This window comes from Papilio machaon, chromosome Z (assembly GCF_912999745.1).
Source record: "Papilio machaon chromosome Z, ilPapMach1.1, whole genome shotgun sequence".
Lineage (NCBI taxonomy): Eukaryota > Metazoa > Arthropoda > Insecta > Lepidoptera > Papilionidae > Papilio > Papilio machaon.
This window is the reverse complement of record NC_060016.1, coordinates 6,470,163-6,723,702: the sequence shown is the minus strand read 5'-3', so window position 1 is coordinate 6,723,702 and position 253,540 is coordinate 6,470,163. Positions and strand designations below refer to the sequence as shown.

Genomic DNA, 253,540 nt, shown 5'->3' with positions numbered 1-253,540 from the left:
ATGGTACGGATTCGTTCTTGCTAATACTAATAACAAAGACGACACGCAAGCTTTTACTTTAGTCCACTAAACGCAATTATACAACCAAAGGTATTTACTTTGAGCAATGTAAATAGACGCTGTTTATTCTGCTTGGTCATTAAGCACGAAACTAAGTTTAGTTTATATCTTTAACTAAGATTGTCCAATATGTATAAAAATTGATACAGGATTTATAGAGGTAAGTTGATTTTTCAACTTTATTAGGTAAAAGTTTAGAATATAAATATTATAGTGTAGAAGATAAATTCCTTAATATATTATACATAAATTAGTACATATTGATTCATGATAACGTCGTGAATAAATTAGATAGCAATTAAAAAAATGTGATATCGACTAAGCTTTTTGATCTAGCTAACTCCTTAATTATTTTAAAAGAAACATGTTATTATATATTCTTGACAACTGTTTATTATCTTCATCAAAAATGATGTTATTTTCCATAAATGATAGGATTTAGTGAAATGTAGTTAAATATAAAATATGTAATTTAATTGTAAAAAAAAAAGGAGAAAATGAAAATTAACATAAAAATGTTTATCTATAAGTTAAATTAATTTTGCCCGACATCGCGTAAATATGTTCATATACTCGTAGTAGGAAAAATTTCTTTATAAGTAATGCCAATTGTCTGTCGTTTTATATAAACCTCTCCATAAAAAAAACTTTTATAAAAAGTTTAAATATTAAGGTAATTAAATTCTTATAAAGTTCAGTTAAAGTTAGCTTTTATGGAAATAAATAATAAGTGTTTGTTTATTAGATTCCATTCATGATCGTTACTTAGAATAAGAATTATTTCTCAAGCAATACATTATTTATTACTTACAAAATTATTGATAACTCTTCCAAAGACGGTAAGATCCATGTTCTTATAATTAATTCACTGATATATTTATTCTTAGAATATATGAATAAATTTTTCATCGGAAATGCTATAAAAATCCGAAGTATACATTCAACAAAGAAATAGGCAATACGCTCAAATGCGTGCAAAAGAAATCACAAGACTAAACTCAAAGAATAGCTTCACAGCACGTAGAGTGTTCCAATGTTATGCTCACATGACAAAAGATAAAATCTATCGTGTCCCCACTAGACGTAGCGGTGTTTATCACGAAACCGTAAAAAAGTTTTTTACTTTTACTACTTATCAAACGCAACCACTTTGCTGTTATAGTTGACACAATTTATTAACATTTAAACAACGAAGACATTAAAAATACACTTTAAGCTTTCCTTATTTACTGTGTAGCATTTTTAATCTATAACAGTGGGTTTTCGAGACCAAAATCTAAATTTAAAAAATATTTTTGCTAAAGATATTAACAGGGATGATAACGACGCCACCATCGAATAATCCTGTAATGCACTCTTACCGAGTTTTTGCTTTTCCGTCGAATTCGGCATCTAAAGGTCCTATTACACGTTGTGATTTTTTTTTAATATTTTTCTTAATGTTAATTACGGAGATAAAAATTCATTATTGAAACAGTTTTTTTTTATTTCCGGTATTATCATTTTTCCTTCATAGCACAGATTACGCCCGGAATACATGAATGAAAATTAAATACAATGTAGCTATAAAAATTAGCTTTGTTTTGGTATCTAAAAGATTCTTGTACAATAATTATTGACGAAGTTATTAAAAAAATACGGTTTTTTGCTTCTCCTGAAAAATTTGATTTTTGCTATTACGGGGTTATTCGGTGGGGTGTCGATAACATGTATTATAAAGAGATTTTGGTCTCAGAAATGAACGGTTAGTATATTATGCTTTTCATATATCGCACGTTTATTCAACTACGGTGACTTAACAATGTTTTTCTAATATTTTAATTTGTATTCATCGATCCACAAAACGCTACTTGTCAACAATGCGAGGAACTTTCTCCTTACCGTAAATCTTTAAATATCACTCCTGCATAGTTTTTTTATTTTGGATAAAAGTATTTTAATAAGATGTTATATCATAATGTGTAAACTCACCTGTAATCTCTACAACAATATCCCGGCTGGTCAAATGAAAGATTCTAAAATTATATTACGAAATATTAATAACTAGCTGTGACTCGGTTCGTATTCTTAAAAATAGCTTAATTAGTAGCCTATGCGGGATTAGTTTTGTTTTATAAAAGAAGGGGCAAACGCGGCGGGAACACCGAGCTAATTAGCGACGCCCATCGACATCCATAATAGCAGATGCGTTATGAGTTAGGCTAAGTTTTAAGTTTTACCTGAACAACAAGAAGATCCACCATTGTGTCAACTCAAGCTAGCACAAACACAAATTCTAGAGCCCTCTCAAGTTATCAGAGAACATTTTCCCAACATGTCAAGTTACTATAATATCATTTGACTGACTAGAGCTTTATGTCGTGTCAATTCCATATCGCAGCGTGTTCGATTTCGTCTTGTTACATAAAAAAATGTATATAATTTGCAAAACCCCAAAAAGATTGCCTAAGGTTGCGTGATAAGCAATGATGGAATTTTTTGTAGAAATCTAGAATACACCTTTATACTATCGATATATCAAAGTTTATATAGTTTAGTTGAGATAATAATTATCAATTCGCTTAAATCTTATCTATATATATAAAAGAAACTCGTGTTAGTTACACTATTTATAACTCAAGAATGGCTGAATCGATTTGACTGAAAATTGGTGGGCAGGTAGCTTAGAACCAGGAAAATGACATAGAATAATTTTTACCCCGTTTTCTATTTTTTATTCCGCGCGGACGGAGTCGCGGGTAAAAGCTAGTATTATTAAATTTAAAATCCTTGTATATTATTCTAACAGGCACACTCGCTCATACGGCTATTTAGCAGTTATATCTTTAGCATTTAGTTTATTTCTGATACAAAATGTACATTAAAGGATAACTTAGTTATCATATAATGTCACTGAGTGCGTTAGTTAGGGTTTTTATATAAATATATTATTCAATTAAAAAAGTGTGTGAAAACCCATAGACTACAATCCAAATCATAGAGAATACAAATTTAATACCAATGTAATCTCTCCATATTTAAATTTAAAAAACAAATCTAAGCCTGATTACTTTGTATTACTTTATATATGATAGATATTAATAATCTGTACAATTTTTATTAAGAAATATACAAATCAGATTTATTAAATCAGCATATATAAGCCAATAAAATGTTTTAGTCTACAAGCATTTAAAGAAAGTTACATACCATTGAGTTGAGATTTTTTCTTGTATACCAAAAATTGTTAATTAACTAAGTATAGCCCTAAGTATATAAAAACTACTCCTACCTCGGTAGGTTCTTCTTCATCATCAGGATAATCAAAGTTTATAAAAGCATATCTCAATTGATTTTCAAATGCCTCACGTGCTTTCTCTTGTTCACTGGGACTCTCCATTTTGATACAATTTTAATAAATTTCATAAACTGTACACAAATACTATTCAGTATCATTTAACAAAGGCATCCTCTTTTATTGTTTCAACATTTTATTTACTAGGTTTTCCTTATAAAAACTCTAAATCATACACCATCAATCACTTGTTACACAAATGAGATTCAACTTTTATAATTGATATTCAAAGCATCAAAACTATTAAAATAACATTTGCTGTGTTTTATGTTGATACGTGAAAGTGTGAAGATATCGATAAAACAACCAAGGTGTTCGCGGTTAGGGGCGGAGCTTAGCGTCATATGGGGGTAATTACATTCAAGCATCATGTAGTTTAAGTCAAGATACTACGAGTAGATAAGGTAAAATATAATTTGTAAGTACCTTTTTTTTTTTTTTTTAAATATATCATAACGCATTGGTACGTAGTTACTTAAATAAATTTTTAATAATTTAGTGTGATTATAACTGACGACGTTTGATTTTTTTTATATATACGGGAATATACCTACTAAATTAGGAATTGTAGACTAATAAGTAGGAAATGTATAATAGAAGAAAGTAATAACACATAGCTTGAACTTTTGCTTGATTTGAAATTTTGCAAAAATATTTCTGTCACTATGTAGTCAAGCACTAAATTTAAAAAAAATCGTCCCTCAATAGTCTAAACAGCGTAAATGTTTTTATGGAGAACTAGCTGTCGCCCGCGACTACGTCCGCAAGATCTGTTGAGCCGTTCCTGATATACCTTCAAACTTCCATCCATATAAACATTCACATTTACAATATTAATAAGATTATTTTTCTTTTAACAGAATTGGTATATTAATTGCCAAGTATAATGTTAATAAACCAAAAATAATGTCTAATCAGAGCTAAACTTAGCCTCCAGCCAAACTCTTATTTGAAATTGAATCGGAAAGCCTTTTTAATTAATAATTTCCAAATGATATTATTTAAAATACACCTTTATTTGGAAAACGAAGTCCGCTGTCAATCACTTACCAAGAACCCGTCGGATCCGATGACGAAATAGACTAGCTATATATCGTGGCCGTAGCACTGTTTGTGTGTTTGAGTAGGCAACGATCATTGTACTCGAATAAGATGGGATTATATATTATAAGCATGTATACGTAGATTTATGTGGAAGGTGCGAGAGAGATTTGTCAGGCCTTCGCTAAATGGAACTCCATATTTTCAGATTTTCCCTTTAGGTTAGGTTGATAAGTATAATAATTTCTAACAGTTAATTGTCAATTATTGACAGTTTATACGATTAGTTAAACGTTAAATTGAAAATTCGTTTAAATTTTTCTATTTTCGGTTTTACGTCGTGTTTCATAAAAACACAAACAACAAAACACAATATATTACGGATCACTAAACTTGTTTAAATTATATTTTTAAAATATGATAATATTTTTTTCAAGACCCTCTTAACTACATCGCATTTATAAAACATCCTCACGACTATCTTAATTTTATACCTATACTAGATGTAGCCCGCAACTCCGTCCGCGCGGAATAAAAAAAAATTAAATAGTAGCCTATGTGTTCTTCCAGACTATGTTCTACATCTATGCCAAATTTCATCAAGATCCGTTGAGCCGTTCTGGAGATACCTTCAAACAAACATTCTTCCATCCATCTAAACTTTCGCATTTATAGTATTAGTGTGATTGCTAAAATTAATCAACCATTCTGTTAATAATGATGTGCCACAAATATTGGTACAAGGATCAACCAATATAGGTAGTTTAAGTTCATATTATGTGTATAGATACAAATTCGTATGCTGATGATGAAGCAGATCTCAATTATAATTAATTTACCCACCACAGTAGGTACATACATACCCTGTTAATGTCTTCTTCAGTCAACTGTTTCGTTTTACACTCTCCTTTATTATCCATGTCGTGCAAGAAACTAAAATTATCTGATTGTTAAATCTATGACGTCACGAAACGACTTGTCAGGCTATTTACTATTAATTAAACGTCATATCGTGATTCACCAAATTAATTGAGGTCAGAAAATAAAACGGTTCGCAGCCGTAGGAAAAATCAACCGATGTCAAACGTGAATAAAAAGAACTGATGCACATAACGGAAAGGCTTTCAAAGGTTTAATAAAAGAATCAGAAAAGTAAAGGCAAATTAGAGTAATATGCATTATTAATGTTTAAAGTAAATTTGTTTAGATGTCGACCGCCCCCCGAAAGAGGGCGCGGGCACGCTCCTGCGAGCCTGGCACCACCACCCTCGGTCACATCGATTCCACGCTAACAATATTTAAATTCACTGCCACCCTTAATATTTAACTCACAGATGTCACAAAACGTATTTCTATAATTTACTGCCTTCGTATTAAAGAGCGTAGATGGCTCTGTAGTCATTTGATTTGCAATCTGCAGGTCCTGGGTTCGTATTCTGCCATGTACCAATGTGTGTTTTCGATTCACATATGTAATTAATCCGATGTTCTTACGGTGAAGGAAAACATCGTAATGCAACCTTCACATATCTGCAAAGAGATTTTAAAATATGTGTGAAGTCTATCAACCCGCACTGGGTTAGCGTGGTTGACTATGGCCTAGTCACCCCTAACTTAAACGGTCCTACCCGCCTCTGAACCCTCAGTGTAATTGTAAAATAATATCCTTTGACCATAACCAAAGATTGTTGATTGCAAAATTTTTGCTTCATAGTGAGGTGAGCTGCTCAAAAACATGGATTAAAGAAAAGGAATAGATTTAGATTTCATCTCGAATTATTTAAAAAGAAAGAGTTCACTGAAAAAAATACAGTCAAATTGATAACCTCCTTCTTTTTGAAGTCGGCTAAGGTAAACAACTTCCAAAAAAAGTTACAAGATCACGTTGTTGGATTGTGTTGAAGTGATAAATGTGACCTATTAAAATATTTTACAAGACCGATTTCTAATCTATAATATAAAAATGAATCCCTATATCCCTTGGTCACGCCATCACGCGTGAACGGCTGGACCGATTTCACTTTTATTTTATGTGTTTGTTATTTTCAGGAGAAGGTTCTTATGACAGAAAAAAATTAAAAATTTTAGATGGATGGATGGATAATGATATTTGTTTGAAGGTATCTCCAGAAAGGATGGATCTTAACGAAATTCGGTATAGATATAAAACATAGTCTGGAAGAACATATAGGCTACATATTAAGTTTCTTTTTTAATTCCGCGCAGACGAAGTCGTGAGCGACAGCTAGTAGTTCATAATTCTTCGTTGTGCATGTAAGGTCCCTATGACACATGTCAGTTAAGCACGATATATACTTTTTATACAAAAAAATTCAATACTCATACGCGTCAGTTCTTAAACTTATCATCATAAAATGGACGATGATAGATATTTGAGTTGCAGAGCTATAGAATATTCCACCTTGTCATCATTTGAAAAATATAATTTAAAAAAAAGAATCGTTTAATGTATAAATTAATACTAGCTGTTGCACGCGACTTCGCTCGCGCGGAATTTAAAAATCTTAGTAGCCTATGTGTTCTGCCAGACTATGTTTTATATCCATGCCAAATTTCATCCAGATCCGTTGAGGCGTTCTGGAGATACTTTGTAATGTTTGATTACATTCATCTATCCATGTAAACTTTCGCATTTATATTATTAAGATGACATACTATAAATATATCTTATCGTTTTTATAATCTTCTAACAAATGATCTTAGGAATACAAGAAAAGAATCTTCTATGTATTTTTTTACAAGCTATTATTTAGTTTCGCTTCCCGTTGTTTGTTATCAAATCTTGCAAATTAAATTTATATCAGGTGTACTGCTTGGTTATTTGTACACTATTTTTTATTAAAGAAAACACTAAATAGTGAAAAAACTGTATTTAATATATATAAAAAGCAGTAATGTATATAAATGGTTATTGAAACCCAAAATCAAATAAACTTCACAAATCACTTAAATCTACATAATCAACGCAATAGAAACGATATTATATAAAAATAAAATAGTGATTTTAACTTATAATAATTTTAAAACAATAATATTTATATAATGCAAAGTAAAATATTTGGTGAAACAATAATCAAAAAAATTGTTAAACTTGACCCATACAAGATACAAGATATAATATAAAAAGGACATCAATTGACTAATGTAAAAAGGTTGCTTATAAATGTAATTATAGTCCGAAAAATATATCTGACCCGATGAGAGTGGTGCTGCTAAAACAGTAAGTTCTGTAAGAAAATTTGTAAAACTTGAGCACATGTCATAAAAGCAAAAACATGACAAGATAGCTACAGTACGACAAGGTTCTTGACACATTTTGACATTGCTAGGGGGCACTAGTATTTTGTTGTTATGCCCACCGGGTCAGATAAGTTTGTCGGTCTATATAAGTTAAGACCTACGTTTAAATACAGTTACGAACTTCCTTTTCGAGTATACAAGGAACCTACAATATAAGGACGATTATATAATATTGTATAAAGAATATAGTACCTACACATGTAAAGGAATGAAATGTAAAGTACACATCGATTATTCATTACTTTAACACTACAAATTACAATGAAGATTATTAATAAAATACAAAAAATGTATTAAAATTGTTAGTAAACATTAAAATGATATGTTTATCTTAAAACATATCAGTGTTAGTTATTTTATTGTGTAAAATACTTATTTCTATGTACATTGCACAAAAAAATCAGAAAACAGAAATACAATCAGAAAATATAATACAATTTAATATTGTTATTTCAGAAAATCATCTAGTTTGTAGTAAAAAAATTATAAAAAATTAAAAAAAATAATAATAAAATATATTAGTGTATGTAGTATTCTAATATATAACTAGTTACATGAATATATAATTTTAAGTAATCTATTATATCTTAAAAAATAATATTTAATTTTTACTTTCCTTATAGCATACTAAATATGTCTTGAAAATACCTACAGTGGAAATAAAAAAAATATATGTATCAAAGTAGGTAAATTTGAAATGTTGGCCGTATGTATATAATAAATAGTAAAAATACCATTCCAAACTATCACAGGCCTCTTGCTGGGAGATCAAACAGGCGGTTACAAATTATAGTAATCTAATGCATAGTGTTAATTTATCCTTACTTTGTATATAGCTTTACCAGAAATTTAAAACACCATATTCTGAAAAAATATAGAACTAACTTCTTCACGTACTAACACTGAGTGAATCCATATCTTACCCATACACCAAATACACGCTATCCGTGGAGTTGTAGAAAATCCATACAACTAAATGAAATTATTGAGAAGCTAAACTGACGGGATTTTCTATTTTCATGATCAGGCTATAACGTTGAGAACAAACTCGCACTTGGCTCCCGGATTTTGAATACACTATTCTATTAGAGGTGACAAGACATATTATTTTATATATATTAATCCCATACAAGTTTATGTCTAAGATAAGTATTGTTATAAATATATAAAAGCAATATACAATAGTGTCCTAAATTATTCTTACATCTAATGTATGTGAGCTCTGTTATTGGCAAGTGACAGTTTTTCTTAACAGTAAGAGTAGAAAAACACTATCAAATATGTTATTTAATATTTTTAAAGACTAGAAAATTACAGATTAAACACTTATATAGTTACGAGACTTATGTATGCAAATAAATTTTATAGAAATTATTATTAATAATATAAATATCTTTTTTTTTACATGCAAATAAAATCTAACAGTAAAACATAAACTTTTTCAAAATTTAAATAGAATTATAAAATAATTAATAAAAACACGAATGTTTTCCTTTTAAATAATTCAGGTATCAATTAAAAAACCATACAAATAAATCCAACAACAACAAAAAATTGTTAATAAAATTTAAATAAATTATACGATGGGATAATGTTAATTTCCTGTTAAAATTACATCTAACCTTATTACAATAGATTATATTATACGTACGAAAGATTATATAGCCTTATATACTATGAAATTTATCAATCATCATCTTCACCTTGTCCCACTAATGTAATAAAATATTTAAATAAAATACCGAAAAATTTTTTACTAAGCTCCTAATATTATTGGAAGATGCCAGAGTTCGTATACTTTATAATAATAATATTAAAAGTTAATATGTAATTATTACCAGTTTATTTCTAATACTTAAATGTAAGCAAAAAGTACGTAATAACTAGTCTAATACAATAGCATAAGTCCAGTTAATATAATACAATAATACACTGGACTTAAAAACCAATCAGGTTATGCATATTGAATATTTAATTACTAAGCAGTCTTGTGAATGGTTATAACAAATTTAAAGTCTGAGACTTCTGATGAAATCAACCAGACTAAGGGCCTGTTTCACAATGTCTAAGTAAAGTACTGGATAACTAGTCAATTAATTAACAGCCACAAAAAATTACCTGTTAAAAATTAATTTACATTTTGAAGTTTTGATTTATGGAACATGTGATAACTTAGGACATTATTATTTAATATAATCAGTGAAAAATATTTAAAATGCATCTTTTACGCATCATTATGTATTACGTATGTATACTCTGAATGTATATTATTCAACAATTACAGATACAAAAATATTTTTTTACAAATCAAAGACTTTTACTTGTAAATAAAAAATTAGATTTAAAAAATTGGCGCTCTAAATCATCAACAAAAGTCTAGATTTAATTAAATGCTAAAAATCAATAAAAATCATCTCATTAAACGTCAAAGTATGTCCATATTTAATACTTTTCATAACATACAAAATGAGAAACTAAATTGGACTAACTATTCTGATCTGAACTGATCCAGTTTACTTGACATTTTATTTACCAGTTAAGCTTTTAGACATTGTTAAACGACGATAATGGTTTTATTCGTCAGATAAGTTGTATGTAACTTTATTCAGAACTTTACTTTGACATTGTAATACCGGCCCTAATAAACATTTGAATTTTATAACAAATACTCATTAAATATTTGTGATAGCTGTAACATGTTATATAGCTTTAGATAAATACAAAGTAATATAATTGTAGAAAACTAAGAACAGATAAAAAAATATTGTGGGTAGTTTAAAAATAGCAAAATATTAAAAAATAAATAAATGCAAGGGTCAAAATCCATAAAAAATACAAGCACTAAGCGATCCCTCTAGCAGGATGCGATGACCTTAGTATACCAAAAAAACTTACAAACTAATCAAAAATTGAAAAAAAAAATCAATAAAATTTGAAAACGTTAACACTTATTTAACCTTAATTTTAATCTTAAATTTAACCTTAAATTTAGAGTAAGAAAACTACATATTACTATTTATCCTAAGAGATAATATAAATGTTAAACTAATGGGAAATGGAATCCCCATCTGCAAGATATATTAATGAAAATATTCACAAATAGAGTTAGAGGGAATAACATAGCAAGTCAAGTATTTTAACAGTTATGTATAAATATACTTATTGCAAGAAATCGTGTGGCATTGGCAATATGGTGTCATGTTGAGCAAACATCAGTGCGGTTGCCCATTGCAGCTGTGACTCTGTCACTCCGCCGGCTAATGTACTACCGAAGTACGGATGCTCCTTGCTCCTATCAAAGTACATACGTATAAAAAACAAATCTATGTCACTTATATCGATGTTAAACAATGCAATAATTTAAATTCATTTACCTCCGTTTCTTATTTTTGGGAATAAATGTGATAGCCCATCGGGATTGCGGATCTCTCTTGATCTCATGGCCAAAATACCAGATTATATCATCAATGTTCCATTCCTCCACTTTGGATGAACCCTGGAACAAAGTTGATATAAAGTTGCAATATTAATATCATATATTATACATTTTAAAATTCTTTAGACTCTAGACAACATTCACTTACTTGCGAGTCAGCGTAACCGGAGAGCTTGGAGGAATTGACTTCGAATACATAGGATTTAAACTTTTTCATAGCATCATTGGCATAACGCAATTGGCCGCATACTTGAGTTCCGTTTTTTGACATAGCATCCATTTGCAATCCATCCATTTGATATAGGATTTTGTTCTCTTTAATCACCAAGTTGTTATCTTTTCTATCTTCATCATCCCAGTATCCCCATCGGGTGACCACGTCTAGTACGATCTCGTCCTTGTGCACTATCCGTTTCATGCTGCCGTTACAAATTTGTTCTTCCAACATAAGCTTATAGTGTGGAATGTTAGTCTTCACGCTTAGTTCCATGCACACATCTGAACTGGTCTTGTCTGGCGTGAGTGAAACTTGGAAGTGATTAGAAGTATCATCCATGAAAACCCAGAAACGCAAATCACCAGCAGAGCTCGGCTGAGGTAGCGAGCGTGCGGATTCCTGCATCCTCATGATGACGCGATGGCATGCTAAATCCCGTTTAATTTCATCTTCGTCTGGGCACCAAACAGCTTGATAATTTAAGATTATATCTCGCACCACAGTCACCTCCTTTTCTGACCACGATATTTGCAGGCCGGTGCTCTTCTGTCAAGAAAAGTTGAAATATATATCTTAAATTCATATTTAATACCTGCAAACAACCTTTCACTAGGTTTGCACAGTCGAAATGGAATCTATATTTTGGAACCCTGAATTCAAACATGATTTAAAAGTTAGTTTAAATAATTTGATCAGTCACAAAAAGAATACATACCACACAAGGCGGCATAATGGTTGGTGCCCACACTGCGGCCAGGTTTTCAGCACTCATCTTATTAACTTCACTCCATTTTTGGATGAAGTTAAGATGTGCAAAGAGTTTACGAGCTGTGTTACAGGACACTGGGCTCAATTTATCTAGCGCGCGTTGGTATTCATCGAGGCGGCGACGCTCGTCATCTATAGCTATAAATTAAGTTAAATGCTACATTTACAAATACTGCATACAAATATTAAATTTTATTGAAACATTTCATGCAATTAAGACAAAAATAATAATACCTAAGGCGTTAATCAAACGATCGTGACATTCTCTTGAGATCAACGGAGTTGGCAAGTCCCGGAAGAAACGTTTAAATACTCCAGAGACGTCATGCTCCGTATAAATTTGAGGAGTGAGCTGGACAGACCATGCATCAGCCCGGAATCGGGTTAATAGCTCCGCCAGCACAACGCTTCTCCCGGCACGACGGTAGATGCCCTCTGATAGAACGCCTATACCCAACATCATACAACAAACACCAACATAATTAATGAAATAATACTTCACATAAAATAAAATCACAACTTAAGGGTTTTTTTTTTCAAAACTTACCGTATGCATAAATGAAGTTAATGCATTTGTCTACGATTGTGGGGACCTCTTCATTAGTGAGTTGTTGCTCATAGAGTCCTAAGCCGTTACTGTGCGCCGCGAGACTTATCACAGAATTCCAGTTCTACGAATAATATTTAAATAAATAAAGTAATTTATATACCGGTTTACATATATCTTAACTATATATCACAAGAAACCGTTCAAAGGTTTAGGATAAAAATATATACATTAAAAAAGAGGGAAAAGCAATGCAATACACCAATGTTAATTTCGATGTTACCTGGAACTCTTCAGTGTGCGGAAAACGTAAATAAAGAGTAGTGACAGAACAATCCAGAAGCAAGTTAGAACAACAGTCAGACGGGCATGCCTTTTTTGATTCCTCGTCGGCCGTCTGTGTACCTGTTAACAATGAACGCATTCAGCATTTTAAAGCAGTCAAGCTCAAACCAAGCTAAACACTATGATGCCAAAATTCTTTTTGTAATCAACCTCCACTTAACTTATTGTATTATCTTCACATACATTTTTTGCTTAAACCCAAATAAATATGGAATTATTATTTACGTATCAAGTTTGCAGAGCAGGATACGAGAGCAGATCCAACATTAATATATTTTTATTAAAGAAAAATTTCAAGATGAGAATGGAAGAATTAATATAATCACAGAATATTTTATTTAACAAGAGAATCAGCTTTCATGCATGTGGCATTTGAATGCAGTATCAAGTTTGTACCATGCAACAATAACATAGAAACAATAACCAACAATGACCAGAGTCGCTTTTAAATATGCTTGCATGGAAAAAGGTAAGCAGATATTTATTTGAAGGCAAAAGAGCAAATGAGCAAGAGGAACAATATTGTGATCATCACCACCCATGGACTTCTGCAATACCAGAGGATCTGTAGATGCGTAACAATAGCGTATTCAACACTACGCAATTGTCAAATGAAGTGAATAATTATTTGTAAGAGGGAGATGGGGATTACTTCTTAGTAATAGCGCCAACGGAGGTCACTGTTCATGATACGATAAAAGTGGCTTCATGTTCCCATGGATCAAACCAATATTAATAGTCTAAGATCCCGCTGCAGGATTGGTGCGCTCATCGACTTTTTGTTTAAAACCAAATTTTTATGTTTATTTATAGTTAAGAGAATATATATTTACTAGGGTGCCTATCAAAATTTGGCCGCCATTATTTTTTTAAAAATTATTTTTAATTGATTTTTGGTAAAAAATTTCGTTTATTTATTTTTTTAATAAAATAACGTCTACATAACGGTAATTAATATCAAGATTCTAAAAAATCACGGTTGCCGTTGCGCACCTGGCCGCACCTCTTTGCAGCCAGGTGTAAACAGGTATGATTTCGATAAATTTATACGTCTATAACCTATTTTTATTAATTATATGTCAAATTAAAGCTAATTTTTTTCTATTAATTATCATATAAAGTTGCTTAATTAAATCTGGCCGCAAATAAGGGTTGCTGGCTGTTAAAGATAATAAATATTTAAGGTAGAGTGAAAGAGAGTTAGCGCGTAACATCATTTGTCAGACGAGGACAGCGATTGCCGGCTGTGCGACGCTTTTAAGCCATTGCGCATGCGTCGAACGTTAGTGTTCTCAACCACCGGGGAGTAATAGAGACGACTTATAATAAATACTCCAAAAAATATGTAATTTTTTTCAAAATGACAAATTTAAAAATTGCAACAATAAATTAATATTGATTTGATATATCGACGGTCTAGTTAGGAATTTGTCTAACTCTGAATTTTTTAGAGGGTGATTTTTTTAACATTTTGATGAAGCAATAATCCAATTACAAATTATTTGAATGATTCAAACTTAAATATTATATCTCTATTAGATATAAATAATTTTAAATGGTTTTTTAAAATGATAATAAATTTTGAAGTAATTGTTTTTTTCGTACAAATAAAAGATTCTCTAAAAAGGAGTTAGATAATTTGCTAATTAGAACGTCGATATTTAATATTAATTTAAAAAATAAAAAAATAAAACCAAGGTGACTTAAGTAAAACAAAATTTTATTGCGAAAGTATTATTCAAAAATTTTATTAGATTTTATTCAAGTATTTAATTGTCCTCGTCTGACAAATGATGTTACGCGCTAACTCTCTTTCACTCTACCTTAAATATTTATTATCTTTAACAGCCAGCAACCCTTATTTGCGGCCAGATTTAATTAAGCAACTTTATATGATAATTAATAGAAAAAAATTAGCTTTAATTTGACATATAATTAATAAAAATAGGTTATAGACGTATAAATTTATCGAAATCATACCTGTTTACACCTGGCTGCAAAGAGGTGCGGCCAGGTGCGCAACGGCAACCGTGATTTTTTAGAATCTTGATATTAATTACCGTTATGTAGACGTTATTTTATTAAAAAAATAAATAAACGAAATTTTTTACCAAAAATCAATTAAAAATAATTTTTAAAAAAATAATGGCGGCCAAATTTTGATAGACACCCTAGTAAATATATATTCTCTTAACTATAAATAAACATAAAAATTTAGTTTTAAACAAAAAGTCGATGAGCGCACCAATCCTGCAGCGGGATCTTAGACTATAAGATTAAGAGATTTGTTTAGGCGAAAAGTTATAGTAATCTAATATATAAAATTCTCGTATCGCGGTGTTTGTGGTTAAACTCCTCCGAAACTTGACGATTCTCGCTTGACCGATTGTCATAAAATTTTGTTAGCATATTCAGTAGGTCTGAGAATCGACCAACATCTACTTTTTATACCCCCCCCCCCCCCATTTAGTTTTTTTTAAGTGCGCGCGGACGGAGTCGCGGCGACAGCCAGTAATATCTAAATTTGAAGCAGAATGAAGACCTTGATTGATGAAAACAATTTAAAATATTTATCAAGTTTAGTATTGTTAATTTTTAAAATTTGCTCGTGGAACTATGAATAAAAAGAAGTAACATGCTTTGTATAGCTCAACATTTAGGTGCAGAGTACATAAAGCGCCAGCTATGTGTTCTTTTATCTTATAACTTAATTCTCTAATAATATTTACTATTTGGTATTACTTCCTTCGCCTCTTTTTTATTTTTAATTTAATTTAATGATAGCAACACACAAGAGATTCTTTCAATGTTGCCAGGAGTTAACATTGATCAATACACGAAGCACACAAAATGGACGCAAGCAAGAGCAAAATGGCAGCTGGCGGTAACTATTCACGGATACTACTCATCTTTGCAATTCTAAAGAATAATCAACATCAAAGACAATTTTACTAACCGTAGGTTTCTCAGATCAAAATCTCCCTTTACACATATCATTATCTCTATTTTGTCAAAGATAATGACAGGGATGACGATATGTTTAACTGAGATTTTAGTTTCAGAAACCCACAATAAATGTTTTTATTATATTTAATCGCGAGTGTATTTCATTTTATCAATATACAAAAGAAATTAATATAAATATAAAGACATAACAACCAGTAATCCATATCACACTATTTATTGAGCACGAACAAAGGTGATATCGGGGCATGCGTACTAAATGTACCTGAAACTAAATGTCTATTTCCACTGCGTGTTTGCGACCGCGCGGGACCGCCATTTATATGGAGTCGAGTTTTCTATTTCAAAGGCCACCGTGACTACTACGCAAATTGAGAGCCGCGCGCAAAGCAAAGAAAGGACAAAGCTATCAGACGTTACATAGAAAGACGTGTTTCTTCTTAACAAAGCTATTTTCACTTCTAAACATTAACTACTCAGAAATATTTAAGAGAACAATGATAAGAAAATTCGCGACTAATGCTGAACTAACAGGATCATTATCATAGCAGCAAACTGTAGCCACACACAAACGCTAACATCACAACTATTTTACGTACCTTCATGAATTGCTTCGAGTAGTTGAAGTCAGTAGCTTATTCCTGATGATAATGTTTGCGAAACAGAAAAATAATATTTTTATATAATGGTAACGAGAATGTACTAAAATAATAATTTATTTAAAAAAAATTAATAAAAAAAGAAAAATGTCTTTAACCACAGAAAGAAAAGTTACAACAAATATCCAGGCGACGAATATTAAAATGAAACCATTTGTCATGAGAGACAGAAAGAAATATTTTTATGTAAATAGCAAGCCTACTGGAAAACATATGAAATTGGAAGCATTTTTCCAAATTAATCAATAATTTATGTTTGAGAACATGTAAAATAATATAAAACAGCATTTTCCCGTAAATCAAATAAAGCAAAAAAAAATTATAGATGAGCACTCTGTGTCTAGACTACCGATTGAGCTACAACTGAAATTCCCTATTGCTTGGGGGTCCCTAGTCCTAGAGGGGGTTAATGCGCACGGCGACGGCGCGTACACCATCCCGTTCGCACTTGGTCATGTGAAAATGCACCCGGCCTGTCGCTATGCAGCTTTGCAATCAATAAATCACGTCTAGACCCGGCGACAACGCCCACTCTTACATGTCTAGACTCCCCGACATGCTTTCCCCCTATATTATATTACTTTAAATTTATCACAATCAACAAACAGAACGACAAGTTTCTTGTATATTGTGATACTGTTGATGGGATACAATTGTATAAAAAAAACCTTTTTACACAATAAACATTTTGTATTGATCGATATAGGCGTCGACTTAACAAAACCGTCTAAAAGTATTAAGTTGTTGTTAAATTATATAGGATGTGATTATTGGGTAGTTTTTAATGACATTCGCATTCAATGGTCATAGCAAGTCCGTACAATTTTTATTCGTTGCTTCTTTTTTGTTTATACATTTGAGATGAATTAACCGAATATTAAACAAAGCTTACCAGAACCATAACTGAAAACAGCATCCAAGTTGCATTAAGCCATTTGTGCGGTTAGCGTGCACGAAAATATCCGTACGAGATTTTTTTTAATCGTTATATTGAGGTCTATAGCGTTCATAACGACTCCTTGTAGATTTTCTCATATATTTTCCATACACTCTAAAGTATAACACATAAGATGTACACAAAGTTACTCACCTAAACATCTGGTTTTTCTTAAGTCCACATTATCAGCTATATCTTCAGTACAATAGTACATTAGTTCCCTTCCTGCTAGTAGCAGCCAAGCTGCTAGCCATTCGCCACTGACGCCCACCTGATAATAATGCGCAAAATAAAAAACAAAAAAATATGCATTCTCATAAAACAACTTTCAAATTGCAAGAGACAAGTTCTGGTTACAATCAAGAAGATTGTTAAAAACATTGCGTATATTATAATAAACTAGCTTTTAGCCGCGACTCCGTCCGCGCGGAATAAAAAGTAGCATAAGGGGTAAAAATTATCCTATGTCCGTGCGTATATTATAATAAACTAGCTTTTACCCGCGACTCCGTCTGCGCGGACTAAAAAATAGAAAACGGGGTAAAAATTATCCTATGTCCGTTTCCTGGTTCTAAACTACCTGCCCACCGATTTTCAGTCAAATCGATTCAGCCGTTCTTGAGTTATAAATAGTGTAACTAACACGACTTTCTTTTATATATATAGATATAGATAAGATAACTAAAATAAGATTGTAAAGAGAAACGATTTGGTCATTTGTTGTGGTTTAATGCAAAAACTACTGAATTGATTTTCAAAATTCCCAAAAAAAAAACTTGTAAAATTTTATTTGTGACTAGCCTTTTTTGAATATCAAGATTGGAAGAATACAAATTATTTCAATGAATTGAAATCAATTGCATTTTTTACGAGAGACTTTCATAAAAATATGCTAAATATAGGTAGTAAATATGTTTTAATTAATTTTTAGGTTATGTAGAATCAACATACTTAAGACATCTTTTCATTATAAAGAACATACATAATACATAAAATTGTTTTTATTATTCAACAATGGCGATGACAAATATAAATTACATAGCATATTTTAATTGTAATTTAATATTCAATTATTTCTATAAAACAATTGTTTTAAAACATCTATTCATTTATGAGCATGATTCATTAAATAAGAACTATAGCAGGTCCTTTTAAATGACTACTACAAGTTATTCCAGTAAAACATGTTACTTTTAGAAAATTATTCATCATCGGCTCACTATGTCCCCACTGAGGGGCTCGGAGCCTACCCCAAGTTAGGGGTGACTAGGCCATAGTCAACCACGCTGGCCCAGTGCGGGTTAACTTCACACATATCATTAGACCCCACTACACCCAAAATTGTGTTCAGCAAAGCGGCTCATGCAATATTTGAGATATATTATCTCTGAATGAAGCCAAAGGCAATTAACTATACTTTATTAAAATGAAGGCTGCAATAAATAATGATGGGCGGGTATATTCAGCTACATTAAATGATATGACTGTAAGATGACTAAGATGATCTGATCAAAATCTATATATATAAAAGAAAGTTGTGTTAGTTACACCATTTATAACTCAAGAACGGCTTAATCGATTTGACTGAAAATTGGTGGGCAGATAGCTTAGAACCAGGAAACGGACATAGGATAATTTTTACCCCGTTTTCTATTTTTTTTTATTCCGCGCGGACGGAGTCGCGGGAAAAAGCTAGTTAATTATAAATGTTCTTCGCAAAATGTTAAATAATATTCCATTTGTAATGAACAACATGTTGCTGTAGTTAATCAAGCTTTTTTTTAACATTGTATGAATCCACCAACCTTTAAGTAGCACCATCCTAGCCGTGTGAATTCCGAGTAATTAATGGAAGGAAAGGCAGATGTAAGATTGGCAGCAATTTTTTGAGCCCATGTAAGCCTTTCAGCAGCGGTTGGACAACCAAATGTAATTTTTAATCTGGAGCTATGTTTTATGCCAGATTCTGTATTTGATATACCCAGCTCAAAGCAATATAAACTATTACTGCTGCAAATACACAAAAAAAAAAAATCCTACAATAATTAACAATATATTTTGTTAAATAATCTTATAGCACTTGAAACATTTGGATCATGGATCACAGAGTATTTTTCAGTATTTTAAACAATCAATATAGTTCTTTCTTGTTAGAAAAAACAATACAAATTTTTCTAATGCAGATGAAAATTCAGATCCTTAAATCAGTTTTTTAACACAATTTTGGATGACAACTTGCATATATTGCTATGTCTGGTAAGCTGTATTCTTTATGACACACATGTTTGACAATATAAAGGAAGAACACTCACCACTCCACTGGTAATACCATTTGTAGTGAAGTAACACTATTCAGTTTGTATACCTCCTTAAGAACTTGCATAGCCGAATCAACATAGCAAAATAATTTTTGCTCAGCCAAAGCACAGTACAAAGATTTTGTCATAGAAACTAAATTATCATCTGCAATCCATGTCATGATGCCACTAAAATGGGGACCATAATTATTTATAGCTGGTTGTTGCAGTGGTTTTAAATCAGGTTCTGATAGTACACCAAATAATTTTTTAAATTTTGATATAGTAGAACTCTTTGGTTTACTTGTTGACGGCCTGATTTCTTCAATTATCTGAACTTCACTGTCTTGGTTAGTATAAGGAGTAACATCTAAAACCTCATTCTGAAAAATGGAAGTTGCTGCTGACTTATCAGCAAAACTGACTTGAGATAAGGTAACATCAGATAGGTTATGTGATGATCCAAATTCCACAATTTGTGCATCTTGTTGTGATTTCTGTATTGTTAAACATTCTGTTTGTGATCCAAGTTGTTCTGTCATTTCTCGGACAATATTTTGTGATTTCGGCTCTGATTGTATAACTTCTTGTGACTCTGGAATTGTTATTACTTCAACATTAGGTATTGGTCTAAAGATTTTTTTCTCGCTAATGCAAATCTGCTTGCTTTCATTACCAAAAACATCTTCAAAATCATTTGTGTCCTCTATAATAATGGAGTCTAAAATCTGTCTGTTACTTACACCCTGAAATTTAGTGCTGGGATTTCTGTCATGAAGTGGGTCAAATTCACTTAGAGTAAAGTTCTTAACATCCACCTCCACTTTTATGCCAAAATCTTGTGACGGCAAGCTATCAAAAGAAGTGTTGTCTTTGGTTAAATCCTTTTCAGTATTAATTACACTATTTATGGCATTAGTTGTATACAAAACTTTTGGAGGTTTAGATGGAACAAATGTCTTTTCACTAATCTGACTGACGATTTTGCTAGGTATTAAAACTCTGGAAGGTGTTGTTGGAAATGTCTTTACTTTTATTACAGGTTTTCCGAAAGTATTTGCTTGGTCTTGATTATGCTCACCAGTAATTTTAGGAACACTAGGTTCATTAAAATTTTCTTCAGTACTGTTAGTCAGGCATTTTGTGGCATCCGACAACAATGATTGATCACATATGTTATTGGGCCGTTCATGTAATGAACTAATGAATTCATGCACAGATGAATTGGTAAACTGAATGGTACTCTGGATTGCATTTGGATTGTATTTAACTTTTTCTAAATTGTCTCTACTCATGTTTCGTTCACACAATGGTGGATGTGTAATTGTATTTTCACATAACACCATTCCGGTTTGATATAAAAGAGAATCAAACATTTCGATGTTTCCATGGTGACCGTGAATTGGTTTTTCACATTTTACATCAACTAGTCTTGATGACTTGTCAGGGTTTACTTGCGTTAATCCCTTCGCTGTCAATATTTTAGTACGAGGCAACGGTGCGGGCTTTTTTGAACGCAAATCCCTCGGACTCAATGGTTTCTTCGAAGATGAATCCATTATAAAAAATATTAGAGATAACTGAAAAAATTAAACTAAAAAACAAGACTATGAGTCACCCATAAAAATATATTGTAAATTGATAGACAGAAACACCCTTTTGTTTTCTGGCTGCTTAAACATTAAACAAGTTTAACATTAATCAGAATTAAGACAGTGGTCTTAAACAAAAAACAAAAACGTGAAAATTTGATTGATGACAGTCAAACAAAACAAAAGAAAAAAATTCAAAATGGCGGAACCAAAGTTCCATTACAAGTAAAAATTTTCGTTGTGTTTGTATTATTACCAAAATGCGGTTTTTTTTCAATTAAACTGTTCCTATTCTTTTGAAATTTTTATGTGGTAATAAATATTGTCTGATGCATTTACTGGAAACGATATTTATTTAAGGACTTTAACTCGCTTATTTAAAAATTTAATAATTAAACTTTAGTCACACTTTTGTATTATTTATATTTTTTCTATTGATCTTCTTTGATTAGTAAAGAAATTAAAAATCAATTTGCCAATTTATCCATTCGATTATTACTTTGGACACAGTTTTAAAATTAAATTATAAGGATACTTCTATTTTTTGTAATGAAATTGTTGAAATACCGTTATTAATTAATTTAGGAAATATTTATTGATCTCAATATTTAAGTAATAATTTACAGTTTATAATAAAAAGCTCTTCGTAGGACTTGAACACAATACAAATATTATTAAAAACCTTAGCTCGTTATTGCGCATGCCCTAAGTCTCTTATTCAGGACCTTACAATTGATATATTTGTTTCAAGATCTAATGGACCTCCGTCGAGGGTATTTCTCGTACCATTATTCTGCGCAAGCACCAATCTACTACCATCCACTTTTTTCAGCAGACGTGAGTAAATAAACATTTTTTTAAAGAATTTATTAAAATTTATTTACAATTACCTCAGTTAAAAAATAAACTTATCAAGTTTCTTGTAATTATTATGGGAATTGTATATTAAAATTGTATAGCGTGAAAATGATTGAAATGTTTGTTTAAATTTATGATATGCTTAAAAAGCTCGTCACCAAGTTTGTTTATAAACGTTTTGATACGATTTATAATGACATTTTATCTTGGCGCACTTATTGCTTCCAAATTGACACTGCAATGACGATACGATAAAAACTGATACATAATTAGTTTATCCAGTATAAAATTAGAATTATGTTCTAGTGCTTGTTATTATCAAATGCTTATTGCTACCTAATTGTAAGGTAAAGCCAAATTAACTTCAGCAAAGCTCACTGCCACAGTGGCTTTGTTAAAAAGGTTTAATGCAGGTCAATAATCCTGGCGAGGCAGATTTCAATCATCGACTCGTCTAGATTCCATCGGCGGGCGGGATCATGTATGTTCGTACCATTTTGAACGTAAGGAATTGCTATTTTTTAATAGTATTACACGTTTCTAGTGAAGTGATTGATGTTTCAGATGCAAGCGGTGAATTTTGTGCCGATGTCGCAACCGCCACCGCCGCCACCGCCGCCGCCGCCGCCCTCCTCACAAGCTATCGACGACTGTGGCATTAAAGATGTTTGGAATTATAATCTACATGAGGAATTCCATATTATCAGACAGGTTAGTTTATAGTAAGTTTTTAATAAGTTTATTGGAAAAAGAAACTATAAGTTGAAGTTATGAAGTTCAGATTGGTATGGTTATGTTTTGTATGACATTGATTGAAACAGAATTAAGTAAGAATGAGAGTTTATTTTTATTTTGGTCATGTAGAAAATGTCCAGTAAATAAGGTAGGATTAAAACTCATAACATGTTTTTAGTTTTTCATATTTATTTCAGATTGTCCAGAAATATCACTGGGTGGCCATGGATACAGAGTTTCCAGGGGTGGTGGCGAGACCAATTGGTGAATTTAGATCAACTGCAGATTATCAATATCAATTACTAAGGTGATTTAAAACTGATTTATGTATATCACCGTCATCTATCTATATATATATATAAAAGATAGTTGTGTTAGTTACACTATTTATGACTCAAGATCGGTTGAACTGATTTAGCTCAAAATTTAGCTTAGAACTAGGAGACGGACATAGGAACTTTTTTATCTTGTGTGCATTTTTTTTATTCCGCGGGGACGGAGTCGCGGGTAAAAGCTGGTTGCTTATATAGTTATTATCTGTTTCTAATGAAAAGCTACCAACTACTAAAACAAACTCCCAGCTCCTCATTGGGCACTCACATGGGTCCAAGATGATTGAAAAATTAAACTTTTAAATGAAAGGTTAAAAGTTTTATTTTAAAACATTGATCTTGTATTAAAACTTTTTATTTTATTAATGAATAGAAGTTATATTGTACAAATTTGTTTACAGATGCAATGTGGACTTGCTAAGGATTATCCAACTTGGGCTCACATTCATGGATGAAAATGGCCAAACTCCATCTGGATACACAACCTGGCAATTTAATTTTAAATTCAGTTTACAGTAAGTTACAATTGGTACTGGTATTTGATTACTATGTAAAATTACATATTAATCTAAAAACATTGTATTGGTTGCAGGGAAGACATGTATGCACAAGATTCTATTGATCTATTGCAAAATTCTGGTTTACAATTTCGAAAACATGAAGAAGAAGGAATTGATCCATTAGAATTTGCAGAACTTATTATGACCTCAGGTTTGTTTATTTACATTTAACAAATTAAATATAATTTTAGTTGACTACTGAAACAAATAAAGTAAAATACTGTTTGTTCTATATTACTTGCAAATCAATCTTATAATCATTTATTTTCTGCATGCTAAAATAACAATGTCCATAATTGTTTGTATTCTTTAATAATTTCATCCGTTAATTTAATTATTTGTTTGTAATAACCAAAATCATTTTCATTTTAGGTTTAGTGCTAATGGACAACATCAAATGGCTAAGTTTTCATTCTGGATATGATTTTGGCTACTTGTTAAAACTTTTGACTGATCAAAACTTGCCATCGGAAGAAAATGATTTTTTCCAAAGTCTACGCATGTACTTTCCCACCATATATGATGTCAAAGTAAGAATAATAATTTTTTTTTTGTTTAGAAAAAGGAAAATAGTTTACTTCCTACATATAGTGCATATAATTGTGTACAATAGAAATGGATAATATTGCAAACACAAGTTAATGATGCACAATTTTATTTAATTTTCAAAAGACTTGTTATGAAACCAAGGAAATCTTAATGTTATCATTCATCACATTTATAAATAACATGTTTTACATTCCAACTGACTTATAGCTAAAAAGTCAGTCTAAAAACTTCTTGCCATTTTCATTAATCCACTTCAGTTGACCTGACTTTATCAACAGAAATGTTATTTTGTTATCACCACTCATCTTGTCATTCCTATTTTATAAGTAATTTGATTATATTTCAGTACTTAATGAAGTTATGTAAGAATCTGAAAGGTGGATTACAAGAAGTAGCTGATCAGTTGGAGTTGCGCCGCGTCGGCCCCCAGCATCAAGCAGGATCCGATTCACATCTCACTGGCATGGCTTTCTTCAAAATTAAAGAGGTATGTTTCAAAATTATTTAAATAAGCAGAGATGAAGTTGGCTGAACCACCTGAAGATCTCATCTAACTGCTTTTTACCCAAAAATACAATTATGAAGTTTTAAATGCAGTCAGGTTTTATTGGCATTGGCATCCATCCTAGTGTTATGAAAGAAAAGGGTCATGACATACAGACGGACCAACAATGAAGTGATCCTTTAAGGGTTCCGCTTTTTCCTTTCAAAGTACGGAACTCTAACAAACAATGAATCTCAAGGAAACAGTACATTTGGAATACAATATATATACTATGTTTTATTACAGACTATTTCCGTTCCAAATTACACCCAGATCTTTTAAAAAGTTTTCGAGTTACCATGTTAGTAAATAAAATGTATTAAATAATATGATACTGATTGGTTACTGCTACCTAAATATCCTTGTGTTTGAAACTATTTAACCTTTTTGTATCTTATTTGCAAACTTATAGTATCCCCCTGTTTTCTTAGATATTCTTCGATGACAACATCGAGAACTCAAGTGGGCACCTGTATGGATTGGGCGCGCCATTCTCCGCTACCGCCAATAACTTCCCCGACGGTGGCGACGGAAAGCCCTCCTGATGCGCGGCCGGCGGCCCCGGATGTCCCGCGGGCCAGTCACGCAGTTTCATCGTGACCGAATAAAAACTGATTCTGTAAACTGATTCAATAATAATTATTTCTTCCAAAACATTGTCAGTGATTAAATTGATGACACAATTTAAAAATTGTAATTGTAAACATATTTAAATTTAATGATAAGTAATATATGTTTACTTAGACTTTTATGTGCGCAAAAAGAATTACTTGGTTACTGATAAGGAAAACTGTCTATTGTCTGATATCATTATCGACATTTTTTCATATTCAACAATATGCCCCAAAATGGAGCAACAATTATTTACTAGGAATTCATTTACACATGAATATATACAACTAATTACTACTTATTAATAAGTGGACGTTACATTATAAGACTTTTTCTCATTTATTTGTAACTTTTAAGTAATTTTGATTATTGTTTTTAACATTGTAATGTTAATTTTTTAGCTTGTATTTAAACTTTAAAAAAGATTCATTAAACATATATTCAACTTTTAAGCATTTTCAGTCATACACTCTTGTTACACTTATTGTGTGTTCAATGTTCATACTGTGGAAATTATAAAATTGGTAAGTATCATGAATCAACATGAAATTACTACTGTCCTCGGCGGTAATTTCAAACCGCTACGACTTAGGGTCCTTCAAGAAGCAAGAGTATCACCATCTCAAAGGCCGGCAATGCATCTGCAATTCCTCTGGTACTGCGGATGTCCATGGGTGTCGATGAACACCTTAGTGTTCCTGCTGCTAGTTTTCCCCCTTCTCTTATAAAAAAAATTAATCATCAAACTGTTTTTGCTATGGATTTACACTTTATCCGTATGACTTCTTCTTTAAGGAATTAACGAATTGTAAAGATTGTTTTTAAAACTTCTATCAAATATTGCTTAAGTGATATTTAATGTTCGACATTATTAAATGAACATTGTTGGTTATATTAACAGAACACTCGTGTCAATAAATACGTTTTTTTGTATTAACAGTGCAAACCTACATCTATTAACATGGTTTTAGTAATGTGTGTTACATTACTAAAAAATATCAATATTGATGTAGACTTTCTATTGATTAATATTGTCATAATACTTTTAAATTGGTATTCAATAAGTATACCGGCAGGAGATAGTTTGGGACATGTATCATTGGTACTGCCTAACCCATTTTGGGTAGATCATCCATTAGAGTATTCTATAAGTTTGGATGAATCAGACCGTTTCATCACTGCTGAATTACCTAGATTTGCAGATTCCAACTTAAATCTATTTGCATTGAACATGTGTTCCTTATTTTTTCTGCTAATCCTCAGCCTAGATATCCCACCATTTTAGTTACTTTGCACCTATAAAGCATCTTGGGAAAAACAGTAGCTAATACCACAAGGAATAAAAGTTTTCTCTACTCACAAAACAGATAAAATCATGGGAAATAGGTAAAGAAAACATTACATTTAAGATTCTTCTTTATTTTATTTTCTTCTTATTCCTACAAAAATTAAAGGATAATAATCTCAATTTAGTCTTTAAACATAACATGCTCTACGCCAAAATCATAACAGCCTCGAATAAAAGATACAGTAATTCTGTCACATGTTATGGTACCATTTAGAATTAGATTCACTTAAAGAATATAAGTAATTATAGCTTAGTAATTCACTAAAATTAACCCAAGTACAAATAATAACCTATAAAAACAATGAATGTAAGACTACTTCATACCCCGTTTACACTAGGCCAGCTCAGTACGCCAGTCGCGCTCGAAATCAGCGCTAACATACAACTTGCCTAATGTGGACACCCATGGAAGCCAATCTGACAGATAACTGGGATGGCATTCTACTTTTCAGGCCAGGCCAGTTCAGTTCTGACTAAACAATTGTATAGGTACCACACGTTGTTATTTTATCTAGACCATCAATGTTATTGTTTGTAATTTTTGCTTTTTTGAAGAAAAATGTATTATACATTTTTCTTCAAATACTGAACAGTTAAGTAACATACAGTAAAGACTGTAACGTAATTAAATATAAAAAAATACAGTCGAATTGATAACTTTCATCTTTTTGAAGTTGGCTAAAATTAGAGCTCCAAAGCCTAGACTAAGAATAGAAAAAGCTACCTATTGTTGAAGTGGTAACTAAAATTGCTTTTTGAGTTTCTGAAATGTATTTTTGTCGCTAATTTATGCTCCCCTTGAGCTGCTTTAATAATAAAGCCGACCCCCTTTATCTCTTTCACTAATCAACTTTCTAACCCTAGGTTTTTTATTATTTAACTCATAATGAATTTATTTTGAAATTTCCTGTAGAACTAAATTGAAGGCTTGAATATGTAGCGTATTCCATTTTTTTCTTGACGACAATGCCCCTTTAGTCTTTACTAAACCCCCCCCCCCTCAGACTAGACTGGCGTAATGTGGACAACACCGTTCATGACAGGCCAGCGCGACTGGCTTACTGAGCTGGCCTGGTGTGAACGAGGCATAAATTAAGTTTTTAAACACTAGTATATATATCTACGGCTATGAGTCAAAGTAATTCATTAATTTACTTTTTGTGTGATACCTGCTTCGTTTATGGATTATGGAAGATGAAAATCAAAAAGTTGAGTTTTATGATTTAAAAAAATCTTATTTTTACACTACTCGCGCAGAAGGTTTGCCTGTACTAAACTACCACCGATTGTGTCCTGTGCTCTGAGTACAATTACATAGAAATAGTGCTCCTCTGTTCAGTAAACGTCGGTTAACGCAGCCGATGCTCAAATTTGTTCCTTTCGCTACAAATGAATTCATTTTTGGTTTGTTAAGTTTTACGTGTGTTACTACTTTTCTCTTTAGTCTTCTTTTTAATACCTATGGGAAGAACCTGGTGGGCAATTTTGACCGAGAATATTTTTTGTTTTATGTAAACTATATACAATAGTAAATTTATTGCAACAACTATTTATGCTGTACTTTTTTGTCAACCCTAATACTGATCTACGATACGTGACGTAATTTGGCTATCGGCAAAAGCGCACGAGTATTAAATATTGCATAAACGTTCAAATAAAACGAAGACTTGATTCAAATGCACATTTATTTATATCCAGAAAAAAAATCACAATAGTAAAAGCAGTTAAAAATTGTAATAAAAATGGATCCTGAGTAAGAACATACAAAATTCAAAACTGATTTTCAAAATATTTTTCTACATAAATTAATGCTCAAAAGGTTTACTAAAGTTTTTTTGTGTATTTAAAAAATATAGTAAATGCCATAAATATCAAACAGAAGGATAAAGGTTAATAAAGATGCATTGTAATCTAAAGAGGCATTTTATCTTTATTATATACACTTGTAAGAATCCTACCAGTACATTATGCAATACAAGTTATACTTAAAAAAAGGATTAAAATAAATTATGTTCATTATATTTATATCAATTGATCTTTCTGACAATTGTAATCTTTTAGGATGACTATATTTTGAATATAAAGAAAATTGTGTTCTTATATCAACCAAAGTTAAGAAATTGATGACTTCATATATATAAATAAATAAAACATTATACTTTCACCGCACTTATCATCACTTTTGTTGGAACACCATAAACAGAAATATTTTAATCAAGTTAATAGTAAAATTAAATAACAAAATATATGTACAAATTAGCAATAAATAATTACAAAATATAATATAATAAAAAATTAAAATAAGCTCTCTTTTTCCTCTATCCAGGTAGACAGAGAAAGTCATCGCTATTCAATTTTCTAATGATACTTTAGGGCCCAAAATATGGCAGTGAATCTATCCATGATCTGGGAAATTGAAATTTTTTAATTTTGTTCTTCAAGTTATCCTTATATTTTATAAAATAAAAAGTAAATGTTGATGGAACTCAAAAATAAAATTAAATATGCAACAAATATTCTAACATGTAAGCTTATAGGCTACACAGATTTACCTAGATTGTAGGGGCTTACCTAGGATTGCTAGAATGAATCATCACCTTGACATTTTAAAATTTCAAACATATGCATACATTGTTAATGATTTTATAGTGAACACTTGCAAAATAAATGTTGAAGCCAGAGGTAGTGGAGATGTTACATTGTTGAAATATAGAGAAAATAAGAGAAAGATACAGATAAAATTAATTAATATGTTATGCTTTGTGTCGTTATAATTTGAAGACAAAGTGTATAGTTATGTGCGCAAATTAATAAGTTTTATCTCCTATTTGTCTAAACATTTAAATGGAGTCAGGGGACTAACATATTAAATGCAATACGTCAATATATCTAAATTATGACTACCTCTAAGTTTCAATATTGTGTATTGTTACATATACGATGTATAATTATCAGTGATCACTTGATGTGACACAATTACTATAATTAAATTATACAACGAAACTGCTCAAACTTCTACTCAAACATTAAATGCTTCCTCAACATCTTTATTAACTAAGTATTGAATATATCAACTATAAGAAATTGTTTCGTAACCCGAATTTTGATGCATACATATTTTTTAATGTTCCATAAAAACATTGACAAACAGTTTACCTAAGTTTATCGACATGACCGATATTTTCTAAAAATCGATTTAAAATAGAAAAGTACTTAAATATAACATATAGAAAATTGATTATACATTAAACACAGTTTTTTTTTTAGAAAATCAATTCGACACTGATATTAAAATTGAATAGAACAATCTTTTAATACAATTTCCTTAGAAGAAATTTACTGCGTTAATAATATTAAGCCTGTATTAATTGAGCCGCCTCAGATGGGAAAAGCGTGAATAACATTGTATCCAACGCAATATCACATCTTACCTGTTATACAAGAACGTTAACTTGAACCATAAATGTTAACGTTAACTTTAGGCTCGCACGTAAATCGTAAATAGAAGTTGGCTAATGATATTTGCAGTTAGAAGTAGAAGACACCATCGAATGTTAGTATAGAGCTTTGTAATTATCGACAACTCGGTATACTTTACTCATTGACACCGATCTATAAAAATCACGTCGAAATTGATTTATTGAATGGTATAATAACGTTAAAACGAGAATGTTACATTGTTATATGTTAACGTGTTATCATTTTAAATAGTAAAAAGTCAATAAGTTTGTTCCACTTTGTCAGAGTCGGATTATTTATATTTAAGAATCATAATTGATTTCAAAAATTGCGTGACCACATTTTTCTAAATATAATATGATCCACTAATACATGAGAACATTTCGGAGAGACTGCGGCGCGAAAGAATATTATCACTTGGGGTGAAGATTTTTCTGGCTAGTTACATGTTGTAAGCGATGTATATGGCATCTATCTGGTCCGATAGGAAGCCGTCGCGTAGGTGCATGCGTTGCTTCTCACCGCGCGAGTTGATTGGCACCACGCCGGGGTCCACAACCACTACAACGCCGACGATCAAGTGGTGTTCCTCCAGCACCGTGTTGGTGACCAGCGGCACCAGGTTCAGGGCCTCGCTGTCGTTGCCGTCCAGCTCCACAACTACCACCAGCAGGTTTGTCCAAGTGAATACGGCGCTGTAAACAACACGATTGTTACACTTTAGCAGCAGTGGTCTATGGACTATATTGATAGAACAAAGATGTAAGTTCAACTAATTACTCGGTCTTATATAAAGGCGAGAAATGTAATTAAATCTTCTCTAACAAGTAGTTTTTGTCTAAAACCAGGTAAACTGGAGAACAAATATAGACATAAAATAACTTTTAATCATACGCACCATTCAGCAATTTTCTTGTGGCACCTCATTACAGAGTTTTCAATGTCAATGGGATGATATCGCATGCCGCGAAGCATGATGGTTTCATCGAGCGCGCCGACTACGAACACCGCGTCGTGGGTGTCATGCGTGTCCGCCCCCATGCCGACACTGCCGCACGCCGAGGCCAGCGAGTCGGTATCGCTGTCGCGAGCCATCATCGATTCCTCGCAACTTGTTCCGGTCGCACTTATCTCTGTTCGCCTCAAGAAACCCAAATAACCTGTTCGAGCGTACACTTCCCCTGTATTTCCCGTCACCAGTTGAGCGCTAAAATGATCAGCGTAGTCGCTTTCGTCACCGTATATTGTGAAGTAGCCGCTTGCGTTATGTGGCGATTGCACCCATATCTCGCCCAAATGAGAGTCGCCGCACTGGCCCTTTGTTTCTGGGTTGGCAGTTATTACTTTCACGCCCGGTAAAAGTTTTCCGGATTCCATCAGGCATAAGGAATGTGGACTGCCTCGTTCGACTAAGGAGACGCGATCGTTGCGCAGAGCACGCAAATCTACATACACCGTAGAAGGTTCTGGACTAGAGGCACCTTGCAGACAAATAGCGATATTCACTCGGCAACCGAAGGATGTAGATACAGCTCTTGGACTCAAACCCAAAGCTGAGAACAACTTTGAAAATGAGTTGGTTAAATTAATCCGGGGCCTCTCCTCAGCAACAACCACGCAAGTTCTCACGCATGCCAAATTGATACCCTTCGATTTTAACTGATTTACTGAGCTTCCCAAACCTTTTGTGCACAATTCCATGACACCGTATGAGCAGAAAGTGTCGCGCACTTTATATTGGGAAACGGCACTGAGCCAGAGTGCCGGATTGATTTCGACTTCGGATGGCGGTATCAGAATGGAGTGGTGACCGGAATATATGCTGCTCAAGCACCAAAGAGCAAATCCAAGGCCGCAGTAAGGATCGAGGCAGAGGGCGATGTGACGCGAAGGATACAACTCGCAGGCTATCTTCATAGACCGGCAGAGCGAAGTGACTGCAGCATGTGACATTTTGATGCCAGCCAACATGCCTGTAGTTGATACACTAAAGTCTAGATAAGCTAGCATTTCAGCTGTGGGCGCCCGGTAGAGAATTGGCAGTTTCTTTTTAGGCATATCATCGGTATCCAGTGTTATCGGCCAAGCTTTACTGTCGAGGACATTGCTCGCTTCCTTGGAACGCAGCAACTTTATCACAGATTGGTTGGAAAGGATCAATGTTGCTTTGCTGACGTCAACTATCATGCGGACAGTGGGTAGGGTAGTGTGCAGATTCTGTGGATGCGGCGGGCGAATGGTCACCGGTACTGCTCCTACATACAAACATCCGTAGAACGCACTGATGAGATCTAATCCCGGAGGGAATATCAACGCGACGTGATCTCCTGTATTTACTCTACCCTTTTCGAGTAGAAGATTTCCAATTCGCTCTGCCTTTTTGTGCAGTTCAGCGCAGGTGAGAACTTTAGAAACGGCGCCTTTTGAGTTGAGCAGTGTAAATATGACGTGGTCAGATGTACTCTGAGCGCGCCATCGCAAGATTTGAGAAATGAATTGATACTGAAAAGAAAAATAAAATGATAATTCTTTTTATTCAAGTGGTAAAATATATTTTTAATGTTAAACAATATCGACTCGCACCTTCCTAGCGGCGTCAGAGTCATCGGTGTAACCCATGTCTCGGCCCTGAGCTGAAGCCAAGCGGTTACCTTGTACGAGGTTCCCCACTATCACTGACGCCGGACCCACATCTGCGGATATTCCAACTAGTCACAATTTACTTCAAAGCGACTAATGAAATCAAAATAACAAACAAAAAGAAAGTCTGCAAAAATTTATAAAACAAAACATGTTCTCTTAGGTTTAAAAAAATGATAATACTTTGCTATCAGTACAGAATACATGAAACAATAAAGTGTGAAATCTTTAATCAAGGCTCGACCATCGCTATCCGCATCTCGTAGAGTTGTTTAGGTTTTAAATAAAAAGGAAGTCCATCGCCACAGGTCAGTGAGTAATGGCGACTGCTAATGTGAATAATCAGAATAGAATTTTTTTTAACCCAATTGTGAAAACATTGATATAAATCGAAATGAGAACCTTATCGCCCGCTGGCTACCACTGCTAAGAAATAATGACTTATATCTTTAAATGATAAACTAAGATGTATGTGCATTCTGCTTGAAATGACTGAGATATTAAAAATGTTTTTGTACGTGTATTATGACAGTGGAAACTGCGAGTAACAAGCGCAAGCGTATATTTGTTAAAATTAAACAATGTAGTACCTGAGTGTATTTCTCTGGGTTTGGGTAAATTTGTTACACATGTGTGGGGACACATTAGAACATTGGCTGGATGTAGTGTCCCTTCTAAGAAACGCCGTTTGCATTCGCTGAGGTGTATCCCACCGAGAGGTGTCTTCGGGAGGTAATTGGGTTGTACCAACGCAAGGCAGTAGATTCCCACTTGGTGGATCGAATCAACTGCTTGGAGTACGCGCGACATCCACTGGAAGGACTAAGAGAATAACCTTTTTCAATACCTAACCCTATCATGGACTTATGAGGCCGTCGACGTTGAAAAGTGAATTACACTTGAAACACATTATTGTAAATTTTCATCATAGTGTTATTCACTTTCCAATTTGACCTTTTTGTTGTTAAAAGATAACTGTCTATATTTTTATATATACACAGATATCGAACAAAGTTACATGACGACGAATTTTCAAGCTTCCTAGAATCAAGGCGTTAGTTAAAATAGGGGTGTGATACTTACCCTTAGTAAAAAAGTAATATTTCTTAGATTATAATAATTTATTTGACACATTCATAATACATCAATGATTTAATAAATTTGAGATCCAACAACTACTTCCTACTGACTAATAACTACCTTATTATATTTGATAAAATTCTACTGAACTATATTTTATAAGAAATATTTAATGTAGAATATATAATATAACATTTATGAGATTTGTCACATATTTCCATCAGAGATCAAATCAAATAGAAAATACATTTATAATTTAATAACATTGAGATCATAAAATTACTTCTTTAAATTAAATATAGTTATGTATAGTTAAACTTAAAGCTATTTTACAATAATTTCAATGATAATGTATGTTTAATAACGTTATGTTACTATGTATGTGAGTGTTTGTGAATTGAGTCACCGATCATGTTTTAATAAAATCCAATTTTAATAATTGTCTCGTTTTTAGCTATTCTCGTAATTACGTAAGACATATACTATTGGGTTGCCGCGATTTTAGATAGATCTGTCGGGCTATTATGAGCCACGTATGCAACACGTTGAACTATACTACAATAATCTTAAGCTTCATTCTACTTTCTACTTCTACAAACTTTTCTAAGAACGATATCTACGATATTTAAATGGGAAATGTCACATAACTACTTTCAACGATGAAAAATTGAAGATTATATGCAAGTTCAGATCAAGCTAAGCGACGTTGATAGATTTAATTTAAAGGCCCATTGAACCCTCATTTTCATATTCTTCGTCACAGCTGTCAGAACTATGATTATTAAGAGCTATTTGTAAAATAGCTCTGTAGTAAAGTTCCCGTTCATCCCTTCTAGCATATCTACCTCTGCGGGCACGCGGAGGTTCGTAAGGGAGATCAGGAATATCATCCTCAAATGACGGATCGTTAATTATGTTTCGCAATATTTCGGGCATTTCATAAGGTTCGTCATCGTCTGTGCCGCTATCATCGTCGTTATAAAGACGCCAGCGACATTTTTCACAATCAGGGGAATATAACCCATCATGGTCCGGACAACGTTTTAATTTTTTTGTCTTACATTTAGCATTTTCGGAATTTTGTTTGTTATTTTCATTAGGAGGATTGTTGGATGAATGCGCAACCTCTTCTTCGTCTTTATTTGTATTGGAAACACTTGCAGAACCAGTGTCGTCGTCAAAAGTGTTTTTTTTATTATTATCAATGTTATCTGAAGTGTTTTGTGTATTGAATGTGTTATTTGTATTATTAGCAACATCTTCAGTGTTACATGGAGGAGAAACTGTATTATCGGACTTGCTTGTGCTTGCAACTGTAGTATCTATGTTGTCTACAAGGCCTACAATACAATTGCAGTTAGAACAAAATACATGTTCAGTGTTAACTGCAGTTTCTTTAGTGACAGTAGTGTTCATTGTATTGATGGCGGTGTTTATTATCTTAACCCCAGAGGTATTAACACCGATGTCAGTAATGTTTTTTGTGTTGACGGCGGTGTTTGTCATCTTATCCTCAGAGGTATTAGCTCCGATGTCAGTAGTGTTCATGGTGTTGATGGTTGTGTTTGTCATCTTATCCTCGGAGGTTTTAACTCCGGTGTCAGAAGTGTACATCTCGTTAATGGTTGTGTTTGTCATCTTATCCTCGGAGGTTTTAACTCCGGTGTCAGAAGTGTACATCTCGGTAATGGTTGTGTTTGTCATCTTATCCTCGGAGGTTTTAACTCCGGTGTCAGAAGTGTACATCTCGTTAATGGTTGTGTTTGTCATCTTATCCTCGGAGGTTTTAACTCCGGTGTCAGAAGTGTACATCTCGTTAATGGTTGTGTTTGTCATCTTATCCTCGGAGGTTTTAACTCCGGTGTCAGAAGTGTACATCTCGGTAATGGTTGTGTTTGTCATCTTATCCTCGGAGGTTTTAACTCCGGTGTCAGAAGTGTACATCTCGTTAATGGTTGTGTTTGTCATCTTATCCTCGGAGGTTTTAACTCCGGTGTCAGAAGTGTACATCTCGTTAATGGTTGTGTTTGTCATCTTATCCTCGGAGGTTTTAACTCCGGTGTCAGAAGTGTACATCTCGTTAATGGTTGTGTTTGTCATCTTATCCTCGGAGGTTTTAACTCCGGTGTCAGAAGTGTACATCTCGTTAATGGTTGTGTTTGTCATCTTATCCTCGGAGGTTTTAACTCCGGTGTCAGAAGTGTACATCTCGTTAATGGTTGTGTTTGTCATCTTATCCTCGGAGGTTTTAACTCCGGTGTCAGAAGTGTACATCTCGTTAATGGTTGTGTTTGTCATCTTATCCTCGGAGGTTTTAACTCCGGTGTCAGAAGTGTACATCTCGTTAATGGTTGTGTTTGTCATCTTATCCTCGGAGGTTTTAACTCCGGTGTCAGAAGTGTACATCTCGTTAATGGTTGTGTTTGTCATCTTATCCTCGGAGGTTTTAACTCCGGTGTCAGAAGTGTACATCTCGTTAATGGTTGTGTTTGTCATCTTATCCTCGGAGGTTTTAACTCCGGTGTCAGAAGTGTACATCTCGGTAATGGTTGTGTTTGTCATCTTATCCTCGGAGGTTTTAACTCCGGTGTCAGAAGTGTACATCTCGTTAATGGTTGTGTTTGTCATCTTATCCTCGGAGGTTTTAACTCCGGTGTCAGAAGTGTACATCTCGTTAATGGTTGTGTTTGTCATCTTATCCTCGGAGGTTTTAACTCCGGTGTCAGAAGTGTACATCTCGGTAATGGTTGTGTTTGTCATCTTATCCTCGGAGGTTTTAACTCCGGTGTCAGAAGTGTACATCTCGTTAATGGTTGTGTTTGTCATCTTATCCTCGGAGGTTTTAACTCCGGTGTCAGAAGTGTACATCGCGTTGATGGTTGTGTTTGTCATCTTATCCTCGGAGGTTTTAACTCCGGTGTCAGAAGTGTACATCTCGTTAATGGTTGTGTTTGTCATCTTATCCTCGGAGGTTTTAACTCCGGTGTCAGAAGTGTACATCTCGTTAATGGTTGTGTTTGTCATCTTATCCTCGGAGGTTTTAACTCCGGTGTCAGAAGTGTACATCTCGTTAATGGTTGTGTTTGTCATTTTATCCTCGGAGGTTTTAACTCCGGTGTCAGAAGTGTACATCTCGTTAATGGTTGTGTTTGTCATCTTATCCTCGGAGGTTTTAACTCCGGTGTCAGAAGTGTTCATCGCGTTGATGGTTGTGTTTGTCATCTTATTCTCAGTGGTTTTTACTCCGGTGTCAGAAGTGTTCATCGTATTGATAGCGGTGTTTGTCATGTTATCCTCGGAGGTATTAACTCCGGTGTCAGAAGTGTTCATCGTGTTGATGGCGGTGTTTGTCATGTTATCCTCGGAGGTATTAACTCCGGTGTCAGAAGTGTTCATCGTGTTGATGGCGGTGTTTGTCATGTTATCCTCGGAGGTATTAACTCCGGTGTCAGAAGTGTTCATCGTGTTGATGGCGGTGTTTGTCATGTTATCCTCGGAGGTATTAACTCCGGTGTCAGAAGTGTTCATCGTGTTGATGGTGGTGTTTGTCGCTTTATCTTCAGTGGTAAAGTTGGTGTTGACGGCACGTTCGATGGTAGTTGTGCTCTCGGTGTTAGTCTCGGCGTTAGCGGTGCAAACTGCGACCTCCATAGTACCTGAAAAGAAAAATAGGTTAATATCTGCTGTAAATTTCAGAAATACAATGCGATTAGCAAATATTTACCTTTGTGATGTAAATCCTATTTTCAAACCCCAGATTTCGTTTTCTTTACACGAAAAATGCTATTTGCACGCAATCGAGCTGTACCTGTTGCTAAATAAGTATTAGTAATATTAAGTGAAGCTACGTCGCCTTAAAATTATTAAACGTAAGCAAGAAAATTCATCGTCAAATAAACAAATTACAAAATAATATTTGCAAAAGAAATAGAAAAGAACTAAAGAGGTGCTAAAGCAAGGGCAATATGTTTAATCTCACCTCTTCTTCACCGCAATCGGGTCTTTGCTCGGCAATTATGCAAATACGTTCATCGCGAAGTACCCTCACGGAAAACACAGCGATACGTCCTCTGTATATAAATTTCATAGGTTCAACTGCGAGCACTGTCGCTATGATATCGTCCATATTATGTTTGCGACCAGTCACCGTCATTAGCCCATCACGAGAGCCGCATACAAACACTAAGCCTTAAATAGAAAGTAAGAAATTAAATTTCGAACCCTAATTAGTGAAAGATGTAAGCGACACATGCATTTATACCATTAACTTACCACCGGGACCTAAGAAACCAAGAAGTCCACTGCGGACGTAATGTTCCTCTCCAATTGGTTCCCCGTCGGCATCTAACGGCCGTACTCGGAAGACAGTGTTAGTGAGCCCTGGCAGGCCCCAATACCCGGAACCCGTCGCCCCGCAAAGAACGCAAATCTCCCCAACTTCGTCTGTTTTGCACAGATATGTAGGTCCTTCTATTTTTACCACTACTATTACACCTAAGACAAAAAATGCACTGTTTAATTTTTTACTGCTAAAATTATTGTTAATTAATCTGTATGTTTGGTGCAGATTTTTGATATGACTGATTTCTGACTTACAGGAGGGCATAACCTGCCCACAGTCCTGCAGTGTGAGCGAAGTGAGAGAGTTCTCAGCGTCGACTCGGACAACACCGTAGGAAAGACCGGACATGGAGAGCACGCCGCGGCCCGCAGAGCTGCCGCCGCGGCCCGCGCGCCGCACGCATACCGTCAAGGACTCGCTGCTGCATGCGCACGGGCAAATTGCGTCTCCGCGCACGCCTACGCAGAATTATACATTTACTGTGGACTCATATCATTCTCATTATCTTTGAGAACAGAGATAACAATATAAGTGTCACCGCAGTGAATTTTCACGGTTATGTTATAACTGCACTTGTAGATAACCTTGTTGTATTCGAAACATAATTGTCGTTTTGTTTATGTAGCCTTTTCCCGGTGTTGTTTAGAGAAATCTGCCTTGCCAATTAAAAGCGTTACTGAGCCGGTCCCTGTCTTCATAAGCCATTTATCGCATTATACTGAAACTTTAAAATAAATAATGGAATAACTACTCTGGAATAAACCACTCTGATGTAGTTTATGATTGAGTGTGGTTATATTTATTATGCTAATGTGGAATCAGCCGATTTTCTCTTCTCAAAAATACAACGTCTTAATATATTACCGAAACTCTGAACCCACGACTTGTTTCAATTTCTTTTACATAGGCTTCGTTCCAAGTTTTCATAAACTAAAGTTTGTTTCTTGTTTCACCTCTACGAAACCTTTCCAATTAATTATGAAATAATTATTACGTCTATTATTTGTTTTAACCGAGCGATGTTATCGAGTTGGTATCGCTATAAATGTACATAAATCATTTGGTTATTTTCTTTCATAACAATATCGTAGGCATTAAGTAAAATAATGACCTATATCCTGAGAGTTTATAATAATATTAAAAATCTTACATTTCGTTGATACAATTTTTGATACGTACCTCTCCCTGTGTGTCGAATATACGCTTACAGAAAATGAACTGAGAATTAAAACTGATATCGACTTCAAGAAATATAAAAGTTAAGATAGCAAACGTGATAAGCACTCGAGAGGGCCTAGCTCGGACTGAAGTCTAGATTCCCGGGCGGAGATGCGCGCGGCGCAGCGCCCCCGGGCGACCTTGTTGCATGCTTGCATAAAACATATAGCTATTAAATCAATAAATCTGACATTGCGTACTAAGGACCGTTAATTTATTGCGACATCATATATTTCGACGCTCCCTCCTCCCGCTACATCTACCTCGTCGTCGGCCATTTTAGACACAAACGCGTACTTTAAAATGGCTTGTTTGATATTCCATTTTCTAATGTAAATTTCTAAATTGTATTCAAAAATTTGTATTTTTACAACACTATTATATTTTTACTCTGCCCCACTACGGGGACATAGGTTATTTAGTAGTAGTATTAGTATTATATTTTTTCAAGTTTAAAATATGCATATCTAAAAATATTTTTTCGGTTTTTACATTTTTTTTGTCAAAAAGGATATGATATCAAAAGATTAATAATAACTATTTTTCTACATAATTAAGACGACGATAGTTACAAAGACCATTGAAAGATGGCTGTCGATTCAAAGCGAACGTCGGTCTAAAGAAATTGTTCTTGATTAACGATATGATATTTTTATGTTTACCTTATTTATTTATATCTTCTATATATATAAAAGAAAGTTGTGTTAGTTACACTATTTATAACTCAAGAACGGCTGAATCGATTTGACTGAAAATTGGTGGGCAGGTAGCTTAGAACCAGGAAACGGACATAGGATTCATTTTTACCCCGTTTTCTATTTTTTTTTATTCCGCGCGGACGGAGTCGCGGGAAAAGCTAGTTAATTATAAATATATATGCACAAAAATGACTTTAAGCGTTTTACGTATTCAGACACACATTTTCGTAGACATTAAAATGTACAGATGTGACAGCACAAACAACGTAGACATAAACACAATAGGGAAGGAATAAATAACGGAACCCACACATGTTTTATTGCAATGTAGCGTACATTTTATTCAGGATCCATGGTTCTTGCCACAATTCAAGTGTTCATCCAATGTTAAAATGGTTGTTAGAAGTTTGTGGAAATTTGTAATATTTGATAATTTGAAACAAAATATTCACAAGTAATTCACGAGGAACAAGTAGCGAGCACTGCTAGTAGTACTAAATAATTAGATTTTGTCCACAACATTGAGCCTAACACAAATATTTGTTACAATCGCCTGTTTTACATTTCATTCTCAGGGAACAGAGCAATCGTTTGCCCCCTTCTCTTATAAAAAAAGAGTGACTTGTAAATGTTTAAGGTTTCTTCTATAATTATATTATTTTTTGTTATTCATATCAAGGACAAGGACATTAAAATATTATAAAACAATTACTAAACCTATGATTTCTATTTATTCTAATATTGTTCTGTACACCTGTTGCTGACAAAATTATATATTTTTTGAATTCTTATTTTCATACTTTTGCGAATGTCTGATAATATTAGCTATTGCATGTACCTTGATGTATAAAAAACAATACTAATATTATAAATGCGAATGTTTAGCTGGATAGATGTTTGTTAGTAGGTATCTTCAGAACGGCTCAACAGATCTTGATGAAATTTGGCACAGATGTAAAACATAGTCTGAAAGAATGCATTGGCTACTTATTACGTTGTTTTTTTTAATGTCGCGCGGACGGAGTCGCGGCTGACAGTTAATTAGGTAGGAAAAATATAAGAAGGGACGTACCTTTGCTCTGAAACACTGACAGGAACTGATCACATGACGAAAGCGACCATGGGTTCGCGCCATCGGCAACCAGTAACATACGAAGTGAACTCAAGGATATTTCCTTGTGATCTCTCGTCGCCAGAAGTCCCCAGTGCAGGTCTCGAGACTTAACGATTGCCACCGAAGCCCTGGATCATAGGATCAACAAAAATATATAAATATTAAAAATATTATATTATAAAAAATAAAAATTTGCACAGCTTTTACGCGACATCAAAATATATTGTAAAATGTTTAACAATAAAAGTATATAAAGTTATCGATAACATGTAATAAGATTATAAAATAACATGAAAATAAAAATGCGCTTCATTATTTAGAAATATAAAACTATACACTAGTAAAATGATAAATAAAATGTTATAATGATATAATTTGTCATTCAGCGGTAGGCGTTGCCCTTATGGTAAAAATAGCCATTTCGATATCGATTTGGACTTGCTCTGGCAATATTTTATCAGTATGAATGATATTATTTTTAAAATACGCCTGTTTCCATTCGCAATGAACACAAAGAAATTGCAACGTGCAAGAATATATTTATAAACGCAATCGCTTCAAATGGTAATATTGGTTTGAAAAATAAAAAACAGCGCATAAATTAAGATTCGCTTATGCATTTAAAAAAGTATAATATAATAGTTATATTCTCACCTGTATTTAGTGATCATGTGCATCCATGAGGCGGGGCTTACTTTCATCAAGGCGTAAGGAATGAATATCACATGCATGCCATTAAGAACACTCGCTAGCACGGCGTGCCACAGGCCAGTTTCACGCTTGAAATCCAGCACGCACACCATGTGCTCGCCCTCAGTGTAGTTACAGGCCACTGAAAGCATCCGGCTGTGGGAGAGCATCGACGCTCTGCAAACAAACCATTTTTATCACAATCAGATTCATATTACCATAAAGTACAAAACTTACACCATGTTCTATTCGTACCGTCGTCGTTGTCACCATAACGATGCTTATTTTTATTGTATAAGGATCATAATATTGAGCTATGCCACAACTCATTTTGTATTGAATAACCAAAACTACTGCGATATACATTTTAGTACCGTTTCGCTAGCTGGATGGAAGATAACTGGGCGAAGATGACGAACTTTATTGATTTTTAATAAACAATGCGAGAAAACGGCATCTGCAAGCAATTTACGAAAATGTTTGGCAACAAGGAGAGCCTAGGTTGAGGCATCTGGATTACCGTTCAATTCGGAATACTCCGCTAGATGTCCCTATGCAATTCGCTGCATCAGCGCCGCTCCGTGCATGGCGCTGTCGGTTACGAGAGATGGCGTTAACAGCTTTTGTACTTAGTACTGCACTCACTCTACGCGTCACAAGTCATTATGCAGGCTTGAGACATACTTGTTGGCTTTTTAAATTTTTTCTGTATGGCGGGTCAATGGCGTCACACACATACACCTTATTTTTAAAACAAAAACTGGTCAACACATTTGCCGCGGTATTTGTTTTTAATTTAGATTATTGATTTTAACTATTTTTTAATTACTAGACACAAACTCTGAGGCAATACTAAAATTAAGAATAAATTAGAAAAATACGAGTACAACAGCAACTTCAATATTATTAACAATTACGTAGGTATTACCGTTGTGCTGGGTTAGAAGAAAAATTCAGAAATATAGTATATTATTATTTAAAATAATTAAACCACTAAGTACGATGACAAAACTTTGCCAAAAAAGCATTAAATGTTAAGGCCACAATTCAATACCGGCCTCAGGGGATGGTACGTTGAAACAAATGTTACGGAACAACTAGCGGCATGAAAATTCAGCAAACAAAACCTTTCTTTAACCCCAATAAGAACGATGTGAACAATACTTATTATGCAGGTACTTTGACATCATAATATACAAATAGCTTTTTTCTTTTAAAAACACTTTGTGTTTTATCTTTTATAGTTTACTTTAACTAGACCTTTCGTCGTATTTAGGAATTTACAGAAATACTACTATTATTACAGAATAACAGTAAGTATGGCAGTATTTCAAAATTAGAAAAACGCAGAACTGGAATTGTTGGTCCTAAGGCGTACTCGTAATTTACTAACCACTGTGTTAAATATTTTGATACAATTTTAAAGAATAAGAAATTTAACACTAACAGGACATTCAAAATTTAATTAGTGTATTCCCATATCTATTAATCGACTAATTAAATACATTGCTCATAGAAATGACAGTCCAAAGTCCCGCTAGTGTAATAAGGGTTTTATAATAAAATTAACCTGGTGACAATGACGCCCATAGCGGAGCCATCCGCGGCGGAGGTGTGTTCGATGTGCGCGGGACTGTCTTCAGCAGGGCGCGGGGGTGGAATCCAGTCGCGTGGGGGGCGGGGCAGCTTCTCCGTCGATACCCAGTGTAGAGATGGCCATCCGCGGAAGGATACCACATCGCCCGACGATGTTTTCGGAAGACCTAGTTAAGTACAATTAATTATTAAAGGAAACATTTCTCCTCAGTATGTTTTACACGATTTTTAATTACACTCAGGCAAATAACTAAAGTCTAAGTTCTATCTTAGTATTCCTTTGTTTACTAATTTGTAGTTGTTACCAATTATGTGTCGTTGGATTCAACTACTTTTTAATATAGAGAGCGTATTTAAACTTTTATTGTGAATGTAACACAATATCACATAGTGTTGAATCGAAGTACACTTTCGCACTCTAAATAGTGGTGGCTACATGTAATTGAGAACATCCTGATCATTTCACCATTACTCAATGTGAAGAGCATTTGTGTTCATCGTTGCGTATAAAATCATTACTACGTTGCGGTGTGTTGGTCATGGCCGGCTACATTATAAATCTAACGAAATGTACCATATTCTACATATCAACGTACGTTTAATATTATATAGTGACATTCCATAACCAAATCCCTAGATCACCTAGGAAATCGATTAGCACGTTTTTGTTGTTTACGCTTTATAAAAATTCAATATTTTTACGTATATCCTCAATGGAAAATTAAAAGAACATCATTCGATGTCATCACATATTTTTAAAATTTTCAACAATTTTACCGAGTGAAAATTTAAAATTACGAATGAAAATTATGAACATTTCAAGTACAAAGTGAAATTAAAATAAGCTCTTTAAAAATAAGGGCTAAAAGATGAAAAAGGATTTCTTCTGTGGGCGCATGCTAGAGGCTATCGCAAGCGAACAGTGAATACATTTCTAATAAAAAGACTGCCATGAGACTGTAATTAGTACCTACTAGGAACAAATAAGACGCAAAGCCTTTGTAAAGTGTAACTGAAGTATGTTGTGTGTTTTAATTAAGAAATCAATACGAGGCGGAAGCAATTTAAACGCAAGGAATTGCCGATTGGTTTTCAATTACGTTTAGTTTCCTATTACAAGGTATGTATTTGCAAAGTGACTAGCAATGCTTTGCTCCAGTTTCCGAGATGCTGTAGCTTGCTGAAGTGTGACTAATTTATTAATTTATTTATTTAGTAAAAAAAAGCAATTAATGGCATTTACGCAAGCTATTGATGAATAAAGTTGACAAGGTTGATTAATTATACCACTGGGCTTCAATAGCCAGAGTCAGATAGTAGGAGGATAGTCACACTTTAGAATAAGAAACAGTCACAGGGATCTTCAAAAATAGTGAAACTAAAGTGGTATAGAATCTCTTTAGTGATTGACCTTGGCGGTCAAATGTGACAACTAGCTTACTAACCTTTCAGGCAAGCATCCGATGTAAGGGCGTATTGTATCCCGCAGGAGCCGAGCAGGAAGCCGACTTGTTGTAGGCCGGCGTCGCGACGTGTAAGCGGCACTTCAATGGGCACGGGCACCACGCCCGCTTGCAGGCAGCCATAAAAAGCACACATGAAGTTTATCGGGTCGTTGTTCGGATAAACTAATGCGACACGATCACCCAGCTTGATGGAATTATCTCCAGTCATGGGTCCACCACTCGTGCTCTTTGATGTGAAAGTCTTATTCAGCAAAGCGTAGGCAATCTTAAAGGAACGGCTGAGCAGTTTTCCTGTTTGGGAAGAATTTTTTTATATATAACTTCAAACTTTCGTGGTTTTTACTAATATAATGTTCGTAAGAAACGGGATTCTTACCACGATTAGGCTGTTTGAGCTCCCGATATTTCGGCACAGTTGCATGCGCCATGTTCACGGGTTGACTAACAGCCTAATCGTGGTAAGAATCCCGTTTCTTACGAACATTATATAAGAATTTTTTTCTTTTTTATAAAATAAAATAGATTATCTTACAGAGAAGAATCACGAAAAAAAGTATTTGTTAGTTATGAACCAAAGGAGTATTCACTCATTTTACGTACCGTATGTAAGGGAATTACTGAGTTTCCCATTTGGATCCAAAACGGTCGCAACGTTCGCTTTGAATGAGGCAGTTCCATATCTTTGCAGAGCAGCTTCCAGGTTCCTCGGGAGGCCAGCGGGCACCACAAGCTGTTCTCCCACTGCCGGCGTCATTGTTCCGCCCTCCGGTTTTGGTGCGTTCGGGTCTTTGGGGTTAGCGGCGATTTCTAATTCTATGTCATCATCTTCGTAGAATTCGGGTAGAGGACGACGTTTCGGACGCTTCAATGTATTTAGTAGCTGCTGAATTTTTGCTGACACCTGTGAAATATTATGTATTTTATTTAAATTTGTAATTTTTTTCCATGTTACTCAATTATAAAGTCTTAGGACCATTGTTAATTATTAATTTTAGAGTAATGAAATAAATTTTACCTTCCATCGGCCGGTTCCGGTGCCCGTATCCTCTGGCTGTGTATAACACTGCACTCGATCCGCGACGAGAGCTCCGCCCCTCCGAGCGCCGGAAGTGGTGTGCGTAACATCCGGTTGTACATCTGAATACGTTGCACATTTTGAACAAAAGAACAACTTTTTAGAACAAAATCCCGTCTTGATACCACTTGCTATTAGTGTTATCATCATTACTTATTTATTAGAATAAGTTATTATTCCACCAATGGTCATTCTATATATATTTTTTCACAAATTATTTGTATCTGCAGTCGGGGACGTCTACTAGGATGAGACTTGTATATCTCATGGTGACAGAACTATAATCGAACCTACGTATGTTGTGGTGAGGATAATTTAATTTTTTGACCATACTTACATGCTGGCAGATGAGCACTAATTTCGGACAAGTCGATCTCTGTCCGTTCTTTTGGAGCATGTTTCTTGTCGCGCAGGTGGTGTGGTTGCGGTAGGGGATGCGGCAGGGCGCGAGGGTGAGGTGCGGCGGGGCGGCGCGCAGGGGGCGAGCCCATCTCCGGTGGTGGAGGCAACTCATTGTCGCCCGCGCACGAGTCCTCGTCGGAACTAGATGCTATAAACAAAACTTGTATTGTGATGTCGAGGAGAACAATGATCTCACAAAATCGATCGCCGAATCATGGAAGTACCTAAGTGTGCAAAGATTGTATTATATCAATATTGCCAACTTCATCACTAATTCACAAACCGGAAAAAAATACATAACGTGGAGAAACCTACAAACGTAATTAATATTTTAATTCGTAGAAGAAAATTTACCTTCTTGTCAATCGGACAATGACACTTCAATATGACTTTATTACATGTTTCTTTTTACATTTCTATGTTTGCACTTACAGAGATCATGACGCTCTCGGTCTGGGCTCTTGGCCATCATCGAGGTCCTTTTGGAAGGCATTGGCAAAGAGGGTTTGGGCCGATTCTGCATCTCGGCAAGAGCTTGTTGTACCGCTTCCTGTCTTACTTCTGTAAGAGGAGATCGCATTTATTAGCATAAAAACAATCTTGGCCTGCAATCTAGATTTATACGTCAAAGATTTGCGTTATCTATTCGTACTAAAGCTCATGCTCAAAGGTTTACTATAGACAAATAGATAATTTCGATTTGAAGATTTAGAATCTAAATTAACAGTCATTAAATAAATAATACTAGATTCTTAACAAATCAGAGTTTTTTGTTTAAGTAAATAAAAAAATCTTTGTCGCATAAATCTAAGATAATCGCAGACTAAAATGTCGTCTACTACTGAAAAAAAAATGTTTTAGACAACAATGACTACAAATTAACAACTTACATTAAATTAATCAATTAAAATAAGCATAAAGTAAATGAATCTATATTAATTGGCATGCATTTAAAAAACCATTACAATAAAATTTGTAACAAAATTACAAGCAAACTATAATTTCAATGGTGCAGTAAAATAAAGCGCATTCTGTGATAAAAATTGAACACTGTTATTAAAAACCAATAGTGCCCTGTGATTAGCATCGTAGAATTCGTTCACAATTATTTCTTTTTTTTATTCCATCTAACAACATACCAATTCCAATTTGATGGTCTGCTAATCTTACTAATATTATAAATGCGAAAGTTTAGATGGGTGGATGTTTATTTGAAGGTATCTCTGGAACGGCTGAACGGATCTTGACGAAATTTGGCATAGATGTAGAACTTTGTAACTAATAAAGGTTTTTTTTTAATACGGCGCGGGCGTAGTCGCGGACGACAGCTTGTTTGAAATAATGTAAAAAAAAGTATAGGTAATCTAATTCAGCTTCCGACACTACGATGACCAATTTCTTACTAAAAGTTTGATTGTTTCTCACACATCTCTTTAATTTCATCGTAAATCGTTTAATCTTTGCAACTTCTATTAATGCAAATGGCTCTCCAAGGCACAATTTTTATCAATAAAATATATAAAAAAATGGAGTACTATTATACTTCAACGGTCTTAACTTGAAAATGTATCAATCCTTTTCGTATTACTAACACTAAATAAGGGAATACGAGAGTAAGGGTAATATTTTAAATCTCAAAAAGTGATGGATCCGTGCTATCTATTCTTCATAATGTCATTTATTGCTTGAACATTAAAAATGTTAACGGTAACGAACATCTTGATCACCGATTAAAAGAGGTTTTCTGTACGGACAGGAACTTCTTTAAATATATTTTTACTATAACGATTCAATTACTTATTTATTTGCGTAGTTAATGACGAAATAAGTTGGACCATTAACTATAAAGTACTTTGGTTGTCGATATCTGGTAAATAAATAAAATCAATCGCGTATTTATAATCTGCTAGCTGTCGCCCGCGATTCAATCCACGCGGCATTAAAAAAACGTAATAATTAGTCAATGTGTTCTTCCAGATGATGATGATGTTCTACATCTGTGCCAAATTTCATCAAAATCCATTCTGCCGTTTCATCGTCCGAAAGAGGGAGGATTCCTAAAGAGGAATCGACAAATTAATTAATTGTAAATGTGGAAAAAAATTGGTTGATATCTACAAAAAAGTATTTTCTTTGTTTTTTTTTTATTTCATCGAATTTTTGAATCTTGTCACCAAGTTAATATACCACATCATGACTACATAAATAAATTCACAGAATTGAACACAAAAAAACAGATCTCAATATTGAACTGGATCATATCAGTTCAGATATTATAATTTAAGCACCACGCGTTCACTTATCTTAAAAAAATGTTGCATTATTCAAAAATACATTTTGAATGCTGAATATATGAATCCCAATCATACATCTTACGGCTGATTTATTTTTGATGCCAACATTTATATTTATCTATTATATGAACTAAGTTTTGCAAAAAAATGACAAAAGTTTCAGTCCATTCTTTTAATAATAAAAATACCAAACGTCACAGTGCAAGCAAAAAGTTTAACAGTAGAAACAGTTTTATTGTATATTTTTAAAATTTTCAAAGGCACAAACCTTGTTTGGTCTTGCTGAGAATACACTATGAAAACTTCATCATAATCTTTCTAGTGGTTTAGGAACACATAGAGGACGAACAATAAATTTATTTGTACAGAAGATTAGTAGATAAAATATTTGCACATGAACAAATAAGCCACACACTTGAATATAGCACTCCAATTTATTGTTTATCAGAGAATTCTTTTGTTCCGGAGGAACTATAAAATTGGTATTTCTGAATGTCGTTTCACTGTGTTCAAGGAACAGGTTTTGCACGTGTATAATTCAATTTCTTTAGCTAATTGGTGACTGTAATAAAATGACGTTTATTCCTAAACGTTACTAAAGACCGGTTTTGTTCAATAGAACAAAATGATAGCTTTTATAAGGATGTGTGCTGTGGAGATATCCAATTTTATTATTCTTTTATTATAAAGGACATATAAGGCAAACTTTTAATATACTTTCCTTAAAGTATTTTTTATTTTATTTTATGTGTAAGTTTTTGTTGTAAATGAAGTTTTAAATATGGTAGTATAAAACGTATGTTTCCAACTGTCAACAATTTTTAGCTCATTAATAAAAGTAGCGTTCGAACTTGTTATATACTTACACAATTAAAGTAGTTTCTATTATATTTATTAATGTTTTTATTGCAATATGTAATAATGGTTTTATTCATGAGTTCCATTAAATAATTTGTGATGACATATATGATTATATTCTCAATGGAGGGACATTGCGTGCTTAAAGCGTTTAATTTCTCTTGAACTTTCACGACATGTGGCAACCATTTGTTGAATGAAATTATTATTACAGCATTTCTAATTCAATATTAAAAGTTTTTAACATCGATATGATCATCTCCATCCTTAAAGATTACATATAACTTAATGAGTAATCGTAGTCATATAATTCTTACGTAGAATTCTTTCGTTCCTTTGCTCTCCCATCATAATGTGTTGATATAAAGTAACGACCGTCATTAAAGTAAAGTTGTTCTGGAAAATATTATTTTAAAAATATATTTCGACTGCGAAAACCCACCCTTTGATTTGAGTGTGCAGTAGTACTCATCGACCGTAAGTTCGTTACACAAACGAACATTTTATTTCTCGTTTTATAAACAGTACAGTGGCATTAATTCATTTTATGTACCTTTATTAAAGTAAAATTATTATAACCGTATGACATTTTAGTTATGTAAATACTAAACCAATGTCCTCTGAATTTTCTAATTGTATGAAGTTATCACTGACCTTATTTATCAAATGATTTTTGATATCCACAATGAAATTGTTAAATAATGACTATGAAAATGAGAATTTATTTTCAATAACATTTAATTATATTTAAATTGATATCTTCTGGAATATAAAACATTTGTAATAGAGGTCATATCAAACAATAGAGACCATAATTAATTTGGAAGTTTACATAAATTTCTTATTGTTTTATTAATTTAAAATCATCTAGCTTAAAAAAATGTGTTTATACATTATTCAATTAAAATGAAAACTACATAAAATTGCAATGCAATTTCGGTTAAAAATCTTGGCGTAGAAACACTTCGTGAATAATATAATAGATTAAAATAATCTATTTCTCAATTTCTTTTTGATTTAACTTGTACATGTGGAAAGTTGTGCGTTGGTAGAAGCTTGCACGAAACGCTACGCACAACTCAATTTTAGGTATCAACAAGGTGTAAAGAAACACTAAGACAGAGATACGCTGTGATGATTTTCTCCATGCGCAGTGTGCCCACCTGGACCCCACCTAGAAACTTTGCTTACAATGATGATACAACTTGCGCTGGCAACTAGCCACCATAAATTTTATTACCGTGTAGCGATGAGGGAGCGAGAAAATATAATTGAAAATGGCGGAGAGTCGGTGTTCAACTTAGGTGGCACTAGAGGCCGCGTATGAGCCACTTCCCAGTGGTTGAATCGCCGGCTTACTTGTTCTCGCTTTTGTATAAAACATGTTATACACAAAACTAACATTTATGTTGCGCATTAAAGATAAAAACTTAAAATAGCCTTTGCGTCACCTTATTAATAAAAGTAATGTATGAAAAGTAAAAATATATAGGTATTAATTAGTAAAGGCAAAATTAAATTTTATAGAATTTATTAGTGGCCTTTGGGGTATTTATTATTATCGGTAGATTACTAAGGTTTTATAATAATTTAAAGTATTGTACCTAATAAAGTATAAATCCGACATACTTAATACTATCCAACATTTTCCATAAGTCTAAGGAATCAGGATAATTCATTTCAAGATGGGGAAGTAAAGGCTGAAGATGATTTAAATTCTATTCAGACAGTTAAAGATAAGAAGCTCTGTACAATGGTTCAGATCGTCGTCGACCGACCGAATAAATTGAAAATGGCAATTTCTACCAGAACTACAGATAGTTCTACTATCTCATAAATTGTGTTTACAAAATGAAAAGATTTGTTGTTTATTTTACATGTTTTCGATAGATCTACTCAGAATAAGATAGCGACTATCTCTAAAGTGTTTCAAAATAACAAACAAAACTGTAGATATAGTAATTTATTCTAAGTAAATAATTATTATTTTATAGTAGTAATGTTATTGTTTAAGAACTGTTTATCTTACATATTCGTTTTCAAAACACGTTCCGCAATATGACTTTTTACTTTTGTGATTTTTTTTTATTCGAAAAGGTAATAAGGCCACGAAATAACTTGTTTCACGTTTTGTGACGTACGCCAAATACAGAGCACAGTACGGTAAACAGAAACTTTGCAAAGTATTCCTATCCAATAAGTAAGTCAAGGACGGTTTATAAATATTGAATCAACATCACGATATGAGGTATTGCAATACCCGTACGAAGCTGGCAACTTCCGAGCGAAGCAAAAAGAAATCTCCGTTCAATCAGGGAGATTCGAGTTGCTGGATTAAAAAAGGAAAAATAACATACGTACAGAATAGTTGATGCTCGCAACTTCGTTTGCATAGTCGAAAAACTGATATCAAAGAATTTCTAAGTTAAGCTAAACTTCTATTTGTTTTCCTACTTAATATTTTATTATATATAATTTGGACAAAGAATATCTCCGATATGTTTCTATTCATTTTGACTCAAGTAAACCCATTATATCGTTATTTAAACTTGTAATAATTATGACATTATCTCCATTTAGGATCAGAAAAGGAAACAAATGTTATACCGTAGCAATTCAAACTGGTATGAAGTTAGTCACGTGTACAATTGTACAAATACACGGACTCTCCAATCACAGCCACTTGTGTCAATTCAACACTTAAGAAAGTGTGTCATGTTGCAATGATGGCTCCACGAGCATAGGAAGCCCCGCGACAACTTTGATTGCAAGTGTAGTGTATTTACCAGCTTTCAAACAAAGAGATTCAAATAACCATCAAACGTCAGTAGTAAACAAAAATACCACTTCACATGCCAAAATTGTTGCCTAGTATATTCAATGAGCCAGTGAGAAAGGCGCTGCTTTACAGGTTCGTTCTGTCGAAATGTATGTAAAATCTTCATTGCCATAGAAAAAAAAATTATATGACAGCCACAGTACGTAAAGGATCTCGAGACACTTTTTTGAGGGCGCTTGTGAGCTGACATAATTTATATTGACCTGTGCCCACTGGTTCAGATATCCTCATCGGTCTATACGCTACTAGCAAGACATAGATTACGCTTTGGTTCGTATTGTGGCGTAAATTGGTACGTATAATGAATGTGAATGATTACTACTTAAAAAGATATCGTTGCTAATCTATTGACATATATTAAGAATAGAACTAAAATCTGGTACTCAAATAATATAGCTGCCGGGTTTAAAGCTTTTGTGTCGCATTGCATCTTTTTCATCAAACACTCCATGTGCATTTAAAATTCGAAATCTTCATTCATTTAAAAACCGACCCATATAAGCGAAAATGATAATTACACGCTTTTAGGAGACAAAGGCTTAATTTATTCTAATTGAAATGTATGAACTAGAAAAATTTTCAAAAGACTAAATTAGAGTAACGTAGTCGTGCGTCAGTTGGCGTATAATCCATTGTTAATATCTGTCACAAGGAGCAAAAACGAATGTGGATTACATATAAAAGGCATCACGCGATTTTTAGTAGCTGTGAGTAAAAATTGACGAACTGTTATGTTACAAGAAAATCTTGTATGGATGTTTCCCGTTGGACAGATCGACATTCCGATTAATCAACACCCGTTTGTTTAGGCAAATGTTTGAAGCTAAAATTGGCAAGTTACAAATTGATTTTTACTACATAGTTCATACGTAGAATTGTTTTAAGGTCTATGGCCAATCAAACTTAAATTCTGTAGTTAATATCATCTATTACGAACTTCTGTACTATGTGTAATGGAGTGCCAAATGTATGCAAAACTTTACACTTTTGTAGTAATTAAGAGAAACACAAACATTCAATCGAAATTAAACAAGTTATGCCGGTTACAGCAGGCAGTTGTTAAACATGATCATTAGCATTTGCACAGAGAACTAAGATACCTATAGAATATAGAACAGTTTTTGACGCTGATAAAACATCAAATATCAAAAATTTTAAAATGTCCAATATGTTCGTATTTAGACAGAGTATTCAAAAAGATTAGTAGTCCTTCTAGTGCTTGATACGTAAAAAATAACCCCTTTAGATATAGTTTTAAAGACATATCTTAGGGTATTCCTATGTTATATTTAATATTTTAAAAGTATTTGTGAAGGTTAATGAAAACTTAATAGATTTTAAATTATTGTAAGCAGTGTTGCTATTTCAATAAAGGATTTAATTCCTTTGCCTAATCAAGCGTTAGAATGTCTGAATAATAAACATGTCTTAAGTTACGAAATCACTACTAGCATTATACCTCTAGGTTGCAAATTAGATGCATTCGATTGTGACACAGTGCATTTGGAAACTATAAGTAAAGCAAATTTCGTTTTAATTTAAATCAACTACAAGTTTATGGTAAAACGGATCAATTTATTTTTGTATAAAACTGTTTTTGAAACAGTCCGTCTTTCTATTTAATTGTTTAAAAAAAAGATTAGTTAAAACTGAAGATCGTAAGATTTAAAACTGATATTTCATTATCATGGGGGCAAAAAAAACAGTATGTAGACAAGAGCTAGTCGACGATTTTTCTGTCGTAACAAAGAAAGCAGTTTAATTCAAAATTGTGAGTTACCTGACTGGCTGAAATTTGGCATAGATGTAGAACGCATAGACTACAAATTAAATATTTTATTAATTTGGCGCACACGAAGTCGCTAGTTTAAAATCAGATTCTTTATTATCATTGTTATATTTTGCATTATTGATGAGTTTGTGTTAAGAAACATATTACCTGTCTACGTTCATTACAGTAGCAGAAACGACACGGAGATTACTTAGGAAATAGGAGGCTTGCACCAATATTTACGAGGAAATAAATCTCCTTTTAATTCCGTTTAATTACTTTGCTAGTAAAGTCACGGAAAGCAACATGTACATTATTAATTTTAAGCTTAATAGACCATTACAGTTGAGCTGTTACTTAGGTAAGCGGATTATAATATTCAATCACTAATTTCACGTCCCGAATATAATGCATATGGGACCGGCAGATACTGACATGTATTCTGTCGTTAACTGTGACGTCTGTACCTATTCGTGTTATAAGCGTTGCATTAATGATAGTCCTTTGATACAACAGCAAACGGTTTTATTGAATGTCCCGAGCTTCCTATTGATATAACGATTCGCACCAAATGCTCCACAAACGGACAGCTATGTAAATGTAGCATTTGCAGTTGAATGCCCAAACAACGTTGTAGATCTCATCTCCAAAATAACATTTGTACATTGATACACAAATGTTTCAAAACTTAGATATGTCAGAGTTTAGATATGTGTGTAGAAAAGGGCAGAGAGATGGTGATGTAGCATAGCAAGTTGTAGATAATACGTCAAATAACTAATAGACTTAGCCCTTATTCGCACGGGCGCTTTGTTTATCGCGTGTTAAAAAAAAGCGTTCAGTTAGAAAAAAAATATTTCCATTTACGTGTTCATACGGCAGCACTTTTAGAACACACTTTGTTTCATCGCGCAGTGTTAACTTTTGAGCGCTGGGTGAACGGAATAGTGATTTAAAAGCGTTCGTCCCGCGATAGCTGACAACGCCAAGTGTTGGCTGAGGCGTAAGCCTAATAATAATACGTCAAAACAATGCTAGTTACATCAAACTTAATTGTTCGATATTGTTATTTATACAAGAAAGTTGTTAACGCGATCACGTTATACAGGCACATTCAAACGTGTCATTAAACATAACTTATTTGCATAATTGAATTAATGTTGAACCTTACTGATAAAACGATACTATCACTTTGTTAATATATGAAGATTAATTAAGCAATATACAATTTTAGTATATTATTTTTGTATTATGCGCTGCTACTTTTTAGCCGACTTCAAAAAGAAGGAGGTTATCAATTCGACTGAATTTTTACTAATATGATAAATGCAAAATGTTAGATGGATGAATGGATGTTTGTTAGAAGGTATCTCCAGAACGACCCATCGGATCTTGATGAAATTTAGCACAGATGTAGAACATAATCTAAAAGAACACATAGGATACTTACTGTTAATTCCGCGCGGACGGAGTCGCGAGCGAAAGTAAGTCATAACATAAAAGTTAAAACAATAATTGCTTGATTAAATCATTTTATCAGCATTTTATTTTGTTTCGATCATAATTATTCAAGATTAATGCGGTCAATGATGTAATTAACTGGATTAATTTTGAAGGCTTAAAAGGAAGGTCAGCTTAAAGTATCCGTCTCATGAAATACAAATTGTAGTATTTACACCCTATAAATTCGTTATATACCACATTTAGTTGTTTAAAAGGTGAATAAGTAGCTACTAACATTGTTTGTAAATAGTTAAAGAATTTAAGAAGGCTTAGAACAGACTGCAGCAGCAGTCTCATTTTTCATGTCTCTTATAGGAAGCTGCGCAGACAAATAGTATATAAATACCTAAATATAAATCCACGTAATCCTATTATAGAAGTTATAACAGCGGAACACTTTTCCTCAATTCATATTTCAATGCATTTCTATATGTTATATATTCGTGGATGTTTATTTCCTACCTATTTCGGAGAATGAATAAGAACTTAACATAGCAACATCGAATATGCTTTATCAAATTATAGCTCTTATGGAGACAATTTACTGTATAATATTTGTGTCCACATAAGTGGGAAGCTAATTTAATTCTTAGACTGTGTCATGGAGCACTTTAAATTTTGAATTTATATTTTATTTCATAAGTGTAATCTGAGTCGTGAATTCGTTTTGTAATTTATATCATTTATATATACAATGGTAGTGATTAATATATGGGTAGATGTTACAAAAGATGAATAAGATATAAACGCTGTAAGCTACAAGGTTTACCCAAAAAGTTCTTATATCGAATGGATTGGTGACGTGACACATACATTAACTGACGAACGAGCAAGGGTATCGTGAAATGTCAATAAAAAATGGAAAGTTACACAGACTTATGTATTCAGAGGAGCCTACTATAGTAATTTATTAATGAACAACGATTGATAAATACAAAACCCTTCTAATACCGTACTTGCACCAAAGACAAAAAGATAAACTCACGTGTTGTGCCATAAACACGAATGATGGCTACAGAGGGCATAGAGAGTAGAGAGCGATAGGTTCTTTATAATGGTATGACTCACCCGAGTGGTAACGACTCTCGTTCCGTGTGAGTCGCCTGTTGGTCCTTCCCGGCGGCGAGCGGAGCGCCGCGGCCGACCTCACTGCGACGCGATAAAGAAACCACACATGTGACCACACGCACACACGCTCACATGTACACCGACGACACCCAAAATATTGCTTATTTTCAGAACCGAACGTTTTTCGCGCCGGAATTGTAAAAAGCATCGTCTAATAAATACAGTGTTATAAGCGATTTATTTATAAAAGGTTAGTATTCGCGAATAACAGATCGGTTCCAAAGTTGTTTACAAGTTTAATCACCATATAATATAAAAAAAATAATAATAAGTAATTTCCTAGTAATAATTACTAATCGTTTTAAAATATAATTAATATCAATAGGGCTGGGCTACAATAGAATGACGTTTAAACTTGTCAATAGTTAACTATCTCGAAATAACAAACGGCGGAGTAGAAACAATGCAAGTTTATCTTTGTTTGCTTTTGTTCTCACATTAAGTTGTTAAGATGGCGGCATGACACACCCGCAACCACATTTTACCGACAGGCTCTCAGTGAACATGGCCTCTGTTGTAATTGTCGCGGCAGGAACTTATCCCGCACCGACGACGCCCGTCTCATTAGTCACATAGCTATCGAACGAAACCTAAGTATAAACATGGAAGCCTTCTCGCGAAGGACATGGTTCTACATTGTCAGCTGCACAAATTGATATGCAAGTCAATGCATGAAAAATTATATTTTAAAATTGATATAGTCAGTTATATAACCATGTTGTGAGGTACATAATTGTAGATACCTTCTTCTTATATCATAAAACAAAATGGTAATACCATAGATTAAAAAGATGTAAAATGTTAGCTAATCTTAATAAATATGAAACTTCTCTGTATTATTAGAAATATTATATCATTCGAGTCTATTACTGTCCTAAATCCGATTATTTATAGTGAAAATTAAAGATAATTGAAACGTCTAAAGACCAAACTACACTTATTTCAAAGTGTAAGAAAATGTTAATTTACTTTTTTTATTATTTATTCTGAATGTTCTAACAAAACAACAGTGTTATAATTCCTGTTGCTATTGGAGCATCTCGGAGTCACTAGCTCCAACTATGTACAATTATTAACATAAATCATTTAAGACAACTGCGCCGTATAAAACACAATTTCATTATAAATTTAAAAAATTACCTTAACAAAAATAAAAAAGTAGGAATTACAGTATTTTAATATTTCACCAAATGCGGTGTAATGCCATTACGTTAGTATACATTAGTCGCGTATTAAAAAATAATCCTGGCCACTAATAAAATAAAATTAGTCGCGTATTAAAAAATAATCCTGGCCACTAATAAAATAAAATAAATTTGAAAAGGATTAACCAAAAAACCATTAAAGATATAACACTGAAAAAAATAAGATAAGTTAAAATAATTTCTGGCATAAATTGACAACGAAAATAAAAAAATAAACCTGGCCAGTAAGAAAATTAAACGAAAAAGATTCTTGACTGAATAAAAAAAAATAGTTTTTTTTCACAGACATCGTTTGACATTTCGAAAGAAAGCCGCGTATTGACAAAAATTATAATTCGTAAATAAACTTTTCGTAATTATTATTTTTAACGGCCATGGATTTAAGTGAAGTTAACATAGAGGTCGATGTGGTTCGTCTAGATTCAGACATTATAAATGAACATCTTCAAACTTCAACCGCAGTGCTTCACGACATTTTAAAAGGTGAAAATGAAGAAACTACTGATAGTGGCGGTGAGCCTTGTCCTCAATGTGGTAAATATTATAAAAACGCTCATACATTGAAAATGCATTACGGCCTTAAACATCCTGATATCCCTGTGGAATTTGAGTGTATTTCGTGCAATAAAAAGTATTCATCGCTGTTAAGTCTACAAAAGCATATGCGATATATGCATCGATACCAGCACCGTTGCAAAGCCTGTTATAGAACATTTCCTTCAATTGAAATGCTGCAGCAACATGGCACGTGCTGCAGGAACGCTGACGTGCCATGCGACTTTTGCGGGAAGATTTTTAACTCGCGTTTAGCCCTTAAAAACCATATCAAGTACAAACACTCGGAACAAAGTAATGGTTATTGTAATATATGCAGAAGAACATTTACGAGTGCGCGCGCGTTGGCAAATCACACGGCTGCAATTCATCCTCCTGGTGCGACAACATGCGGCTGGTGCGAGCGGGTGTTCAACTCCGTACCGGCTCTACAAAGTCACGTGCTACACAAGCATTCTGTAGACGGTGTTCGCTGCACTAAATGTCCCAAATTGTTTAAGACGCGAGCGAGCCTAGTCAGACATTTAAAAAAAGTACACGATGTCGACGAGCCTTTCGACCAAGTCACTCAAATAACACCCTCTACTAATTAATAAAAACGTGTTTTTTTCTTATAATGATTTTATTAATAATCTCTATTTCAAAATATCTATTTAAAAATAAACATATGATTATCTAGTAAATGTTGTATTAATTATTCCATTATACTATACTAGGATTGAGTGTCAAAATCTGAATACTCTTAGAGCAATTAGACTTAAGTTTATGTTCATGTCAAAATTTCATTAGCTGTTAGTTGTCCGATAAATAAATACAAAAGATAAATAATACAGTGCAACCTTAATATAACGTACCTCAATATAACGACTTCCTCGATTTAACAAATTTTTCGTAATCCCCTTGAATTGTCCATAAGAGTCAATATAAAATATACCTTTACATTGCGAACATTCTTTGCGTACAACCTCTTTATAATGAATTTTCAACTATCAAGAAAAAGTATTCATACCTCTAATTAACGAATTTTGCCAACCCAAAACCTTTATATAAAGTTTCCACCAATAATATAACTCTTAATCTTATAATGTGATTCATGTCTCGACATGTTTCGACATGCTTTTGTTTGTACAGTAATCATTGTTGTTTTGATGGAAAGTAATGTAAACACCTCTGCTCGTCACTATTGTTAAAGATTTAAGTTAAAATGGCTCAGAAACGTAAAAGGTGTTCCTTATCGGTCGCAGAAAAGCGAAACATCATTAATTATGTTGACCAAAATCCCATGACGAAAAAATTAGACATAGCTAATAAGTTCGGGATTCCCGCAAGTACATTGGCTACAATTTTAAAATTTAAAGATAAGTTTTCAGAAGAAAGTGGTTTGAATGTAAACAGTAAAAGATTAAAATCATGCGAGTTCAAAGACGTAGAGAAATGTGTGTCTTTTACCTCTTTATAACGAATTTTAGACCAATCTAACCTCAACATAACAAACATCAGTTCAACGAATTAATTGATATTACGAATATTTTCTTGTTCTCCTCCGATTTGTTATATCGAGGTTGCACTGTAAATGCCCGCTATATTTTTTTTAATAAATATTGTGAGTCGGTAAGAGATAAAGTAAACTGATCGCATAAATGAAAAGGCGAAATTAGATGGAAACAACAGGGATAAAGACAATGTCCACTACTTAGTAAGTATCTAGGTGATATCATAAAAAATTGCATTGTCAAATTGTTTAACTAACGGGTATTAATCGTAATCGTGGGTTTCTAAGACCACAATCCCCGTTTAAAACATATTATTTCTGTTTTGTATTGTTACGTCTGTTTTGACAGGGATGACGATATGTTTTATACATAGATTTTGGTCTCTGAAACCAACGGTGAAACACGTCAATTGCTAATCGTGCCCATGGGCCTAGCAAGAATATTTGTGACAAGAGCTATCGTATCGTCATCGACAAAATTTTGTATTTAAATTTGTGCAGCGCTCCTTTTGGGTGTAAAGTACATAAGAAACCTCATTGTAATTTTAACATAATTGACGATGGCGATACGATGGCGCTTGTCGCAAATATTCTTGATGTGCCCACTGTTTTCAATTCAAAAAAAACAAAAACTGGCGTTTGTTACATAGTTGTTAAACAAAATAATTCTCATCAACTCGTGTATACAATGTGCTGCACAGTTTCGCATATTTCGGAAATTAAAAACGGTATACGGAAAACGTACAGCTCCACTTTCTGTGAAGTGAGTTTCAATTTAAATTCCATATGTTAAGGAATGTTCAGATTCATAAAGCTTCTGAAAATAATCTCACTTTTTGCGTTTAAAACTTTGAGAGTATCTAAAAATAGTGAATGAGTCTAGACACGAAATCTGTACAGTAGAAGTAGCATCTAAATAATATACGAAGAATTCGCGAGTCTGCAGCAAGCAATTGTCTGGGATAAGTTACGGCTCCGTTCATTCACTTCACAGACGTACAATATTTATAGGAATCGATAAAAATATACGAAATTGAGCATCGAGTTATAAATATGTTAATTATGCTTAACTTTTTTGCCTCTATCAATCGGCGCGGCTTTGAAAAATATTTTGTCTCGTTATTTTTAAAATACTAAATTAGTGAAAGAATTAATTGTGTTAATATATGACGTTTGTGTTAATGATAACGAGAGGGGGTAGAGATATTAATTATATTCACAAACACATTAAAAGTGTGTCACATCCTCGTTCAGACCACATAAACATTAGGCATTGAATCAACCGATTAGTAAAAAATTATAGAAAATAACATCAAATCAATATTTTTCATGTCATGTGTTGTCATGTATACATGAAAAGTATTGATTTGATATTGGGATATTAACATAAGCTGCGATAACGAAGCCATGTCCATTTTCTGTTTGAAAATGAAATCTGTAATTAAACTGTCGAATGAATGGACGTCGAGCTCAAAATTGGAATGGGGTTTCGGCCGATAATTTGCCAGGCGTGCAAGGTAGGTATCTGAAAGCTAAGGTTAATCAAACGGCATCGCCCTGCGGCGGGCGGTGCAGTTGCCCGGGCAGCCGGGCGGGGTAAGGGAGGGAGGGCAGACGGCGGGTGTCTGGCGAGGAGGGCGAGGAGAGGGCGACGGGTGCCCGGCGACAGCGACACTAGGCAACTCGACTCCCAATCGCATCACCCGGTACAATGATCTGCTTCCCGTCATCGCTTAGATTAATATCACTAGCTCCAGATCCCTACATCAAACTATTTACGAAACCTGATTTGTCACAGCGACTCGCAGTAAGAACCGAAATTACACGGTGATAGAAAATGTTATAATAAGCTAATAAAATGAGTACAAATTTAATAGAAATAAAACAATGGTTCAATGTAATTTTTGTAACCATTCATTTTCAAGAATCAGTCGTAACTTCTACTGTTCAAATAATTGTAGAAAAGCAAATTCTCAATTTTTATCTTTCATCAAGAAAGCAATTATTTATTTATTTACTAGCTTTTACCCGCGACTCCGTCCGCGAGGAATAAAAAAAATAGAAAACGGGGTAAAAATTATCCTATGTCCGTTTCCTGGTTCTAAGCCACCTGCCCACCAATTTTCAGTCAAATCGATTCAGCCGTTCTTGAGTTATAAATAGTGTAACTAACACGACTTTCTTTTATATATATAGAAGATTTATCTTAAAAAACACGTAGCAACGACAAAGTTTTCTATCCTGTCATAATTTTTAAAATGTAATTTAAAAGTACATACCTTTAATGTATTGATTATTAACTTGGGATATTATACATATGACGTTGACGATGGCGTTAGAAATACAAAAATGGAATAAATTGTTTTTAATACAAAATAAGATTTTAACGATATATATATTTAGAAATAAATTTAAATTACTATGCAAAAAGTCCCAAATCTAAAGACAAATAGTTTCTTAGTATAGTAAAGCACAAAAATGTAATGATTGTGGAATAGTACAGTGATTATCTACAACTTTCTTCTCCCTACAGCTCCCCAAATACGTTTGCTTGCAATCGATTTGAAACTACTTTTATTTTGCGTCTGTTGACCAAACAATAGTAATACCGAGTACATTATTGCAGATTTAAATTTATTCGCTCCACCGTTGCCTCGGATACGGCGTCAAGGTTCAATCTACGTAAATACTTCGTAACTACGTAAACATCACGTTTGTCAATATCAGTTGCAATGCAAGCGATGAACTTTTTAGATGGCTCTAGTATTTAATTAAAAAATACTAATTACGTTAACACTCTAGAAAAGAAAAGGAATAGAAAGACACATAACACTTCAAAGTCTGTTAATCCGTTTGGGCTACAGGCAGCCACAACGGAACAGACAAAAAACCACATATTTAATGCTAGCATACAGAAAATCCTTAACCTCCAGTTTACCCGTCAATCAGGCAATAAAGATCGTATTTACACCTTCATGTCTCAGTAAAAATTCTCAAATACGTAATGAATCATTTAAATTGTGGTTACTCATCTGGAATAAAAATAAATTAATATGTCACTGAGCAATTCAGAACAATGAACTTCAAGTAGACGGATAATGTTTCACTGAACATCGTTATTAGACACTGTGTATGTTTATTGTATGAATATTTAAATAACAACGGAGAAGTGATGTCGTTAGACGATAATTTATTCAATGAAATAATTATGAATTCGTTAATTTACCTTGATGAAAATACATAAGTTTCTTTGAAGGCAGAGATTAAAGACAACTCATATGTTAAAAACAAGCAAACTCAACAAACTCAAGCATTAAAAAGTATTTCTAACAGAACATTTTTAAAAAGTTTAGTTAACCATTTTGTAGTTAGCCTATTAACCAATCAATAGCCGTGGCTAAGAAATTTATTTCAGTTTTTCAGAATTATTTTCGAATTTTTCTATGAAATTTATGATCCACATTTTTGATCTTTCTGATATTTAATTCTAATGATATTAGAAAATTATTGAACATTTTTTACAAAATAAAATTGGGTTCAATAGTTATATTAAATAAAAAACGAATACCTTCGAAAGATCACGTACAGGTTATATGGGATGCTCTCAACCGTGGTTAAATTGGGTTACATTCACCAAGGGAGATCTGCAACCACGAGCAGTGGCCTATTAAATATCGAGCCGTTATTCTTAACAAATAACCTATTTGCATATAGGTCGGAGTAATGTTGCATTTTCATCCATTCTTATGATAATTTATTTCTACGTTATCTTTATTACGCCGATTTTTATGTTCATAAAAGTATTTTTATGTCACTATGTTCCCTTACCACGGCAAATTCTGAGTAACTCCTAACATACTTCCGTAAGACTCCATGTCAGCATTATTTTATTAATAACCTGCTTATACTGACAAATCAATTTCTTGTCATCATTCACGTCAATAGGCACTATTATAAATGTAACTTACATTGACATTAATAATATTATTCTTTCATGCCTATAGCTGGTTGATTCATATAATTAATTTGCGTCAAATTATTGTCGATATTTTATGCTCGATTTACAAACAAACATAATTAAAGGAACCGCTTGCAAATGGATATATCTAATTTAGTCACAATTACTTGGAGCGTCGCATCGCTGGTCAAAACATCCATAAAAACGTATTATTTTCTCAGTTTCTTTCATCATCAGCTCACTATACGTCCCCACTGAGGGGCTCGGAGCCTACCCCAAGTTAGGGGTGACTAGGCCATAGTCAACCTCGCTGACCAATAGTGGTTGGTTGACTTCACACATATCATTACAAGAAGAAGAAGAAAATCATTCTGAGAAGAAGTTTCGTTAAGAACAGTAAATATTTACCCAAAAGTTGTATTGGTTTTTTGTTATAATTCAAATTGAATGATAATGTGAAATTAAAACTAATATAACGGAAGCATAGGGTGAGGGCAGCTAGTTACCTGCGAACGGCCGTGGCGGATGACACTCATCGTATTACAAAACCCCTTATCCAGCAACAACAGTGAAAAAAGCTGTCGGCCACAGACCATAAAACCCTTTTATATACAATCAATGTTTAACCTCTTTTTTATTGAATTTCGAAGTGAATCTTTGTTTTAATTGTAATAAATCGTAATTTTGTTGTCTATTGTCCAACATGTTTTTATATAATTTATTAAAAATAAATGATTTGAAAACTAACTTTTATGAATGTGGCACTAACTGTAATAAATGATAACAAAACAGAAGCTTTCGTATAAATATAAATACCAAGAAACGCGCAGACGACAAACGTTAAATTTTTAAGCACTTATTGATCCAACTTATATGAGCTAATAATAGCAAAGGCGTATCTGCCTATCGTACTTGGAAATTCGGCGCAGACTAGAGATTTCAGTGAATTTAATTTTTACCTAAAAATTTAAATTATACTTGTTACGACTTAAAATATAAATATTTCAATATGTAAACATTTTATACGACAAAATTAAACATACATTAAAAATGGTAGTTTTAACAGGGATCTCATGGTCTAGATTTAGACAAAATCACATTAACTAGATAAGTGACACATTAAAGAAAGGCCGTAAAGCTACCTAACATATTACTCGAGCTATGAAAGGCTGGAAATAATTTAAAATATCTTACAATCCCATATAAAACATATTTGTTGTGAAAAGAACGATCAGCTTCAATTTAATTTTATTGATTTTGCTGATTACTTTCTGGGAAACACTAAAAATAATTTGTGAGTGGGAGCAATAAAGCGAACAAACCCACGCTGTGTACTCTAACGCCCCCGCGCACCCTTAGTGCTTTGGTAATGGATTTCTACTGGAAAACTGGCTAATTAATTGGCAAGAGCACTTTGCAACAAATATTGACAATGACTATAAATAACATCTTTAAAACGTTCTCGGTCCTTTTTATTAAACTACTTTCAGTAAAAATGTTCATATGAAAATGAATGATAAAATTCTTATTTTATTATGAAGTCATTTTTAACAGACGAGCAAAGAAATCTTATTAAACTCTTTAATTTAAAAAATTTAGTTTGCACATATTGTAAGGACAATCTTTGTATAATGTATAATTTAAGAGTCAATGATCAATGGGACCTTATCAACTACATAAAATATACACAATAACATATAACATTGAGATAAAAAATATATAACATTGCTAAGTAAATTTTAGCTTATATAAAATTGAACCAAAATTATACACAGAATACACTAGTCAATGATATAGAGTAGGTAAACGGATGGCCTTGCGTATAGAGAAAACATAAGTAAAATTTACTTTGACATTACGAATGTTTTTAAATTTGAAAAATATCCCTTACGTAGAAGTGAAAAATAAAACACATTTGTTTACAGTGCAACTTAATGGATGAAACGGAAATCATTAGTAAATGTGGATGAAATAAAGCGTCGTTTGCTACGACGCGACGTAGTAATCAACTGCGCCCAGTGCGTCCAATTAGTATACACTTTTATTATTATTTATTTTGTCGTAATTAATACTTATTTGTAATTTGCTTCATTTATTCGAACAAGTTGCTTATTTGTAAAGACTTAACTATAAAAATAGATGTAAAAGTTAATAGAAAAAGGAAATTGTAATGCTCTATTGCTAAATATCTATCTAATCTGATCTCTTTACATTGCAACAAATATAATAATTTTAATGATTTTGTCTGTAAGACTGGTCTTTATTGATTGGGTTTGTGGTTTTGCGGCCGATCCAATACTAATATCACGAGAATATAAATTTACGATTCGGTTCAGTTAAACCGCTGGAGATGAATTCTGAATCCCTCGTAATTTGTACTCACCAAGTAAATACAAAGTTGTTAAAACTTCACGTAAATTAAACATTTAGTCTTATCTCCCTGTACTAATGTGTTGCATTTTAAACCTTCTTACGTTGTAATAATAATGTAATGTTCGTATTTTAATTTTTTACAATTCCTAAGCCACGGAAAAAGAAACTTAACCTTGTTAAAATGGTAATAAAAATCTGTTTTGTATTTTGAAAGTACACAAAACTTTTAAGGAGGATCTTAGAAAATGAAAGGAAAGCATGTTCGGTATTGTATTCTCAAGACAAAGGTAGAAATGTAAGTGACAGATGAATCAGGTGGTGTCAGAAATTCTCCGCGTAATATTTTAAACAATCCTTTGCAAAGCAAGACTGCGACTCAACGCGAGATTCTATTTAAATGAGGAACTAACGCCGCTGATAATATCGTTGTGACTTGATAAGCGTTTCCACCAGTTAGAGGTAATAATTAAAACTATAAAAAATTTGACCTTCAATATACTTTTTTTACAATGGGTATGACATTTTAAAGAAAGGTTTTATATAGAGACTCGGTGCCCTAGTCAACGAGCATGTATGTGGAATTAAATTAAGACTAAATAAAACCCAGCAATAACATACCCTTTTGCGTGAATTACGTTGTTTATTGACAATTTCTGGAATTAATTAAAATTATTTTGAAAAATAATAACTTATTTGATTCCACCGAATATAACTTTATTTTAACCCGTTTTAATAAGCACATGTAAAGAAGTAAAGGGTGGCAGGTATGAGGGGGTTCAATTAGAAAGTTTGGAAAAAAGCCAACGGTGTGTCAGTGCCGCGGCGTGTGGTTTGACTTTCGACTATTTTGAAGATCTCTTGAACTGTCCCGGTAGTATGGAAGGCGGTTGTAAGCCCGGACTGGAGAGTTCAACCAGCAAGCCTGCTTGTTTTGCCCGATTACATGTTGGACAACTGCCCATTTTTAATAACGTCAATTTTCATAAGGTTTTTTTATTATAATTACGACAGTACTTGGTATGTACACGCTATACTATTCATGATACTGGAGTTAAGAAAAAGGTTATTACAACATGTACGTTTTTAATTAAATACAGTCAAAACCGTTTATAGCGACATCGTTTAGAACAACATACCGGTTAAATTGACCAAAATCAAAGGTCCTGGCTGAATGTTATTACATATCTTTCCTATTAATACCTGTCACCGGTTGTTACAACTATCGGTTTTTACGACTCAATATGAGTAGTCCCTTCGATGTCGTTATAACAGATTTTGACTGTATTTACATACAATTCAAATTTCTGATCTTTACACTGCCACGCAACCTGAATTTTTTTTACACAAGAAATAAAACAAATCTATTTGAATTTCAATGTTAATAAATATATTACATAACAGTCTTACTGTTTTAATATCTTGTATATACACATGTAATTTCTAGCTCAGTAATTATATCAAAAAACTTCTAACTTTCGCGAATTATCAGTAAAATTTGTTTTGAAATGAATATACAACTTTTAAAAATGAATCACAGGTTATGATGTAAATAATATCCAATATAAAATGGGAAAGATTCTGGAAATTAACATCTGCTTTTTATTTATACGGACTGCTCAATCTTACCTATTCTTACAGACCTATATATAATCTATTACATATTGATTTGATATTTAAAGAGAGAAATAAAACCGAACAATATATCGAGTATCAACAGATACAGTGAAATGATGTAAGTAACTAGCCCGAAGATGTATGTCCTCTTCAACACAGCCATTAAACTAATAAACAAAACGCATGTTTACGTAACACAACTTACTGACACGGGTTCTAAAAGCGCTTGCGAAATAAATGCTTCGTCTCATTGAGTTGGCAAAGCATTTATGCTTCACCATCAAATGGAGATATTGGAACTTATCGATATATAAACGCTACATATATATGTATTTCATGTCATTTTACTTAATTTACGGAGCTAATTTGAAAATAATAATAGATTGTAAGGCACAAAACGTCCAAATAGGGTAAATTTCCCAACATAACATCATGTGTGAAAAAACAATTCACTTTTTAACTAACTTTAAAAATAAAATAAAACTTTTTTTTATTTGCCTCGGTATGATAAAACGATTGGGACAGTGACCAAGTCAATATTTAAGTAGCTTGTAAGTCTCAGAGGCATTGCTACAATACATGGTTCACGCCAGCAAGTTTTCCAATAATATATTTTCTCCGATGCCTTTATACTCGCATAAAAGCATCAGATACCACGCAATATCTGTTCTCGGAAACTTAACAATACCTCTGCTTTATGTTGTATTTTAAGAATCATCGAAGACTCTTTATTGAAAGTCAATCTAATATAGATTGATATATGATAATTAATCAAAATAATATATAACATATCGACGGCAGAAAGCGGAAATGTCGTATCTCGAAAATTGGCCCAAATAAGTTAACATCAATTGCTGTAACTAGTAAAAAATCAATGAAGTAGTAAGTTTAAGATATTCCAATTAACGGTATCAAATAACATTTAGATTCATAGAAATAATATGTTCCAAAGTTCAACTTCCTATCTTTTTTAATTTAGGAGTTATGATTTTTTGAAATAGTTTTTTTTGGCTCTGGTGTAAAACTAGATATTTTGAGATACGACAAAATCGCTTTCTTCCGTCGATATGTAACTTAAAACAACTTATAGGAATTAATAATTTTTCTTACTCTCTTAAAATGTTTAACATTATATTACAACACATTATAGTGTAAAAGTGCTCTATAACTTCTTTACACCTTCGATAAGCTAAATAGTTGCCATAGGAAGTTTGAAAATGAAGATATGAGGACGGATGCTTAAAGCTCCGGGCAAAAACATGCCGGAGGCCAAGAAACAAATAACTGACGATCGAAGAGCTTATTTAATTAAAGGAAAATTTTCTATATTTTGGATTTAGTGATTTCTTCCTGATGATTAAAAAAAAAAAAAAAAAAAAGAAAAAATGTGTTACTTATCTAATAATTGTAGATTTTTCCTTACACCGTACACTATAAAACAGCATGCGTGCATTTAATTATCAAACGATGTGCAAAATTGACCAATAATACAATTCTACAAAAAGCCAAAACTGATAGCACCATATATTGTCCCAATTGTGCTTTTCATACAGCTATGAGTTTACAATTAACGATAAAAACAATTTACTAAATAGAAAATTGATGCATAAATTTCTTAAATTTAAAGTAGAAAAATCTTTTGCCTAACTACGTTATTTAAAAAAACTCACATACAAAAAAAAATGAAACTACTTGAACAATTTATAGTATACCAAAAACTATACAGTGCTGGATTGGTAGCAGCCTCTATAGTGTGAGTGTAGAGTGTGTGTCTATATTCTGTGTGTTAATGTCCTAATATTAATTTTATACTTAAACTAGCTGTCGTCCGCGGCTCCGTCCGCGTAGAATTAAAATTAATCCAAATTGGAACCCTATGTGTTTTTCCCGACTATGTTCTACATCCATGTTAAATTTTATTGGGATCCATTGAGCCGTTATGGAGATACCTACTAACAAACATCCATCCATCCATCTAAACGTTTGAATTTATAATGTTTCACTTTTCAATTACGGCTTGAGTTGCTATAAAGTATTACAAATTATTACTTGCACGTTATTCATTTATTTAAGCTTATTGTTATAATTAACGCGTAGGTTTCGATAGTTTACCATTTTTAGTAGATATTATACATATTAACAACGCAGGAACTACTGCAGTTTAGATACAGAAGAATTGAATTTCAATCCTTTATGAAGTCTGAAATGGTCTCCCTTTGTACAACACCATTAAGAATTCTGTTTCATATTTGAAACAGTAAAAATCTTTTTTGTAACATAAAAGGATCGGTATAAAAATCCTTCAAACATTTTTCAGATGTTTTCCGTGCATTAAATACAAAAACGTGAATTTCTATATGGCTACGCTCGTGGTTACACTCCTGGATTAGATTCAGTAACGATTCTCACATTTTTATTTCTTAATATTTGCTTTGTAGCGTAGTGGATATAAGCTTCAAAGTAACATGGTACGTAAAAAAAACATTTTTAAAAACCAAATGAACATCATATTGTACTTAACAAGAAAGTTGATGTAATGCAATTCGTAATGCCGCAAATATTTGTATAACTTAGTTTGATAACGCTTTCAGAACTAAGATATGGGCGAGGGATTGATACGTTGCACATACAAAGTAAACCCACGCGATAAATAGAAACCGGACTGGATTTCGCCCAATGGGACTCATGTTACAGGCAGACAGTTAGCTAGACATAAGAAAGACATTTAAGTCAACATGTCTTGTTAACCCAGGCTAGCTCGCTGCTTATCAAAAGCTTCCAATTTCGTGTTTGTGTATGGATAGGGATCCATTTTAAATATATATATATATATATATATATATATATATATATATATATATATATATATATCTATATATATATATATCTCTTTAACGACGTTGCAAATATGGACTTAATAAAAACTATTCAATGATTAACTATTCAAAATCTCAAATCTTTGATTACTTTAAAGTATAGAATTTTACTGTAATTTAAGAAACTAATACAATGAATACAATGCAAAGAGGAACAAAGGTTTTCACCATAATAACAAGTCCAAACTGGGAAATGAAGGTGAAGTATTACGAGACTTCAGGAGTTACAATATTGTTTTAAATTTAAAAAGTGCACAGTAATGATATTAAAAAATTGCTCTTACTCTTGATGTATACGGACAAAAATAACATCGATTTCAGTGGGTTAGCCGCATGACCGCGAAGATAAAATACTAGCCAGCAAGCAATTCGAGTACGAATCTCTCCAATGTTGAAGGTTGCTAACTTGCTAAATAGTAGATAGAAATAAACATGATCGGCTCTAAGTAATATCAAAATTAGCAAATGTGTGCATAACGATTTATTCGTATTGCTTTCAGCATAATCCAATTAATTTCGTGTACAACAGCACGTTGCATTGCGTTACACCGACCATGACACGCTTCGTTACTCTTATATTATAAAATTGAATTTAGCACCTGGTTTTATTGCAAATATTTGACTTTGACGTATTGTTATGCTAACAGAAACGTGCTGAGAAAAAATATATACCACGATAGCCAAAAATTTGAGTGTTTACCATATATATTTGAAATGTAAATAGAATCTTAACAAAGGCGTCTTTAAGTTAACAAATAATTGCATTTTTACAGAAATATTATAAATAATAATAGAGAAAAAACAAAACTATAAAATAATTAAATGTAAGATGACAAGATCATTGTTTTACTATCATACTAATCGATTCCATTGTTAGATGCGATCGATGCAATGACTCTCGTCGTCTTGTCGGAGAAACCTCAATACACGTTAAATTGGCTTGTTCGCGCGCATCGTCCGAATCACAATGCCTATGATGTTTACTGTTTCTACCCCATAAATTCGAAAAATTCGAATTCAGTGTACCCAAACCGTTGAACTGCATTCTATTACAACGTGCGTTAGAATTTAGATTATTTCACAGTCGAAACCTGAAATTTTGCTACGAAGAAGATTAATTGTCGCTCTAAGTTATTGCCTCCTTGCCTCTAGATTTAGTACCAGAATTTTCAACTTCAAATATTAAACGATGTATCTAAAGAGGCAAAGGGATAAGAATTATAAACGTATATTGTTTCAATTGACAGCATACGCAACTCGATTTATACTACGATGAATCATGCTTGATATCAATACTTAGAAACTCTGATACATTACAAGCATTCTATGATCTAGACAGTTAAGTAACTAAGATTTACTATATGACCAACCTGAAGTAACAAATACAAAGTTACCTTTATCGGTAAAGAAGTAATCAGAGTACGCGAGTTATCACAATTTTGATTACTGAAAGGAGAAGAAATAAGAACAGCTGATCAAATATTCTGGTCTAGGTTCACGCCGACGAGTCTTGTTTCTCATGTATACGCATTCATTATGCTACATCATTAAACACCATATCTCTTAGCGTTAGAAGAAGCATCAATCATGTTAAAGATCTAACTCGAGGCGAAATTACTGTTACACAGACGCTCCAAGATAAGAAGTAGCTCCTGATTTTTTATTAAATGCTTTCATTATTTTTTTTTAGGTCTTCACGCCAGTTGTTATAAATTATAACATTGTTTGTAATCTGGCCACATTAGAAATTGTTTGTAATTAAAAGATAAATAACATTTCTCAATCTAATATATAAAATTCTCGTGTCACAGTTTTCGTTCCCGTACTCCTCCGAAACGGCTTGACCGATTCTCATGAAATTTGGTGAGCATATTGAGTAGGTCTGAGAATCGGCCAACATCTATTTTTCATACCCCCTCCCCCATTTTTTTAACTGCGCGCGGACGGAGTCGCGGGCGACAGCTAGTAAAATATAATATTCTATAAATAAAATTTTCAAGATAAATAAATAAGCTATTCACATACAAACTTTAGTAGACGGAGAGACGTTTTTTAAAAATGAAGAGACAAACGAAGATGAAATTAGCGACTTTGCTGTACCAACGTAGCGCTGTATATTGTCTTGCCCTACAACCTATGCAATATTTGCTACCAAATTATACGAATATCAGATAAAATGCAAATTACATTTAATTTACTGCTCGCTCTATATTATAAGATTTATGTTTATTTGACGAACCACAGATAAATTGGTCAATTCCACAATTAGCTGATAACTAAAATAACGCTTTGACGTTGTAAAGTTGCTGTATAATATTAACCGGTCGAGTTTTAAATATGCCGTTTAAAAGCAAACCGATGTACTTGCAGTTGTATTGTACCCGCATATAACTACGACCCGTGACCGGCAATGCGCACCGGTATTTTTGAACCTCTCAGTTCGACTAATTGTAGTCGATGATAGCAATGTCTAGTTCTAAAAATGTATTTTACGACTATAAAATCCCGTTCATGTTTCACTATTAACCATAATTAGGTAAATCATCGTATCAGTTTTTTTGTATCGATATGGATTTAGAATCCTAATAAAATAAACATCTCAAATACTCGGGTAGAACGTCAATCATAAATGTTCCTAAGCCCCCAATCGGACAGATGCTTTATTAACGCGCGCTAAAAAGCGTTTTTATAGAACAAATGCATTTCCATGTTCATAGAGTAGCGATTTTAAAATGCGACCTTTTTCTATCGCGCTGTGTTGCATTTAAAGCACTGGACGAACAGAATAAGAGTGGTTTAAAAGAGTTCGTCGCTTGTTGTAACTTAAATATGTCAGGTTATTGTTTGCTACATGTATGTTGAATAGGCGTTAAAGCATTTGCGTGCTGGTGCATTTTACTGTTAATAGAGTTTAGTTACAATAGCCGTCCGCACAGTAGAGATGAGGCCACTCATATGTCATTACTGTTTGCCTTTATCATTGTCAACGTTCAATTATTTTCTAGGTAAAATAATAAAAGCATCGTCTATGGAATAATAGCATAAAAGTCGATTAATATACTATTGAAATTTAATTTTCCAATAACGTCATAGAACCAATAATGTATAGGTGATTGAATGTGGTAATTATTCCGTAACTGAGTAACTTATTCAATATCTTAAGTCGTAAATATGTAATGCATTTGAGTGCAGTTAATGCATTGAGTCACGAGAACAACGGCATTGAACCACCCTTCATATCTCTCTTAATATTTGATCGCTTTAACTACGGATTAAAAAATGAACTTTAGATTGGACGTTTGTTGTTGGTAAGCAACTTAAGTATAGGATTGTTAAGAGGTCGATGATATTTCTCTTCTACAATCTTTAACAACACTCTTATTCATTTCTTAAAGATATTTTTATACCAAGTGATGCGGCTCTTAAATCCTATCAACTATCACAAATATCGTTTTGGATGTTAAGAATCCGAGTAAACCATGTAAGAAATTAATCCGATTAGAATACGAACTCACTACACGTAACTCGCTACAAACCAATTTGTTGTGTTGTTAATCTGTTGAGCAGTCAAGGCAATATTAAACCTATACATACAATTGATCGTGTAACCATTTATTTCACGATACATAATGCGGAACATAGTCAAATTATTCGAAACAATCCTGCTTATCATACTAACATTATAAATGTGAAAGTTTGGATGGATGGATGTTTGTTATTATGTATCTCCAAAACGTCTTAACGGATCTCTGCAAGATTTGGGACAGATGTAGAACATAGTGTGGAAGAACGCATAAGCTACTTTTATTATTTTTTTAATTCCTCGCGGACGTAGTCGCGGGCAAAAGCTGGTGTATATTATAATCCAAGTCTTTGCAAGCACGTTTTAAAGATGCACGTGTTTGTAATTAATTGAGGTTTGTTAATTAATTGAGGATGCGTTCAATCACGTCTCTTTAAACTTTTCCCTTTAAAATAATCCTACTAACAAATCATATGTACGCCAGATATAATTAAATTTTATCAACAGAATTGAAAGCTACCGTCGTAAGTCCATCTAACTTAAAGATCAAGTTTGAACAACTGATATCGGTGACGGAACTTTATCTTGCAAAGTTATTCGCATGAGTTTGTCTCAGCGAGCTCGATTTAATTGTATAATGTAAACAATTTTATATAGACACATCTGTTAAATATTTAATTTGTTTACAAACTAGAAAACATTTACAAAGAAAAATACAACCATAAAGCTAAAAGAATTTTCAGTCATTCAAGTGTGAAATTTCCCGTCCGTTCTTTATAAAGTTTTATTGCCTCGTCCTTTGAAAGGTTTTCCGTGCTGTGGTGTGAACGCTCTAACGCCGTCAATTTAAACTTACTATTTACTTCTGATAAATATTTTATTCTGATGCAAATACATGTGTAAAATGTTTGATATTATACTTATGGAAGGTGGTTTAAAGGTTAAACTCAAAAAAGAATAAACAAAAACTATCAAATTATAAGTTCGAAACAACAAGGTTTAATGTGCCGTATAAAATTACCATAAAAGGAATTATTCTCTAGCACACATCGGTACCGTTACAGCTGCAAAACATTACATTGCTATACCTAGCTCAATAGAAAAATTACACTTGCATCAAATTTTCGGTAGATGCATAAATAGTCTGTATTGCTATCGAAATAAAGCCGAAATAAACAATACGACTCTCAGTGAGTACGGCAGGGAGCTGAATAATGTGATGGACTTATTCAGAGCAACAAAAGCATATTGCTGGAGATCGATCAACTATCGAAAGTAATGTGGTGAATAAATTTTTAAAATTTAAATGATTTCCATACACTTTACTTGCTCTGAAATGATATATTGTAATTCCGTACGATAGTTTATTAATTCTTACGGACTATGGGAATTTATTTGATTCTATATGATGTTAGAATTAGCAACTCTACAAATTGAACATACATATACGATGGCAAAATTGCGTAGTTATGGCGTAACGATTCCGTTTCATCGCACACAAGCTAAACCGTATTGAAAGAACGAAGCGAATCGATACATACAGTGGTTCCGAATTCTCTGTACAACTGACGTTTTCTTTTTATAGATGGTGTAATCTGGCAACAGACTGGGAGCGCCACCGCAACGGCCGCGGCGTCTTGCGCATCAAGTTAAATATTTTTAAATACATCTAGACACGCAACGTGGATTGCACGAGCGGTTATTAAAATGCTGATGATTTACGTTATTGTTTATGCTTCGTAAATGCAATACAATGTAAGACGAAAAGCCATGATCTCATCTTTATGATTCGATAAACTGTATCTAGATGAAAGAAAATATACACAGTTTTTTATTTTGGTGACGTGCTTTGAAGACGCTAGAGGGTGTTTCTGTCTTAAACAAATGTAGTAAATTTTTGCTTGCACTGTGATTTGCAATGGGTGTCGGGTTAGGTTAGTATTAAAATAATCTTTAGTGTGAAGACAAGTGGAGAATTTATGTATAAAATGTAGTCAATAGTAGTATATTTGTGTGTATAGTGGCAACTACCAATCGCTAAGCCGTTTAAGATACCTGAGTGGTATCGCTTCTCATTGTGAGTGACGCGGCGATGAGTGCGTCGGTTTCTGGTGAGCTGTCGACTGCCGCCGCCGTCGCCACGCGGTCCGCGCACTGCCTGAATGCCTGCTGCACAACATACCGCCATATATGCCCACCAGTATCGACAAGACCCAAAACTTCTATATCACTAAATAAATATAAAGGCTGAACCAAACTTTTATCATATACACATGGGTCAAATGTCTGCCAATAAAGCAAATTTATAAAAAGAAAAATTTCAATCAATACCAATTCTTTCAAAAGAATATTAATAAATATATATATAAGTAAATGTAAGTGTAAAAGTTGTGTGGAGATTCGAGTTTAACGTTTAAACCCTACTTTTGCTTGTGGTTACGCAGTGCGTAGTTATCAGACTGGTTCATTGACCTTTGGCGATGATAAGGGCCGAGGTGAGAACGCTATCAGTGGCGCAATGCAGGCCCAAAAACGTTCGACCTGAAACTACGCCCTAGAGGTAAACGAATTCGTGGCAAACACTTTTTGAATCTGTATTATTGATTTTATTTTACTATTTTCATTACATACATTCATATAATTGACATATTAAAAAACTTACTTAAATTGTGTAACGGTTTTGTTTTAGAAATCTTTGTCATAAAACGATAGATCTTATAGATATCAAGAGTATTTAAGAGTTCCTCTTTATGCAATGTGATAAAACCATTACAATATTTTTAAATGTTTGATTCTTAATATATATATTGTGTAGACGTGCTGTTTGTTGATATAAAACATGACATGCGTATTGTTCCGAAACAATGGATAAGGCTAAATTAATATTGCGGATAAGGTGATAAAAGACAGCGGAGAATTAAGTCTATTTTTATAACTAATTGTACCAAAAAAAAAAAAGATATTGAATAAGACGATTTAGACATTATGAATAAGATACCCTAAGAAATAAAAAAATGCATTGAATTTTGCTAAACTGTAAACTAAACACGTGTATAGCAATCCGCTCCGCTTATATAGAAAAAGCCAGGGGCAATGAAAACCGCTCGATACTAACCGATGCACATCACTTACGACTGCGTCCGTTCGGCCACTTCTGTTACCGCGAAGTGATTTAACTGCCGATAAAATTATCAAGTCACTACTACTGAAATTTGCGTCGCTTTGTATTCTTTGATTCATTCCTATTTTATTGATTATTGAATCTACTTCTCATGTCAGATGATACTCGGTTACTAAAACAGTAAGAAATAACGCTTGCAAATTAAAGAACATTTGAAGCTTCCTTTGCATGAATTTAGCATGGTTCTGTTATGATTTCTATAATGAATGACAAGCGGCGCGCAATGGGTCATGCATTTGATACGAAGCATGATTGAAACAAAATGCCATACTTTTTTCGCGCGCATTGTCTTAACTTTTTTATTATTTTACTTTATGAAACCTCATCACGTTTCACCTCAGGCCAAGTATTTTATTACAGGAATAACTTAAGTACAGCTGCACCGTAAGCAAAAAAGCTGTTTCGCTCTGATAGTGCCATGTAACTAGTGAAACATTACGTGCCAATGCGACAGTATCGTACCATGATGATAAAGTGTGGTTGACGTGCGTGTGGATCACCAACTAACTAAACCAAGATACACAATTATGTAGTAACTAGAAATCATAAAATAAAACATATAAATATGAATAGACCTTAAATAAAATCACAGTCGACGGGCGCTGGGCACAGTCATTCTAAATTGTTTAGATTAAATCGCATTTTTTTACGCGTTCAAATGAAGGCCGACCTCATTATTTTAATAACCCTCGTCAGCGGACCTGAAACGTTAACTGAGATTGTATTTTTTAAAACTAACTTTTTTAAGTTGCATCTTAATATTGATAACATAATAATGTTATCGCTACGAGACGAACTAATAAATCATTTAATAAAGTACGTAAATTATTGAGCTAACGTTCCAAATTCGTCTATTCGAGGTCCAGATTCAAGATGGCCCCTCCGCTTGACCCTTGTTGTGGGACGGAGTCGAATGGTGCCACAGCTCATGATAATTTCGCGACTGCCCAGCGTCCATCGACGGCGATCAATTGACACTTGACCCCGTCGACGCTTCCATTGCGTCCTTGGACTCACAAGTACTGGGAGGATCACACAAATTGTTATTTGACGTTATTAAATAAGTTGGAATAATTACAACGGGATTGAAAAGCCAGTACTCGCGTTTCATAAAGTTCGTATTAAGTAATAATTAGTTGAAGCAACGTAAAGTTTAGTAGCAATTGTACGACTCATGAGCATAAGGACTTACCTTGGGGCTGTTGTTGAGCGATGTATGGGGTAAGAAGACGAGAGCGCTTCTTTTCATAGCCTTTCTGTGTTATGTCACCTGGGAAGTAAGGAGACCATTGGTAAATACATTTTGCATCGTAATAATAGCATAACCATATCTAAGTATGTATATATATATATATATATATATATATATATATATATACATACATATGATTGAATGTCAAACGCTCACCTTGTAAAATAACAGATTTAGATTTACAGATTAACAAATTTGCTCACTTAGTATTTTGGTTAATGAACATAGCTGGAATTCAATATTAAAGGAACTGAATTTCAATAAAAAGCTGTGTTTCATAAGAAACTTGAATTGCGACTTTCATTTTAATACTTCTTTCGAGTGTTGTGAAGCAAGCTAATTCTGCCAACGTCAACGGTTATTATGAAGCGGCCTTTGAGTTGCAGTAGTCGCAACATAAGCAAATAGTAGTTTGTAATGTACTTTCTCATTTAAATATTGCAACGGACTAAATGAGAAATTACGTAAAAGACATAAAGAGACATTTTAGTGAAAATACACAAAAGTGAGATTAACATGCACGATGATATTCATCTGCTTACAAATGAAATAATAATATTTAGTAGATCTTATATGCTAATTTAAATTGTACTACGTAGTATAAATATGAAGTCCATTATATTTAAGAAAGCAATTGCCGAATTACACTCTCTTATACCATATTTATATTAATTACCACCTCTCCTCGCTTCCCCGCAACTGACCACAAGACCGGTCTCTATCTCTGCCCGACCTCGTCAAATGTGTAATCCAAATGATGAGTCACAAACTGTAACGTACACACTAGTGCACCGAAAAGAATTAGACTATAATTTACATAACAATTCATACAAAACAAACATAGAACGTGTTATACTAAAAATATAACAAGTCATAATTAATTCACACTACGAGTATTCGCGTCGACTCCGTAATGACCTTGTAAATAACTATGTATTATAACGCTTCGAGAGAAACATGTTGAATAAAAACGAACAGCAAAAAATATTTACTTAATTCTTCGAACAAGTTCACTAGAAATAAAACCGCAAAGACCTTTAAGGATCAGGGATAAGGTTAGAATGTCGCGATAATAATTTCAGCAAAATAATAATATTTTACGGAAAACGAACGACATAGTTAAACGTATGATAGATAAACATATCAAAATTAATTTTATGCAAGATTAGTTACATAAACAAAATACACACATCAAAAAAGTCTAAGCAACACATACTATTTCAAGTTATTAATCAATTATTTTATCATTTTTTACCAAGTAGGTAATACTTATGTAAACTTTTTTGATGTATAGGACATACTGGCTGGTTGTGAAAAAAAATCGAGTATCATTTGTTTTTTTTTTCACAAATTTAAAAGCGAATGCATTTGTTCGAATTTTACAGCGTTTTCTTTGCTTATTAAAATTTAGTATTCGGTATCAATTTTAAGATTCAAACAATAATTAAAAAAAGTTTTGAACAAATTTGAATTTTGAGACATTTTTTACGTTATGGAGCGACGTCATTTGAACGCAGATGAAATGCAGAGAGCTGTAGAGATGTTGCAAGCGGGAAGAACTCAATCTCAGGTATCTCGGTATTTTGGTTCAACAGAAGCGTTATTTGCCGTCTTCATCAGCATTAAACTAACACGGGAGATCCTGCTGAGCAGCACCCAGGTCGAGGAAGGTGTACAACAACACGGAAAGATTGATACATACAACTGACTGAAAGACGCCAGCCGATGTTAACCGCCCGAGAGACAGGTTTGAGGCTACAAAATTCAAGTACTGTTGTTGTTAGCTGCCAAACTGTGTGAAATCGATTGCATGAGTATGGCCTACGAGCACGACGGCCAGTTAGGTGCCCACCGATACGTCACGGGAATCGCGCTCGTCGAAATGAATGGTTTAGTCAACACATTATATGGACCCGGAAATAATGGGATAAAATTTTATTTTGCGATGAGTCTCGATTTGGGTTCTAGCCTGATACTAGAAGGGTAAGAGTGTACCGTTGTCCTGGAAATACTGAAAGACTGAGGTGGCTTCAGGAAGTGCATCCATACAACGACTTAACAGTTATGGTATGGGCGGGTATTATGAAGAACATACGAACAGAGCTCGTTTTTGTAAATGGTAACATGAACGCTGTAAATTACGTTGAGGATGTTCTAAGACTTTATGTCCATCCATTCGCACAAGCGCTTGGCTTCGATTTCACCTTGATGCATGACAATGCGCGTTCGCATACAGCTTTGCACACACGGGAGTACTTGGCAAGGGAAAACTTTCTGGTATTGCCTTGGCCTGCACAATCGCCAGACCTCAACCCCATCGAGCATGCACGGGGCATGCTCCAGAGACGTGTGTTAAATGACTTGGATGGAGTGACAACAACCCAACAACTGATGGACTTACTAAAATTTCATTGGGAGCAATTACCGTAGGATCACATTAACAGTCTCATCGATTCTATGAATAATCGGTGCCAGCAAGTTCTCCATAACAGAGGAGACCACACTTTGTATTAATTTATGCAATTTTTGTACAACCATTTAATTTTACTTTAAGTTTAGTTGATTAGGCACCTTACTTTGTACTACGTACAAACATTCCTTACTCGTTATTATTGGTTATTAAGATTATTAAAAAGTAAATAAAAAAATAATTGTTGTTTAATATTAAAAAAGCATAAATAAATAATAAAAGTACGAAAATACTAAGGATTTAATGCGAAAACACATTGTAAAATTGAAATTTATATGTGTTGCTTAGACTTTTTTGATGTGTATACATCGATGATAAACAACGAGTTGCATAAACTCGTAGATATCACTCGCAAATGTCGTGAGGTGCTCTCAATCAGACCGATTGTTATGAACGCACATGGCTTAACAAAACTGTTATGTCCAAAAGCCCTGATAGGTAAATAATGATGACGATATGTAAAGGACGGACAATAACTTAAAAACAACTGTTAATGTAAAATACATGTTTTGTTAAGAAGTCAATTTTTTGTTGAATACTTTCTTATATTACGAGGGCTCAAACATGTCACACCATGACATTTCTTACTAAATTGGCAGGTGCATGACAGTGAAACGGTCCCTACAAGCGGACAATCAACGCATGTAATGCAATAAAGAGTCGTAGCAGTCCAAATAGGTACGGCATTGTTCGAGGACGTTTGACCTGAATTTTAAAACTGACTACCGATTTCATAGCTCTATTAAATGCAGCCGCTAGCTGACCGCCCAGAGCGATAGCTTTATTTTAATGAGTTCGGTGACTTTCGCAATACGCACGATCTTGAATCATTCGTAATAAGCTTTTACATCTTCCCTTCAATAATTTGTGGCAGTATATTTCATTAAACTCCGTAATTATGCTCTTTTTCCACATTATTATAACACTGAGCCATTGCCACGAACGACATTTAAATCGTATTTATGTACAAACTTACAATAATATAAACATTTTACAATGCAGACATAGGACATTTTACATATCTCAGTGGTGACTTAAGTAATACAAAAAGTATTGTATATAGATAAAGGATAGAGATAAGATTACATTTATTACACAGAAAGTGGTGACACTTATTTTCATATTATTTTTTTGTAACGTTAAAACTACAATTTAGGTTTCGTAGAATAACTAGATGTAGAAAACATATGAAATGAATATCACCAGCAAATATTTTGGAACTGATAGTTTTGTCCAGCAGATGTAACTTGATGAAAGGGTTTCAAATTATATTACTAATCTTACTCTTACTAATAATATAAATGCGAATGTTTAGATGGCTGGATGGAATGATGTATGTTGAAATTTGACACGGTTGTAGAACAGTCAGGAGGAACATATAGACTACTTATAAAGATTTTTTTTTATGCCGCGCGGACAGAGTCGCGGTATGATAGCTAGTTATTTAAATAAAAAAATTACAATTCATCGCCGAAATTTCATTGGCGTGACAAATTGTTATTATTTACTTTAAAATATAACAAAAAGGTTGAGTAAATAATATATTATATTCAACGCTTAGCTCAGAACCACGTCAACTAACAGATAAGATAATAATTTCTATTAGTGAAAAAACGCTCCCAGTAAACAATACTTTAGATAAATAAAGTAGTCACCAAAGTTATGTTTTAAATGAATGTTTCAATTGAAAGTGATTTAAGAAGGAAATATAGAATTATATGGATAACATGGAAGATTGTTCATCTCTTGTCGCAAAACTTGGATCGATTAATGCAAGTCGATGAACATAAAGAAAATTCTGTTTAGTTTTGGACATTCTATCTCAAATTTTATTAATAAAAAATAATAAATGAATATACGTAAAAGAGGCTTTTATTATGTAAAAAATCAATAACTCAGTAATGATTGTCAGGGTCAGTATTATTACTGAGGTGATTATTGTTCAGCCAAATAAGACCAGGTAAGATAGCACTGACTCGATGAGACAGTCACCTATTCATTAATTATGCTAGGAACAGTAACAGCCGTAAGCATTTGTAGGCATACATATGTCACTTGTGAATCACGGCAGTATGGAATTGTGTTTAAAACTAAGTATCAAGTTAACATATATATTCAAGTTTGTCGGTTAGATATTCCTAAAAAAAAAAAATTAAAAAAATTGAAGTGGTTTTCGCTTTAAATGACGGAATATTACATTATATGACATTATTATGATTATTTAGCCTTATCACTGACATTGCAACAACTGCCGAATTCTGCTCGTTTACAAATCATAATGCAGATTATTTAATCCATTCCACTTTAAGAACTGTGATATATTGGAAAACGTTTACAATAAACATTCTAAATTATAAATTTATATTTTATAAGCAAATTTTCTTTCAAATTAATTAAGGTTTAAAGTTATGTAATCAAGACTTGGGTTTATTTCTAGCCGAAACTAACATGTCAGTGTGTATACATGTACAAAAAAGCCGGCTAACTGAGTGTCGAACTCGCGCACTGTTCGACACGAGTTTTCCGTATAAATCTGTAATTTATTCTGTATCTTTTATTGCGTTGGCTCACAAGTTTGATTTTGTCACAGCTCCAAGTAACAATAGACCTGAGTATTTGATATATTCCAGATTGATACCTTCACTCGTTCCTGAAAAAAGGGTCTTGACAGACAGACTGATGAACATCAAAGTGATCGTAAAAGAGTTCCGTTTTTTTCCATTCGAGGTACAGAACCCTAAAAAGTTGATTAAGAAAAAAACTCAATAACACAAGTTGTTTAAGGGATGATCCTTTATAGGAAGACCATAAAAGCCTAATGGTAAAAAATTGTCGCAAATACTAAGTTGAGACATGAACGCCAGCGAAACTGAGAAGTAATGACGGTGTCATGCACTACAATCGCGCGGCATAAACACATTATAGTATACTGCACAGGTAGAAAAAACCGCTTAAAAGTTCCACGCTCTAGGTTCAAAGGGATTATAGCAGAGCTCTTTTCTCTCGGCATCTGCAAATTGAATCTCGCTATCGCATGGCATCCGAGTAATGAAACTTTCGGATATGCTTCACAGGCTTCAAAAGACAAAATGGAGATTTTTTATTCCTATATTTCAGGTGTATGAAAAGTTAATAATTGTACTCGGTTCGTAATTGAGACTTGCATGCCTAGTTAAAGGTATCAAGAACTGGGCGGAGTTTAACTACAGCGGTAAGTAATTCGAGCTACGCTAATCCTGTTGGCTGTTTAACTTCACTTTACAGGGTGCTGGTTTAACTTGCGAAATTGAAAATTCGAAATAGTTTCAAGGCAAGGTTGAGCGATTTGTATAATTATTGATAAAAATAGTGCTAAAACGTTAGTTGAAAAACTGGAATGACAATATTGATTCTGCTTTGCTACGCGACTAAATTATACGGTTAGTTAAAATTTGCAGATTCGGTGTATATCGTTCTCATTTTAATTCTCAAAATGTAAATGCATTTAGTAGGATCGATGAACATTGATTTCAGATTGGCCTTCGGATAGAATCTTTATATGATGAAAAGACTATTTGAAAAATGAAAAACTGTTTTCACTAGCACAATAGGGGCAGCGACCTCCTGAATATTCGCAGAGCTTCTCTTCATGCGGTTGTTCTACGTACTCCGCGGATATGGATACGGTCAATATTCCCGTGAAGCACGTCTTCACTACTGCGACAAAGCGCTCTCCACAAACATCAGGGGGAAGGCGAAGACCGCACTTGGTTGACAACAGACCAGAAGAACTTTAGGGTTTGAAACCGAAAACACGGACATTTGTCGTTTTTGTTATATTAATATTTTTATTGTACTAAAACATTCGTTAGTCTTAATCTGAATAAAAGTAATAATACAAATTATACAGTTACAAGTAAAAAGAAAGTTACATTTTAAAGTTGTTTATCATGACACGTTATGATGATATATTTGGAATAAACAAAAAATTAGTAACTTTGAAATAAGCACATGCAGTATATTAAAGGGCTTAATTAATATTTTTAGAGGTGCAATTGAGGCCATTGATTCTACAGCGACGGGCTTATTCAGACTGTGCCACGGCGACGAACGGGTTTGTGTTGATGCGTCATGCTTTCCCAATAAAATGGCTTAAGTGCGTTGGTAAACTGACGCGACTTGTAAATCTATCTACCTGATATAAGAAGTTGTGCATTGCATTATACATGAGTCATATTAAAATGCTAGCAAAATAAAATATCAAATTGAACTTTAAAGTTTTACATTTTCTCGCCATTTAGCGGAAAATGAATGAAATATTGAATAGAATACGCAAGAGTAAAAGACCACGATATTTTTCTCACTTTCATAGTTTTTTTTCTTACTCGAGTTTCTCGCCTTTGGATGTCGTCTGTTGGGACCGGACAATTACTCTCGTTTATTTCTCGCTTATCCTGTTCTCGACTATCCAAGTTCGACTGTATATAATATTGGCAACATGGATAAGAAGATCTCATCTGAACTTAGTTCCAGGTCACATTTTTTTCTTTATATCAAAAAGTGGCCATTAAGCAAACGGCCACCTGGATTCGCCGAAATAACGAGGCGACCGTTGTTCATAGACATCCGCAAATACAGATGCGTTGCCTACTTTTAATCAATGGACAAGGGGACGCACTGAAAGAGGATATGTCCCCTCATTCGCCAAATCCACTTCCCCTTCCCATCCTTTCCTAATAATAAAAGGGTGGGAAGGGAAAGAGGACTAAAATTAGGCCTCCGGAATCACACTTGTCAGACGAAACGCGGAATTGCTGCTTCCACTTCACGCCTGTCTTGACAGACAGGTGAAATAGAAGTGTGGTCGTGGTATTTCACCGGACTACCCGGCACATTCGCGCACCCAACAAATATTGTTGCGGGATCTACCACTGTTAAGCATTGGTTTATTTTTATGTGAGAGTTATTAAGTTTGCCTAAATTAACTTAAAAAAGTTATAATAAAGAACATTCCGACGGCATTTACAAAAATATTCAATTTTAAAATGTATAAAAATATTTTCTATTTCCTTTTCTATCTATCTACATATAAAAGTGTAAACAGACTCAACTATCAACGCACATCCAAAAGTACTGGGTCTATAGTCTTGAAATTTTGCTTAGAGATTGCTGTTACTATGTAGACAACCGCAGAGAAAAGAATTTAAAAAATTAATTCCCTAAAACTCTAAAGTGCGGGTCCAAAGTAGTTGTGGAGCAACTTTATTCCTTTGGCAGAATTACTTGAAAATTGAGATAAACACTTTTTAGTACAAATAATTAACTACGTCTTTCAGTCTTTTTTATGTTAACACTTTAATGTTCAAAAATGGGAAGTTAAATTTGGTGACTAAACATATTTTTCACAGCGTAGATACGGCTTAGAGACTTGAAAATTTGCGTAGGAATTCCTGTTACTACGTTTGGTGAGCATTATAAAAGTAGTAATATATTTAATAGTAAAGTAATAAGTAATTAAATGTTAAATATTATAATACTGTCAGTATCAAACACGAACACAAATTGTGATTCGCGTACAGCTATAATGAACTTGGTGATCACCTAACACGGACCACTTCTGAGGCTTTTGAATGCAGTGACATTTGAATTAAATATATTACATAGTGTCATGACAGTAGAGTTCTAGGGCATTACTTGCAGGTACCAACTTCTTGAATCAGTATGTATTTGGTAGTCCTTAGATATTAGTATTTCATAAAACCTAAGGAAGTATTTAGTATGTGCACCATTGATGTTAGGAACTGTTTTATGATGAACCTGATTTCTGACGAAATTCATTAAAACTCATATATATTTCTTATCTTATATTTATATAATTTATCCTCACTGACAGAACAAAATGGAGAAAACATCTTAAAAATGATATGGGTTGGGTTTGTCTTCCTTCGCTTATGCCAAATAATTTTGATAGTGGAATAAACTAAAATGTAATTTCCAATTTCGCTGTGCATGCAATGCTATATTAAATAAATAAAAAAAAACATGTGATTAATAATGAGAATTTTTAATAATTTAATTGAGTACATTTCCATAGGTTTTATCAATGAAATTAGTGACATTCTATAGGAAGGGGATACAATGCATATCAATCTTTGATGAAAATGCATTAATGTATGGATACATAAAAAACTTTTAAAAGAAATATTTGAAGATAGGAAGATATTTGTAATTTATAATTATAAAACAAGTTATAAAACTTTTTTTAATTAATATTATTAGTTAATAAAGTATTCTGAATATGAAACTTGAATATATCAATAAAGTTTTGGGGCATTTTGTTTTAATACCAAATTAATGCTAACATCCAGTAGTGTGTCCCAATACACATCACAATAAAAAAAACCTTAGGACAAAGTTTAATTTTCTGTAATCTTTTAAATGCTGGTCCATTATTAAATCCACTATTCAAAGTGCCAACAAAACATTAAATATGCAAAGGATTAATTTTAACTACGCAGAGCATACAAAGGCAGCAATCTATATAATGCTCAAAATTACTTAATTAAATAATAATAGATTATTGAGATTGTCGACTGATGGATGTTTTAACAAACCATTTCCTTTTTGTTTAAAAAGCAATAAAATGTTAATAACTTTGAATACTTAATAGTTAAATGGTAAGCATGTCCAAGCTAAAAATTTTAAGCGCTTTATATTTTTGTTAGCAAGCATACATTTCTGCTACTACTATGTATGATACATATATACATACATTCATATACATACATACATATATTATATACATTTATATATATATGTATGTATGTATATGTATACCTGTATTATTTTAATGATACATATTATGAGTATATTCATATACTCGCGAGTACAACTTTTGAACTTAATTAACTAAAATAAAAAATAAAAAAAATATCGATCTCTAAAACGACTTGCAGCACTTGCCCTACCTTCAGATAACTCCAAGTCCAACTCAGCTAGTTTATCTCTTATTTCGTCTGGCAACTTGGAAATATCTACACTTAAGTCAGCCATTATGAAAAAACACTATTTTCACACAAAACAAATAAACTTAACGACAACAGTCCAAGACACCATCGTGACACATAGCCATCTTGAATTTTCAACTCTTTCTGACCGACTCCACTCGAGCACTGAACGAACAATGTCTCATTTAATCACCAGAGGACGCAAGTTTGCTTCGCTAGCTTGTTTTCTGTTTTAAAATAGACTTCGACCATAATTTTTTCAAAAAAAAAAATTCTTAAACTTCAACAAAAAAGAAAAATGAAACTCTTTTGAAAACATTAAATAATTAATTATCACCTTATACAAGTACCTATGTGTTTAATTTTAATTTTTGTGGACATATTGTCTATGGTTCCGTTTATAAACCCATAAATGTTACACGGACTGATTATAAGCTTAGTTCTTCAACAAATGGCAACACAGAGCACTTTGCTTACAAGTTACTTTCACTGTGGAGAAATGGACTAGGCAAAGAACGGCCGTTTATCCAAACACTGCCTAACGCCTTCGCTGGGTGCATATGGGTGCATATGGGTGCAATGCAATAGCCACTCCGTTAATATCAAAAAGTGTCACAAGTATCTGTTTTCCATAATTTCTTACAGAACTAGCCACGAAAGCAGCGCTCTTTCACCAGGTTATATATGTTTTTTGAATTATTGGATCAACCAAACCGATCGTTACCAACGGTGCAGCGGTTGACTAAGGCATAGTCATCCCTAACCCTTACCTAAGGACATAGGATAACATGCGAGCACATTAGTGAAATGATGAAAATAAACGCGTGCAGACTTGAAGGGTCCTGTCCTTAAAAGTCAAAGGCTATTTATGGAAACACTGATTGAAGTATTTCAGTGTTACCACCCCAATTGGTGGTAAATTCCAAAGAGTACATAAATTCACCATTCCTTCCGTCACTTTTGGTCTGATTGACTTACTTATTTTAAAGTTATTCTCGTAATGGCTGCCACGCTCAACCCGTAGTGTATTGGTTATATGATCAAAATTAAAGTGCATCAGTGTGATTTTTTAGTAATTTAGCGTGTATTTTAAACAATGAGCGCGTGTAAACTGTTTTCGTAGAAATCTCCATAGAACGAATGTTATAAAACTTTTTGCCAATAATTATGTACTCGGCATTTATGAAATACATTTAAAAAGACTTTTATATATCACCTTTTAAACTAAATCTGGTTATAAATTGTCAACTGCTTTGCTGTTACAAACATGGATTCAAGGTCGTCATCAGCTCTGTTCAAAAGAGCCGAACAGTTAAAAAGGTGGCAAGAATCGGATACCAACAAACAGTCATCTAAACCGAGATACGCGGCGAGGATACATTTTTCAACTGGCACTGTATTTCTAGCAGCATGTAAAGCTGGAGATAAAGAAGAAATTCAGAGACTTTTAAACATGGGCGCTGACATCAATACACCAAATGTAGACGGCCTTACGGCCTTGCATCAAGTGAGTACCATTACTACTACATTTTTTTTTGGTAGAAATAGCAAACAAACAAGTATGTCATATTTTTATAATAACTGTAATGTAACATATGCTGTAATTATATGAACTATAGGTTTCACTCATCACCAAACTTTGCATTGAAATAACTGATTATATTAGGGAATATGAAGAAAGAAGACAATGTGTGTAGCACTTCACTTTGAAGGTAGGAAGATGTTGTAGGTTTAAACATGTTATATTATTTTCAATTCAACATTCTATTTTTTCAATTCAATGTAGGGTACTTTTGAAAATACAACATTGTTATTTTGAAGCTATATTTTCCTGATCCAATTTTAGTTTATCAATTCATTTGTGAAAATATTATTGGTTAGGTAGTTTTTCTAATTTCAATTCTACAACATTTCAAATTTCATACAATCATCATTGCCGTATGAAAAGCATCAAGCTACTGTATGTAATTTATTTATATATGTGATTGTGTTCTGATTTATAAAATTTATTTATTGGGTACTTTAAACATTGGTGTATTTTATAATTTTCATGATTTCTGTATTTCATATTCATAAAATCAGCTTATTTCTGGGATTGTTTCAACTCAAGTGGGCCTTGATCTTCATCAATAAGTTCAACCCTAACTTTACTTTTTATACAGGTACAAAATAAAATTGTGCACCCCCTAAATCTTAACAAATGGTTGCCTTTGAATTGTTAAGAATGGTTAAGTTTGTTAAATATTACCAAATTTATTAAATATAAAACAATATACATAAGTTGAAATGTTTTGAGAGGCGGTTTTTGGGTTTGGCTTTATACAATTTTGTTGGTGGGTACTTCAAAAAATGCCTTTTATAATCATAATAGTTGCTTGTAACATCAAGGGTTAAGCAACATCCATGTGTTAACAATGCTCAGAAATTATTACACAAAACACTACATCTACCTTTCAATGAAAAAGTTCTGAACTCAATAATGTGGCCGTTTAATTCTTATTTTCATTTTTTATTTGATCCTGTAAAAAGTATAAATGCACACACAAAAAAAAGAAGTTCCTATGTCCGTCTCCTAGTTCTAACCTACCTCACTATCAATTTTCAGCTAAATCAGTTCGACCGATCTTGAGTTATAAATAGTGTAACTAACACGACTTTCTTTTATATACATACTAGCTGTCGCCCGCGACTCCGTCCGCGCGCAGTTAAAAAATGGAGGGGGGGTTATGAAAAATAGATGTTGGCCGATTCTCAGACCTACTGAATAAGCTCACAAAATTTCATGAGAATCGGTCAAGCTGTTTCAGAGGAGTACGGTGACGAAAACTGTGACATGAGAATTTTATATATTAGATATAGATTTTATATTTGACTTAACTGGGCAGATCTGTATGAAATTTTGTTAGGTTATATTAGAAGGTCTGGACAGAAAAAATCTTGCATTATGACATTAGAAGTAATTTTTATGAATTAAATTTTTGAAATTGTTTGGCATTGCTATACATTCCGCATTCAAATACTAATATTTTGTATAACAAAGGTTTGTTCTAAAAAAAAAGTTTTGATGTCTAATAACCAAAAACCATGGCTTAGATATGAATAAAATCTATTACAGGCTTTTCGACATATTTGAATAAAGGTAAAATAAAACATTACAGGGCTCTAGCGCCTAAACTACTCAACTATTTATAGAGGCAAGTGAGGTTAAATCAATAGATTATCTACCAAGGAATCTGTTGTACACATCTTTCCCGGATATCCTGTAGATTACACTGTGGAGTATTATAGGCTACATATTTTACCGGGGAAATGCAATATTACTGGATAAAGTGTATGGTCTGTTTAGTTTTTATTATAATTACTTAATAACTCAGCATCAAAATAAACTCATAGGTCAATAAAGTCAAAAGAAGGCGTGGATTGATTGATTGATGGATATTAAAACTCATTTAGATAAAATATGGTTTTTTATTCCGGCAAAATAAACCATACTTTTTGGAATGGAGTTTAACGTTTTTCACATATTACAGGCAAAATAATCCGTCATATTTATGCCGCCATTGAATTCTTGGGTTGCGCAATTGTAATTTGGTTGCATGGGAGTTTCGCCAGTTCGGTCACTAGTACAGAATTAGAACCTCACTGTCTACGTCTACGGCGCTATCCGAAACGGAAACTAACCATCGCAGAGTCGGTTACTTTTCATACATTTCTACACATTTCAAAGTGTTATTGCGATTAATCTTTTTTCTTTCTTACAATTTTTTCGGATCGATCTTAAGGAACTAGTATTGGGTTTGGTCGTAGGTTTGTCTCATGTGCCGCATATGATCTATCGATGGTCTAGATGGCTGAAGTGTATTGGATTAGTATACTGTTCATCAGATGAATTATCGCACGGGCCTTTTGTTTATCTGTAACGATGACGATATTTAATAAAAGTGTAGGTTATCAAAAATAATTTAAAAAATATGGAAATGTTATACAAATGGTATGGCTATATAGATCTTGTTATTGCTTTTAAAACACAACTATCTTTTTTTAAACCAGACTTAAATACTTGAACATTAAATGGAGTGGATACACTGCTCGGGAGACGTAATCCCTAGAAATCTTGATGTTACCGCCCGCAGGAAATATTAATGAGACACAATCAAGATAATTAATATGACTCGACCGTTATCTTTAGAGGCCGTACATTACCAATATAACACAAATTAGATTGCTTACGAAAACATTTTAAAGAATATCGCGAGCGTCTGTTTATTTTTGAATATCCCCTATATATATCGATAATACAGTTTAATTTTCGCGTATGTCAACATTTGCTTTATACATTGAACTTGATACACTAAATCGACGCTTAGTGTACTCGTATTATTTTCTCATGAGTACAGGAAAGAATTGAATGCTCCATTGCTTTCCTAAGATAATATTGACATTACACACGGGCGATTCCATAAACACGATTGTACTCGTATAGCTTTTAAACGCTCGCCTTGTTGCTTCTAAGTACTAAGTACTGAGCTTTATTGGTTAGTTCGAAATCCTGACAATGTGGTTCTTTTAATCGATTGATTAACTGCTCTAGAAAAACATCAACTTGGTAGTAAACATATTACATTATAGTCTTTATAGATTTCGGAGGAATGTTTTGGTTTTAATAAGTTTTTAATTGTCCTGCAAATTTAGGTTATCTTGACAATGAGTCAATGAAACGTATGCTAGGCCATGTCAATAAACTATCAATTTAGTGAGAATTTGAAACGCAACTTTAGAAATATCTCAACGATAATCGCTGCTAAGACTAATTCTTGTATGCTACCGTGCTAGAAAGAGAAATACTTATAAAATAGAGCGTTAATTCGAATATGACGACTGACGGAGGGTTATTAGGATAATCTTTCGAATTTGTAATCGTTAGTGTATCAATAATTTCCACACTCGAATGCTATTCTGTAGATCTGTATTAATACGAGCAAAGTAAACGCAGGACTGGCTTTCGCAATACCTACTCGATTTATTTTGGCAGGTTTTGATCACGGATGCGTATTGGTTTCGCTCTCTACCGCGCGTTGTATTATTATATACTTGTGTTTTTAATACGCTGTATTTATCTCATCATCATTCATCTATTACATAAACCCCAAATTAGGTCACTTACTTTTCTTACCCCGAATTTCGTAATTTCGTTCTCACTCATTTCAAGTTTTTTTTAATTATTTTTTTATTAATAGATACAAAGTATAAGACGTTACTTTTAACTTAGTTTTTTGATTTGATCAGCATGAATTACTATGCTACATTGGTAGATAAAACACCTCTACTGGTTAGAAATTGATTTTTCTCGTTACTGGTTTCCAGTGACCTGCTTTTAGAGAAGTCGTAACTGACAGCCGGCATAATGGGAACGCCCCAATTATTGTCCTAACATCTAAACACGTTGCCTAAATCCGAAGTTTGATGATGTCATTGACCGACCCAAATATTTTGCCTGAGGAATGATGTATTGCTGAATGATGATCGTAGTGTAAATTTATAAATAAGCGGGCAACATTTTTCGAGGTCATGTCAGACAGTGGCGAATCGTTGATATTGAGAACATCAGGATGCACACGCGTCTATTATGTTTTATTTTAATTTTATTGGACATAGACACAAAGAAGGGTGTTTTAGACCTATATAAGTCTATATCTCAATGGAAAAAAATACCAACTTGGAGAATAGTGATGAGAAATAATATTACTATCTTAATCTTATAAATAACTAGCTTTTACCCGCGACTCCGTCCGCGCTTAATAAAAATTAGAAAACGGGGTAAAAATTATCCTATGTCCTTTTCCTGGTTCTAAGCTACCTGCCCACCAATTTTCAGTCAAATCGATTCAGCCGTTCTTGAGTTATAAATAGTGTAACTAACACGACTTTCTTTTATATATATAGATTAACACCACTATATTTAGACCGTTCGGATTAAAACGATTAGCGGACTCCACTTGTACACACTATAGAGTTTATTTACGATTGTAACCAGGTTTGTGGTTATAACACTGTTATAGTTTTTACGCGAAAAAATAATCAGATATTAAAATTAATCATAAAGACTAATGTAAACTGTTTAACTTATTTATTGAATGCATAAAAAAGCAAATAAAACATGTAAATTTATTGAATAGAAAAGTGCACTTATTTTGTGAGCCCATTGTATTATGTTTTATGTACAAAGTGCAATGCCTGTATCCGGCTGCTTTGATAATGAAAGGGAATATGACGTAGTTTTGTATTCCACAAACTATTGTTAGTATTGTTTGTTTATAATTTTACTAGATTATGAAACTGATGAAAAATTTACAATTTAAGATATCATTTCAAACGTAGGTATCTACCAATTTATACTATGATGTTCATCATATGTTTTTAAAATATGGAGAATCTAACTGAATCTTTTATGTCAACTTTAAAGTAAAAACGTACGCAAAATGAATATACATTGAGTAATAGTTTTCGACATTTTTCAAAGTAATTGAATTACTTCAAATTCATAATATGTTAAATTTGTCTATAGTACACAATATCGCTAGTAAAATTACAAATTGATAGAGTGTAAACACTTGCAATGGGCTTAGTGACAAAGATCTTAGATGGCTCGGTCTTTATTTATTAATTTGTGACTTCACAAACCAAAAGTAATATTGACCAGAAGTATTCGAGCGAAATTCTATTTTCAGAGCATTAAATCTCTTTTACGTCTGTCTATAAAAGCTATTGTAGATACAAGGCGTTTATATTTTTAGCAAAAAACTTTTGTTTTATGAATCAACTAAAAGCAGAAAACATCCGTCCTGTAACAGCCAAACAAAATAATCGATCTCGAACCGTTTTAACTTATCTGAGTGTAGCATTTTAACCCATATACTACCTTCTTTAAAAATATTTATTGCTTATTAAAAATTGTATTTTTTTAATGTTTATATTTGGAGCAAGTGTCATGTTGCAAATGCGAATTTGTTGTTTAACTAGCTGAGCACGCACGGCATGCGCGTAATGCAAAATATGAAAATACCTATTTTTTATTAAATCTATTTATGGTAGAAAGACCCCTGAACCAATTTCAGAACACTCTTCAAAACATTCATAACAAACTATTCAATGGTTTATGAATACATCAACGACAAAAATATAAACGTTCATTTTTATTTACAAAAAAGAAGAGATTAACACGAAGACACACAATATAATGCATTTGAGATTTCAAACATTACCTACTCGTCCATTTTAACCTAGCGAAACTTATCTTACTAATGCGAAGCAAACTGTGACTGGGCCGTTTACACCGTGCGTTATTATGTGGACGGACTCCGACAAATTTGCACCGCGCATCAATTTATCATTTCGAAGTAAGGATCCGACGGTCCGTACCAATTCTACGGTACGTCATCCGCGGTTTCCTGTACAGTGGAATCGCGCCTTGATGATTCGTAAATCTCTTTTAACACCTCTTTAAATTAACTATTAGCTTACTTTCGCTATATTATATAATAACGATAGCTATATACATAAAAGGTATTTAATTTATGATGGATTCAATAAACAGACGAAATCCTACACCGTAGATGGTGAAAATATAATATCATTATTCATAACTTTTTCGCGTTGCGATATATCTTTGAATATAATAGCTTTGCGAATGTTTTTGCTGTCGCGCTTAGTAACTGATATATCATAATATTATGATGAGATAGCGATTATGATCAAGCGAAATTACTAATTCATGATTTAAGATTTAAATACACAATGTTGGTGGCAGTTACATGCCGGTCTTTGCGCAAAAATATCAATTTGATAAGTGTTTTGCTTTAGCACATGTCCAATAGAACCTGTCTCTTGGTTAAAATTAATGGACAAAATGTACTTTTACTCATACAAAAGTAATGACATTTATTAATACAAAAAATGTTTTTATTTAAAGTCTGCCTAACACATTTTATCAAAAGTTTTAAAGCAATATTTAAGTTATCTTTTGTACGTCTGGGATTAGATGAAGTTTACGTCGATACCTATCATTTTGAACTCTAATTGAATTAAAATATATGATGGCCAATTTATGTGTACAAATGAATCTAGTGGCTAGGTGTCTGACTTTCTGTCCCATTATAACAATTCTACTTCTGTTGATCGTACAGTAATAATAATAATATTTTTGCTTGCTTTTTTGTATTGCGAAGTAAAAATGTGTGTGATGCTTGCTTAATAAATATTGTAAAACTCTTAGCGAAACGTTTTTAAATTCCTACTATAAGCCTGCTAATCGACTGTTTTTATATAATATTATTATGTATTTGTTATTTATCTTGTAACGTAAATTAGGCCCACTTCCCGTTGTCAGATATTTCTGAAATTTAGTACACACCTTTCGTACAGTTGACAATGCAATTTTTTATTCAGTGTCATTGTAAATCCATATAAATACTGATAAGTAGAATCTAGAACAATATCATAAATCCAAGATAGTTGGCAATAGAAAATTCATATAATTTTGTACAGCCACCCCAACATAGGCATCAAATGAAAGGGCTTGACGAGCAATGTAGTAAATGGCTGCCGACATGTCGGATAACATATTATTGCACAATCTCCCAACATGGGTGTCAAATAAAAGAATTTGACTAATAGAACAAACTGGTAAAAAGTTCAATTCAAATAAAGTTTAGGAATTGACTAAAAAAATAATTAATCTAAAATATTAGTAGCAATAATTTCTTGTAAGCAACAATTTTTACAAACATTTCTAATGCTATCAAAAGTTAGGCTTTACAGACAGAAACGTTAATTCTAAGACACGCGACATATCCGAACGATGTTTAAATGACCTCTGCTTAATATTTTATTTATAAAAGTATATAGTTTTTGAGACCGTGATTTATTTTAAAGCACAACTTTTCAGGCGTGCATTGATGATAATATGGACATGGTGGAGTTCCTAGTGAGCCACGGCGCAGATGTGAATCGACGGGACAACGAGGGCTGGACCCCCTTACACGCCACAGCGTCTTGCGGGATCGACAGCATCGCGAGGTAACTATTGTTGCAAGCGAATGTACAATATTATTTGAATGTTGTTTATTTTTTATATAAAAAATCCGGCAACACTCCACACATCTCTAATGCTTACCTATAAAACAAAAATTGCTACGTGGCAGAGCAGTAGATGCTATAGAATTACATGGATATTAATAATATTTATTTAATTCGTATACTTTGTTCCGCAGATATTCATAAATTATTAATTATTAACAATGCATGCTAATGAGGTGAACCTGAGCGCTAATAAAAATATGGCATGATAAATAAAATACTTTTTGTATGTCAGACTATAGAACGATACAATTTTTATTATTTTCCCCTTTATCTCAATACTTAAAAGTTTTATTTTTATTCGAAGTGGCCGGTCGTTTGTTAGCATTGGCTTACATTTAGGTATGTACTAGCTTTCACCCGCGACTCCATCCTCGCGGAATTAAAAAAAAAACTTAGTAACCTATGTGTTCTTCCTGACTATGTTCTATATACATGTCAAGTTTCATACATATCTACTGACCCGTTTTGAAGATACCTTCTAACATTCATTCATCCATCCGTCCATCCATCCACTCATTTAAACATTCTCGTTTATAATATTAGTAAGATTAGGCTCGATGTGGAGATTTGACCTAAAGTCCATATAACATACGTTGTGTTCACTAGGGCTGACATACTACTTCGCGGTTGGGTGTTTTTAAAAAGTCGCTTTGCCTTTCTGCCACCTTTCCAGATCGATAACGCCTAATAGATTACGTTACCAGTAAATTGCAGCCTTATTTTATTAAAGTTAACGGTCGTTCAGTTCCAATCTTCTTTTTTCATATTTTTTAATAATTATTAGATGAAGATATGACTTGGACGGGTAAACACGGAGTATTTTTATAGAGGTGAACAAAGTGCCTCTAGACTTGATGGTGGTCCTTAAGCGCACTTTACCCTTTTACAAAGTTCATTTTTAAAATTAGTTAATTTGAAAAGTTACACGTTGCATCAAATGTAACATTTGTAAATGAAATATATGAATAACATACAGTGCAAAAATTACAGTGTCCGCATGGAAATAAAATTTTCATAGTTACATGATGTTATTTGCCTTATTTATAACTAAAAATTATTTTTTGAAACATTTCTTTTTCTCGTGTCTGCTAATCCGCAGTTGATCCGTGAAATCTCAGAAATGGCTGGACCGATTTTGACGGTTCTTTTACTCGGAGTTAGTTGAATTATTCGGTATTGACTTAAGTTTTTTTTTTTAATTAAACGCTTATGAAATCTCGAACACCAGTATTAGTTTTTAATTTACAAACAATTTTATGTGGTCAGTGGGTGCATAGAAGTAAGATTTGAAAAGCCTCTACACTTTAATGATTTTAGTTACCAAATCACTGATTTTATCCGTGTAGTAAAATAATTGTAATGCCTCGGTGTAAAAGTTATTTCTAGTTTTATGTCTATTCATCTCATTTTGGGTAACTCACCACATCTCAAACGACTCGAAATTTTTTGCACTGCTCAAAATAATAGAAAACAAAACAAGTATATCGCAAGGAAAACGTATTTTTTTCTAGATGTATATACACCATAAATAATAAATAAATAATATTATTTAATTAAATAACCAATTTTCACAAAATTGGTGGGACTCTGTCTTCTGAACTAGTTAAAACTATGTTTCGGGAGGCAGCGCCTTCTTTTATCTATTACTTAAAGTTATTAAAAGTTAGTTGCTATATTATGTATATTGAAAGGTACATTATATTTATACTATAATTATTTCCTGATTAGGAAAATCAGAGTTACGTATCAAACATACATATTACCATTCAAACATTCGCATTTTTTGTATTAATAAAAAAATAATATTAATATCAATATTTTTCATCTGTAATTTTTCAATTAATTGTAATAGCTTCCTAAAAGGCTGTATTTATATTGCTGGTAAGAATAAAACAATTTTTCTATAAGCAGAACAGATAGCATAAAGACCAGCTTTGGTTACTGTACATTGACTGGTCATATAGCTCTAAATTAACTAGCCCAGCTAGCACGTGGTTAAGTGGAAAGACGGTCTTAAGATAACCCTTTGCAAACAAAGATACTTCATCTATGACTTACTTCCTCCTCTTTGAGAAAATATTTTTCTAAAATAATTTATAAAATCAATATTTTGTTTTTCAGGTTCCTGATCGAGAACGGGTCGGACGTGGCTGCTGTAAATTATGATGGAGAGCTGCCTATCGACCTCGCGGAAATCCCTGAAAGCATGCGCGTACTGCTAAGACAGGCAATAGAGTCTCAAGGTATACCATACAAATACATTTGTTTCAGTCATTTTGTATATTTTATGAAATATCTAACTCTAACCCTTTTATTATTTGGCTATTAATATTAAATTTGTTTTAAGGTATTGATTGTGAAAAATGTCGTAAAGCCGAGTCGACAGCTCTATTAATGGACGCGAGGCAATGGGCAAAAAATGGATACGTGGAAGTGCGTGACCCGAAAACAGGAGGAACTCCCTTACACGTGGCCGCCGCTAAAGGTTACTTAGAAGTAAGTATGATTTTGCTTCTTGACTTTTCAAGATATACAGTACGACGACGTGGTAGGATTGTCGGTGAAAATTTTGACCACTTCATGGTAAAAGAGCCACTGTCAGACTTATTTAATGAATACGCTCAAAAATAACCGATGCAACTGTTAGCTTTTTAATAAATCGATGATAATGATTTTAAACCCGTTTAAAAATATGTCAGCGTATTTATAAAACAAAAAATATTTACTTATTTTATAGGTGGCTAAAATCCTTCTGGAGGAATGCAAGATTGATGCAAACTGCGTTGATTACGAGGGATGGACCCCGCTGCATGCAGCAGCACTGTGGGGACAAAAAGAAGTGGCGACTCTTTTAATCAATTATGGGGCAAAACTTGACATCAAGAATTATTCAGTGAGTGATTACTTCTTTCTCATTTCAGTTTCTGAATATATGAAATAGATGTTAAATCTTTTAGACTGAGGAGGAATTGAGAGAATATTGATATGTTTCTGGTCAACTAATCCTCTATCTCTTTTGTAATTTACTCTTTACTTTTCTCATTTCTTTTGCATATTTGGCAACACATCCTTATTTCATTTGCTTCTTCCTAATGCCTAGTTACCTTCAATTAAATTTATTTTTAGGGTTCCTCGAGAGGAAAAAACGGAACCTATATAGTATCACCATTTTGTATGTCCTACACTATTTTGTAATATCACTTTTTTGTACGTCCGTCTGTCTGTCTGTGAAGACCCTTTTTCTCAGGAACTTGTAGAGGTATAAATCTGGGATTTGTTTTTCCTAAGAAATTCTATATAGCCCAATTAAGGACATTTTGCTGCTGGAGAAAAAAATAATGCGATGGCCCTGTGTGTCACCTTTGGATAAATTGAACTATTTGCTCATTTGGAACCTTCTTCCATGAGAAATATGTTGTGTGTAACTAAAGGAAGCGAAACTGAAAAGCAAACATTATGTACACAACAGATATAACAGTACATAAAACTTTGTGTAAACTCCACTACAAAGATTTATTTATTTTAATTGCTGATTATTGTATATATTTACAGGGACAAACCTGTGTGGAAGTAGTAGATCCTAAAATCTCCTCCTGGTTGAAAGAAGCGGCCATGACTGCGCGTCGCAAGCTGCTTATCGCAGACAACACCAGGCCAAGAAGTGGCAGCTTTAGGCGCGTTCCGCCAAATTCTGCTGAAGAGCCCCGAGCGGAGAGCATTGTTAATGGTATAATTAACTCTTTTCTATGTACAACTCCTTGCTTACTTCTAATAATGTCTTACTAGCACATTATATTAGTGTGTAAAACAATCAGCTTGCGGACAAATACCTGCGCTTGGTTTCTTTTTCTTTCTTAAACATTTTTCTAAAATAACTTCACATTTTTTAACATAATTCTCACTAATGTTTTTGTGTTTTCACTATCCACCATGATAATGTGCCCTACGCAGTGTACATTGACAGATTCAAAATTCTGTTGTGAAGAATTCATTGTTCATCATAATATATATTGATATGGTTCATTACTATTCATGCAGCAGAAAATGGCTTATGCTCGAAGATAAAAAAGGCGATACCAAAATTTTTTATGAAAGTAAATGCCTGCAGCAAGTCAAAACCTCCTTGCGTGCGTAGTCAAAGTTTTAGAAGGTCTTTTAATGAAAATGATAAAGAGAAGTGTAAGTAAACAGACGAAAATAGTACTGGAACAGAGGTCTAAATGGAAGGGATGTTATATATTAGGTCCTTACATATGAAATTGGCGTTTTGTATGGGAGGAACAAAAAGTCGAATATTTTTTAATATAATATATTTAATTAATCAAAGTATGAACCATTATTTTCTATGCACTTTTGCCATCTCATAGGTAGTTCATAGATCCCTTTACTATAAAAACCAGTCGGACGGGAATCAATAAAATCTTTGAAGGCGATTTGGACTACCCCATCGGAGTTGAATTTTTTCCCTTGCAAGAAGTTATCCAAATTTCGAAAAAAATGGTAATCTGTTGGAGCAAGGTCCGGGGAGTACGGAGGATGTCTTAGACTTTCCAATTGAAGCTCTTCTAATTTAGTAGCCGTCTGTTGCGCAGTGTGTGGTCTAGCGTTGTCGTGAAGCAGCAGTGGCGTGGAGCGATTAACCAGCCTAGGTTGTTTAGCCGCTAGCTTTTCCATCATGGTTTGCAATTGCTGACAATAGACATCAGCCGTAATAGTCTGGCCAGATTTGAGAAAACTGTAATGAACAATACCGGCACTAGTCCACCAAACGCTTACAAGTAACTTTTTTGGGGTTAATTTTCGCTTGGGGCAGGATTTGGCTGGCTGGCCAGGATTTGGCTGGCTGGCCAGGATCCAACCATTGCTCTGAGCGCTTCCGATTATCGTAAAGAACCCATTTTTCATCACAGGTAATGATTCGGTTTAAAACACCTTCATTATTGTGCCGGTTTAGTAATGTAACGCAACAGTCGACGCGCGTTTGCCGGTTTGCTTCAGTCAATTCGTGAGGTACCCACCTTTCAAGCTTTTTAATCTTCCCAATTTGCTTCAAGTGAATTAAAACAGTTTTATCACTAACATCGCAGCCTGCAGCTAACTCTGACGTGGTTTGCAATGGATCCGCTTCCACAAAAGCCTTCAACTCTTCATTATCAACTTGAGTCTCAGGCCGTCCACGGGGCTTGTTCTGCAGATCGAAATTTCCAGAACGAAAACGTTGGAACCAAAAACGAACTGTGTTTTCTTTTGCAACACGACCGCCATACACATCATTCACCCTTCGAGTCGTTTCCACAGCACTAGTGCCACGGCGGAACTCGTACTCGTAAATAATGCGATATTTTAAGTTTTCCATTTTGTAAAATGAGTGACGCAAACAGAAAAAAACAGAAGAAAAAAAACAAATGAATGACGGACATCGAACCACAAATACATGAGTCTATAGCTGTACAAATTTGAATTTGGAATTCCTTACCAAAGAGGAGAAATTTGTGATTAAAGTGACAAGTACGAAAAACGCCAATTTCATATGTAAGGACCTAATATTAATAAAAAGGATCTTAATAAGCATCATTATTGTGTGGTGATGGACTCTAATTATTAACCATTGTCAAGACATTTATACTGCATTGTACACCAACTTAATACATGCAATGCGGTATTTTAAGAATTTCGTATTAAGTGTATACGAAATTCTTGAATTGTGAAATTAAATTCTTGCTAATTAGGTATTCGAGGCGTGTTTCTGCAATTTTGTGTTGTGAAACTTGTATGTGAAGCAACCTTAATTTTTCTTGTTACTGAAAAATTAAATGGAAACTGCATGAGTACCAATAAAATATTATCAATGTTTTTGTGTTGTCCATGAATGGTAGTTATTGAATGGGTATGTAGTTATCGATAAATTAGAAAATAAAAATAAATAAATTTGTGTTCGTCTTTATCTGGTAATAAAAAAGTGTTTTATCGTAATTTGTTTCTATGTATATAATATGAATCAAAGTAGTGCATGAAATCATTACATGTTTGCGCAAATAATATAAAATACCAAGGAAATTTGACTTTAATAATTAAAAGTAATCTGTTTCGTTGATTATATAAGACAATAGTGTTAAATGATAACTTGTTTCTGTCCGATATGTGCAAGTTGCATCACTATGTTTTCCTTCGCCGTAAGAACGTCAAATAAATGTACATAGAAAATTCGATAATCGAAAAACACATTTGTACATGGCGGGGATGGAACCTGGACCTTTAAGATTATGGTCTTTCCCGACCAAGCACTTAACAACTAAGACATCCACGATTAAACGAGCACTGCTCCTGAAATAAGTTTCGAAACTGGCTGCAGTATAGTCCATATTATATATAGTCCCAAATTAACATTTCAAATTGTGACATTAAATAAAACCAATATTCTATATGTTATTCCAGGGCAAACAAATTCAAATAACACTACTACGACCAACGATGTCACTATAAGACGCACGCACAGCTTTGAAAACGACAAGAGGTGAGTAATGGTTTATCATGTAATTGTCCATGGGGCAAACACTTACCCTAATGAAATGAAGGTGTATCTCAACTAACAGATTTATTACTCCTTACATACATTTTTGTCGGATAATACTTGTATTATATGCATGCATGGTTCAAAACTATAATTAAAAAACTTAACTTTGTTTTATTAAAGTCGAACTTCATAATGTTTAGAATATTTTTAATATTGTTTTTAATATAAACAGGTTTACGATAATGAGATACTACTTGGTCAACTTGTAATTCCTTAGGTTTCATACTTTGAATTCGTCTATATGAATTTTAATTCCGTAAACCATTTATGCTTTGAGGTTTAAACGGCAATTCTTTTGCTAAATAGTTAGAATGTTCTTTTTAAACCATTTCATAAACACATTATAGACTTAATAATATTTTCTGTCATTAATTTACTATCAAATAATGTTGGAGTGTCACAGTAACTGTGGGGTTGGACTGTAGTGGCACTTGTATTAATACTCATTATTGTCTCTTTTTAGTCAAAGAAAATGTATAAAGATAACTGATCCGGTGAGCATAACTCAAATTAAACTTTGACAGCTCATTATTGCCCTACCATCAATGACATAATAGTATCTCAAGATGTTATGACTGTAAGAAATATGTTACCTAACTATGATGTCATTTTGATAATGTCAATTTAAACAAATGTGGCAGCGGCAGCTGCACGGTTTAATGTTGCCATTTTTATAATATGATGCATGATGTTAAGAAATGTAGGTAAATTTGCTAATGTGTTTGAATGTATCAATTTAAATAGTACGGAATTACTACGACAACTGAAGTTGCAAATTAATTGTTCGGAGTTGCAACATGGCTGACTTTCAGAAATCAATAAATTTTTGCTCACTGTTTTACCTTAAAACTTGAATGCGCCTGACCATGTCAATGTCAAAAAACTGCCATAAGATCCTTGTAGGTCTTTAACCGCGACAGCAGCTCCTCTCTCACCGGATCAGATAGCCTTCTTTGATAACGATGGATGACATGTATTAATACGAGTTTTTGTGCGATGAAGTTTTGGAGTAAAGTGGTTGTGTGTATGCGAACAGCTTCACTCAGCGTTACCGCAACGTGACTGAACGCGTTAAAGCATCATCGTGTTCATCCATACCGCCCATGTCGCTGCAGTCTAGGCCGCCCTCATCATCCGTCGAAGTTAAAAGAAAAACTATCAAAATTAACAGCTCGGCAGGGCATACTAACAAGGATGTCCAAAACAGGTGCCGCGCTACTATCTTATTGCAATATGCTGCGACCAACGTATCAATTGTTTAGTCTTAAAATACCCAATACAGTATATTTCAATTATAACGACGATCTGACGACTACCATCACGTTGTCATCATCCAACGAAAGTCGTTTGATAGGCAGGAAGAAAGTTAAAAGATATGAACTATGCTCTCTATGGGTGGGGAAGAATTGCATGTGAATATAAATTGTGGGGGTACACCGGTCGCGGTAGACCTTTAAAGCAATGAATGGTTGGCGTGAAAGGTTCCGTGATTAAGGGAGTAGGGACTGAAATTACAAATGATAGATCCATCTCGAAGGCCTTGTGCACCGGCTCTACATGGAGTCAGATAAAGAAAAGAATAATGGGATCACCAAAATAACAGATTTTTTAAATTCATCTATACTTCCTAAATTACCACCTATTAATAAAAACTTAGTACAACTTTTGGCTGTGTCCCTGAGCATAAGAAATGTATTTGTTAGTTATAAATGAAATCTGCTGTATGAGTGCAAACTACATACATATTATGTGTAAATTAAGATCATTGGTCACAGTACGACATCAATTTTAATAAATTAACCAAACATTACACATAACTACTAACATATTAATTTTTATGGATATAATATAATTTTTCTTGAGACATGCATTCTTCCGCTTGATCCTCAGTCGTTAGATTATTGTGCTTTTTCTGATTATAATTTGTTTTTGAAATTAAGATAATCTAAATGATTTATTTAATTAACTAAAAAAAGTAATGATTTCAGTTAATTGATTATTTAATATTTAATTCACATTTTCTGATTTTTTATATAACGCTTTCTTGTAATTTTTTGATGTTTAATTATTAAAGAATATATTAGGCTAGGTATTGTCCATTTTTCCAACTTTTTGGCGGCTCCAAGGTCACTGCGTGTTGCAGAGTACCGCCTTCTCAATCCCTTTACGTCCCGCCACACTTAAAAAAGTGTTCTGCGCAGTCACTTACTGTGTGCCGACCCGCCAACATGTTTGGAATACGTTGTTATTAACATAGTGACACATTCCAATACAAATTTCGATATAACTAGTATCATCAAAATTTTTCAATAATTTTGTTGTAATGATTAATGTGTTATTTTTTTTATTTATCAATAGTAACAAGGAAAAGAGTGATACGGCGGAAACCAATACCAACAACCCGCGAGTCGATGCCTCCTTCGGAACTGTTAGGAGAAAGTAAGTACCTGACCCTGTTATTACTAAAAATACCTAAATAAAGATATTTTTTTTCTTTTTCATATACATAGTTTTTCAAAATAGACTTGGTAGTGTTCTTGTGTTATTTACAAGTAAAAGATCGCGAGTCGAATTGCAAATCGGATTTGTTACAGCAAAATATATCATTCATATAGTTACTTTCGAAACATCTTTAATGAAAAATTGTTATGTCATGATTAAAATCTCTTTAGTATATTCAGAACATTGTGTCTGGGTCTGTATTATATTTGTTAGAAAATTTATTTTTAGATAAAGGACAAGTAATATTTTATTACAAAGAGAGTTAGTGTGCAAAAGTATTCTAGTTTCTTCACAGTTCTATGCATGTATTGAAGTAGTAAGTAGTTGTAATTTTGATGAAAAGGAGGAAAAAATCAAAATTTAATGCAAAAATTGGTATTTATTTATATAAGTTATTATTTTACGAAAAATCTTATACTGTTTTATTTCTCAATTAGAATATGTATTAGTTTGTGTATGAGTATTTTAAGCATAGAATTTGGTATTAGAATTATTTTTTATGGTAACTAGATTTTTAACTAGTTGTTATGTATGACAGCTCATCCGAGAGCGTTGAGTCGAACACTAGCGAATCGACTCCGAGTTCGACCACTCCAACTAAACTGTCGCCAGGCAACATATTCAAGAATTTCTTCAAGTACCTACGCTCTTGCTGATTTTTATTTTCTTGGACACCGCACTATAATGTCAAATAGTTATTCAATGTAATATTTTTGCTTTGTAAATCATCTAATTTTGTTATAAACAATTATTCAATAACTAAATTAGCTTACCCTTAGAAATGAGAAAACGATGCACTAAGACAGAGAGTAAAATTAAATTTAGTGTGTAGACACGCAGTAATTGTACCCCAACAAATTCCCATAACTTATCTAAACTATCACTCCGACAGCTTGACCGTGATTCTTTTCCCGGAGTGTTACGTCTAAGGGTTTATATTTTCCCAAAATTCAGATTTGCAGTGATTTAAATAATAAAATAGGTGTATATAAAATGAGCGTTATTTGATTTACAAAGCTTAAATCGTTGAAATTAATGTAAAGAATTTTCGAAGACAATTGTTTATTTTCCATAAATTAAATTTCCAGGTAGACAGTTTGTAGATTCGTGTTCAAGTTAATATTTGTGTGGTTTTTTTGTAGAGCTTATTATAATGTTTGCTTATTCCTTTATAGTTTGCAAATTTCATCAACCGTATTATTGGCGTAAAAGTGCATGACATTTTTTGTTGTTTTCAGTGTTCACTTTTCAACGTGCGCATGATTTAAGTTTGAGAGATGCTTGTGTTTTTTTAATTGATTTGTATTTTTTAACACAATATATTTTTGATTTTTTAAAGGACGTTCGTGCCGCCTGTGCGAGATGACGAGAGTGAAACCCAAAGAAAGGCGCATGCGAAACGCGTGCGCGAGACGCGGCGTTCCACTCAGGGGGTCACACTAGACGAGATAAAATCCGCAGAGCAACTTGTGAAAAATAAAAATAATGCCACAGTTGAAGCCTCAACATCAAATGCGACCCTATCACAAAAATCTGACAATTCACTTGCTAATGTTAACGCACACAGCGAATTGGTAAGTCTTCTGCGGTTACAATTATTTTGTACAGATAAATCATGTATTATATATAATTTGTAACCCCTTGTTTTCATCCTATTTAATTGTAAATATGTATCCATTTTTAAATATCATTGTGTTTAATTATTATGTGATGTTTCAAATTTTGTCTTAATCTGGTTGGGTTACATTTCATACATATTCATTATATATTCATAAATATCAGGGCAAGACTGCAATATTGTATGTTTTGTGTTTGTTGTTTAAATTTTTTTTAATAACATGACATATATATGGTTACGGTCATGGGCGCGTCTTAATTTGCAAAAAAAATATATATTCTTGAAAAAAGTCTTTAGTATTGAATTGCATACTTGTTTTAGAATCCTTTGACCAGATATAGGAATTTCAAAAACCACTAAACACATATCCTTTCTCTGTTCACAATCACAACTCAAATCGAGGCAATCATATATTTATATACCTTTAATGGTTTTTACTGTTTTCATTATATAATGTGGAGGCAAATAGTGTGAACAGTTAGTTATTGAATAAGATGTAAATGTAGAAAGCATCATTTTTTATGGTGGATTGTGTCGTACACGATGTATCGCTGTATAGAGAGGCGCGAGGGCCGCCGGCGATGTGGCGGTTGCATGTAGCGTGGCGCTGGCGTGCGCGTCCGCGCCTGCCTCCGCCACCGCCTCCGCCACGGCCGCGGCAACTATCGCCGCACATGGCGATCGTCGCCCCTCGTGGCGACTGCGCCTCGACCCCGTCCACAAGGTCTATAGACCATTCACGTTATCGCATCACGTACCTCGGATAATCGGATATCATACGTCATATATATTTTTCATATTCACACTTTAAATCTAAAGTATGCCGTACACGTTAGGTTTTGCATAACGGTTTTTACCTTAGACATAAAAGAGTTTAATAGCTGGACAACTGTTACTCGTATAAAGGTTTACCTATAGGTTAAGCATATAAGGTTAAAATTGTCATGCAAAATGTAACATTTGCGCCGGATAAAAGTTTACCGAGATTGCTTTCGTTGTATTTATTTATTCCATTGTAACGCGACTCTTATGATTTTTATAGTCGAATGACGACGATTTCCTTGTAGTATTGTAATTCACCCTTGTAAGACACCTCAAAAAAGAGAGTGTAAGAAAAAATAAGTTCCTTTTCAACTTTTGGATTTAGTAACATTCAGTAGACAGAGACCATAATATGAAAGTGAAATCTTAATTTATTTGCATTTATTTATTTCTACCAATATAAAATATATAGTTTAAATATGTATATGTACTATGATATCCGTATGTATGGAACACGACTATGAATTGCTTTAATAAACATAAATAAGCAAAATAACTTTAAATACTTAGTTTGCACTTACTTTATACTTTTCCAGATTTTATTTGACAACAGTGAGATTGCTCCTTGAAAACTAAATAAAAGACTTTGTCTAGATCAATAAGATAACTGTTTAAAATGTAAGAAAGCGACTAATTCTGATCAATTATATTTCTACAATTTAATAGTTGCATTTAATCAAAATAGTTTACAGTTCTGTTGCAATTAATAGTCGTGTTTGGTTGTGTCATTAGTTCGTGGTTATCGTAAAGCTGTTTCACGTTTTTCATAAGGCATTATAACATTTTCACTGCACTGTTGTGAACTGAATTCTCTATTAAAATCTTCGTATCTATTCATTTCTTCTATTTTGTACAATTTAATAATATTTTGGCGGCTGAATTATGTGCAAAATAAAAATATATTTATCAGGTCCAGTCTGCATGTGTTATATTTAAGTATATTTTATATGAAATAATAAGTATCGCTTATGTGTTTTAGTATGATATCAAAGTTTGTTACAAGCTACGGTTTTTCTAATAGAATTAAGTCGAAACAATTGTGACTGGTTAAGTACATTTTCATGTGCATGTTAAATGACTGAATTAACCTATATGTCTCACCACACCTTGTGATAATAGAACTTTTTAAATTTGTAGTGAATGATATTTAACTATATTACAGTTGTTTTTTAGTACTAAAAACTAACTAAAAAGAAACAACAATCTATTTCTTTTGAGTTCTTAGTAGGAATTAACTTGTTAAATTGTTTTGTTATTATAACTTGTTTAAATATGAATAGAGTATCTTTAATGTTGATAATTTCTAATCACCAATAACATCATTAACCACAGTTTTTCTGTTGTTTAGTTTCACTTTTAATAATTTATTGTTGCTGCTAGCTGTTGCTAGTTAAATACAATTTAATTTTGACTGAAACTAATTATTGACTACAATGTATTTAAAGTTATGTCCATATTATCAAGTACAAATTAAGTTCATTTCATCGGCTTGAACATTCAACCAGCTGTTCGATGTGGACGCACTCTAAGATCTATATAAATAAATAGCTTTTAGACAATAAACTAAAAATATTTTTGGTGTGAAAAGAAAAATTATTTATCTTAACTTTTTTTGTAACTGGAGGAGGACGGTGAGGCGAATGCGGCAAAGGTGACAACAACAGGGCCATCTCAAGCTGCAGCTGAGGCCACAGTGTTTGTGCGCCGGACGCTGGCATCCAGTACATCAACACTGAACAGAACAGGTAATACATAGAAATAAAATGGGTACATTTTTGTTATCTTTAATACTAGCCTCAGAGAGCTATCTTGTGAACAGTATAGAGAGCAATATTGCTATTGTTTCAATGTGCACTAACTGTCAATATAGTACTAATTTGCTTCACTATTCTATCGTATAAAAATAGCATTAAACAAAATTCAGTCCAGGTCAAAGGGGATTAAATTAATCGTTGATCTAGACTTTGTCACTTACGTAATAAAAAAAAGAACAACAAAGTGCCTCGACCAATAACGTTAATGTAATAAAGGGCTTTAATATTTATTTGAATTTTGCAAGAAGACGACAAGGAGACTGAGAAAAGAGAGAACGAGGCTACGGAGAGCGTGATGTTGGGTAGCGATCTCGGATCTTGTACCGTACCCTCGCCAGCAACTCAGACCGTACAAAACATGATTCAGCGCCGCCGCAGGTCGAAACGCCGCTCTACTGGTGTCGGACAAGTAGACTTTGAAGTGAGTATAAAGCATTTCCATCATTCCACCGGCGCTGGACAGTGCCCTCTCCTCACATCCCTTTATGTCCCGGTACATTTAACACTGCACAGCAACTAGTGCGATTTTCCGATCCGCCAAGATATTTGAAATATACAATACCTTTAATGCCCAACACATATCTTTTAATCTTTTAATTTAGTATTTTATCAAAGTTACGGTTTGTTAGAAGTGTGATTGTTGCTTACTTTTTTAGTTAGTGTACAAGTGACAGGACTCTTTTTGTTTTAATGTTTCTACCCAACTTTCGAGATATTTATTTATATTGATAGGGTACCGCAATAAAATATATCTCAGCTTTACACAGCACGACAACATGTTTATTTTGGATGAAAGATCATATGATGCGTTTAAAAATTTGTTTTTAAGAAATTGTTTAAAAAAAGTTCTTAGAAGACGGTGTTATATTGTAACACAACTCGAAAAATGTTCGCTGGATATTTGCCAGGATTAGTTAATAAATAACATATTACTGACGCAAGAACTGTTTCCATTTATGATGTAGTCTTCAAAGAATAATATCTGTATTCATATGCATATTTTAATTCAAAACCTAAAGTTTTTTAAACAAAAGTATTTATATTTTTTTAATTTACAAATTATAGCGTCAAAGTAAAGATAATAATATATTTTATAAGTTAATTAAAAGGTTTGAGATGACTCTTGTTGTTTTTTATATAAGACTATAAATTTAATATAGATATTTATAGTCGTAACCATAATTTTATTAATCAATTAGTTAGAAAACACAACAATAGTCAACTCAAACTTTACATTTTTATGTGTCATATTCGTAACTTTACCAGTATTCAAGAGCGTTTACAATAACGTTGTAACAATAAATGCATTGGTTTAGGATTCTATCAACGACCGAGGTGCAGGCGGTGATGGTGACGAAGAAAACGTCGATAAAAACGAACCAGTAAGTGTTTTGATATGTTATTATGTTGTTTTTTTTTTTTACGTCTATCTTTGATTAACTAAAAAAAGGACAATTTGACATATCGATAAACAGTGGCATTCGCTGGTAAATGTCCATTTATAGATAAGTTGTAGTCTCCGCACTCTATTTACAAATAACTAACGATTATTTTTGCTCATCCGCGATATTTTCAATTTGTCCAAATTTACCCAAGATTTAAAGATCGTTATAACAATTGAAAAGTATTCTTTAGAAGGCGTTCGAATAATTTATATTGCGTTTCATATTAAGCTATTATAATTATCTTCGTATGACACCGATTTAATATTGACATCGACCAATGCTTCTATGTTTTGATTAAATGAAAAGATATGTGAATTTACTTTTGTATATCGAACTGCCACTATTTATAAATCAGAGACGTTCTTCTCCTTTCGGTGTCATTTCTGCCATCGTAAGATTGTGTTATTGGAAATATGTAATAACATCTATTACATATATTATCATAAAATAGATAAATAATATGTACATTAGGTTCTAAGGGAAGTGTTGTCAATGGATTTATTAAAAGAGTTTAGAAGTTCTATGAAGCTAACTATAATGAATATCGACCACCTTTAACCAGTATTAGTTCTCTCTCTCGAAAATATTTGTATGAGTGATTGTAAAACCATACGAACATGTGTTACCTAAATCACCTAATAGCTTTATGAAATGTTCAGTTCAATCATTTTCGAGAAACAATGATGCCATCGATACAGTCAGTACTTTTAAATCTTTAAAAACGTCATTTAGTTATTACAAGACATTTTCTTAGTGAGAGTAAAACAACGATAATATGTAACAGTTACGATCCAAAATTGACGTATTGGCTTGAATCCAATCGGTACTGTACATACTAAATGACCCATAAATTCGTACGTCAACTGCGAACACTTCAAGTACGTTTGTTTGTATTTACAAGTGATTTATCTATTTGTCTATTTATTGTTAAAATCTATATACTATCAGAACAATATCAATGTTGATGTTTATACCTGTCTTGTCGTGACTAACTGATTGATGTTATAAACGAATTCTAAGAATGATCAAACCGTAGTGAGTATATCGGTCGATGACGGCACATCTGACTGAACACATGGCCGAGTGACGCAGTCTACGCGTCTTGTTCCTTTTGATTATTTTTTTGATATTTGCTGTCTTTTTATATTATTTTTTCTGTTTCCACTTTATTTTGGTCGGGATATTCATCGAGATTAAGTTCTATTAAAATTACCATATGAAAGTTACCCTAGTATTAGGTATTTGTTTCATAGATCTTTTAGATCATTGATCCACGGCCTAGTATTTAAGATATTTAATAAATTATATATTTTGTGATAAAATTTACTTGGCAGCCCAATATTGGTCTCCTGGTTTTGTAATTTATTGTAATATGTCTCGTAATACCTAGTAGAATTGCGCTTTAGCTCACGTTAATCGCTTTAGTCTTGAAAGCGGGTAATGTTCTAAGATGTTTTATAAAAATCTATGCAGTGATTTAGAAACGCGTACGAGAACTTTGATATTTATTTTTGACATTACTACATACACATACATAGATCTACGTGAGCAGATATAGTGTGTTTTAGAATTCCAGTCATGTACATTAGACGGGACCAAACAAATCAGTATTTGGGTCACGCTGTATACTGAACGGGAATCTGTGTAAACTTGAAAATAGATTTTATTTTCGTCGTCGACCCAAAGACAAAAGGCATTACGCGCTTCTGCAATTTAGCACAACTACAATTATTGGTTATTTGGATTTAGAACAAATTTTATTCAATGTACGATCAGAACCTCGATGTAGTTATTTCATTTTAATTTACTTTTTATCAGAGACTAGCTTTTGCCCACGAATCCGTCCGCGCGAAATTGAAATAAAAAACAAACTTATTAAGTATTCTATGTGGTCTATATCTGTGCCAAATTACATTAAGATCCATTGAGCCGTTTCGGAGGTAACTTCAAACATCCATCCATCTATCTAAACTTTCCCATTTATGATATTAGTAAGATTATATAATAAGAAATAATAAATTATTTAAGTGTAGTTCGTGCATTTCGAATATTCAAACACTAAACTGAAAAAAGTGGGGCGTCTAATTACGCATTTGGAATGTTTTCCTCACGTCAGACGGATTGCTGCTGATGAGAAAGCTTCCATTTCAATATCACCCGTAGCGTCATGGGCATCTCCCACACAGTTTCATAGACCTGTGTTTGGCGTGGGCGTCTACAACATTTCCACACCGCATAGATTTATAAGAACTTGAAAAACATTCAGTTTGTTCTCATATCGCGTACCGTTCGCCCGTAGTCTTATTTGTGACTAAGTTTTCGCGTTTATGCGGAATGTGAGTGAAAATGAATCGAAAGCATGATAGATATACTTCGCGGCAGAGGGGCCTGAATTCGAGCTATGGATCATCTCCGAGCGTACTTGGCTCCATGGCCTCTTCACAATACCGCCCCTACTCTAACAATTATTCTAATTCGTACACGGCTAGCGCGTACAGGAATTACAATCCATATACGGTCGGTCTCGGCCGGCCGTCCAGCCTGGGCATATATGGGGGCACCAGTTCGGGTTACGGCGGAATTTATTTGAGTAGTGCTACATTAGGATCATTGAATTTAATGACACCTGTCCTGAAGAAATTAGACAAAAAAATATTAGCTAGCCAAAAGAACTTTAAAGCTAAAAGTATCCCTCCGCCGAAGTCACAGGAACAATTAGACTCATCGGAAGTGGCACCTGTAAGACCGGAGAGGAAATCTCGTTCGGCGAACAGAGACCGCGGTCTTAGTAAAGAACGTTCACGCTCGCTCACATCTCTCGACTCAGCCGCCACTCTTGACTCACGTTCCTTGAGTCTCAACTCTGTAGCATCAGAAGGATACTGTGTATGTTTAACAATCTTCATCATAACATCAAAATTGATAAAGAAAATCAGAATGTCTCTAACTTATAAAAATAAGTAAATTATTAAAAAAATCTATGTAAATAATGCAAAAAAACCTATATATATTTCTTACCTTAACACTGTACAGACTTGACATACGGAATCGTATCTTGTTTACTTTATGATGTAATTTCTATTGTTGTATTATTTTTAGTTTGTTTACTCGAAATGTTTAATTTCATTTCAGTCAAATTCGGAACAACGGAATGAGGAAGAAGAAATAAATTACAAAAAGTTATATGAGGAAGCCATGGTCGAAGTGAAACAATTACAGGCGCAGCTGACAAAAACTGAAAATAAACTATCGGAAGCTGAATCAATAATAACAGAATACGAAAAGGTATTTTTTGCCAAATTTACTGTGGTATTGTATACAAGTTGGGATTCAATTGGTGCCCACTCCAGTGATAGCTGTCAAAGTGCTGGAAATAATTTAATTAATAAATTAAATAATATTTTTTTATTGACCGCGTTGTGGAATGGTCTGTCCTCGGCGGTATTTCCAAACCAGAACGACTTAGGGTTCCTCAGGAAGCGAGCGTATAACTTTCTCTAAGGTCGAAAACGCATCTGTAATTTCCTACCTTGGTATTCCCGCCGCTTGTTTGCCTCCTTTTATTTATAAAATAATATATCTTTTACTGGAAAGAAATTTTATATTATGAAACGAAGTATAATAAAAGAAAAGATTTTAACTAATACTAAGACTAATGTAGTTATATATTAAAAAAAAATAAGTGAAGATGTTTTTTTTTTTTTCCTGTATATAGATTACACTCTGGAGGGGTATCAAAAAGTTCCATCATGTATACTATATCTTTTTTCTAAAATATGTTAATGTATTTTATTCAAAATATATATTTTATGAATAAAAGAGCAATGAATATATGAAAAAAAGAAGAATATTTAGTATGAGCTTGTATTATAACAGATGTGTTCCTATTTAAAACATTTGACTAATTCTCGCCCACCGCTTAACTAATTATATTATTCACTTACGCATTGCGCGTTGACAGATTTGCGCAAGTTTTGGCTTCACATATCACATCCACTCATTATGTTTGTTTTACATGCTTTAAAGGCTTCTGTTAAATGTGTAAATTTATTTACATATTATATAGCTTATGCAAAATTTAATCTGCCCTTATTTGAAGAATATTTGCAGAGGAATGCGAGTCTATCTGAGTTGGAAAAGAGAGAGAAACGAGCTATGATCAGGAAGTTGTCTGAGATGGAAGAGGAGTTGAAGGTAAGGCATTATCTGGTCTAAGAAATGTACTACGTTCGTTATATTTTAATTTAAAATTTTAATTAATCCTTATGTACCAACCGAACGAAATGGCGTGAACGCGGTCGCATCGCTATAACGAGTTATAATGTTGGTATTCGTTTTATAGCAATTGCAAAAACTTAAAGCCGAGAACGAAAGGTTGAGAGCTGAGAATCGCGCCTTAACGCGGGTCGTGAGCAAATTGACCAACTCCGCTAAATAGGTAAAATGTGTTCGATTGACAACAACCGCTCAGCGGCGACGGCGGCGACCACTCGGGTGACGGTCACGGTCCTTGGCTAGTTCACACTCTCACTTTATTAATATCAAATATTTAAATTCTTATTTTGTTTAATTTTTCATTATAAGACACGGCAATGGTGAAACTTGACGGTTGCATTATGTCGTTAGATTATGAACAAAGCCTCGGCCGTTGACCGCACCGGGAAGCGTGCGCCGCGCCCCCTCCCCCGATACATTAACCGAGTGCCGCGCGCATGCTTTGTTACATGCCTGCAGCGTACACGTGTGTGTTCACGGCCCAACAACAACCAACAACAACAACTTGTCCCAATTAAAATATATATATATTTTTTTTTATAAAAACGAGCAATTTTTTATCCGGCACATTCTGTATTTAGTAAGAAGTATTCTAGACACTATATGTGGACTGTTTTATTCTTATGACATGATCATTTGTTTCTTAAAAGTAGCAAAACTGAATTGAGATATTTTCTAAGTCGCAAAGATTGCTGAATATACTGAACCCTTAAAATCTTCAACTGTATTGTTTCGCCTCAAGATGTAAATGCTCTTAAGTTGGTAATGCTCGTTACTTTATCACGACTGACGACTAGACGATCCACACGCCTTGAACACAACACTTGTGCCGGCACATCCCGGCTCCTCCCGGCTTATCCGGCTACATGTAACGGACCTGCTACTAGCTACGTTGTGCCCATATATAACTATTATATTGTGGATTTCAATTGCTTATCTATAATTGCATAAATACATATTGTTGTCCATTTCATTCTCTTCCACAAAACAGACCACAATGTGTATTCATACAAGTGTCACTTCCATCGTATTCAACTATCACATTTTGTTTTGGTTACGTCGACACAAACGCTTTGTTATTAACCGTCGTTCGAATTACAATAGTAAAAAAATGTATGAAAATAAGCCTTTTTCATGATTTGTTAAATTATAAAAGTTTCTGGTCAATCATTATGAGTTATGTAAAAAATAAATTTGTCTGTTTTCAATTCGATTTCAAGAGACATTCTTGAATTGCAACACTGACAACATTGTTTATTTCAACTGTCATTTTTTAAAATAACTAATTATCAATTTTACATCAATTTACCCCGTTATAAAAGGCCTAAATACGTACGCAATATAGTATTTTGTAGATTAACCGATTTAATGCTTTTTTTTCAAAGAAAAATTAAACGTTTTAGGCTTATCGTAGTTCATAGGTTTTTAAAGTTTTATTTTAAGATTTTTTACAATAACCATTATTTGTCGTATGCTGTAAAATATGGAGTCAGCTTTTTAACACCGCATCAATTAATACAAACATGACAGAAACCAATAAATACAATCAATCAAGTTACCTGGACCCGAGGACCAGCGCATTTTGTGTTGCATGTTATTTGTCTGGCAACATCCAATACCATTTTTACTGTGGGTTTTAACTGTCGAAATACTTGATTAAAATATATTGCCGTTACTCTCATTCTATTTGAAATAACACATATATATTTAGCAATGAACAACAGTAGTAATTGAAAGTTGCAACATTGCAATACATTAATATACTTTTGATTTATCGGAATCTCGAATGCGTTGCGACCTTTTGTGACATGGTAATGAAGCCACGCAGCCGCATCGATCAATTAATATATGAAGTCAAAACATGTAGAAACTTCTATAACTATTGTGTAACTAATTTTATTATAATAATTATGAATGATGTTACTGATTTTTATATCGGCATGTGGCATACATTTTTTTAGGGTTGCCATTTTATAAAATGCTAGCTGTCGTCTGAGACTCTGACTTCGCGGAATTAATAGTTTAATAGCCTATTTATTCTTCCAGAACATGTTCTGGTGCCGTTCTAAAGATACCTTCAACCAATTGTCCATCCTTCAAAACCTTCTCATTTATAATTTTGGTTACCAGTGTTTCGACAGTGCAATTTCACGGTTAATGCGTACATACTTTTAATCCAGATGAAATATCCATCCATACATTTTAATAACTCAATTTTGTTACATTATTACGTTGTAATGTCATAAATTAACTTGGAATTGTCCAAACACTCATGGAACATACCAATTTTATAGGAGGAATTGATGACATTGTTTTATTCTACAATTAAATGTTTGTTTTCCAAAAAAATACATTTTTATTTACGTGATAAATTTAAAAATTTCAACTTTTTCAACAATGTTTTCTCAAAAGACATGTAAATTGTTGTACATTTAAGATATTTACGTCAATTTGTAATATAAATTTGCGATTTTTGCTTTCAAAATAACAAAAATAATACAATTCGTTTTATTTTACTGATATTATAGAAACATTTTTTTCTAAACAGTAAATAAATGTTGTTTGTATTAAAAGTAAAAATAAAAATGTTTGGTATTAAAACTGTTATTGTTTAAGTTCTGAGATGTTTTTTTTTGTTATATGTGTAACTTTGATTCTGTATAATATTTAATTCTTGTAATGGTATTTGCAGACGTTGGCCATTGTACAAGTGGAGACTCAGCGTTTGAGAGACGAGAATTCAGCCCTTATTCGAGTCATAAGCAAGTTGTCAAAATGAGGCTCTCTCCTTGTGTCCCTCCTCTTCGCTCCCCGCCGGACCAGCTCGAAGTACGGCACAAGAATACAATATGTGCTACGCTGTCCTGTTTTAACGACGTGTAAATAATACCATTTAAGTAACAATTTATTTATAATGTGTTTTTAGTTATAGTTTTATGAATATAATGCATGTTGAAGATTAATTTTAAATTGAAAATTTATTGAGTGTTAAATGTTTAAAATTTTGTACAGTTGGCAATGGGGATTGGTTTTTCTATAATGATTTCATTTATGATTTTTTTTCCTGTTAAATATGATTCTTAAATCTATGGTTTTTTTTTGGTATAAATCTTTTGTATTTCATACTCTCTAATCTGAATTTATTTGTCCGTATCTTTTTGGAAGAAGTGTACAAAAACATTTAGGTTTTCGTTGCTAATGTTTGTAGCCATTTAGCATTGCCAAGTGTATAGTTTGTGTTTTAAATTTAATATTGTACCCATGTCTTACACGTCTTAATATATTCCTAAAAGATTTTAGTTATAAATAGTTTAAGCATAACCTATAAGCCATCACGAAAATAGTATTGGAAGTGTTGTTGGAACTATCTGTTATCTATTTTAATTTAATACAATGTAATTTACGGGCTTTTTGGCCGACCCAGGAGTCATTGCATATAGCAAGCATCACCTTTCTACTGGTCCTTTGTTTCAAACATCACAATATATCACATTTTCTTATAGTAGAAATTAAATGTTACTTAAATGTGATGTATAAATATTTACCTTTTCTATTTTACTTTTCTTTCTTCGTAAACTCTGTCTTTGTATTGTTATTATTGTTTTGATTTTAGATATTAGACGGTTCGTGAATAATGTTGAATTGTGGATAGTTAACGAACCCTGGGTAAGCAAATTTCAACGTTTTAGAGTCGATATATTAGCGTTGTAAGATGTGTGATCGTTTTAATAATATTGTAGCAGATAGATATCCACCGTAATTTTTAATATTCTGAACATTTGATTGCGCGCTAGAAAAATGGTGCGTACCAACGTGGCTGGGAAATTATGATTTTGGAAAATTTTTTTTTTTTAGGTCTATAATTGTATAATCTCAAATGTTATATTTAATTTCTTTCAGAATCTTTGTTTTTTTTTAAAGACATGTTATGATTAAAATGAAATAATTAATAAGGTAATTCGAATTTTCAATGTATAAATGTGAAATGTTTGATAATTTTTTTTTAAATTTATTTGTTTGTAAAATTTTATTTATTTCCAGAATTATAATATGGCCAAAATAAATTGATTGTCTTGAATTTATTTATCTTTTTTTTTTCCTTTCTTTTATTATATTTTTTCTTCATCATGTTGAATAAGTTAAGGAAATATCAAAATTTATGCAGAATTATTTCATTGTTATTTTTTATTCTTTAATTTACTTTATGAATTTATTCTTATTTCTATTCTGACTGACAAGAGGGTAAAGTTTTTCTCGGATATGTAAATATCTGATGATTTTTTACATACGGCATTTTCAGAAGTGCCTTAAGTTAGTTGAGTTTTGTTTACAATAAACTGTAAAACGACTGGTTTCGTGCCTTTGTCTTATCGTATTTTTTGCAACTGATTTACGGTACGTCTTCCATTTACAGTCAAAGAATTAAATTCGCCTATTTAGGATCGAATTTTGTATCGCAAACTGTTACTATAAGAGGTATAATTTATCGCTTATGTATGTTGATGCGACTAGTTTTCGACTTAATTTTATTGTCGGCAAATGACAACCATTAATATGGTTAGGTAATAAACGTCTTCGACTGTGCAGACACGCATTGGACATTTTTATTTAAAACCATTGTTTGAATTATGTTAACATTTACCAAATTTATTATTTACAATACTTTATTTAAACATAAAAAACGAACTAAAAGTAGGGTTACTAGACCTAAGAAAATTTGACGCTTAGCCCGCAGATATAGAAATACTGGTTCGATAAACAGTATCTAAATACACCAAGGGAAGATTAGTTGACCAGCGGTCTGGCTTACATTGTCATCTGACGATTTGACATAAGTGGACATCATTGCGCACAGGAACGAAACAAATTACAGTGCATGTAATTAAAAGTAATACATATTTCGTTATTAGCTAAACTCGGTCATTTCAATGCCAAAATAATGATATAGTACATGCAAAAATCTATCTTATATATAAAAGAAAGTCGTGTTAGTTACACTATTTATAACTCAAGATCGGTCGGATCGGAACTGATTTAGCTAAAAATTGATGGGGAGGTTAGAACTAGGAGACGGTCATGGGAACTTTTTTTATCTTGTGTGCTTTTTTTTATTCTGTGCGGACGGAGTCGCAAGTAAAAGCTATTATTTAATAAAACTGAAAAATGTCTAAGTATTTTATTTTACGTTTGTATTTTAGAGCACAAAACTTTTCTGAACTCAGAACACCCTACTAACGTTTTATCGTATGTCCAGTGCTTTAAGAACGCATAATGAACAATATCTCGTTAAGTTTGTTTACATAGGTTTTTTTAAGTATGGTAATTTCTATATAATAGATATGTGTAATTAGCATTACGTATTATGTACATATATGTATAAATTATCTAAACATGAATCTGGGTTGTCACTTATGTATATAATATAGATCAAATTAATAACATTCAATATTCTTGGATTTATCATGTTAGTATTATATAAGGGATTATGTATCAATTTTAGAATCTTTACAAGTATTTTAATACTGTTGATCCTAGTCTTAGGTTCCCAAAAACAATATTATCTCTGTTTTTATCAAAAGAGAATCATACGAATGAAATGTTTTGTTCATGTGTAGGATAACGTAACTAATATTGTATTCATTTTACATATTTATGTACATAAAAATGTGTTCAAGGAATTGTTTATTACAAGAAAATATGCTTAGATTAATTCAAAAACTATACAAATATCTCAAAACGTTTGTTTATGTAATAGTTGTAATTTTTATCTATATAATCTACAATCTATAGTCGTCCAATTATTGTAGGTAATTTGATAATGGAATGTTTTTTGTTAACTGTTAAAAATGTTATTACTGTGGCTTTCGACTGACATGACAGTTGTAAAAATATATATTGTTGTCTCTGATTTTTTCAACGAGAATGAAAGGGATGTCGATATGTATTAATACAAGATGTGACTACGATGGAGTTCTGTATTTAGAGTTTAGAGACATACTATCTGTCATTTTTAGTGGTACGGTGTCTATAACTTTTATATTTATTGTTAAAATGCTTAAAAATAATAGATTCAATCTTATAACAATTATGGAAATTTTAATAAGTGAACTTTTTAATACTATCGTGTTAACTATCTAATGGAACGAGGGAACTCTAGTGAATTTATATTATGTGTGATTTATTGCTAATAAAGTTTCAATATATGTTGTATACGTTTATTTAACGAACACATAAAATAAAATTAATATAGGTACAAGTTTATAAAAAGTAACAAAACATATTTCCTATGCTTATCGAACAGTGATAAAGTTTTTATAGCTTTTAAATTATTTATTAATACTCAAAACAAAAACTTACCAACTAAATTAGTGTGTAATCTACTACAAAATTGCTTAACTGCGTTTCGACTGCAGTGAAACTTGTATTGACACATATTGTATATGTTTTTTCATTGATAATAGAAATAAAGACAAGTATCATTCCAGTGGAAACCCACAGTAAGAAGGAAAACTAAAAAAAAAGACATGAAGCATATTTTCGTTAGGAGAACAAATATCTTATCTAGTACATAATGTTTAGTATTGCAAGCAAATACTTTATTGAACTTTTAAAACTAAATCAAAATAGGAAGAATTGAAAAAGAATATAGAGTACGTAAACCGTATAACAATTTTCTTATCTTTTCTCACAAACACCTTTCTTCTATTTATCGAATACTTAACTAAGCTAATTATTTACAGTTTCTTTATAAAATGGGAATGACTGCCACAGTTAGAGTTGTAAAATTATCTTTAAGAGAGTCTTAATTAAACGATCGTGAACGTAGAAGTTAGAACTCGATTTATAATTCTTAACATTTATATGTATAAAAAAGCAGTTGTAATTTATGCCATATTCGCCATGAGTTTTGATGGTATGAAATAAATTCAAGTGAACTAGATCTATTCTAATTTATAATATTTATCACTGTAGTATTGACAATAGTGAGTATTTAATGATTCGTAAATATATCAACATTAAGGCATTAAGTGTAACCAAGGCAAAATATAAACCAAGACTTTCATTGTAATTTTTATTTTATCTAAAAAATTCGAATTATTCATTCCAATTTTTTTCTTTGTCACTAAATAATATAATTACAATCATAAACTAATACATAAATAATATTTTACTTCATACAATTCCAACTCATTTACATCTTTGGTTAAATACCTAGTAAGGGTTGGTGATTATCTCAATTTAATATTTTACAATCATCGACTCCTGCCAGTAAATTATATTTTTAATAATAAATAATAATATTAAAATACATTCAACATATTTGTTTATCAAATTATTGGTACTTTAAATTGTTTGAACAAAAATCAAAATAAAGGGGAAACATTACGAGATGATTATAAATAATTGTGTTAAATAATACGTCAAAAATATAATCGCCGTGTAATTTTATAATTATGATAATTTTATGCATCTATTTTCCAAACTCTACAATGATTTATATTTATCACTTATAAATTTGACACAAGCACTACGCATGGTCTGAAGCAACTGGTCCTTCGAGCCGGACATCACTATTCTTCCAATTACACTACTTGGCAAAGTTGTATGTTTTATTTGTACATTGTATTATATATGTATCAACGCACCGCGACTCCGTTAATCGTGACCACTGCATTAGGTCCCGTGGGTTCGGGTTCATACGCGGAATCAGTGTCACTGCGGCGGCCGTACGCTATGTTGTCAGCTACTCGCTCGCTATAAGGCGAATCGTATACGTTGTCCGTCACGTGATCGTATATGTGTCGTCCGTTCGTGTCGTGTAGAGTGGCGTAGCTCATTACCGCCGCATTTTGATCTTCTTTTCTTTCCGCACCTTCAATATTCTCAGTATTCTTCACCGGCATTGCTTTTCGACTGTAAAATCGATTGATATAATTTTTTGAAAGAAACAAAATATTTGCTATCACAAAAAATAACATTTCACAAGAAACAGTTCTGGCTCTTTTATGCTACCATAAATCTTTACACAATATGGTTACACAATAATTAATTAAGGCAATACTCACAGCCGTAAATAAATAAGAGCGAGCAGCATAAGCAGGAACAGTACGATGCCGCAGCCCACACCAACGCTAAGCGGTAGAGCGCCGCTATCCGCCGCTTCGTTAGTTGCTAGTTCACAGCTGGGCTCATCGCCCGACCACTTGCCGTCGTCCAAGCACTTCCTTAGGAACGGCCCTACACGCTGGTACTGCGGCATGCAGTGATACTCGATAGAACTTCCAAATAGAGTCGAACCGTTCGATATTATGATGCGACCATTCTCAATCGTCCCCGGTGACTTACAATCGATTGCTGTAATAATACAAAAAGTAATGTTTATTTAAATAGCACAGCTACACTAGTTACTGAATTCTTCATTATCATCATCATCATATGATCACATATGTTCATTATAATGCATAATGTATATTTTTCTTGGTATTGACTCTTATCTACGTAATAACCAATGTTACACGAGCTACAAATTATAATAATTGTACAAATTGACTCACGTATACAGACTGGTGGTGATCCATTCCACACTCCTCTTGGCATGCACATTCTGGTCTGGTTGCCGCGGAGGCTATAACCCCGCTCGCAGCGATAGTGTGCCTCACTGCCAATACTGAGCGAGGATGTAACAACAACAAGTCCTGTGCTGCCTTTAATCTGGATCGATGGGTCTGTGCATATTATTTCTGAAAAGAAATATAAACATATTGAGATGATGTAGTTGTCCACCATTGAACTGCTACAAAAATGTAACTTACTAATGGCCACAAGCTTCCAATTTCAATATCAAGCTTGGATCAATTATTTATATTAACACAGATCGATTTATTGATGATCACACAGACATATACATACAATTTGTCAACGAATCCTCGATGAGGAAAGATAAGGCTCTCCATCTTTACGCTTGTCAATCAACTTCTTAAAGATAAAATTTTGAAGACTATAATATAACAAATTGTTTGATATTTAAACTAGATAACTAGAATTCTGCCTTTGAAATCAAACCTTTGCATATTGGTGGTTCAGAACTCCACGTTCCGTTGTCTTGGCACAATCGTCTTGAAACACCATCAAGTTGCCAATGTTCATCGCATTCATATAGAGCTGCAGCACCGTAATATGTGAAATTGGTCGCCAGTGTCACTATACCATTCTGCAGTCGACCAGGATTACCACAGTCCACATCTGGAAAATTTAAAAATACGAGTATTAGTAATCGAAACAAAAGCCTATTCTAAGATAACTTTATTTTACTTAGTTCTAATTAGTAGTTTATAAAATAATATTCTCTGCTTACATTGACATCGAGGTGTGACCCCACTCCATTGACCATTATCCTCACAAGTAGATAGGCTTTCGCCGATGACTTTGTACCCTCTCTCGCAACGGTATTTGACGAGCGCACCAATGCGGTATGTATTGCCTGCATTGGTGCTGCCTGCTGTACGGATGAGTGTACGTCCGTGCATGCGGTCATTACCCGTCACAGATACTATGCTGTTCTCTGCTACTATAGGCTCTGGACAACGGATTTCTGCAAAAGATAAATTTATATAATAATTAGAAATAAAAATACAAAACTCATAGAGACAGTTAAAGAGTTATATTAATCATACATGTAAACTGTCATATTATATTAACTTATATAGAAACGGCTAAAACACTCACGTATATGTATCCGGTGTCGTCACCGACTAGTTTTTGTGCTTAATAGATATTTAGTCCGAATTTACACCATTTTTTTATCAGTAGAGGTTAGTTACACTTCAACATACGAGTTTATGTCATGTAATTAAAATATATACAATTTACAAAATGTGTATATTAACCATTTATTGAGAGGCTTTCAATTTTTTATGCGTTGATTACAAAAACAGTTAGTGTCCATAGTTGTAATTTTTAGAGTAGAACTTTTAACAAGTAATGGAATGATCCATACCTTCACACCTGGGTGATGAATCACTCCACTGATGATCTTCTGTACAGATTCTCCGCACGGGCCCCACTAGGCGGTAGTTAGTTGTACACGAGTATTGGATGATGCTACCCAAATGTGTGGTGCCATTCAGTAGCTCTGCAGATCCATATGGCATTGGTGGGAGCTTCCCACAATCCACATCTATAACAAAACATACATTTATACAAGCTTTATTTCGCAAGTCATCTTTTATGCACAATTTAAGGGTAATGCTAAAAACTTGGTGAAATTTTAAAGAAAGTTTACGGCTAGTGTGAAATATTTATACATTGTGTCGGATATTGTTCTGTTTACTAGTCTGTGAATGTATTCGTGTTACTAACTGCTAATATATATATTCACATTTTATCATAGCTTTTCTTCTTGTCTATAATAGGCCCTTCGCACGGGTAGCTATACTAAGAAATTTTTAAGTAAACAATGATTTATAACAATTACAATACTTTATGTACAAAGATTCCGACCATTCATGAGCCCATTCATGCAATGTCATCGAAGGGAGGAAAATTTCGAACTAGCAAGAAAAAGACGATCTGTAAAAGAAATAACGCCAGAGAAGGCTAAATTGGTGATATATAAATATGGGGCTTATTTTTTTCTATTATTTTCAAAAATATCAAAATATTTATAACACTAAACTTACACTCGCATTTCGGAGAGTCCCCGGACCATTCGCCATCTTGTTGGCAAATCAAACTGGATTCTCCAACAAGCTTGTGCCCGTGCTCGCAGTGGAAGTCAATCGTCGAATGTACGTTGTAGTCGTAAGCCTCCATATAACCACCGGCGGGGACTTCGGGATCAGCGCAGGTAATCACTAAAATGTACAAAACATGTGACTGAATCATTTATGTAAATAAATATATAGGTATTAATCAATATTTTTTTTAAGTTTCGTCACTTATAAGTAATAGGGGATTGAACCTATAAGTAAATTGATCGCAGAGACTTTTTCCTTTATCAGTCGCTTAGTGCAAATTTCTTAAAATAAACTTATACTGAGAGACTCCTCAGTAATTACTAGTTTCTGAGTGTTGTAGTAAGTTCAATTAGCTAATGTTCTCATTGTTCTTTATATTTGACTATTATGTTTGTTATGCAGCAATTCCTAGATAATAAACATACTGACAAACATCGAAGTAGGTTAAGTTAGGTTAATTAAAATTTTAAGTGCGTTTTGATGTTGCCAATATTATGTGACATTTCACGGGTATGATTTACCTTCATCATCTTATTGTAATACTCGATCTGAAGAGGTTTATTTTTAGGACCGGACCGGCTACCGGGGAATCGATATTAATTAGAGCTTCCGCTGCTTACAGGGACTCGTGCTAATTACAATCTCAGTTTCACAAAAATAATAACTTCACTGGATTCTTACAAATAGATACCAATAAATTGGAATTTAATATAAACTAGCTTTTACTCGCGACTCCGTCCGCGCGGAAAAAAAGAAAACGGGGTAAAAATTATCCTATGTCCGTTTCCTGATTCTCAGCTACCTGCCCACCAATTTTCAGTCAAATCGATTCAGCCGTTCTTGAGTTATAAATAGTGTAACTAACACGACTTTCTTTTATATATATAGATAGATGTATAAATGCACTTTGAATTTTTTTTTCATAATACTCACGATCACATGTTGGAATGTCGTGGGACCATTTTCCATCTCGGTTGCATGTAAGGAACTCATTTCCTGATAACCAGTAGTCGGCTTCACAATTAAACTGCGCTATAGAGCCATAAGTCGTGGTGCCATTTAGCAGTCTGAAGGAACCCTTGTACAATTGAGCTGGTGTTCCGCAGTCGACATACTTGCAGGAAGGCGGTGAACCAGCCCAAGTACCGCCAAGCTTACAGGTTACACTCTGCAAAAGTAGTTATAGGTTTAATTAAATTGCGCTAAAGTCTAGATAAATTTTAACTTCAAGATAAATTTTTGTCACGCAGCGAATGTTGATAAAGTTTACGAGATTGAAAACTTTACACAAGATTCTTTCAAGTAAGAATAAAGATGACATTGTTAAAATCTAGACTAGAGTTTTGTAAAGAGCACTTCGAGTTAACCAAGATAACTAAAGCGATTTCTTTTGCCGAATCTAATATTGTGAGATCGCTACAAATAAAATCTCTACAACAGTCCATTTAATAAATAAAGGTCATTTCTGATTTTTTTTTCTTAAAAATAGACGATGGAATAAACTTGTATCCATTACTCAAATTATATATTGCTCATTATTTTTCGATGTGGTAGTGGCCACGCGCTAGTTTTTTATTACTAGATATTACTTACATTTGTACCAAACAATATGAATCCATTTTGGCAAGTGTAGGTTGCCAAAGACCCGGCTTTGTGTCCACTAACTGCTACAGTCGCGCCTGCCACGCCGGGCGGCTCCGGGCACCAGTCGAACAAACACTTGGGTGCTTGCCCACTCCAAACGCCCTCATCGCTACATTCCCTTGATGGCTCACCGACGAGAGTGTGGTTCTCTTTACAAGTGTACATCGCCCTCGCTCCGTGCGTAGTGCGTCCGTCAATTAAAGATACTTCGCCATCTTGGATCGGGGTAAGACCGCCGCAGTCGACATCTTGAAATAATAATTTGATGGTTAGATTCTTTGATCACCTACATGATGCCATTTCTTTAAGGTTTTTTAAATTATAATATACGCACTTCATACAAGTTAAGAAAGAAGAAATCATATCTGAGAAGAAATTCAATGATATGTGTGAAGTCAACCAACACGCACTTAGCCAGCGTGGTTGACTATGGCCTAGTCACCCCTAACTTGGGGTAGGTTCCAAGCCCCTCGGTGGGGACGTAGTGAGCTGACGATGATGATGATGATGATTATGATACTAGTTAAGTGGATTTAGTAAATGTACCTAAGGGCCTCTGTCCAATTAACTCTAAGCGTGGCGGTAAGTAATAAAGATGCTACAGGTATACCTACTGTATAGTAGACTATTACTTACATTTACAACTCGGCGCTGTACCGGACCAGAAACCGTCTTCCTTGCACTCTCTAGTTTTATCTCCAAGCAACATGTGACCTTCTGGACATCTGTAAGCTATAGATGCTCCCACCAGGTAGCTGTTTCCTTCAATTGTTGTATTCAACAGTTTATCTGGACTCCCACAAGATGGCGGCACTGGAGAATAACGTTGAAAATTTAACGTTTGTTTTGGGTAAAATATTTTTGTTACATTTCGTCACAGAAAAAAAAAATACCAACTTATTTATTATACTTATTTCACCAATTGCATTGCAAATTATCTTAAAATACTTATTTAATAAAAATATTGTTTATGCATTAACGCCCGCTTCACGAATATTAATCGGAAGTACACATAACAAAATGGTTGCAAATATTGCATTTGTATCAATTAAGATTTCAACTAAAACATTCGCAAAGGATTTCTCAGTCGCTAAGCGTGGGACATGCTGTCAATATCAATCATAGTTATTTGGTGAACAGCCAGCTACTATAAATAACTTCAGTTTTCCATTACCATGACATAATAGTTTACTTTTTGTTACTTTTTCTATCACAATAAAACACGTAGCAGGTTTTTATTAAAAACGTAGTATAAATTCGCAAAGAAATACCAATAAATCTAATTGAAATCAATCAAATTATTACTAATTTATTAACTTATAATTAAACCAATACATTAAGGTTTGTAAAACCTTGTGTTCTGACCCCAGGTGAGTTATAAGGCCATGAAGACGATCAATCAATTAATTACTAATACTAAAAGTAAAATTGAATAACTAACAATATATACCAGCGTTAGCCAGGTTCTTTTGATGAAATACCATGACCTCATAAAAGACAGGCCCGGACTATTCGAAGCAAATTACAACACTCTTTTTACCTTTCGTGTATTCCATTCGCTTAGTGAAATAAAGTTAATACCGGAACATACAATATACTTGTTTGGAAACCTTTTGCCAATCGTAGTCTTTAACATCAGATGCAATGCTCGCTTGCTATTAGATTTAGGTATGAAATACAAAGAAAAACATTAAAAAACGACATAAAAAGAAATATTCAACATACTGAATGATACATTCATATAGAAAACTTTGTATGCATACACAAATCCTATTGAATACAAAAATAGGCAACAGTACAAACAGTTCAAAGAGTAAAACACTATTACTTGCAGAAAGTAATTACACAACATTTTTTCATATTTTTCTTAGTGATTATTTATTAAAGGTTAATTTGCGCTGCTAAAATATTTTTACACCGACATATTGTTGTCTCTATTATTCCAAGCAAAATAAGAGGGACAACATACATATGCAGTGGAATCCAGGTATATACAATAATGTCGCGTCGCATCTCGCAGCGCATCAGAATAAAGTATAGATATGTACCTATGAAGGTGACACTCACGGTACTGGCAGATCCAGTGCAGATAGTCGAGGTTGCAACCGACGTCGTTCCACAACCACGCCCGGCCACCGTCCAGCACCACGCAGTTCTGTTCACCGTTGTAGTTGTTCGGCTGGTCTTTGCCCCAAGTTGGTTTCGAAACCAATTCGCCTATACAACGAAATATCGATTGTAGACAAAGTACTTTGAGATTTTTTTAATTCATTAAATAAGTTTATAAGAAACAAGTGGTAGCTAAACAAATCAAACAATTTGATGATGAACCATTTTTCGATGGAAGAAGGCAAACCGGGTCGGAGGCTGGAGGTATATTTTTCTTCTTATAAGTATATTTTTTAATATTACTCAGTTTTTATTTTAAAACATTTAATTATACTAATTATATAGAATGTCTTTTCAGTTTGTTCCGTTTGCTTTGAGCGTTTAAAGTCCCTGTTGAATAAACTGTGATGTCATTTCAGTACTTTACAGGAAATAAAGTGACGTTTGAGTTTAAATACGTACATCAAAGGAATAAAATATTGCACAGAATCAATGTTTCTACCTCATTTTAATAGCGGCCCTGAATGCAAAAAGACAATTATTAAGATAGGATGTTTTCCTATCAAAGGCGGCGTGATTTATGTTACTGTAGAAACAATAGCTATACTGAACAGTCTACTGCTCTGCTTCATTGTTCTGCCCTCGTATGAAACTGACGTTAGATATATAATAATTACCATCAACCCATCGCCATGTTCTCGAAGTGAGGCCCGGTTCTTTCTGAGCTCCTATCCAGACTAGTTGAGTCTTCAACTGTGCCTTGCGTCGTTCCAGTTCTTGTATTAAGTAACTGGAGGTTGCTCCCTAAAACACAAGAATTAATTTATGTCAAATCGACAGAATTTCAGTCGTATTTGGAATCCAAACGAATCTATAGAAAAAATATACCAAATTCGATCTTGATTATGTTTAATTCACTTTTTTAATTTTCATACGATTAAAAAAGTTTTACCTCAAAATCTATTGATCTCGCGTTTTATCGATTTATTGATTCGTTTAGTTTGTTTTGACCCCAGTGATAAAAAAAAAATATATAAATAACAAACAATCAAACCTTATATAATATATAATATAATATATGTACATATATTAAATGTGAAGTTAGGGATGATCTCTAGTAATATGGATAATTTGTCTAACTACCTACGTCACGACGTATACAATTATTGGATTGCTTAGGTCACGTAATTGTTCAGTACGCCTCCGGATTAACAAACAGTAATTAGCATTGTTAAGTTGCCCACCACTGTTCTAATTTAAGCGATTATTAAAATGTACAATGGTCTTCCCTCGATTCCTTCAATTAAATAAACTGTTATTTAGTGACTTCCTACTCTTAGCCACAGGTCACGTTTAAGCTTCTTACGAGTACGAGTACTAGTGGGAATGGGAACTTTACAAAGCTAACTACACGCAAAGAGGCTTTCCATTCATTCATTAAAATTACATATGGTGGTAAGCCAGTAGCAGTAAGCTTTACTAGAGCTTTGTAACAGCAATAATCGAATGAAATTTGTTATTTGTATTGAATAGGCTTCGAAACTACTGAAACGATTTGTAAAACTTTTTCACTGTTGTGAAGCTAAACTATCTTCGGTTGATAGAGGGTATATTTATAAACATGCAGAGCACCTGGCCTTATGATAAGTACGTATCAAATAGAAATTTGCTGATCCCATTGATTTGTAATAAAACATCTAAGATATAAAAATAATCTAAGATATTCAAAAGAAAACTTATGTCACTTGTAACAATGATGTTATTTAATGGTGACGTAGAATCAAATCATAGAAAAAAACGAAATAAATTACAATCATAAAATACATGAAGACTAAAATATAATATAAAAACAATGTTTACAGAAATGGTCGAACAGAGCGGAAATGGAAAACTCGTGGTTCGAGGCGTTTGCAGTTGTACTTTGCGAAATTCAATTGAACTTTATTTAATTTAATAAATTTTGATCGGAGAGGAAGCCAAAAGCAAACTTATATTAAATTGATTAGTTAGTAACTAATTCAGAAAATGAATGTTAAAATCAATTTCGTATAGATCTTTCAAATTTGTGTAACGAAAAGTTGATAGTTGAAGTTTATATTAATAGAAAACTGAAGTCTGTACCTATCGCCCTCAGGGGTGAGGTGACACGATCGTTGTTCTATGCGAATAGTGTTTGTAATTACTCGTACATTGAGCATGTATCAATCAGAAGTATATAAAAAAGAGTTTAGTACATGTCTTAAGAAATATAGGAAAGGTAGGTAATCGGATAGGTCGAATTTTTACCTGAAAGCCATGTATGAGATCCCCGCCGTGCGATTGGCACTGCTTGCGTGCCTCGTCGAAGGAACCTCCTTTAGCTACGTTGAACTCGTAGCAGTTACGAGAGAATGCTGCAAGTTCTATGTCAGCGGAAGCTCCGGCCGGCGCACATCGGTCGTTGGAAAATTCTACAAAAAAAACATACAACATAATATGTAACTTTCTTCATCTTTCTAATTTTTACATAAGAAGCCACGACTTTGTCCTTGGATAATATCACATCCATTTTTACTTAAGGCGGTCACAAATACTTGTACATTCAAACTTTCGCATTATATCTGTGCGATAAATCATTTAAGGCTTTGCAAATAGATTTTTATAAGTATGAACCTGATATAGGTAAGTAAGGGATCCTACAAGGATCGAATGATTACGAGTAGAATGACATCATCGTAGTGTTTTTGAAGAATTCTTAAATGTGAATAATAAAAGTAACTTTTGCAAACTTCGTTACGCTATCACTTAAACAGTCACTACGAACATTAATTGTACACTAAAAGTTTGCTCTTCCCCTAGCTAAGTTTATTAGACAACTGCATTAAGTATTTACAGTGCATTTACTCGGAGCGTTATTAAATCTCTGTTCAGAAGCGGAAATTATTTACGGTATCGGCAAAGTGTATTATGTTTCAATATTGTCGCAAGTACTACCTTAATTTATAAATTTACACTAAATTTTTCCTGAAAAATGTTGTTTCCATTATACATGTAATTCAAAGTAGAAATAAAGTGTCCGAAATTTACTCAATTGTAATATACCTACCTAGTCATTTTAAGTGTAACTTTTATCATTATGTAATTATTTTATTTTGTTAGTTTCAAATTTCCATAATACTAATAATGTAACTGTTATTTCCAGTGATATTTATTTTAACCCTAATTTATTTTTACCTGTAATAATAATAATAACGGACAATGTGTGTAAGTTTTAAGATGTAAATTTAAACTAGAGTTAATAAACAAATTAAGATTATTACTAAAGTGTTTAAACTTTCGTGAGAAATAATAATAAATTAATCAAGAACGGCTTAACTAACGCATGATCGTCATTGACGGTACCGACTAGTTACGGACCCGTCGAGGTTCATCTTCATCAGTGCGAGACGCGACGCAACCGCGAAGTTCTCGAAATAAACAGCCGTGATTTAAGCCGTACTTAATAATTTATTGTTACTAAAGGCTCAGACCACCGCGTGAGGTGCGCGACTAGGCTATTCTTAGAACACTAATCATTCTGCAGTATAAAATCTAAACAATAAAAAAAATGATCTGGTTTAATGAAATTTTTCCAGGCATAAACATACAACTAGTTATTTAATCTTTTAACTTTTTTATTGCAACGAAGGTTTCAGTTAATATATTACATTAACAAAAACATAGAGTCAAACGTGCCCCATAATAAATAAGAGAATTTTGCAATATTAGAATCACAAAAATGAAAATGTTTCGCGGAAAATTTCTGCGGCAAAGTGTAAACTGGGATTAATTAGTGAAGAGAGGTTGACATGTGTTACGGTACACAGATTACGGGCTCATTAAAATAGATGTTAACAACTTACAAGCGAGTATTTATCAAGCAGATACAATATTGTCACATACATGCACTTGTGACTTCATTAAAAGTTTATAAACTCGAATAGTGCACGAGCTTCTGGTTCCTGAAAGTCGGAAGGTAGCGATAGAAAATAAAGGTAGAAACCTATTGAATTATTTTATTCTCGTAACATCAAAGGGATATAAAGTGTTTACTTCACGTACTAATGTGTCGATATAACTCTTTGTATCCCTTTTTAAAGAAATTGCACGAACAGCTGAATATAAAAGTAGACACAGTTAGAGTTAATATAGCGAAGTGCATAAGCTATTATTTTACATAATTGTATTACTTTGAAATAATTTTTATTAATCAGAATTATCGTGAGTTTCTGAGACCAAATACACAGTTTAAAACATATTATTTTCTTTGTTTTGACAAATATAATGACAGAGATTATAGTCTCAGAAACGGTTAGTGGTGTAATTATTTATAGTTATATATATTTTTATGACGGGTACGTTGTAATTCAATACAGTCAATTACATTACACAATTAGGGCTACGCAATTGGAATTTAAAAAGCTAGATGAAAATTTCAGTAAAAAGCGCAAACCCAAAGTAATTTATTTGTGGGTTCAGGGTTTTTTTACATCGTACAAACATATTTTAATGAAGGTGAAATAGTTACTACCTAGAAAAACATTCGTACCAGTGAAAAACAATATCCTCTTGTTAGTTGGGTTAAAGCAGGCGTTTGTAACATTGTTACTTAATCAAGAAAAAACTTTAAAACCTGAACAACTCTATGACACTAAGGGCTGAAATATGAACCAAATGACTTTTCACTTGACGAAATCGGCTCAGTCGTTTATGCTACACTGACTGACTTAAATAAATACAAGCCCATATATACCTAAAAAAATAAAGAAGTAAAACTTTAGTCCCCTTAATCAGTCAGTCATTTGAAAATGTGTGCTATTTATAAGTGCCAGTAAGTAAAAGTAAGTATTTTTTTATTTATTATTAATAACAACAATTATTAACAAACGTGTGATTCCCAGTAGTTCCCACAAAGTTATTTTATGAACGTGTTTTGAGAATCTATCCGTGAGTTTCTAATGCCGAAAGATGTGCACAAAAATATTGATATTTCTGTCATTCGATAAAACAAAGGCGACAGTATATATTCTTAAGACATTTCACAAGGTACGTTAAAACTCACGTTACATTTGCCTATACGATTGTTATTGGATCCAAGTTTTGCACTCTAGACATGCTTTGATCTCATTTAGAATGCATTACAGGATAATAGCGAATGTGAAGTTGAAAGGGCGTGGGCTTGTGTACCAAATATATTGGCGACTCTAAAATATGCATTGCTTTAATGGCATACACACATTAAGAAACTTAATATTTAAAACTAATATTCTTTTGGCTGATAGCAAAAAGAAACGTTGCATTAAAGAAGACAAATATTATTGTAAAAATTTTTCTTCGTTTGACAACCACAATAAACCGGAATAATGCTTTACTACTTCAGAGTAATTAATTTTCCCTTGAACATATTTATTGCGAGTTTGAAATTGAAATAATAATAAAAAAAAACTTAAGACGAAGACAATGGAATATACGTATCGCAATTGATTTTTTCTACAACATGCTACGTCCGTTAAACAATGGATGATGTGAACCTATTCACAGCGGGGTTTTACCTTCTGTAGTGAAGACTTCGACTTCGCAGAGAGACAGGGAACCTTCGACACCGACGAGTTGTAGAAACACATGCTGACCGATTAGTGGTCGGGCGCATGTGAAAGTTTTTGTCACTCCTTCATCTGTAACAAAATGTTAGCTTTAGACACAATGCGCAAAGATAGGCAATAAATCTTTCTTTTGTTTTTTCAAAGTCACTTTTATGACGTCAGTTAGAAAACAGATATTCCGATTTTATTTACCATATAAAGCTATCTTAATATACGATATAAATTAATTGACAAATCTTTAGTTGCAGATCGCTTTTTGGAACAAATAAAGAGATTTATTCAAACTAACATAGATATGATAATTAAATAACGTAAGATTTTTTAAGTATTTATGATTTTACGATTCATTTACGCTGTATTATTTTAAGAGGCAGTAGTAATCTTAGTTATTGCCGCTGTGTTGATTACTAGGAAGGACGCCATCCGTCTTTGCGTCCTCAAGTTGAAACACATTTTCTTTTCATTTCCGGGAAAGGATAATAACATATGAATGCATATGTATTTTCGAAAACATTCATTCAATTTTGTTAAAACTTTCGTTTAGACACCTTAAATTAACCTTAATTAAAATATACGCCTTAAATAACGTATAAAGAGAAATTTGTAAATTATACCGGTCAATACAATCCAAACGCTTGGCAAAATAAGTTCGAAGGGCTGAATTTGATTTATAAAAAGTTTTATTTAATTTCGAAAATTAAAATTGTAAATAATTGATTTAATAATGTATAAAATAATCTGGTCGAAGTGACAAATAAATAACAGGGTTGTTTTGTTGCTGTGTTTTTATATACATACGTTTTTATTTTTTTTGGCTTTCACTTATTCGTTAGGGGCACAAAGACTGTTGGAGTTCTCATCAAATTGTGATTTTCCAATGCGTTTGATTGTAAAATTCCTTTGGCATTAAAAAGTATTAAAGCGTGAAATGACAAAGGCCATGCACGAATTTATTGGAAACGTACTGCACAGCGTGGCGCTCGCTCACCGAGTAACCACGGCAAAAGCGAACAAGGCTAATGAAATATTAACATTAATATTTTGTAATTTAATATTATTAATGTTATGTTAACGGGAAAAAATCTGACATTAACATTATCGCGGCTAAACTAATCTAGTTGATATGTTCATTCGATAGATATTTTATTACATTATCATTAAATAGAATTTGATTAATTTGACAATCTAATTTTTTTGCTGTCTGTATTTATTTTACGCAAGAATTTTAAAGTCACGTTGGCGTCGAGGTGTATTTTCAAGTTAATCTCAATCTTTGCGAACTACACCGTAAATTGAATTAAATTAGAGATTATGAAAATTTGCGAAGCGTTAGCAACATCGATACTAACTACCTTAATTTCAGGCTAGACGTTCAAAATTACATTAACTATTCAATTAAAAATTGAGGCAGAATCCAATCGTAGGTTAAATAAGTCTAACAAAATTTTTGTCTAACAAATTGTTCGGTTCACGTTTGAATGTTTTTATTCTGCTTATAGCATTAACGTGTTACTAGCTTTTTTTAATTAAAAAATCTAGTAATAAATATACTTAGTGATAAAATAGCTCTCTAATACAAAGTTTTTCTCTTTATAACATTAGTGTAGATTAACAATATGATGGTGATATCACTATTCGTAAATAGGATTTTGTTAATAGTTCATTATTCTTTCTTGATTGACAGTACAACAATGTACTCGTTGTTGTTAAATGTAGTGGGATGATGTTTTTGAAAGCAATACCCATTAGCTTCATTATATTCCAGTCGATGTCACTTTCCACCAAGACGCCAGTCTTAGACGAGGAAAATCATGTTGCACGTTTAATGATAATCCATTGTAATTACTGTTGCATTTGAAACATCCCTTTCGCCGTACAATAAAAATACTACATCTAATATATAAAATTCTCGTGTTACAGTTTTCGTTGCCGTACTCCTCCGAAACGGCTTGACCGATTCTCGTGAAATATTGTGAGCATATTCAGTATGTCTGAGAATCGGCCAACATCTATTTTTCATTTTTTTTTAACTGCGCGCGGACGGCGTCGCGGGCGACAGCTAGTAATATATAGTGTTGAATACATTAGTATGTATTTAAACATTTATGCAAAAATGGCTGTTAGAGGTCAGGTCAGTAACAACAACATTAACACATTCCAAAATACAAAACATCCGATTGTGTAAGAGTTATGCACATGTACTGTGGAAGCACAGTGCGGCAAGTTCAAAATGTTCTTTTATAATGTTACCACGTTTATTATAATATGATGCCAGTATTTATTAAACTAACTTCTTACGTTTTGAATACTTACGCTTTTAAACACCTTTCTCATAAATTATCTTCACATAAATGACGTAAACTTACTAAAAAAAATGATATGTTTTATTCTACAGAGGTTTCTTATTTTTCTAATTCTCGCTTATCAAGGTACGACTGTTCTTTCTAAATTAATATATATCGCTGAAATGTGCACTGACAAAGAAATGATAGCAGCAGATAAAACGCAATTCTTTTACCGTCTGAATAAAAAATCCAAGATGCGATTGAACGCAATACTGCAATGTAATTATATTAGTTACTCTGAATGTAAGAGCCTTGCGATCATAGTCTCGTCTATTGTTCAAATTGTCAATTGTGCATTCGATTGAAAGGTTGAGAGCGTAACGTTTAGAAAGCGCAAATTGATTGAGCTGGTGGCTTAATCAACGAGACAGTCATAGCTTAGTCGTTAAGCTACCTACTTGGGAACTATTGGTCGTGATTTTGAACATTTTGAGTTACTTATAAGAATATTTTATAACTCAGATTTGTAGCGGAAAAGTGTGAACTTTGAGTTAAAGTACTTAGTAACTTGAAGTAGTAACTGGTAGACTAGTAGAGATAGACTGTCAATAAAAGAAGAACAACATTTTTTATGTAGAGATCGTCTTGATAATAAAACAATTGAATTAAGATTCCTATCTTGGTATGTCGTTTGTTTGAGATGCGTTTTACGCAAATGTTAGAAATATAGAAACGAATGTTCTTACATAATAGAATAAGAGGATTGAATTTTATTTCATTTATTTAATAAAAGAACGATTTTTTTAACAGCTCAACACTACTAGTAAAATAATTACAGTGAATGTTTTGCGTTACGTCGACTCATTAGCAATCATAAAAATGTTTTAATGTGTTAAATTTCTTATCTCATACTTGAATTGTCCATTTTTTGGCTAAATAATTCCGTTCCCAAGAGTTCTTGGTCTAATTAACCACCGGCTGTAACGTGTTGAGTTACGCAAAGTCATTTAATATGTTTATGGTTACATAACTATGCCGTGATAGTTCAATGGATGTAGCCTTCGAGAAATATACGGGCTCTAGTTCAATTACTGCTCATAATAAAGCCTAATAATATTTTCTATAACAATAAAAAACAAGTAAATTTAATAAAGTTTAGGTAAAAAGTGAAATTACCGCACTTGTTGTACGGTAATTATTTTTCAATAATTGTTGAGGTTGAGCTTGTATTAAATTATAGGTGATGTTTGATTGTGATAAAAGCATTTCATAACGATTTATCTTTAAAAAGTAGATTATTTTTATATGCTTAATCAATAACAAAGGTTGTTTCGATAATGAATCCGAACTACGTTTGCAATAAATACCAGAGTGGAACGTTGGAAGGTATGGAATTCTCGTACTCTAATCTACGAATTCCCCTTTCATCTGATGTCGAATGATGCTACACGAATCAATTTCAGTTCCAAAGTAAAATTTTACTTTAGGAATAAATTCAATTCAGTCTACATGTTACTCAGATTAAACTTATTTACTTTTTCAATTTAATTAGACCTTAAGACTTCGAGTTTAATCTTATATTATTAAATGAATTAGTAAGATCCAGTCAAAAAAGAGACAAAAAAATCGCAAACGTAATTTCGCGTCCCATCTTTGGATTAACACTTAACATAAGGTGGAATCATGGTCAGCGACTATTTTTATCCGTTAAAATATTTTATTGACGTATTAATTTAAAATTTTACTTTCTTGTAATACTAGTCAGAATATAAGAGGAAAACTAAATCAAATATATTTTCAGAAGTGGATAATTGAAGTGTTTAAAAATAAAATTTTACAATTTCGTTACATTAAGTGCATATAAATGAAACTTAATAGAATAATCTGGTAAATGTTTCGAAAGGAATTATAATAGTTTTGTACATGTATTATAGTTTAGTGGCAGTGTAATAAACAGAGCGTATAAAAACTAGATACAGAATACTAGTACATGCCAGTAATCAAAATCAATTCATTATTTTGACTAGCTTACATACTGGTTATTTTTTATTCTTGCACCAGAAGATGATTCAAATAATACTACATTATTATTGTGTCTTTTCCTAGAAGAAACCAATTAAAAGAAAAAACGAGAATGTAATTTATGAAACATTAAATTACAGAAAAGTGTGTGACCAGCGACTAGCGACTATGGTAAGAGAGGGATATCATTAACCCGCTTCTAACGTCAACTAGCGAGCTGCAGTGCGCGAGTCTGCGAGAGAGTATGTGAACACCGCTGACATAGTTTCAACTTTCTTTATTAACTCATTGAAACTTAGCCAATGAATTTTTTTATTATATAACCAACTAGCTGTAATTGACTGGTCAAGACCCAGACTCACCCGCGGCCTCTGATTAACTGGTGGTCCGTACCACCATAGCATGAGTGGACATATATTTTAACTTCATAACAATCGATATAGCCAATTTTTATATGGTGCCTATCATGCGAGTAGTAATGAAGAATATAGTCATGATCGTGTGATTTGTTAATCTTACTAACATTAAAAATGCGAAAGTTAAATACGGAACAGCTTAACGGATCTTGATGTAATTTGGAGAACATAGTCTAGAATAACACATAGACTACTTATTAAGTTTTTTTTATTCAACATGAAAGGAGTAGCGGGCGACAGGTAGTCATTAATAAAAAATGACGTCAATAGGGTTATTGGAATCCGTATTAAAGAATTAAAAAATAACTTGTATGTACTCGTATTTACTCGTACTAAGAAAACAGATAAAGTAATTAATGTCAATACGCTTAAAAGTATCTCTTTTTACGTCGTAAAACGTTAAATTTATAACGTTAAGAAACAATTTTCTCGTGTGAAGCATCAATGGTAGAGTTTCGACACAGCTCTCGTTTCGTGACTATAAAAATAGGCGAATAACAACAGAAGTACCCGTGGCGTTCCTCATTCGCGCTACATTCTACGTAATTGGGTTCTTGAATTTTGTAACTGTTAGTTATTTTGCGCAAAAGGACTTTTGAGACAATAAATCGTTGTTAATAAGATTTCCAATGATTTACTAATATTGTTCCAGTTGTGACATGTAGAAAAAAATCATATTATGTTTCAGTCTAAAATTATATTTTATGTGTTTTGTATAGTAATATCTGAGATCTGTCTTTTAATTTTAAACTTCATTTTGAAAAATGAATGTTTTTTTTGATCTGTCGGTATTTTATGGCCAGAGATGATTTTAAACCATTTTATTTATTTACATGGCAAAAGGTATATTCGATTGCAATTTTGTGTGCGTATTAACTACAGTAGTTGAAAAGTGTGCGTTGTTCTAGCTTCGATCATGTAAGCTTGTGATTGATATTTCATTTAGTTTGTCGCTTTGCAAGATCATGAGCAGATTGCTTGAATTCCTGTAACTTTCTTTGATTTACTTAACGGATTTACGTTCAATATCTCGAATATCCTTGCTTGAGTAAAGTTGAGAAGCCAGAATACGATTTTACTTATCGAACCCTACGAAAACTAAACGACAATGTAAAAAACAAATAGTAATTACAAGTCGTGTTCAATTCTATCAAGAGAAAGTTTATGTAAATTGTTTTTCTAAACATCAGATTGCATCGCAATTTCGTCCATGCGGGAAACCTGCACAAATTGATTTCGAGCTCTCGCAAATAGTCGTTAATGAAGCGCCATTAATATTTTGATTACTTCTTGTATAGTGTTGTAGAAATTTCAGGTATATTCTTTCTATTTGAGTAAATAACAATGTTTTTGTTTGTTATATTGCGACTTCGTGCCTTGTTTTATTTATTTTTTTCGAGTTTTAATAAGATTAAGCAAATAACCATAGACAGGGATGGCGAACCTTTACATATCAACGTGACTTTTTTATGAAAATAAATCTTTGATGAGGTCATAGATGTGCCATGAAATAATTTTTATTTTTTATTATTGGAATCCAAATAATGTGTGGCGTACCATAAATGGCATGGGTGCCATTGATTCGCCATCCTTGACTTAGGATCTAGTAATTTCGTGTATCGAAATCACACGTGTTAAAATCTGTATTAAAATGCTAACGAATTTATTTAATTGGTTAAATCTAATAAATAAAATTCTCGTGTCACAGTTTTCGTTCCCGTACTCCTCCGAAACGGCTTGACCGATTCTAATGAAATTTTGTGAGCATATTCAGTAGATCTGAGAATCGGACAACATCTATTTTTCATAACCCCCCCATTATTTTTTTTAGCTAGACAGCTAGTATTATATAATAATAGCAAAAGCGAATTAAGCTCACCTATTGTTCCTGGGAACCAGGCGCATAGCGGGTTCCTTTGAAGATCCGTACTGCTGTTGCCCACTCTTATTTCTAGGTCTTGAAGTGGCTGATGACCTGAAAGCAAAGGTTATAATTAATTGCAAAATAATAAAACAAAATTTCTGATTTGAGCAAAAATCATGTTTTAATGTAATTTATCCTTGTATATTGACCGCGATAAACATTTCGTCATTGACACTCGTTTGTTCTAAATCTGTAAAATGTTTTTGCTCTTATATAACTAGTAAGTGAACTAGTGCGCCATTCTACAGTAAACAGTTTCACCAAGAAAGTATTTTAAAAACTTAAATATTTTTATAATCTTGATGTGATGTAATCCCGGCCTATATCAGCCATGGCGACTGCCTTCAACTCCGGTTTTAAAAAATCTTCCTAACATTATAAATGCATCTTGTTAATATTATGAATGTTTCTTTGAAGGCAACTCCGCAACGGCTCAACGGATCTTAATTAAATTCGGCATAGATGCAGAGCATAATCTGGAAGAACACGGAGGCTACTAATAAAGTTTTTCTAATAATTCCGCACGGAGTCGTGGGCGACAGCTAGTACGTTGATATCTTAGAAACTTCAGCAATCTTCACTTGTCTTGAAAGAATTATGCCGGAACATTGACTCAAAGGTCACCAAATATTTTAATTTTAATAAAATAAACATTTCCTGTATGTCTCTCAAATATTTCATTTTGAGACGAGTTTCCTAACATGGACGCCGCCTTCACAGCATTCGAATACCGGGCGCGTCTACGTTACTAAAATGAATTCTGTCAAAGCAGAACATTTTCCTTCAAGACCTCCGTAAAACGACTTCGTAGACGTTTCACTTTGTAAACTATGAAACAGACTTGATTACCTTTATTACATTGCAATTTCATGTTCAAAGAGAAGATGTATTTTAGATAGCAACAAAGTGTAATAACGTGCTATGCATTAAAGTCGGTTTATATTTGCGATAGTAACAAGTCAATAAAACTATCTGCTGACTTATACATATTATATTAAATACATTTCAAAATTCTACACCGAATCGATTAAGGAGACAATCGTTTTTTTAAAAAAAATAAATATATCATGCACTGGCAACACTGTTGGATTAATGGATATTTAAGCCCGCAATTAACCATACTTATGCATGTATACTTAAATACGTTCTGAGAAACATCTGTGTTGATAATAACCTTTATGAAACTGAATGAATAGAATTTTAAATATCAAATACTAGAAAGAATACGGCCAGTGTGAAAGTGTCATAATAAAGTGATTGGTTTTACAACACACGATACCTGCAAATATTGTGTACGGTCAGCCGTGTTGCGCGTTTGCGACATCATATTGCCCCCTCGACTGGAACGAATCACGCTTGCATGCGCGACATAGCACTTATTTTATATACAAAAACTTTTTCCCAACTGATTCAGAAAGGTGTTTTTCACCTATGTAAATAATCATGGAAACTTTGAACATCATTCGTCCTGTCTAGTTGGTTTCCAACACAAACAAGTGACCGATACCCAATCGATCGATCTCAAGTATTTTTATTTTATTTATTAAGGACAACTTGCAGTTAATTCAAAAATATTTTGAAATAATTAAAATTAACGGCTAATTAAAATAGTCACAGATAGCTATGTCGTTTTTTTTTCATGTTAAACTATGTTTTGCTCCGAGTCCTAGGGTGGATGAAGGTAACGCAAGGCCATTAAAGTTGGAGACTCTTATTTATGAGTCACTTCGGGTCACAAAATAAAACTTTTGTAAAGTTTTGATAAATCTAATAAAACATTCTAAATCAAATGTCGTCTTTCAGCTACGATAATGCTAATTTTTTTAATTAACATTGTGATACATTGACATGTGATATATTATTGTGATATTAAAAAAAATGCAACAATATTCGCATTTTTCTCCGTATTATTAACTTTTCGAGTTGCTATCAGTATCTAACTCTTTGAAGTGAAGTCAGTCTATAATAGTTCAATGCCGAAGTTATAAACATCTGATGCGATTCCCGGAGCTCGATATTTCTTCGAAGTGTAAAGTATCGCTTCATAGAACTTAGATATATTCTTGTGCACTGAGGTGTTTTTCCGATTTATATTAGGGTGGTAAAAAAGTATATATGTATCTCCTCGTACAAAACTTAGAACAAATTAACTACATTTTTAAAGCTAACAAGTCTGTTCGTTTGATTCAGTGGTTAAAGATATTAATCATGTAACCACTGAATCAATTTAATAACTACCAATTTATCTAATTTATAGATGCGTTTTTAAAACTATCGCTTTTTTTATAAATAATCTAGGTCACCCGCGACTTCGTACGCGCGGAATTAGAAAAAAGCTATGCAGCAGCCTATGTGTTTCTCCAGAATATTGTCAACATTTGTGTGAAATTTGATTAAGATCCGTTAAACATTTCCGGAGATATCTTCAAAAAAACATGCATCCATCCATCTAAACATTCGCATTTATAATATTAGTAAGATAAATTTTACGCACGTTACGATAAAAGTGCCTGCATAAGCACGATTACAATAACTCACACTACCTGCAGTAGTGAGCAGAAGTTATGTATTTGAATTTTGAGCGCTCCTCGCATATCTCTCTCGCATCTGTATTTATGCAATTAGTTATCCATGCTCGTTGGTTACAGGCTTCCTAAACCGCCTCTTTAGTACATCTTATAAATAAAACTAACCACAACATCCCCTGGTGGTGACTCTGACAACTTTGACGGCGTAATGCCTTAGCAGGTCGACTTGCCACCATGGCGAGGCCTCACGTTGCGTCTCCGTGCATCTCTTGCCGTCGTGTTCTGTAGTCTTCTCACCGTCGTTGCCGTTAGCCGCCGCCCCTCCACGGACGGTTGTCGATTGGTTTGCTGGTTTTCTAAAGGCGACGTTCGTACCTGGATTAGAAATTATAATGATAAGTTAATATGCTTTAAAGTTTTCGATTTAATTACTGACACATATATACCGAGAAGTGCCGTTGGCTCTCATTGCATTTTACTTATTGATAAAGTGCACATTTATCTTCATACGAGAATTGAATATTTTCTTTATAGCACCGTATTCGAATAAACTTTCTTTAAATATAATAATATATCTTTACGTTCGTCATTTTCATCAGTATAACTAATAATATACTTTAAATAATCTGTTTGCTTTAGAAAGTAGTAATTAGTCATATTATTAAGAACATATTCATTTATTGAATAAAATATTATAAAGTTTAATTTATTAGTGGATGGAAACTAATTACTGAAAGCTTAATATCAATTACATAATTTCATCAACAAATGCCAATCCAAATTAAATTAAATGTAGGGAGCGCTTTTAAATAATTATTAATCGTACACTCGCCATATTATGAGAAATATTCGCAAAACTTTGGTTATTAATTTAAACATTTCATTTTGTATTTCATTTTACATATTTTACAGATAGTTATTTGATCAGTTTAAAGGCCGCCGTACACGGACAGCTTCAGCAGTCAACGTGCTAATGCAGCATATCGACTGTTGCGGTTATCGACTATTTGATGTTGCCCGTGTATGACGGCCTTAACATATATTAAAAAGTAATATACGAATGACGCTTACCACAAAATGGCGGTTCAGCAGTCCAATCGCCTCTCAATGTACACTCCCTCTGGTGTGCTCCGAAGAGCTCGTAACCGTCATCGCATTCGTAGGTAGCGACGGTTCCCGGTGTGATCGCTGTGTCGCTGGGTATTGTCACCCGTGCATTAGGCGGCACTGCCGGGTGGCCGCAATGGCGTTCGCCTGTAACAAATTTTAAGTTATTAGCCAAAAATCAAATTATAAATTGTTTTTATGCATTGTTCTAAAAGTGATTTTAATTGATCATATATATATATATATATATATATTCCGTTGGCTTTTATTCAAAAAGTCTGTACATTACCTCCTAAGTTGGATTTTTCGAATATTGATTACGGCCATTAGTGTATATATTGCGAATATATATTTTCCAGCCAGGATGTACGTTGCACCAAAGTGCTTTGTAATTAATAAAAAAAACGAATTGCGTTTAAACGATATAAATCTTTTATCGTGCGATTGACAGAACCATTGCGCATGCTAATGGCTGTACAATATTGTAATATCTGTAACGCATGTCGGCGGTTGCGCGGAACACGGTTAAAGAAAGCACACTTATGTAACGCACTTTAGCGATACACATAACACGATATGTACCGCAGCGACGCTGCCAATGCAATTCCACTTCCGATGTTTTATGCATGCGTGTTATTTGGACATTAAACTATTCAGTAGAAAGTAATGTTGAGATCAGATTATACGTAGCTATAGTAGAATCACGTATTGCATAGCTCGTATGGAAAAAGGATTCTTGTAAATTCTTGTAAAATATCTACTCATAAACATCCTTAGCAGTTATTTGGTCGGAAGCACATTCAAGCGGCACAATGTTGTCAACATGAGCAAGCACAAATTATGTTGAACTTGCCACAGCTAAATTCTCATAACTTTCCCTCATAGAGGAGAAGGAGGCGCTGCCAGCCACTGTTTTTAATATGAGCAAATGTTCTCTTTTATGGCTTTTGTTTTATCACGCAAAAAGTAATTATGATATTTATATTTACCTACCTCTTTAATTTTCTTTTGCTAATTTTAAAATACAAGCTACTTTACTACGATTATTGGAAGTATTCCGTATTCAATAAAGTTTCTACTAGTATTCTGTAAAAAGACGCTGTGTTTGAATAAAAAGTTGATAAGACTCACAATAGATCAGTTAAGATACTTATTTGGATTTAATTTTATTTTAGAACTCATACTTAACTTAAAAGTCATAAGTATGAAAGTGGGAATAATCGATGAGAAAAGTAGACGATAAAAACATAAAATCCATTAGGATTTTTAAAAACTTTCCTAAAGAATGGAAGCAAAAAACGTCAGTGGATTGAAATTCGAAATTACTGATGAGGAATATTTTTGAATCCGATTGAATTATTATCACTGACTGCTAGATATTTGTAGTACTATATTTATAGCTGTAAGTTTAATCAGATTTTTTGAAATATATTAAATGCATACTTATATAACGACATTTATTTAAATATTTGCTGTTCTTGTCAAATATGGGCGAGTGTTTGTCATTTTCTCCAAATCTATGTGTTATAAACAGCATATTATTTGAGAGGTTAGAACGATTATGTCAAAAACTATCACAAACACATCTTCTGAACATTGGCCACATCGCCCATAACACCGCAGGCAAATTATATGTCGAAATATAGTTCCGAGCTAGCACTGTTTACGGCATTTGGATGTGAAGGACAGCGTGGCATTTTGCTCGAACTATTCAGTCGGACGTTAGGAAATATAACCAAAGTTTGTTGCGCCCGATTTTGACACGAAAATTATACTAAGCTTTATTTATAAGGATGTTTTAAAAATATTAGCAGCTTTCCTTACAAAAGAATGTACGCTATTTGAGACCAGGGTGTAGACACAAAAATAGTATTCCCGGGCTTTTACATTCAGACTTACTTCTTTTTGTTAAGTCGGAAGGGTGATATAGAAGTTTTTATTTCATTATAAATACATAATAGATCGATAATAGATTAATTATAAGATAATTTAAATACGCATCGAGTTATGATGCTTAGAGACTATCGATTAATTAGTGTTAGGAGCTGAGTAATTAATACTGTAATTGCAATTGGTAATTCCCTAAAGCAGCTTAGCGGTATTAATCCTAATGCAATGTTAATGAAACCGTGATAATGTGATAAAATTATAAGTTATTTTCCAGGCAGATATGTTTATATTAAAAAATAAATCTCATTCAAGATACAAATGACAAATACAAAAATCTTTGAACTGTACGTATTCAATACTTTAGTCAAGCGTAAGAGCCATACACGAACTGCTTCTAGCCGGCGGTATACGGCCTTAATCATTACCGTGGCGAACACCAACGGCTGATTGTCCAACGCCGACCGTATGCAGCTTTCCGTATATGGCAGCCCTAACTCGTTCAAATCGTTTGCGTAAAATTTAATTAAATTTAAACAGTCGATTTACATTATATTTTATACGTTAATTAAGTTGAAAAGGTTTTCCACATATAAAGGTAAAACCAACGAACAAGATTTAAAAAGTCGGCTTCTATAGACGTAAAGCGTCCTGAAATTTGAGTACTACAACTGCCAGCAACAATGAGTTTAAAGCCAGCTGTGTTTTATAGATTTTTGTAAATATTTTATTTAGAAAGATTTATTTCTCATTCATCCCACGAACGATTACTAAATTCATAATTTTTAGGATAAATACAAGATTTAGTATTTTATTAACAAGACAAACGTACTCCTTAGGATTTACTTGTCTTTTAGATTGTTAAGAGATGTTTGCTCGACTGTTAAAATGTGACCGTAGACTTTTAATATACGAGTGAATTTGGTTTCACATTCATGAAACTAGACACTATTTGTTATTTGAATAGCGTATCAAATATACGTAATATAATTTCACAATACAGTCAGTACTAATCTGTAGTACCAACGACGGCCAAATTCGAACCGATTACGTGTTCGTGTTTCATTCGGAATACAGACTTTGATGTAGACGCAACAACATCAAATTAACATTCAACACATGTCTTCAAGTCATAGTTCGAAACCCGATTGCGCGACTTCAAGACCCTGTTTCAAAGACGAAAGACGTAACATTGGCTATTGCTGAAAACTACAATAATGCTAAAAGCTTGTAAGAATGAATTAGTCTAATAGACGAAATATACTTTAAAATAGGTTGCATGTTAAAATGTTAAGAGTCGATAACAGCATTTCACTTTGTGTATGCTATGAAGTCCTCACGTCAGTCCTGTTATAGCAAAACGTCAAGCGCACAGCTCGCGAGCTTTGGTATTTGCAATTAAACGATGTAATGTGTTGCTAGGTATCGAATCAATAATCAAAATCCATCTTCTCGTTTCAATAATCTCGTTACCGATTCAACAAAATTAATTACTTCTAGAATATTCATAATTGTAACAAAAATGTTATGCAGCTCCGTATATTCGGAGTCTTTCTTAGTAATTATACTCATTGAAGAAACTCCTCAATTCCAGAAAAAAATATTATGTCAGTAGTCTTAAATAATTCTACGCGAATGCACTAATTGCGCCCCAATCATACTCTTTCAAAGCTATTTTTTGTTTATTAATATAAATAGCAATAATAAAATAGGATATTAATCAGATATATTTTTTTGTTTCATACCTTTTGACTAGTGTATGTATGGATATTGTATAGACAAATCATTGCGTACGTTGTAAGTGATTTTGTATTAAAAAAGTATTTTATTTCAATCGTAAATATGAGTATATTTTTTGTAGAATGGTTATTTATTGTAAGTTGGTCTGATGGTTAACAGAAGCAGGTCGATAGAGTCACGTACCACCTGACGAAGCGTGTCCACTTCGAATTTACCAGTTCGCAGTCTTTATCTACCGGATGTTACCTAAGTTTTAGTTAAATCTTATACATAAATAATCTATTAGCGTTTGTTTATTTATCAGTAAAAAAATAAAATAAACTGACAAAAAATCAAGGAAGATAATATTCTTGTTGCAATAATATTCTAATATCCTTGCAATAAATATTTTTAAATTAACATTAGTAGAGAATGAGGCACATTTTTTTTTACCTTCTAAAAACTTTCTCAGTGACACGTACACTAAAGTAGTAATTAAGTAAAACAACAAAAAGCGTTAAAAATGTATTAAATCGCATTAAGAATGAGGTCATGAGGTTTCAGCGGCAGAAAGATACAGAATCATGAGAACTCTCTCATTCTCTTAGTTAAAAGTATATCAGTCATTACTACATAAACTAAATCATTATAAACTTACTAATATTATAAATAACAGAAATTACTGCGCAAAATTTCAAATCTAGGCTCAGTAATCTGGGCTATGTGTGGAAATACGACCAGTCATTCAAAATCACTGTATTGCAAATTAGATTTACTTAATTAAAATTCGGATCGCCGTAAACTAATGTTTTCCCGGTAATGAAATGCTTGTTCACAATGGGGTATATTTTATTATTCGGATGAAAGGAGATTGCATGTAGCTAAGATGGATATGTGGTGTGACGAGACGACTAGAAGAGGTGAAGTTGAAATTGTGTATGAAGAAGTTTGGAAGTAGCACCCGTGATGGAGAACTTGAGAAGCAGAAGGTTAGCGTGGTGTAGACATGTTATGGAGAGATATTGAATTTTAATGTGGATGGCTACAAAGGTAGAGGAAGACAGAGGGTATACGTAAAAATAGAGATGTATGGTACATATTGTGCTGACTATCCGTAGGGATAAGGGCAGGTTGATGATAATCATTAGCAAAGGTATCTTTATCTAGTCAGAGATTTTACTTTAGTATGTATTACATTTAATGTAAATCTTTTCAACTTTTAAACGATATTTTAGAAATAAATATGTACTTTGACCAAAGATAGTTAAGCAAATGTTACATTTTTTTCCCAGAAGTTATTCAAAGCGCTAATCGAAAACTCTACTCCCATCCCATTTTCATTCGCTATTTTGTTAAATGTGAAAATATACAAGTTGCTTTTCCACGAACGTTTCCCAATTTAAATGTTTTAAAATTGTAATTTGAATTTTTCATTACTTTGAAAATACATTTCTACATATAGAGTTAGATGAACTTACGAAGATGAAATTTAAAATAACAACATAAATCGTAAACGTAACCTTATTTTACTAATGACATTTTATTTGTGAATAAATAATATACATTGTAACAGAAAAACTGAATCAAATAACAAGAATATGACAAATTGTTAAAACAATCGATACAGTGGTTAGTGAACTAAAATGTATAATTAATAAGACGTATGCAAATAAATTTAGCGCTTACCTGAGACGCAAACTGCCTTGACATTTTCTATGTTAATGAAATGTTTGATCGGTATGCAAACCAATAATCACCCTTCATATATAAGGTATATTAAATATCGATTGTGATAATTAATATAATATATGCTATTCTCATTGCAAAAGAACTTATATCGGTTCCTGTTTTGACGGACTTGTTCTATAAGAACATATTGTCATCCCATTTATTATCTTTCAAAACAAAACAAAGGCAGATCGACATGTTTTATAACAAGTGTCACGACAACGGACTATCACTTTTTAATAGCTAATACCTAGTGGCAATGCTGACTTTTGCCAACATCTTAACAATTTAAGAGGTTGTCGATGCGTTGCCTATTTTAAATGGACAAAGGAGGGAAGGTGCAGAAAGAGGATCCCTTTCTATTTGTCTCTTTCCTTTCGCATTCTTTCCACGGTAAGAAAACATGATTATCATGCCACTATAAGGGAAGGAGAGGGCGAGGTTTGTTTTGCACATTAACAGTGAGTTTTCTCAACATAAGTAACCAACTTTTTAATCAGCTATAATTTCCATCAAGAATTACGTCCTTCCGTTGAATTTCAATAAAATTTTACCTTATCATGTTCAATAAATTAGGAAATAAACTAGGTTTAACATTTCGTTGACCTTACGTCGGTCTCTTTGTGGAATTTTGTTAAAATTATTCATATAAATTATACGAGTGGAGACTTCTTTCACTCTGGTCACATGTGGGTGAGCTAAACTTTTTTTAAATCATAAACAATGCTCTTCTCAGAAGGCCTCTGCTATTCGACGGTTTGTCACGATTTCCGCAAGCGACGAGAGTGGCGCACACGTGTAACTGATCCGTTTCCTTTCATCCATTGATGCCTTAATACATTGAAACAATACGTCTTTGTATTCAGATAATACTTGTAAGTACACCATCTTAAAAAACAGCCGTACAATGAATGTCGCAGACACTTTCTATTTTAGCTTAAAATTATTTCACATATTTAACTTTTAACTTATATAATTATTTAGCATGTTTCATGTAGTAAATAGATATGTTTACTTTAGTAGTAGTAGTTTAGTTCATAAGAAGAAATGCCTTCGAATTCTCATCAAACAATAACACTTTTTAGCAACAACTTTAACAAAACTATTTAAAATAAAATAGCGCCAAAAATGAGGATGGACTTGAAGCGATAGATATCACTTTTATATTGTTGTAACAAAAAAAATAGGAATTTTTTGATAATATTCAGTATTCACAAAATCTTACTAATATTATAAATGCGAATGTTTAGATGGATGGATGGATGTTTGTTTTAACGTACCTCCGTGACGGCTCAACGGATCTTGAAATTCGGCACAGATGTAAAACATAGTCTGCTACTCATAGTCTGCATAGTCGGCTACTTATTACCTTTTTTTAATTTCATGCGGACAGAGTCACGGACGAAAGTAAACTTATCATATTTTAAAGCCTTTCAGAGAGAAAAAGAAAAATGTTACTTTATTCAATTTAAATGTAATAAAGATTTCATCTGAAAGTCAGTGCGCTTGATTAGTGTCGGGACCAGTTCTCAGAAACCCGCGGACGAAAGCAATCCGTTGAAGTTTATTATTCCTTTGTTATTTGCATAGTATATTGAGAGATGAGATAGAAATTAATTAGGTTCCTTACAATGAATTACTTGCGTTGCAGACGGATAATTAAAAGGTATTTTTGTTAGTAAGCTTCATGCCCGAAGGCTAATTGCATCGTGAGAGTAGAAATGCATAAACACATTTACCTCAAATCACAGTCAGTTGACGGAGCAGTAAATCAGTGTAAAAGAGCCTGGTTGGTTACTATTTTAGTAAATGAGATTTTTTGACATGTGTTTATTGTTTGGTAAAATATTTTATACCTGCGAGTAGATTGCTTCGTCTGGTTCACTTATTTATTTAATAATACATATACATTTTTAATGTTATTCCAATTACAGCTCCTGTACAAATTATAATGACCGAATTTTTCCTACGTGACGAACAAAAGTACTAATGCAAGTATACTTTGTATATATATCTGCCTAACTTTAGAAAGAAGATTTGATGTTTTTAATATTCTTATTACTAATTTCTGATGTATTTTGTTCGTTGGTCAAGATAATATAATCACATGACAGGGACGGACCACACAAAATGTAGTTTTATTGCTCTAGCTTGATACTATCCCTGAATTCTTCCTGTCGTAAAAAAGGCACAAAAACTGGCAGGCATGACTCAAGTGATCAATAAATCAGTCGCCATAGCTGGCCGACGACATCTGTACAGCACGCCCTCTGTATCCCTTTACAGTACCAAGTAACCAAATGTTTATACTAAAAACACCATAATTTTTAAATATTTCTTTAGAGGTTTTGCAAATAATTCTGCCTCTTAAAATATAAAAAGAAAATTACATGACGAAACTGAATGACATAATATCAATAATCAAACAAATCAAACCACTGAGCCATGAAACTTGAAGGTTCTGATATCATAAAGGATTTTTTTATAAATTTACCCCGTGAATATTTCAAGATGGAAGTTTCGTACTATCAATCAAATATATAGTTTGGATTTTTAGGAAAATCATTCTTTACTAAGACGTAGTCGTAGCTATTAGAGAATAAAACATTTCAAAATGATGTGATACTATTCAAAGTTTCTTTTATTTCACTGTGAGTACTTTAAATAAAATGTAATTATAATCATGGAGTATTGTGTGTGTATAAGGAAGGCACACATTAGAAACGATTTAATACCAATGTAATTGTTCAGACAGACAAACCGTCATGTTACACGGAAACATCTGGATTCCTTTGATGTAGCTAAATCAAAGGATTCGTGTCGACGACAATTCGAACAATTCGAATTGTCGCACGACGGCCAATATATGTCGAATTGGCAATAGCCTTTTCAAATGCTTTTTACCCGACAACTAGATTTACAGCAGAGAGATAGATCTACAACAGTTTGCTAACTGTCATTATAAAACTTATTTTCATTTTTATAAACTGAGATTTCCCATAGGTTAGTAAATTATCATTACAAATAAATAGAAATATATGTTTATATTATGAATTACTGAGTATCCAGTACCTAATAATCAATAAATCCTACTAAGCAGAATTTATATACCATGTTCATCGGGTGAAACGTTTGATCGATTGACTCGCGAGGTCTTTCCGAAAAAGGCATATTGTAGATGATATTGCGTTAAAACATTCTTATATATCATTTCTCGTGTTATCTTGCTAATATTATAATTGTTGAAGCAATGAAGATAGAATGAATTTTATATTTTGATTATCTTAATTTCGACAAATTATTTTTAAGGGGCTTAATTATTAAAATAGTACTTTCTTTAATTAATTAAGAACGGCTTAACTCACGTTTTGATCGTCCGGTGGCGGCACCGACTAGTTTCGGACCCATCGGGGGTCCATCTTCAGGGCGAGTGTTCAATTCGAGGACTTCGCGGTCGCGTCGCGTCTCGCACTGCGGGCCATAGCGCGTAGCGCGCGGCTCGAGGGGGCGGCGGGCGCGGGGGGCGCGGTGGCCGTTGCGTGCGTCGGCGACGGCGATGTCGACGAGTTCAAAATTGACGAGTCACTGTTGTTAACATTAAACGGGGCGCAAAACGTACTGACGATGTCCGACACGTATTCAACACCATCTTCGTTGTTCTTCTGCTTCGGTCTCAGCAACACGGGTTCCCACGCCGGAGACAGAGACCAACCCTTATCTCTATTAAAATTAGGTCGACGTCGGATTTCAATGGCTTCGAGTAACTTACGTGACACGAAGTTTTTGTCACGAGCCAAGACTTTCACTCGGTCAAACCTAATGTAATGAGAGTTGGAGGTAAGGGCGTGTTCCGCAACCGCTGACGTGTTGCTGTCCAGTTTGCGCATGCAACGAATGTGCTCTGTGAGCCTGGTATTAATGTTGCGCCCCGTTTCCCCAATGTAACTTTTGCCGCAATCGCATGGAATTTCGTAGACGCCTGGGCCATCTAAGGGGGTACGATCTTTCGGCGAACGTAAAACTCTCCTTATCTGCGTAAGGGGCCGGAAAATTGTCTTGATACTATACTTGCGGCGTAACAAGTGTCCAATCTTATCCGTCACCCCCCGCATATAAGGTAGATATGCCGGGACTCGCTCCACAACCTGAGGCCGTGTCTTACCGGTCGTGTTTGCTAGCCTAAGGCTTTGTCTCCATTTGTAGCCATTGTCCTCAAGAACTCGTCTCACGTGCGTCAGTTCCGACTCTACGAACTGAGGATCGCATAAGCGAAGTGCACGATTGATGAGAGTGCGTGGCACGGACGATAGGTGAAACTTTGCAATAACACCTAGCAGAGTTCCGGTGGAGTCTATAGTATCTAGTGTCGAAAGCTGTCTCATGCGCAATAAGGTGCCTGGACCGGACGCTGAATGCCTTAGACAAGATATATCTGCTTTAATACGCAGACACAAGAGTCCGAAACAGAACATCACTAGGCAAGAGTTCCAGGCGCTTATGTCTCTTCGCAATAATCCGAATATTCTCGTTTTACCGGCGGACAAGGGCAACGCGACTGTCATAATAGATACAGCTGAATATGAACAAAAAGTCGATGAACTAGTTAGTGATACCAGTACATATAAAAAGGTAAACTACAATCCGACAGCTCGAGTTACGTCCAAACTGAACAAGATCTTGTCCTCGCTGTCAGATGGAGAGAGAAAACGACTACGTCCCTTGAACCCGACACCTCCAAAAATATACGGTTTACCCAAAATCCACAAACCAAATTGGCCGCTACGTCCCATTGTTAGTCAAATCGACTCGCCAACGTACAAGAGCTCACGTCACATGGCGGATTTTTTGCAAACTTTGACTGGGAAAACGACGAGCTTCATAAGGGATTCCACACACTTCATTCGCTTATTGCGAGATATAAGAATTCAAGATGACGAGGCAATGGTCAGTTTTGACGTGGCATCTTTATTCACTAACGTACCGGTAGCGGAAACTATTGATATAATAAAGCAACACCTTATTGTTAACAACTTACCTACTGAGTACATAAGTCTGATGGAATTTTGCCTCAAGAGTGGCTATTTCCTCTGGCGAGGGGATTTTTATTTGCAAGTGGATGGAGTGGCGATGGGCTCGCCAATAGCCCCGGTGGTGGCCAACATATTTATGGAAAATTTCGAGAAGGAAGCGTTGAACAGTGCGCCAGTCAAACCTAGATACTGGCTGAGATACGTAGACGATGTGTTTGCTATAGTTTCCAGACGACACATAGGGCAGCTACTGGATCACTTGAACGAAATACATCCTAGGATACGCTTTACGACGGAGGAGGAAAAAGATGGAACCCTCCCTTTCCTGGATGTATTAGTGAAGCGTGAATCGAGTGGGTGTCTAGTGCACACGGTGTACAGGAAACCGACGCACACCGATCGGTACCTAAAGGCGGATTCCCATCATCATCCGTCTCACCTATCGTCCGTGCCACGCACTCTCATCAATCGTGCACTTCGCTTATGCGATCCTCAGTTCGTAGAGTCGGAACTGACGCACGTGAGACGAGTTCTTGAGGACAATGGCTACAAATGGAGACAAAGCCTTAGGCTAGCAAACACGACCGGTAAGACACGGCCTCAGGTTGTGGAGCGAGTCCCGGCATATCTACCTTATATGCGGGGGGTGACGGATAAGATTGGACACTTGTTACGCCGCAAGTATAGTATCAAGACAATTTTCCGGCCCCTTACGCAGATAAGGAGAGTTTTACGTTCGCCGAAAGATCGTACCCCCTTAGATGGCCCAGGCGTCTACGAAATTCCATGCGATTGCGGCAAAAGTTACATTGGGGAAACGGGGCGCAACATTAATACCAGGCTCACAGAGCACATTCGTTGCATGCGCAAACTGGACAGCAACACGTCAGCGGTTGCGGAACACGCCCTTACCTCCAACTCTCATTACATTAGGTTTGACCGAGTGAAAGTCTTGGCTCGTGACAAAAACTTCGTGTCACGTAAGTTACTCGAAGCCATTGAAATCCGACGTCGACCTAATTTTAATAGAGATAAGGGTTGGTCTCTGTCTCCGGCGTGGGAACCCGTGTTGCTGAGACCGAAGCAGAAGAACAACGAAGATGGTGTTGAATACGTGTCGGACATCGTCAGTACGTTTTGCGCCCCGTTTAATGTTAACAACAGTGACTCGTCAATTTTGAACTCGTCGACATCGCCGTCGCCGACGCACGCAACGGCCACCGCGCCCCCCGCGCCCGCCGCCCCCTCGAGCCGCGCGCTACGCGCTATGGCCCGCAGTGCGAGACGCGACGCGACCGCGAAGTCCTCGAATTGAACACTCGCCCTGAAGATGGACCCCCGATGGGTCCGAAACTAGTCGGTGCCGCCACCGGACGATCAAAACGTGAGTTAAGCCGTTCTTAATTAATTAATTATGATGTCTCACGAAAGTTTAAACAATTTAATAGTACTTTCTTTGACTACTGACCTAGCAATGATTAATAATATTTTATATTACAATTAGATTTAGTGCAAAAATAGATAACTACTAAGATGCATTTACTAAGAACAGTCGGCAAAATGTATAGTAGAACTAACATTACACTCTCGAATGATAAAATAATTTGTTACTATATTTAGATTAATGACTAAACTGGTGGCCTAATTTTGGTTTATTGTTTGAATCCCTTTATTAACGTAGAGAGTACTTATACGTTGCGCAAAACTATTGCAAATATTATTCCAGTTGTTCAGTATTTTTATCCATTCGTACCTAAGTGTATTACGTCAATATAACAAACGAAAAAATAAATAAAAGAAGGCAATATTAGTATTTTTTCAAATTAAATAGTACCTAACTTAGATGTTATTGTGTTCGAAAGTTATATTTCTAATTATTTAAGAACGAAATGAGATATATTGATTTTAAAGACACATTTTAAACAATAATTATAAAAATAATATTTTCCTAATACAACGCTGTATCACTAGTGTTGACACAGATTAAAATCCTTCAAATTCCCTTTACAAAACAGAGATAACCTTATGTCAACAAGTGGCACTGCAGTCGAAGCCCACAGCAAAAAGCTTTAGCCACAATGTTTGGCTTGTACTATAAGTACCTGAGAGATTAATTTTCCAGATGGCTTTCCTGAAATGCACTCTCTTTTTGTCAACACAACTGTAACCAGGTAAAAGCTACAGCACGACATAAAACGTTCCATTATTGAAATTGAAGTGTAGCTAAAGTTATTTTACAATATGATTTATATATTTTAAAATAATTTAAGGTAAAATTACTTTTCACTACATTAAATAATCTGATCGATTGACTTGTTATTTGCTATTACTTTAAGCATGTTACTAAAAAGATACATCGATCATAGAAATTATTAAATTATTTTATGCAATAAGTATCGCTATATATGCTGTGTGAGTTTTGCCTGTAAAAAAAAATTAAGTGATGTCAAAATATTCACATATCGGCTTTCAAAACGCGCGATATCGTTAACAAGTTTTAAAATATTTTTCGGTGGAAAATCTGAAAACGATCTCGCTCTAGGCAGCTGTCCGAATGTCAGTCGAATGGTATATCAGTTAGTAAATACCAATTCAGATGCAAAATCTCATAGAATATTGAGCCTCCAAGGGTAACTGGTACTTAAATAACAATACTATTGTATGCGATTTCTCACAATTATACTAAAGATAAATCAACGCTGATACTTATTTTGATTGTTCTGTCTAAAATGCTAGATTATCACGGTTATTAAACTGAAATAAAATATAAAGATTGTTATTATTGCATAGAGAATTAAATGCTCCGTATTTTAATACACGGAAGTGTGCTTTAATTTGTGTTTTTTCTTGTGTAGCTAAAATGTAACTTAATCTTAAATACATAATAGCAAGTAATTAATATTTATACAATGCTTCGCAATAAAAGGAGCGAAAGGTTAAAACATGTATTGAGCTACCGATCAGATTTAAGCGGCCCTGACGGAACACACCTCTCGCTTTTCCATACCAATAATTCTATGCTTTTGCCGATATATATGTATTTACATTGTAACAGTGCAACAACTTAACTTTTCTACGTTTTTGTATTTTTGTGTAAAAGATTTCGGTCAACGGTGTTTTGCAGGTATACAGTGTAGGCTGGCTAGCCTCGTAACCAGTTAGTGCCGGTGCCTTCCACAACATTCTTGACCAAGTTAAGATCAGGTGCAAAATACAAGAGGATGCGGGGCTTAAATCTAAAAGTGCAGAGGTCAACATGACGACAGCAATAAACCTCGATTAACGTTGGAATTATTATTAAAATTACAAGTTAGATTTTATTATTATTGTAAATTAGATAGTACAGAAAACCCATTAATTTATTTATAGCTGAGGATTGCATGATATAAATTATATTATTACAATTAACGTCTTTATTTAATAAATATTACTAAATTTAATAAAAATTAAAGTAACTTCATAATAATTAGTAATTAGTTTTTTTATATAAATTTATTTAAAATACTTAATACTGGTAATAAAACAGCGAAACGCTTTCGTTATCAACATAGGCCACAGTAAAGAGCGGTGTCATCGCAAAAATGGGGGCACGCAACTTGCCATCTATAGGTTTTTGTGTTTAGAACAATCGGACACCGTTAGCGCGCCGCATCTCGAACGCGTAAGGAATCACTCGAGCTGACCCACAGTACCCAATACACAGCTAACTACGAGAATATCTACAAGAATTGCACATTGATTCCACTAAGGAATATAAAAAAAATATTAGGTTACAAAAGAACGGTTATTAAAAATAATCTGGGGTCTCTTAAAACTACTACTATAATATTAATTTATTTTATTTATTCTAGTAAAGGCTTACTTAATAGTACTAATAAAGATATGACTGTAAGGAAAATATGAAAGAACCCTGTATTTGTTCGGTTTTGGTAAACCTTTTCAGTTGTTCTGATTTTCTTTTACCGCGGCCCACGTAATTTCTATTTCAATCTTGATCTGAGAAATCAAGCGACTTTTGTTTGCCATTGGGTAAATTTGAATATTGTACGTATAAATTCTAATTAGAAACTGGCAACCTATAAAAGGTCATTATAAATAATAAAATACATTGATTTTATGTCTTCGATATTAAACGACTAGCGACAGCCACTGATATAAATATATTGAATCTAAACAGAAAACTTTATACCCCTTTTAAGTAATTGCACGAACGGATGAACGAAAAATTTCACAGATAAAGCTAATGAGAAGTGTTTTAAAAAATATTTGATTATGAATTATGGAACGATAGTTGACCGCAAGTACAAATAAATACATCTATCAAAATCTAATAATAAAAGCTTGTAGTACATATAGTTGATATTTGCATCACAAAACAAACACAATTGGCTTTGGAACATCGAGTCCTAGAGCGTATTCAATATACTCGTACATAATTGACATATATGTCTGACACTACAAAACGGTACCATGAACATGTTTGGAATTAATGTTGTCATTCGCCTGGTTTCACATCGGCACCGTTGAATTTTTAGTCTTTAACACAAAAGTCGGCCAACCTTAAGTAATACATTTGCATATAATGCTTGTTATGGAATAAGCTGTTACTTCTTTGTAACACAGCAATAAGTATGTTGTCAGGCTGATAATTATAATATATTGTATAATATGTCATTAAAGATGTCTGTAGTTACCAGTCTAACTAATGATATATAAATAGACTATATTTCTGTTTGTATTTTCTATATAATTTACGTAAACTTGCGGTAAAGCTAATGTAACAAGATTTTAAATGCTGTCTGAAAACGAAGAATCATGACTTTTTTAAATGAATGTAATCCTATCTGTATTTTTAGGTTACTATTTTAGCGTTATGTCGTTACTTGTATTAAAACTAGCTGTCGCCTGCAACTTCGCCCGTGTGGAGTCAAAAAAAAACTTATTAAGTAGCTTGTTTGTTCTTCCAGACTATGTTCTACATCTTTACCAAATTTCATCAAGATCCGTTGAGCCGTTCTGAAGATACCTCCATCCATATGATTCTTTGAATGATTTAATCGTCAAGAGATCGCTCCCCATCTGTCTAGTTTCACATGTGTTTTTGCATTCAAACATTATCACTTTACAATGCTCTATCTTATTACTTTAACAGATGAAATGACGCAAGCATAAATATAAAAGCGATGAAAATGTATATGGCACAACAATATTTTCAATAAATTTTATTAATCTGTAACATAATGAGGAGGACCGTCCGCTAATAACATCGTGGTTTGTTTTGCAAAATTAATTTGTGCCCAGGAGAAGCTCCAATATAAATAGGAACGCGTTACTACACAGTTCCCAGGGGAATGGGTGTCAGAGGATTATTGTCACCTGAATCTACAAATATAATCAAGATAATACATGAAACCATATTCTATATTGAATGTGTCAGTTTAAAAGCGCTATTGAAATTTAAAATACTTCGCGGTATTTTGTTTACCTTTAATTACTACACTGTTACCCCGGATTATGAAGTTTATTTTTTCTCCAAAATTATTTTATAATAATGTGGACTTAATTTGAGATTATTTATCGATTTTTTAGATTATTTACTTTTAATTAATAATGAGATATACGACGGACATTTTGCCAATGAAAAAACAATATATCCCAACCAACATAAGCCAATATGTCTACACGGATTTAGATATAGATTTCTTTTTACTTCTATTATTTTCTAATATTTAAACGAACACACTTTTTAGAATTCTGTCGCCGGGAAAAAGCTTAATATTTCATAGAAGTTAATCTCTATCAAAGTTTATTTTATTTTATTCATATTCACATCAATAATTTGTCTTTAAATTATTGTATCCAAATAACTTTCTTTATTTTGCGAAATTGCAAGCAATAACTGTCCCGTCTACGTTTTAGTTTACTTTGCCATATAAAGTAAATATAATCAAACCGTCAACAATACTAATATAGACGTCCCAGGAGCTACAGCCGTCCCACACGTTGTTATGTAATATGATTGAAAAACATTAAATACACAATTAATTATCTGAGTACAATTTCAAGTTCAAGTTAAATAAACAAAAAGGTGCCTTTATACGTTGGAGTAGTCAGTTAGAATTAACATTTAAAAGCGTTGGCGTATTCGACGCTCATCAATTTATGTTGCCATTCTTAATTCGCCTTGTTATCCGAGTATCAGTTCGTTTTAATTTATTTTTCAATTAGGAATGTTTTTCGCATTTACTAAAAGCTTTTTGTTTGTAAACAACTCGTTAGAGTATATAAAATGACGCAGTTAATTTAGCTAAAGCTCGCTACACACTTACAGTTTTAACTGCACAGTTAGACCTGAACAATATAATAATAAATAATTAATAAAATAAAAATAAAATAAAATAAAAATGTATTTATTTCAAGTAAATCTTTACAATTAAGTTGCCGGGGCTTCCCAAAAAGTAGTCAAGAGACACTTGTGTAGGGAATGCCTCGCTCTTCCAGTGTACATAGCAGTTTCGATTTACATTTTAACATAAAGAGTAAATAATTTTTAATTTTAACATTTCTTTGTGAGATATGTAGGCAAAATGTGAAATGTCAGTTAAACTGTACATTTCTTAGTGTTGCCTAACTGAAGGTATGTTGCGGGTTTGAATAGCGCATTACACATGCGACATATAATAGTGCCTATTCCATGTGCTGCAGCTAGCAGCGCGTTTTCACTTTGTATAGCAGCCACGGTCGCACCAGTGAAAATGGTCACTCGACTCGACTGTACGCAAATGCGATCAAGGGCGGCAGCAGTCGCGTGGATAGTAGTTAAGTGGAAGCGAAATATCCCAGACAAAGTGAAGTTTCCTTATTATTGGCGCAATTAAATTCACATGCATTCTCACTTTTAAGTTTGACGTTATAAGTGTCTTTATCTAATCAAATAGCCTTAATTAAAGGCTGAGGCGACGATCTTATAAATAATTCGCATAGATTCTAAAGTCAGGCGACTTACCTCAATGAAGTTCCGTCTAATAAACTTTTTAAAGAAATAAAAACAAGTTCGTGCAATGGACGTAGCCTTGGTAGAGTTTATTCAGTTTTATCGCCTTATTTTTCTATAAGTATGCCGAGAAGCAATCATGGGAATTATTTGATATAAAGATTTTGTTCGTTAGGCATACCTCTCGAGATAAGGATATTGTGATCTACTCAGTACGTAATATATAAAAAATCGGTTCAAACTTACATATTTAAAAACGGTATACGGCAAAACGGTAAAGTAGTGGGAGCACAAAAAGAAAAAAGGAAAACATTTGTATCGACAGTAACATACCAGTTTCACATACGAATGAAAAGTTTGTGTTACACAAAATGCGATTTAATAAATTCTATTGTGCGGTTGCGACACGGTTGCGACACGGCGAGAGCAAACGCCGGTTGTTACCGCCACACAATTATCATCGTCAATCGCTGTTACAGGAGTAATTTTTATTAATTAAAACTCGGAACTAGGCTTCATAATTCTATTCGTGGCTTTATAATGATTATTGAAAACAAACGTTAGATAAATATAATTCGTGATCTGTGATCGATAGCAAACTAATAGCATTTATTATTTAACAAGTGGGATTGAATAAATTCGAAACAGCAACGACTAATTTATTTTTCCGAGCTCTTTTATTAACATCTTTCACCACGGTCCGGGAATATTATTGAATGTAATTGATCATAAAATCTCGATATTAAATCCCCTAGAGAAATTGTATGAAAAGAAAATATTGAAATCAAATATTTTTTTCATCAGAATAAGCTAGAAGCCGTTGAAGGTCGAATACAGACGACGGCGGTTTTGGAAACTTTTCTATAAATAGTACTTAAGCTGAAGATAAAAATTTAAATGGCTGTTATAGCAATTTAGGATTTATTATTGGGGTGTAAACTTTAATAGTGGTCGTTACGAAGTTAAACTTCACTCAAATGTTTGAATGTTCTCGATAATATTTACAAGTTACATCACCATGTTTTCCTATATTATAATATAGTGTCTTAGCATCTGATATCTAAATATGTATTGTTTTGAAGAGAAAATCTGTTTTATAAGAGTATACTATGATTGATACGGTAGCCCCGTGGTTAACTGCAGATAAACTAGATACTAGGTAATAATCTCAAGGTTAAAATGTAAATAACAATTACAATATTTGCGCGGGAGTTAAATAAAACAGCGAGGGAGGTGTCTTTAATTTATTCTTGTTACAGATTTCGCGTTACACCGCAAAGTAGATCTTAAAGTAGTCACTGACATTATTAACTGGGACCTTGTTCACATTATCATGTTTCCATACCTTTATTAGGATCCTTTAGCAAAGTTGTATAAATGTAAAATTTATTTAACACTTTTGTAACAAATAAAGCTTTCCAGTTATGCGGTTAAGATAGGTTCTAGTAACACATTTTAATTACTTTAACGACTTGCGATGGTAAAGTGCGCTTAATAATTGGAAGGTTACTGTTGTAAGTCCAATTTAATAAATCTTAATATTATCGTACATTATTAATGTTTTATTGCTTTTATAAACAACCTGTACGATGGATACATAATTAATATATAACTATATTTACCTCACCCCTAATGGATGTAAAATAACGAATGTAATCATGAACAGTATTGCAGTTGTTCCCCTCGTCTCTTTTGTGTGCAAGGTCAACATTGCACGAGCCAAAGCCTGACCGTTGTACGTACGAAATGATTAAGTTCTCGTGTAACAAACAGGAAGCGTCTGTCCCTATTGCAGCTTACAAACAGTAAACTTGTATTTTGAACGCGCTCTAATTGTTTTCAACGAGGTTCTTATTATTTGTTTTAATTTTTAATTGCTTAATAGAATAGTGACCCTGATTTTTATATTTGATGGCATATTTGAAAAATATAGATTCCTTACATACAACATTGTAATTAAATACAACTCGTTGAAGTCTTTTGTATCAGTGTTAATCATCAGGTATTATAATTTGAGCGAGATTAATAAGAATTAAATTTAAAAAAAAGTTGTAGCATTATTCCTATAGATAAAGTTTACATATCATGTTTTAAAGTAAAGAAACGGCTGCTTAATATTTAAACCTATACTTTGACTTTTAAAAGGCTTTTCTCTGAAGAGAACGAATTTCTGTAAACAGAAAATAATTAATTAACGAATTAAAGAATTGACGTAATATATCATATAAATGGCAACGGACCGATCACTTATTTATTTTAACGATAAACATCAAATGAAAAAAACACTTAAAACAAATAGGTAAGAGTTTCTATATAAATTAAGTGATGTTAAAAATATTGCAATTCGTTACAAAGTAACCGTGGGGCGAGGGTTTTGTATCGTTACGGTTGGGGTCATAGTCGCTCATACGCCGCGTCCACCACACACAGCGCCGCGCAAAACGGACAACACGACGACCTTCATTCACTCGCCACGGCCGACGCCGAGACAACATATGTACATTCGATGTAACCAGTCTTTTATAATAACCTTTGAATGTATTTTATAACTTTATAAATGATATTATGTTTTCTTATATTGCAAAAAATAACTGATACTTTATAAATTTTGATTATCTATTCATTTAACTTATTTCCTTAAATATAATACATTTTATAAAAATATTAAATATTTACAATAATAATTTTAATAATATATATTTATTTTCGTTCATATACTCAGCTTCACCATCTTCATCTTAAATATATTAATAGACAACTATAGTTATATTGCAAAGTATCATAACATAAACTGTCAGGTCTAACAGTATACCTTATATGTTTTAAATTAAATATTTTATTATTAACTAGCTTTTACCCGCGACTCCGTCCGCGCGGAATAAAAAATAGAAAACGGGGTAAAAACTATCCTATGTCCGTTTCCTGGTTCTAAGCTACCTGCCCACCAATTTTCAATCAAATCGATTCAGCCGTTCTTGAGTTATAAATAGTGTAACTAACACGACTTTCTTTTATATATATAGATTTATCTAAAACTATGTATTTAGAACGCACTAAATATGATAATTCCCTATCATATAGATTAAAACACTTTTACATTTGAAATGGCCGTTGGGTATAAAAGAATGTAAGATAATTTGCAACGGCCTGTATAACTGATACTTTATAACGGTGTGCAACAGTTTAGCAGCACTCGTACCGACAGCAAGAAACCGCGGGAAAAGTTCTCTCACCTTGACTGAAGCTCGTCTGGTATTTAGGTAATTTAAATGAACAAGGTCTATTGAATTGACCAATATTAATAGATTTACAAAAAAATTGCTTAATAATAGAGTCACAACAGTAGTAGAGCCTACAACAATAACCAAATGGAGGGACTAGATCGACCTCAATTAGAGTATTATGATTGAGAAACCACAGCTAAGATAATATTGTTTTGTCCATTCCCAGTCTCTTCTTATACAAAATAGATGGGAAGCAAAAGAGAATTTGTTTGAGGAAGTAACATCCTTTTTAATTTTATGTATCTTCTCATCTGTTCAATAAAGTTTATTATAACATCACATAATATAAAGATGTATGAGGATCGGCAAAACTGTGCCGTAAAATAAAAAGACATCATTGCCAGTTATTTTTATTCTTTGAAGTCAAAGAAACCAATGATATAAATCAATTACACCAGTAGGTAGATAGAGGCTATAATGGAAATTATAAGCATGTCCATAAATAGTGTAGACTTTCTACGATGACGTCAATGTTTGGTGTATTGTAACCTCATTCTCAGATAAAGGCCTTTCACGTTTACATTTCAATTCTTGAAGGTCACACTGATTACATTCGCAAACACGTTACAATTTAAACGAAACAAAAAATAATCGTTTAGGAACTTTTGTAATAGTAAACGTATAAAAGTGGCTACGGAAGCTACTATTTATTATAATTTTTATGATAATAATTTACTCGGCTTCCGTGCAATATATGAAAATCTGTTTATTATAATGTACATTTATTTTAATAGTGCAAAATGAATATTACGTATTATATTTCTTACTAATGTTGTTGTATTTTTAAGTAAGTAAATAATCACGACTTTATAAATATTACATTGTTCTTTGGGACATTTTATAGCTAGAATTCATTTTGAAACTAAATTTATTCAATCAACTTCGTAGAGAAAATTAAAGTCTCGCTCGTGGGTTTTCTTTTCGCCTTATGATGAAACTGTAAAACCTCAGGGATAACAGTAATTACATTTGTTTTATGAAACATTAACTTTGTATGATTCAGCTTCTAAAATAAAACACCTTAAATATTATTAATTAATTTTTGTCTATATTGCAAATGAATAAGTTTTTTTATTTGCGAATCTGAGAATATTTTATTCGATCGTTATTAAAAACAGTCAAACCTATTTCTATCTAAGTACGTGGACATTATAATTTTTGAGAGTTTATAAATGTTACATTTATAGGAATGACCATAGAATTAGACTGTCATGACACTATTATCAATACTTATTATAGCCTCAAAGCGAATGAAAGGAATGATATACAAATAAAAGTGTTACTCCAGTGGAATCCTACAGTTATGCTATCTAAAAGCGGTAGTATATAAAATCAGCCCACTAAGTCTATTAATATGAACCTTGTTAGTACCTGGTTACTACAAGTCAGGCAGTAAACAGCATCCTGCCTTATTTAAGTTAGTTTGTATTGGTTCCGTGGCAACATTAATAAGCACAATATAAAATAATAAACCGGTCTTTGATATCACTATGTCGGTCGCGTAAAGATGTTGTGGATTCAGTACACACGCGGAATAAAACTTATTTAAAAATAACACAAACAAAATTAGAAAATTGACGTATTTTTACATAATAAACCTAAGGGGAAAATATTTACAAGGCTAATAGGCTAAAACAAAAACAAAAATCGCAACTTTTTGAACCGAAAGCAATGATAAAATACGAAAAAACTACATATACATTTAAAAGCGAACTTTTGTCACTGTAAAATTATCTTACCCTTGTATTAACTGTGTGTTTCCACTGTTAAAAATGTATGTATGTTTAGTGCTAGTGGAATCTCACAATTATATTTTTATATAAACTGGTTGTGTTAAGGTCAGAATAACATTTAATTCAGTCGTTCATATTAAATGCCGTGGAACTGAAGTTATTAATGAACACATACCAGGCACAAAAGCCATACCAGGCGTAGGTATATGAAATACCTTACAATATTTTATATTTCAATAGACATCGCACAATATTGTTCTTTTACCTTTGTTTTTACTTCTATATTATTTTAGCGACGCTTTTTTGGCTCACATTCATAAAGAAATGCTAAGCAGCGAAGAAAACTTTTAAAATTTAATTTTCTAAAAATTTAAATATTGGCTTTTTCGACTCAATATCGATAAATCTAATTAATATTAATAAGTAAATATGAATTCGATTATTAGAGAGCTATTAACATTAAACAAAGAAACTAAAAAGTCGACGACAACCCTATTTCAAACAAGTAAAAAAGCGTCACTTACGTTAGTATATAAATTCAGTATCAGTTCACATCTAATCGAGACAAGACGACGTAGAGAAAATTGATCATTCAGAAACGAGAGGCTTTTCGCCCGCGGCAAGACGGATCACAGGAACTTTCTCTCCGGCGCCTACACCGACTCGTTTCTGAGCCGGCTAGACAGCAAGACACCAACGTTTCCCATGAATTTAAATACACAATGTAGTGAAAATTAATTCAGAGAAGTTATTTTCTCTGGATTATGTACACTTAATTTACGAGTAATTGTATAATCTCACTAATTTAAAGAGCTTAATTTGGTTTATAATATTCTACATAGTTTAATCTAATTCTAGTTTAATCTGTTAGATTCCGAGATCCCTCAGTAAAACTGTTTACATACAGATTTGAGGGTCAGTGTGTTTTCCTAAGATTACCATGTACCTTTTATAATTGTAATAAATAAAAATAAAAAAATGAATAAAAATATTTCATAAGATATATGTATATAATATTTATGGCAAATATATTGTAGTTCAAGAAATTGTATCGTTTTATTATTGAATTTAATTAATTTGAAATATTGAATCCACGAAAAAGCAGCGAAAATGTGAAAATATAAACCGTGTTCCCAGTATTTCAATTAATTAACCGTCTGTTTTCATTGAACTCAATTTTATTAGCTGTCCGAGAGCACATGACTGTAATTTTCTCATATTTAATTTTTAATATACGTGTAATATGAAACTGCACTGAACTGACTGCTTTGTGTCAATTATCACCAAATTTAATTTGTCTTATATGTTAGAGATATTAATGAAACTGAGTGCCTTTTAATTTATATGAAAGGTTTTTCTGTTCCCGTCTTTTACCAATATACACAAAATAAACACTCAAATTTTAAGTTCTCCTTTGCCATTCTTTTGCACACAAACTTTTGCTCTTTGATGTCTCTATCACTGGTGCTACTTTCAGGCTTTTAATACTGGTAGCTAGTAACTTATTCATACGTGATGCAACAACACACACGTAATTTAAATCTTTGCGTTATTTATTTACGAGTCAATAATTACATTTTGATCACGACAGTCCTTTGAACAATGATAAATTTTGTCAAAGGAAATTATTAACGACGGCCAACGCGTTCATTAATTTTCCACCGAAATTGTTGTGAGAGATTATTTCGCGACTTTGATTATTGACAAACGGACTAGACAAAAAGTCATCCTTGTAGCTTAATAAATTGTGTCATTATTCGCGGCGGGTGAGGTAAAGAGGAAAATTACACGTGTGCATATCACTTACGTAAAATTGAAACATCTTTATGACCGCACGGACTCAGAAATTTACACACAAAACGAACACACTAAACATGTGCAAGCAAGTTTAGAACTTATTGTTTGTTTTTATTTGAGATAGGGGAATGCGCGCGTTTAACACGTCCTGTCTAATAAAATCAAAGTTTCGCTACGATGCGACTGCATAGAGTTGCGTGAATCTGAATTACGTCACAACACGTAACGTTGTTCTCGGAAGTCAAATGACGCTCGAGTGAGGGACACTAATTAACGAATACTTTTACGAGCGCAGAACACGAATGGTACTTCTGGAATGGTTAGAGCTCGTAGCAATGTAGTTTGGAGTAGACTATTGTAGGAAACGAATTTACAGTGAGGTACCCTTGCTGAAATCAGATAAGCACAAACATATTTTAACTGTCTTATTCTTTTCATACATTTTTTTCAACGAGTGTTTTAATTTCTCTACAAGTGGAAATACTGGGTTATAGTTTTACTTTGACTTAAAATTTCGCGACACTGCTTATATAAATTTTATACCATTGTATGATATTATTAACAAAAACATTTGTTTTCTGCTTGTTGTTAAAATTGTTGGAAATTACGAAAATGATTCAGAAAGTTATACTTTTTAATGTTTGACTGAAACATATACATATATATGTATGCAATGCCATATTGTTCATTGCTTAGCAAATGAATTAATGTCATAATTTATCATTTATATTCAAAAGTTAGAAGTACATTTGACTTTCACTATATTAGGAATTATTAAAATTAAAAAATTTACAGTGCACCAACATGCCGCTGACGGATTTTATTAAATAGTTAATTCACTTTGCTGCTTCGTTGGATTATTTGCTACCGTTGCTACCTTGGAAAGATATACCGGTGACTGCTACAGTAATTAAAGGAGACTCTGATTAATTAACTAGATTCTTATAGACCCTAACGGTGAGTTTACACTATCGTGGCATCTGTATTACAACTATACTACGGTCTCTATCTCTTTGGATATAACAAACATGGTCCTGTATGTGTGTGAAGATAGTTTAAATTCACAATAAGTTTAGACATTTCTTATTCGTTTTATTGCATGAGTTTGATTGAACGGAGGAAAAGAACATTTGCTTGTTTCTAATGGTCAAGTTAAATTCATCTAATAAATAATCTTTGCGAGCTTTTATTAAATTTTATGTGTACTACTATTTTCGCGCTAAAAATAAACAATTTCTTTCAATAAATAAACCTGTATTCGTCAACCTACGCTCAATCGTAACGTATCAAAGCCAAAGAAATGTTATAACTTTCATCTAATAATTAATTGAAAATTACACTACTTACCCACAGAAGTGTGCTTAGTTTTTATTGACGTGAGTATTCAACAATTAAAATGATATTAGCGTCATATACGTTGTCATAGAAGACATAAGGATTTGCAACACTAGTCTACCTATATATTAATGTCAACCATCATCATTACTTCAGCCTTTACCAATCCGTTATTACTGCTATTTATGTACCAGCCTTCTTGAGTTGTAATAGTGAACTGACTGACCATTGCAGGTCTATTATTTAGTCATTTAAGTGTAGGATCGCTTCAAATTAATCGGAAATATTTCAATTGCAACCTTATTGATCATCAACATTTGAGTATATCTTCGATAAAACATGAATCTAAAGCTTTCAAAACTTTTCAATATTGAAAAGTTCTTGTAACTTCTGATACTTGTGGTATCGTGTGACCTTTATCTATTGAACGCCAAGTCGCGTACAGTTCTATTTCTTTGACATTCCGCGAAGTGGAAATGATAAATACTTTAAAAAGTGAAAAAAGTACGTGCGACCGACGTAGTCAGAAATAAGCTCGTCGCGCTAGTGGAAAAGGAGTCTTAGTAGTGTAATGTTAGCAGAGGGTCGCCAAGTCCCGAGGTACTTAGCGTCGCGCCGGTTCGCTTGTGGGCAGAAGACCGGCTGTGTATATCGATCAGTGGAACGTGTCGCCCGGCTTGCGATCGCGTCGTGCTAACTGACCACGCTTTGTCACACACACTATGGTTGTTGTAACAAAATTTTAGTTAGAATAAATATTATGAAGTTTAGAATTATAAGTATTTACCGTATTACTGAGAGTTACGAAAATCTCGTTCTTATTGAGTGGCCAGTTTTTACTATTAATTATGTAATTTTAATCAAAATTATTCACCTGAACTCCAATATGGTACTCGGATAGCTCTAACAGTACGCATTTCATTCTTTACATAATAACCGCTATAAACCAGATACATGCGATATTAATAATATTAATCATAGTAGTAACCATAGTAATCATGACTAATCATCAATCAGCAGAGTCGAGAAGGAATAAGGTACCGCTGAACATCGTAAGTCGCAAAAGCCACTGTAAGGAACACATCACTTACTAGTTATGTTAATGTTCAATCGACAACCCTATAGGTGGTGTACTTAGTGGCGGCGCAAGTGAAAGCAATCGAACACGCGACACCGCATGCCGCTAGTCGACCGACCGATATAATTATATATTGTAAGCCGTTTGATTTTTACAATGAAAGGGAAACCTAAAGATACTTTATGGTCTTACTAGGGCTTTTGTAGCTTTACCGATGTCAATCAGACAAAGGGTCTACCAGGATAGTAAAAAATTAAATGAAATTGAAACACCGATACCTTACTATTTAATACCTTCTTTTTTTTTGTAACAATGGTCTTTTTGCCTTTGTCTTTTTTTACATTTTTTATTTTTATTTTAAAAGTATTAGTTTTTGTGTCCATTATTGAATTAGTAATTTACCAATTTAAATAAAAATAGAATATTGCTGTAGTGTGAACGTAGAATAAATTTCATACTTTAAATGAATAGACAGTTAATTATCACTTACTCGTATATACACTCAAGTAAGTCAGGCTGTTTCCTTGTATTGGGGTTTATGTTTTATGCAATAATCTGAAGTTATAAGCTTAGATTTTATTAATATAATCTTCATTTTCTTACGGAGAAGTATCTAATTTATGCGCCCATAGATAACTCATGTTCCGAGAAGTAGGAATAATTTGTACACGAGAAGTGCTGGAGTAGAAAACTTCAAAGGTTAAGATTAGGACATAACAAATCAAATAACACGTACAGATTTCATTAGTTATTACCTGAATTTAAAATGTACAATCTAATATATAAAATTCTCGTGTCACAGTTTTCGTTCCCGTACTCCTCCGAAACGGCTTGACCGATTCTCATGAAATTTTGTGAGCGTATTCAGTAGGTCTGAGAATCGGCCAACAACTATTTTTCATTTTTTTTAACTGCGCGCGGACGGAGTCGCGGGCGACAGCTAGTAGTCTATAAAAAATTAGATTTAACTGAACTGAACTTTTAATCTTTCCAGTCTAAAAAGAACGTGAAACCTCTAACATTTAATATGAAAGTAAATCCCTATAACAAGTCTCGCTATTTATCAAACCAAATCGATTCTTCGGTTCCGTTGATGGAGAAAACTATGGGAACCAGTTATAGTTCGCCATCTTAGTTATGCAAATCTAGTCAGGCAGGGCATACTCTAGAAATTTGTGAGGAAATTATTAACGATTATCATTAACTTAGTTTTTAGACTTCAAAATTGCCTCACTTCAATATTCGACTTTAGGGATAAATATAATAAGTCCTATAATTGTTAATACGAGGATTAATATTTGGTTTTGTAACTTTACAAAAATTCAACAAACGAAGAAGGTCAATGATATAAAGTACGTTTATAATGTTGATGACTTCATTCGCGGTGTTGTTTCGATTTGTCCTTTTCTTTTTAAGAAATTTCGCTTTCGTAATATTTTACTTTTTATCGTGTGGTGTATGCATTTTAATATCTATCCTTGTCTATACGTTGACAGATTTAATAATCTATTCAAAAAGTAAATTATTATCTATTTCAGGAAAATCTCGTTTGTACTTTTCACAAAAGTGTAGTTCGGCTAAAGGCAGTAACAAGAACGATATGAGTCGAGAAATCTCCAATGTACCTACATTTATAAGCTTTGTGATATTATAAAACCTAAGAACCGGTTATTCTTAACGTAAAAACTGTTTTTGTAAGCTTAATATTTCCTTCAATTATCCGACTAACAAAAGTCCGACAAATAGAAACTTGTGCGCATACTTTCAATATTTTCGCATTACAAAAGGAAGGAGTAATATTTTCATTGTTCGACTCACCTTGGGCCAGAGCCGGCACGAGGGCAGCGCTCCAAATAATGAGACATACACACAGAAACATTTTACGATTGTCTCTTTTTATCATAACAAATTATATGTCAAAAGTATTCCGTCACTTATGCATATTATTCTGCAAAGCACAAGCACGTACACTGGCACTGAGATCCTTGAATTTATAATTTCCTTCGAAAGTAAAAGTTTCCCATTTGAAGACGATATATGCGCGGGAGATCCGGGTTCAAGTGGTGAGTAACAGTCATGCGCGCGGGGCCGAGTGGACTGGCGGTCGGAGTCGGCGCGGATTGCGCTGCCCCCACTTCGCGACCGCCTTTCACCGTTACAATTCGTAACCCAAAACACTGTTGAGCAAGGCTATATGACGATTGACATTCAACAAAAACGCCTCGCTACACGGAAATAAGATATTTACAAGATTAATATAACACTAGGGTAAACGGACAACTATCGATTTAACGACGTTTTGATCCATTGATTCTGAAGACCATGTGCTTTTCAAATTGATTTACTTACCTAACTATTGGTATTGGATTCGTTTGAAGTTAAATTAATTATTATTCCATTTTAATACTCCAATATACATGAAAGTATTTTGGTGATTTTATTGGGCTGATATTTTGAACAAATTTTTTAAGGAAGAAAATAAAAAACTTTTTTTTCTTGTACCAATTTACCAAACCACCGTTTCTTTTTTTTTATATCATAAGGTGGCAAACGAGCAAACGGCCACCTGGATTCGCCGCAATAGCGAGGCGACCGTAGCCCATAGACATCCGCAGATGCAGATGCGTTGCCTACCTTTAATTAACGGAGAAGGGGACGCACAGAATGAGGATATTTCCTGTGCGTCCTTTCTTCCGCCAAATCCACTTCCCCTTCCCATCCTTTCCTATCCTCTTTTCTCAGAGTTGTCTTTTTACAAATACATACATTTACATTTTCATAAATTATCATACCTTGCAGTTAATTAGGCATCATGGGAGATTTTTTTTACAATTTGAGTTGGTGATCAAAATGAAGGTACAAATAAAACTTCTTTGTGTGACACATAGAGTTTATTAAATATTTTTCTAAATGCGTTTTAAATAAGAATGTTTAGTTGAAAAGTTTTAACAAAAAAATCATTTACAAAAATGTTATTTTTTCAATTTAAAGTTTAACGCCATGCACGAACAGTTCCAAGCAGTCGACAGCGGTGCGATATCTTATTATTTTTGTAACGGTGACAATTTTTGCATTGGAGCCAGCAACACGTAGATTTCTTGAAGCTGTTCGTGCACCGATGACGTACACAGATTAAAGCCAATAATAATTAGTGCCGAAAAATTTATGCTAAGACTTAAAATAAACAAGATTAAAGTTCTTTTATTTGTAAATTTACAATTTTATAATTTCTAATCATTATCAGAGCGCTGAACAATTTGCTTATTAAGAAAACTGTAGATAACATTATTTTGAAAACAGGTAATTTTACAATATTTTTCCTTATTTTTTCAAATTATGGTCTATGATGTCACAAAGCGGCATGATATTATGTACAATCTTATTTAAAACGCATGATACATTAATTATTTAAACATACATTTATTAACAGCTACAAAAAGGAAATAAATTTTTGGCAAGAAAGTAAGTTCAGTTTGAGACCGCAGATAACATTTTGTGTTGTGATTTTTTTGTTAGTGTAAAGTTTTCTCTCCTTGATTTTGGTATAAAAATGACTCCGTGTAATTTTATTTAAAACTGCCAGTTTAGCCCTCATTCGCACGGGCGCTTTTTTACGCGTTAAAAAGCATTCAAATAGAACGAATGCACCATTTTTTGACGCAAAGTGTTGCTTTTTGAATGCTTTTTGGGCGAACTGAAAAAGAGTGTTTTTGAAACGTTTGTCGCCCGAGAGCCACTAACGCCGAGTTTTGAAGTTGTCAAAAATGCGCCCGTGCGAATGAGAGCTTAAAGATAGTTGAAAAATTACCAATTTCGACTCATTTTAGTACATTGAAGATGACCAAATTTCTTGTCGTTTTGAAGTTGTCAAAATGATCTATATTCAATCGAATTGCCAACATAACAGTGTGAGACAAATACAGTTAAATGTATCAAACACATCAATTGAAAATCTTAAAAAAAAATGAGTTTAATTTCACAACGAAATTACTTTTTTGCCAACCTATTATAATATATCTTAAACATTCATACAATTTCTATGACAATATAATTTCTATAGTTCGCAACAAAATTTGTAAATAAAACGTTTGAAACTAAATTACCACCAGACTAGTAATATCTTTGGTTATAAACTTATTAAGAAATGTATAACATGTTATAATTTAACAGTAATATAAACATATATGTAAATAAAATATTTGTATAAATAATACATTTAGGATAAAAACGCTACATCATATAAGTATAGGAGAATCATAATTCAAATTATGTAATATTCAAATTATACTCTTTGGTCAATTACTTTTTGAAAGTTCTTTTGTATATTTATCTCGATTAACAGTCTCCAGTAAAATGTAAGTTTTAAAATATACTAGAAATACCTGTATATAAAAATAGTTAACGAAGGAAACAGGCGTGGTATCGTTCGCACCATTTCTCATCAAATCTCAATCATTCTCATCAAAAATATATTGTCATTTTAACTAAAATAGCACTTACAAAATTTGAGGAATATTCATTTTTTATTTAATACCCATATATCCTGTATGAATTTTCTATTTCTTGGAAATATTAAATTTTCTATTAGAAATTATTAGAAAAATAATTAACTTATTACCTTGTATTATAAAAATTTGGACCAGGTACTATTTTTGGACGATATAACATATTTATAACAAAAATATGGATTGCAAAAATATATTTTGAGATGTTTGATGAGTTTTCAAAGCGACATGTGATGGCCAATAACTCTAGACATAATCGTGACAAGAAAAGTTCTTACTACTTGACATTGTCGAGATGTGTCAATTCGTATCCGATCGCACAGTCGCGCTGCTGTTTACTCACCACGGACGTCTTTATTCTTGTGATAAAAAAATAATCTCAGATAAATATTTACGTGACTATTTTTTTATAAAACAATGTTTAATTTACTTTAAAATAGAAAAATACTTAAGGGACGGATATGTCCTGTAAGAATGTAATTGAAAATAAAAAAATGTAATGCCACTTCTTCGAACGATTAAAACACAAGTTTAATAAAAAAGTGTCATAAGACATGAGTTCCTACTGCCATAACACCCTTTCAAAAACATACTGTTCTTTAAATTTTTCAAAGAGAATGGGGTAATCCGCGTGAAATACTGTCTTCGGGTAGCATTTGTAATGACTGGGGCTAATTATTTTATTTAAAATTATAAAATATTACAACAAAGCATAAGCCATAAGCCTCACATGTTCTCATACAAACTTTCATTCCCTATTGTTATTTCTTTAATTTTGGCACCCACGATTTATATTAAATTAACAGCATAAAAAGTGAGTTTCAATCTTCTAACTGTAAAAATGACGGTAGTTCCATAGAAATTTTAACTCCCACTTTCAACCCCATACAATCTTTTTTTTTCGTTGAAGAGTGGCTACAGGCTCTAGACTATCTTTTACCAAATTTCATTTAAATCAGTTCAGTAGTTTTTGCGTGAAAACGAAACAGACAGTTACTTTCGCATTTATAATATTAGTAAGGAAGGATTCATGACCAGTAAAATGTCAAGCAGATTATACAATTACAATGTTTACAACTAGTGTACAGTCGGGTAAAGGCAAACCTTTGTCGTTAGCAAATTTATACGTTAATCAAATATTGAAATTTAAAATTAAACTGCGTTACAAAATACACTTATTTGATACAATATCATAATCAAAAAACCTAATAGGAAAAAAATCCCAATGGCCCAGTGATCAAACAGGATTAGTGTTGTTTTCAAATATTACGTTCTATTAATGGGGGAAAAAACTGAAAGCTCTAAGTAGGTGGTGCTAGTGCCAGGGTTCCTTCTGTCGTCTCTCAAATTTGTAAATCGTTATTCGCTAAGTATTTTAACGAATTAGGGTTTTCGTACATAATCTACTCCTCGTCCGCCCACCACTACCCCCCCCCCCTTTAATCGCCCACCACTACCCCCCCCCCCCTTTAATCCCCCACCCCCCGCCTTGCAATCTTGCAATCGCCGCGACACACACTCGCCGCCGCGGAAGCATCCCCGCCGCCGCGGAAGCATCCCCGCCGCCACAAAAAGTCTTAATCCATCTCGAACGGCGACTAAAATTACAGTTTTTCTCACTATTTAAAAAGCGAAAAATCAAAGAACAATATACAAGTTATTATTAAATACACACTAGCTTTTGCCTGCGACTTCGCCCGCGCGGTATAAAAACATGTTAAGTAACATAATTTCGTAAAATTAATTTTGTTTGAGAACTTTTTGTTAGAACCAGTTTTGTGCTATTAGCAGTACGATTAATACTTAAGTACTTAATCGTATAATTAACTCATTCCTTTCATTTGCGACATGAATTATGAGACTTTTTGGATGTTCATGCGTAATTGTAATTGATATTATTTTTGTTTGCATGTATTTTAGTACTTGTACGTGGTCTAGTTGGCTAGACGCGATTGTATGTGTTGCATTGAATGGATAGGTGCAAAATTATGCATCGCACGCGGTCCAGACAGCTTGTTAGCATGCCGGTGTTACCTCGTTTAAAGAGAAATATGGAGTTTGGTAGGTAGGGCGCGCCCAAGGAGCTGGGTATTGGTAAAGGGTCTTGCATTCTTCTCCAAACTACAAACTTGAGGCCTGGACAGGAATTGTAATTTTGGGATTGCACTACTTTATCTACTTGTTAGCACATACAACTACTTCCAAATAATTACAAACATCTAGAATCTACCTGTATATACCTGCACTTATCCTCAGTACATGCATCCAAAAGTTAACCACAAGCAGTTATTTACCTGCAATCGGCACAGGTTCAGATGAACCTGCACTTACCCACAACGATCTACATCCACCTGCACTTACCTGAAGTCACCTAAAATAAACATCTCCCACCTGTTATAACCCGTGACCACCTTCAATCTCTTACAATCACCTGTATTTACCTGTCTCCCCGTACATGTATCCACCTGAAAATCACCCAAAGCCACCAGAAACCTTCTTATACGTCCAGAATCTACCTGCAACGACCTGCAATCCCCCACAACCACCAGAAAGGACCTGTAACGACCAGAATAAACCTGCAATGATCTGCATCCACTCTCAATCACTTGAAACCACCTATAGCCAGTAGCAACCTGTTTTTCTTTCCATTATCACTATCTTTGATGAAAGCATATGTTTAATCTTCTTTAAGATGAAAAAAAATATTTATCCCGCCTGTACTCGTTCAATTTGAAAATTTCTTAAAGAACTAAATAAAGATCGGCTAAATGTTTTTTTTTACCGTTAACTGTCATCTTTATAACCATCATAAAACTCTAAAATAGCATAATCAATATTTTACGAGATATTGATGACTACAGCCAAAAACGATGGATTTCTTTTCCCCAGACTAATGTTAATATAAGCTATTTTACAAAGCTTTCTACTATAACAACGTCTACAACTACTTCACTTATACTCTATTCATAAAAGTGTTTTCAAGGTTTGAAAAAATCAAGTGTATTTTAATTTTGAATAAAACCATTTAAATAAATTAAAATTAAATCAAAACTATGAAAACAAAAAACACAAAAATATAATTATTTTTTTCGTAAATATTGCGTGTTTTAAATCAAAATAAATGATCAAAAGAACAGTTTAGGATTATTCAATTATTTGTAAATAAATTATTAAAAACATTCCAAAGAAAACAATAACTGTAAAATAACCGTAGGATTTAAAATTTTCAAATACGTCTACTATTAAATTTTTTTTTTGATAATACTTAAATTAAAATTGTTCATGTTAATTTGCGAATAACAGTTATCCATTTTCGAGTCCAGGTCATTCATTTTACGCGTTATCTAAATGTCCAATTCATTGCAATGTCATCGTGATTGTTTAGCGATATTTTTTCACTATTACTAAATAAATTACGTCGCATAATGCAAGTCAAAATGCTTCCTTAAAATTACTCTGTAACAATGTCAAACCTCTACCTTCTACACTACAGCTAATTTTTTTTGTTTTTTGTATTTTTTGTGTTTTTTTTTAGTTTTAGTAATTTTTGTATTTTTTTTTGCGTTTTTAGTATCTTTTGTAATTTTTTTTCGTTTCTAGTATTTTTTTTGTATTTTCTTATAGTTTTTGTATTTTTTTGTATTTTCTTATAGTTTTTGTATTTTTTTTTTGTATTTTCTTATAGTTTTTGGCTACTGTGATATAACGTAGTAATAAATATATTCTAACCTATTGACGCAACAGATGAGCAGGCATCCATAACAACTGCCTATCATTCAAAGTTACGGGCCTGTTATATGTACGTTAATTTACAAATACATCCATAAACCTTTCGCAATGCAACCCTCCGCTTTTCGCATGCAAACATCTTTCACTTTTCATTTCACAGTCTTCATCATTGGTCCATCTCAAAGGAGGGTGCCGAACAAACTTTCCTGTAATTCAAGTTAATTTATATGCGCAAATGCATTTAATGCATTATTTTTGCGCGAAATCGGTATCCGTCTTTCATGCAGACACTTTTTTATGCGATTCAAATGTATATGTTAAATTTAGGTTATTAAATAATTTGGCTTATGCTCTATAAATACAATCTTGAAAATAGACTTCTTAAAAGCTATTGTGCGTCCAATCCAAAGTATAGAGATTAGAAGACAATATTTTTAAGATAAAGACTCTTTTTAACATTTAACATTCATAAAGTCAACCTCTAAAATAGCGGGTATTTAAAAAAAGAAAAAGAACTAAACATTTATCACATATTACACTTCAAATGCAATCGAAAATAGGAGTATGTCAATCGCGTGTTTTAAAAAATATACAAATTGGGTAGAACAGAGATATTTTGTGAATTTTTCTGACCGTATTTACATTACAAAAAGGTTTACTGTTGAATAAAAACGTTTTGTATTTGATCGTTGAACGATATGGAATTTCGCCCATTTGTAATTGCTTTAACAAATTCATTCACAAAATGAATTGTTGTATTCCGACACTTTATGCCTATTGCTTTATACTAAGGTCTCTAAACATTTCAATGGCTGACATCGGTGTAACCAATATGTGCTCGAATCGTATTATGAATGACGAAAGTTTCCAGATGTACGATTTGCCAATACAAATTACAAACGTGCGGTATTCACGACCGATCGCTGATATATTAAATTTATTCCCATCTGTTAAACATGTTGAAAATTCAAAAATAAAAAATTTAATTTTCTCTTTAATTTTTTTTCAGAAAAATCTAAATTAAATTTAAAGCTTTAGATAGGACCCTTCATTTGCTATATATAAATCGTTAAATTATGTGTTTGTATAGAATATGAAATAAATATTATAATCAAGAAAATATTTTATATTTTTAAGGATGGTCTCAGTTTACCCGATGATGGTCCTTAGAATAATTACCCTTTTTCCAAAAAAGTTTCAAATTCAGTTATAATAAAATGCAAAAATGTGAAATTTTGATCTAGGTTTCTGATATGTTTAAATATTATTTAGATAATTTCATACCATGAATAGTAAATAAAGATATGTTGCTTCGGTTAAGAAAAAAATACAAGACAGTGTATACACAGATTACTTCAATATATACTCGTTAATGTATTCGATTTATATATAATGTAAATACTACAGTATATGAATTATATATTTCTATATTCGTGAGTTTACACTGTCGTAACACGTATAAAATCAATCTTGTAATGTCTGGTTCTTCTAAGGAAATTATAGAAATGACCATATATTTTGCACACGTGTTTCGGTAGTGAAAACACACTACCTGCACACCGCACTTCATACCAACTCTAATAAAATCAATATTTAAGAACAGTAAGTATTCGTATACATATATCGAGATCAAGTGACTTAATGATGTGATCCAACATATTTTACACAATTATTTAACAATGACTTTGCACTGCCCAAACACACAAAAACATAACATGTTTTTATGTGTGTAGCAGTGGAAACCAGTTAGGAAATATTTAAAATAATATATAATTATAAAAATATAATTTGTAAATGGAATGTTTTTCTCAACATCTTAAATTGTAAATAATTTGGTAGATTGTTTAGGTTTAGTTACATAATGAAGCATTTACAATTACACTCAAGTCACAGATAGCTTTTATTATTAGACTAGAAGAGTATAGGATTATGGACGCACATGTTAAAAATACGCTTATATTATTTCCGTTTCAGAATCCGAATTTGTAGGAGAATATACTTCATATAAATAAGACTTCTTATTGTTATAGATTTGTATGTAAATTTTAGTGACGTTATAATCGGGTGGCGGAAGGTTACACCTGACAGACGGGTGCGGGCGTCTGTACTGGTGTGAAGCAGGCGCTCATAATTCTAGATTCTCCCTTGGAGGGGACTCTGATCTGTCAGAGCTAAGGTCTTGAGCCATGACATTAACGCCCGTGTTGGTAGCAGCCGCTTTCGCAGCTCTTCGATTCCGCGAATAGTATGAGCCTGACACAGTGGTCTTGCAGAAGCAGTAATTAATGAGGAAACCGTAAGCTCGTCGAAAATCGCTACTCAAAGTACTGTAAAAGATGCTAGTTAAAACGGATCTGCAAATTCCTAGCCAAGCGTACTGATAAAACTTCGAGTCTGAGGTTTTAGGAAACTGATAAATAATGATCAAGTAGGGTGTCCAGGTAATAATGTATAGGAAATATGTCAAGATATTTAAAATAGACCGACAATAGTCGTCATCGTATCTTTGGGAACGCCTGTAATAAATTTCATCAACGCCGTGTTTTTTTACATGAAGTGTTGATATTAGAAGGAACGTCACAGTTATAATGCATGGAACAAAATGAAAAAATATTAAAGTATATGCTCTGAAGTTGTAATGACCGTGATGGAGCCGCTGACAATAGTCGTAGTCGTAGCCGTTGTACACTCCGTAAGCAGAAGCAGAAATGCTGGCGCCATACACCAGGAGAATCCCGGGATTGACGGCCAAGTTCACAAACTTACGAGTGTGTGCTGATGAACAACCCATCTGGCAGTAGTTCTCAATCGCCGATAACTGTAGACAATTAAAATATTTAACATTGTTGTGATTAAAAACCTATTATATTAAAATAAAGCAGAGCGACATGACGCGACGAAATACATAAGTACTACGCGGGCTACAGTGCGACCAAAGGAAATCGCGCAACTCATTTTACCATCGACATAGCTAATAAAATAATATACTTCGCTGGTGCTAACTATTCCGCTTACAGAAAAATTTCTTAATTCCTTGCCGCGAGCTTAGCTCCGTGTGCTTTTAATATAGTCAATGTATTAAAATAAAAGGATATTTGAAAAAATAACGTATACAATTACATAATAAAAAATATTCTACAAAATTATTAGTATTTGTCTAAAGAAAAAATTTAATTTAATTACTTATTATTTAAATTTAAATATATTTTAAAGCTTACCATGAAGAACATAGTAAATGTGTAGGTAGATACTTCAGTTATGAATTGAAGAGCGTGGCAGACATCTGGATTGTCATATTGGCCCGATACCAGAACCACCACAGACACAGGCATGACGCCTGCAGTGATCATAAAGTCCGCTACTCCAACCAAAGCCAAGAACACATTACCTGTTAACCCAAAATATGTTGCATTACAATAACATTTTTATTAAAGTTCCACTGAATTTTATAGCATTTTAAACCAAATAACGGTGTAATTTGACTTAAAAAATAACTACCCGGCGTTCGCTCTTTTCAACTAAATTAAATTCATTCGCTTTTATTCCATTTTTAAGTTTAATGTAATAAATAATAAATTCAAACATATTTTAAATCCTCCGATTTTTTTTCGTATTTTTTTTACAGAATATTAAACACATTATAGTAACGCACTACAACCGTAGAATTCGTATCTCATGATACTTATATTAATACGTATTGTAATGTCTTTTACTACAGATAAATAAAATTGGAGTGTCTGTGTGTTATATCTTTTTTTTATATTTCATGTACATCAACTATTTTCGTTTATTATAACAAATTTTATTGTTGAAAATCGACCGTAATTCATAAAAATGTTTAATTATTAAAATATCTTTATACTCTTTTTATTCACATTAACTTTAACTGTCTCAAGTTTCACATTCAAATGTTTACGCGATTTCCTTAAGAGCCAGCGCCGACTTGTAGTCTCCCGATAGTTTGATCGTGTGCTTAATCAATATGAGCGTGTATGGAGCTGCCCACAATTCACCGATTTGGTATCCACGATTGTCTTCAAATTAAATAATCGCCCAACTATGGGCTGACTGCTTGATTAGTGTTGTTGGTGTGTTATGGCCGCGCGTACATTGCCTATAGTATAGACGGCCAACTTTGCAATTAAGTTCATTTACTGCGACGCTTGGTACGGTATTGATGTGCGCGTATAAAAATGGAAATAATAATTCAACAATAAACAGCTATCTTTATGTTATAAAATTGAAAACCAACTAGGGTTGTTTACTAATCGTCCACCGTTATTTAATTTAATATACTATTAGATACGTACTACCAACGTATAGAATAACAGCTAACTAGCAGGTTTTATGTGCTGAAAACTTTGATATGAATAGAAATAAACGACTTAATAAAATATGTTTATTGGTTTTATTGGTATATCAACACGCTAATATAGAGATCATGTCAATTTTATTAATATCATTTTTAAACAGAAGTCACATAATAGTCAATACTGATACGGCCTTCTCAACAACCCAAGTATTTTATTAATAAACTTCATTACTAATAACTTAGGCGACCGTTGTCTTTAAATTCGAAGAGTAAACAAAATTATTTGAGAACAGTCGGCCGATTGTTTGTCTAGTAACTAGTGTATGCACCCACATCCAACCCGACTATTTATTTGTGCCAATGTGCACAGTTAAAACCCAACCCGATCATATTATCGGGCGATAAAAAAATCTCTAGACTGCGCAGACTCTAAAAAGGGATACAAAGTTTTCGTTTATCATCTTAATGTAGTTGTTAGAAAAATAAAACGGAAATATAAATACAAGACTAGAACAAAAACTCACCTTTCTTACTAAGTTTATTCTCAACGAAAAAGGAGGCAATAAAGAAGCCGTTCATTATTGTTCCGAAGACGCATAGAATAAACACGAACATCAAACGACTAACTCTAGACCATTCTTGGCTTAGCGCTATTGGTGAATATGTGCGGTTAGAATAGCCCTCCATAGTTGCGTTGAGCCATGCCATGGTCATGGTAGCTGAACCACTCCCTGATAAAATAAAATAAAATTACACACTGCGACTTAAACTTTACACAATAGACTTTTAAAATATATCTTAAATACATTTTATTGAACTACTAAGTTACATTAAGGCTGAAGCATGAATAAAAAAGTCATACCATAGTACCACCACATGGCTAATGCCATACCTTTGGCTACGTACTTTAATAATGTAAGATTCAAACTTTATGACGCCTAGTGAAGACACAACTGTGCTACTCAGCGTCTCATGTGATAATGCGAACCGCCATAAAGTTTGGATACCGCAGTAGGATCCAGAATACAGATCCTCGGGGAAAATAGGTGTACCCTTTTATACTGCATATGGACCCAAATTATTGCATGTTCGAATTTCTGCTTCTTTATATTTGTACTTATCAGAATATGAATGCAACTAAACGTGGTACACATAGAAATGGAGGCAATGCTGCCACGACGCATTTTAAATAAAATGAATCTATTAAAATAACCTAAAGTAAAACAACGTTCCACTTTATTTTTCAAGACAACTAATGAGCTAATGGCGATGCTGCGCGCGTTTTAAATTTAAAATTAATTGTGACCATTCATTATTTTATTAGTAATTTTTTATGAAAAAAGACATTCTCAGGGATTTTTGGATTTATTCGAGCGTGACAATAAACCTCCAATCAAGAACACCTTCCCTAAATGAAATGCTTCATGTAAGACCGCGCATTTAGGGCAGCCATTTAAGATACTAAATAAAAAAAATGCATTGTGATAAATGGTCTAGCGCGTCAGTTTAAAACTAAAATTCTTAATTTTAATTAGTCAATTTGCATGGTACATATTCTTATGATATTAGATATAGATATTTTCTAATAGCAGTGTCACAAAGTTGCAAGGATAAAAACCCCACCATGACGTTGTCAAGAGGGCTAAAATTTGAAATGTAGACTATTCTGATTGTAATTAATCCACCGTATCTCAATTTGACGTGTTTCCGTATTTCTAACACCCGATTCGTTTTACTTAGTATTTTTACCGGCTATCTTAAAAGCGCGGCTCTTTATGGGGCGTTTCAATTGTGGTAAAATTACTTGGTTGGGTACAAGGTGGGGAAGTTTATGTTTGACTGCCGCGCTCCAGTAAAACCGAAAATCCCCGCTTTGTCTCACCTACTACTACAATAAAAAGTTGAAGTGGCGAAATAATATTAACTACCACTTACCCAGAGATGAGGTTTAACCTCGCGAGCAATATAAAAATATATCTGTACTCCATAATACTGTTATTAATTATGCAAATCTTGTACTGTTTTTATTTTTAAAATAAAATGTAAAAATATTATTGTTACTCTTTATTTATTTTATATATTATAATAGCTTTTGTCCGCGACTCTGTATGCGGGAAATTAAAAAAAAACTTAACAAGTAGCCTATGTGTTCTTCCAGACTATGCTTTACATCTGTGTTAAATTTCATCAAATAACTTCAAACAAACATCCATCCATTCATCTATCCATTTAAAAATTCGCATTTATAATATTAGTAAGATTAGACCTTTGTTTCAGAAAAAGTGCACAAATAAATTACAAAAGATTTACTTTTTAACCTTTACTTTTGCATGTACATATTATACTTAATTCTTATTCACAAGCACCAAGCAAATATATGTAATCTAAATAGTATCTGAAGATTAATAAAAAAAAATAGAATTAATTTAGTTTTTTCCAAGGAAAAAGTTTCGATTTGAATGAATTGCTTACTTGTTGTCAACAGACATTTTAAACCCAATATGAGCATGTAAAAAAACAAGAGCATAAGACAGGAAAGCTTTATAATATTCATTCTTCATTCAAACTCGCATTGGCTTATAATGCGCTAGCGAAAATATTTTAAAAATAAACATCACAAGAGTTTTCTTGGTTTTACTTTAAGACTGAAAGAAGCAGTTGCAGTAAAATATATTATGTTACACAAGTGGATACGTTGAAAGATGTCCCTTAGTAAAACGCCGAAAAACATTTTTCCTATCATCGTTTGTCTTAAAGAAGTCACTTGCAGCTTTGAGTTTCAAGTTGTTTAACGATATTTCTTTTTAATTGTATTGGACGGATCCATAAAAAATCCAAGTAGCGCTCTATACAACAATACATTTCTTCATTTGGATGTTTGCGACTAATTTACTACTTCTACTTAAATCAATTGCATGTATTGAGTTTCCGCCGCCGCTATCATATTTTTATCTGAAACCCTGATTTCTATAAGGTTTTAGCATTTAGTTTATCTAAAATATTTGTAGTTAAAATTTTAATCTACTTCAATTAATTAATTTTTAATTGATCTATTGTTTCGAGAAGAGAGATTTCTTATTTTCTCGTAAATCCCTTCGTACCTTCACTTTTTCCTGCATGACTTCGGGAATCATTAGCTTAAAAGACGATCGATCTTTATATTGCATAGAGACAGGTAGACAAAAAGGTAGAATTAATCTTAGGGACATTAAGTAGAAATAATTCAAGGACCGATTAGGTTCGGCAGACACGAGACTGCCGAACCTATTCGATCTTCGAAACTAAGAACAAGGTTACCAAGTCATTGTGAGAAATATACAATACGCAAAAAACACGCTAAGACAGATAAAAATCACATTTCAAAGCTTTATGTCGTATGCTCAGCTTCATGTCTGACTAACATAACATATTTGCACATTATTAGGTATATCGTTTTAGTGTTGAAATAAAAACTTTAAATAAAAAAATAATTTTATAACACATAATAAATAAATAATAAAAATGAAGGTACTCATATAAATCATCATTTTATTTAACATTTTCACCAGCAATTAAAAATGTTTTAAAAAAAAAATTAATTACTGTTATAATGTTACTGAACAAAACAAACTTTTAGTAAATTTTAAAACAAACAAAGGAAATTGCACTTTTAAATGTGCATAAAAAATGAAAAAAATCTTTTGAAAAGTATACTTTATTTTACAAAATAAACCGCCAGCTTTATTATTTAATTATTTTAGCTGTTTAAATTGTAAATTTATTAATTTCAATTGTTTTTTATTAATTTCTTTTATTATTTTCGTTTCATTATTTTACTTCAAAATATGACTAACCTGAAATTTTGTGGTATTTTCTTGAACGCTTTTTACTCTTCTCCCTCTTCCGGGAATCCTAATGGTATGAACATTATAAAGATGACGTCAAATAATTCTTCATAATTTAAACGATTAAAGATTTGTAAATTAACGAAAATAATAATTAGAAATATGAATTCATGAAGATAAATAAAACAACCAAGGAAGTTTAGCGCTCGCGGCGAAGTTTTGAATAACGGTTAAATTGTTCTTCACACACTTTTACAAATCGAAAAACGAAACTGATCTCGGGGATGGTTCGGGACGTTCTGATCTGAGGGAACGTTGGGAGGACCTCCGAGCTGAAGCTGCGCTAAGTAAGATACTTGTGCATTGCGCATATGCTCGTACAACTAACTTCGCAACTCTGATGGCGACTATGTGGCGGCTGAATGATGTAATCTGTTCAAAAACATTTTAATATAATATCCCAATATTATATGAAATTAAATGGACATTTCAAGAAAATGTTTTTTTTTTATTTCGTAAATAATATTTCAAAGTTGATATTTTGACTAGAAATTATATCCATCTAGTATTGAAAGGTGTTATAGCAATACAAAGTAAAAGATATAAAATATGTAAAACTTCATGCAATCGAGCCATTTGGTATGACGCGTTCGCAGTCGAGAAAGTAAACACTTTGGAAACCCATAATATATCTCTATCAAGGTAGAGCTAGCGCTTGACCACGTTCCTACCTGATGAAGTGATGATGTGGTCTAAAGGTGGTACGCGCTAGCTTCGGAGTGTAGTGGATGAGGGCGGCAGAAGATAAGGCGTTATGGTCATCAATGGCTAGAGTTTATATACGTCAACAGTAATGCTTTTAGGCTGAAGAGATTATATATTTCAAGAACACTTATATTTCCAAAATGGATAAAACTACGAAACATGGAGAGCCACTTGAAATGCTGCTTGACATAATCTCAAATTACACTGATCTCCTTCTTCACATCTGAATTTAAAAGCCAGCATAATATAACTGAATTGAAATCATCCGCCGGTTTATTTCATCTATCTCTCGGCTGCCACTTTAATATCAGGTTTTATTATATGTATGTATCTCTCTCAATGTTTTTATTTCTTCTTCTTCTTCTTCTTCTTCTTCTTGTGCCTCTCCACTATTGGAGGTTGGCCGTCACCTTAGCGAATTTCTTCCTATCTTGCGCCAAGCGAAACAGATCTTCAACGCTGGCAATGTTGGTCCACTCCCTGATGTTCCTCAGCCAAGACTTCTTCTTAAATCCTACGCGTCTATTTCCTGTGATTTTCCGTTGTAATGAGTTGGAGAAGATGGTATTTCTCGTGTCGCAAAACGTGACCGAGGTAGGCGACCTTTCTCTGTTTGATGGTTTGCAACAGTTCGCGATTCTTGCCGACACGCTGGAGTACCCGCACGTTGGAAACTTTCTGTATCCAGCTAATACGTAACATTCTACGATAGCACCACATCTCGTTTTTATTTATATGACCGTATCCTTGTATTCATTTGGGAAAATTTAAGAATTAAATGACCCCTCAATCTTCAAAATTGGTGCAGCCGATCGCTTACGAAATTTGCTCTCCTGTTAGTAGAGCAAAATTTGATAGACGATGAACAATATCATCATCAGCTCACTATACGTCCCCACTGAGGGGCTCGGAGCCTATCCCAAATTAGGGATGACTAGGCCATAGTCAACCACGCTGGCCTAGTGCGGGTTGGTTGACTTCACACATATCATTCAATTTTTTCTCAGATATATTGTGCAGGTTGCATCACAATATTTTCCTTCACCGTAAGAACGTCGGATAAATGTACTCGTACATATGTAAATCGAAAATCGAAAAACACAATGGTACATGGCGGGATTCGAACCCTGGACCTGAAGTAACGATGTTAATGACTTTATTATTATTAAAGCTATATAGATGGCTACATTTGGTAAATTGGTAAGGTCTAATTTTTGTTTCAAGTACATTTTATTTGTTACAATAACTGTTAATATGTTTTATGGGGAAATGAAACTAAAATATGATAAATACTTTATATGGGGAAGCTTTTAGTTCAAGGCGGAATTGCCGTCTCCAACTAAATCAAGTTATTAGCAAGCTAGTGCAGTGGCCTGCGGCGGTAAAATTTTGTCCTTGTATCTTGTTGCTTAAAATTGTATTTACAGCTGCGGTTGTTTAGTAACATTATATTATATGATATCAAAGTAAGCAACACATTTAAAATATCAATTTTTAAATAAATCACATGTCGTAAAATTTTAATTTGAACCTTAATTATACAATCTTAATGGTTTTAGTGCAATTACTAAGTATTGTGTTTTAACAAGTACGGATTCACGCACTTGTAAAAACACTTTACAAATAGGCTATATCAGGTCCAAAAAAATTGTAAAATAGATATCAATGTATATAGTTTACATCAAGTATAATAAGTTCAAATCCAAATCAGGAGAGTGCTATCTGTACTGTATGTAAGTTGAGCACAAATTTATCAATTATCAATATGAGAATTAGTTAGCAGTGAATCAATTCAATTCAATTTCTTGTTCATACTCTCCTTAGCGGCGAGTGGTGAATCGAACCCAGTCATTCCTATTGCAAGCAGTTTAAAAGTGTCAAAGAGCACCCACCAAAATCGAATTATGAAACATGTTGCGCCATCTAGACAACATTTTATGCCAGATTTCATTTTGAAACGCTTGTTGCCAGCTATGACGCGTAACTTACCATAGACAGATTAAGAAAGTGTTGACACTTGCAAAACATGGCCACATAATAAATAGTAATATCACCTAATATTCGTTTTGAATAAAAGTGCCGGTAAAAATTCAAATAAGCTATTTCTTTTTAAGAAATTCAAAATACTTTAAAAAATTTATAACTAAATGTGTTGCGTTGCGTTGAGTAGCATTTAATCTTTGCCTTTCTTAACGATTTGTGAAAAAGTATAATTTAACTTACCTGACTTTGACGTAAAAGAATATAGATTTTTAAATTCCATTAAATTTGTTTATTTTTATGTCGTTTTAAACTAAATGTAGTGTCGTCAGATAGAAAGACTTAAATCATATAAATTTGTCAATATTTTTTTAATTATCATAATCATGCAGAAGTTTTATAGTGAACTTAAACATTTGTAAATATAATTGTATATTATGTTTTTCGGTATCTACCTACCTTTAATCTTTAATGTTCTTGGCGGTGTAAATTTCGATACGTTTATTTTTATCTATTCGACCTTGTCAACAAATTGTCGTACAATTGTCGGAGTAATTTAAAGACCCCTGCCAAGCTTGTAGCTAAAGAGCGTTCGTACTCGTACGATTTGTGTGTTTTAATTTTAAAGCAAGACACCATGGAAGAAAATTATGGAAAATTCATAGCCAATATTCTTAGCACCTTAACCATACTATCGTGTCTTTTTTTAAAAGTACCTCAGATATTAAGTGTGAGGAGGGCGAAATCTGCAGACTGCATATACATTCAAGCCATGGCATTGGAAATTGCAGGGTTTGTATTGGTTTTATAAATGTTTTAGCATTGTTGAGTAGTAATTCGAAGTGTTGTAGGTAGAAATGTCTATCCGAAAACTCTCTCATATGTTACACAGAATACTATCTCTTTCTTGACTATTTTCTGTGACTTGATGAAAAGACCAAGAGTGTGTTCGAGTGATCTAGATTGGCCCGCGCATTGTAGTTAAGAGGACTTAGGGTCTACTAAATTATAATTTTGCAAAGTGACACCCTGTATTTAGATATATTGACCATTTCTTATATTTTTTTTTTGTTGTTACTCTGCCTTTACCTCAGACATATTTTGGTCCGAGCCTATGTTTGCTAATTTCCATTCATACCAGTTCTCGCTACTATGCTTCTCGTACTTTTATGCTTCATATTTTTTCTTTCTTTCATCCATCATCCTTTATTTATCTATCAGGTGGGATTCCCGATCAGACCATTTGTTATTAGTGATAGTTGGATAATATTGATCATGTTGATTATAAATGAATTATTGATAATTTATTCCTAGAGCGTTGGTGGCTCAGGGGTTAAACACTTGACTTGCAATCTGCAGGTTTTAGGGTTCGAATCCCGCCATGTACCAATGTGTTTTCGATTTACATATGTGCATTTATTCAACATTCTTAAGAAGAAGGAAAACATTGTGATACAACCTGCACATGTCTGAGAAGAAATTTAATGATATGTGTGAGGGCAACCAACCTGCACTGGGCCAGAGTATGGCTTAGTCACCCCTAACTTGGGGTAGGCTCCGAGCCCCTCGGTGGGGATGTATAGTGAGCTGATGATGATAATTGATTACAATTTCTATTTCAGGTTCACAGTAGTGACTTTGTATAATTTCACAAACAAGTACAGCCTCATGACCTACATGGAGTACCCAATTATATTAATGCAAATGTATATCTTGCTATACTATGTGCTGAAATATAAATATTTACTTGGGTCATGTGCAGTGCCAATTTCAGCACTTGTTTATTTCTTAACTGTACTGGGATTTGCAGTAGACTTTCTGCCAAAAGATATTCTGTACTACCTTGTGGTAAGTAGCTATCATTGAAATTTTTCTGTTTATATTTCATTTAGTAAGTAAAGTAAGCTTATCAAAGATTTTATTGTTAATATTTTTATAATTTATATCGTAATTTAAAAACACTACTGTGGCTTGTGGCAATGAAACATTGATAGTTAACAAATGGTAGGATCAGTGACAGACACTAAAATAAATAACAAGTTGGTTGAGATTGATTGGTACATAAAAGTCATCATCGAGACTACAATTTTTTTATGTACGGTTTGATTCTTAGACCATATCATATTTGTGTTTTAAATTGTTTTCCAGCCATTATGCACACCTCTTAGTGGCTTCGCAAAAATATCATACATTTACGGAATGATTAAAACAGGCAACGCTGATGATATTTCATTGATAACATGGATCATATCCCTATCTACTAATTTGTGTAAGTAAAATAATGAAATAAGTTTTTTAAATAAATTATATTGTTATAGTTGCAGCAAATATCTAATAATGACTTTAATCAAAATTTATTGAACTGTTTTATTATTTATTTATTACTATTACTATTGTTAGTATTTTTATAGTTACTAGTTGTTGCCCACGGGTCCGTCTGCCCGGTATAAAAACAATCTTTATAAGTAGCCTATATGTTTTTACAGACTATATTGCATATTTATGTCAAATTTCATCAAGATCCATTGAGTTGATGGCGATGCCTTCAAAAAAACATCCTTCCATCCATCTAAACATTCGGATTTAAAATTATTAAGAGTAGCTCTGCCTGCAACTCATCCTTGCAAAATACTGTTTTGGGTACAATTTGACTTGGCTAATAGTTTTACTTAAAGTTATAAAATATTACAGCTAACCATATTAAACTTAAAAAACCTTCACATAAACCTTACATATTCCCATATAAACTTTCATCCCTTTTCCCTATTGTTATTTTACACTCTTGAGGATAAAACTTTGAATGTCTTGTTTATTTATATGAACAGCCTGAAGAATAAGTTAACTTAAACTGTAAAAATGACGATACTTCCACACAAATTTCCACCCCCACTTCTATCCGCTTACAACCTTTTTTTCCCGTTAAAAGTTCTTTCGAGGGCTTTTGACTATCTGTGTATCAAATTTCGTTTAAAACGGTTCAGTAGTTTTGGCGTGAAAGCGATACATACGAACAGACGAGTTACTTTCGCATTTACGAGTATTTAGTATGGATTAAAAAGTAAAGTTTGGTTGATGTAGAACATTGTATGGAAGAACACATTGGCTACTAATAAAGCTGTTTTTATTCCGCACGAACGGAGTCGCGGGTGACAGCTAGTATAATGTATTTTTTATTTTTCAGCGCGCTTGTTTACTGTATACATAGACTCGGCTGATATGAAGTTGATGTGCAATTTTTTAATATCAGCATGCCTCAGTGGTGGAGTTTTGGCAACTGCGGTGTTCTATCAGAAACATTGCTCTATAAAAATACATTGTACTAAAGAATTAAAATTCAAAAAATACAAATAGAAGGTTAATGTATTATCATCAGTCAAATCTTTTGTCTATTAGTAAGTATGAATTGTTTGTTACAAAAACAACAGTAGAACTCCACTGTATTGTGACTTAGTAATATTTTTGAATTTGCTGATTGAAATTACAAATGTTCTTAATATTAACTGTTTTTTTAATCTCTTATTGTATTCTTGTTACAGGTCAAAATTAAATAAATGAAGTCTTGAAGTTACATTAAAGGATTTGTGTCGTGTGTATCAAGACAACTGTGAACTTAGGCTTACTGTTTCAAATAATATGTACATAATAATGAAAAAAATCATTTTCTATCACTGCTCCAAAATACATTGGTTATACATTTAATTAAATCAATGGATTTTTAAAAGAGAGCCACATTAGTTACACTATTTAAAATTGATGGAGGGAAGACAAGAACCAGGAGATGGACATAGGATACTTTTTATCTGTGACACAATAGATTTTTCTTCTTGTTGGATTTGCGGGAAAAGTATTTTATAAATCTATGAAAAGATTGTAGCCAGTAGTGGGAAAAAAATATCTCGAATATTAGTGTAGCCTCTTTTGTGTAGCAGTTTGAATACCTATCTATATCTTGAGTCATATTATTAATCTAGCTATAGAGGTTAGTTAAAAAATATGCACAAGTATTGTAGTCATTGTTTATAGTTCCTTAAATAGGTTAAATTTATTATTTTTGTTATTTATATTTTTAATTAACTTATGAAATGTATTTAGTTAACTTTATTTATTAGATAAAACTTGAAAAAGACATATGATACTTGCCATGAATCCTTTTTTCGTAGATGGCAGTGCACCTTTTATCTCAGTCATAATTGTATCGCTAGTCAATAAGTTTGTCTTGCTCGCTCCATGTGAAAGACATAAAGTACAATGTTTTTTGAGCCAACTTGTGAAAATTATTAGCAGCCAATAATATTGGTTGCGTATGTAGTGCCAGAATAGTGTAGTTAAAAATTGAATATAAATTAATTGTAGTATTATTCATGTATTTAAATAAAAAAAATGTAATATTATTCAGCAATGTATAGAAATCGTATATTGCTTTTGCATAATGTGTACTCTAAATGGCTTAGCATGTATACAGAGTTGAAAAACCCCCATTAAAAATACTACAATGTTTAATTTACAATATGCATGTAATTTGATCTGAAATATGAATGTAATATTATACAGTTCTCAAAGTATTATAAGGTTTTATTTTTTGTATTAATCAAGCACACTGTTCACTAGACCATACAAATTATAATTTCTTCAGGAAACCTTGCTTGCGTCACTCAAAGTTGTAGTTATATTTAAATCTTTAAAAATGAATTCCAGGCAGCATATACATAAATTATTCTTACATGATTCTAAATTTAATTTAGTGAGTATTGTGAAAGTAGGAGAATATAAATAGAATACTCGGAATATACAGTTTCTTCTTATTCGTACTCTTCATTACTGAAGGTCGTGCTCATCTTGAAGTGCCTTCACTGATGTGTCGACGAGCTGCTTCCACACCGCTCTGTCCGCAGCCTGTCTCATGGCGGTCGGAATGTTGAGCCCCAAAATTGTCTGGACTTGGTCAGACCAACGGATAGGCGATCGTCCCCTTGCTCTTTTACCCTCGACTTTCCCTACCACAACCAGTTTGTCCAGATTGTCTGGTTGTCTCCGGGCAATATGACCAAAGTAACTGAGGACTCGCCGGTAGCAGGTAGTGGATAGGCGAGTGCTAATCTTTAGTTGACGGAGAATGGATTTGTTGGTTCTTTTTGCTGTCCATGGTATGCGCAACATTCTCCGCCAACACCACATTTCAAAAGCATCGATTTTCTTTCGGTCGGCTGCTCGAATTGACCATGATTCTGATCCGTACAAAAATATAGAGAAGACTAAAGCACGCACTAGCCTGGTTTTAGTGGCGTTTGACACATTTCTGTTTTGCCATATCCGGGTCAGCTTGCTCATTGCTGCTTTAGCCATCTGTGTACGTCTTCGAATTTCCCCATCGCATCCGCCCTTGTTACTTATCAAAGACCCTAGGTACACGAATTCGTTTACGAACTCCAGACCTGAGAGTTCTCCTGTTCGTACAACCAGACCAGCTCTATCAACCACCATAATTTTCGTCTTGGACCTATTTATGGAAAGACCAACCATTTCGCTTGCGCGCTCAACTCTATGGATGAGTTCAGCCATCTCCCGTTCTGAAGAGGCAAAAAGCGTGGTGTCATCTGCGTATCTTAGGTTACTGATCTTATTACCTCCAACAGAAATACCTCCATTCCACTCTTCCAGCGCAGTCCTCATAATGTATTCGCCGTAGATGTTGAAAAGTAGAGGGGATAGGATACATCCCTGTCGGACACCTTTCCGTGGTTTAAAAGGTTCAGACACCACGTCATTGACCCTGACCATTGACTCCCCATTCTCATAGAGGGCTGCAATCAAAGCTGTCAAGTGCTCAGGGACACCCATTTCTTGGAGGATTCGCCATAGACAGTCCCATCTCACGCAGTCAAACGCCTTGGAGTAATCAATGAAGCACATAATCATTGGGACATTGAATTCACGGGTCTTCTCGATGAGCTGTCTGATGTTTACGATCTGCTCTCGAGTCCCCCGACCTTTGACAAAGCCCGCCTGCTCATGTGGTATTTGGCGCTGAAGATAAGATTGTAAACGTCCGTTAATTACGTGGAGCATAATTTTACTACCGTGAGATACGAGGGCCACTGTGCGGTAATTTCCGCATCTCTTTGTGGACCCTTTTTTGTGCAGTGGTATCAAAAGAGACTCCGTCCAGTCTTTGGGCCATTTTCCCGATCTCCAGATCTGATTACAGAGGTTTTCTAAGATCTTCACCCCTGTGTCCCCAAGGTTTTTTAACTCTTCAGCGAATATACTGTCTCTGCCGGCTGATTTGTTAGTTTTTATTCTCTTAAGAGCGTCTCTTATTTCAGATTCCAGTATATCGGGTTCCAGGTCTTCTTTCGGAGTTAGTATCTCAGACGATGCCCTCTCGTCTGTGTAGAGACTTTGGCAATATGATCGCCATCTTTCTACAACCTGGTCAATCTGCAATATACAGTTTAAGGATATTGAAACCATTCCCATCTTTCAGTTTATAGGCTCTACTCATAGTAGCATTCATTTTTATTATGGTTATACTTAATATGGATCGTTTTAAAATTCAATCATCATAACGTTTCAACATGTAGAATCTATTTAAGATTTTATGACCTGGCGACTTACAAGGTGATGTTTCCGGCGATGATGTATTTATTTTATCGTCGATCATCTCACTAAGGTCCAAGCGCCTTTTTCGTGGCTCGTCCTTATTGACGCTAGGACATTGTGTCTTATTTACTAATAAATGTGGGAAAAGCTCTCTCGGGGAGCTGTGTAAAGATGAAGACAATGGTTGGGAGGGCGCTGTATTAGAAGCGAGATTGGGTGAGGCTACGTATGATGGCTCACATCTGTACACGTTGTGAACTCCATTCGCCACGAAGCTTTTCACTTCGGGTAACGCTGGTAGCTCTTCGGGTTCACTTGAAGGATAATCGCCAGCCCTTGATAGATTCTTTTCAATTTGAATTCTGCCTTGAGGTTCTTGCGCGGCATAGCTCGATCGACCGCCTAAATATTTACCTTTTCTTCTTGCCCTGGCTTTGGCAATATCAGCAGCGCTCCTTGATCCGTATAAGTGAAGATTTTGGTCGATGTAATTACAAACTGCAGCCGCTTCTTCCTCCGGTGACAAATGAGCATCTCGAAAGAAACCGTATCCATTGCGCAAATCATTTATACCTTCTATAATCAACCATCCCAAAGTACCAAGAACTAATAATATAGTTGTGAAAATTGCTATTATTGTGGTGGCGTCCGGCTCGGCCAGCTTGTACTGGAGTTCTCCTATGACACCGTAGGTCACAATATTGCGTGTTCGCTTCATTGTATGCGCACGGCAAGTATAGAAACCCCTATGGTAGTTTGGCGCTGTAGCGATAAGTCTTAACACTTTGCCATCATCAACAGCTTTTGCAGAATTTTTCTCTAATATACTATTAATAGCATTATCCAAATAAAACCACCAAGCCTTGTTAGGTGTACGTTTAGTTCTGGCGTGTAAACATGTCAGATTTAGACTATTACTTATCCCCCAGCTAGTTTCGTAATAGAAACCAGATATGCTCGATGTTCGAGAGGATAGTTGTATTTTATTATCTTTTATTCGTTCCACTCCAAAACTATGAAGATCTATAAATTTGTTATTCACTTTTAAAGACGCTATAATACCTGAATAAGATGTTACCTCTTCGGTGTTAACATTTTTATATTCAAGCGGTATGTTCCCGATAAAAAATTCATCGTAACACAAAACATACGTGGTGTTATTTACAACACTGCTTAAACTATTATTTTGCCTTATATCAGACAAATTTTGATTTGGTTGTATCGAGTAAAATGGGTAAACACTATGTCTTTTGTTAGTTGTTGTAGAGAATGTTAGCAAGACATGGAGCCGTTCCGATGCATTTATAATGGTTTCAATGGTCCCGCTTTCACTTTGCTTCGATAACATAATATCCAACCATTGGTCAGGTAAACATTCTGTTGAACTGGTGGTCTCCGAACGAAAACCATGTAAAGATAACTTTATTTTTAATCTTGTGTTAGTTAAAGTTATACAAAGCCAATCATCGTCCTGGATTCCTGGAAGAAAAAGTATAATTCCCACGTCTTTCTTAGGTTTCAGAGTTAGTTGTAAATTCCATTCGTTTTGATCATCGAAGCAAGGTAATCTTAAGTAATGATCGTTTTCAAGATACAGAAAAGCTTCTTCTATATTTGCTTTTTCATAAGCTATATTTGAGGCAGAAGTGGGGACAAAGTCAGACCTAGCCAATCGATTACGATTAACCATCATGACCAAAGGTATAAAATTTACAATTAGTTCTTGAATGACTCCGTGAAATTTTTCACCAACAGTAATAAATGTCATTTCATCTGTTAACTCTGGATCACAAGGAAACATCCCATGTATGGGCGTTTGAGCATCATTTATTCTAAGCGAAATACTTTCTTTATTGACAGTGATCATTGCAGAATGCCAAGCGGTCGGCTCCAAAACGAAAGTTGAACAGACGCGAAGGGGACTGCATGACTGTGATAATCCTCTGACGTCCAAACATAGATACCATTTTTGTAAGCTTAGCCTTACCAAGGGATGAGATATATCCCCTCGTCTTATGAGCGTGCCGTGAGGAGATAGAGGCATAAATCGAATAAAAGAATGAAATAATGTTGACCGTTTCTGCAGAAAATCATATTGTAAAAAAGAATCTCCATTAAATAAAGCGACGACGTGTGAAAATACATCGCAAGGCATCTGGTGACAAGGACCTTCCTCAAATTTAGGACCCACACAATTGGAACCTCCAGATGGCATTGGTCTAGTGCATGATCGAGTTCTGTAACGCCTACCTGCTCCACAAGTTTGTGAACAAGGACCCCATATGCCCCATCCCGACCACCCGCCATCTAATAAGCATTCCTTGTTTTTACAAACTTCCATTTGTGCATGTTGACCCCTACAATGTGTACCCCACTTAGCAGATATATGCGGCTTCTGTTTCTCAATGCAAACCCTACTTCTACGTCTTATACCAATACCACAGTTTTCAGAACACGAAGACCATTCACCCCATTTGCTCCAATTGCCACCGGTATTTTCACCAGTGTAACTCTCATCGATAGCACATTGATCGCCTTCACAGTCTTCAAATTGTAGAGGATTTCCAAGACATATTAGCCGATCATCGGACGGTGGTGGAGTGTCACATTTTCTGACTCTCCACTGGAAGCCTTTGCCGCAAAGTGAGCCGCACGCTGACCACGCTCCCCATGGACCCCATTCTCCCACTACAGGACATCCTACATTATGTTTAACACATTGAAGGGCATTCCATATAATTTCAGGGTTTAGCTGCCATGTATTGTCTTCTGCTAAAGCACTTTGAATATCATAAAACGTACATTCAACTTGAAGACATCGCTCCATTATGCTTGGGACTGTTTCTAATTGTCGCATTGCATCGGTTCTAATGGAATCTCCATTTAAACATTTTCTAAAATCTTCCACTACACAGTTTGTTAGATAACAAGATTCGATTTGTTCATCAGGGCCACTGCATGGTATGCCTTCTCTGGATGTTGGTGGATTATTGCATTCTCTGGTCCTTTTACGATATCCTACATCATCGCAAGTCCCGTGACAGTTGGACCAAGAGGACCAAGGGGACCAACCCCCATCCACAGGACACTCCGGTTCTGCTATCACACCTAATGCACATTCAATTCGCCAAACAGCCTGTTGTTCTTGAGCATGGGGCTTTTTATTCACCACTTTTTGGAAAGAATATATCAATAGAAAACAGAAACAATAACATTTCCTGTTGTTTACGAAAAACATCTTTTGACACATAAAATATTTGTTCTTTAAAAATTATTAATAAGGTTATGAAATAAAACCTTCTTATACGAGTAGTAAAATAAAATAAGTTGTGTTAACCAAAAATCTACAATTTACTTTCAAATAAGAGAAACTAGGTGCCAGAATCTGAACTCAAGAGAAGAACCATTAATCTCCTCGCCGAAGGCTTCCAGTCCACCCACTTAAAATTAGAGATAAGTCCACTTGCAGCCTTCCCTTATGCAGAAAATTATTTTTATGTATTTTTCATTATAGTCATTAAAAATGCAATGGTATTTGGTGAATAAACGTTAAACAGTCTGAACACTTATATAAATCAATTTTTTTTTGCAAAACTAAAATAACATATTTAAGTACAAATTATTTAAATACAACTTATTAAAAAGATTCCAAGAAGTCTAAATATAAAAGATGTATTTAAAATAGTTACAGAGAGCATATAAGGCTAAACAATTAACAATAAATCTTTGATAGATATCAAAATAAATTGCATATTCTTATGTTTTGACATGTACCTTGTAAAATAATTTAATCGCAATAATTTTCACTCTGATATAAAAAACACAAAACATTACAAAAAAAATTGAACTAGTACAAAAAAGCAAGAATTTTTTTTAAATAGCTGATATATAGGTATAGCTACATGCATTGAATGCAGAAATAACTTGTAACAAAATAATCTGTAACTAAGAAAAAGCTTTGTTTCTAGAATATAAATTCAATTTTAATATCAGTTATCCTTTGATACAAGATTTCTTTAAATATAAAAAAAACTGACATTGATCTTTAGGCCTTACCCACCTAATGAATTATTAATTCAGCATAAATTGTAATATTTTTATATCAAAGTGTACTTTTAGATCAAATACACTTTGACATTTTCTTTCTATATTGTTCAATCCTTATGCGAGCAAGATTTGACCCCAAATCAATTTTTAGTTTAGAACCAAGACATTTTTACATTATATCGAATGAGGGAATTGTGAAGACCAAATTTCTATATCCTGTCTTATCTGTCCAAAATAAATAAAGGAAAGCATTTGCTTATAGTAGGCACACATATGTAATTACTTATTATTGTAGTTAACAACTGAACCTCTATACTTTTTTATTCTATAAATTATATAATGTAGTTTACTGTTTGTCATTCGGTCACATTAAGTAGTAAATGGTCACTAAAAGAAACTGTAGTTTAGATGGCAGTCTTAAGTGATGGACAGAACCAATAATAAGTCATCAGTACCATATTTTTGGGTTTTTAGTGATCAAGAAAAGCATAATATGTGAGTTACATTGATTTATTTATTTAATGTAATATAATATGCAGACACATTTTTACTATATATACGATGACAAGCAGGTCCATATTTGCTTATAGCGCTACAAATTTATCTGGCCGAGTGAGAGCAGGAAGATAAGATATGACAAGACCTTTCTACCGGGCCAGTAAGTTTGTTGTACTATAAATGTGTTGCTGTGCTTGTTCTCCTTGTTTTTACTGCATATTATGAGTGCCTTCACTACATAAAACTTTTATGCTTTTGTTGACTATCAAAGGGCTCTTGCTTGGAGTTGTTGACTTGATCTCCACTTGCTGCATTTGGCATAAGTGAGAGTGGCGCTGCGTGAGAATGCTGTTGGCCCTGAGACATGGCGGCAAGAGCCGGCTGGGGCTCACTCATGTTCAATTCATCGTTGAACACCATGCAGAATTCGTCCACCTTCTGTATATCGCCAAATTTTCCAGAGTACAAGGTAAGGGAGCAGCGCCACAGAGCCGCATAACCGCGTGTAAGTCGCACTATGTCTCCCGGCTGCAGTAATGCACCGGCTTCATCCCATACAGAAAAATTGATCATGGCCGTAGGGTCCGCAACACGCAATATACGAATTTCATGTCCCTGTTTCGTTAATATAGGTGGACCCACCTCCAATACTATAAAAATGGAGTTGATATTCCTCATGCCAGCTTTTATGTCTTTTATTTGAACATAATCCGTTGCACTCATTTTTGCTAGTTTCAATAAGTACTAGGTCCTGCAGCAAATATCAAACCAAATATTGATTTTTCCTTCACAATCACAATTGTCTATATTCAACATAAATATACAACTGCTGTATATCCGCATCCGGTTTAACCACCTCCGTGAAGTTGGCCCCCTCACTTCATTTTTTTTTTACTTTTTTCACGCAAATCGTTTGAGAATTGTTTGAGAGAGTTTGAGAGTTCCTACATTCTCCATAAAAACAATTTCAGTATGAAGTTGGCCCCACATTTTATTTTTTTTATTTTTTTCAATGTAAATCGTTTGTCTCTTCTACAAATCGATTTTCCTGTTTTTCCGAATCAAATATGGCAATCATGCACTTCGACGTTTCAAATTTATTTTGTTCGTAGAGAAATCGTTTGAGATTTATAACTTTCGCTTCCGAAATTGAAATATTTATTTCAGAAAAAGTGTTAACTCTCAAACGATTTCTCTTTTCTCTCAATCATTCTCTAACCATTCTCTACCTACACAATCAATTTCTTCTAAGTGCATGATTGCTATATTTAGTTCGGAGTAAAGGAAAATCGATTTGTAAATTTCGCACCCGCAATTGAAATATTAATTTCAGAAAAAGTATTAACTCTCAAACGATTTCTCTTTCTTTCAATCACTCTCTAACTATTCTCTACCTACAGAATAAACTTGAAACATCTAAGTGCATGATTGCCGTACTAAATTTGGAGGAAAGGAAAATCGATTTATAACTTTCGCATCCGAAATTGAAATATTTATTTTAAAAAAAGTATTAACTCTCAAACGATTTCTCTTTCTTTCAATCACTCTCTACTCTCTAACTATTCTCTACCTACAGAATAAACTTGAAACATCTAAGTGTATGATTGCCATACTTAATTTGGAGGAAAGGAAAATCGATTTGTAAGTTTCGAATCCAAAATTGAAATATTTGTTTCAGAAAAAGTATTAACTCTAAACGATTTCTCTTTTCTCTCAATCACTTACTAACCATTCTCTACCTACACAATCATTTTGAAACGTCTAGTATATGTTTGCCAAATGCAGATTTGTTGCCTACTTTTAATCAACAGATGAGGGTATACACGGGGGATAATTCCTGTTCTCTGTCAATTCTACATCCCTTTCCCATCCTTGTAACAAAAGTTTAGGAAGGGGTAGAGGACTAAAATTAGGTCTGATTCACACGAACTTGACAGACGAAACATAGAACTGCTTCCATTTCATACCTTTCTTCTGTGTGGTTGAAGTATTTCACCATACAAGCCGGATTATAAATGTAGGGGGCTCTACAACTGTTATGATATCCGAAATTGTGGGAATGCTGAATTGAGAGAGGAGAGGACTAATTTTAGCAATGGGCGCTACAAGTAAAAATAAATTACTTTTTTTTACATTTTGATGTATCTAGTGTACAACAAGACTAAAGAAAGTAACAGCTTATAAGAAATTATAAAAGTTACAGTTAGCATGTAATTTTTATAGTTTGGACTTGAGGAGGGATAAGGATTAAAAAGGATTTCCTTACATCAGTGCCCTCACTCAAAAAATCGTATTATTATTAGTCTGGGAAAGCAAAACTTTATTCATACTATATATCTATACTAATCAAAACTTGTATGAAATTAATATGTAAATGAAACAGATTTTAATGATAAAGTTATAATTACATCAATTAAAATATTCAATATATTTAAGCAGGATCACAGTTTTCTGTTAGTCATCAATCACTATAATTAAGAAAGTTTTTAAATATATATTTTATACAACAAAAACGGTTAAATCATCTTATACTTATCATTTCAAACAAAATAACATTTAATAAATTAATACCCAATTTTGGGGGTGGTTGTATGCAAAGAAAATAGGACAATGCAAAAGCAGAGAATATGTATTAGCATCAATGTTTGCAGATACAGAAATCCATTGTTGTAACCAATCCTTCATATCTTGATTGCTTAAGTTTCTAGTGTTCAATCCTCGTATATGACATGCATTTTTCAATGCTTCCGTATTCAGTACATCAACTCCACCTTCTCTTACAATTGCTCTGTCCATTTGTAACAACAAGAAAGCTCTGTATTTAAGTTTTTTTCTTCTGAACAAAGTTCTTCGTATGCCAAGCATTTTAAGTAAATGTCCCTGAAAACATATAAATGAGTTGTGAATCAACAGCGCTAGCAATAATTTAAAAAATGACATTAATAGTACTACATTTATTATTAAGTTGCCCAAACAAAAAAGCTTACCATATGTGTAAAAGACAAACATGCTAAGTGGTATGGTTTTTTACAAAACAATTCTTTACATGCCAATACTTCATTGACTGATGGATGTACTCCAGATCCTAGTAACGCTAAAACTCTCCGCCAGTTTTCTTTGACTTCACCGTCAGGTATATCCTCTAATTTAGCCTGAAGACATCGAAGAATTGGGCGATTATTACGAAGTCTTTCTTTCAAATCTTCTATGTTAAATTCTGCCCGTTGTTGTATAGACCAGAAATGAGAGCTTAGTAACTTTTTTGGTTTCATTAATCTGTAAGAAAATAAACATTTATCAAAATGAGAAGGAATGTGTTTATCGTTTAATGTGTTCATGCTAATTTGACTTGTAGCCAATTTATGTAATGAAAATGTAAGTAAACAAACAATTGTGTAGTGGCCAATAAAAATAAAAACAATGTGTAAACAACAATGCAGCTGTTTTTTGTAGTAGAAAGTAAGCACTTTTAATCATAGTTACCCTTAAACAGTAAATAAAACTGTTAATAAGCTAAGTTAATGAAGCAGGATGTAAATATATGAATGGTTAATATAATTGTACAAGAATAACTTACGCTAGAGGAAATATTATGTAATTTCCAAATGGCAAAGCTGAAAGTATTAACACAGGTGCTATTCGCCACATGTCCGAAGGCATCTTCACAAATAACTCTAACTCTTGGCGTGTCATATTGGAGAATCCTTGGTCTTTTGTTATTTTTAGCCTAAGTGAAATGTAGGTTTTTAAATCACTTAAAAAATCTTTGATACCTATACTAAATACCCTGTACATGTGTATTGCTGCTGGAAATCGGTCTTGTAATAATTTTTTATAATTTTTGACATAGTTGATATATCTTTGTACAATGTAAGTGCGTATTTTATCTTTTTCACTTTTGTAGGCCGCTGTATGTTTTAGTCGTTCGTTTGTTAGATTTCTAAAATAAATTATACAAATAAAATTATTAAAATAACAATTTTTAAAAATTATATCTCAATAAACACAAAATAAATACCTGTTTAAATTGCTAGATTGGACTTTAGTAGCTATAACTGAAGAACGATTGCATTGGGAAATTAATCTAGAAACTGATATCATTCTGTGGATAGGCATATTTTTTTAATAAATATGTTCTTATTTATACAAATTTGAAAACGAACTAACGATTATAACACATTTTGTTATATTGCGCCTCTTAATTCCGCTGACTGACAAGTGACATGATGATGACAATCTTATTTATGAATGACAATTTCAAAACTATAGTAAAAAAACAATGGTAACTGAACCAGTGAGAGAGGCGCTGTTATCGCGGCTGGTTCTGTCGGAATATTTATCGAACCTACTTAAATATAGAAAATGACATAAAATAAAAAAAAGACATGACAGGTACAGTACAAGGAGGATCTTATGACATTTTTGAGGTTGACAGATGGGCCCTAGAGAGCTGTTATAATTTAGTTTGTCTTATGCCCACTGGTTCATTAGCCTTGTCGGTCTAACAAACATCCAACAATGATTACAGACAGACGGACTACAAAAAGTATTTTTTACCCTTTGTTATTTTTGGTTTGATCACTTTCCCTTTTGCTATTTGCGTGTGAAGTGTGAACGAAGAAAATAACCGAAGGACGAGAAAAATAGGCAAATGGTCGTATATATAATATATAGAGTACTAACATAGAGAGCACTGTTCAAATGATCACTATTACTAAGCGAGCATTTTCAATTCAATTTTTAACATAGATTGTAATGCTTTTGAGTTGTACTGACTTTACTTTTATATACTCGTTATTTTTTACCTCTTTACAGTGCAAAATTAAATTAACAAAATGCTTTTGTCGTGTGTTTTAACTTTCGCTGAAAGAAGCGCTACTATAGCGGATAGTTCCATGGGCGTCGATGAACACCTTGGTGTTCCCGCTGCTCGTTTGCCATCTTCTCTTATATAAAAAAAAGAAAATATATGTATAGACCGACAAGGATATCTGATCCGGCAGGCAGGCATAAGTCAAACTAAATTATGACAGCTCACTAGCGCCCCTCTGTCAATGTCAAAAGTATTAAGATGATTTTCGCACTGTAGCTGTGTAGTTGTCGTGTCATATTTTAACTTTTATGCCGTTTCTATGCTCAGATATGCTTTTCGCACTAAAAATGAAAAACCGTTAAAGGTCATGAAGTTGAGAAAAGAGATTTCGTTCGCTAATATAACTTTTCATGTAAGTTCTCCTAAGACATTTGAAATATTATTCGAAGGATACACATACGTGAAGATGTATCTTCAGATTAGTAGCGATCTATTGTATTGTTAGTACAAAAGTACAAAACATGACGAGTTCCATTCACAAGTAATCTCAAACAGTTTATTACCAAATAAGCTGCAGATGTTACCTCCTCTCTTCGAAGCACCTTCACATCTACTACCGTTGCTAAAAATGTCTTTCTCGTTCGTTCATTAGACGGCCTTGCTGTGTTCATCTAAAACAACTATGATCTTTGCAGCAAGATGCTAATAAGTGGTTTTAATCAGTGATAAGCTTTACACTTACGTGATATCTAAAATTATACTTCGACATTAAATAATGACAAAAGACATGTTTCTATTTCTAAAAATATTAGGTTTGTGAGACTGATGTTTGTGACCATGTCTCTTTTATAATTATCTATAATTTGTTTTATAAATGTAACAGGAGTACTGAATGCATGGCAGCTTGTCAAGCCCCTTGCAGTAAGTGTATCAGTCTAAGGAATGATCTTGATTTAGGGAATTCGGACACGAAGTATAAACATTACAAAAACGAAATGCTTAATGTTAATAAGGTATTTATCTTGTCTTGGAAGCCTCGTTACGAAAATCAACATCATGTAAAAAAGTAGACCCATTCACCAGTGGTACGGTGATATTTCATCTACTTGGAAGTTGGGTTGAAAATATTATTTGATATTTGTTACTTTGAAATGCATTGACACGTCTCACACCAATACGATCCCATACATTCCTAAACGATTGGACCGATATTGATAAAACTTTCCAGAAAGCCAAAGGTTTGTACCTGAAAAAAACTCCGGTAAATCGGATTCCTATATTTAACATAGATGTAGATCATAATCTGGAAGAATATGTGGGCTACTTATTAAGTTTTTTATTAATTCCGCGCTTACGGAGTCGCGGCCGACAGCTAGTACAAATTTAAACATCTAAAATAACAATAAGTAAAATAACAGATTTAAACTAAAACACATTTGTCTTTATGAAACAGGAACATGGTAGAAGTCATCTGAACGTAACTGGGTACAGTAACGTGAAGACACGCGAATTAACGAACGAAACAAGTATGAATACTGTATATTATTAATATCGTAGCCTACTTGGAGCCAATTGCAAACCATCGATGTTGCGTTTATCACATGTAACACATATTTGTAAGAAATTTGTTACTAAAAGATTTAGGTAGGTAGGATATTAAATTAAAATTATACTTTTAGATCAATATGCATCAAAATGTCCGCTATGCAAATTGATATTGCCACAGATCCGGAACCTTGTGAGAGATATAAATATAATAAACATAAAAGATATTCCTGGCATTTGCAATCATTGTAAAAATATAAATTCCACACTTCAATGTGAAAGATGTGATTATATTTTAAGAAGATATATGCAAAAAAAAGAGTGTTATGTTGATAATTGCAATAAAGATTGTCACGAAGTTATAGCTCGAATTAAGACATTGTTATCTGAGTTCGGAAAACATGAAGAACTTATGAAACTCAAATCTTTATCCTTGGATGAACTTTTAAAATTTCTGAAGCCTTTGAAAAAAACAGCAAGTATCCAACAGAAAGAAACGCAAGGAACAGATCGCGATATACAAGGAGGAACTCATTGTTTTAAAAGTAGTTGTATTTGTGAAGGTTTGTTGGAGAAGTTACCAGAGAAATTGAAAACAACTGACTATAGCAATTATGACAAATCCTTTATCGATGGCAAAACAAATCAGATATCTCATGTCCCGTTTGACAAAACAAAGAACATTGAAAGGAAACAAAAAAAAAGTGAAGTAAATAAAAAGAAATATACCACAGAAGCTATTGATTCAAATAACAAAGACAAATATGAATTTAAAAACAAAGCAAAAAATACTGAAAAAAATCAAAAGGAAGGAGTAATAAATAAATTGAAAGATAATAAAGAAGACATTACTTTGACTGTCAAGGACAAACGCAAACATGAATTTAAGATACCTGTTGCGAAGGATGTAATTGAGCAATCTAAGCGAGAAAAGAAAACAAAAAATAAAATGCATTCTGATAAAATAAAAGAAAATGGATTTGATATTGATTTAAAAAAGATAAAAGTACAAAATAAGTCCCTTAATCAATTAGAGAAAATGGTATTAAACCAAAAAAAGCGTAAGCGTGCTTCACAATATAATATAAAAAGTTTTAAAATACCGGGAATTGGAGAATTGCCACCACTGCCAGTCAAAAAATTTAAAGAGCTTGCGTCTAATGACTCTGGAAGTATCATAGAATGCAAACGTTCTGATAAAGATTTTACAGAAGTGATAGAAGGAAATTTTATTGTACGTTACAAACGCAGTCACGGCCGTGTTGAAGCCGAAACTAAAAAGCCTTTGTTTTTCAATGTTACTCACACATTTGGTGATGAAAGTTTATCTGATATGAACTTGCGATCACAGGTACATTCAAAAAACAACTTCTTACATGAAAAGGTAAATGCTAAATGCTAAAGGCTAAATGCTTTCGAAATCGTTTTTGTCATTTTTACAAGTACTTACACAGTGTTAATTTCGTTACAGGATGAACTGTTTGGTAAGTACCGACTTTCAAACAGAAAGTACGTCGAAAATGGTTGGACCGTTCTTCCGACGTTGACGTTTATTCGTAGGGTACGTTTCCTTATTACTGTTGGTATTTTAAGTGAAATATTTTTAAATTTATAATACACATGTATAGATAGTTTTAAATTGCAACGATTATCATTGTTGTATGCTTATTTTAAGGTTAATATCTATAAAATGATTCCCTCGAGCCCTAAATTAGATTGGTTAGGGAGTCATAAGAACGAAGATGTCATATTTTACGAGACCGGCGAGGTATTGGCAGAAGTATATGATAACGGTTTATTCAAGTGGTTTTACAGAGATGGAAACGTAGCTTTGGATTTTATAGACGTTTGTGGTGAGAATATTTTACAATATAGCAGATATATCAGCTCAGATATGTCAGCTCATAAACGTTCTCACTGAGGGGATTCCCTAAATTATGGATTATGTTTTATAAACGTTTTAAAAATCAAACAAACATGAGTGCACGCGTTTGTGAATGTAGCAAAAGTCGTTGTAATCGATCGTTATTGGAATACAATTTCAAGTTACAATTATTGGTTGTTTGTACTAATCTATCTGTAATCTTTCAGTTATCCTTATTTAGACGATTATACGGATAACTAGCTTTACTGACGACTTAATTACATAAATAATTTTTGATTTTTTTGATATCTCTATGAATTCAGCTTTAGGTGAATTGATTTTAGAGGCGACTGCATACTGCAGTCCGTGTATGGCGAACGTAATTTATGTCTGAAAAATGTTTAAAAATTTTCTCAAGTGGATTATTTTTTCCCCAGATAATGAAACGAATGCAACAAAAGAATATGTTGTTTATGATACAGTTACAAAAAACAAAAGAAGATGTGAAGATAAAGTAAAAACGTTGGCCAGCTTTGATGATACAGGACATGGAGTTGTTTATGATCCATTTGGATGTACGAGGTCAGTAGACATTTGGAAATTAAGTATATTTTTTTAAAAATTGTAAGAAAGCGAAGAGTTTTATTATTTATTTCAAGCGGTCTTTAAACAACATTCTAAAATGATTTTACTTCCCTACCTCGTTTTCTTTCTTCTGGGGTAATATTTTCAAAAACCTTTGCATGCTTGTCTACTTCATAAGAGAAATTATCAGCATCGTTTATTAATTGAGTTACATTAACTATTGGAGTACCTTCTGTACTCGTATACTTACGTCAGACATGAAATATAAATAAATAAATAAACAAGATGAATCATTTTGGGTTTTTTTCACAGGATTAAATATAATCAAGAAGAAGGTGTACTTTTTGATCGCCACATTGGGTCACCATGTCATTGGAAATGGAATGCATTAAACGAACCCCCCAAAATTCATGTTGAGCATATGTTTGAGTTTTTGAAGCCCTTAGACCCCTACATTGAGAATTTGGGAGTCGGGGCAAACAATAGCAATACTAATGGCGAGGAAAAAGGTTCGCTGCCTCGTACCCAAATAAAAATATCTAACGAATTTGAGGATGAGAGAAGAGAAATAGAGTTAAATAATGTAATCAGAGAAAAGTCAATGAAAATATTTATGAATTATAAACCATTTGAAATACGGTCGAAGATTTTTAAATTAAATGACCACTTTTCTTTAAGAGTGCTTGGTCAATCTAAAATTTATATTTTGTTTAGAGACGGTAAAATATCTCTTAAGCTCAATGTGGGTATGAAACTAATTAGTAACGAAGTAATAGACATAAAAGCCGTGAAAAACGATATAATAAATACGAGTATGCAAGAAAAAATATATAAATAAACAAAGACATTGATTTTAAAGGATCTGACAGTTTTCTTTCTTAGGCGATATATACATATAAGACACAACATAGTTTCTTAGAAAAGTTATAAATAGTAAGTCTATTTATCCTTTAAGAGTATTAAGTTACCACTTGTTTTTTGCATCTTGTGTTTTCGTTATATACTCTTATATAACGAAACCACAAGACAGTATTTCGTCGAATTCTTGACTGTACAATTATATAATTTCAGTCAATTGGAGTTACTTATGCGTCTTTGTTTATAAGATTTCTTGACTAGTGTTTTCATTTATTTATTGCGATTAGCTTGTTATGTATGTAATATTGTCTGTAATTGATGAATTAAAAGGAATTAAACATCTATTTTAATGCATTTTAATCTAATCTAAAATACTAATCATAATTACATAACTACACATAGATAAGAAATATTTTTGACAATGATTTTGAAGATAGCTTGATATTACTCTAAAAAATTCTAAAGAAAGAAATTACTCTAAAGTTCTCGGAAACATTTCTAATCCATCGTATACTCTATAGTGGAGTTTAAGAATAAGCATAAGTCGTTCCCAATGTTCTTGCGGAAAACACATAGTAGAAGTTTGTAAAATAGTAGCATAACTTCGTTCACAAGATTTCCCTACTGGCCGAAAACATCCTTGGCAAAATCTTCTTCTAAACATGGGAATCCCATCAGCTCTACTTCCAATATATAATGACAATTAGCGATATAGTAAAATATTATGGAGACACAAAGAATATGTAGTTAAAATGACTAGATTTCTCTAATTTTTTTGCATATAACATTAAAAGAGTAGATACTCGATGATGCGTTAATTCCGTTGTTCTTTGTTGGTCGCTAGTGCAAAGACAAATGACGCCACGGTTGCTTACGCCTCCTCTCTTGCTCTCAAGAAGTAAGTAAGAAGGTCGATCGGCAGCGGAAACACGATGGTCGAATTCTTTTCAGCCGAAATGGTGTTCAGAGTCTAGAAGTAAAGTATCAATATGTTAAATAAACATTTCACACACTTTTTTATAAAACTCTTTATTTCAGAAAAAAAAACATCGAATGCTTTATCAGTGAGATAATTAAATCGAGAAAAAGCTCTAGTTGAAAAAAAATTCGCTGGTGGCTTTCGCCGAATATGGAAAATAAAGACTCTTGCCTGTGTTATGGTCGGAATAAATAAATTTATCAGCCAATTAAATATTTAACATTTTTTTTAAAAGTAGGCGGAGTGAAGAGTTCTGTAGTGATATAACGGTTAAAACAAAATTAACTCACTTGCAAGTAGCGCAGTTGCAGAGCAGCAGGACTATCGCCGATCACTTCGGAAGCCTCGCGCAGAGCTCGGGAAGCTTTCTGTTCTCCCTCAGCAGCAATAACCTTGGCACGAGCCTCGCGAGCTGCCTCCGCTTCAGCTGCCATCGCACGTTGCAGTTGTACCGGTAAGCGGACGTCCTTACTGTAATAAACGCTCATTATATTTTCATGGCAAAGGTGGCAAGCCATCTGACATCTCTAAAATAGTAGTCGTGTTGTTATATCGGTCGAACGGTCATTTTGTGTAGCAGTTATTGAAAAATTGTTATAATATTATGAATTGATTTGGTGTAGTGAACTTTATTAGGATTTCAACTTCTGTTAGCAACGTATATTTCTCTAGAAATAATCAAGGTTTCGATCAATTTAATAAGGACAAATTTTGGACTTCCTTAATACTTAGTTCTTTTTCAATGTCTATAATTTGTTTAACATTACGTTGCCAATGTCCTAGTTCTCACGCCGTAAACCATGATTACGTGGCCAATCGATATTGAGACGTAAAAGTTTACAACTAAAATTGAATTTGTAATAAACTAAATAAACAAAAGTTTTAATGAAGATAATACGTTTACTATCACATTTCGTCGAAGGTCACTGGAATTTTGTAAATGTAACGATGAGGATGTTTTTCTGTCGACTTTGTAATATTGTAGATAAAACAAATATGATAGTTGTGTTTGCTTGTAATTTCAAGTATTTATGAGATCCGAAGGTTGAACTGAAACTGGGTGCCCTCAAAATATAAAACTTATTCGCCTATTATACTCTTTTCAATAAAAAGATAAGAGATTAAATTAGTAAGTACTTACATTTCAACACGTTCGACCTTGATGCCCCAAGCTTCGGTAGCTTCATCCAGAGCAAGTTGCATGTTTCCAGAAATAGTTTCTCTCTCGCTTAGTATTTCATGCAGGGGTCTGGTGCCCATGGTGTTACGGAGGGTAGTCTGAGCTAGGAGGCGTGTGGAGTGATGAGCGTTCTCCACGTTCGCGATAGAGATGGTGGCGTTATGGACGCGGTAGTACACCACCGCATCAACGGAGACGGTCACCGAGTCTTTAGTCAGGACCTGCGTCATCAAGTTGACATTACAATTATCAAAATAAATAGATTAAGTAAGCGTTTTACTGCCGAAATCGTTTATTAGGATACGATTATAACAAGCCGCTTAAAATCAAAACTAAAAATAAATCATTTTAAAACTTGATTTTTTTTTACAATAATTTTGGGGCAAAAATTAGTTTATCGATAATACCTCTTGTGGGGGTACATCGTAGGTGAGAGTCCGGAGGTCAACGCGCGCGTAGGTATCAATGCAGGGAAGTATGAAGAAAATTCCTGCAATCAATCGTTATCGAAAAACATTAAATTGATATTTAAATAAACGCCAAAGAACACATCGATGGCTCCTACGAATAAGGGCCAATGTGCAAATTGACAACTTTACAGCAGAGGCTCTCAAAATTTTAACCATATAGGAAAAGATGCCGCATAAGCCCTTTTACTTTAGCAAAAAAAAGATGTTTACACCTGTAAATGTGTATTTGTGTTTAGTGCATTTTGTTAACTAGACTAAGGCGTAGCTTTTGACATAAAAAAGTAAAAATCATCAATTTGTTAATTTGTCCCATCGACATACTAAAATGAACAGACATATAAAAACTATGTGCCATGATCGGCAGATTTTCACCTAGTTTTTCGATCTGGCCGTCTGCTTGAGTATTTTGATATGTAACTAATATGAATATCCTCCACTATGCTATTACGGTAATACCATAAAAAACTTACCGGGGCCCTTGGCACCGCCAGAGAGCAAACGTCCAAGACGGAAGATCACAGCCCGTTCATATTCCTGTACCACCTGTAAAACATAAAGTTTTAATATTTATTAGCCAAAAATATAACTCAAATTTCTTTTTAACCCCTAAAAGGGGTTATGGTTCATTTTATATGAATAAAAAAAATCAAATGCAACGTGAGGACGACATCATGTTTTTAAGCCCTTTTCTTGTTTATTTTTAACAAAACATAAAAATTGAAAAATCCACTTTTAAATATTCAAACCACTTAACAGTTCGTAGCCCGGTTTAAAAATAGATAAAACGTTATCCAAGCTCACGTTTGCACCGTCCATTCGGACGTTTCAGAGGATTTACACGATCTCGAATTTTAATTTTATTTGCATCAAAATGTACTGTGATAATGAATGTGAATAAATCGCTCATAATTACATTTAAGTAATACATTATTTTTCGAATAACTCATAGTTACATTTAAGTTTAGAAAGTTATTTTAAGTTAAGCTGTCGCCCGCAACACCGTCCTCGCGGAATTAAGAAGAAACTTAAGTGGCCTATGTATTTTTCCAGACAATGATCTGCATCTATGCCAAATTTGAGCTAGAACAATGCAGCCGTTATGGAGATCGATCTAACAAACATCCATTCATCCATCCGTCTTCTTCGCATTTATAATATTAGTTAGATTGCAAGGAATTTATATACTACAAAAGTCTACTATCTTTAATACGTTGTGGAATATCTTCAATATTGAGTGCTTCTGTACTGGTTTATGTCTATCGTTTATAAAAAAAAAATTTAAAAAGTTGAAAACATTTAAATTGAAACTTAGATAGTTTCAGATATCAGAGATCTACTTTTTTGTACTATATCGTTATTTCTTATCGATATGTTACAAACTGGAATTGACGTAAATTCAGAATCTATTTATAGTTCGCTTGTTTGTGTTTTATGTTTACAATGCACGTTGTAACATTGAAAGCGCCCGACATGGTCTTTAATTAAATATGTTGTCAATATTGACGTTACAAAGGTCTACAAAGGTATTGCCATTGGACTAAAACGAGCAAACGGCTATTTGAATTCGTTAAAATAGCGAAGTGACCGTTGCCCATAGACACCTAGACCTAGACCATTAGCAGTTGAGTTACCTACTTTTTGTGGACATAGTAGGGGACGCACAGCAAGAGCCTTCATTCTATTGAGGCTCTCGGCCGTAAGCGAAATGGGATCGCCTTTTTTCAATGGAAACTGCATTTAATTAACGTAGTGCTCTCACAACGAATAAAAACTGTAACTAAGTTTAGCACATCGAATGGTCATTTTTTTGTTTATAGTTTTATTTTGAAAGTGTTAATTAGTCGATGAGTGCGACCCCTTAGTATAGATTTCACATACTTAACCTTTACTAAAGGAAGACTACATAACGAATTGTGTGCAGCAGTAAGTGCTGTCGATATATTGGACTATATAGTCCAATATGACAATATTGCCATGAAGTTCATTGTAAGCAACTTTTTACGCTATGTGAAAACATCGACACGTTAAACATTTTGAACAGTAAGTAGTAAAAACTATAAAAAATGGTTTTGTACAGATGTTTCGACACTGGAAACTCATATTAAATACAGTTGTATTTAATATGTTTTCATATTAAAAACAAACATATATTATATCTAACCTTACTTTTCTGAAAACATGTGAACATATTATTATAAGACTCGTGATTCGAAAATAGACATTGAATGTAATGTAAAGAGGTTCCAAGCATCTTACACAGGAACGTTTAAATTCCATGAAAGGAGGGATTAATTCTATTTGAAATGGCAGCGAGCAAACATTTAATGTTGTTGTATATCGCCCATTGCTATTTGAGTTGTATATGTAACTAGCTTTTACCCGCGACTCCGTCCGCGCGGAATAACAAAATGCACACAAGTTAAAAAAGTTCCTATGTCCATTTCCTAGTTCTAAGTAGTGATGCAACGGATATCTGTTTCCGTTTCCGCAAGTGCGGAAGTTCCGCGTGCTTTTCAACATCCGTTTCTGCTTCTGTTTCCGCAACTTTTATAACGGAAATAAAACGGAACTTTACGACGGCTGAGAGATCCAAATGCGCGGCGCGAGACGGGCAGTCCGTGCGCGGCCTTTCGGCACTTGTCGCATTTGTTTGTTTACGTACTATTTTGTGAATTTAAGCGCGTAATATTTTCTGCTGCTGTTTGAAACAATCAGTTTCTCTTGCTGGAGTAAACTGTCTAGTTGTTGTCCATATAAAATTTGACAACTGGCAAAATGTGACTATTTCATACTAACAAGTTATTAAATGTACTTTTGAATAAGTGATAATATATCATCATCATTATATAGTTAGAAATATATTTGTCGTTTGTTAACACGAGTGGTTTGGCGAACTTTAATTTGTAAATAGTGTAATTTTGTTTCCTGAAAATAAATTTTAAAAAAACGCGTATTTTAACACATAGTAAAAATACATACATTGAAGGTTAAAGGACACCGATATCCAATGCCTTAATAAATTAAAAACGAATACAAACTGTTTTTACCGAAAAAAATATTTTTGTAAATATGTTTTTTATTATTATTTACACTTCTGTTTCCGCATCCGTTTCCGTTTCCGTTTCTGCTAAAATTTATTTTTGACATCTGTTTCCGTTTCTGGTTCCGGTAAGACACTTCCGTTGCATCACTAGTTCTAAGCTACCTCCCCATCAATTTTCAACTAAATCAGTTCGACCGATCTTGAGTTGTAAATAGTGTAACTAACACGACTTTCTTTTATATATATAGATATCTCTCAAAGGAATAGTTACGACCATAGATTCAATAACAAGTACTAAATAATTATAGATTTCTACAAAATTTAATTTATTTAATGTGCTTTTGCCTACATCCGACAGCAAAGAGTTATGTTAATTTTTAAGTTAGTTTGGATAAAGAATTTGAAGAAGTTTGCAAAAAACTAAATAGTTTAGCAGTTGGCAATTACTTACGCAAATAAAATTAAAATAAATAATATCAATTTTTATAAAAAGGTCCTAAGTATAAAATACTATATATTTGAACCTTAGTTTGAGGCCAAGGCACCTTTGTAAAGACACAATGACATTGTAATGTAATTTATGGCATGGAAAAATATCTATTGTAATTGTCGTAGAAAAACATCTTAACACCAAAACTAAAGGAAAAAATGGCTAGCGCAAGCGTTTTCAAAATTACTTATTATGTTTAAACTTTAGTTACGTTTTGTAACTAAAGTTAGTTAGTTACTAAAAAAAATTCTATAACGTCTTAATAATGTAAGAAAATTGCATAGAATTTAAGTCGCAAATGCATATCACAAAATATTAATCATCTCTAGCTAGCCATATATAACCATAAAACATTACTAAAACTTACCTTGAAGCAGACGAAGAGAGAAAACGGCATCGTGAAGATGACAAGCACCCAAGATAAGAACACCAGAATTTTACCACACGTCTTGGACTCGCTATCTGCATCTTCATTCGCTAAAAACAATAAAAATATTACATTTATTTAAAGCTATAAAATTATTAAATAATAAAAATTAACACGCACTGGCAGTAATGGTCGGATATAAATGTTGACGACTAGTCATCTCTATAACGGTACTCATCTTCGAGTAAAGAAAAACTAAGTTGTGCTTTTCGAAGTAACGGCGAGTCCGCGTGTGACGTAGCCGACGAATGATTCCTGAATGACGCCAGAGCCACCTAGGGCTGGCTCCGCTGACTTGTTTAATATTCATATGGGAAACGTCAAAGGTGACAAATGGTACACGTAGTACAATAACAAACGAAGCTTTTTATTATAATTATAGTTAGCATTAAAATTAAAAGTGTTACTCACTGGTCGGTTCGTTGAGGACCATTGTGGTTGAATCTGAATAGCGAGCCATTAGGGCTGTAGTTTAACATAGACGTTCGCGCGATTCAGCGGTAAGGGTGGCACTGATGCGAGTCTATGGTTGACAAAGACTATAAGGGCTGTTAACTATACTAAGTACATGAAGTTTTCATTTGATAATTATTGGGCAATGGATTGTATAACGTTTTCCTATGACCTACTTACCAATGTTATTTATTAATTTGACATGTATTTAAAAAATTATTCATAATATGTTTCAAATACATGAAGGTAATTTAATTATTAAACAAAGTATAAACCAGTAGAATAGTTATAGTAGTAGTAGAATCATCATCAACCTGCCCTTATCAATACGGAGGGTCGGCACAGTATGTACTACTCCTTGATACATCTCTATCAGCCATCTGAATTCACCCCCTTCTTACGCATATCCACTTTCACACAATTCATCTATACTTTCATTGGTCTTCCTCTACCTTTATAGCAATCCACATTAAATCTTATTACTTTTTTGTTTATGTGATCATCATCCCTCCACATGTCGAAACCACGCTAACCTTCTGCTTTGAATTCCAAAGTTAAAATAACGTAAGATGTTTGAAAAATAATTTTATAAACATTACTTTATTTTTAGAGTGCAAACCTTCTCTTATATCATTACAACATGCTATAAAAGTTTCATGAATAATTTTACAGCGGTTTAGTAATACATAGAAGTCAAACTTACAAACATCGATTTCACAAAAGGCGGTGAATTTAAGGTTATTAAGACTTAATAAAAAAAACAAAATATAGTTTTATTATTTGGGATTATTAAATGTTATTAAAAATAAAGTAAGAATATGAAACACATTTAATAAAAAAATCTTCAAATAACATTATTAGTGCAGGGCTGCTGAATATAGTTCAAACAGAATCCTCTGTTACCAACATCAACGGGAGCTTCTACTCCGTCCGTGTGGAACCAGAGACGAAAGGGCTTTACTGTACCTACAAACAAAAGATATATTGTAGCTATATATTACTGAAGTGAATCATCATCATACATCTGCCCTTGTCCTATGATCGTCATTTAATATACCGAGTTAATATCAAAATTAAATATTAATATTTTGTGGAATTTATTATGCATTGCTCAATTTTTTCACCTTTTTTTTCTCCAAATTTACGTCAAATTCTCTAGAGTGGTATTTGAACACATATATGATCAATATGTGAATAAAAACATTACTGGATTTACGTATAATATAAAACATCCATATATGCATCCAATCTTAATAGATGTTATGTAAGATAATTTACATAAATATAATTTAGATATTGGTGTTCATTTTTATCAAAGGAATTTCCCTGGAAATGTTACACAATTAACTAAAAGTACTAAAATGTCAAATGCAAATTAGTTAAACTTGTATATAACGCATGAACCCATGTATAGAGTTTGTTTGTTTATAACAAACATATTTTATATAAGTTTGCCGAGGAGCTATGGCTCTTTACATAATGAGATGGCTCCTAGTAAAAGTTTCTGTGACCCTTTAGCGCGTTGATGTCTCCACACACTTTCATAATCCTTAAGACATACACTTAACTTTAAAGTAGTCATGATATTGAGGTGTTTTACATTTTCAGTTCAGTTACATGTTTATTAAAGTTTTCATAGATACATAGCCATATATGTAGTTTAAGATATTATATTGTTGCTAATGTTAAAAATTTAACTGAGCGTAGGCAGTGCTACGCTATTCGTAGCTACGATGTCTACGGTATTAAACGAGTAATGAAAAACCTAGGTTATATTTTAAGTCTTATTCAAGACGTTCAGTTTTAACTGAACTGTCGAACTGAACAGTTAAAAGTGAACGACAAAAAATTAACGGTCTACCATAAAAATTTAAAAAGAATTTCAAATACATTTTAGCTTAAACACGCGTCAACCCTTTTTAAAGTGATTCTTGAGCCAAGTGTGGATTTTTGAAAAATTATGGCTATTGAACATTATATTGCAAAATAAAATCTTTACCAATAGATGATGAAGTTCTTTTATCGAAAGTTCATATTTATGGTGAAACATATCACCACGTTGACGTCAAAAATATCAATCAGTTTAAAACACTTTTTTAACTAAACAGTGTCACAGTATTTTTTTGAGTAATACAGTGTTCGATAGACAGTTAAAACTAAATTACAAACGTTTAGTTTTAACTGTCCATCACCATCAGGGCTTCCGTTACACAGTTACACGTACTCATGTATGTATGTATATCTTCTTAAAGGTAACTTTGTTTACGCTCTCTGTACATGTATTTAACGTAGAGATTATTGAATTTATAAACAAAATGGATTCATAATGTGTTTGCGCATAAATATAACAATTTTCTAAAGCATTACTTTTTGATCTCATTACAAAGATAAGTGCCGTAATGTGTTCTTTATACAATTTGTTACAGAAAATGTTACACATCAGTTAGCTAAACAAGGTAAATTGTTGAAACGTTAAAAAACTATACATTTGTGTAATATTGTTACTGAGACCTTTTTGTGGTCGAAGCAATTACGTGTAGATGAGGTCATAGGAACCCAAGAGTACGGTTTTAATTACTATTCACTTCTCTAGGTCACTATCAATTACCCATGAAGTAATATGTTAATTTCAATGACCTTAATAAACTTATTGTACTCGTATATGTAAAATAAAGTGTGCTAGTAATTTGAGTGACAAACAAATGGTCACATGTCTCATGGGATGTCCCATATTGTTTATGGATTTGACCTTACTTTAAAAAAGCTTTGAAAATATTACAAAATGTCATATTAAAATATTACGCATCAAGTGTTTGTTTAATAGTGATAATAAAATTAAATCTTTTCTGATTTATCGTTAATCGTAATTCAACATAACTGCTGCATTCACAGTCGGGGAATGGATACTAAAGCCGTTGTTCAGTAGACAGACTGTATAGATTTTTCATACTAAATCTTTAGTACGTTTAGAGATGCCCTTAAGTTATTAAGATTTAGTGGGGCATTAAGCAATAAGTTTTTAGCTGTTTACCCAATTAAATATTTAGATATGAGATGGCATTAAGAATATATACAGTTGTAATCATTACCATACGGCAATTTATACAATCTTCACACGAGTTACAAAACGTCAATACTTTGTCCCCATTCGATAGCGACACACCTTTGCCCTTGACTAATATGATACGCGATGGACATATACCACTTTTAGATTCCATATTGGTAGCACTTGGGAAAATTAATCTAAAGATAATAAAGGGATGTCTACTAGTTATTTATGGTTATGTTTTTAATTATTCGTAAGTCAATAAATAAATTATACATACTTAGGACAGTCGCTGATTGCATTGAAAGATCAGCAGAGAAAGTTCCACCGCAAATTCTGTCTGTGCATAAGGCCTGTGCTGGCTGTAATCGGCCAACGTTGGCAGCGCATGGGACTAGTAACCAATCATTGGCGCAATTGTTTGGCCCAGCCCCTGATCCGATCATGGAGTTAACTGGTGTGTTACTGTTGCCGCTAAGGGTGAATGCGCGCGAACGATTGTTGACTGAAAAGAAACATTTGTGAATATGCTTTGATGATGGTTGGTGTAATTGCGATATTTTAAATTTATGTTGAATTATAATTTACTACTTAACTTAATTACTGCTTACTGAACTTAATCAATAGAATAATTACATAGATATAAAATAGTGCTATTATTTAATAATTTCCAAAAGTTAAACTACTACTTGAACAAATACTATCGTAAACGTTATGTACACCAATATTTGCATATGTATAAGGTCTATTACTGTTTAATTGATAAGTTGTAAGTGTGTTATATATATGTTGTGGTTGTACTTGAATAAATAAATAAATTTAAAAAACTAAATAAAAACATATCTATACCTGGATCAGGGCAGGCTGTGTACTGAATGCCGCAAAAGTTTCTCTCCGTTCGAACGCAGATGCCATAGTCTTGGTTGCTCAGCTGCAGTCCCGAAGCGGGGTCGTAGTTGAAGGAACGTAGTTGTCCGGACACACCTGTGTAGTACTGAAGGCAGCCTTCGTCGGCTGTCAGTTGCGTAAAAAATATAAGTACATCATTTTTTAACATGTTAGGGCGTCGGTGGCTCAGGGGTTAAGCTCTTGATTCAGAATCTGCAGGTCCTGGATTCGAATCCCGCCATGTACCAATGTGATTTCGATATCTTATCTTATCCGATGTTCTTGGGCTTTTGTTACTTCGACTTTTCAGAGTAGAGCGAGGCGCTATTTGCTTTAAGTGTTTGCTTATGTCACTATATAGAATATATTTTGAATTACACCCATTGAAGCCAAGAGCAATAATATTAAATAGATCGGGACTCCAATAGGTTTATCGACTAATATTATATTAGTCCCAAACTACTTGGGAATAGAAGAAAGCGTTCACACTAAAACTTTTATTTTTTATATTGAATAAGCCAACGCTTAACAACGGTCCCACCTGATGTTAAGTGATTATTAAGTCGAAAGGTGGCACAAATAAACAATTTGTTCAACATAATCACGAAATCATAAAAACCGAATCACATAGACTACAAAAATTTCTCGTGACTCCTTGGTCGTCGATGTGAGTATTATCATTATGTTCCAGCACTCGTACGAAGAAGCTTTACCGATGGCCTCGTGACGTCACGTCTTCACTAACAGTAATGAGTAGACGAGCGCAGTAGTGGCGGAAGGGGGAGTCATTGGCAAAACTTCAGCGTGCGTCTAATACCTTTATATATAGTGTTACAAGGTATTTGTGTCACTTTGACTTTCCAGATTCTCTCGAGTGAGTTGCCACTTGTGACGAACGTTAACTTCACTGGATTAGTAGTCCCAATACCAGCATCAATGTACACTGCAATCAATAATAATATTCCATCATCATGAGCTCACTTTACGTCCCAACTGAGGGGCTCAGAGCCTACCCCAAGATAGGGGTAATAATAATATTTACCATAATTAAATATTATACTACCTGTACAAAAAAATAGAACAATAGTCTTGTGTTTTATTTAATAGGATTTGATTGCTAATATAGAGACAAAAAAGCATGGTGACTTAATAATTCTTATAACCATTTAAAATGGGTTCAAAACTAATTACAATCACGCACATGCAGCTCATATAATTTTATTCAAATTTTTAAAGCTGGTTTTGAGTAACTTAAGTAAAAGGATATAGATATTTGACACACTATTTTAGTGTGATACAAGTTGTGTTCGGAAGAGAATCGATAATTTGAATGTTACGCATAGAAACGGCATCAACCAAGCAGCTGTTTTGCTAAGTGACTCTTAAACAAGTCAGGTCACGACACAGGGGACCACAAAGATCTGTACACGCGTCCCATGTGCAGTGACCCGATTATACAGAATATCAGCGTGAAGTAAGTAGTCTTATTGAATATCTGAGTTCCCGTAAAAAGTGATAAACAGACTTTATTCATTTGTCTTCTTAAATCATACAAAATCAAGTCATACAAAAATAGCATATTCTTCTAGATTTTAATACTAATTCCTTCATTAATTAAAATGTAAGTTGAGTTACAGGAGAATCTAATTAAAATAACAATTTCCTAGATAAAACAGTGTGGTAGCTCACGTGTCCATTTCAGAGTTATGGAACTGGTTATTAAAAAGCAACTCATAAACAATCTACGATTGTTCTGCACGATAATTGACTTTCTTTGTGAAAATAATAAGCAATTTTCAGTCGCCTGTTCTTGACAAACGTAGTAGAAAATTATTTAAAATTCCACCACAAGTTCCAAGATGTAAAAATTGGATATTACATTTTGTTATTAATGTATAAAATTTAGAACTAATTTAATAGGTAGAGGTAGAGATTATTGGTATATTTTTGTAACAATGAAAGGAAAAATTATAGGCGTAACACTCTCAGGACGAAAGGACATACATCAGCTATCACGTACTGTATGTAGTCTAAGGAGGACTTTTACAACGCAAGGTAGTACATGTACCTAAGTGGCTGTTTATTGCTTTGATCTAAGTCTGTCAGTTGTTGATCTTTGGTCAGATTTTGTCATCAGATGTTGATAATTAAATGTTGCTGTCATCTATTTTTGAGAGAAACTTTCAAGTTTTAAGAACATGAGGAGAAAAGAAACTTAACTGTGAGATCCCTGATTGACTCCACAAATTGCAGGTACTGGATTTCCACCTGATACCATGAATTGGTCCTGATTGCAAACGTTGTTCATTGGTTCGGGTCCAGCAATTGTGAAACGATTGAAATCTAATCTATAGTTATGATGTAAAAAAAGTCGCATTAGTTTTAAAATTACCATGAAAATGTACGATTTTGAATATTTAAAGGTAATTATAGATTAAAAATTACAGCACCTTTGTAGTCTTTTAGTTCTTAACTAAGTGGATCAATTATTTGGTTCGGCTAAGATAGCGAATTTAATTTCTGAGGTCCAAGCCAACACTCAATTAGGAGCGACTTGGCCTTAGTCATAAGAAAAGACTATTGCCTAATTTAATAAATACTACAAAAATTAACATTTACCTTATCTGACATACTTCGGGATGCGACTTGATGATTGTGAGTTCACAAGAACCTATACCATCATATGGCGAAGGATACCCGGCGTTGACGAAGTATGTGCCGTTTTCTGAGGTGCTACTGCCGCATGACGTCATAACTGTAGCATAGATCTTATTTACATTTTCCTGATTTGCTCACAATTACGTAATAGATAAGTTATCTATCATCTCTTTGTTTGTGGTAAGCAAATATTTCCAAATATTAAGTTTGAATTGTATGTATACTATGTACAAATACTCTATATTTTAATACTGAAATAGCTGGTCCTTAACTAACCAACGTGAAACTCATATCATAGTTTATGTCGCCATGTTTAAAGTTTTATAAAATCATAAATATTGTATTGATTTTTCCTCATCGAATTATAAAAAATATACTCACAAATACAGCAAAGACCAAATCCATTTGCGCAGTATCCATTTGCCGAACCCCCTCTCGAGGAACATTCGCGAGCTGTCATACAAGTGCCATTGTCACCTGATGCGCCGGCGCAACCGCCGTTAGGAAAAGTTACCACAGTGAACAAAGATAAAACTGTTGAAAAACAAATAAAACAAATAAAACAAATGAAAAATCAAAACCAAAAGCTTAAATAAAAACGGGCGTCGTCATATCCAGGACTAATGACATAATATTGATATGGGTTTTACTCATTTAATATTTTGTACACTTTTTAAATATTATGAACATTGTAAATGTAAGAAAACATTCTGCCATTAAATTGTACGTCAAAGTGTAGAAGCTCGATAAAACACTATATAATTGAAACACAAAGTAATTGATTGTTAGAACTGCAATTACATTGTTAGAGTTTTTTTTTAATAGGAAAGTAATTAAGGAAATGTAAACGAGAGCTCTTTTAAATGTAAATTGCTTTTGAATGAAGCTATTTTATAAGTAGTCAAATTATACGATATTTCATTGTTGAATTTTAACTCACATCTACTCTCTTTTTGTACTGGTTGCCAAATGCTGTGTTCAAATTTCTGTTTATCTTGTTGATTTTTTGTGAAACCTCTGTTCCTTGTTAACCTTGCGGTGTGACGCCTTTTCAACATCGTCTTAGTCGTTACATCCTCATTTGTAGTCTGGTTACAACAACAAAACTTGAGTAATATTATAAAAGTAAAAAATAATTTTAATTCCATATTTAAAGACGATGAAAAAGTAAAACTTTGTGAGCACGAATGCGAAAATGAAATGTCGAATCATATGCTATCTAAATTTATAATATTTCTACGGGAAGGGGAACAATAGTGTTAAATTTCTCTTGTTATTGCGCGCTGGTGACAATGAACGCTTTACTCGTCATTTCTGTGAACGTTTGTTGGTACATTTGCACTCTGTGCAGTCATTGGGATGTGACGGAGATAAAATTCGCTATTTAAATATATTTAAGCAAGCGTTGCGTTGGTGAGAGACTGTTTTATAAACTGCTAGTTGATTTTTTTCATTAGATTTTTTCTTTCTTTTTAACATATGTTATACATCTAAAGTAATTCAAAATATTGAAGAAAAAAACATAATGAAAAGATATTGAATAAAGGACGGTCATGTTTGAATTTTACATAATAGACTTATCATAATCTCTTTCAAAGGTTCAAATGATGAAAAGATAAACAAATAAAAACCCAAGGTATTCAAATGAGGTTAAAAATAAGGTTTTAGTGAAAAAATTACAAGTCAGCACATACTTTATTTTTAATTTTAATTAAACACATGTTACAGTGAATACTTTATTGATACATATTCCAGACAATATTGGAAATAAATAATTACGTATTCATTTCATCTGTGGCTTTCCTCAGCCAAACACTCATACCAAAAAATTGTCATCTTTTTTGTTGTGGGTGAAAAAGTAGAGATACCATTATACTTTATCACAGGTAATGTTTCGGACGTGGAAATCCACGGTACTTAAAGTTATTTGTATAGTTAAGGTTTAATTTAAAATGACATGGAAAAGTAAGTTTATTATACAGGATGGTTCTCTCCGGGTCATAAAATTAGGCGAAGCATTATGAAAAATAATATAACTCAGAAATCAAAAAATTTAACAAAAAGATTTTTAAAAAAAAATTAATTTATATTGCGAAATTAAGAAATAACTTATCGTAAAATACTATTAATTCAAAATAATATTTAGTTTATGTCTAAAATCTTGACAAATATTTATAAAAAGTGTAAAGGTTTTATCAAATTGTTTCATAAAATTTTCAACAAATTAGGTTTGTTTCATAATTACACAGTTGCCTATTTAAATTAATTTATTTAATGAAATTATCCGATTTTTAAATCATATTTAGAAGTTTTTACAATATCTATTTAACATAAATACACTTTTTTAGTTAAATGTATGTTTTGTCGATGCTCTTTGCTCGACACTTAATATTATTATGATATACAATAGAAGATTATGTTATAATTAATATAAAAACTTATTGATATACATACATTCATACTACAAAGCAGTAAGTAACGAGATTGTACTGAGAATGCTTTAAAAACCCAGTTCTTATCGAATTTGAGTTTTATTGATACAATAGCCACTACTCTTAAATATTTATATGAAAATGTAAAACAATATATTTTAAACGTAACATTTACGATACATTTCTTCTACATTGAAATGTCTACGTATGTATTGACTACGTTCAAAATGTTTAAATTAAAACATTTACTTAGAGGATTAATATTGAGAACATATTTACATAGATGAGATTTAATCTTAGGTAATGTGTCATTGATAACTATTTTTAACAATGATGAAGGAAAAAGACCTCTTTTTGAGTTCTTCATTCCTTGATGAGTTCTGAAATAGCAGGGAATCTCATTGTATCGTAATACTTAATACTAACAGAGAGGAAACGTTTTCTTATAAGCATACAAAGCCTAACTAGCGAAGCTTTCAATGCTAATAACATGAGTTATCTAACACCTGTATAATTAAATTATTTAGTTAACAAACTAAATTTCTATGTCTATAATCCATTGATATTTTGATTTACAAATATCATTATGTTATTTTGATATACTAAATATATTTTAGAAAAAAACTTTACTACATTTATAAGTACATGTTATCTTGCGGACTAATGTTTCAATGTCACGCACGTTTTAGCTAAATCATAGAGTGATATTAAAATATCAAATGCATTATTTTTTAACACATTAAAAAAAATATTCAAACCACCCATAGGCTTATCTTGATCAAGTCCAGAACAAAGTAAATAAAGCATAGCGTTGCAACTAAAGAGTTTATTGACTACTAACAGCGCCGCGCACATTTGCAATACTTTTGATTCGCTATAAATGGGTTATACAATCAGCCACCCCTATTGAAAGAAGATGCGGGACGCAGATTGTTGCGCAGCCTCGGTGAACTCCATCTCGGCACCACGCGGATCTCATTCGCAGATACACCTTCGTCCACATCATCAGCTTCCGTTCTGATTTCCATTTTCTAAAGAGAAAATTTAGTAAACACAAAGAAAATGTTAAATACGTGTACGTGCACAATTTAAACTCAATCAAATTTAAGTTCCGATTAATTAATAAGTGATCGATGTTTAACAGCTGCTAGAACGAGTGCACATATGTTTGAATTTAGTTTGCTGTAATATTATGAAATCTGATATTAATTGGATGTGACTAATTGAGCGTTGGTGGCTCAGGGGGTAAGCCCTTGACTTGCAATCTGCAGGTTGTGGGTTCGAATCCCGCCATGTACCAATTTGTTTTTCGATTTACATATGTACATTTATCCGACGTTCTTAACGTGAAGGAAAACATCGTGATGCAACCACGCGCACTGCGCCAGCGTGATTGACTATGGCCTAGTCACCCCTAAATTAGGGTAGGCTCCGAACCCCACGGTGGGGACGTATAGTGAGCTGATGATGATGATGAGTAAATTTGTGTGCTATTAGAAAACAAGTTCGATAAATTTGCAAGAAACCAGGGGTTAGTGAGTAGTATTACATAATATTAAGCCTAAGCTAACTTAATTTGAAAAGTAAATCCATTAAAATTTGAAAAAAGTTACCATAAGATGGTCCTCGAGTAGAAGACGTATATTCTTACCTGCACAATAAGTCTTATCAACATATATTGTTGATTTATTATTCTGTTCATGTTTCTTATTTCGTGTTTTTGTTTTATTAACTCTGATGTCAGGATGTCTTCTTTATTTTCCAAAACAAGGTCTAGACCATCTGTTTAAAAATAAATTATTGTTATAAAAATATTACATTTTTCAAGACTATGTTTGAGTTTGAAACTTAGAATGGAATTGGTATCAACACATCGTTAACGTTATGCCGATATTTTTTTACAATATTATAAAAGTGCTTGAATTATAGTTGACAAAATTGCCGGAATCATAGGATCAAACCGCCACTTCAACCATAACGTAGGAAAAGTAATTGTCAGTAAAATTGTCACACTCCATGAATAACCTCGTGAAGTACCGCTTTCCACATAATAATGTTACATAGATGCATATGGTACTGATAAAACTCTTCGTATATTTCAATATGATTTTTTTCATGTTAAATAAAAACAAAAAACTCTAACAGAATTTTAATATTATTTGTCCTTTTCTGTTAATAGTTTTTATCTACAGAAGCAAGTTAAAATCAGGAAAAATAGCAAATAATCTTTTTTTATTTAAATACTGAACTGCATCTATTAAAACGGTGAAGCAGTGTTTATCAACCTCAAAACATATACTAACTGTCATCAGTAAACGGGTTGCAGAACCATTTCCTCAGTATTAGATCCAAGAATCCTAATTTACATTTATTTGAGTTGGGATATTCGATTAGTTCACTTTTGTCCACTTTTTCCAAGAGCATTGCTGGTAATTTCCGTTCTAGTTCAGTATGTAAAACGACCTGTAAGCAAAAATTATAATCATAATTATGCTTCGTCAATAACCTCTTGTTTTCATTTTAAAGCAATTTATAAAAGTTTTTATTTTACAAAAACCATTTTGTTTATAAGCATTCAAGAATTTGTTTAAATTTAAGACTGCTATTATCATACCCGTTATTGAAAAAACGTCATCATTTGCAATATTTTTAGTACTACAAAACGATTAAAATCATTCAATTCTTTAAATTTTCTTACTTGCATAGCCAAGCGCTTCAGTTGAGCATTTCTACGAACACTTTCAATATCGCCAACAGCCAAACCGATGAGGAGATTCATCAGGAGAATTGGCATTAGAACCATAAATAAGCCTAATATAAAAAAAGTTGCCATTGGAAATGGCAAACTGGCGTCGGAGTCAGATCTGTAGTAAGTGTGTACGTATGTGCCGAGAAAGTCAAGTTCACCAAGCATCATTGCGAACGTCCTCATTATTGACATGGAAATAGTGCTAAAAGACAAATGATTACCCTGGAAAGTAAGATACTCATAAACTAAGATTACATATAAATATTCGCCAAGATATCAGAGAACATTATCGATGAACTCGATCAACTCTCGTCTATGGCGAAATCTTTAATGATTTCATCTAATTCGCCAAGCCAATTCGCAAAATAGAGAAATCTAACATCGCTTGTTTCGCCATTGCTTTAAACATATTTTTTCATACTTTTCGGAACATAGCATTTAGTAATTTTAGGTAGACTATTGCCGTCGCGTAAAATCGCATCGCAATAAAGACTTCACATATTATATTATTGTATTTAAAAATGTATATTTTGCTACACTACGTAACGAAGAATCACTTTCGCTCCAGCTGCTTACCTTAGATAGTAATATATAGAAAGCTAGTCCAAAAGCCATGATCAGAATTGAAAAAACCATCAATACTTTGATTAGGGTCTGTAAGATTTCTAAGAACATCACCACATAGATGCCGACTTGATCAAAACGTTGAAGGAGCAGGAGAAGTTCAAACCATGCCAGGAATATTGTAATAGACGCAGCTGAATACTGTAATATAAAAACAATTAACGCAAACGCTCTGATATTTTAATTTTAAAGTTTTTTGCCAAAGTTAACAAACCTGAACACTACAATTGCTGGTGAAAACCCATGGAAAGACCGTCATGGTGGAGCTGATGTATAAAATCCAAGATACCAAGTTTGAAGGATCCACTAAGTAATGCCATTTCTGTTGTTTCACATTATAGGCCTCACGAACAACGCATATACTGTTGTATACTAAAATAGCAACTGTGCTGATATCCATTGCAATTGTTCTTTGAAAATCTGAAACAAAAAAGTCTAAGACTTATGAGACTATAGATTGTGTAGATACAATGTTTATAATTGTTGTTTTTAATTTATTATTCTTACCATCAGCACGTTCCGAACTTAAATTGTCCCATCCAGACGTATTCTTGGCGGAATTGTTAAAATCGCTACTCCACGAAGTACATGCGCTGGTGGAATTATTCGAGAGAACTGTATTAGGTACGCTGTCCATAAGAAGATACGTGTAAAGTGTAACGATTGATAAGAAGATGCAATAGAAGAGCAGGTTAGCTACGTGGAAATACTTTCCATAGGAGTTCCATTTCATTTGCAAGTACTTTTGGCTCAGTGGATGAGCCAGTAGCTCCACTCGACCATGAGCTACCATTGCCTGTAAAATATTTAACAAAAAAATTGAAGATATATTGCAGACCACTTAACCAATTGACCAACATATCTAGACAATTACGATTACCTTTTTGTTTGTAACCTTATTATTCATATTATGTAAAGTTCTTTAAAAAGGTATTTTTACAAAACAAAAACAGAACGGAAGCAGGTAAACACATTTATTTAGAAAATGTTGAAAGCGTATATTGTGTTATGGCTGTGAAGTCACAAACGGTGCTTTGTTTTTGTGTGGTTACGTGCTTTATGGTACCTATCAAGTTTAATAAACATCCCAATTTTTGTTACTTTATGTTTTGGCATTTAAATATCTATAAACACTTATTTACTGTACACCAAGAGTTTGAGGGTTTCCCAACATTGCTTACTCAACATTCACAATATTTCTGGCGACTAGAGAGATTGGGTGGAAATTGACTTGCAAATTTTATGTGCACTGCAGTATTTTGTTGCTAAGCTGTTTTGTTAATTCCTGTTGGAAATAATGGCCTAACCAATAATGATAATAGGTGTAAATTGCACACAAGAACATGGACACAAGCGAAGCGTCAGTGTACTGAATTGACACTTCACTCACGTTGATAACACTCAACGGTTCAGGTCGGTAATTTGGGTCGCCGCGCGCCTGTCTCTGCGCTTCAATTTCAAGCTTCGAATACTGGTAGTGTTTGAAAGAGTATTTAATCTGCAGCGAGCGAAAACAAATATTAAACTTCTAACTAATGGTAATGATATATAAAACTTACGTTAAGAGCTGGTAATGGTATTTCTTGTGATTTTGGAACGTTATCAGATTTTCTGTTTCTGGGTCCTTCTTCGTAATTTACTTGGGGGCATAGCGCTTCAAAGTTGTATTTGATCTAAATTTTGCGAACAGAATAGTTAAGTGTAACATAAAAAAGTTAATTTTTTTTATTCAAGAAGTTATACTTAAATGTTGTTACTAAAAATAAGGTTCATTAAATAGTGGACGAATAAAAAAGAACAGTTATCAGTTGTCTTTATAACAGAGTGGTTCTTCAATACGTCGTTCTATTACAAACATCTTAGATACATGATAACATAAATATATATACTAAAACTTGACTAAAAATAAAAAAATAAATGATTAATTAAATATAAAATGTTAGATTATGATTACTTCATCCTTCAGAGGAAAAGTAAATTAAAACTACTAATCAAAAATAAAAAGGATATTTTTATAGTAAGGTTACAGACAATCTTTTGTGAACTCACGTAGAAGCTCTTTGAGTCTTTCTTGCAGTTGGCTTTAGTGATACATTTATCTTGTACTGCTTCAAAAACTCGAGGCATATAAGCTATCAGAGCAAGCGTAACACAGGGATGACGATCGGAACGTAACGCCATTACTTCCTTAGCCCTGAAATATTTAAATATTAGTTACAATTATTAGTAATTGGAACAAAAAATTATATGAGGTAATAACAGGCTATGCCCGTTAATCCGGAGAAGAATGGGGTACTCATTTTTAATCAAAAATCATTTAAACTGTTTAGGCTTTTGAGAAACTGTCAAGAAAGACTTCTGAAAGTCGTGCAAGATAACCTTTTCGGAATCATCAAAAAATTCATAATCATGCTTTGTCCCTTCTTAGCAAAAGATGATAACATGCGTTGTTATTACCTTTGTTCGTGAGTAACCATAGCAAGAGCTGCTTCCGGGAACTTGTAATAAATAGCGTAATCAATCGCGCTCATGTCAAGATTGTTGTAGGTAAGATTACATCCCATAGACAGTAACAATGCAATCGAATTTGGTCTATTTTCCATTGTAGCCAGATGTAGAGGAGTATTCTGATATTAGACGAAATTGGTATTAGAAAAAACAAAACAATTAAATGTTAAATTGTGTAATAACGTACATAGCACATGAAACGCGGAATCAAGTTATCAAGTTACCGGCAAAAAATGGATGCGAAACTGCAATTACCAATTGTTTAACATAAAGTGTACGAGTTTAAGCAGCATTTTAAACTAGTTATGTGTAAATCATGGATGTTAGAACTAAACATATATATTAGAAAATAAAGCGTAAAACTGTATACTTACTCCATCCTTGTCACTCTGATTTAATAGATGTGAGTGTACTGAATGCAACAATTCAATAGTTTGAGTGTATCCGCTCATAGCAGCCAAGTGTAATGGATTACGACCGTTATGGTCTCTATGGATCAGTGCACCACGGTTCAATAGCAGCTGTACCACTTTAGTATGACCCTCCCGCGAGGAAATGTGCAGTGGTGTCAAACCTTCCCCATCATTCTCGTTCATAATGCAGGTGCCTTTGTCTGAATCGAGAAGACGACAGGCTGTATGGAAGCGTCCATATCTGAAATGTATCATACCATATCAGTCAGTTCCTACTTGAAAAAAAAAATAGGCTTCATGTTTGTCACTTTATTGTTCTGACCTCATATACAGTAAGAAAAAGATAACGATGATTATCGCAGCGATACAAAATTTAAAGGCGCAAGCTCTAGTAATTTACAGCAGTATTATTTTAAGTTTGAGACCTATAATGCTAAAGATAAATTAAGTGTACCTTAAATACATTTATCTTTAGCATAATATGAGATAAAAGACAGTACTGTAATAAATGTTAAATTACTTTTACCTAGCAGCGAAATGAAGTGGACTCTCATTCTTGTTATTTTTTGGGTTGATGCTAGCTCCTAGTCTGATTAGATTCTCTGAAGATCTGATGTGACCCTCTCGGCTGGCGTAATGCAGTGGTGAGCAGCCGGTATTATCCCTTTCGTTCAGCATTTGTATCAGGCCCTGTTCACAATGGTCCTGCAAAACGTACATATTATTTATACCTTTATTTTTCATTAAACATTGAACTGGGTAATGTAAGGCGGGGTTAAAATCCATTGCAGTTTTAATTGTCGACTAATGTTTGCTAATATTTATGTGAAGGTTGGAACGGAGTACTCGGATGCAACCTAAAGGCGTATTGATACAAACATTTACCTTGCAGCTAGCTGCAAAATCTTCCAGCCGTCCACCGTTGAGCACAACAAGATGTAATAAATTCCTTGAATTCATATCCTTTAGCTTAATGTCAGCTCCCAGGCGAATCTGTAATGTTGTTACATGACTTGGTTGTATTTTATTATTGAATCAATATTCTTTTGCAATAATTTTTTATTTATATTTTACTATTTACCGTGGGGTTCTGACCCCAAAATCTCTGTATAAAACATATCTTCATCCTTGTCATTATCTTTGACAAAATAGGGATAACAACATATTTTAAACGGAGATTTCAGTCTCAGATACCCATGGTTAGTCTGGTATCGCTTAAATAAATTTGAATTGATTCTTAATTTTTATTTATTTTCGACTAGCGTTCGTCAACATCGTCAGCGTGGAACTATAAACAAAAATTAGCTTAAGTTACTCTAGCACACTAAGCTACCTTCCAGTACAAGTCCCATCAAAATGGGTTAAGTTGTGGAGATTACCCGAAAAAAACGCGAATTTACACACGAATACTGTTAATTGTATATGTATATTATACATCTTTCACTATAAACAAATTTTCAAAACTGTACTTTCAAGAGAAATAAGACACTTACCAAAGTGTGAACTGTTCTCCAGCCTGCCCTAGAAGCAGCCAGCAACAAGGGAGATCGCCTTTCCTTGTCTAAGGGATTTATATCTGAGCCTTCAGATATCAAGTAGCTAACGATATCAGGATGATCAAACATAGCGGCGCAATGAATAGGCGTCATCATTTGCACATCGCACGAAACGAGACAGGCTTTCTTCTCTTTTGGCTGCATTTCAAACATCAACCGAATGATTTCTAAGGCGCCCTGGAATTAATATTCATTGGTGGAAGTGAAACTTATGTAAAGCCTGGTATTAAAATTGATATGTTCAAAGTTTCTGTATTACCTGTGCGCATGCGAGATGCACTGGGGTCGATAGATCGTGTTGTTGCGTTGAAATCTTTGCTCCTGACCTGAGACAGAGCTCTACAGCTTTGATGTCACCGCCATGCACGGCGGAGTGCAATGGTACATTACCCTCGCTATCGTATAGTGATATGATAGACTCTCTGCTGCATCCTTTAGACTCGCCCCATTGTAGAAATACCTCCATTGTCCTAGAGGACGCATTTTTCGCGGCCTCATGTATCGGGTAATAGCCGTTGTTGCACGAACGTTTTGAATTCGCGCCGAGGTCTGATATCTATTGCAGTAATTTGATAGTTTTCATTAATATTTACATCTCCAAATTAATATATACTTTATCTAGCATTGCACTGATTGTTGAATTAATTTAGTTTAATTGTTTACGAAAGTACAAAGGACATGGAATTGTCACCGATACATAATGCTGCCGAGAGTAAGACCTATAGAAATTGCCATATACAACTACCCAAACATCTCATTAGATCGTCCAGGGGAACCAATGAACAGCGTGGCTACCACGATATATTTGGCAGAATTACAAGAACAATCGTACCAAAATCCTGGCGCACTGGTCATGATCGTGTATGGCAGCGAAATGTAGCGCCGTGCGACCGTGTTCTCCGCCAAGGTCCACATTGATCACGTCTTTGTATTTTGCAAATAATTCCAAAACAGAGACCTGCGAATTTGTTTATTATGCATCTTTTATACTTTTTTCAATAAATTTAACTTTTGTAGTTTTATTAACACACACTTAAAATGATTTATAAAGAAAAAGCTTTTTATTGCGCCAATAAAAAGCTTTTGCTTGCTCTTTACCAAGGTAGACTTTGGAAATGGCTAAAAAATTTCAATGTTTTTTGTGGAAAAAAAAGTGTCATTGAAATTTGCGTAGTTTATTCATGTGGAAATTTCATTTAATTAACTCATTATTAGTCACGTAACTACGTAAAGGGAATGTTTTGGCTAATAATATAACACAAATAATATTTACGTTACTCAAAGATTGTGGTTTTCTTTTGAAGTTAGGAAAGTAAATTTCTTTTGACAAAATGATTACGTACCCTTCTACCTTTTGATTAGGACATTTTAATGCAAGAAAACTTGTGTTAAACAAACACCATACGAAAAACAAACGAGAAATTATTAAGTATACGTATTTTCGTTTCAGTGTAATTTGCTTTCTGACGTTTGCAATTACAAAAGAAAAATGATAACTTACCTTATTTAATTCGGTTGCGAGATGAATTGGTGCCTGTGATTTTTCATTCAATATACCAGTATTTACTTTTCTGTAAAGGAACATTAATATTCAAGAAATATTCAACTAGTTGAGGAATTCCTAAAACGAATATTAAGAGACTTTAAGGATTCTAAGCAATAAATTATCTAATGTTTAAAAAATATTTGATCTCGTAAACATCGTAACTTCGTAACTTCGTTGTTCTTTTTTGAGTCGAAATTTCTATTAAATATTCAGTGTTCCATTATAAAGAACAAAACATCATTACCTCGAAACATTAAGCGTATGCGAAACGATAAAAGGATTTCATGTTAAGCTTTAAAGGTTCTAATTATTTCTTTTGTGTAATTTGAGAATTTTATTTTTAAATTATAAAAGATAAATTACAACAATTACTTTGACTACGATATATTTTTGAGCCAACAAATTTTTGGATATAGTAAATTTAGTTTATCATTTAGTAATACATGTGTCATACTCACTGTTGTAGTAGAAACTCGATGGCATCAAGAGCTTCGTTTTCCACAGCCACGTGAAGTGGTGTGTTACCAGCATTATCACGAGACCCCAAGTCTAGGAGGCATATCACATGTTATTATGAAACTGACTCCGGTTGAGTAAGACATAAAAGTGTCTTTAACAAAGCGAAAAAGGGTGTAGACAATGTTATGAAACTGTGGATGTGCTATTATTTTCTTGTAGGCGTGTGAAGTGCAAAACAATTGGTAGTTATATGTTAAGTTTGATTTTAAATGTATAGTAGTAAAGTTTTACCTCTGTGCTCAAATGTTTTCTAATCTCTCAACAAAAATATCCAAAATAATGCATAGTCCTTATACAAACGTTAGCGTATTACGGATAATTTTGAGACTTAATAAAAAATGTTTTTGTGCAAAGAACAAGACGAAACTTATATTCCTACGCAATGAATTGGTCTATTTAAGTCTCAAATAATAGCTTTCTCCTCAGATTTATGATTAGAATAACTATCATGGGTTTAGAAACGGTCGCCCTGAATCGGATTCAATTGAAAAGACAATTTTAAACCCATCTGTTTGGTAACAATATGAAACTTAGGTTACTTAAAAACAAACGAAGTTATATATAACGTGTTGTTTAGTTAAAGGTGCCGAAAACAATGCATTTTATTCAATTTTAAATTTTCACAGAGTATTGTAATTTTTGATTTAATGGGTAATTATGTTTTGTACTTTTTGAATGATGAGAACAAAGTTTCATGTCGCGTGCAACTAACTCTATGCATAAATAAATGCCATAAGTTCCCGACACAGTTTTCCAATTATATTTTTAATGTAACAGAAGTCTTGAGTCTATTTTATATGATTGAATTTTATAAGTTCAAAGTGTAATTATAATAAAAGACAAGACTGTTTTATGTTAGAAAACAACAATGTTTTGAAATTTCCAAACTTGACTATTTAATACCCATGTCACGAAATTGTATAATGGATAACAAGGTCGCAAATATACTACTAATTTTGAATTTTTCTACTACATTGACTGACGTGAATAATGAATAATCCATCACTTCTTGTTCATTTAATATACTTGTATCTAAGAGTGAAAAGTGGAGGAATAGCAATGGCAATTTTTTATTATTTTTTGCGTGTTTTTTTTTTATAAATATGTTGATTGGTACAAAAGTTATGAAAAAAAAATAAAAATATAATTAATTCCCAAAAATTATTATTTAATCGAAGAAGTTGAACTTATCATATTAGTTTATGAAAAGAGCGAAGAGATAGAGTTCGAAGTTAATATGAAAACAAATAACATAATAAGAAACCGTACTTACCACCTCCATAGTTGTTTATGAAGTGAAGGATGTTGGCATTGTTCTTGGCAGCGGCCTGGTGCGCGGCGGTGCGACCGCGAGGATCGCGCAGACTGAGCCGCGACGGGTCGTTCAGATATAGTCGCATAAAATCTTCCACATTGCCGCTTTCTGCCGCCTTTTCAGAAAACATTAAATAACTTTAGCAAGAAAGATATAACCACAGAAAAGCAAGCGATCGTGATAAGCATCCACCTACCATCAATTTATGCAACTAGGTGGGGGATACGGATTGGTAGTCAGTTTCTTAAGATTTTTTTTTCAGGAGGTGCACTTTACTAATTAGATAGAATTTGCTTGCTTAATTATTAGAACTTTGTGATAGTATTCCGTGGAGCTACAATCAGCTATTGATGTTTTGATTCCTCACAGCATTAGTATAATAGCAAAACCCAATACAGATGAATGTAGATTGATTTAAAAATTGTTAAAATACTAGTGACCTAAGTTAATTATAGACAAATATCTTTTAAAACTTTTCTATCTTCTACAATAACATACGAGAAATACGATCAAAGCCGTAACATCCTTTAAAGGATTTCACGTAATGGCTCCAATCCGTGGCCCATTAAGGACAAACATCTTGTGAATTCTACGGATCTTGCACAATTCGATATTCTTCGTGTTGAACTTTGTAAAATGCTTAGTAAATAGTCAACTTAAACTATACCAAATAAATACATTAAAATATACCCAGCTGTTATGCGTTCAATTTTTATTCTCATTTATTAAGCAAGTAATTCAGAGAAAATTGCGTGAAATTGTTTACACATTTGTGTCCGATTAGAGTTTCAGTGCGAAGAAGAAGTGAGAAGAAGTGAAAAGAGATGTATGTATTTTGGATAATCATACATTTCACAAATCTAAAAAGTAATTGATAGTACGAGTATACTTGATACTATGATGTTATATAAACAAGCTGGTTGAACGAATGTAAAGATGAAAAAAAGAGTAATATGCCAAGAACTTAGCAAATAGTCATTTTCCTGTGCTCTAAAAAAATAGTTGAATAACAGATATAAATCAAAATCTGTGAGAATTATTTAACTTAAAAAGTTAAAAACATGTTGAAGTTTGAGGTGAAAATAATGACAATTTTTTTGGTAAATGTACTGAATTTCAATAAATGACGTGATACTGATATTGAGTGATATGTTTTTCACTGAGAAACCAAGATGTGAAAATAACTTTATTAAATTGCGGGAAGTTTTATTGTATTTTCAGGTTAGAAAACAACCTTTGCTCTTTGGAGTTAAAAACTCATGGTAATAGCATCTTAAAATCTAGATTTTTATGACTGTCCTTTTTAGTTCTATTTTTATCTAGTAGATGTCGGTAAATTACAACGTTGTTGACTTATTTGTTACTAGCTTTTACCCGCGACTCTGTCCGCGCGGAATAAAAAAAAAAATAGAAAACGGGGTAAAAATTATCCTATGTCCGTTCCCTGGTTCTAAGCTACCTGCCCACCAATTTTCAGTAAAATCAATTTAGCCGTTCTTGAGTTATAAATAGTGTAACTAACACGACTTTCTTTTATATATATAGATATACTAGCTTTTACCCGCGACTCCGGCCGCACGGAATAAAAGATAGAAAACGGGGTAAAAATTATCCTTTGTCCATTTCCTGGTTCTAAGCTACCTGCCCACCAATTTTCAGTCAAATCGATTCAGCCGTTCTTGAGTTATAAATAGTGTAACTAACACTACTTTCTTTTATATATATATATAGATTTTACTTGGGAAACTACGGTTGTAATAATTTGAACTCAAATGCTGCAAAAGGCTATGACTAAACCCGAAATAAAAAAACGTTGATGATACATCATCAGTAAAAAAGAAACATGTTCTGATGTAAGGTTCTAGATTTTTATCTATTTATAGAGTTTTTGTTTGTTATTCACTAAATTACTTTGCCAATTGTATGGAACTGGATGTTAACTGTATGTCGTGTGTATAGAAACAAGGCCACACAAGAAATAATTATTAATCCGATAAGCAAAAAGAAATTATATACACACCTGTCGATATCAAGTTAATGGAGTTTTATCGCGAATGCTCACTTTGACCCCAAATAACAATTAAACGAATAATCACTTACTGTTACTACGCAACATCGGGTCAACAGGGATGATGGTTGCCATTTGTTCATCATTCTATTGTTAAGTAATGAAAGACGACTTAAACATATATGCAGATTTTAACGGATTTTACTATTGCTGGCGTTAACCACTGTATCATTTGAAATAAAAAATAATATAGGAATAGATTATTGTTTTATTTTAAAATATTAATTATTTTATTATGCCACTATGTTTTAGAATAGTTCACAGAAATATTAAAGTTAGTAAAATATTATTATTGAAAACGTATCTCCGTAGAAGTCGAAGTACCAAAATCCGAAGGAAATGCTAATGGACCTTTTAATGTTTATTTTTCTTAACATAAATACATATTCCTAAATACATAAATTTAAGGGTAGTAACTTACACAGTTATAAGGCTTAACTGCTGTAGCTTAGAATAGAGTTAAAGTCGGGACTGCTTTGGCAAAGTTTCACACAGATAAAGTGGGAGCTTAAAATGTTTATTTCATCATAAATAAGACTTTAGTTCAATAATTTTTCTGTTCGATTCAATCATGTTCTTAAATATTTTTTTAACTTATGAATTTACATTAAAAATGACAAATCACTGTACTAAATTAAATCAATGTAAATAATATTGTTTTGCTTAAAATTCACGTTAATTTAAAGGATGCTAAATTTAATTGTTTACAAAAGCAGACTATGTATACAGTGCAAAGCAATTGATGTGAAGGTAACTCTTAGATTGGAATAAACTTCTTTATTTAACTTTAAAGGTAAACAATTATACTGAAAGCAATAATGAAACCATATATTTTTTACCAACTTGCGTTTAATTATAATATATACTCGTATGTCCATTCCATGTAGACATCCTAGCTTGATTGATTTTGGAGATTGATATTTCATACGATTCATTTCTTCTCCGGAGTGTTATAATTGTCAGTCAGTCAGATTAATTGATTTTTAAATTAAACTATAGCTTAGATGTATTCGTGTAAAGCGAAATCACTTTTTAAATAATTTATATTTACATAATTATTCTATGTTAGGTATATAATAAAAATATATAGGAAGTTAACAACAGGACTAGGATGTGATACAATGTCCTGAGTTAATTTGACGTGTTATTAGATATTACTTCAGTTACTCGTGTCATTGCACGTGTACCCGAACGCTTACAGAAATTGACTAAAGTTGTTACTCCATTTGTAACAACACGGTCATTAAAGCTACGAGGTTGTATTGCATACACGTGTGACACACAGAATACACTGAGTCGGAGACCAATTCTCTTCCCCGTTTCACCCTTATCTAATAAGGAAATACTGGTAAGGTAAAGTATATTTGGCAGGGGAGGCGATTTATAAGACAGATAAATAACCTTTTTCTGTACAATACTTTTTTCTTCTCCTTTAAAATGATCTCTTCCTTTAAATTTAGTTAACGCATCTGCAACCTTCTAACTTGGATATGTTTATGAGCAATGTCACTTTGCTATTTAAGTGATATCAGGTGGCCGCTAGCTCGATTACCAACTTTCATATAAAAAATATTAGACACTATATAAATAAAGAAACATATATATCTATTAATATAAAGCTCACATTACATATTCAGTTAAATCATTCTTATTCAGTGACTCGGAACCACGTCATCAGTGACATAAATTTATGCCACTTTCATCCTTGTTTACCAATGATGCGCAAATATGCTTTTACCTATATATACGATTTCTTAACTTTCAAGATAAGGCAAGCAGGTAAGCTAGGTTTTTCCAAGGTTAAGAAAGATAAATATTTTTTTTCTATATATATAAAAGAAAGTCGTGTTAGTTACACTATTTATAACTCAAGAACGGCTGAATCGATTTGACTGAAAATTGGTGGGCAGGTAGCTTAGAACCAGGAATAGGACATAGGATAATTTTTACCCCGTTTTCTATTTTTTATTCCGCGCGGACGGAGTCGCGGGTAAAAGCTAGTAACTATATAGATAAAGGTTGTTATTTACTGTGTATATAGCATACCTGACACATGTTATACTTCATGAAATTATAAATCTTCACAATAACCATTTTTATTTTTTGGTATTTCACTGAACTGATCCATGTATGTAAGTTCGTTTTGTACGTCGATTTTCGACGTAAGCACCTCTGTTCTTTAATCTTTATGTTGTTTCCATTTTATCAATGAGATATATACTTAAAAACGCCAGATGCTTGTCGTTTTCATGCAATAGACTCTTTCAACTTGACCAGTTCATGAAACAGAGCCATCGCTATTTTATTTTTTAAGTATGGAGTTAGGTTTTTCCGCAGCATGTACTGATGCTGCAGCCGAGGAAGTATATTTACCTATCCATTTCGGTGATTTTTTTTAACACTATCTACGTAATGTAATTAAGTCGAAAATCTGTCATGGCAACCTACGAACGTTCTAAATTAATGTTCTTATGGTTACAGGTCTCTGTACGAAATTCAATCCTAAGTATTAAGCGAGAGTAATTCTTTAATTACTATTTTTTATATAATCTATTTCTCTAGATCCTTTTTACTTGGGATATTAAAGTGATTATAATGAGTTTAATAATTTTTCTATGATTTTCGAAGTTTACCCTCTCTACAGTCCTATACAGCTGTGAGTTTTTTTAAATTAACATTTTACAAAAGAAACTCTTGCCCGTGAGCTTTGAAAGACCGGAACTCCATTAAACTAAAACAAGGTTATGAAACATTTTTATTCTGAACAGTTGAAATTATTAATACAAAATTAGATATAATACCTACTGCCCTAAAAAGTCATATTTCACTGTGTGAAAAATGTTACTTATTAAAATTTGTAATACTTAAGTTTGCTTTTAACAATTTACATTTATTAATTAAAATAAATAAGCTCGATATTAGTAGCTTAACACGGCATGAATAAGAAAAACGACGGTACTGGAGAAAAATAAATAAGAGGAAAACCATTTCAGGCGTCCTCGAAGCACCCTGTCAATTTTACTAACCCTACAAAATTCAATCAAATATTTTTTTACTGTATATCTCTGTAGACTAAATATATTTAAAGTGACAAAATTAAATTCATGATGGTATAACCTTCACTCGAATCTCTTTAATAGATAAAATAAAATTTGTGTGAATTGACATTTTATTAGGACTTATTAAGATAACACTTGTGGCAGTGTACGTCCATTTAACTACAGAATTGAACTCTGTCGCATGCAACTTTTAGAAAAGGTCATTGGTATGCGCCAGATGGAAACTTATGCACGTTCTTTTTATTTGCAGACAATCAAACGAAATACTATTCCATTTATCTCTGTACTATATCCTATTGTAATTAGATAGACCAAAAATATGATAAATCACTAACAATAAAGAAAACTCTCTACTGGTGACTAAATCAAACAACAGGATTATTTTGCTTTTTCAAAAAACAAAATAATCCTAATATTATTGGTTTAAGTATATTATACTATTTTATGGTAAAAAAAACTATGAAATGATAATATTTCTATCGTCGCTTCAGTAGGTATAATAGCTCAATGGATATCAACTGATTTCAATTATATGGCTATATGCTATAAGTTCGCTTCCTGTGTTGTAACTTGAGCCACTGAACTTTTTTTGGGAATCATAAAAAAACTCAACGAGGTAGATGAAAAGTTATTATTAACTAGCTTTTACCCGCGACTCCGTCCGCGCGGATTAAAAAATAAAAAACGGGGTAAAAATTATCCTATGTCCGTTTCCTGGTTCTAAGCTACCTGCCCACCAATTTTCAGTCAAATCGATTCAGCCGTTCTTGAGTTATAAATAGTGTAACTAACACGACTTTCTTTTATATATATAGATTAATACCATTAGTAACCGGTATTGTTGTTATATTATTTCAATTTTTTTTAAACAATAAAAGCAAACGCACATAACTTTGGATTTTCATTATGTTTAATTAGGGCGCAACAGTTTTTTTTTTACTGAAGTAAAAATATTTCTCCAACAGAACTGCATCTTCTGTCCTGTATATCTGCAATATTATAATTGTATAACGCAGAATTAGTTATCATGTACTTACCTGTAATATCTCTTCGTAGTCACCTTTATTTACGTTCATGAGTCCAAACATTTTGGACCAATGCCGCGGCAGTTTTATACCGGCACTTTTGAAATGCTGTTTATTATACATGTGTTTGGATTTGTTGGACTGACTAAGTTTTATTCAACTATTTCAAATTTTTTAAGCTTAGAATATTAAATGAAAATGTTATTATTTTAAAAGAAAGATTTTAAGTGTTAAGTAATTTTACTTTAAGTTATTTTTTACTGCGAAGTTGTGACAAAAGTGAACCGTGGATTAAGATGAAACCGAATTAACAGGTGTAGCCGCGTAGCTGTGACCGGCGCGTAACTCTCACTGCCGCTACGAGCTGCCGCCTCCCGTAGCACTTCTACGACGCAATGTCAAGTGTAAACGATCTCTTTTTACTTCACGATATTTTGTTTCCAGATTATTCTTTAAGAGCTGTGTAGTTTATTTAATTAATTAAGCATAAAAAGCCTAACGATGGCTAGCTTTTCAATTGTATTTTTATTCATGCAATATTATTTTATGTGTCCTACAAACTTGTGTATATACAAGAATAAAATACGACAATGAAGCAATGACATGAACAAATTTAGATTAGTTTTGTATGTTAGGAATCTTACAGAGGGTTTCAAGTCAATAATCGTTATGTAAATGTAGCACATACTTTACAAGGAGTAATGCTCTGAACAGATACGAGTATGCTTGAGGTCACTCAACCATTATCTGCGCGAGAATGAAACTTCATTTGATTGTTTCTATAAACTTCTTTTACCTAAATTTTCTAATATTCCTTGTCTAGATTGTTTCACCGTAAATTGTAAATTGTGAAATTAAAAATACAGGCCAACTACAGTCGCCTTCTTTTGCGGCATTTTAGTAAAAGAAAAATTCCCATACTATAAACGTAAACTTATTTCGAAAGCCCTAGTGCCATGAGTTTTAAATGCTTAAACCTTCATATTCTCTCAATCTCCTTGAAATAATGAGCCAACAACATACTGCGGTACAGATGTTTGATTGTTAAAATCCATGGTTAGAAATAATCAATTAGGGGACTTGACAATGTTTAACACGTCATTATTCAATATTCACCGATATTTTCATACAATCATTTAAAAGTGGCCTTCAAAAGATTGTTAAGCTATGTTTTATTTCAAGACGTACAAAATGTTCTAACGATGTAATAATAAGAAATGGAATATACATCTAGGAAAGGCAACTGTGCATAATAAAGTTGATATCTAAAACTTTTAAGATTCAATGCTAAAGGAATTCTTAAATTATTTTTTGCAATAATGAAATACATGATTATATTGAAGGTAACTTACGACCAACACTAAATTTCCCTGAGTTTTCTGTACGACATATTAAAAAGACGAAGCGAAACGTTGCATTCGATGCGTGCCGCACATTCAAAGCAGAGCTTTGCTCCCTGTCGTTAGTAACATCAACATAAACTGAATTAAAATTCGCCTTGCATCTTTATGACTGATAGCAAAAGGAGACAGGTCTTGGATAAGATACTCTATTTTTTTTTAATTCTCTCTATAAGCTTAACGAGAAATCTGCAAAGTATTTAAGCTCTCTTGCTACTCGGTACTATGATTTGACTAGCTTTAACATTATAGTTTAGTTACTAGTTTTTATGGATAAATTCTTGGTTTTACGGAAAATATCGCTCCTATTTATCCTTAAATTGATTAAAATATGTTATGGCTGTTATAAATATTAAGTAATAACTAAACTATAAGGGTAAAACTCGAGATTCATAGCATCTTCAATTTTGACAACAAGGGTTTGGTATGTACTGCAAGAAGCGTCACATTTTCGATGAGTCGCCATTTTATTTATTTCCTAACAAATAAACAAAAAAAAATCTATCATAAATCTCACCATGTATACTGCAAGCACAAATTACGCAAATTACAAGCATATTCAAAAAATAGTACAATTTCATGAAACAGTTGGTACAAGAGATTTTAAAACCTTATTTATACTGTACTTCAAAATACAGGAAGCAAAAAGTCTCACATTTTAACCGGTTACGAGCAAGGATGCATCTTCGTTGCTTAGCAACACAACACTCGCCGCATTATTTCTCTTTGCTATTATTAATAGTATAACTCTAAAAATATTGTGTTCAAGCTAAGCCTTTAAGCTTGGTTACCACACAGTGCGCTTTAAATAATTTATTACATTCAAATTAGATTGCTTTATGATATCACACTTCAATACTTTATGTATAATAGTAATAGTTGTATAAAATTTAGTAACCAATATATCACAGATTTTTTAAATTCATTATGATTTTATGGCAATTTTTCAACTAAAAAGGTAAAACATGTGATAATTGTTAAAATTATTTCTCATTATTATTAATTCAAGTCTTTTGTCTCTTTCAGAACTAATGTGAAGCGTGAAAGAATTAATGAAAAATACTGACCTCTTTCAATTTCGTCGGTGTTACTGGTATGATTGGTAATGTATGTGCCCGTCGAAACAAAAACATATTATAACCTATATTACACAGTCACGTGTGTACGTTGAGTTAGTACTTAGGACAGTTTTAAATGTTCTCCCCCACGTTCGAGTGCTTTGACTTATCAGGTAATCATAATACAGCTTTCGTCCATTACGTCGACCAACAAGCACACCGCTATCTTAATTCCCTTTAATGTAATACCATTGAAGAATGGGATTTCATTGTATAGGCGTAGCGATTTTGTATGTTAGAAAGAATTTGAATTTAAAATAATTGTTAACATTTTAAATAAACTATGGAAAATTTTATTTATTATTTAGTGTAAAAAGCTTTTGTTATATATTAATTGTTCTTAAAATAAAACAATATCTATCTGTTTCAATAAACAAGTTTGAGAAATATATATAGTTATTATCGTAAAGGCTAGGCGGTAATTAATTAAAAAAACAACAATTTTATTGAATACAAGCTGTCGCCCGCGACTCTGTCCGCGCGGCATTAAAATAAACTATAAGTAGCTTATATGTTCTTTGCCAAAGTGCCAAATTTCATCAAGATGCGTTGAACCGTTCTGGAGATACCTTCAAACAAACATCCATCCATCTAAACATTCGCATTTATAATATTAGTAAGATCTACACCTGTTATTTCTAAATCGAGCAAGCCGTTTAAATGCCATTGCGGTTAAAATGTAAAGGACATCATCGTATATATTGCTGCGTCATGCTGAGATGTAATTGGTTATGAAACCCTATGAATTATATCTAATAAATTTTTCCGACTTATGACATATCAATTTTTTAATATTCTTCAATAACGTACCAAATTAAAGGGCACAGTCCAATGAAATTTTTATAATCTAATAAATTGACGATTGAAGTGCTGGGCCAAACCACACACAAAAACGCTGTAGAGCTAGAAGAAGAAGAATAATTTATTAATTCTTTCGTTGAATAACGCAAAACAATTAAGGTTATTTTAATCTAATATGTATTACTTGTACTCGAGTAAAATTTAAAGCACCGTGTCAAGATTCGCCTGGATCTGGAACAGTTCCAAAATATCTGAACGTCCGTATAATTATATTACCAACTTAATTTTTCCCTTGTGACGTATTTTATGATTCCTTTGCATAAAAGACACAAATAAACGCAAGTAGTATTGCGGTTTTAAATTAAATAATAAAAGTTTAATTACTATTGTTGGGCATTCAAGCTCACTTTTCATCTTAATGTTTATTATATTACGTAACAAAAATTGTTGCATAAGATGTTAGTTTCGTATTTGTGCGAGTAGTGTATGAATTGTAATGTGAATTTCCTTTAAAAATTGTGCAAAATGTATATTGTTTCAGTTTTTTCAGAGATACTGAGGACGACAACATTTTATGTTTTTGTAAGAGCCTGCAATGGGAACATGCGGTAAACCTGATAAAAGGCAAGTAACGTGGAAACTTATATGTAATATAATTATTTTAATTTAACTGTGATTAATAAAAGAGTTTGTTAAATTGAAAGTTTTCAGTAAAAAGTTAATCTGTATCTTCTTATGTCAAGCTACGTATACAATTAGCAATGTTAATATTCCAAAATAGGAGCTAACCCTTTAACAAATATTCGATTGATACTACAAAAGCGATATGGAAAAACATATTCTTTTATGAAATATATTAATATATTACAAAAACATAAACATTCTTATTTTATGTTTTGATACCGCTTATACAAAATGTACTAATATGTCAACGAGTGATAACACTATCTAATATGCTAGTCTAATATCTCTGGATAAAGTTATCTTATTAACGTATATAACATATAAACGTATATGTATTTATTAACAAAGCTATTCCATATTAGATATTGTATCTATTAGATGTATTTGTTGCATCGCATATAGTACTCAACTATCTTACTAAAGTTGTAAATGCGACAGTTTGGATGAATGGATGGATGTTTTTAGAAGGTATCTCCAGAACGGCTTCAGTGATCGCGCAGACGGAGTCGCGGGCAAATCTAGTAGTTAATAAACAATATAACATCATTATTTTATGATTATAATTATGGCTGGGATTAAAAAGGTTTTTTACTCTCCCATAAACCAATTCCCACTTTCCAAAGATCCTTTTAAGTGTAATTTGTGCCGCACACTGGTGGAATCGTGCCTTTACTGTGTGTTCCCACTGTCTAAACACTTTATTCCAAGTTTTACTACAGTGGGATTTCATAGCTAGAATATAGTATCTTTAGAATAAAAAAACTTACCCTCAGGATACGATACGGGCTTTCAGCGAGCAGACAGATTTCTCCCACATTGGCGCGGCCCGACCCTGGCAGCATACACTGCAGTTCACCGCCATGGTCAATGTTCTCCTGTTGTTTATGCCGTCGCCCAGTCAACCACTCAAGCCAGCTCTGTATTAAAAGAAAAAAATGGTTTAACAGAGAGCGAAGAATTTGAAATTAGATAATAGTAAAAGAAGCATTATGAAGAACTATGTGAATGTAATACATAGAGTATGTGAATTCTTTTTCAGACAAAACCAAAGCAATGTTTTAGCAATATGCTGTGACATAGTTGTACTGGTTTTATCTTTTATCTCTCCTTATGTCTTTTTGTCACGGGTAAGATTTTATCTAATCATCATAGATCAATCATCAAAAACACCGGCAGTCACATTTGCAGACTTGTTATGAAAAGATTTGCCAAGATTTATTATCTCACAAAGAAGTAATCTCATATAACTTTATAAAGTATTAATAGAGTCATAACTTAGCTAAAAAGTTAGAAGAAATGTATTATAATATACAACAAAATATGAAAGATAAATTTGCCCTTAAATTTCTACGAATTATATTTAAAAAAAAAAACGTTTGACATAAGAGTAGAAATTTCTTATTAACATTATAAATGCGAAAGTTTAGGTGAAAGGATGGTAAATTTGGCATATACGTAGAAGACATATACTAAGTATTTTTTTAATTAAGTGCGGATGGAGCCATGGTTAAAAGCTCATTTTAAAATATAAATCAAGTGACATGTGATCACTTGGACTAAGTTTGTTAATACATAACATAAACTTGTAAAAGCATGTTTATGCTCCGTACACATGCATTTACAAAGTCTTATATTAATGAATTACGAATGCTCAAAGCACAAACAAACGTTTCATTTAATTTGCATTGAATTATCTGTTGTAACTTACTAGTAACTTGATAGATTGCTTCCAAAGCAAATTAAACAAACAAAAGTTTGACACAGTTTGATTTTGGAATGGGCTTCAAATATACCAAATAACAACTACTTGATGGTCGCGTGTCACAACTTGTGATCTTTAATTAAACATTTGCTTGGCTTCAGGGAATAAGGCCAAAGCAACCGTAATCATCTCAACACAAACTAATTAATCAAAGAATCTGTTGAATTTATTTTAATGTCTATGTTATGTATATGTACACATTAATAAAATAATAATTAAAAGCACAAATCTGTTAACATCATCTAAACATTTTAGGTTGGTGAATTTTGTATTCGTCTAATTGATATATTGAAATTGGAAATATTATAGAACTTCAACTGGCAAAAAGCCACGCAATAAGAATAATATCTTAAATAGTCTTTTATTTTAATGTTCATTAATTTAATAATGAAATACGAAAGAATAAATGATAAAATCTCTTATTTATATTCCTTGTGTGCTTGAAGTAAAAAAATAATAAAGATTTAAGCAGAGATTTAGGGTGATATTTTTATCTTTATTACCTTGAAGTTACATAAAATAA

At 33.2% G+C, this 253,540-nt stretch overlaps 15 protein-coding genes and 1 long non-coding RNA gene across 37 annotated transcripts; 5 read left to right on the top strand and 11 right to left on the bottom strand.

Moving 5' to 3' along the window:
• Positions 1-10,870: 10,870 nt before the first annotated feature.
• LOC106717332 (arf-GAP with Rho-GAP domain, ANK repeat and PH domain-containing protein 1) lies at positions 10,871-21,660 on the bottom strand. Of its 3 annotated transcripts, XM_045685992.1 has the most exons (11): positions 20,670-20,733; positions 19,942-20,521; positions 19,435-19,639; positions 17,783-17,900; positions 13,008-13,129; positions 12,725-12,848; positions 12,412-12,624; positions 12,125-12,315; positions 11,341-11,955; positions 11,131-11,252; positions 10,871-11,048 (listed from the first exon to the last, which is right to left on the bottom strand). In XM_045685992.1, exons 2-11 carry the CDS (start codon positions 20,466-20,468, stop codon positions 10,916-10,918), a joined length of 2,370 nt encoding a protein of 789 aa, XP_045541948.1. In that variant the 5' UTR covers positions 20,469-20,521; positions 20,670-20,733; the 3' UTR covers positions 10,871-10,915. The 3 variants fall into 3 exon arrangements, with proteins under 3 accessions (XP_045541948.1, XP_014366671.2, XP_014366672.2); XM_014511185.2 differs by having other exon boundaries at positions 19,942-21,660; XM_014511186.2 differs by having other exon boundaries at positions 12,125-12,309; positions 19,942-21,660.
• Positions 21,661-22,243: 583 nt separating this feature from the next.
• LOC106717109 (CCR4-NOT transcription complex subunit 7) lies at positions 22,244-26,013 on the top strand. 4 transcript variants are annotated; one of them, XM_014510823.2, is made up of 8 exons: positions 22,244-22,355; positions 22,941-23,087; positions 23,309-23,418; positions 23,845-23,958; positions 24,036-24,154; positions 24,376-24,533; positions 24,899-25,039; positions 25,528-26,013. In XM_014510823.2, the coding sequence occupies exons 1-8, from the start codon at positions 22,275-22,277 to the stop codon at positions 25,639-25,641; spliced, it is 984 nt and encodes a 327-aa protein (XP_014366309.1). In that variant the 5' UTR covers positions 22,244-22,274; the 3' UTR covers positions 25,642-26,013. The 4 variants fall into 4 exon arrangements, with proteins under 4 accessions (XP_014366309.1, XP_045542068.1, XP_014366310.1 ...); XM_045686112.1 differs by lacking the exon at positions 22,244-22,355 and adding an exon at positions 22,591-22,857 and having other exon boundaries at positions 25,528-26,012; XM_014510824.2 differs by lacking the exon at positions 22,244-22,355 and adding an exon at positions 22,591-22,857 and having other exon boundaries at positions 22,926-23,087; positions 25,528-26,012.
• A 4,514-nt stretch (positions 26,014-30,527) lies between these two features.
• On the bottom strand, positions 30,528-88,870 carry LOC106717231 (disco-interacting protein 2). Of its 5 annotated transcripts, none has more exons than XM_014510978.2 (18): positions 88,676-88,870; positions 79,199-79,276; positions 76,881-76,994; positions 47,269-47,397; positions 46,772-46,984; positions 46,375-46,496; positions 45,960-46,260; positions 45,339-45,650; positions 43,868-44,060; positions 42,262-42,474; positions 41,566-41,735; positions 38,832-39,035; positions 38,508-38,729; positions 38,215-38,423; positions 33,746-33,977; positions 33,099-33,223; positions 31,414-33,017; positions 30,528-31,210 (listed from the first exon to the last, which is right to left on the bottom strand). In XM_014510978.2, the coding sequence occupies exons 1-18, from the start codon at positions 88,758-88,760 to the stop codon at positions 30,958-30,960; spliced, it is 4,779 nt and encodes a 1,592-aa protein (XP_014366464.1). In that variant the 5' UTR covers positions 88,761-88,870; the 3' UTR covers positions 30,528-30,957. The 5 variants fall into 5 exon arrangements, with proteins under 5 accessions (XP_014366464.1, XP_014366466.1, XP_014366465.1 ...); XM_014510980.2 differs by having other exon boundaries at positions 33,099-33,208; XM_014510979.2 differs by having other exon boundaries at positions 76,881-76,991.
• LOC123723482 (putative uncharacterized protein DDB_G0282133) lies at positions 34,612-38,017 on the bottom strand. Its single transcript, XM_045686239.1, has 2 exons — positions 37,960-38,017; positions 34,612-37,891 (listed from the first exon to the last, which is right to left on the bottom strand). The coding sequence occupies exon 2, from the start codon at positions 37,884-37,886 to the stop codon at positions 34,956-34,958; it is 2,931 nt and encodes a 976-aa protein (XP_045542195.1). The 5' UTR covers positions 37,887-37,891; positions 37,960-38,017; the 3' UTR covers positions 34,612-34,955.
• An 807-nt stretch (positions 88,871-89,677) lies between the features above and the next one.
• LOC106717251 (protein phosphatase 1 regulatory subunit 12C) lies at positions 89,678-119,854 on the top strand. Of its 11 annotated transcripts, none has more exons than XM_014511017.2 (19): positions 89,678-90,221; positions 97,659-97,789; positions 99,974-100,095; positions 100,200-100,348; positions 100,590-100,745; positions 101,405-101,579; positions 104,288-104,366; positions 105,463-105,633; positions 106,785-106,865; positions 107,467-107,565; positions 108,268-108,502; positions 109,106-109,270; positions 110,996-111,113; positions 111,428-111,603; positions 112,499-112,564; positions 115,760-115,912; positions 116,738-116,821; positions 116,970-117,065; positions 119,595-119,672. In XM_014511017.2, exons 1-18 carry the CDS (start codon positions 89,982-89,984, stop codon positions 117,063-117,065), a joined length of 2,496 nt encoding a protein of 831 aa, XP_014366503.2. In that variant the 5' UTR covers positions 89,678-89,981; the 3' UTR covers positions 119,595-119,672. The 11 variants fall into 11 exon arrangements, with proteins under 11 accessions (XP_014366503.2, XP_014366504.2, XP_014366502.2 ...); XM_014511018.2 differs by having other exon boundaries at positions 110,993-111,113; positions 111,431-111,603; XM_014511016.2 differs by having other exon boundaries at positions 110,993-111,113.
• A 4,463-nt stretch (positions 119,855-124,317) lies between these two features.
• LOC106717297 (CUB and sushi domain-containing protein 1) lies at positions 124,318-175,965 on the bottom strand. Its single transcript, XM_014511121.2, has 18 exons — positions 175,698-175,965; positions 147,259-147,441; positions 146,353-146,562; positions 143,615-143,710; positions 136,962-137,084; positions 133,678-133,841; positions 132,069-132,195; positions 131,350-131,499; positions 129,919-130,095; positions 129,232-129,530; positions 128,572-128,806; positions 127,582-127,755; positions 126,900-127,079; positions 126,258-126,494; positions 125,966-126,145; positions 125,458-125,643; positions 124,969-125,257; positions 124,318-124,816 (listed from the first exon to the last, which is right to left on the bottom strand). Exons 1-18 carry the CDS (start codon positions 175,780-175,782, stop codon positions 124,540-124,542), a joined length of 3,372 nt encoding a protein of 1,123 aa, XP_014366607.2. The 5' UTR covers positions 175,783-175,965; the 3' UTR covers positions 124,318-124,539.
• Positions 175,966-184,238: 8,273 nt separating this feature from the next.
• LOC106717003 (melatonin-related receptor) lies at positions 184,239-187,303 on the bottom strand. The gene is made up of 4 exons (XM_014510689.2): positions 187,288-187,303; positions 186,950-187,156; positions 185,332-185,501; positions 184,239-184,931 (listed from the first exon to the last, which is right to left on the bottom strand). The coding sequence occupies exons 1-4, from the start codon at positions 187,301-187,303 to the stop codon at positions 184,239-184,241; spliced, it is 1,086 nt and encodes a 361-aa protein (XP_014366175.2).
• A 6,170-nt stretch (positions 187,304-193,473) lies between these two features.
• LOC106717189 (solute carrier family 66 member 3) lies at positions 193,474-196,577 on the top strand. Its single transcript, XM_014510924.2, has 5 exons — positions 193,474-193,786; positions 194,617-194,842; positions 195,143-195,263; positions 196,176-196,386; positions 196,531-196,577. Exons 1-4 carry the CDS (start codon positions 193,632-193,634, stop codon positions 196,343-196,345), a joined length of 672 nt encoding a protein of 223 aa, XP_014366410.2. The 5' UTR covers positions 193,474-193,631; the 3' UTR covers positions 196,346-196,386; positions 196,531-196,577.
• A 2,970-nt stretch (positions 196,578-199,547) lies between these two features.
• LOC106717002 lies at positions 199,548-202,832 on the bottom strand. Its single transcript, XM_014510687.2, has one exon. It carries the CDS (start codon positions 202,830-202,832, stop codon positions 199,548-199,550), a length of 3,285 nt encoding a protein of 1,094 aa, XP_014366173.2.
• Positions 202,833-204,291: 1,459 nt separating this feature from the next.
• LOC106717190 (SOSS complex subunit B homolog) lies at positions 204,292-204,982 on the bottom strand. Its single transcript, XM_014510925.2, has one exon. The coding sequence runs from the start codon at positions 204,860-204,862 to the stop codon at positions 204,374-204,376; it is 489 nt and encodes a 162-aa protein (XP_014366411.1). The 5' UTR covers positions 204,863-204,982; the 3' UTR covers positions 204,292-204,373.
• A 1,698-nt stretch (positions 204,983-206,680) lies between these two features.
• On the bottom strand, positions 206,681-208,364 carry LOC106717137 (LETM1 domain-containing protein 1). The gene is given in 3 exon segments (XM_045686191.1): positions 206,681-207,019; positions 207,127-207,415; positions 207,717-208,364. Coding segments are annotated over 3 exon segments (1,152 nt in total). The 5' UTR covers positions 208,256-208,364; the 3' UTR covers positions 206,681-206,695.
• Positions 208,365-209,237: 873 nt separating this feature from the next.
• LOC106717199 lies at positions 209,238-210,726 on the top strand. The gene is made up of 3 exons (XR_001357312.2): positions 209,238-209,364; positions 210,406-210,478; positions 210,632-210,726. It is a non-coding gene; the product is annotated as an uncharacterized LOC106717199 (long non-coding RNA).
• Positions 210,727-211,536: 810 nt separating this feature from the next.
• LOC106717001 lies at positions 211,537-213,909 on the top strand. The gene is made up of 6 exons (XM_045686133.1): positions 211,537-211,848; positions 212,173-212,350; positions 212,799-212,943; positions 213,259-213,462; positions 213,511-213,758; positions 213,902-213,909. Exons 1-6 carry the CDS (start codon positions 211,537-211,539, stop codon positions 213,907-213,909), a joined length of 1,095 nt encoding a protein of 364 aa, XP_045542089.1.
• A 734-nt stretch (positions 213,910-214,643) lies between these two features.
• Positions 214,644-220,826, bottom strand: LOC106717123 (band 7 protein AAEL010189). Its single transcript, XM_014510842.2, has 7 exons — positions 220,805-220,826; positions 220,334-220,443; positions 216,904-216,976; positions 216,371-216,453; positions 215,925-216,184; positions 215,074-215,254; positions 214,644-214,774 (listed from the first exon to the last, which is right to left on the bottom strand). Exons 1-7 carry the CDS (start codon positions 220,824-220,826, stop codon positions 214,676-214,678), a joined length of 828 nt encoding a protein of 275 aa, XP_014366328.2. The 3' UTR covers positions 214,644-214,675.
• An 864-nt stretch (positions 220,827-221,690) lies between these two features.
• Positions 221,691-228,496, bottom strand: LOC106717000. The gene is made up of 8 exons (XM_014510685.2): positions 228,379-228,496; positions 227,820-227,972; positions 227,400-227,535; positions 227,001-227,128; positions 225,598-225,723; positions 224,742-224,906; positions 224,173-224,397; positions 221,691-221,812 (listed from the first exon to the last, which is right to left on the bottom strand). Exons 1-8 carry the CDS (start codon positions 228,494-228,496, stop codon positions 221,691-221,693), a joined length of 1,173 nt encoding a protein of 390 aa, XP_014366171.2.
• Positions 228,497-230,634: 2,138 nt separating this feature from the next.
• Positions 230,635-252,308, bottom strand: LOC106717270 (transient receptor potential cation channel subfamily A member 1). Of its 3 annotated transcripts, none has more exons than XM_045686272.1 (20): positions 252,023-252,308; positions 241,059-241,215; positions 239,725-239,815; positions 239,222-239,291; positions 238,553-238,678; positions 237,980-238,276; positions 237,658-237,897; positions 237,050-237,157; positions 236,691-236,869; positions 236,126-236,405; positions 235,701-235,870; positions 235,293-235,437; positions 234,803-234,916; positions 233,751-234,039; positions 233,458-233,678; positions 233,196-233,384; positions 232,569-232,841; positions 232,174-232,333; positions 231,522-231,652; positions 230,635-230,901 (listed from the first exon to the last, which is right to left on the bottom strand). In XM_045686272.1, the coding sequence occupies exons 1-20, from the start codon at positions 252,095-252,097 to the stop codon at positions 230,764-230,766; spliced, it is 3,453 nt and encodes a 1,150-aa protein (XP_045542228.1). In that variant the 5' UTR covers positions 252,098-252,308; the 3' UTR covers positions 230,635-230,763. The 3 variants fall into 3 exon arrangements, with proteins under 3 accessions (XP_045542228.1, XP_045542230.1, XP_045542229.1); XM_045686274.1 differs by having other exon boundaries at positions 233,458-233,663; XM_045686273.1 differs by lacking the exon at positions 234,803-234,916 and adding an exon at positions 234,634-234,741.
• Between the last annotated feature and the right edge of the window lie 1,232 nt (positions 252,309-253,540).

Bases quoted from the DNA above. Each gene is read 5' to 3' on its own strand.
- LOC106717332 (XM_014511185.2), bottom strand. From the start codon at position 21,485: ATGGATTCATCTTCGAAGAAACCATTGAGTCCGAGGGATTTGCGTTCA. The intron at 12,625-12,724 runs GTAAGTTTTGAA...TGTTGGGTATAG, and splicing joins TAACTTCATTTATGCATACG to GCGTTCTATCAGAGGGCATC. The intron at 11,956-12,124 runs GTATGTATTCTT...TTTTCTTGACAG, and splicing joins CCATTATGCCGCCTTGTGTG to AAGAGCACCGGCCTGCAAAT.
- LOC106717109 (XM_014510823.2), top strand. From the start codon at position 22,275: ATGGACCTCCGTCGAGGGTATTTCTCGTACCATTATTCTGCGCAAGCA. The intron at 23,088-23,308 runs GTTAGTTTATAG...TATTTATTTCAG, and splicing joins AATTCCATATTATCAGACAG to ATTGTCCAGAAATATCACTG. The intron at 24,155-24,375 runs GTTTGTTTATTT...TTTTCATTTTAG, and splicing joins AGAACTTATTATGACCTCAG to GTTTAGTGCTAATGGACAAC.
- LOC123723482 (XM_045686239.1), bottom strand. From the start codon at position 37,886: ATGGAGGTCGCAGTTTGCACCGCTAACGCCGAGACTAACACCGAGAGC.
- LOC106717231 (XM_014510978.2), bottom strand. From the start codon at position 88,760: ATGGCTGACTTAAGTGTAGATATTTCCAAGTTGCCAGACGAAATAAGA. The intron at 41,736-42,261 runs GTGAGAATATAA...CCTATGATCCAG, and splicing joins CACATGATCACTAAATACAG to GGCTTCGGTGGCAATCGTTA. The intron at 33,018-33,098 runs GTGCGAGTCGAT...TTTTCTTTTCAG, and splicing joins ACTCTGACGCCGCTAGGAAG to TATCAATTCATTTCTCAAAT.
- LOC106717251 (XM_014511016.2), top strand. From the start codon at position 89,982: ATGGATTCAAGGTCGTCATCAGCTCTGTTCAAAAGAGCCGAACAGTTA. The intron at 100,096-100,199 runs GTATACCATACA...ATTTGTTTTAAG, and splicing joins ACAGGCAATAGAGTCTCAAG to GTATTGATTGTGAAAAATGT. The intron at 109,271-110,992 runs GTCTATAGACCA...TTGTAACTGGAG, and splicing joins GCCTCGACCCCGTCCACAAG to GAGGACGGTGAGGCGAATGC.
- LOC106717297 (XM_014511121.2), bottom strand. From the start codon at position 175,782: ATGATAAAAAGAGACAATCGTAAAATGTTTCTGTGTGTATGTCTCATT. The intron at 143,711-146,352 runs GTTAGTTTTATT...CTTTGCTTTCAG, and splicing joins CACCACCAGGGGATGTTGTG to GTCATCAGCCACTTCAAGAC. The intron at 133,842-136,961 runs GTAAAACCCCGC...TTTTTTTTGTAG, and splicing joins CGAAGTCTTCACTACAGAAG to AATTTTCCAACGACCGATGT.
- LOC106717003 (XM_014510689.2), bottom strand. The intron at 185,502-186,949 runs GTGAGTTTTTGT...TTGGGTTAACAG, and splicing joins GAATAAACTTAGTAAGAAAG to GTAATGTGTTCTTGGCTTTG. The intron at 184,932-185,331 runs GTAAGCTTTAAA...AATTGTCTACAG, and splicing joins CATTTACTATGTTCTTCATG to TTATCGGCGATTGAGAACTA.
- LOC106717189 (XM_014510924.2), top strand. From the start codon at position 193,632: ATGGAAGAAAATTATGGAAAATTCATAGCCAATATTCTTAGCACCTTA. The intron at 193,787-194,616 runs GTTTGTATTGGT...TTTCTATTTCAG, and splicing joins ATGGCATTGGAAATTGCAGG to GTTCACAGTAGTGACTTTGT. The intron at 195,264-196,175 runs GTAAGTAAAATA...TTTATTTTTCAG, and splicing joins ATCCCTATCTACTAATTTGT to CGCGCTTGTTTACTGTATAC.
- LOC106717002 (XM_014510687.2), bottom strand. From the start codon at position 202,832: ATGTTTTTCGTAAACAACAGGAAATGTTATTGTTTCTGTTTTCTATTG.
- LOC106717190 (XM_014510925.2), bottom strand. From the start codon at position 204,862: ATGAGTGCAACGGATTATGTTCAAATAAAAGACATAAAAGCTGGCATG.
- LOC106717001 (XM_045686133.1), top strand. From the start codon at position 211,537: ATGGTATTAAACCAAAAAAAGCGTAAGCGTGCTTCACAATATAATATA. The intron at 212,351-212,798 runs GTGAGAATATTT...TTTTTTCCCCAG, and splicing joins GGATTTTATAGACGTTTGTG to ATAATGAAACGAATGCAACA. The intron at 213,463-213,510 runs GCCTCGTACCCA...GGATGAGAGAAG, and splicing joins GGCGAGGAAAAAGGTTCGCT to AGAAATAGAGTTAAATAATG.
- LOC106717123 (XM_014510842.2), bottom strand. From the start codon at position 220,826: ATGGTCCTCAACGAACCGACCA. The intron at 216,977-220,333 runs GTAAGTTTTAGT...TATGTTTTACAG, and splicing joins CTCTCTTCGTCTGCTTCAAG to GTGGTACAGGAATATGAACG. The intron at 214,775-215,073 runs GTGAGTTAATTT...CTTTACTTCTAG, and splicing joins TGCAACTGCGCTACTTGCAA to ACTCTGAACACCATTTCGGC.
- LOC106717000 (XM_014510685.2), bottom strand. From the start codon at position 228,496: ATGTTGAAAAGGCGTCACACCGCAAGGTTAACAAGGAACAGAGGTTTC. The intron at 227,536-227,819 runs GTGAGTATATTT...TCTATGCTACAG, and splicing joins ATTTGGTCTTTGCTGTATTT to TTATGACGTCATGCGGCAGT. The intron at 227,129-227,399 runs GTAAATGTTAAT...TCATAACTATAG, and splicing joins CCCGAAGTATGTCAGATAAG to ATTAGATTTCAATCGTTTCA.
- LOC106717270 (XM_045686272.1), bottom strand. From the start codon at position 252,097: ATGCTGCCAGGGTCGGGCCGCGCCAATGTGGGAGAAATCTGTCTGCTC. The intron at 238,679-239,221 runs GTAAGTTATCAT...ACAAATTCGCAG, and splicing joins TCGCAACCGAATTAAATAAG to GTCTCTGTTTTGGAATTATT. The intron at 236,406-236,690 runs GTAAAAGTAATT...GATACATTTCAG, and splicing joins CCACTTCATTTCGCTGCTAG to ATATGGACGCTTCCATACAG.